The 280,849-nt window shown below is 45.9% G+C and overlaps 5 protein-coding genes, 1 non-coding gene and 2 pseudogenes across 6 annotated transcripts; 3 read left to right on the plus strand and 5 right to left on the minus strand.

Moving 5' to 3' along the window:
• The first annotated feature begins 147 nt into the window (after positions 1–147).
• On the plus strand, positions 148–12,983 carry GPN2 (GPN-loop GTPase 2). Its single transcript, XM_049774959.1, has 5 exons — positions 148–589; positions 2,301–2,457; positions 5,637–5,797; positions 9,268–9,398; positions 12,524–12,983. Exons 1-5 carry the CDS (start codon positions 179–181, stop codon positions 12,594–12,596), a joined length of 933 nt encoding a protein of 310 aa, XP_049630916.1. The 5' UTR covers positions 148–178; the 3' UTR covers positions 12,597–12,983.
• Positions 12,984–31,969: 18,986 nt separating this feature from the next.
• Positions 31,970–32,832, minus strand: SFN (stratifin). The gene has a single exon (XM_049775018.1). The coding sequence runs from the start codon at positions 32,830–32,832 to the stop codon at positions 32,086–32,088; it is 747 nt and encodes a 248-aa protein (XP_049630975.1). The 3' UTR covers positions 31,970–32,085.
• Positions 32,833–44,462: 11,630 nt separating this feature from the next.
• ZDHHC18 (zinc finger DHHC-type palmitoyltransferase 18) lies at positions 44,463–77,538 on the minus strand. The gene is made up of 8 exons (XM_049775195.1): positions 77,267–77,538; positions 71,734–71,894; positions 51,903–52,052; positions 50,266–50,403; positions 50,109–50,157; positions 49,325–49,427; positions 47,523–47,635; positions 44,463–46,427 (listed from the first exon to the last, which is right to left on the minus strand). Exons 1-8 carry the CDS (start codon positions 77,536–77,538, stop codon positions 46,310–46,312), a joined length of 1,104 nt encoding a protein of 367 aa, XP_049631152.1. The 3' UTR covers positions 44,463–46,309.
• Positions 54,596–54,713, plus strand: LOC126012875 (uncharacterized; annotated as a pseudogene).
• On the minus strand, positions 58,298–58,393 carry LOC126012400 (uncharacterized; annotated as a pseudogene).
• A 38,082-nt stretch (positions 77,539–115,620) lies between the features above and the next one.
• Positions 115,621–125,128, minus strand: PIGV (phosphatidylinositol glycan anchor biosynthesis class V). Its single transcript, XM_049774808.1, has 3 exons — positions 124,985–125,128; positions 120,115–121,236; positions 115,621–115,902 (listed from the first exon to the last, which is right to left on the minus strand). Exons 1-3 carry the CDS (start codon positions 125,063–125,065, stop codon positions 115,621–115,623), a joined length of 1,485 nt encoding a protein of 494 aa, XP_049630765.1. The 5' UTR covers positions 125,066–125,128.
• A 13,144-nt stretch (positions 125,129–138,272) lies between these two features.
• ARID1A (AT-rich interaction domain 1A) lies at positions 138,273–242,414 on the minus strand. The gene is made up of 20 exons (XM_049775150.1): positions 241,233–242,414; positions 200,377–200,589; positions 198,038–198,493; positions 196,199–196,315; positions 162,336–162,576; positions 161,975–162,064; positions 161,193–161,360; positions 159,280–159,592; positions 155,298–155,443; positions 155,094–155,203; positions 153,624–153,833; positions 149,539–149,746; positions 147,501–147,633; positions 146,977–147,149; positions 146,041–146,191; positions 145,809–145,952; positions 145,629–145,731; positions 143,968–144,859; positions 143,445–143,575; positions 138,273–141,331 (listed from the first exon to the last, which is right to left on the minus strand). Exons 1-20 carry the CDS (start codon positions 242,412–242,414, stop codon positions 139,601–139,603), a joined length of 6,912 nt encoding a protein of 2,303 aa, XP_049631107.1. The 3' UTR covers positions 138,273–139,600.
• A 21,902-nt stretch (positions 242,415–264,316) lies between these two features.
• LOC126012728 (U1 spliceosomal RNA) lies at positions 264,317–264,479 on the plus strand. Its single transcript, XR_007497139.1, has one exon. It is a non-coding gene; the product is annotated as a U1 spliceosomal RNA (small nuclear RNA).
• The last annotated feature ends 16,370 nt before the right edge of the window (positions 264,480–280,849 follow it).

A 280,849-nucleotide genomic window follows, 5' to 3' on the forward strand; every position in this document is an offset into this window, starting at 1 on the left:
GGGACTTCCTCTCGCTGCTCTTCCGCTTCCGGCGTGTTCCGGAAGTTGGTATCTCTCCCATGAGTTCCTAGTGACTTGAGCCCCTCTTACGGTTTCAGCCCCTGCTGTTGCCTCTCTGGGGCTACCCGGCACAGCTGCATTATCGGCCGCGGTGTGGCCGCCTGGCTCGCTCGCTCTCATGGCAGGGGCCGCCCCGACCACGGCCTTCGGGCAGGCAGTGATCGGCCCGCCCGGCTCGGGGAAGACCACGTACTGCCTGGGCATGAGCGAGTTCCTGCGCGCGCTGGGCCGGCGCGTGGCCGTGGTGAACCTGGACCCCGCCAACGAGGGGCTGCCGTACGAGTGCGCGGTGGACGTGAGCGAGCTGGTGGGGCTGGGCGACGTGATGGACGCCCTCCGGCTGGGGCCCAACGGCGGCCTGCTCTACTGCATGGAGTACCTGGAGACTAACCTGGACTGGCTGCGGGCCAAGCTCGCCCCCCTCCGAGGCCACTACTTTCTCTTCGACTGCCCGGGACAGGTGGAGCTCTGCACGCACCACGGCTCGCTGCGCAATATTTTCTCCCAGATGGCACAGTGGGACCTAAGGGTGCGTCTCGCTCGGGTCGGGCAGGCCCATTTTGCAGGTGGAAAAACTTGAGACAGGGAGGAGGAGGAGGAGGAGGAGGAGGAGGATGTTGGCCACGCCCCCATGTCACACAGCAAGTAAGAGGGTTCCTAGTGGCCTTGGAGTAGAACAGGTGTAAGTTCGGATTCTGACTCTCCCGCTGACTCGCTGTGGGGCTCTGGGTAAGTCAGATGGATCTGCACCACAGTTTTCTCGTCTGTAAAATGGGTATTAGCGGGGCCGGAGAGATAGCATGAAGGTAAGGTGTTTGCCTTGCATGCAGAATGTCGGTGTTGTTCAAATCCCGGCATCCCATATGTTCCCCCGAGCCTACCAGGAGAGATTTCTTTTTTTTTTTTTTTTTTGGTTTTTGGTTTTTGGGCCACACCGGCGGTGCTCAGGGGTTACTCCTGGCTGTCTGCTCAGAAATAGCTCCTGGCAGGCACGGGGGACCATATGGGACACCGGGATTCGAACCAACCACCTTTGGTGCTGGATCGGCTGCTTGCAAGGCAAGCACCGCTGTGCTATCTCTCCGGGCCCCAGGAGAGATTTCTTGAGCATAAAGCCAGGAGTAACACCTGAGCGCTGCCAGGTGTGGTCCAAAAACCAAAAAAGAGAGAGAAAATGGGTATTAGCATCCATTTGGGGGATGATTGGCAATATGGACATGAGAAGGGTTTCTTGGAGGGAAGTGGCGTGATGATTGTTGTGAATTGGTGGGCAGCAATAAGTGATAGAATGATGCAGAGGTGATAGCTTGAGGGACTGGATGGGATACACAGTTTGCCTGCAGGAACCAGGGTTTTAGTTTCCTACTGCTTGACAGCCTGAACTCTGGGTACTGAGCCAGGAGAATCACCCACCCCAATACTGCTGAGTGGGGCCTCAATATAGAAAGAATTCAGGGCAATGGGAATTGTGCCGTTCTTATCTGGACACAGTTGTGGAAGCATTTTGTAAGAAAAAGGGCTGTTTGGGCTGGAGATATAGTATAGGGGTTAAGGTACCTTGCTTGAGGCTGACCGGTGTTTGATCCTGAGCATAACCAGGAATGATTCCTAAAGACAGAGCCAAGAATAACTCCTGAGTACAGCGGGGTATGGTCCAAAAACCAAACGAAAAAGGCTTGATAGCCCTTGAGATAAGGAAATGAGTGGAGCCTTTAGAATGAACCAGAAGCAGGAGTCTGAACGATAGCACAGCAGCAGGGCGTTTGTCTTGCACACAGCCCACCCGGGCCGGACCCAGGTTCAACCCCTGGCATCCCACTCCTGAGCCCGCCAGGAGTGATTTCTGAGTGCAGAACCAGGAGTAACCCCTGAGTGTGGCCAGGTGTGATCCCAAAAACAAAGCAAAACAAACAAAAGAATGAACCAGAGGGGCCGGAGAGATAGCATGGAGGTAAGGCGTTTGCCTTTCATGCAGGAGGTCATCGGTTCGAATCCCGGCGCCCCATATGGTCCCCTGTGCCTGCCAGGAGCAATTTCTGAGCCTGGAGCCAGGAATAACCCCTGAGCACTGCCAGGTGTGACCCAAAAACCAAAAAAAAAAAAAAAGAATGAACCAGAAGCAGCAGGAGACCATCAGGGAAGTTTGCACTTTGTCTTCAGGAGTGTGACAGGGAAGGTGACAAGCCATGAGGGACCCTGCCTCTCCAGCCACTCTCATCCTGTCTCTTGCTCCATCCCAGCTGACTGCTGTTCATCTGGTGGATTCTCACTACTGCACTGACCCGGCCAAGTTCATTTCAGTGTTGTGTACCTCCTTGGCCACTATGCTACATGTGGAGCTGCCCCATGTCAACCTCCTCTCCAAGATGGACCTCATTGAGCACTATGGAAAGCTGGGTAAGAACTGATTTGGGGGCCCGGAGAGATAGCACAGCGGTGTTTGTCTTGCAAGCAGCCGATCCAGGACCTAAGGTGGTTGGTTCGAATCCCGGTGTCTCATATGTTCCCCCGTGCCTGCCAGGAGCTATTTCTGAGCAGACAGCCAGGAGTAACCCCTGAGCACCGCCGGTGTGGCCCAAAAACCAAAAAAAAAACAAAAAAAAAAAACTGATTTGGGCAGCAAGGAGGAGGGCAGCTGTGAGTCCAGAGGGAAATAGAGAGATCACCTGAGGCTCTAAGTATGGCCTGGTGATTTTTTCATTTTGTTTTGAGGGGGCAACTGGGTAGTGGCACTCAAGGGTTGGCCATGTGCAAGGCAAACACCTTACCTACTGTGCTATTGCTCTGGCCCTGCTTTTTATGTTTTTATTCTGATAGATACTGGGTTTGGGGAGACTTAGAAAGCTCCATATAGGGCCCGGAGAGATAGCACAGCGGCATTTGCCTTGCAAGCAGCCAATCCAGGACCAAAGGTGGTTGGTTCGAATCCCGGTGTCCCATATGGTCCCCTGTGCCTGCCAGGAGCTATTTCTGAGCAGACAGCCAGGAGTAACCCCAGAGCACCGCCGGGTGTGGCCCAAAAACCAAAAAAAAAAAAAAGAAAGAAAGAAAGAAAGCTCCATATATTTAAAAATAATTTTGAAATGAAGGGACAGTGAAATGAATGTTGGGAGTCGGGAGTGAGCATTGCCATTTTAGCTAAGAGTCAAATGGAGTGTAGGAACCAGCCAAAGAAGAACCAATCTGGAGGGGCGGGAGCTGTAGCACAGCTGTAGAGTGTTTGCCTTGCATGCAGCTGATCTGGGACGGACCGGGTTCGATTCCTGGTATTCCATATGGTCCCCTGAGCCTGCCAGGAGCGATTTCTGAGCACAGAGCCAGGAGTAACTCTTGAGTGCTGCCAGGTATGACCCAAAAACAAAAAAGACAGTTTGGGGCTGGAGTGATAATATAGCTGAGTAGGGTGCTTGCCTTGCATGTAGCCAACCTGGGTCCAATACCTGACATTCCATATGGTCCCTCTTTTTTTTTTTTTTCTTTTTTTTTTTTGTTTTGTTTTGTTTTTGGGCCACACCCTGTGACGCTCAGGGGTTACTCCTGGCTATGCGCTCAGAAGTTGCTCCTGGCTTCTTGGGGGACCATATGGGACGCCAGGGGATCGAACCGTGGTCCATCCTAGGCTAGCGCAGGCAAGGCAGGCACCTTACCTCCAGCGCCACCGCCCGGCCCCCATATGGTCTTTCTTGCACTGCCAGGAGTGGTACTTGATGTAGAGCCAAGAGTAACCCTGAGCACTGCTGGGTATGGCCCAAAAAGAAGAAACAAAAAAAAATAAACCCCCAAAAAAGAACCAGTAGGCAATGGTATCAGCTGTGTAAAGACCTCCAGGGAAAGTGCTTTCTGTGCTAAAAGAAAAGAGTAAAGAGAGCCCAAAGAATCTGAGATACAGTGGTGGGGGAAGAGTGGCAGGAAATGAAGTCAGAAAGGTGGTTAGATGCAGAATTTGTACTGAGGAAACTTAGAGGAAAGTCATTGATGAATACAAATCAAGAAGAATAATATGGGGGCCGGAGAGATAGCATGGAGGTGAGGCATTTGCCTTGCATGCAGAAGGACGGTGGTTCGAATCCCAGCAATAAGCCTGCCAGGAGCAATTTCTGAGTGTAGAGCCAGGAGTAACCCCTGAGCGCTACTGAGTGTGACCTAAAAACCAAAAAAAAAAAAAAAAAAGAAGAGTAATATGAACTGAAAGGTCATTCTGGCTGCTTTGTAGGGAATTAATCGAAAGGGTCAAGAATAAAGACAGTGGGGCCGGAGAGATAGGACAGTGGCATTTGCCTTGCAAGCAGCTGTCCCAGGACCAAAGGTGGTTGGTTCAAATCCCAGCGTCCCATATGGTCCCCCCGTGCCTGCTGGAAGCTATTCCTGAGCAGATAGCCAGGAGTAACCCCTGAGCACTGCTAGGTGTGGCCCCCCCAAAAAAATAAATAAAAAAATAAAGACAGTGGGTCAGAGAGATAACACAGAGGTTAAGGCACTCACCTTACATGTGATTAACCTTATTTCATTCTGTCACCACATGGTCCCCTGAGCCAGGAATAAGTTAAGCACAGACCCCATGAGCACTGTTAGGTATGCCTCCCCACCTCCAGAAGTAATGCCTGGAGTGCAGAACCAGGAGTAGCCCCTAAGCATTGCTGGGTGTGGCAAAAGGGAGGGAGGAAGGGAAGAGAAGAGAAAAAAGGTAGAGAAGGGGAGAGAAGGGACAGAAGGAGGGAGGGAGGGAGGGAAGGAGAAAAAGGTAGGGACGGGGAGGGAAGGGACAGCACCAAATAGCACACTTTCCTGTTTTTGTGGCAAGTTTTCATTTTTAGAACAGAATCAGGGTTTGAGTCAATCAGTCTGGACTTTGCTTGTTGTCTTACATCAGAACCAGCTGAGTCAAAAAGAGAATGATTTTCCTGGTAGTCACACTGCTCGAATGGAGCCATCATTCCACTTGCTCAGTGTGGACACAGTCTCCATGATTTGTCTGCGGGCACGAGGGCTCTGCCTGACACTGAGGTGGGGACAGACTGTTCTTGGCAGTATTATTTACTGTGATCAGGCCCTTCTTTGTTTAGAGCATTTGATCCTCACACAGCCCAATCAGGTGAGTTTCAGCTCAGATCACAGGTAAGAGGCAGAGGTGAAACCAAGTATATTTTTTCTTAGTACCTTCATCTCAGCAAATACTTAGTGAATGAAGGAGTAAATAATGCAAGGAAGAAAGAAACATGGTCCCTTTTTTTGGTTTGGTTAGTTTGTGGAGGGCATTTGTGGTGCAAGGATTAAACCTGGGTCAGCTGCATGCAGGGCAAACCCTTCCCCACTGTCCTGTCTCCCTAGCTCTATTCATGCATCTTTTTGTGTTTTGTTTTGGGTCATACCCGGCAGTCCTCAGGGGCCACTCCTGGCTCTATAGTCAGAAATTGCTCCTGGCAGGCTCCAGAGACCATATGGGATGCCGGGATTTGAACCACTGACCTACTGCATGCAAGGCAAATGTTTGCCTTACCTCCATGCTATCTCTCCGGCCCCTATTCATGCATCTTTAATGTAAGCCAGCTCTTTCTAAAAGTAAATTCTCTCCATAGCCTTCAACCTGGACTACTACACAGAGGTCCTTGACCTGTCCTACCTGCTAGACCACCTGGCCTCCGACCCTTTCTTCCGGCATTACCGGCAGCTGAATGAAAAACTAGTACAGCTTGTTGAAGACTATAGCCTGGTCTCCTTTATCCCGCTCAACATCCAGGTACTGAATATTCAGATGCCTCAGTTCTTTTTTTTTTTTTTTGGTTTTTGGGCCACACCCGGCGGTGCTCAGGGATTACTCCTGGCTGTCTGCTCAGAAATAGCTCCTGGCAGGCACGGGGGACCATATGGGACACTAGGATTCGAACCAACCACCATAGGTTCTGGATCGGCTGTTTGCAAGGCAAACACCGCTGTGCTATCTCTCTGGGTCCATGCCTCAGTTCTTAACTGTAGACTCTGGTGTTCCTTGTAACCTTCCTGAGCCAATGATTATAGGAGACTTCCAATTTTTGTTTGTGGGTGGGGAATAGGATTGCAGAAGGTTGAACCCAAGATTCCACATGTGTAATTCACATTGCTGGCTCCATACAGGGAGGTTTTTTGTTTGGTTTGGTTTGGTTTGGTTTTTTGGGTCACACCCGGCAGCACTCTCAGAGGTTACTCCTGGCTCTATGCTCAGAAATCGCCCCTGGCAGGCACAGGGAACCATATGGGATGTCGGGATTCGAACCACTAACCTTCTGCATGAAAGGCAAATGCTTTACCTCCATGCTATCTCTGGCGCCCATACAGGGAGTTTTGAGGCTCCAAACAAATAGCCTTTATTCTGGGTCCACTGATATTATATGGTCCCTTAGTGGTGGGACTAATGGTGGTGCTAGGCAGGATTTCATTACAAGAATGGATCCAATGTCCATTCTATGCTGCAGAAACCCATTCAGCACAAACTCCGTCAGCAGTGTGCAGATGAAGGAGTTTAGAAAAGCAAGGACCTGAGGCCAGAAAAGACTCACTCACTGTGGGCCTGATGCTAACTCTATAGAACAGTGGCCCCATCCTCATCACCCACATAAACACACGCACGCGTGCATGTGCCCCACATCCATCATGTAGGTCACCTGGAGACACAGACATGTATTAGAGAAAGATTCTGCATTAAGTGGACTCAGGTATGCTATCTCTTCCCTTTTGGGGTGTGGGGTGGGCGGGTGGTTTGGGTCCTACCCAGTGGCACTCAGGGGTTACTCCTGATTCTGCACTCAAAAATGGGATGCTGGAGATCAAACCCAGGTCGGTCTCGGGTTGGCCACATGCAAGGCAAACACCCTACCACTGTGCTATCACTCTGGCCCGTCTCTTTTTAAGTAGCAGACATTTATTTAAGGAGAAGGGGAGGTGACTCAGCCTGGGCTCTGCATGCAGGACTCGGATTCAATCCCATCACCACTAGTAGTGACATCTGACCACATGCTGGTAGTCCCCAGCACCACTGGGGTAGGCCTCAATTCAAAATAATTAAGTGGAACAAGTTGAACTGTTTTTGGTGATAACCACCATTTAGTGTGCTTTCTGTTTCTTCATGTGTTTTCTTTATCTCTCTCATCCTGTGGTGAATGCACTGTTGTTAATCCTGTTGTTTGGAGCAGAGAATTGGTTACACTTATATTTTTTGGTGTCTACAGTTAGCTAGATACTGTGCCAGAGGAATTTATGACAAGCACACCCCTGACTTTGGATACATAGTTAAGTAGGGGAGGCAAGGTGTTCACAGTCAGATCTAGTGATAGGGGCTCTTCAGGGATAAACCAAGGGACAGTTTAATGTTCAGATTTGCTTGAGTTTATGGTCAGAAAAGATAGGATGTCTTTGAGGACATGCACTGTTCTCTAAGCAAGCAAGCCTTGTGAGGCAAGATTGGGGGGGTGGGGTGCTGGTCCAGCTTTTTTTGAAACAATATGGACATTCCTCAAAAATACCCCTAGAAATTGAACTCCCATATGACCTAGTAAGACTACTCCTGAGAATATAGTCCAGGAACCCAGAATCTGGAAAGACCCAAATGTCTGAAAACAAATGAGTAGATAAAGAAACGTAACATCTACACAATGGAATATCACACAACTCTTAGGGAAAATGAAGACATGGAATTTGCTTATATATGGATGGATATGGAGAGTATTATGCTGAGTGAAATAAATCAGAGGGAGAGGGATAGATGTAGAAGAGTCTCACTCATCTGTCGAATATAAAAAGAAACGTATGGTAATAATACTCAAAGACAATAGAAATATTGGAGGATGACTAGTCGGTCCATGGTAGGAAGCTTACCACAAAGAGTAGGGGAGTGAAGTTAGGGTAGAGAAGGAACCACTATAGTTGGAAATGATCATCCTGGACAAGAACTGGATGCTGAAAGGAGGTAAAGTGATATGTATGATACCCCTTCAGTAAGAATATTGTGAGCTACAGTGTCTAAAAGGAGAAAAGAAAAAGAAAGAAAAGAAAAATGTATACATAAAGGTTGGTAGTGGAAAAAGCAAGAAGCAAACTAGTGACTTTGGTGGTGGGAAATGTGCATTGGTGAAGGGATAGGTGTTGGACATTGTATAACTGAGACTCAATCATGAACAATTTTGCAGCTGTACCTCAAGGTGATTTAAAATAAATATTTAGGGGCCGGAGAGATAGCACAGCAATAGGGCATTTGCCTTGCACGCAGCTGATTCAGGACAGATCGTGGTTTGAATCTCAGCATCCCATAGTCCTTTGTGCCTGCCAGGATCGATCAATTTCTGAGTACAAAGCCAGGAGTAACCTCTGAGTGCTGCCATGTGTGACCCAAAAAAAACAAACAGAAGGGGGCCGGAGAGATAGCACAGTGGTAAGGCGTTAGCATTGCATGCAGTAGATCAAGACAGATAGTGGTTCAAATCCTGGCATCCCATATGGTCCCCCATGCCTGCCAGGAGTGATTTCTGAGCCAGGAGTAACTCCTGAGTGCTGCCAGGTGTGACCCCCCCCCCCAAAAAAAAAAACCCAAAATAAATAAAGCTAAAGATGTTTAAAAAAACATGGGGGTGGGGGGAGAGATAGCATGGCAGTAAGGCATTTGCCTTTCATGCAGAAGGTCATTGGTTCGAATCCCGGCATCCCATATGGTCTCCTGAGCATGGCCGGGTTTGACCCAAAAACAAAAGTAGGGGATGGGCAGAGAGATAGCACAGCAGTAGGGCATTTGCCTTGCATGCAGCTGATCCAGGACAGATCATGGTTCAAATCTCAGCATCCCATAGGTCCCTCGTGCCTGCCAGGAGTGATTTCTGAACACAGAGCCAGGAATAATCCCTGAGCACCACTGGGTGTGACCCAAAACTCAAAATAAATTTTTTTTTGTTTGTTTTGGGGCCACACCCAGTGATGCTCAGGGGTTACTCCTGGCTCTGCACTCAGAAATCGCTCCTGGCTTGGGGGACCATATGGGACAGCGGGGGATCGAACCGAGGTCAGTCCTAGACTAGCCTTACCCCTTGCTCTGGCCCCAAATAAATATTTTTTAAAAATCGTGGGGGGTGTTTGGAGCTCTCAAGCATGGAATAATATTTAATAATATTAATAATTTAATAATAATAGTATAATATTTAATTCTACCTCACTTTGTCACTCACAGCAATTTTTATCCTCATTCAGGATAAGGACAGTATTCAACGAGTCCTACAGGCTGTGGATAAAGCCAATGGCTACTGCTTTGGGGTTCAAGAGCAGCGAAGTCTAGAGACCATGATGTCTGCTGCCATGGGAGCTGACTTCCACTTTCCTTCGTATCCTTACTCTCAAAGAGAGTCCCACTTGGCCACAGGTGGTAGAAGGGGACTCAGGAATGGTCCTGTCATCTTGGTAGGTTTCATGTGGATCTGTTGGATCCCTGATAATAACCTTTTCTTGTGTAAAGCTGATTCTGGAGGAGGCTTCAGAATTGATGGTACTTGAGGACAAGGATCTTTAATTGGAAGGAACAATAAATACCTATCTTCAAAAAAAAGGAGAAGATAGCTCAAAGGTCTGGAGCACACGCAAGGCTAGGAATTTGAACCCCTACTCAAAATTACTCTTCACCACCTCTCCTGCATCACTAGTTCAGTTCTGCTGTGCTGGCTCCAAGCATTGAACCATCAGGGCTCACACGGCCTGTATTGGTATCACCAAGAGTGTGATACCCAAGTGCTGCTTGACAGTAGGGCATTTGCCTTGCTTGTGGATGACTCAGGAGGACCTCAGTTCGATCCCCTGGTATCCTATCTGGTCCCCCAAGCCAGGAGTGATTTCTGAGAGCATAGCCAGGAGTAACCCCTGAGCGTCACCAGGTGTGGCCCAAAAATTAAAAAAAAAAAAAGCAAACAAACAAAAAACACCAAATGCTGCTTGACAGATTCCTCTGCCAGCACAAAACCACTGATCAGTATCACTTGGGGAAAGATGCAGGAGTTCGGGCTGCCTTGCATAAGAGGTTGGCAGTGGTGATGGGAGGTTGGAGTAAGGAACATGGAATTCAGCTCATGATCAAGTCCTGGATGCCAGCGGAATAGAATAGCATGGGGTGTACTTATCTGAGAGACCCCTGCAAGGTGTAAATGTAGGCAGTAGAGTTTCTACAGACTACATGAGAAGAAATAAAACTACAGTTGTGAGAACAGAAAGAGGGTATAAATGCGGGGCCGGGCGGTGGCGCTGGAGGTAAGGTGCCTGCCTTACCTGCGCTAGCCTAGGAGACGGACCGCGGTTCGATCCCCCGGCGTCCCATATGGTCCCCCAAGCCAGGAGTGACTTCTGAGCGCATAGCCAGGAGTAACCCCTGAGCGTTACCGGGTGTGGCCCAAAAACCAAAAAAAAAAAAAAAAAAAAAAAAGAGGGTATAAATGGGATATAATATGGAACTACTTGAGTTGATAACTAAACAGTTGGAGACAGATGGAGATGGAACAGGAACTCTGTAGTATCGGGCTTAGTTGTACAAATGATTATGTATTGTCACAAATGCAAGAAAAGGATGAGGAAGACAGATTTGTGAGCTGGCAAATGTGACTTCTGAGGGACAGCTGTGGGCTGTCTGGGAGGCAGCTAGCACTAGAGCTAGTTTAGTGAGCTTTTGGGGTGGAGTGAAGGCTTATATCCCAGAGGCCAAATGGAGACAGTCTAGGGAAGTGCAGAGCCCAATGGCCAATAGCATCAGAGACTAGTTATCTAGAATGAGAGCCAAGGGGGCTCCAGGTTCCTGGTGTATGAGGGCAAAGGAGAAATGTCAGCCAGCACCGGTACCCTGTCGGAGAGAAAAAATTCGTGGGTTACAGTGGCAACCAGACAGCCTGGAACAGGGACTGGGAGCCATGTCACAGGTGCTTAAAGAGTGTGGGTTACTGGTTACTCTGTTTCACTGATCCTCAGTAACTACAGGGTACGTGCCCAGAACAAGGCATCTGCTTCTGAGACAGAATGAAGGGAGATGGGCTCCTGATATTGGAGTAAGGGTAAGAGAGGGTTGGATTGTGGATCCCTAAGGTCTAATCTGACCAGCCCAGGTAGGCCACCTGCTCCTCTCACAGGATGTCACGTAATCCTCATTCAATCTCCTCTTAGAAATGTTTGCTGGAGGGGCCGGAGAGATAGCATGAAGGTAAGGCCTTTGCCTTTCATGCAGGAGGTCATCGGTTCGAATCCTGGCGTCCCATATGGTCCCCCATGCCTGCCAGGAGCAATTTCTGAGCCTGGAGCCAGGAATAACCCCTGAGCACTGCCAGGTGTGACCCAAAAACCAAAAAAAAAAAAAAGAAAAGAAAAAGAAAGAAAGAAATGTTTGCTGGAGGACCCAGAGAGATAGCACAGCGGCATTTGCCTTGCAAGCAGCTGATCCAGGACCAAAGATAGTTGGTTCGAATCCCGGTGTCCTATATGGTCCCCTGTGCCTGCCAGAGCTATTTCTGAGCAGACAGCCACGAGTAACCCCTGAGCACCGCCAGGTGTGGCCCAAAAACCAAAAAAGAAAAAAAAAGAAATCGCTCCCGGCAGGCTTGGGGGACCATCTGGGATGTCAGGATTCGAACCATCGTCCTTCTGCATGCAAGGAAAATGCCCTACCTCCATGCTATCTCTCCAGCACCCCCCCCCTTTTGCCACACCCAGCGGTGCTCAGGGGTTACCCCTGGCTCAGCTCAGAAATCACTCCTGACAGGCTCAGGGTACCATAATGGGATGCTGGATATTGAACCTGGGTCCATCCTGGGCTGGCTTCATGCAAGGCAAACACTTTCCACTGTGCTATCGCTCCAGCCCCAACACAACTATTATTATTATTTTTTTTTTTTTTTTTTTTTTGGTTTTTCGGGCCACACCGGTTTGATGCTCAGGGGTTACTCCTGGCTAAGCACTCAGAAATCGCCCCTGGCTTGGGGGGGCCATATGGGACGCCGGGGAATCAAACCGTGGTCCTTCCTTGGCTAGCGCTTGCAAGGCAGACACCTTACCTCTAGCGCCACCTCGCCGGCCCCACAACTATTAATTTCCAAAGGACATTTGTGGTAGAAGAGTGTATACCACACCTGCTAGTTCCCAGGGACTACTCCCTGCAGTACTGAGGACCATGTGATGCCAGGAAATGAGTCTCCACCCCTCACATCTGTATCCCAGTGTGAGCCCCAAAGCATTGCCATTGCACAGCTGGAAAGTAGCATTCTCTGCTCCTGTCCTCAGCAGTTTAGGAAAGAGACAGATATGGGAGCACTTGGACTTGAGTGTATTGAATTGTTGCCCAAACCCTGTGACCCTGCCACTTGAAATTATAAGGGGGAGAAGGGTCTGCCTGGTGTGGTTGGCAACAGGCATGATGGTGTTCAGATCCTGCCAGAACTTGTTGCCTTTTCTTAGGTTGTTACCTTAACACAGTCTCCCACAGCACCCTGGGCCTCCAGGAGAAGTATCTGGCACCTTCAGATCAATCTGTGGAGCAAGAAGCTATGCAGCTATAGCAGTAAGCTGAACTATGGATGGAAGGCAGTGCTAAGCCCTGTGAGGGAGAGCTGGCTGCAGAGTCAAGAATGCGGCCTCCAGCCAGAGCTGAAAGGGGTACCAGGATGTCCAGCTTGGGAAAGGACTTCTACAAAAGCCTATGGGCCCAGCAGAGCACCCGTCAGATCTTCAATACCCTCAGTGCTTGTGAGCTCTGGGGGCTGCTGTCAGGACTGCCTCGATCCCGCTTCCAAACTCCTAGGGAGGCAGGGAGGCAGTGAACTAGTAGAATAAGGGAATACCACCATCATTGGAAAAGAGCCCTCTCTACACTCAAGCGCTCCCCCAGGTGCAAGACTTATTGGGGGACTGCTCACAGGCAACCCGTCCCCTCATAAGTTTAAGAATTTGGCATTTTTTAAGGGGCCGGAGAGATAGCATGGAGGTAAGGCGTTTGCCTTTCATGCAGGAGGTCATCGGTTCGAATCCCGGCGCCCCATATGGTCCCCTGTGCCTGCCAGGAGCAATTTCTGAGCCTGGAGCCAGGAATAACCCCTGAGCACTGCCGAGTGTGACCCAAAAACCAAAAAAAAAAAAAAAAAAAAAAAAAGAATTTGGCATTTTCATTGTATTGATTTCCTAGTTTTAATTGTTTGGGAAAGTGTTAAGCTAGTTTTTCATTTATAGCAATTAAAATTTTAATGTGAAAAAATGTCTTGTGTGCTTGTTTTGGGGCCTCAAAGATGCCAAAGCATCTTTAATCAATGCTCTGAGGGCTGGAGTGACAGCACAGTGGGGAGAGCGTTTTTTCTTCCATGTTGCTGACCTGGGACGGGCCTGGGTTTGATTTCCGGTATCCCATATGATCCCCTGAGCCTGCCAGGAATGATTTCTGAGCACAGAGCCAGGAGTAATCCTTGAGCACTGCTGGATGTGTCCCCAAAAAAAATTTTTTTTTAAATGCTCTGATTCTATCCCAGACACCACGTATGGTCCCCAATGCACAAGGAATGATTCCTAAGTACAGAGCCAGGAAAGACCCCTGAGCATCATTGAGTGTGGCTCCAAAACAAGCAAACAACAAATAGCACAATGTTTTGTTTCTTTTTGGAGCACCTATTTATATGCAGGAGTCCAGGTTTCATCCCTTTACCCATAGTCTCCCAAACATTGCTAGGATCAACTCTTAGGTACTGCACAGGAGTAGCCCTGCCAGATATGACTTTAAGAAACAAAAATTGAAAGATTGCTTGAAGGTATTAAGTACTGGACTAGAATTTCCTTGCTCTTACAACTGCAATTTGTATTTAAACCAGTAGGTGGCAGCCTAGGCTTATTTTCCCGCCACAAATACAATATGGCAGACAGGGTACAGATGGCTGTTGTGCTAGAAGTCTTATTTGTGGACACTCGTTGTTTTAGCACATGTGAAAGCGTTGCATTTACAGAGTTCTTCCACACACATGGTCTGCATATTCCCACAATTTAGAGAGGAAAAAAAAGTAAAGTGGACTATGAGAAAAGCAAAGTTCAAACTTACGTTTCTTCTCTGTAAACTTAGTAACATATTTGTTTGTTTTGGGGCCACATCCAACAATGTACAGGCATTACTTCTTTTTTGTTTTTGTTTTTTTTTCGGGCCACACCCGTTTGATGCTCAGAGGTTATTCCTGGCTAAGCGCTCAGAAATTGCCCCTGGCTTGGGGACCATATGGGATGCCCAGGGATCAAACCGCAGTCCTTCTTGGCTAGCGCTTGCAAGGCAGACACCTTACCTCTAGTGCCATCTCACCAGCCCCCCGACATTACTTCTTTTTTTTTTTTTTGGTTTTTGGGTCACACCTGGGGGTGCTCAGGGGTTACTCCTGGCTGTCTGCTCAGAAATAGCTCCTGGCAGGCTCGGGGGACCATATGGGACACCGGGATTTGAACCAACCACCTTTGGTCCTGGATCGGCTGTTTGCAAGGCAAACGCCGCTGTGCTATCTCTCCGGGCCCTGCCTTTTGCCTTTTTTTTTTTTTTTTTTTTTTTGCCCAGGCATTACTTCTAACTCTGTTCTCAGATATCACTCCAGTCTGGGGCCAGAGAGATAGCACTGTGATAGGGCGTTTGCCTTAGATGCGGAAGAACAGTGGTTCGAATCCTGGCATCCCATATAGTCCCCCGAGCCTGCCAGGAGTGATTTCTGAGCATAAAAGCCAGTCGTAACCATTGAGTGCTGCCAGGTGTGACCCAAAATCCAAAAAAAAAAAAAAAAAAATCACTCCTGGCAGGCTTGGGGGGACCATATGGGATGCCAGGGATAGAACCTGGGTTGGCTGCATCTAGGGCAAATGCCCTATCCACTGTACTATCCCTCTAGTCCCTTAGTACTTTTATTTATTTATTTTTTGGTCACAGCCGGCAGTGCACAGGAGTTACTCCTGGCTCTATGCTCAGAAATCGCCCCCCCCCCCCCGAAGGCTCAGGGGACCATATGGATGCTGGGGTTCGAAACACCATACTTCTGCATGCAAGACAAATGCCCTACTGCTGTACTATCTCTCCGGCCTCCCTTAGTACTTTTTTATTGAAAATAATGAACTGTTACATGGTCAGATAATAGAACAGGTAAAGTTCTTTCTTTGCATGCAGCCAATCCAAATTCAATCCCTGGTATCCCATCTGGTCCCTGAGCCCTCAGGAGTAGCCCCTGAAAACTGCAGGGTGTGACCAAAAGAAACAAAAAACAAGGGGGCCATAACAATATTACAGCAGGTAGGGTGTTTGCCTTGCACATGTCCGACTTGGGACAGACACGGTTTCTATCCCCAAGCCTGCTAGGAGTCACTTCTGAGTGCAGTCAGGGAGTGAAAACCACCCTGACTGCTGCTGGTGTGGCCTAAAAACCAAACCAAAATAAAACAAAAAATTATCACAGAATTTGTTGCCAATCAGACACCTGTAGAATATTCCAGAATAGGGGGCTGGAGAGATAGCATGGAGGTAAGGCGTTTGCCTTTCATGCAGGAGGTCATCAGTTCGAATCCCGGCGTCCCATATGGTCCCCTGTGCCTGCCAGGAGCAATTTCTGAGCCTGGAGCCAGGAATAACCCCTGAGCACTGCCTGGTGTGACCCAAAAACCACACACACACACACACAAAAAAAAGAATATTCCAGAATCATGAATTGAGAGTAATGTAGGCTACTGGTGGCTGGGGGAGTTGAAGGTTGACCAGAAATTTCTATTCAGAGAGATAGCACAGCGGTAGGGTGTTTGCCTTGCACATAGCCGACCAAGGACAAACGGTGGTTCAAATCCCAGCATCCCACATGGTCCCCTGAGTCTGCCAGGAGCCATTTCTGAGCTCAGAGCAGGAGCAACCCGTGTGAGTGCCACTGGGTGTGACCCAAAAACTAAAAAAAGAAAAGAAAATTCTATTCTGAGGTGGCATTGAGGATCGATGATATGGCTTAGAGGTAAAGGATTTGTCTTGCATGCACAAGACAAATTCCATCCCTAGTATCTCATAGGGTGTTTTTGTTTTGTTTTGTTTTTGTTGTTGTTGTTTTGAGTGATTTTGTTTGGGCTTTGTTTGGGGGCCACATCTGATGATTGTCAGGGATTACACTTGGCTCTGCGCTCAGAAGTCGCTCCTGACAGGATTTGGGACTATATGGGATATCAGGGATCAAACCCAGGTTGGCTACGTGCAAGGCCTTACCTGCTGCATTATCTCTCCAGCCCTCCTACCCAATTCTCATCCCCAAAAATGCCTTTTAAAAGTTTTAGGATTCAGGGAGAGATAGTTCAAGTTACTGAAGTACAAGCTTTGCATGCTAGAGCCCTGGTACCACATGCTCCCTGAGCACTGAGCTGGAAGTAGTCCAGGTGTACTCTGTACACCATATGGTATCACCACAAAAAAATTCTACTAGAGCCAGAGAGATAGCACAGCAGTAGGGCATTTGCCTTGCATGCAGCCAAACCAGGACAGATGGTAGTTTGAATCCCGGCACCTTATATGGTTCCCTGTGCCTGCCAGGAGTGACTTCTTTTTTTTGGGGGAGGAGGGTTGGGCCACACCTGGTGACGCTTGGGTGTTATTCCTAGCTCCTAGCAGGCACATGGTACCATATGGGATGCCAGGATTTGAACTACCATCTGACTTGGATCTACTGCGTGCAAGGTAAATGCCCTCTCACTGTGCTATCTCTCGGGCCCCCAGGAGTGACTTCTGAGCACAGAGACATGAGTAACCCCTGAGCACCTCTGAGTGTGACCCAAAATAATAATAATAGAAAATGTATGAGGGGGCTGGAGAGATAGCATGGAGGTAAGGCGTTTGCCTTTCATGCAAGAGGTCATCGGTTCGAATCCCAGCGTCCCATATGGTCCCCCGTGCCTGCCAGGAGCAATTTCTGAGCATGGAGCCAGGAGTAACCCCTGAGCACTGCCGGGAGTGACCCAAAAACCACAAAAAAAAAAAAAAAGAAAATGTATGAGGTGACATTGAGATTCAATTCACTGCTTTGCTTTCCAGTTTTGGCAGCCAGAAGACTGAGGGGCTTTGAAGAGCCTCCTGAGACTAAAACAGTATCTGAAAGCAGCCGACCTTCACTCCCACGCCTGGTCACAGAAGGGATAATGACTGGGTGCTCTTCCCTCAGCCTCTTTCATCTAAGAGTTCAAAGCATCTCACCCTATTAACAGTTTGCATAGTAGGTGGGAAGTAGTGATAGAACCAGCCAGGGAAACTGAGGCCAGGAGATGTACTGACAGTGAGTCAGCTGTGGGGCCTGGAGCCCAAGAATCCTGACGCCCCAGCTGCGGACAAATTCCTCATCACTCAGGGAATGAGGGTGGGTGCTGTGTCTTAAAAAATAGTACCCAGAGCTGCGGTCATGGGTTTTAATGTTTACCCCTCACTAACAACCCAGCAGTAACCAAAGCAAGCCAATTGCAAGGAAGGCGCCATTTAAAACTTTATGGCCTCATACCTGAGCATCCTTGGCCTTTATTCTCAACATTCCTCAAGTGGGAATGATGGAGATTATCCAGAACTTTATTTTGGGGCATTGATGTGTGGGTAAGGATTTCTTCCTAGAGTAAGTAGCTTCTTTATACCTCCTACTAAGGACAGAATCAGCACAATACAGAGATATCTGGATTCCAGGCGAAAGTGTGTCCAGCATTGGGTGGGAGGAGAGCATCACCCAAACGGAGTGGCATGTAGAAGTCATAAGCTTTTCTTCCTCTGGGAATGGAGAGTTAGCTCAAAGGGACTAAGTGCAGGGACTCTAGGTTTGATCTCCAGTGCCACATGGTCCCTGAGCACTTCTAAGGGCAATTCCAAACACCACTAGATAAAACTAATACAATTTCTGTTTAGGAGCCCAGAGCAATAGCACATTGTAGTGCATTTGCCTTGCATGTGCCCGACCTGAGACCGACCCTGGTTTGATCCCCAGCATCCCATATGGTCTTCTGCCTGCCAGGAGTGATTTCTGAGTGCAGAGCCAGGAGTAACATTAGACTAAGGTTTTTTTTTGTTTTTTTTTTCGTGTTTTTTTTTTGTATGTGTGTGTGGTTTTTGGGTCACACCCAGCAGTGCTCAGGGGTTATTCCTGGCTCCAGGCTCAGAAATTGCTCCTGGCAGGCATGGGGGACCATATGGGAACCCGGAATTCGAACCGATAACCTCCTGTATGAAAGGCAAACGCCTTACCTCCATGCTATCTCTCCGGCCCCCAGGAGTAACATTTGAAATAGCCCATTTTTCAGTTAATCGTAACTGGGTAGCCAAAGCCTGGCTGTTCGGCACCCCATATGGTCCTCTGAGCCCCACCAGGAGTTATCCCTGAGTGCAGAGCCAGGAGAAAGCCATGAGCACAGCTGATGTGACCAGAAAAAATACTAATGAGTTAAAAAATAACCCATTTTGGGGCTGGAGCAATAGTATAGTGGTAAAGTGTTTGCCTTGCATCAGGCTGACCCAGGTTTGATCCCTGGTATCCCATATGGTCCCTCAAGTCTGCCAGAAGTAATTTCTAAGCACAGAACCAGGAGTAACCAAACCCTGAGCACTGCCGGGTGTTGTCCAAAATACAAAAGCAAAACAAAACTTTTTTTTTGGAGCAGAGGTCAATCCAGAGATGCTTAGGACTATCTCTGGCTCTGTGCTCAAGGGTCACTCCTGGGGTTATTTGGGGGAACTATATGAGGTACTGTGAATAGAACCTGAGACAGCTTCATGCAAGTGCCTTAACCAATTCCTGTACCATTTGTTCAACCCCAAAGGCCTTTATTTTATTGTTTGTTTTGTTTTTTGACCACACCTAGTGGTGCTCAAGGTTTATTCCTGGATATCAATGAAAGATTAGGAATGATCTCTGAGATCACTCCTCGAAGGCTTGGGGACCATATGGGATGCTAGAATCAAACTCTGGTTGGCTTTGCACACTACTCACTGTATCACTCCAGCCTCTCAATGACCTTTTTTTTTTTAAGGTCATAATTAGTAGTGTGATGGTAACATCGTTTACTTAACCCAATGCCCTTTGTCTGCCCTTAACTTATTTTTTTTGGTAGACACTGCTTTATTTACTTTCGGTTTTGGAACCACACCCAGAAGTACTCAGGGGTTACTCCTGGCTCTGCTCTTAGGAATCACTCCTGATACTCCTGGCAGGCTTAGGGACCATTTGGGATGCCAGTGATTGAAGTTGTGTTTGCCATGTTCAAGGCAAGTGCCCTCCCCACTGTTCTATCAACTGCTTTAATTTAAACATATTAGTGCCCAAATCTTAGCCCAAGTCTCTTATTTATAGCATGTAAGAAAGTACTGGATTGGGGTGTTGGTGGCAGATGGATGAAAGGTCCCCAGGGAGATCCTCTAGTCATCTTCCAACCAAAGACTCTGAAATACTTTGGTTCTGTCTTAGAACTAAGCACCTCAACAGTTATTAGTGATGGAAGCTTCTTGGGGACCACAGATAATTGGAAAACTTTAAGCCCCAGGAGTCTTAGGAGTGAAGAGTAAAGATCCCTCAGTCTGCCCCTATTACTTCAGAATAAACAAATCCGATTCCCCATGTTGCTGAGGTGTTGGGTCCCATTAGAATCTGTGGGAAGGGAAGGGAAGCCTTCACACTAAATACCCCACCCCTCAATTTTGAAAGGTGTCCAATTGTCCCAGGATCCTCAAAGGAAATTTTCTAGCACATCTTCTATTTCTTCCTTTTCTCCTGTGGTTTCTGGTTGTTAGCCATGGCCTTGTTTGGTCACCTTTTTACTCATTACTTTAGGAGAAACCCCAGGATCACAAATGTGGCTCAGGGTGGTCTAACTGAAAGGCTGGGATGAATATATGGGATTTGGGGTCTAACTAAGATGGAAAAAGGGTCAGTAGTATGTAGCACATGACTCACATGTATGAGGTGTAGGGACCTAGCCCCAGCATAAGGGGAATTTGGATGGGAAAATAAACAGAAAGAAGAGTCCCAAGTCCTCACAGACCTGCTCTGACCAGTAGCCATTTGCCTGGCTTCCAACCATTATTGTTCCATTTCCAATGGGAGCCAATTGCAGAAAGCCCAAAAAGCCAGATGTCAAAAAAAAAAAAAAAAGTCCAGATGTCCTGATGGTCTGAGATCTAACTAAGGTTAAAATAGATAAATATAAAAAAAAAAAACTTTAAAAAAGAAAATGTTGGGCTGGAGAGATAGCATGGAGGTAGGGCATTTGCCTGCATGCAGAAGGACGGTGGTTCAAATCCCAGCATCCCATATGGTTCCCTGAGCCTGCCAGGAGCAATTTCTGAGCATAGAGCCAGATGTGACCCAAAAACCAAAAAAGAAAAAAAAAGAAAAAGAAAGAAAAAAGAAAGAAAGAAATAAAATGGGGGACCAGAGCTGTGGTGCAAGCGGTAGGGCATCTGCCTTGCATGCGCTAACCTAGGACAGACCGTGGTTCGATCCCCTGCATCCCATGTGGTCCCCAAGCCAGGGGCGATTTTTGAGCGCATAGCCAGGAATAACCCCTGAGCATCACCGATGTGGCCCAAACACACCCCCCACCAAATGTTGGTAAAATGCTCTCAACTGAAAAAGAGAGCGATGTTTTAACTTTTTTTCTTCATTCAACCCCCTGAAACAGCTATGGAGGCAGAAGATGAGAGGCCCCTTTAATTTTTATTTATTTTTATGGGGGGGGGGCACAACTGGCAGTGCCTAGGGTATTTCCTGGCTCTGCATTTAGGAATTGCTTCTGGCAGGCTCTGGGGACTATATGAGATGCCAGAGATTGAATATGAATCAGCCACGTACAAGGCAAACGCCTTAGCCTCTGTTTTATCATTCAGACTCTGAGACGTCCCTTTTAAGCCATCCCAAACAGGCATAAAATCTAAAGCAATAAGTAGGGCAAGGAATGTGGCTCAGTAGTAGAGCACTTGTCTTGCATGTGTGAAGGAAGCCTCTGACACCATAAAACGAAGCAGTGAGCTAGCCACGCAAATAGTTCCGCTTCACATTGGGTGTCACCTCTTCCTGTATTATTCTTGAAGCCTCTACATTGCTTTGCTGAATCAAAGAAACAGTAAAGGGGATATAGGTATGATTTCTCCTAAATCAAGTTATACCATGGGTAACAAGTTTTCTAAGATAACAGCAGCCTCCCCCCACCCTCATTGTCAAAGAGGTTCAGGTTAATTTGATTCTGGAAGAAAGGATGGAGTTTCTTTCCTCCTTCTGTTTGTTTCTGTTATTATTGAGGAAGGGGGTGCTTGGATCACACCCAGTAGTGCAAAGAGCTACTCTTCACTCTATGCTCAGAGGTCACTACCAGCAGTGCTTCAAATCCTTTGTTATACTGGGGATTAAACAGGAGTTGGTCACAAGCAAGACAAGAGATTTAACCCCTATATAATCCCTTCAGCTCCTTCCTTCTATTTTAGGAAGTCTTTACTGAATACCTATTCTAATGTATTTCATTAGCCCCATATTGAAAGTGCCATGCTTTTCAGAGCCTGAGATTTTTCTATCTCTAGACAAATAAGCAGTTAATTTCCCAGAGAGCAGAAGGAAGATTGGGTGGGGAGAGCTGAATCAGCCGCTCTCCCCCATGGTGACATACCTGTCTACCTGTCTACTGCCCCCACAGACATTCCTGGCTCCTGACTCAGTGGGAAGGTGGAGCTAAAGGGGTTCTAAGAGGTGAGGAACCTACCTTGTAGAAACCTGCCTCTTTGTCACCACACACATACAGCAGGTCTAGGGGGATGGGATAACCCTGTGAACAGGGTGAAAAACTGAAAAGGAACAAAGGATGTTAACCAGGTTAAGGAAACCTAAACTTGATAAGTGAGCCAACCACACAGTTTGTTTTCTGAAATGCAAAGCAATTCCTTTCTGCCAGGCCCTGAGTGGTGTTACTCTGAGGGCAGTGTAAGAATTAATTCCTTCCTTCAGTGCTGGAGATTGAACTCAGGGCCTTATACAAGCAAGGGAAGTTATCAGGAGCCTGAGATTATACAGCAGGTAACTCAGATTCAACCCCCAGCACCCCCATATAGTCCTCTAAGTACTATGTGGAATGACCCCTGAGCACAGAGCCAGGAATAAGCCCTGAGTACTGCCAGGTGTGGCCCCAAAGAGGAGGGAAAAAGGACAAGAAACAAGTTATCACTCATCTGCACATTCCCAGCCTTCTTACTTATTTAGTGCCAGGATTGAACCCACATACCTGAGGCATGTGATTTACCATGGAGCCATATCCCCAATCCAAGAATATTTTGATTCTTAGAAAGTCTTAGAAAGAGGAGCAGGACAAACTAGTATTAGATGTGGTTCTTTTCAAACATTTTTTTGGGGAGGGGGTCACACCCGACAGTGCTCAGGGATTATTCCTGGCTCAACGCTCAGAAATTGCCCCCGGCAGGCTCGGGGGACCATATGGGATGCCTGGATTTGAACCACCATCCTTCTGCATGTAAGGCAAACGCCTTACCGCTGTACTATCTCTCCGGCCCCTCAAACTTATTTTTAACTCATGAAACTCCAATACACAAAACAGACATATGTGTGGCTTTTTTAGCACAATTGTAGGAAATCCTTGCCTATTGGGTTTCTGCCCAGTAGCAGTTTCTGTGGAACTCCCAGAGCAGTTTGGAAACAGCTGTTACTATTTGAAAAATCCTGGGGCGTAGAGGGGGATGTGTGTACAGCAGGTAGGGCACTTGGCAGACATGTAGCAGACAGCAGACCCAAGTTCGAGTACCGGAAACCCATATGGTCTCCTGAGCATGTCTGGAGTGATCCCTATGCACAAAATTCTGAGCCCCAAAAAAGCCATAACCACCAGGTATGGGATCCCACAAAAAAACTAAAACAAAAACCTTTGAAGTTAAACCTATTCCCCTCCCCAGGCACAGCGCTAATTGTGAAACTGTGGTTATTAGGTTATTTAGCTGCTCTGGGCATTCATCTCTTCATATGCAAAGCCGATGATAAGAATATATTTCTGTAATGATTAAGGTTTGAAACTGTCTGCCACATAGTAGTTATCCCAATTGCTTTTGGTACCTTACCCTATTCTCTGGAAGAAGGAGTGGGAAGAAGAACATCTTGGTGCAATTATATAAAATTAGGTTTTTCTGAAAAAGAGCTGGGCAGGCTAATGTGTGTGTGATGAAGTATGTGTGTGAACATGCTTGCCTTGACTGTCTAAAAAATTGCACTGTGGCCTAACCCCTGTGCCCATCTCTGACTCCTACTCCTGTGGTCCTTCAGATTAAATTTGAATTTTGGGAGTCATAGTTTGGGGTCACACCCAGTGAGGCTAAGGGCTTACTCCTTACTGCACTCTGGGACCATTCCTGATAGTTTTTTGGGTTTTTTTGGGGGGTGGGGGCACACCCTGTGATGCTCAGTAGTTACTCCTGGTTATGCGCTCAGAAATCGCTCCTGGCTTGGGGAACCATAAGGGACGCTAGGCTAGCATGGGCAATGCAGATGCCTTACCACTTGCACTGCCGCTCCGGCCCCATTTCTGATAGTTTCTGAGGACCTCTATGGGATGACAAGGATTGAACCAGGGTCAGCCATGTAAGAGGCAAGCTCTGTATCTACTGCATTATTGATTTGGTCCCAGGATTTGTATTTTGCTCTCTGAAGGGAGAGAAGAGAAAATGCCTTCTCTAGAAAGTTTTCAGTTGCAAAATTTTCTCCAGACTGGGGCTGGAGAGATAGCATGGAGGTAGGGCATTTGCCATGCATGCAGAAGGACCGTGATTCGAATCCCGGCATCCCATATGATCCCCCGAGCCTGCCAGGAGTGATTTCCGAGCGTAGAGCCAGGAGTAACCCCTGAGTGCTGCCAAGTGTGACCCAAAAAAACAAAAACAAAAAAAATTTTTTTCCTCCAGAACACCCACATTCTAGGAAAGTGAAAACTTTGCAAGCTCCAGAGTATATCCTGAGGAATACTCTGGCAGTATAGAAAGCATGGGCTGGAGACATGTGAATCTTCTTGAGTCCAACTACTATCTAGACTGCCCTACCTACCCAAACCATCTAAATTTCCATTTCACACAGAAGGGCCTGACATGAAACATGGTTTCAGAACTTTTTTTTTTTTTTTTTTTGGATTTTTGGTTTTGGGTTACACCCAGCAGTGCTCAGGGATTACTCCTGGCTCTATGCTCAGAAATCGCTCCTGGAACGCTTGGGGGACCATATGGGATGCCGGGATTCAAACTACCGACCTGCATGCAAGGCAAATGCCTTACCTCCATGCTATCTCTCCAGCCCCTTCTCTCTCTCTCTTCTCTCTCTCTTGTCTCTCTCTCTCGCTCTTCGCGCTCTCTCTCTCTCGCTCTCTCTTTTTTGCTTTTTTTTTTTTTTTTTTTTTTGTTTTTGGGCCTCACTGGCAGTGCTCAGGAGTTACTCCTGGCTGTCTGCTCAGAAATAGCTCCTGGCAGGCACGGGGGACCATATGGGACACCGGGATTCGAACCAACCATCTTAGGTCCTGGATCGGCTGCTAGCAAGGCAAACACCGCTGTGCTCTCTCTCCAGGCCCTCTTTCTTTCTTTTTCTTTCTTTCTTTCTTTCTTTCTTTCTTTCTTTCTTTCTTTCTTTCTTTCTTTCTTTCTTTCTTTCTTTCTTTCTTTCTTTCTTTCTTTCTTTCTTTCTTTCTTTCTTTCTTTCTTTCTTTCTTTCTTTCTTCTTTCTTTCTCTCTTTCTCTCCTTTCTTTCTCCTTCCTTCCTTCCTTCCTTCCTTCCTTCCTTCCTTCCTTCCTTCCTTCCTTCCTTCCTTCCTTCCTTCCTTCCTTCCGTCCTTCCGGCCCCATGACGCTCAGGGTTTACTCTGGCTAGGTGCCGGGGGATCGAACCGCAGTCCATCCTAGGTTAGTACGTGCAAGGCAAGTGCCCTACCACTGTGCCACCACTCCACCCCCCACATTTTTTTTTTTTGATCACACCCGACAGCGCTCAGGAGTTACCTCTGGCTCTACGCTCAGAAATTGCTCCTGGCAGGCTTGGGGGACCATATGGGATGCCGGGATTTAAACCACCATCCTTCTGCATGCAAGGCAAATGCCCTACCTCAAGACTATCTCTCCATCCCAATTTGGTATTTTGACAAAGGGCATTCAGCAACTTGACACACATCAGCTCACCAATTGAATGCAAGCACCCAAAAATGGGCTTTGCACTTGTTGAAGGCTTTAGTAGCTTTTGAATTTCACATGCTCGGTGACGGTGCATGAGGCTGTCTTCAGCATCGCTTATAAAGCAAATCAGTACTCTTGACTCCTCCAGCAGCAGTGTGTCTTCCTCAGCTGAGGCAATGGGTAGAGCAAATTTCTTTTTCTCCAAATTTTTGGCCCACACATAATGTAATCATGCATGGGTCACATGCAGAACATGTGCTTTAGCCTATTGACTTATCAGCCCTTTAGAGCTAAATTTTGAAAATATCTGTGCCACCTCCCCAATGCAATTCAGTTGTGAACAAGAAAGATGAGGACTGAATTATTTTTTTGTTTGTTTGTTTTTGGGCCACACCCGGTAACACTCAGGAGTTATTCCTGGCTATGTGCTCAGAAATTGCTCCTGGCTTGGGGGAACCATATGGGATGCCAGGGGACCGAACGCAGTATGCAAAGCAAATGCCTACTGCATGCGCCATCACTCTGATCTCAGGACTGATTTTTCAATTTCAATTTTTTTTTTTGTATTTTGGGCCACACCTGGTAACGCTCTGGGTTACTCCTGGCTCAGAAATTGCTTCTGGCTTGGGGGACCATATGGGATGAAAGGGAATCGAACTTGGTTCGTCTTGGGTCAGCGGCATGAAAGGCAAATACCCTACTGCTGTGCCATCATTCCTGCCCCATTAAAAGTTTTTTTTTTGTCTTGTTTTTTTGTATTTTTCAGTCACACCCAGTAACACTCAGGGGTTACTCCTGGCTATGCACTCAGAAATCGCTTCTGGCTTGGGGCACCATATGGGACACTGGAGAACAAATCATGGTTTGCTAGGCTATCATGCACAAGGCCTTACCGACAACGCCATTGCTCCAGCCCCATAAAACTTTTTTTTTTTTTTTTGTTTTTGGGCCACACCCGGTAACGCTCAGGGGTTACTCCTGGCTATGTGCTCAGAAGTTGCTCCTGGCTTGGGGGACCTTATGGGACACCGGGGGATCGAACCGCGGTCCGTCCAAGGTTAGCGCAGGCAAGGCAGGCACTTTACCTTTAGCGCCACCGCCCGGCCCCCCATAAAACTTTTTTAATTTAAAAGTTTTTGAGTGCCAGAGAGATAACAAAGAAAATAGGGCATTTGCCTTGCACATAGCCTACCTGGGTTCAATCCCCGGCATTCCATGTGGTTCCCTGAAACTGCCAATAATAATATCTGAGTGCAGAGCCAGGAGTAACTCCTGAGTGCCACCGGGTGTGACACAAAATTCCAAAAAAAAAAAAAAAATAGTTCTTTGATTTTTGGGGCCATATCTAGTGGTGCTCAGGGGTTACTCCAGATGGTGCCTAAAGGTAAATGTTGTGGATTGTTCCATGCAAGGCAAGCACTTTATCCTGTTAACTACCTCTCCAGCCCCTCTCAAGACTTTTTGTTTGTTTTATCTTTTTTTTTTTTCTTTCAGGTTTTGGGCCATACCCAGTGGCACTCAGGAATTACTCCTGACTGTCCCCAGAAATTGCTCCTGGAAGGTTTGGGGGACCATATGGGATGCCGGAATCAAACCCGGGTCCATCCCGGGTTGGCCGCTTTAAGGCAAACACCCTATCACTGTACTATCTTTCTGGCCCTGTTTCATCATTTTTGAACCACACCGAGAAATGCTCAAAGGTTACTCCTTTTTTTTTTTCTTTTTTTTTTTCTTTTTGGTTTTTGGGTCACAGCCAGCAGTGCTCAGGGGTTACTCCTGGCTCTGCACTCAGAAATCGCTCCTGGCAGGCATGGGGGATCATATGGGATACTGGGATTCAGACCACCATTGGTCCTGGCTTGGCCGCTTGCAAGGCAGTGCTATCTCTCTGGCTCTCAAGGGTCTGACTCTGCACTCAGGGATTGCTTCTTGTGGGGCTTGAGGGACCATATCATGTGTCAGATTTCAAACCTGGGTCAATTTATATGCAAGGAAAAGGCCTACCCACTGTATATTGTGGCTCTGATCCTTATATTTTATTAGTATTATTTTTGTTTGTTTGTTTGTTTGTTTGTTTTGGGGCTACACCCTGTGACGCTCAGGGATTACTCCTGCTCTGGGCCAAGAAATTGCTCCTGGCTTGGGGGACCATATGTGATGCTGGGGGATCGAATCACAATCCATCCTAGGTTAGCATGTGCAAGGCAAATGCCCTACCACTTGCGCCATCGTTCCAACCCCATGTTTTATATTTTTTTGTTTTTTTTTTGTTTGTTTGTTTATGAGTGACACCTGGTGACACTCAAGCGGTTACTCCTGGCTATGCACTCAGAAATCGCTCCTGGCTTGGGGGACCAAATAAGATGCTGGGGTATCAAATCATTACCTGTTCTAGGTCAGCCATGTGCCAGGCAAATGCCCTACCACTGTGCCACCACTCCAACCCCTTATTTTATTTTATTTTTATTTATTTATTTTTGGTGTTTGGGCCACACCCGGTGATGCTCAGGGGTTACTCCTGGCTATGCACTCAGAAATCGCTCCTGGCTTGGGGACCAAATAAGATGCTGCGGTAGCGAATCATTGCCTGTTCTAGGTCAGCCACGTGCAAGGCAAATGCCCTACCACTGTGCCACCACTCCAGCCCCTTATTTTATTTTATTTTTATTTATTTATTTATTTTTGGTTTTTGGGCCACACCTGGTGACGCTCAGGGGTTACTTCTGGCTATGTGCTCAGAAGTCACTCCTGGCTTGGGGGACCATATGGGATGCCGGGGGATCGAACCGCGGTCCATCCTAGGCTAGCGCTGGCAAGGCAGACACTTTACCTCTAGTGCCACCATGCTGGCCCCCCCTTATTTTATTTTTTTAATTTTATTCATTTACTTTGGGTTTTGGGGCCACACCTGGCAGTGCTCAGGAGTTACTCCTGATTGTGCACTCAGGAATTACTCCTAGTGAGCTTGGGGTATCATATGAAAGGCTGGGGCTCAAACCTGGATTTGTTGCATACAAGCCAAATACTCTACCTGTTATATTATTTCCCTGGTCTCGGTTGAAAGCTTTTTGTTTTGCTTTTGTTCCACTCCTAATGATGTTCAGGGGTTACTCCTGGCTGTACTTAGGAATACTTCCAGCAGGTTCAGGGGGACCATATGGGATGCTATGGATTGAATTCTGGTGAGCTGTGTACCAGGCAAGCATCCTTCCTACTGTACTGTCTCTCCAGATTACACTCTTTGCATCACAGAAAGTTTTTAAATAGCAAAATATCCTAGAAAAAGTTGATTTTCTGATACATCACCTGGGTAAACAGTGAAAAAGCTTTAGAGAATTGTTTTCTTTATGTTTTGTTGTGTTTTGGGACCATACCTGGAGGTGCCCAGGGGTTACTCCTCTGTGCTCAGCAACCGCTCCTGGAAGGCTTGGGGGACCATATTCGATGCCAGGGATTGAACCTGTCCCTGGTTGGCCACATGCAAGGCCAACACCCTACCGCTGTGCCCCTAGAGAGTTGTTTCTTGTTATTGTTTGTAGTACTGGTGATTAAACAAAAAGTACTACACATGCTACACAAATGCTCTACCACTAAGCTAGACTTTTGTTTTTAATGCATATATGAATGGGGCTGGAGCAATAATATGGCTGCCTTGCATGCAGCCAACAGGGTTTGATTCCTGACATCCCCTGTGGTCTCCCAAACACCTCCAGGAGTTAATTCCTTAGTACAAAATCAGAAGCAAGCCCTGAACATTGCCAGATGTGGCTCCAAAGGGGAAAAAAAAGCATATTTGGAGCTAGGTTGTAGCTCAAAGGGTTGAGCATTTGGGAGGCTCAGGTTCAATGCCCTGTACCATACTGCAAGCCCTCCCAGAAGCAATCACCAAACACTAAGCACTGTTGAGTATGTCTCAAAGACTAAATATAAAGGCTGGATAGTTCAAAGAGTAAGGTATTTGCTTGCAAGCGGCCAAACTGGGTTTGATCCCAGGCACAAAATATGGTCTGAGCCCCCCAGGAGAGGTCTCTACATACAGAGTTATGAATAACCCCTGAGCACAGTGGGTGTGACCCCAAACAAAAAAAAAAACCACGAAAAACAAATGAAACATGTATGAACTATGAAGATATTTATAGGATGCAAGCAAGGGCCAGAGTTCAATCCCTTGCATTGCGAGCAAGAGGATTAACCATCTGGCCCACACAGCTACAGAATATACCCAGAGAAACAGGACCATTACGATGCACGTTACCTTAGGGAAGCTCGTTTCTTCCCCCAAATAGAGCTAATCATGAGTGGTGTAGGAGAGTCAGAGGATAAGAGAAAAAAAGAAATTCCTTTCCTGAACCTAACCCATAAAAAAAAGAGTCACCAGACCTGTCTGGTAAGAGAAACGGGGTCACCGCCCAGACTGAGGGGGGTGTCACTAATTCTAGTCCAGAGCTTCTACCTGACTTGGAACCTGGACATTCAACACACTGCCAGGGAAAAGTGGGGACAAATCCGTGCCAGCAAGCATTACAGTGGTCCTGCCACTGGAGACTGAAAAGCTCAGCTAAGATTTTATGTCCCCGGGGTATGACCTAACTAGGACTGAGGAAACCTGATGAGGCTGGACTGAGTTTCTCTTGTGTAGCCAGCCAGCCAGCCAGGTAGAGCGATCGCTTGATTTCAGGCTAGCACCGTCATGAGGTGTGGGGTGTAGCGACCGACCGTGAGGGTCAGCTCTGGTAGGAAAGCGGCATGGCTGTGTCTGGCGCTGGGTGTACCAATGTCGAACTCGAGGCCTTAGGCTGGAGAAGTGACAGTTCGCAGGTCCCGAACCAGTCAGTATTCAGGCCACTGGTCCGCATCCACTTCCTCAAAGTTGGCAGCGATTCGCAAGCACGCTTTTGAATCCCCACCAAGCAGGCCTGGGAATGGAAGCCAGAGTTGGCCTCCAGGGGCCCGAGAGATAGCACCGCTGTAGGGCATTTGCCTGGCACACTGCAGACCCAGGACGGATAGTGAGTGGTTGGAAACCCGGCATCCTATATGGTCCCTGTGTCTGCCAGGAGGAACCCCTGAGCGCCGTCGGGTGCGACCCAAAAACTAAAAAAAAAGAACAACCCAGAGTTGGCCTCCAGAACCAGTATTTTGCACTTTCCAGGAGCGCCTGAGTGCACTGCATCCTGGGGGCCTGAAATCCCTGAGGCTCCACAGCCAAGCGCCTGCCTACGACCCTACAAAGTGGGTGTGAGAGAAAAAAAGAAAACCCAGGCGGGAAAGCTGACGCCGGGGGAGCGAGCGAGCACAGCTTTTCGCGACGGCATCGCTGCTCCGAAACGAGATCGGAGTCTGGGCTGCCTAGATTCTGGGCGGCGGGGCGGTGGGGGCGTCCCGGCTGGGCCCGAGCCCCGCAGCCGGAGCGGATGACTCAAAGGGCGAGGACGCACGTCCCCACCCCAACCCGCTGCTCTGCGGAAGCTGAGCGCTCGCTCTCTCTCTCTCTCGGGGCGGGTGGGAACTTGTCTGACTGAAACCGGGCAAGCGCCGCCCGGGCAGGCATCGGTGGGTGCAGGGCCCCCTCGGTCCCAGGAGAGCCTCGCAGGGCCCGCGCCCGGGGCGGCTGAGGAAGCGGCCAAGCCGGGCCGCGCGCGCACGTGTATTTGCCTCTCGCCCTCCCATTGGCCAGGCACGCTCCGGGGGTGGGACCCTCAGAAGCGTCCTCCAATCATCGGAGAGCATTGAGCTTGGGCCCGCCTCTGGCCCCGGGCAGTAAAGGTTCGACCTGAAGCGGGCTACGGGCTGAGGCGTGTTGCTGCTGGAAGCGGAGGCGGCCGACTTGGCCCACTCGGGCCGGCCCTTCCCAGTCAGCTTGCTCCTCATCTCCTACTCATTTCATGCTGTCCCAGTCTCCTTCGCAGGATGGTAGTGGTGGTGGGGAGTTCCCCTTTCCACAGATATGGGCTGTTAATGGGGCGTCACACCGCACCCAGGTTGTTCTTCCACTCTTTCGCGTCTGAATTCCTGGTGGGAACTGTTCCCCACTTTCAGTTCTGAGGCGCTCAATGCTGCTTACAATCACCTACTTATACCTGAGGCCTTACTCGTTACCTGTCTCCTCAGATGTCCAGCTCCACCCCGTGGCCCCCACTCGCCTCTCCTGGAAGCTTTTGCCCTCTCCCTGGCCCTCCTGGGATCTGACCCGCTTTCTTGTGTGTCACCCTAACAGGGGAGCTGGGCACCCAGCCTTTCACCTGTAGTCGCCAGCCAAGAGTCTTGTTACAGATCTCAGAGCCAACCCCTGGGAGGTTAGGACCCTAAAAGGAACCAAAGTCAGGGTCTCCTTCAGTCTCCGAGTCCCAGTCCCAGTCCCAGCCCTCTGCCAATAACCGGAAAAGACAGGAGGAGTGTCACAGGGAACTTTATTGAGAGGAAACACGGCCACACCCAGCAGACATGCTTTTCCTCTTGTTCCAGAACTCTCTTTCTCACACATACAACTTTCTCTCAAACACACACACACAAACAAACACTCTCTCTCTCACACACTCACACACTCTTTCTAGCCCAGTTTTCAGCCACAAGGGTGGACACTCCTCAATTCCTAAGATCTGAAGGCAGAAGGGAGTCAAGAGCAGGGCAGTGGCCAGATCATGGGGTAGGGTCTCCAAGACTGGGGTGCAGAGAGCAGGGTTGGGTGGGATGAGAGCACGGCAGAAAGAGGCTCTCTGCCCCAGAGGGGTCTGCTCTGTGGGTCCAGCGCTCCAGGAGATGGTTCTGAGCGGTACAGGGGCCTCCCACCCCTTGAGTCCTCTCCGCAGGGGTGGGGTTTGGGGGGGCAGGGCAGGGAGATGCAGGCAGGCTCAGCTCTGGGGCTCCTCTGGAGCCTCACCCCCTTCTTCCCCCGTGTTGTCCGCCGTCCACAGCGTCAGGTTGTCTCGCAGCAGCTGCATGATGAGGGTGCTGTCCTTGTAGGAGTCCTCGCTGAGGGTGTGCAGGTCAGCCATGGCCTCGTCGAAGGTGGTCTTGGCCAGTGAGATGGCCTCCTCCGGGCTGTTGGCGATCTCATAGTGGAAGACGGAAAAGTTCAGGGCCAGGCCCAGGCGAATGGGGTTGGTGGGCGGCATCTCCTTCTTGCTGATGTCCATGGCCTCCTGGTAGGCAGAGCGAGCTGAGTCGATGATGCGCTTCTTGTCGTCCCCCGTGGCCACCTCAGCCAGGTAGCGGAAGTAGTCGCCCTTCATTTTCAGGTAGAAGACCCGGCTTTCCGCGTCCCCAGCCTCCTTGATGAGGTGGCTATCCAGCAGGCCCAGCACGGTGTCGCACACACCCCGCAGCTCCGTTTCCACCTTCTCCCGGTACTCTTTCACCTCGGGGCCCTTCTCTTCTGAGCCCTCTTCATGGCCTTTCTGCTCAATGCTGGACAAGACCCTCCAGGCAGCCCGCTGACCACCGACCACGTTCTTGTAGGCCACGGAGAGCAGGTTCCGCTCCTCGCAGGAGAGCTCCTCGCCCTTCTCCACAGCGCTCTTCATGTAGGCTGCCATGTCCTCATAACGCTCGGCCTGCTCTGCCAACTTGGCCTTCTGGATCAGACTGGCTCTCTCCATGGCTCTGGGGACAGACAGGCGGTGGGGCTGACTGGCTGTCTCGGACCGATGCTGGACTCTGTGCCTTTCCGGCTCTCAGCCTGCCTTTTGGCTGGGTGGCGGGGCCCAGAGAGGCTGGGGAGGGGCAAAGGGCGGGATTGGAGCCTGGGCCTGCCTCCTCTCTGTCTCCTTGGCTTCTCACACCCTTTCCGGCACTGCCTTACAGGTAGAAGGACTGGAGGGCGTGAGTCACTTGGATAGTCAGCGGGAGAAGTCTAGGCGTTGGCCTCACCTGCGTAGGCACCTTGCAGGCTCCAGGCTGCCCCTGTCGGTCTCTGCTTTCTACATACAGTTGCTTCCTCCCACCCAGTCAGGGAACTGCCCCAGTTTCTTGACTCATTCTCCTTCACAATTTCCTGTCAGGGGCCCAGGAACAGCAAGTCAGGTGAAGGAGGGTGGGTTCCTAATTCGATGGAGACTCTGTTCTTCTCAGCTCAGGGCTCAGAGGAGCACTTACTGACCCACAATCTAATCCCTGAGAGGGGAAGATCTGTGACACCTTCCACTATGGAGATGGGAGCACTGAGGCTTAGGGTTGAGGCTTGCCCACGGTTACAGCTAGCAAGTCCCATGTATCCAACTTTCTTTGGCTTCTCTCCCATTGGGATTTCTGAATTATGAGTTCCAGATTGTTTAAGAAATGAGATCCAGGGACTGGAGAGACAGTACAGTGGGTAAGGCACTTGCCTTGCATGTGGCCATCCTGGGTTCTATCCCCGGCATCCCATTTGGTCCCCTTAGCACCACCGGTAGTGATTCCTGAGCACAGAGCCAGAAATAAGCACTGAGCAATGCTAGGTGTGGCCCAAAAAACAACAAACAAGCAAACAAGTGAGATTCAGACATCTTTTAGTCTACTTGTAATGGTCGTGTCTCCTGGTCCTCACTCCCCTCAGGGTCCTGTCCTCTCTCAGCTCCCAGAATGCACAGGGATAGCTTTCAAGGTGCCACTTAATGAGGTGTTTAACAAGCAGCCTCTGACGCTCAGCCCAGCCTGTGTAATTAGTCACCCAGTAGGCTTCTTGGCCACCTTCCCCATCACAGCACAATTTTCCCTTTCAAGTTGGTGGCCTGTTGCCACTTGTTTGAGGACTTACCTTCTGGCTTTCCATGCCAGGTCACCTGCCCCCTTCAAGCCACCTGCTGTCCTCTATCCCTGGAACTCACAAAGGGTGGGGGTGCTAGCTGTCCCACTTTCCTGCCTGACTCAGCCTGTCCTCTGTCAGAGGCTGGGAAGCAGGCCACCTGATGTTCAACCTAGTTTGGTTCCCCAGGGGGGACGCTAGCAACCTGGAGAGAGAGGCAGGACGGGGATAAAGGAGGGGGTGGTGACACAGTATGTATTGTTTTATGGGGCAGAATCTCGAGTGCTGCCTCGTACCTCCTCCCAACCCACCTCTGGCCTGCCTCAGAAGTCTGCCCTTCCCTTTGCCATACCTCTACCTCTGACCCCTGAGAGAGGACCCCCCAAATGAGACAACCATCTGTCCCTTTTCTCTGGGACTCTGTCCTGTTAGCCCTGAGTTTCTTTTCTTTTTCTTTTTTCTTTTCTTTTTTTTGTTTTTGGGCCACACCCGGCATTGCTCAGGGGTTACTCCTGGCTGTCTGCTCAGAAATAGTTCCTGGCAGGCACGGGGGAACATATGGGACACAGGGATTCGAACCAACCACCTTTGGTCCTGGATCTGCTGCTTGCAAGGCAAACACCGCTGTGCTATCTCTCCGGGCCCAGCCCTGAGTTTCACCTAAGTGTTGGCTCTGTGTCTGTGAGGTCAGGTTTCTGTTTATCTGCCAAGACCCACTCGAAGTAGGGGTGGGGCTCCCCTGCACTGGGCCTTTCATAGGCCTATTGCCCCCAGTTCCTCTTGGTGTCTGGACACCCCTCGTCCCCTCCTGGAGGGGTGCTTGGTTCAGAACTCAGGCCCAAAGATGAGATCTGGCTTTTTGAAGGGAAATATATTTGGGAAATACGACTTGAGGTTTTGAAGGAAGACAATTTGGGAAATATATTTGGGCTGATGCTATAGGTTTGCCAAAGAAGCAGAAAGGAGTTAAGGGTTTGCTCAAATTGGATCACAGACACAGAAAAACGATGAAAAGGAGACACAGTGACACACCAGCTTTTGATCCAAGAGACCATCTGGGCTTCAGGGAGCTTGAGTATTGCTGCAGGATCTGGGGATACCTGGACTGGATGCCAGGACAAAGAAATGTCCATGAGGGTCCAAGGCCAGCATGTCCTTGTTGATTGATGGGTTGTATGTTCCACAATCCCCAGAGAGGGAGAGGAATTCCCATGCTCCCTGTCCAGGCAGGACAAGAGACACAGGTCCAGCATCAACTGACACAGAAAATAATCCACACACAGTTGGAAAGGTATAGTAAGACAGAAAACTAGGGGCCGGGCGGTGGCACTAAAGGTAAGGTGCCTGCCTTGCCTGCGCTAGCCTTGGACGGACCGCGGTTCGATCCCCCGGTGTCCCATATGGTCCCCCAAGCCAGGAGCAACTTCTGAGCACATAGCCAGGAGTAACCCCTGAGCGTTACTGGGTGTGGCCCAAAAACCAAAAAAAAAAAAAAAAACAAGACAGAAAACTAACCACAAGCTGTTCACCCATAAGCCAGTTGCTCCACTACTTGGAACCATAAACCAAGATGTCAGCTGCTCCTCCAGGCAACCTGAGTAGCCTTTATTGGGAAAAAACAAAGCCCACTCCCAAGGGGAGGGGAAAAAGCCAGATGAGGAGGTAATGAGAAACATTTTTTTTTTTTGGTTTTTGGGTCACACCCGGCGGTGCTCAGGGGTTACTCCTGGCTGTCTGCTCAGAAATAGCTCCTGGCAGGCACGGGGGGACCATATGGGACACCGGGATTTGAACCAACCACCTTTGGTCCTGGATCGGCTGCTTGCAAGGCAAACGCCGCTGTGCTATCTCTCCGGGCCCCCGAGAAACATCTTTTTAACAGGAAAATCAAAGGAACCAATTGAGAGACATCTAATTAGAAGGCAATATGAAGACCAAGCCAAAGGCCTCTACCAACAGCCTTGAACTATTTTTTTCTTTGCCACTGTCCTCAAAATATTAACAGTAATTGTGTATTTTTCTATGAAAGAATAGTTACTCTAACCTATCTCAGACTATCAAATTTTTGCTTCCCAGCAGTGCTCAGGGGTCTCCTGGACTACTCTTAGTGAGGGGGGGGGGAGTTTTATGATATCATCTCACCTGGCAGTGCTCAGGATACATGTTCCACCAGCGGTTAAACCCAGGGTTTCATGCATGCTAGGCCTGTGCTCCCGTCTTTAGAGAAAATCCCCTAGTCTCTAGTTTGATTATTTTTTTTAGGGGACTTGGGTAAAGTTACTTCTGACTGCTCTCAGGGACCATTCCGGGTGGGCTTAGGGGGCCATATGTGGTTCTTGGATAAAACCCAGCAAGTTTGTGTGTAAGGCAAATGCCTTACCCTGCTGTATGATCTCTCTGTTCCTTAATTATTTTTTTGTGGTCACATCTGATGATGCTCAAGGTTACTCCTAGCTTTGCACTCAGGAATTACTCCTGATTTGCTCAGACCATATGGGATGTCGGGGATTTAACCCAGTGTAGCTAGTGTAGCTAGTAGTTAGCTAGTATCACTACCTATTATTACTTACCTACTTCCTACTACCTACTGTACTACCTTTCAGCCATTGGCACTCAATTCTTTTTTCCTGGTGGTAGGGGGAGGGTTTGGGTTACACCTGGCAATGGTTAGGGATTACTACCGGCTCTGCACTCAGAAGTTACTCCTAGTAGTGTATGGGGGACAATGGGATGCCAGGAATCAAATCCCGGTTGGCTGAATGGAAAGCATATGCCCTATCTGCTGTACTATTGTACTGGTTCCAAGGGCCTCAATCCTTAAAAGATGTGTGGCCTTAAGCTGTGATTCTGTTTCTCAAAGTGTGATACTGGTGTTTTGTGCAGACTGAGAAGATGGAAGGCTCTTGGGGGAATGGACAGTAGAAAACCAACTTTACTGTTACAGACATCTATACTCAAAAGCCTCACCATTCTGAAGGATTCTGAAGGAGCCTACACCAGGCCTTAGCTGAAGTGCCTGCCCAACTACTTACTTTTTCCTTCTCTAGATAGATGTGCTCACTCAGCACTGCCTCTGCCTCTCCCTTTTGACATGCAAGTCTTAGACTTCTTGCATGACTCCTGCATGCAAGGCTTTCCTTTGTTTCCTTTTTTTTTTTTTTTTTTTTTTTTTGGCATCTGGGCCACACCCAGCAGTGCTCAGGGTTTACTTCTGGTTCTTCACTCAGGGTTACATCCAGGGGACCATATATGGTGCTGAGGATAGAACCAGGGTCAGAGGCTACTGCGATAGCACAGCTGCAGGGCATTTGCCTTGCACGAGGCCGACCCCAGATGGACCCAGGGTCAATCCCTGGCATCCCATATGATCCCCTGAGCTGCCAGAAGCAATTTCTGAGGGCAGAGCCAGGAGTAACCCCTGAGCACTGGCGGATGTGGTCCAAAAACAAACAAATAAATAAAAGAACCAGGGTCAGGTGCTCTACCTGCTATATTATCTCCATGGCCTGGGCCTTCCTTTATCCTGGCATTCACCCTAGGCTTCCCCAGATCCTGGAGGGAATTCTTAAGATCCTAGAATCTGGGGCCCAGAGAGATAGCACAGTGGCGTTTGCCTTGCAAGCAGCCGATCCAGGACCTATGGTGGTTGGTTTGAATCCCGGTGTCCCATATGGTCCCCCGTGCCTGCCAGGAGCTATTTCTGAGCAGACACCAGGAGTAACCCCTGAGCACCGCTGGGTGTAAACCAAAAAAAAAAGGGGGGGGATCTGAGATCCTAGAATCTGAGAGCCCTGGAAGGCAGGACTGCCCAGCAAGCCTGAGCATTTTGGAGCTACTTGACTCCAATGTTTATCCCTCAGCCAGACTTGCTGGTGGGTCAGTCACTGCTAGCTCCATGCTCTCAGCACTGCTCTAAGCAAGGGAAAGGCAGGCCTTTCATTGCTGCCCCTTCTGGCCCAAAGCACAGGGGTGAATATGGGAGCCAGGCTTCCTGACACCTCTTGCCCGCTCTGGCCTGTTGATCCTGACTCAGTTCCTGTTTCAGGGCCCACCCTGTGCCTCTAGGCATCCATTTCCTAAGTCTAGGAGGCCTGGCAGGCAGGAGGTATCAGGCCCTAAATGGAGTGCCACAGTCAGCTCCCTGAGTCAGCAGGACCTTGGAGTCAGGGTTGCAGCCCAGAGTTTCCTCCTCCTGCCTGTGGCTGTCCAACTATGACCCTCTCTCCCTATAGCCTTTCCAACCAGAGCTCCAAGCCTCTACCCCTAAAATTCTTTTTTTTTGGGGGGGGTCCACACCCGCCTGTGCTCAGATTACTCTTGGTTCTACGCTCAGAAATCGCCCCTGGCAGGTTCGGGGGACCATATAGGATGCCAGGATTCGAACCACCATCTGTCTTGAGTTGGCTGCATGCAAGGCAAATGCCCTACCACCATGCTATCTCTCCGGCCCCTAACCCTAAAATTCTGAGCTGGAAAAAACAGTTTTGAAGGTGGCAGTGATGGAGAGAAGGCTGACATCATTCCCACTGAGAACAGGGGACAGGGCTCTGATTGTACCCGGAGAAATTCTGGTTAGAGTCTAGAAAGTTGCTAGGAAAGTGTCTTGGAATGATGAAATGCAGGTAAGTGCGAAAGCTCGTGTCTTTTTTCCATCACAGCACATAGCTGAGTTCACCATCCCAGCACACCCTGAGTCCCTGTGGGAGGGATGTGAGGTCACTATAAATGACTCAGCTGAGTCTTTTTCTCCTCAGTGGGACCGTAGTGGGCCTCAGTTTCCCCATTTAAATAAGCAAGGAGGCTGTCACAGGTATCTCCCTGATGACTCTTAATGATATTATCCAATTTTTAAATCTTTTTTTTTTTTTTGGGCCACACCCAGCGGTGCTCAGGGGTTTCTCCTGGCTGTCTGCTCAGAAATAGCTCCTGGCAGGCAAGGGGGACCATATGGGACACCGGGATTCGAACCAACCACCTTTGGTCCTGGATCAGCTGCTTGCAAGGCAAACGCCGCTGTGCTATCTCTCCGGGCTCCAATTTTTTTTTTTTTTTTTTTTTTTTTTTTTTTGTGGTTTTTGGGTCACACCCGGCAGTGCTCAGAGATTATTCCTGGCTCCAGGCTCAGAAATTGTTCCTGGCAGGCACGGGGGACCATATGGGACGCCGGGATTCGAACCGATGACCTCCTGCATGAAAGGCAAACGCCTTACCTCCATGCTATCTCTCCGGCCCCTCCGGGCTCCAATTTTTAAATCTTTCTCCCCTTCCTTCTATCCTCTTTCTGGATCAGATATATCCTTCCCACTATATGTAGATATGTCAGAGCAGACATTAGTTTCAGATCCTGAATTTGTTGCTTTACTATCATTTTTCTTTGCTTTTGGGTCATAACTAGGAGGCTCTGGGAACATGGGTGTTGGAGACTGCACCCCAGTGGGGTGGAGTGGTTGGTGGTGCTCAAGGTTTACTCCTGGCTCTGCACTCAGCAATCACTCCTGGTGGGATCAAGGGACCATGGCACGCTGCAGATCAAACCTGAGTCAGTTACTTGCTAGGCAAGTGTCCTACCCACTGTACTATCCCTCTGGCTCCTCTGCTGCATTATTATTTTAACTAAAAATAAAAATTCTTGGGGCTGGAGTGGAGCAAGTGATAAGGCTTTTGCCTTGCATGTCCTAACCTAGGATGGACCATGCTTTGATCCCCTGGTGTCCCATGTGGTCCCCCAAGCCAGAAGCAATTTCTGAGCACAGAGCCAGGAGTAACCCCTGAGCATCACCGGGTGTGGCCCAGAAAACAAAAATAAATAAATAAATAAAATATAATAAAAAATTCTGCTTTGGGTCTGGAGTAATAGCAAAAGCACAGTGGCTAGGGCATTTGCCTTGCATGTGTCTGCGGGCATCCCATATGGTCTCCTGATCCTGCCAGGAGTAATTTCTGAGTGCAGAGCCAGGAATGAACCCTGAGCATTGCCAAGTGTGGCCGCCCCAAAATAAAAAACATTCCTTTTGCTTTGGGGTCACAGCAGTCAGTGTTCAGGGCTATTCCGACCTTTGTGTGCAGGAGTGATGTAAAGTTCTCATAGTGCTCAGGCAACCATATGTAAAGACAGGGTCGGTCATGTGCAAGGTAAGCCCCTTCTTTTATATTTTTTATGTTTTGGGCCATATCTGGCATTACATCAGGGTTTACTCCTGGCTCTGCACTCAGGGATCATGCCTGGTGAGCTCAGTGGACCATATGGGATGCTGAGGATTGAACCAGGGTCAGCCACATGCAAAGCAACCCCCTACTTGCTACACTCACTCTGGCCCAACTGCTTCCTTCTGAGCCCTCAGCCCCTCTTCTGTAGGTGACTACAAGTCACTTTCCTCAGATGCTCCTGCTAGGAAACAACCTGATGCTCAGTAGCCTCTATGGGTTTGAGGCTGTAACCTTGCACACTCAGCATCTCAGTAACTGGGTGTTTCATGTGGGCTCAGTTCAGGAGTTCCAGAATGGACTTATATCCTCCCTCTTAGCATGGGATGAAACCCTTGAGGGTTCAGAGGTAGATAAGTCAAGAGTTCTTTTTGTCCTTTTTGGGGGGGTTGTGTGGGCACACTTTATACTCCCAGCCCATTTATCAGGGCTTATTTCTTTGTTTGGATGGTTGGTTTTTGGATCACACCTGGCACTGCTCAGGCATTACTCCTGGTTTCTATGCTCAGAAATCGCTGTGGCCGGAGAGGTAGCACAGCGGTAGGGCGTTTGCCTTAGACGCTGAAGGACAGTGGTTCGAATCCCGGCATCCCATATGGTCCCCCAAGCCTGCCAGGAGTGATTTCTGAGTGTAGAGCCAGGAGTAACCCGAGTGCTGCCTGGTGTAACGCCCCCCCTCAAAAAAAAAGAGAGAAAGAAATTGCTCCTGGCAGGTGCAGGGGACCAATATGGGATGCTGGAATTCGAACCACTGTCCTTCTGCATGCAAGGCAAATGCCTTAACTCCATGCTATCTCTCCGGTCCTCAGGGCTCATTTCTTGAGGTTCTGGAGGACCATGCAGTGCCAGGAATTAAGCCCAGGACTCATATGCCAAGTTTGCACTCAGTCCACTATACCATCTTCCCAGATTAAGTTCTGAGGGTCCGAAGCAATACCTCAGCGGTAGTATGTTTGCCTTGCATGCAGCTGACCTGGGACAGACCTGGGTTCAATAGTCAACATCCCATATGGTCCTCTGAAGCCTGCCAGGAACGATTTCTTCTTTTTTTTTTTTTTTTACATAATATAGAAATACGATGTTTTAATAGCAATTAAAATATGTGTTACCGGGGCCGGGCGGTGGCGCTGGAGGTAAGGTGCCTGCCTTACCTGCGCTAGCCTTGGACGGACCACGGTTCGATCCCCCGGCGTCCCATATGGTCCCCCAAGCCAGGAGCGACTTCTGAGCGCATAGCCAGGAGTAACCTCTGAGCGTCACCGGGTGTGGCCCAAAAAAAACCAAAAAAAAAAAAAAAATATGTGTTACCTATGCAGTATGTCTTTTGAAATTCTAGTGGAATTGCACACAGATACAACATGCCATCTTAATGTCTGTACATTCAATAAACATTTGGCTGCAGATAACTATTTCAAATATATATTTATTTATTATATATTACATATATTATTATATATTTATTATATATATAAATATATATATTTTTGGTTTTTGGGTCACACCCTGCAGCGCTCAGGGGTTTCTCCTAGCTCTTCACTCAGAAGTCACTCCTGGCAGGCTCGGGGGACCATATGAGATGCCGGGATTCGAACCACTGTCCTTCTGTATGCAAGGCAAACGCCCTGCCTCCATACTATCTCTCAGGTGCCAGCATTCTATATTAACATTTCCAATATGGGGGCCGGAGAGATAGCATGGAGGTAAGGCGTTTGCCTTTCATGTGAAGGTCATCGGTTTGAATCCGGCGTCCCATATGGTCCTCCCGTGCCTGCCAGGAGCAATTTCTGAGCATGAAGCCAGAGTAACCCCCTGAGCACTGCTGGATGTGACCCAAAAAAACCACAAAAAAAAAAAAAAAATTTCCAATATGGTCTATAATTCAAAGCTAATTTAAGCAATTTTACTTTTTATTTTTGTTTTTTGGGTCATACCCGGCGGTGCTCAGGGGTTACTCCCGGCTCTGCGCTCAGAAATCGCTCCTGGCAAGCTAGGGGGACCATATGGGATGCCGGGATTCAAAACTGCTGTCCTGCATGTGCAAGGCAAATGCCTTATCCCCATGCTATCTCTCCGGTCCCTCAAGCCAGGAGCAACTTCTTATATACTATTTCTCCCTTTTACATAACACATAGTTGCATACATTGCTTTTAATGTTTGTATTAAATATTCTATGGGGGCCGGGCGGTGGCGCTGGAGGTAAGGCGTCTGCCTTGCGCACGCTAGCCTAGGACAGACCAAGGTTTGATCCCCCGGCGTCCCATATGGTCCCCCAAGCCAGGAGCGATCTCTGAGTGCATAGCCAGGAGTAACCCCTGAGCGTCACCGGGTGTGGCCCAAAAACCAAAAAAAAAAAAAAAAAAAAAAAAAAAGAACAAGTTCTGAGGGGCAGTGTGAAGTCTGTTGGCCACCCTTTTTGTGTCTCTTCCACTGCCTCCTGGGTAAATTTCAAGTGCAGCACCAGCAGCTGGACAGAAGCTGCAAGGATGAGTCTAAAGCTTTCCCGCACACTCCCTGCGAGCCTACCCACCCCAGACCCTAAAGTAAATGTGACACCACACAGCTAGGAATATGGCAAGAAGGAAACTTTTATTTTAGTTAAAAATAAAGTCACAGGACAACAGACAAGCAGCCCCCAGTGGGGGCTTGGTGAGTCTTCTGGGCTTGTCTGGTTTTCTTTTATTTCTCTGAAGAACAGGCTGTCAGTTGGAGCTAGTCAGTCAATCCCTCAGAGCCTGGAGCAAAGGGTGCCAGCACCCTCCCTGTGTCCTGCCTACTCTGGGTGGTGGGGGCGGAGGGGCCGTGGGAACCATGTCAGGTCAGCTGCACTCAGAGCAGTCACCAAACTTGTTCAGCAGCGTCATCGTCATGGCCATCAGCACCCCTGTCAGACAGCCCCTGAAGAAACCAGCTCAGCTTGACTAGGGCTCTGCCTGACTGGGGGGCCGGGGGAAGGGGGCTGTAAGGCAAGATTCCAAATCTCCACACCTTACAGTCTGCAGGGGGAGGCAGGTGAGTCAGCATCTGTGACCCACAATACTGATGGTGGCATATGGCTTTCTACACTCTGGTGGGCATGAAGCAGGCATGGAGGGCAGAGGTCGGGCCCTGCCCCTGCAGGAGTGGCCTGGAAAGCACACATGGGGCAGGCTTGGGAACAGAGCCTGTAGGCACAGACGGTGGCAGGTGAGCCACGGGTTAGGCAGGTGGGGGTGCCGGGTGCCTGGCTCCCCTCACACCCCTCCTGGAGAGGCAAAGAGCGGTGGTCCTCAGGAGGTTCTTAAGCCCCCGCACACACTGGAGATCCCACAGGCAAGCACAGGAGGAGAAGAGAGAGGGTTAGCAGGACTGGGGAGACGCAAGACCTGCAGGAGTACCAGTGGGGTCAGGTGCTACCTCAGCAACTGCCTCTTTCTTCCCCACTAAAGAGCCAGGGCTCAGGCAGCAGGCAACAAAGCAGGAGAGAAGACAGGCAGGTGAGAGGAAGCCAGGACATAGGCAGAGTGAACTGGGCTTGACCCACCACCACCCCGCAGGACATGCCCAGGCACCCGGGACCAGGTCTGCCACCCTCTCCTGGCCTCACCCTTCCCTTCTGCTGGGCATGAGAGCTGCTTTGGGCAAAGCTACTTTCTCAGTCCGGAAAAGTTGGGCTGTTATCCCCACACCCCATCCTGCTCAAGGAGAGCCCAGGGGGCCTGCCACCCCAGCACACACACTACACCACACCACACCACACCACACACCAGATAGATGAATGGCTCCAGGAGTGGGTAAGGCATGCAATGAGGACGAGATGATGTGTGGGGAAAGCAAATAGCACTGGCTGACAGGGAGAGACAGTCTTACCAGCTAACCCTTGCCAAGAGGCCTGTTAGCTGCCCTCAGGCTGTGCAGGAGATGGCAAAGTCCTGACAGGTGTCCTCCTGGGGAGATACCGGAGAGGCAGGCCAGGGTTAGGTGGTGTCTGGCTGGGCCCTGCTGCCCAGGTATGGGAGGCTGGGGAGGCCCCAGCTTTCAACCTGGATTGAGTGATCATGTGGGTTCAAAGGAGAAGGAAAGCAGGGGAAAATCTAGATGTCTAGGACCAAGAGGCAAAGAAGAGGGGACAGCCTGCAGGGCACAGCTGATTCTCTATTCTGCCTTCATCTGACAGACAGACCTGTCTGCAGAGGGAACCTGTATTAAGTTCTAGCAGGCCCCAGCTGCCTTGTCTGGAACCCTGGGATAGAGCAGCTGGCAGAGAGAACTGAGGGTTGCCAGTTGAAGCCTAGCAAAGAAAAAACCAAACCAAAGCAAATCAACTCTTATAAACAGAAGTTTTATTACAAGCAAGAACAAGAATACTGGTTTAAATAGTAGAAGGTACGTGGGAATCGCTTTCTCTAGTCAGCTTCTGCCTGACTCCCAGGGCCACTGTGGCCTCACTGGGAGAACCTTGATCAATTGGGGACCACTGTGGCTGCCACTTCTCAGCTTCGTGTGACCCAAGAGCCTCCAGAGCAAGGTAGGACAAGATGCAAGAAACAAGCTACAACACTATTATGCTGCTATCCCACCTGAAGGCCAAGTGACAGAGGGACAGTCTTCCATAATTCTGATAAGGAATGAGAACTCCTAGCAAAGAAGCATCCTATGTCTGGCCCCGAGTTGGTCACTCTTCTTGTTTTGGGGCCACACCTAGCAATGCTTAGGGGTTATTCCTGTTTCTGCACTCAGGAACCACTCTTGGCAGTGCTCAGGGGACCATATGGGATGACAGAATTCGAACCTGGGTCATTCACATGCAAGGAAAGCGTCCTACCATTTGTACTACTGCTCCTGCTCCAAGTCAGCCACTCTTCCCTTGCCTCTTACCCCACCTTTTCCTTCCTTCCTTGCTTCTGGATGGAGGGTGCCAGTGGCAGGAGTGCCCTGTCCCCTTGCCTCAGCACTGGGTGCCATGCTCAGAGCTGAGAAGGGGGTATGGCCTGTCAGAGGCAGCCGCTCCCCACAGCCATTACCCCATCTACCACACCCAGTCCCAGCTCGTCTGGACATGTACCAGGCGGAAGCCTAACCAGTGGGTTGGGTGGGGGTGCTGGGGGAGGGCAGGGTAGTGGTGGCGTCAGAGTTTTAGTCACTGATTCTCTGAAGTACATGGAGAGAAGAGGAAGATGGGTGCTCAGCAGGGGCATGGGGGTCTTATGACCAATGCACATGCTCCCATCACCATGGCTCAGGCTGTTCTTGCTGCTGCTGGCTCACACTCAAGGAAGATGGGGCAGCCCAAGGGAGGTGAGAATCGCCACACACAAGTGGGCAGGTGCACACACGCTCGCATGCACACATTCTTACACGCACCCCGAGCCAGGAGGCCTCGTACTAAACTTACTAAAACCAGCTGCCTTCTGAGAGCATGTCCCCTGGCATTACTCAGAGAGCAGTGGGGCTGCTTTATTTTCTTCCATTTAAAAAGTGCTACGTAGAAAAGAGGTCTATAAAATTGTGCAAAATACCCAGCATTAATAAACCCGTTTCAAGTACTGCCAGCAGGAATAAAACCTGCCTTTCCCCAGACCTTACTTGGGCAGGAGGTGGAGGTTCAGATGGGAGGTTCAAGCTGGGTCTCTTGCAGAGCCCTCCACAGCAGAGAGGGCAAGGCCCAGTCTTCCTAGTGTGCCACCAAGGCCAAGCAGGTTGCCGCCCTCCACCCAATGCTGCCTTTTCTACTTGCAATTCCAGCTCCATCTGACTGGCCAAGTACAGACCAAAAAATTCCCATAGATCCATGGAAGAACAAATAGAGACCATCTGAAAGATCCTACACTGCCCCCAGGGCCCAGCTCAGCATGGCCAGGACCCCTCTTGGAATCCCACTCAGTTGCACCCTCAGGTGCTCAGGGCCAGGCAGACCAGGCATAGTGCCCTTTGCCCTCTCTCCTGTCACTCATCAGCTGAGGGCACATGGGCCCCAGCCCATAGGAACCTGATTTTAGGAGCAGAGGGTACAGCCAAAGAGCAGGAAGGGTTCGGGAAGCCAGGCAGGGTGGGAAATAAATATGACAAGACTGGAGTCTGGCAGCTCTGCTCCCCTGGATGGTGCAGGGTGGGTCCTGGCAGCTGAGTGCAGAGGGGTGGACTGGCCAGAGGCTGGCAAAAACTGAGTCGATTCAGGGGTGGCCTCCTACCATGCTGGCGTCAGGCTTGGCTCCGAAGGCAGGATCGTCACTTCTGACAGGCGAGGGCAACATGGTGTCGGACTGCACAAATCCCCTCCGGTCAATTAGGCTTTTAAAACACAAATAAAGAGGTATACTGAAGGGCCCTGCAGACCCCAGAACTTGAGGCCAGGGCTGCATGTCAAGACTGTCTCGCTGTCCAGGGAAGACTACAGAGAGAGGAGCTACCTTCCACAGGAGGTGCCTTCTGGAAGGATTCTGGACATCTGCTTTTGGTCAAAGAATTTATTGTTAACTTAAAGCACATCTTTTCTGGTTGATGGTCAAGGAGCTAGACTACATGGGAGGGAGAAACAAGAAGATATGCACTGGATGGGCCCGGAGAGATAGCACAGCGGCGTTTGCCTTGCAAGCAGCCAATCCAGGACCAAAGGTGGTTGGTTCGAATCCCGGTGTTCCATATGGTCCCCCGTGCCTGCCAGGAGCTATTTCTGAGCAGACAGCCAGGAGTGACCCCTGAGCACCGCTGGGTGTGCCCCCCCCAAAAAAAAGAAAACAAAACAAAAAAAAGATATGCACTGGAGATAGTCGAAATCCTCCTTCCATCCCTCCCTCCCAGGGCAGAGGCTGGCATCCTGGGCAGCCAGTGTCCATGGTAATTTAATGCCTGTCCTGGAGCTCTGGCGCCCCCTGCTGCCCGGAAGGAGGGGGCACATCACAGTTGGGATGAGGTGAAGTGAGTTGGACTGAGCTGGGGAATGGCAACAGCACCAGAAGTATCAAAATCTAGACAAGCATTAATAAACTACAATTATCGCTGAGGAGTAAGATTACAGTGATACCTCATACCTCTGATTTTTTGAGGAGCCCACACCCATGGTCCTCAGGAATCACTTCTGGCAGGCTTAGGGAACAATAGGGACACTGGCATCGAACCTGGGTCGGCTGCATGCAAGGCAAAAAGCCCTATCCGCTGTGCTGTCACTCCTGCTCCCTCTCTTTGATATTTTTATTTGCTTCTACAATGAGCACAGAATTAAAGGACATATGCTTTCACAGAATAAATGCCTTGACTGCTCCCAGCAGGGGACACTAGCACTCAGATCTGAGGGCATGTTCAGCACTGGGAGAGGCCTACAAGCATTCAGAACTTGGAGAGGTAGCCAGGTTGGCGCTGTGACCTTTCTAAGCCCTCTCAGCTTACCTGGGAGGTAGGGGGCCGCAGAGAATGGAGCAGCAGTTGGTGATAACACTTTTATGGCTGTAGGGATTGACTGAAGACTCACCACCCCTCTTGCTGGACCATGAGCCTTTGATCTGCAAGCAGGAAGGTCTGGGTCAGGTAACTTTTTTGTTTTGGGGCCACACCTTATGTGGCTGAGGAGTAACACCTGGCTCTGTGGTCAGGGATCATTCCTGGTAGTGTTTGTGGGACCAAATTGGGTACTGGTGACTGAAGTCAGGTCGACGGTGTGTCAAGAGTTCTACTCACTGTACCTCTCCAGCCTCATGGGTCAGGTACCTATTTCCAGCATACTTTTCTAGGGTGAGGCCTTGAGATGAAAAACAAGGAAATTCTGGATCCAAATTTTTGTTTATTTTGGGTTTTGGGTCATGCCTGGAGGTGCTCAGGGGTTCCTCTTGGCTCTGCGCTCAGAAATAGCTCCTGGCAGGCTCAGAGGACCATGTGGGATGCTGGGATTCGAACCACCATCTGTCCTGGGTCAGCTGTGTGCAAGGTAAACACCCTACTGCTGTGCTATCTCTTCAGCCCCTGGATCCAGATTTTTAATTCAGGAACATGTAGTGAAGATATGGGGACTATGTGATGCATGGGTTACCCAGCAGAGATCAGGAGGCCCTAACCAGCATTCAAGAACAAAACAAGAGAGGATCTCTTGAAAACTTCACGGAGAAACTTGATAGGAAAACTTGAGGCTTGAGGCTCTCATCAGTCAAGGGGCCTGACTTACCAGGCATTTTCCAAACAATTCTGCTCATAAAGAACCTATGCTGCAGGACCCAGCCTGGACCCCATTGGAGATGCTGAGCCACTTCCTACTCTGTACCAGTCACCAGCACTGGACATTCTGGCATATGTGGCATATTTGTTTCTCCAACAAAAATGACAGGCTGGGTTGTGACTTCCATTTACTCTTATTAACAGGTCTCACAATGGGCTACAGGGGCAGAACAGATGCCATCACTTGCTTTGTTTCATTTTGGGGTGTTCAGGTGGTGTTCGGGGCTTACTCCAGATTCTGCTCTCATGGATCACTTCTGGCAGGGCTTGAGGGACCATCTGGGGTACTGGATGGAACCCAAATCAGCCACATGCAAGGTAAGTGTCCTACCTGCTGTATCACTTGCTCCAGGTTCTTTCTTACTTATCTGTGCTTTTCTTTTTCTCTCACTTGCTTTTTTTATGGCGTGGTCAGGGCTGGCCCAGTGCAAGGCACATAGTGGGTGCTCCAACTGCTCTGTGAGGGGGAGTGTCTATGAGGCAGCACCAGGGAGGGAAGTAGAGTCTCACTGTCTGGCCTGGACACCTCCTCACTGAGAAAAGAGGAGGGCAGGGAGGTGGCTCAAAGGGCAAGGGTGTATGCTATGTATGTGGGAGCCCCAGCACTGCCAGATGAGGTATGTCCCTCCAAAAATGAAGAATGTCTCAGGGGGTCTGAGGAACATCCTGAAAGAAGTAACATACTGCCCCAGTAGTGCAATATGGTGGCACAGAGCCCTCAGTCACAGCTTCTGGGCAACTATCTTGGCTCTTGCCTGCCAAGTCAAGCCTGTTCCTTGACCTCAGAGCTGGCTGAAGGGCCCAAAGAAAGTGAAAGAACTGGAAATGTAAACAAAAACAAGTGTGAGCACTGAAAGACAAGGATGATGCTTCGCCCCCCCTCCCCATCAGTCCTGACTCCCCAAAGGGTGTCAGCAGTGGCACCCTCGATTTGTCTCCGAGAGGATACCATCTAGAAGAGGGGCTGCAACAGGCATACTCACATCTTCGTTGGTTGTCAGGTTGGAGGCGACGAGGTAAGTGTGAAACCCTGAGAGGCCCAGGATGGACCAGATGGAAAAGAAGCAGATCACCAGCTCCAGAACAGTGGATGGGAAGTTAAGGAGCCATGGGAGACACGGGCAGGTCTGCACCTCAGCCCACTGGCCCAGCCTTCCTGCAGCCATTTCTCTGGGAAGGCAACCAGCAATGACCTGCCTGAGACCCTGTCACCACTTCACAACAGGATCTCCCCTCCTGGACTCTAAGCAGGGATCAGGCGTCCCTCAAGGGCAAGGATAAACCCAGGAAGATGGCTGGTAGAAAATGGCTTGTGGAGGCCAAGCACAGTGATCTGTGGCTGGGACGGGGGCCCAATGTTCTTTCAGAGCTTGGGTTCAGAATCAAAGCCTCACAACTGCGAGACAGTGCTCTACTACTGAGCTACAGCCCTGGATGGGATTCAAAGTCTAACTAACAAATAAATAAATAACTAGCCCACTAACAGCCCATTTCAGACAGGCTCTCCCAGGCCTTTTTGTTTTGTTTTGGGGCCACACCTGGCATTGCTCAGGAACTCCTCCTGGCTCTGTGTTCAGAAATCAATCCTGGCAGGCTTAGTGGACCATATAGAATGCCAGAGATCGAACCTGGGTTGGCCACGTGAAAGGCAAATACCCTACCCACTGTGCTATGGCTCTGGCCCTCTACAAGGCTTTCTAGTACAGGATGAGTGAGGGATACTATCCTAAAGGACACCCAGCAAGTATTACAGCCCACAAAGGATATCTTGCTGGTGTCTCCTTCAGAGTGGAGAGGAAGTTGCTTCCCTGAGAGCCTGTGGAAGAAGAAATGGGAGTGGGCAAAGCTCAGAGGGTTAGTCCACTATGACCTCCCAACTGCTGCCCCTGCCCAGACTCCCACCCCTGTCCTCATCCCCACTCACGCAGTGTCAGGTGGGTGACCACACAGGTGAAGATGAAGGCCGTCAGGAAGGAGAGGGAGAGAATAAACGCATAGAAGAAGCGGTAGTTCCGTTTCCCCACACAGTTGCCTACCCAGGGGCAGTGATGGTCGAACCGTTCTGGAAAGGGGCCAACGGAGCAGAGTCAGGGCAGATGTGGGCAAATGCCTCATGTCAGAGCTGGTACTGGTACCTCCTTCCCCTTCCCGACCCTCAGGTGCTCTGACATCCCTCACTTCTTTCTGGCAGCTCCCCTGCCTGTATGTTCTTCCCAGTTCCTGCACCAGTGCCAGCTACTTCCTTTGGAGAGTAGCACAGGAGAATTCTTGTGATCCAGGAATTCAGCTTTAGCAGCACTTGGCCTATGTGTTTTTGTGTTTATTTATGCTACTGGACTGGCCAATTATAAGCTCTTTCTGGGAGGAGGGTGCCTGTGCAGCCTCACACTGAGCTGAACTCCAGCAGTTCTTTTTCTTTTTTTTTTTTTTTTTCCATTTTTGAGCCACACCTGGTGGCGCTCAGTGGTTACTTCTGGCTCTGCGCTCAGAAATCACTCCTGGCAGACTCAGAGGACCATATGGAATGCCGGGAATCGAACTTGGGCTTGTCCTCGGTCAGCCATGTGCAAGGCAAACACCCTACCGCTGTGATATCTCTCCAGCCCCATTGGGGCAGTTCTTGATACAAAGATGAGTGACAAAGAAATCCTGGTTGCTGGTCTACTACCCTGGATGCAGTACATCAACCAGAAACCTCTCATCTGGCTCTGAAGCTCGAGACCCAGGGAGGGACTGGGCTTCAACACTGGCAGAGGAGAGGCCTTGAAGGCCTGAGTTCACAGCAGCCATGTCCCTGGGGTGGGATAAGTGAGGGAAGTCCCCTGTGGGCTGTGGTAGGCCTTCAGCCAAGGCTTATGCTGTCATCAGGTTAGGTGGGGGCAGTTCTCAGGGATGGACACCACCCACTGAGTCACCAGCAGAGGCTGTCAGGGTGTTTCCCCAGCCACTCGCTGCGGGGTGCTGAGTGGGCACGATGAGCTCATTGCTGGGCACTGTGCTCAGTCATTGTGGCTCAGCTTGCCCGGTCTCCCACAGTGCTGCCTTATGACACGCTCCTTGGGGCACACCCAGCTCCTCCTTGGAACTGTCTGGCCTCTGGAGAACAGGGAGAGGGGAGGAAACAAATTCAGTTCCCCAGTAACCAATGTGGCTGCGTGTCAGCAGTTTAGCACCCTATTCTGGCAACATCTTCTCTGCTTCATCAGCTCAACTTCGATTTCCAGGTTCAGGTCTCTCCCAAATTCTGGGAACAAGGTCCCTGGGTGGGAAATATCCTCTGAAGGACAAACATTTAGAGAATGTTTCTGTTCCAGCTTCTGCTTCTTGGGCTCTTGGGCCTACTAAAGATTAAACTGAAGCCTGGGAGAAGGCTCCCCCAGCTCAGAGCTGGGAGAAGGAATTAACAAATCTGGGCGGATATGAAGACATCATTGGTCAATCTCAAAGACTCATTCTGACCTACTTGAGACACTATTTGAGAAGGCAAATATGGGTGGCCCAGACTTCTGGCCCCCATGCCCTATGAATATCTGCCACACCTCCCTACTGTCTCCTACTCACCCACACAGTTGTCACAGACACTGCAGTGAGAGGTCCGGGGTGGCCGAAACATCTTGCAAGTGAAGCAGTACTTCAGCTTCACCATCTGCCCATTGATCATCACCTCCCGAGTCCGAGGCGGTGGCCTGTAAGTAGAGCTGCCTGTGTTGTCTAGGATGAGAAAAGAGAAGATAGAGGTGTCCAGGGTAGCCTAAGGTCAGGAGCCCCTGCTGGGGTCAATCATCACCATCCGTTGGTTGAGAAAAAGAGAAGCATTAAGGAAACTATTTTCAGGGACCAACAAGGAGATGAAAGACCACCTAAGGCAGGGAGAGCGGTAAGAGTGGCTACTGCTTTTTGCCACCTGTTGTGAAGCAGTGCAAAAAATCCAACCCTGCTCACATGCTGCAGCTTTCCTAAACTCTGATGGGCGAGCTGTGAAGATGCACCAGAAAGGCTGAGGAGGCCAGGTACATCTGAGTGGGCCCAGCTGTAAGATCCAGCTTCTTTTCTTTCTTTCTTTCTTTCCTTCTTTCCTTCTTTCCTTCTTTCCTTCTTTCCTTCTTTCCTTCCTTCCTTCCTTCCTTCCTTCCTTCCTTCCTTCCTCCCTCTCTCTCTTTCTTTCTTTCTTTCTTTCTTTTTCTTTCTCTCTTTCTCTCTCTCTCTTTCTTTCTTTCTTTCTCTCTTTCTCTCTCTCTTTCTTTCTTTCTCTCTCTTTCTTTCTCTCTTTCTCTCTCTTTCTTTTTTTCTCTTTCTCTCTCTTTCTCTTTCTTTCTTTCTCTCTTTCTCTCTCTCTCTTTCTTTCTTTCTCTTTCTCTTTCTCTCTCTTTCTTTCTCTTTCTCTCTCTCTTTCTTTCTTTCTCTTTCTCTCTCTTTCTTTCTCTCTTTCTCTCTCTTTCTTTCTTTCTCTCTCTTTCTTTCTCTCTCTCTTTCTTTCTTTCTTTCTCTCTCTCTTTCTATCTTTCTTTCTTTCTCTCTCTTTCTTTCTTTCTTTCTTTCTTTCTTTCTTTCTTTCTTTCTTTCTTTCTTTCTTTCTTTCTTTCTCTATCTCTCTCTCTCTCTCTCTCTCTCTCTTTCTTTCTTTCTTTCTTTCTTTCTTTCTTTCTTTCTTTCTTTCTTTCTTTCTTTCTTTCTGCCACACCCTATGACGCTCAGGGGTTACTCCTGGCTATGCGCTCAGAAGTTGCTCCTGGCTTCTTGGGGGACCATATGGGACGCCGGGGGATCGAACCGCGGTCCGTCCTAGGCTAGCGCAGGCAAGGCAGGCACCTTACCTCCAGCGCCACCGCCCGGCCCCTCCCTCCTTCCTTCCTTCCTTCCTTCCTTCCTTCCTTCCTTCCTTCCTTCCTTCCTTCCTTCCTTCCTTCCTTCCTTCCTTCTGTTTGTTTTAGTTTGTGGGCCACACCTGGAGGTACTCAAAGGTTATTCCTGGCTCTGCACTCAGGAATTATTCCTGGTAGTGCTCAGGGACCATTTGGGATGTCAGGGACCAAACTTGGGTTGGCTGTGTGCAAGGCAAATGCCCTACCCGCTGTACTATCAACCCTGCCAGTTCCTAAGTTCCAGTTTCTTTTGTTTCTTTTGTTTTTTGGGGCCACACCCAATGACGCTCAGGGGTTACTCCTGACTATGCGCTCAGAAATTGCTCCTGGCTTGGGGGACCATATGGGACGCCAGCGGATTGAACCACAGTCCGTCCTAGGCTAGCGCCAGCAATGCAGATGCCTTACCTCTCTGCGCCACCGCTCCAGCCCCTATTTTTGAGCCAGACCTTTCGGTGCTTAGGTGTTACTCCTGGCTCTGCGCTCAGGAATCACTCCTGGCAAGCTCAGGGGACCATGTGAGATGCTCGAGATAGAACCCATGTTGGCAGTGTGCAAGGCAAATGCCCTGTCTGCTGTGCTATCTCCATAGTACAGGTCTCTTAAGTTCCAGTTTCTAAGCAAATCATTTTATAGGCCAGAAATAAAGAGCTCAATGGGTTGTATCCTGGAGGATCAGGCTCAATTCTTAACACCACTTTGAACGACTGTCTGAGGACAGAACTGGGAGTACCAGTCTCTGAACACAACTGGGTATGATTCAAAAGTCAAATAAGATCCGGAGCAAAAGCACTATGGGTAGGGCATTTGCCTTGCATGCGGCCAACCTGTGTTTGATCCCTGGCATCCCATATAAGGTTTCTCTAGCCTGCCAGGAGTGATTCCACAAGTGCAGAGCCAGAGTAATCTGAGAGCCCTTGGGTGTGCCCCCCCAAAAAAGACAAAATAAATAAAATAAGTAAACAACTCTATGAGGAAACAATTGGGATTGGTATATAGAACATATACAAGATTCTCTACCTGGTCTTTATCAAAAGTAATCTAACTTAAGGGCCACAGAGATAGTCCAGGGGTTTAGGCCCTTCCATTAGCCAACATTAGCCAACTCTAATGTGATCCTCTGAATTCTGCCAGGAATGATCCCTAAGCACAGTCCCGTGTGGCCCCCCCCCCCCAAAACCAAACAAAAACAAAATCTTGAGGCCAGAGTAACAGTACAGCTGATAAGGTGCTTGCCTTGCATACACTGACCTAGGTTCAATACCTGGCATTCCATATGGTCACCTAAACCCCACAAGGTGTGTTCCCTGAGTGCAGAACCAAAAGTAAGTCCTGAGTACCACCAGGTGTGGCACAAAAACAAGCCAACAAAAGAAAAAGAAAAAGCAGAATATCTACAGCCACACACCCTGAACGCATCCGATCTCGTCTGATCTTGGAAGCTAAGCAGGGTCAGGCCTGGTTAGTACTTAGATGGGAGACTGCCTAGGAATACTGGGTGCTGTAGGCTTTGGGGCGAGAGCAGTGGCGCAAGCGGTAGGGCGTTTGCCTTGCTACGCGCTAACCTAAGACGGTCTGCAATTAGATCCCCCAGCATCTCATATGGTCCCCCAGGAGCGATTTCTGATCGCATAGCCAGGAGTAATCTCTGAGCGTCACCAGGTGTGGCCCAAAAAAAAAAACAAAAAAAAAAGAAAAGAAAAGAAAAAGCAGAACACTACAGTCACTGGTGTAAGACAGTTGTGTGCCAATGGAACAGGAGCCTGTACTTGCCAAGAGAAAAACCACCTTTTCACCCATGGGAGCTCTTGGCCTTCCAGAGTGCAGGATTTCCTAGACAGAGCTATAAGCATCACCCAGGACTGCCATGTGTCCCCAGCTCTGAATCCATCCTAGGATAGTAGCTCCAGTCTGGCTATTTGCCTTCAATGACTCAAGGCTGTTCTGGCTTTAGCTTGAGCACAGCACAGTCACCATGAAACTGATGGCCAGAGAGACAGTATACTTCCCCACCCCACTTCACTCCCACTAGTAATAGATCTCCAAAATCTTGGGAGGGGTCTCCAAATCTCCTGAACTTGGGAGAGACCTCCAAAACAGACTCCCAACCAATTCTTCCTTACAACCATTAGGGAAAGGGGTGGGCACAGAGTGATACACAGTGAGTCCAGCATTTGATTTACACCTGGGTTCAATCCCTAGCACCCCATAGGTCTCCCAAACCCAAAGAAAGCAATTCTAGAAATCAGAGCCTGGAATAAGCCCTGAGCACCACTAGGTGTGGCCTAAAAAACACAAAACTAAACTGACAAACAAAAAAAAGTCAGTGGGGAGCTGGTGAGATAGTACAGAAGTAAAGCATTTTCCTTGTATACAGCAGACCTGGGTTCAACCCACTGCACCTTTATATGGCCACCTAAGTACCACCGGGAGTGATCCCTGAGTACAGAGACAGGTGCCCTAAGCACTGCCAGGTGTGGTCCCAAAACCAAACCAAACCAACACAAAAAACCCAAACCCCTAGTCATTAGCAGGTAAAGAACAGGGTTGGGTGTTAGGCTTCAGCAAGTGGAAATCTGCTTTTTCCATTAAGTGTTGTGTAAATCTGAATTAAAATGAATGTCTCTGAACCTCACTTCTCATAAAGTGAGGACTCATAAACCCAGAACCCATCTTCTGATGATGCCTTTAGGAAGGAGGCTGGGAACCCATTTCACATCAGCAGGCCTCTGTCTGATCAGCCACTAAATGGAGAGCAAACCAGGAGGGGAAACATGTTCCTATTTGAGGGGAGGCACAAAGAGCATATGTATAGGAGCTTACAGAATGGGGGACAAGGAAGATACACCATCTTTTTGAGTGATGGTTGGGACTAGGGAGCATCACTATCTACAGGGACTAGCTAAGGAGACTTCACTCAAAGGATGGACCCAAGCTCAGCATCAAGCTCCGTATTGCATAAATGGGTGGTAATGGCATTAAGACTAGGAGACCAGGGCCTGGAGAGATAGCACAGCAGCGTTTGCCTTGCAAGCAGCCGATCCAGGACCAAAGGTGGTTGGTTTGAATCCCGGTGTCCCATATGGTCGGTCCCCCGTGCCTGCCGGGAGCTATTTCTGAGCAGACAGCCAGGAGTAACCCCTGAGCACCGCTGGGTGTGGTCCAAAAACCAAAAACCAAAAAAAAAAAAAAAAAAAAAAAAAAAAGACTAGGAGACCAAACAGTTGGGGAGGAGGGCCATAGAAAGACAAAAATGGCTGGAAGGAGGCCCTGATCAGAAGGCGACTGAGAAACACTGAGCTAGATAGTCAATGTGAACCCGCTTCCAAAGCCAGTGCTGGAGGTCTTAACTGTCCAATGTCCAATGAGTGACATTTGCCCCACCTGCTTCCTGATTTCTGTCAGTGGCACAATCCAAGAGAGGAAAGAACAGAGAGTGAGTCAGACAGCACCTGACATACATACTTGAAAAATGTGCCTCAGATGATGGTCTTAGTTCTTTTTTTCTGGGGTGTGTGTGTGTGTGTGTGTGTGTGTCCATACCAGGTGGAGCTCAGGGGTTACTCCTGGCTCTGCATCAGGGGGATATTATAATACCAGAAGGAATTACTTCTGGTAGTGCTTGGGGAACCACATGGGATGCTGGGGATCAATCCCGGATTGATCATATTTGAACCAAACACCTTCCTTACTGTACTATCTTTCCAGCTCTAGTCTTGGTTAATTTTTTTTTTTTTTTTTGGTCACACCCGGCAGTGCTCAGGGGTTACTCCTGACACTATGCTCAGAAATCACTCCTGGCAGGCTCTAGGGACCATATGGGATGCCGGGATTCGAACCACCGACCTTCTGTATGCAAGGCAAACGCCTTACCTCCATGCTATCTCTCCGACCCATAGTCTTGGTTATTTAAAAAAAATGGCCAAGTGCCAGAGAGATAGCATGGAGGTAAGGCTTTTGCCTTGCATAGAGAAGGTTGGTGATTCGAATCCCGGCATCCCATATAGTCCCCTGAGCCAGCCAGGAGCAATTTCTGAGCATAGACCCAAGAGTAACCCCTGAGCGCTGCCGGGTATGACCCCCCCAAAACAAACAAACAAACAAACAAAAAACACCAAAAAAACGGGGCCAGAGAGATAGCATGGAGGTAAGGTGTTTGCCTCACATGCAGAAGGTCGGTGGTTTGAATCCCGGCATCCCATATGGTCCCCCGAGCATGCCAGGAGCTATTTCTGAGTGTAGAGCTGGGAGTAACCCCTGAGTTCTGCCGCGTCTGACCCAAAAACCAAAAAAAAAAAAAAATGGCCAAAGAATCTGGTGTCACACACACACACACACACACACACACACACACACACACACACAACCAAAAAAAATGGCCAAAGAATCTGGTCACACACACACACACACACACACACACACAGTGCCTGGCAGACAAAGAGGACTCCATATTAAGGAAGTGTTGTCCTTCTCCCTCTTTTGCCTGGTCAGTCATCCATCTGGAGATACATTTCCTTCATAATCTTTCTTCCTCTAAGTCCAATACCCCGGCCCACGTCAGACTGCACCTCCAAACAGCTTCCCCTGACACCGCTTGCTCCCAGGACGTCTGCCTTTTAGTCCCACCCCCCACTACCCCATACCTCTAAAGAATTCTTTGGAGGAGCCAGAGAGTACAGGGATTAAGGCATTTGTTTGCATGCAGCTCAATCCAAGTTCAGTTCCAAATGCAATCCCCGCCATACAATATGGTACCCTGAATATGGCCAGGAGTGTTCCTGAATGCAGAGAGAGCAGTAAGCCCTGACCAGAGATAGGCGTGCACCCCCCCCCCCCAGTAAGTAGAGATCCTTTCTGAATCTATTCCAGCTCAAAAATTCATTGTCTCCCTAAAAACAAGGGCAAGCTTCTTGTTTTGCTATCACAACTGGTTCTAGCCTCTTTTATTTTTAGCACTGATTTTTAAAGTTGTTTAATTTTTGTTTGGAAATTTTGTTTACTTAAAACCTTATGGAGTAACAGACATTATTCCATTGAGATTTTATATTAGTAAACATTTCAGAGTTGATTCATAATAAATTCCTTAAATTATTCAAAAATAGGGAATGCTTCAGAATTTGCATGTCATTCTTATGCAGGGGTCATGCTAATCTCTGCACCATTTCAATATCAATATATACGCTGCTGCGCCCTATTCTTGCTCTCTCTCACAGCCTTTGCTCCTGCCAAGCCCTGAATCACCCAGACTCTGCTCCCCTGAATGCCCTCTTCCCTGTTGAGTTCCCAACAGCTTCTCTCACCACATCTACCTGCGGGGCTCTCATGACTCATCTGAACAGTCTCAGAACTCAACACTCGGCACAGGCTGAACAGTTTGCAGTCACTGTCTCTCCAGTGAGATTGCAATCCCTAACGTCTGGGAAGCAGCTGGCTTTCCTGTTCCTATAACTAAGTAGTAGGCAAATTGGAGAGAAAATAAAGTTTTGCATTTAGGAAGGCCTGGGCCTCATTTCTTTCTTTCTTTTTTTTTTTACTTGTTTAAAAAACAATTAAAAATGTTTTTATTTAAACACCTTGATTACAAACATGATTGTGTTTAGGTTTCAGTCATGTAAAGAACACTCCCCTTCACCACCAATGTCCCAAATCTCCCTCCACCCCACCTCACTTGTACTCTGGACAGGCTTTCCATTTCCCTCATTCATTCACATGTTTATTATAGTCCTCAGTGTAGTTATTTCTCTAACTGCACTCACCACTCTTTGTTGTAAGCTTCATCAAGTGAGCTGGACCTTCCAGCCCTCCTCTTTGTCTCTGAGGATTGTTGCAAAAATGTCTTTTTTTTTTTTTTTTTGGTTTTTGGGCCATACCTGGCGGTGCTCAGGGGTTACACCTGGCTGTCTGCTCAGAAATAGCTTCTGGCAGGCACGGGGAACCATGTGGGACACCAGGATTCGAACCAACCACCTTTGGTCCTGGATCGGCTGCTTGCAAGGCAAACGCCGCTGTACTATCTCTCTGGGCCCTTTTTCTTAAAACCCATAAATGAGTGAAACTATTCTGCGTCTATCTCTCTCCCTCTGACTTATTTCACTCAGCATAATAGATTCCATGTACATCTATGTATAGGAAAATTTCATGACTCATGTCTCCTGATGGCTGTATAATATTCCATTGTGTATATGTACCACAGTTTCTTTAGCCATTCATCTGTTGAAGGGCATCTTGTTTGTTTCCAGAGTCTGGCTACTATAAATAGTGCTGCAATGAATATAGGTGTGAGTGGACCTCATTTCTTGACCCTTCCATCTGGACTTTAGGGAGTCTGGCATTGCCCCTGCAAAGCAGATGACTAGAGTGCATGCCTGGGTCTGACCTCAGCACTGCCTGGTCCTCTAACTAATACCAGGAGCAATTCCTGATCACTAAGCCAGGTGAGGCCCCCAAACCCAGTGCTATCCTTGCCCTATAAAACAAAACAAGGGGGCTACCACCTTTTTCATAGAACCTTAGGACATGGATTACTTTGTTTTACCACATATTTCTGCATTTTTCTATAAAACTAAGAAGAAAGGAAAAAAGGAAGGCTGGGGGCCAGGGGTCAAGTTGTCTCAGATGCACTGGTATAGAAAAAATAAGAACAAAACCAAATATCTAAGCCAAAGACAACAATAGAATCAAGAGACCTGGGCCCGGAGGGATAGCACAGCGGCGTTTGCCTTGCAAGCAGCCGATCCAGGACCAAAGGTGGTTGGTTCGAATCCCGGTGTCCCATATGGTCCCCCGTGCCTGCCAGGAACTATTTCTGAGCAGACAGCCAGGAGTAACCCCTGAGCACCGCCGGGTGTGGCCCAAAAACCAAACCAAAAAAAAAAAGAATCAAGAGACCTAGACTTTTAACAATCTAAATTTAAATGGGCCAGTTGGCAATGGGTGGTGGTATATATGTACTCTGGGTTCATTGGTGGAGAGAATGGCCCTGACTCACTGTATATCTAAAATTTAACTATGAAGGACTTTTTAAATCACAATGGTTTCAATAAAGTATAATTAAAAAAATTAAGACTGATAAGTGGGACAATAAAAATTGGCATTCGGTTAAGTATTTACTAGTAGCTATTTTACTCATGTACTCATAGTAGCTATGTTTATTCATGAGGGCAGGAAGGAGCCGAGTGGTTCTGGAGTCTGAGAACACTGGGTTTGAATCCTGGTTTTGCTCTACTTTAACTGCCACTTAAACTTCTTCCATCTCTTGGAGCCTCAGTTTCCCATATGAAATTAATATGAACCTCTATGGCATGGTAAGGGCTGAAGCAGTTGCTCAGGGACAGTCCTGACTACTTTTCAAAATGGCATGCCAGCTGATCTCCAGCTGTTGGTTCTGTTCCAAACCCAACCCAGAATCCTGACTGAAAAACTGCAGGCTTCCAGCTCCCGCCGCTGCTCCGCTGTCTCCCAAAGCCTAGACACAGGGAGCCAGACCAAACATGAGTGGATTCTGACCTAACCACTTACCAGCTATGAGATGGGCCAAGTCACTTAGCTTCTGGATGCCCCTTTCCGATCAAAAATAAAATGTGATGTGATCCTCCTAATGCAGAACGCAGTCAGGAGGATTAGCGTGAACTGCTCATGTGGGCTTGGTAAGTTTTCTAGTACTAGGTAAGGGCATCATAGTAGCTTCTGTGGAGTTTCATTGTAACCTGGTGGGATCTATGAACAGCCCAGCCAACTGATTAGGAAAACGCCTTCAGAGCACAGCTTATGTCTCATTAAAAAAGAAAAAAGAGGGGCTGGGTGGTGGCGCTAAAGGTAAGGTGCCTGCCTTGCCTGCGCTAACCTTGGACGGACCGCGGTTCGATCCCCCGGTGTCCCATATGGTCCCCCAAGCCAGGAGCGACTTCTGAGCACATAGCCAGGAGTAACCCCTGAGCGTTACTGGGTGTGGCCCCAAAAAAAAACCAAAAAAAAAAAAAAAAAAAAAAAAAAAGAAAAAAGAGCACAGTTTACATGTGATTGATAAGTAGTCAAGAGATTCTTTAGGACTGAGAGAAGTTACTAGAAACCTCAGGACACAGGCTCTGCCCACAGACACAAGGGGCTTCAGTTCAATAGGTTTTGGCAGCCAGAAGAGGAGAACTTTCCTCTCCTCTAGCACTCTGGGAAAGGGGAAGTGAAACTTTGCACAATGCTTCTTCAGATGGCCCAGAGCAGTGAGCCACCCAGAGAGACTGGCTGGAGGAGAGCCACTCAGGCACAGAACCCTAAACAGGAGGCTCTGCAGGGATACCACTGCAGAGACAGAGACCCACATAGAGCTGTCAGACTATTTACTCAGGTCCAATGGAGTTGACCAGTCACTGTCCCATCTTGAAGCCTCCTCATTATACCTCCCCCAACTCTCCTGCCATAAAAGCAACCCGTTACACCCCACCCCACCCCCACACACAGCAATTTCACTGGCCACTCCTGACACAAGGCTCTTAAGTTTCTTTTTTGTTTGTCTGTTTGTTTGTTTTTGTTTTGGGGCCACACCCAGCAGTGCTCAGCGGTTTCTCCTGGCTGTCTGCTCAGAAATAGCTCCTGGCAGGCACGGGGGACCATATGGGACACTGGGATTCGAACCAATCACCTTTGGTCCTGACTGCTTGCAAGGCAAACGCGGCTGTGCTATCTCTCCGGGCCCGGCTCTTAAGTTTCTTAAGTTCTTCTGTCTGGTGTTTGTGTCAGGGGAAGGTCATAGTTGGTGATGATCAGTCCTTTGAGCTATTTCTTGGGTCCTCAAGTTCCTTACTTTTTTTTTTTAAAGTATTTACTTTTGCCGGGAGAGATAGCACAGCGGCATTTGCCTTGCAAGCAGCCGATCCAGGACCAAAGGTGGTTGGTTCGAATCCCGGTGTCCCATATGGTCCCCCGTGCCTGCCAGGAACTATTTCTGAGCAGACAGCCAGGAGTAACCCCTGAGCACCGCCGGGTGTGGCCCAAAAACCAAAAAAAAAAAAAGTATTTACTTTTTTCATTATTATTATTATTATTATTATTATTATTATTATTTTGGTTTTGGGGCCATACCTGGCAGTGCTCAGGGGTTACTCATGGCTGTCTGCTCAGAAACAGCTCCTGGCAGGCACGGGGGACCATATGGGCCACCGGGATTCGAACCAACCACCTTAGGTCCTGGATCGGCTGCTTGCAAGGCAAACGCCGTTGTGCTATCTCTCCGGTCCCTAGTTCCTTACTTTTTAATGGAAAACAAAACACTTTTTAAAAGCATATGGACATTACACCAGAGTGATGGACAGCAGGTAGACCACTTGTCTTGCATGTAGCTGACCTGGGTCCAATTCCCAGCACCCCATATTATGGGGTATCCCCAAATTGTGTCCTTCTGGAGTGAGTTCTGAGCACAAGACCAGGAGTAATCCTTGAAAACCATAGGGTGTGGCACCCCAAAACAAAACAAAGAGGAAAAGCACTTGCCTCTGCAATTATGAGAGAGAGAGAGAGAGAGAGAGAGAGAGAGAGAGAGAGAGAGAGAGAGAGAGAGAGAGAGAGAGAGAGAGAGGAGAATACTTGTCTTGCAAGCATTCATTTGTTCCTTACTTCAATTATAAGCACCGACCCTGCCAAAGACCAGGCAAGGTCTGTGGGTGGCAGCAGGTGGAGGAATAAGGGATTAAGGAACAAGCAGAAAGAGACATCCACATCTGTGTTCATCCTACTCAGATGATACCTACTGGGTATAAAGGAAGGTAAGTGAAAATAGCACCCCTGCTTAAAAGAACTGTTCTCTCCTACAGCTCTGACTGTTTTAGGCTCTTTCCCAGGAAACTGAAGAAAGACCTCTGTTAACCAGGTCCCCAGCTGCCTTCCAAATGGGCCAGAAGAATAAGGGAAAGGGTCTTCCTCATTGAAAAGCTGTAAAGAAGCCTCTAAGGTTTAAAGTTTAAATGGACTCTCTGGGGTTAGGAAAAACAAACTAGCCTGAGGCTTGCAGTTTGGAGGGTGTGCCGGCCTTTCCCAGGGTAAAGCTGCCCAGTTGCATTCTGTTGGCTCTGACTGGGCAGATCTTAAGATCTACAGAATCTTAAGAATGCTTTTACCCTGATAAGGAACCAAAGCCTCTGGCTAACCAGTGGAAACTACACAGTAGAATTCATGTCCAGGTACCTCAATGCATACAAGCTTGCCTTTCTCCCTTAATATGCACATGGGGCTGGAGAGATAGCATGGAGCTAAAGCGTTTGCCTTTCATGCAGAAAAACGGTGGCTCAAATCCCGGCATCCCATATGGTCCCCCGAGCCTGCAGGGGTAATTTCTGAGCGTAGAGCCAGGAATAACCCCTGAGCACTGGCGGGTGTGACCCAAAAGCCAAAAAAAAAAAAAAGAATATGCACAAGTGGGGCCGGTGCAGTAGCACAAGCAGCAAGGTAAGGCATCTTGCCTTGCCTGCACTAGCCTAAAAAGGACCACGGTTCGATCACTGGCATCCCATATGGTCCTCCAAGCCAAGAGTGATTTCTGAGTGCATAGCCAGGAGTAACCCGAGTGTCACCTGGTGTGGCCCAAAAACAAAACAAAACAAAAAAATATGCACAAGTTTCCTGAAAAAAAAAAAAAAAACTATCAGTGTATAAAATCCTATAAAACTAGAATGTCACTTGATCCTTGCGGGGCATTTAACTGGATCCCCTGCTCCCTCTCTTTGAAGTTATTCTTCAGCCAGTGCTTTCCCAGCTTCGGTTGTTTCATTGCCAAAAAAGGATCCTATCCTTTATTTATCTTTTGGCTTGGGGGACACGCCCTGTGGTTCTTTTTTTTTTTTTTTTTTTTTTTTTGGCCACAACTGGTAATGCGCAGGGGTTACTCCTGGCTATGCGCTCAGATATCACTCCTGGCTTGGGAGACCATATGGGATGCCAGGGGATCGAATCACAGTCTTTCCTAGGCTAGCACCGGCAAGGCAGATGCCTTACTGCTTCGCACCACCACTCCAGCCCCTCACCCTGTGATTATTTCTTCTGGCTCTGCACTCAGGAATCACTCTGCTGGACTCGGAGTACCACATTGGGCGCCAGGGATCAAACCCAGGGTTGTCTGTATGCAAGGCAAGTTCCCTACCTATTGTACTATCACTCCAGTGCTTTATGTTTTTGTTTTGTTTATACTCATTTCTTTTTTGGTTTTAGTTTTTTTGTTTGTTTTGTTTTCTTGGGTCACATCCTGCAACGCTCAGGGGTTCCTCCTGGCTCTATACGCTCAGAAATTGCTCCTGGCTGGCTCAGGGGGCCATATGGAATGCTGGGATTCAAACCACTGTCCTTCTGCATGCAAGGCAAATGCCTTACCTCCATGCTATCTTTCTGGTCTGTTTTAATTTTGGGGCCATACTTGGAGAGGCTCAGAAATTACTCTTGGTTCCTCGCTCAGAAATGACTCCTGGCAGGCTTGGGGGACCATATGGGATGCTGGGGATTGAATCTGAGTCTGTCTTGGATCAGCTGCAAGGCAAACACCCTAACACTGTGCTATTTCTTGGGCCCCTAAATTCCTCATTTTTTTTGTTTGTTTTGTGGGGGTTTTTTTTTGGGGGGGGTCACACCCAGCAGTGCTCAGAGGTTACTCCTGGCTCTACGCTCATAAATCTCTCCTGTCAGGCTTCGGGGTCCATATGGGATGCCGGGATTTGAACCACCGTCCTTCTGCATGCAAGGCAAATGCCTTACCTCCAAGCTTTCTCTCTGGCCCTCTAAATTCATTTCTTTTTTTGGTTTGTTTTTGGGTCACACCCGGCAGGGGCTCAGGGGTTACTCCTGGCTCTATGCTCAGAAATCACTTCTGGCAGGCTCGGGGGACCATATGAGATGCCAGGATTCAAACTGCCATCCTTCTGCATGCAAAGCAAACGCCTTACCTCCATGCTATCTCTCCGGGCCCTAAACTCCTCATTTCTAAGTGGTTCTTTCAGTGCTTACTGTTTTTTGTTTTGTTTTGGTTGGTTGGTTTTTGGGCCAAACTTGGTGCTCCGGGGTTACTACTGGCTCTGCACTAAGAAATCGCCCCTGGCAGGCACGGAAGACCATATGAGATGCCGGATTCAAAACACCATTGTCCTGCATCGGCCGCTTGCAAGGCAAATGCCCCACTGCTGTGCTATCTCTCTGGGTCCCTCAATACTTAGTTTTATGGTGACAGAAGCAATCAATTTTCCACACTGTCTTCTGACCCAGGGTATCTGTGGTATCTCTTCACCCCACTAGAGCCTGCAGGGAAGACCAGGAAGGCCCTCCACCATTATAGGCTGGACAGTGGGGCTGAAGCCCAGTGCTGGAAGACATGGGAGCCCGGGTCAACTATGAGCTGCCAAGAATGTTCTCTCCTGACTCTTGGGCTCTGACCTAAGCCCTTTTGTTGTCACCAGACATGTAGAAAACAGTGGCAAGACTGTAGTCTCAGCTTCCAGGCCAGCTCATGGTCAGAGTGTCCGGGCTCTGAGAGCTTGGCCATTGGCATCCTGCCCTCTCTACCCATTCCAGGACTACCGCACCCTCCCACAGCAGGCTTATGAGTATGTCTAGGATACCAGAAAAGCAGGCCAGAGGGCAGTAAGTGAGAGAGGTGAATTTTTTTTTTTTTTTTTTGGTTTTTGGGTCACACCCCGCAGCGCTCAGGGGTTACTCCTGGCTCTACAATCAGAAATCACTCCTGGCAGGCTCCGGGGACCATATGGGATGCCAGGATTCTAACCGCCATCCTTCTGTAGGCAAGACAAATGTCTTACCTCCATGCTACCTCTCCAGCGCCGGGAGAGGTGAATTTTTACAGCCTGAGGAAGAGGTCAGGTGAATCAAATGCAGCTTTTTTTTTAGGGGGGGGGCACTCTGTGGTAAAAGGGGCTATGCACTGCCAGGGTCCTCTGGGCCTCCTGCATGCAAAGTTTGCACTCCAGCACTCCAACTCACTGAGCTGTTTTCCTGGCTCTCTGGTTTACTGAATACAATGGTTACTCTTGGTGATGCTGAGGGTGGTTTGGAGGCAATAAGCAGGCCCACTCTCTCTTTTCTCTCTTATCTCCCCTCTCCCCTCTTCCTCCCTCTCTCTCTCCCCTCCCCTCTCTCTCTCTCTCTTGGTTTTTGAGTCACACCTGGCAGCGCTCAGGGGTTACTCCTGGCAAGTTCAGAGGACCATATGGGATGCCAGGAATCGAACCTGGGTCCGTCCTGTGTTAGCTGCATGCAAAGCAAATGCCCTACCACTGTGCTATTGTTTTTTTTGTTTGTTTTGGTCACACCCAGCAGCACTCAGGGGTTACTCCTGGCTCTATGCTCAGAAATTGCTCCTGGCAGGCTCGGGGGACCATATGGGAGGCCGGGATTCAAACCACCATCCTTCTGCATGAAAGGCAAATGCCTTACCTCCATGCTATCTCTCCGACCCCCCACTGTGCTATTGTTCTAGCCCCACAGGAGCGATTTCTGAGTGCAGAGCCAGGATATGGGCCCTCAAAATGATTATGATACAAATTAAAATGATATAACATGAAGGGCTAATAAAATGTTAGTCAATTAAGAGCATTTAGGGGGCCGGAGAGATAGCATGGAGGTAAGGCGTTTGCCTTTCATGCAGGAGGTCATCGGTTCGAATCCTGGTGCCCCATATGGTCCCCTGTGCCTGCCAGGAGCAATTTCTGAGCCTGGAGCCAGGAATAACCCCTGAGCACTGCCAGGTGTGACCCAAAAACCACAAAAAAAAAAAAAAAAAAAGAAAAAAAAGAGCATTTAATTTTTTTTTTTATTTTTGGGCAATATCTGGTGGTTCTCAGGGCTTATTCCTGGCTGCACTCAGGATAACTCCTGATGGTGCTAAGGAGTGATATGGGGTACCAAGGACTGAATTCATGTTAGATGCATGTAGGGCAAACCTGTTATCCACTGTATTATAGTGCCAGCCCCAATTAAAGACATTTCTTACTCAATACAATTGGGACAGAGGTGTCGTGTTATGGGGCAGGAAGCATCATTCAAGAAAGTAACAGGGCTGGAGCAATAGTGCAGTGGTAAGGAGTTTGCCTAGCATGTGGCCTACACAGGATGGACCCTAGTTTGAATCCTGGTATCCCATATGGTCCCCAAGGCCTGCCAAGTGCGACTTCTGAGCGCAGAGCCAGGAATAACCCTTGAGAGCTGCCAGGTATGACCCAAAAAGCAAAACAAAACAAGACAAAACAAAAAATGCAACTAAAGGGCTGTAGAGCTAGTTTAACAGGATGAGTACCTGCTTCACATGTAAGAGGCCTAAGTTTGACCCCGGGTACTGCATGGTCCTCTGAGTACAGAGTCAGATGTAACCCCAGTACTACCAGATGTGACCCAAACAAACAGCAAAAAGGAAATGCAGGAACAAAGTGAGATGTAGAAGAGGGCAATAATTGGGGCTGGAGAGGTGGGGCAGTTGCTTCGGTCAACCTGGATTTGATCCCCAGTACCCCATATGGTCCCCCGAGCAATACCAGGAGTGATTGATTCCTGAGTAGAGTCAGGAGTAACCTTTGAGTACCTTTGAACCAGATATTATCCTAAATCTAAAGAAGAGGAGGGCAATAATTATGGAAATATATGCCGTTAGCAGATTTTCAGAACTGGTGCTGAGTTAAGGAGGGCTGGGGCCAAACCTGGGAGAGAAAAATCTGGTTACAGGGAGAGGCAGATGTTGGGGCTTATTTAGCAGAACCTAAGACAACCCAGGTAGAAAAGAGACAGACAAGTTGCCATGAAGGAGATTTCAGAAGAGCCGGAGAGGAGACTTCCTGGACACTGGCAGGATGTGGTTGGTGAACTGGTGGGGGGTGACCTTTGGGTCCTTCCTGTGAGTTATTTATTAACTGTCTAGGTGAGTGACACTGGATTTGAGGCTTCTGGTGGGCTCCATCATATCTGAAGCTTCTTGGGAACAATGTTCCTGCCCTTACCTCTTCTCTCCGCTGCCCAAGACTATGGGCTTCTGTGTGGAATAGAGGAGATGCAGCTCACAAGTCAGTGTTCCAACTGCTCAATCTGCCTGCAATTTAGGAATTAATCAACCAACTGTAAACCTTGAGGTTTGCAGTTTGGAAACAGTGGAAGATGGGACTTGGTAGGCTGAATCTGGTTATCCCCACCTGAGTCCTCACAGGAGGGAAGTGCTGGGTCTGAGTGTTTATACCATCTGCCGGGGCTGGAGGCAGGCACTCTGCTCCCCTTCATGGGAGCACTGCCACCCAACTCAGACAGGCTCCCGCCCTTCTCAGAAAGCTTCAGTGACCCCAGTCCTTTATAAGAAAATGCATTTCACTCTGATCAGAAGCCTCCTGGCTAAACTCTCCAATCTGGCTCCCATTCATTTGAGAATTCAAAGGCCACAAAGATGCCACTGTGCAGGCTTGGCAACTGCTCTCTAAAGGAAGTCTTTGTTTGACCTTGACCTTTATAGGGTCCTATAAAGCTGACTATAGGCTGAGGCTAGAGTGATAGTACAGCGGGTAGGGCATTTTCATTGCACACACAGACCCAGGTTTGATCCCCAGCATCTCTAATGGTACTCAGAGGCTACCAGGAGTAATTCTTGAATGTAGAGCCGAGAGTAACCCCTGAGCACAGCTGGGTATGGTTCAAAAACAAACAGACTGACTACAAGGGTCAGATAGTACAGACTACCCTAACATACATGATCTTCTAAGTACTGCCAGAAGCTCAGAGCTGGGAGTAGCTCTAGACCTCAACCAGTTATGACCCCAAACCAAAAATTTAAATTCTGGGGGCCAGAAAGATAGTATAGCAGGTAGTGTGTTTGCCTTGCAAGGGCCAATGCAGGTTCAATCCCTGGCACCACATATGGTCCCCTGAGCCCTCTCAGGAGTGACTTCTGAGTACAGCTAGGTGTGACTGCCCTCAAAAAGAATTAAATTCGGGGCCGGCGAGGTGGTGCTAGAGGTAAGGTGTCTGCATTGCAAGCGCTAGCCAAGGAAAGGACCATGGTTCAATCCCCCGGCGTCCCATATGGTCCCCCCAAGCCAGGGGCAATTTCTGAGCTTGTAGCCAGGAGTAACCCCTGAGCATCTAATGGGTGTGGCCCGAAAAACCAAAAAAAAAAAAAAAAAAAAAAAAGAATTAAATTCTGAGGGCTCGTATGTGACTGGAACACATATTTCACAGGTTGGAACCCAGATTCGGGCTCCTAACACCACCAGGGGTCGCTCCTAAGCAGAAATTCAGTACCAGACTCTGAGCAAGCACAACAGGGTGTGACCCTCGAGGCCATCATTCACCTACATAGAATCAGACAGTATCCTGTTTGTCATCTCAGAAGAGAAATCATGGGGTGTGGAAATAAGGGGGCACACTGATTGCTGCATGCCTGCCTCAGTTTTTTTTTGTTTTTTTTTTTGGTTTTTTGGGCCACACCCGGTGATGCTCAGGGGTTACTCCTGGCTATGCGCTCAGAAGTCGCTCCTGGCTTGGGGGACCATATGGGATGCCGGGGGATCGAACCCTGGTCCGTCCTAGGCTAGCGTAGGTAAGGCAGGCACCTTACCTTTAGCGCCACCGCCCGGCCCCCATCCTGCCTCAGTTTTTATACTTGAAGTTGAGCTAGTTTGAGGATTTGTGGAGTAAAGGATGGGAAACACTTAGCATACTAAACCTGAGGGACCACCCACACAGCTCATAGGAGGATATCACTACTAGGCAGCGAGATAACACTCCTGCTTCATCAACAGTGCCAACCTTGAGGCTGCAATGAACCGCCCTGTCCCCTGCTGCTCTCAGGAAGGGCCAGGTAGGACTGATGAACACAGAGGGGGATGGTTCAGGAGACCAAAGGGCAAGTGGGGCAAATACATAAAGAGAAGAAAGTGGGAGGCAGGCAGGTGGACAACAGTATCCGAAGGTGTGGCTGAGACAGGAAGGGACAGAGCAATCCAGGAAACTGGTCCACCCCTCCTGTTAGCTGTTCACTGTCTGCTCAGAGAATCCCAGAGCTGACCCACAGCAGGGAGGCCGCAATGCTGACCTTTACAGGCACAGAGCTCTTAGGAGACTTTCATGCTTAAATGCCTGGCTCAAAGCCAGAGGAAGGAAACAACCATAACATACCGGAACCCCGAGGTGTGCAAACAGCCACGTTACTTCTTGGCAAAAAGAGCTTGGTTTCAGCAAGCTGAGATTAAGGCTCAGGCCCCAGGGCTCCACCTAAGGTAGCCTACAGAGCTCTGGAAGGAAGCAGGAACCACCCGGGGTGCTTGAGAATACAAGTTCTCTCTGGCCACACTCATCTTCCTGCTATTACTGTTTCTAGACCATAAATTACTGGTTCCATCATACACCTGAGAGGTCAAACTCAAGAGCCTTCTTGAGGCCTCCCTTGACACCTAAACTAGCCATTCCTTGCATGCCCACATGCCACAGTGCCCAACTTCTCGGTAGGTTCATCTTTGCTCTCATGTCACCTCCTTACAAAGCCTACCATGACTACCCTTCCTATAGCTATAAATATGCAGCCTATATCCATCTTCCCTACATCTAACTTCCTCTTCTCTCTGATGTCTTAGATCAGGGGTCTCAAACTCTAGCTGGGGGCCACAGGAGGCAAAGTCAGGGTCATCCTTGAGTGCAAAGTCAGTAGTAAGCCTTGAACATTGGGGGGTGTGACCCAAACAACTAAAAAAAAAAAAAAAAAAGATTCCTCTAGGGCAGGGCCACAAAATGTTATATGGAGGGCCGTTTGCGGCCCGCAGGCCGCAACTCTTTCACTATTTATCTTTTTCTCCTGCTCCAAGAAAGAAGTGATTATAATCAGGCTCATTCACTACCAATATCTGTAGTTTTGCTTTGTTTTGGAACCAGACCTGATGGTACTCAGGGCTTATGCCTGGTCTGTACTCAAGGATCATACTCGTAGTCTCGGGGGACCATATGGGGTGTTGGGGATAAAACCCAGGTTGGCTACATGCAAGGCAAATGCCCTACATGCTGTACTATCACCCCTGCCCTATTTACTGCCAACATCTAGACAAATGCCTGGAACATAGTGGGGGCTCAACAAAGATTTGGCAAGTGAGTAAAAAAGAGTGTACTATATTTAGATGCCCATGTGAGGCTGCCTGGGGTCTTATCTAAGCCCTTCCACTATGAGATCTTGGTCCACCTACTTCACCTGAGATGCAATATAATTCTTTAGTAATGGGGAAACAGCATATTCTTTAGGATTACTGGGAAAAGAAACAAGATCAGCATTAAGAAGAGCTTACTGGCCTGGTCTAAGGAAGCACTCAGTGCTGTTAGTAGCCATCACTGTCTAGCATTTTCTGATAGTTTTTTATCTGCCTACTTGTCTGTCATCTGTCTCTTCTACTCTTGAGGCCAGCGCTAGGCTAACCTACTTCCTACCCCATTCCTGGCAGAGGATGAGAAGAGAGAAGCAGAGTTCTCCTCTCTTCAAATCAAGGGTGCAGAATTGGGAGACACAAGTCTGGCTAGAGCAGGAGCCTCACCTATCTGCTTCTCTAAGGCAGCAGCCTCGTAGACGGTGGCCCGAGGCAGGATTCCAGGGTCGGTGAAACTCGTCTGTAGCAGGCAGCTCATGACAAAGAAGAAAAGGATGGCAGCGATGACAGGGATTGCAGGGGTCAGCTTATGGGCCAGAAAGGGACAGCTAGAAGGAGAAAAGGAGAAAAGAGAGATGAGCAGATACTCCAAAGGTTCCTTGGGACACTAGACAGGTGGTATTCCAAAAGTCACCCATACAATCTTGAATATAACCTCTGGAGAAGTAATCCTCTCCGCAGCATTTAGAGTAGACATTCCAATTGATCCTGTGCTTTCCCACAGCAGATGTGATCAATAGATTGAAGCACCCTTAATCCTTTCACTTAGCTGCAGCCTCTGCATTTGAGATTCTGTCAGTTATTACCAATTAACAGCATTGTCACTTGAAGCATTCACAACAATGTTTAATCATTCAGTTATGGATCCACAAATATTTACTGTTTCCTTCCTGCAAGACAACATCTTCCACAAGCAACAAGAATAATGGCAGTGAACTGTTCTACAGTGAAACTCCTGATCTAGCCAGGGAAAGTTATAAACAGAGAAGGGCCACGCAGGTTTTGCTGTCCTCAGGGTGGAGGGAAAGTGGAGTCAGGAAAGGCTCCACTGAAGGCAGTAATGCCCAATCTAAAACCTATAGAATGACCAGGTTACCAAATGAGCAGCACTGCAGGAAAAGGCATGGTTCAGTCACTGCCAATCAGAAGCTGGTATCCCAGAATAACATGTGCACAGGTCTGAGCTGGAGACCTGCCAAGGCTAAGAGGCGCTGCCCCAAGCTGCTTGCCAACCTAGAGCTGCTGTGGCACCTGGTAGGGAGAGAGGGCCCAAATCAGCCAAAGTTCTAGGAGTCAGCACCAGTGGCAATCAGGAAATCCTGGGCACCTCCAGCTTCCTTCCAGAACTGCTGCTGGCAGAGAGCTGCCTCTATACAGTTCCTTCCCTCAAAGAGCAAACAAGGCTCAATATTCCCAGTGGGCCACATTCTACTGCAACATCTCCAAGGTCCTATGCTCATCATCTCAAGCCCTTCCTAAGTGACATGGCAACACAACCAGTTCAGGCTCAGCCACACTTTTTGTGCATTAATAACTTGAATCTTGAGACTTGCAGAGTCCCCAGAAGAACTGATTTTACTGACAGGGACCCCAACACCCACAGCAGATTAAAGGTCACTCAGTCAGTATCCTGATTAGATTGCAGTCCCCTGGTTTTCAGCAAATGCTTTGTCTATTCACTCAACAAATACTGCATTAAGTATCTACAACACCCATGCCCTGTTATAGTCACTAAAGACACACATCAAGAGTCCTGCTCTCCACAGAAAGACAAGGATGAGGAATAGTACACTTGCCTTGCAAATGGCTAACCCAGATTCGAGCTCTATCATACCATATAGTCCCCTAAATCCCTCCAAGAAAAATCCCTGAGCACAGAGAGAGGAGTAAGCCCTGAAAATGTTTGGTGTGACCCCAAAACAAAGAAGCAAAACAAGAAAGAAACTAACAAAAGTACAGATAGTACTGTTTGTTTGGGTTTTTTTTTGGTTTTTTTTTTTTTTTTTTTTTTTTTTTGGTTTTTGGGCCACACCTGGCGGTGCTCAGGGGTTACTCCTGGCTGTCTGCTCAGAAATAGCTCCTGGCAGGCACGGGGGACCATATGGGACACCGGGATTCGAACCAACCACCTTTGGTCCTGGATCGGCTGCTTGCAAGGCAAACACCGCTGTGCTATCTCTCCGGCCCCAGATAGTACTGTTTGTAAAATGGCCAAAACTCCAAAGAACAGTGTCAGAGGAATTAGAGAGAGAGAGTAGATTACTATATCACAGGGATGGCCAGGGAAAGGAGAAAGAGAGGGAGTGGGCCATGAGACTCTCAAAAGGAAGGGAACTGCAAGGCCAAGCTCAGTGGAGTGCTTATATTACATGTAGGAAGCCCTTTGGGTTTGACCTATGGCACCCAAACTAAATTAACCTAAAAAAGTTAAGGGGGTCACTGAGGATAATTTGGTAGCAAAAGTGCCTACCTTGTTAAGTATAATCCCCAGTGCTGCTTGCATGCACAAAAGGAATCATAGCTCCTAATTTGTGCTGTCCAGAGCCAGATGTGACCATACAGCAACTCAAGGGTCGCTGTGAGTGCCAGTGAGCAGCCCCAGGAGAAGTACTATAATGAAAGTGTGTGACCCTTGGTGATACATGTGTAAATACCACAATGAAAAGGAGTATAATCTTGGTGAGTACCACCACCAAATGTGTGTGCAGGGGCCAGAGAGAGCACAGCAGTAGGGCGTTTGCTTTCATGCAGCCAATCTAGGACAGAAGGTGATTCGAACCCGATATTCCATATGGTTCCCTGTGCCTGCCAGGAGCGGTTTCTGAGCACAGAGTCAGGAGTAATCCCTGAACACTGTTGGGTGTGACCCAAAAAAAAAAAAACCCCAAAAACCAAAAAAAAAAAAAAAATGTGTGTGCAACTGTCAGTCAAAAGAGAGCAGCAAGCAAAGCAGGAAGAAAAGGGGAAGTTTAAAAGCAGGAAGGGTGGGGCTGGAGAGAGAGCACAGCAGTAAGGTGTTTGCCTTGCAGGAGAAGCCAACCCTGGTTTGATTCCCGGCATCCCATAAGGTCCCCGGAGCTTGCCAGGAGCAATTTCTGGAGGCAGAGCCAGGAGTAAACCCTGAGCACTGCTGGGTGTGACCCCCCAAAAAAAAATAAAATAAGGGCCCGGAGAGATAGCACAGTGGTGTTTGCCTTGCAAGCAGTCGATCCAGGACCAAAGGTGGTTGGTTCAAATCCCGATGTCCCATATGGTCCCCCGTGCCTGCCAGGAGCTATTTCTGAGCAGACAGCCAGGAGTAACCCATGAGCACCGCTGGGTGTGGACCCCCCCCAAAAAAAAAACCCAAAAGAAAAATAAATAAAATAAAATAAAATAAAATAAAAGCAGGAAGGGGCTCGAGAGAGTACTGTGAGTGGGTGCTTGCCTTGTAAGTGCCTGACCTGAATTTGATCTACATCATCCCATATGGTCCTCGAGCACTGCCAGGAGTAATTCATGAGTGCAGAGTCCGAAGTGATCCATGAGCATTGCCGGATAAGACACAAAAACTGGGGTCAGAGAGATAGCATGGAGGTAAGGCATTTGCCTTTCATGCAGAAGGTCATCGGTTCAAATCCCGGCATCCCATATGGTCCCCGAGCCTGCCAGGAGTGATTTCTATGCGTAAAGCCAGGAGTAACCCCTGAGCACCACAGGGTGTGACCCCCCCAAAAAAAAGACACAAAACTGGGAGTGGGGGGAGTCTTTTCTTATAAACAAAGATGGGGAACTCCTAATCATGCAATATAAGAGCTAACAAGGCCAATGAAAGGGGTGCACAGGGGAAACCAGTTTTTAGAACTTTGGTTCTTAATCCCAGAGCCAGGGAGGATTCTTTTTGGTTTTGTTTTTTTTTTGTGTGTGTGTGTGTTATTTTTTAGGGGGGCCATACCCGGTGATGCTCAGGAGTTACTCCTGGCTTTGCACTCAGAAATCATTTCTGGGGCCAGAGAGATAACATGGAGGCAAGGCATTTGCCTTGCATGCAGAAGGTCAGTGGTTTGAATCCCAGCATCCCATATGGTCCCCTGAGCCTGCCAGGAGCGATTTCTGAGCATAGAGGCAGGAGTAACCCCTGAGCGTGGCCGGGTGTGACCCAAAAACAAAAACAAAACAAATCATTTCTGGCTGGGGGGGGGGGGCATATGGGACACCAGGAAGGGGGCCAGGAAGGATTTTGCTCTGACCTGGAGTTAAGGGGTTTTCTGGCTGCAATGCAGGAGGAGGGAAGGAGGGCAGTCCTACATGATAATGTCTCTAACTAATGAAGCAAAACCCTTCACTCTTCAGAGCAGCAAAGGCAAGAAAGAGCCAGCACATTTCCCTTTTTCCAGAGAAAGGGGGGGGGTGCACTGCTCCTCAATATTATCACCGACAACATACCCATAATACCAGTCCAGGTAGGAAATGTAAACATTCCTGCCAACTCCACCATACCAAGTAAGCAGAGGTAAAGATGATTCACAAACTCTCCCCAATCCCGCAGGTTCCTACTTTCTCCTCCTGGGAGAAATCTGGCACCAGAGAAACATCCACTCAGTCCAGGGAAGGTCCTGTTTCTGAACTGACGAGTCCACACCCACACCCACACGCAGGGTCACAAGGCCACTGCAGGCACCGCTTCCTCCTGCCCTGACTGCAGTGCTGTGGGAAGGACCACATGGAAGGACTGGGAAAGCACTTTCAAACCATCCTTGGTCATGAGAAAGGCAGATTGGCAACTGCCCCAACAGCTAGGCAGGGAGGCAGCGGCTCCTACAATGACTAGCCTGACTGAAAAAGGCCTGAGAAAGAGAGAAGTTCATTTGTAGGAAAGTCTTCATCTTGTTGCAAGGGTAACCCAAGGTTGCTCAGACTGTTAAGGGTTGCCAGGGTCTGGTAGTCTATGGCCACCTTATGGTTGCAGGCACTGTTGGGGAAGACAAGAGCTACTGCCCAGTCAGTCCGTATTAAGTGCCTCTTACTGGCTTGATGCTGATAGAGGTGACTTTAGCCACCCTCAGGACAATCTTAGAAAGTGAAAATATGAGGAAATGGGAAAGCTGAGAAGAGACAAGGCTGCCCTGAAGGTTAAAAGTCAGCTTCGTGAACTAGGCTGGGAACCAACCAGGTCTGCTGTTTGCTGAGATGAAGTTCTTAAACACAGAAAACACACACACACACACACACAGAGTCTGACACTTCTCTGCCATAGACACTCTGGTGTAAATACTCTGGGATATCAAGAAAGGAAAAGAGCCCAGGTCGACTAGCAATGAGGAGCAAGCAGGGGGACCTGAGGCCTCTTGGGGGACCAGGAGAGGCGGAGAAAGGAAGGTGCTGGGGAGCACTTCGTTGAGGGCAATAAAGGGGAAGGGAGGCATGCAGGGGAGTAGGGTCTGAGGGTAATAAAGAAATATGACTCAAGGAAACCTAGAGGGACCCCAGAGGAAGTCGGAAGATGCGGGAAATTCCGTGGCGAAGTACACAGCCCCAGGGATGTGGAAAAAATCCAGTTGCCCTGAAAGGATAGAAAGAGAAAATGGCCTAGGGGCCCTAGGGGGCGCGGGGGGGACCCCTCAAGACTGCAGGAGAAGAGAGGCACGAGCTAGTTCAGGGGATGTGTAAGGATGAGAGACAGGCCCAAGGGGCTGGGGGTGCAGTGCCGATTGCTGACAGCTTCAGAGCGAGCTGCAGGAGGTCATGCCAGGCCGCGGGCGGGCAGAGGCCGGCACGGGCGCGATGTGGGCTCGGAAGGATGTCCCCAGGTGAGGGAGGCCCGAGGCGCAGACAGCTGGAGGCTGCGAGGGGCCGAGGGCGGCTGGACGGGGTGCCCGGAGAGCGCGGGGAGCTGCGGGGCAGGTGCGGAGGGCAGGGCGAGGACGCTGCTGGGACTCACTCGAAGACGAAGAAGAGGACGGTGGTGGCGAGGATGAGCAGCAGCGTGAGCGCGAAGACGCCGCCGTGGCCGGCCAGCATGAGGCGGCCGCCGCAGTAGAAGCGGTTGCGGCCCGGGAACACCTCCCACTTGCGCTGCGGGCGGCGGCCCAGGCTCCCGCTGCCGCTCCAGCGCGGCTCCCCGGCGGCCGGAGGGGGCCCGGGGCCCGGGCCGGGGGGCGCGGCGGGCGCAGCGGCCCCGGGGCTGATCTGCTGGTACTCGCAGTCCTTCATGCGGCCGGCCGCGGGCCTCGGCTCCGCGCACCCCGGGGGCGGGCCGGGCCGGGCCGCGCCGCGCCGGGACCGGGACCGGGGCCGGGGCCGGGGCCGTGCAGCGGAGGCGGCGGCGGGAACGCGCGCGCGTGCACGACACAACGAGGCGCGCGCTCGCCGCCGCCCCGCCCGCCCCGGCCTCCCGCCGCAGCGCCCCCCTCTGCCCGAGCCCGGGACGGCACCCACTCGCGACCCACCGGGCGCCCGAGCCCACCTCGCGCCGCCTCGCTCCTGCCCTCGGACAGCTCCGGGACTCCTCCCGTGCCCCGCATCCCGGCTCCCGGGAACCCTGCCAAGCTCCCAGACCTGCGTCCTACTTCAGAAGCTACTTCTCAGCATCCGAGTTCTGGGGTCGCGCACCACCGATCGTCGAGCTCCTACTGAACTAGGCGCTGGCAAGGAGGGCCCGCAGGGATCGCGGTGATGACGGAAGCGGTCATCCAGATGGGGGATGCCAACCCGATGCAACAATCAACCGGTCATCGGTTGACAAAGCCAGCCAGGTCCTGGGAGTTCGGAATGGCAGTGGGCATGGCTTGGTGGGCATCCGGGACTCCCGTCGTCTCTGGCTTTGTGATCTGTATGTAACCTTTCCTGGAGAGCTGAGGCCTCAGGGTCGCAGTGCTTTTTTCGGAATTATTTTCCTGGGTACCGAATGACAATTTTCGCTGCTTAAAATGGCAGGCTCAGAGGACCATATGGGATACCAGAGATCCAAGCTGGGTCGGCTGTATGCAAGGCAAATGTTCTACCCACTGTGCTATCGCTTCAGCCCCTTCCAGTAATTCTGGGCCAACTGGGTTGCTGGTTCAATGCGAGGTTCTAAGAATCTGGTGTTCCCTGGCCCTTCTGGCATTTGGATCACCCTGGCACCTACTAGTGCTCACAAGCCTCCCTCCTTTTAACTTATCATTTCTCCCTGTTGAAGGTATGGCGTGGTCAAGGCAGCTATGGACTACTTGGCAGAACACAACACTGTTCTCAGAGAACTGACAACTTGCAAGCATGGGTCTCATTGTCTGCAGTCTTACAATGTCACCCATAGTCTGCATACTCTCTGAGTCTCCTTGTTTTTAGTTTTGCTGTTTTTCTGTTCCTATATATAGCCCCTTCCCCTTGGCATATACCCACTTTTGTCCTTCCTTAGTAAGTGTTGTTTTGGTCAAGCAGCAAAGGAGTGCTGCCCCCCAGCCACCCGAATTGCTAAAATTAAGGTGTACTGTGTCTAATTGATCCATGGCATCTCCCTATTTACATCTTTCCTTTTTCCTCATATTTTTTTTCCTTTTTACTCATCTTAAGAGATATGGGCCTTTGCTATTTCCAACCCTCTATTCATATCTTTTTTTTTGGGGGGGTGGGTCAAGGAGCTCAGAGGGTTACTCTGGTTCTGCACTCAGACATATACTCTTGGTAGTGCTCAGGGGACCTTTATGGGATACCAAGGATAAAACCCAGGTTGGCCCAGTGCAAGGCAAATGTCTTACACACTGTACTATTGCTCTGCCCCCTCCATTCATCTTATTTCTCTACAGATGACACTACTAGCACACGCTCAACTTTTCTCTACATGCCAATCAAAAAGAAAAGCTTAAAAACAATAGAAGATCAGAAAGATAGCTCAAATTGGATGAGCACACACCTGGCACACACCCTGATAGTTCCACCCAGCATGGCATAAATCCCCCAGGCTGAGCATCTGTGAAAATGGCCCTAATCTCACTCCCATTAAGAAAAACAAGTAGCAGGGCCCAGAGAGATAGCACAGCGGTGTTTGCCTTGCAAGCAGCTGATCCAGGACCAAAGGTGGTTGGTTCGAATCCCAGTGTCCCATATGGTCCCCCGTGCCTGCCAGGAGCTATTTCTGAGCAAACAGCCAGGAGTAACCCCTGAGCACTGCCGGGTCTGGTCCAAAAACCAAAAAAAAAAAAAAAAGAAGAAGAAGAAGAAGAAGAAGAAGAAGAAGAAGAAGAAGAAGAAGAAGAAGAAGAAGAAGAAAGTAGTAGTAGTAGCGGGGCCAGGGAGATAACAAGTAGCGGGGCCAGGGAGATAGCATGAAGGTGAGGCGTTTGCCTTTCATTGGTTCGAATCCTGGCATCCCATATGGTAAAAAAAAGAAAAAAAAAGAAAAGAAAAACAAGTAGCTCTCTTTGGATACTTCTCATTTGAGGCCTACCCTTTTCTCTCTCAGTATAGCCATATTAAAGAGTAGTTACAAATTCCCTGACTTACACTTAGTTTTTGTTTTGTGGACATACCTGACAGTGCTTGGGGTTTACTCCTGGCTCTGAACTCGGGGATCATTTCTGTGCTCAGGGATCATGCCTGGTGGGGTATGAAGAACATATGGTGTCTATTAGGGATAGAATCCAAATGAGCAGCAAGCAAGGCAAGTGTATAACCCACTGTACTATTTTGCTTCAGCCCCAACAGACAGCCCTTTGAACTCCTTCTCTCGACCTTATTCTTTTATTTATTTATTTTTACTTTTTGGTTGTTGGGCCACACCCAGTAATGCTCAGAGGGGCCAGAAGAGATAATATGGAGGTAAGGCATTTGCCTTTCATGCAGAAGGTCGTTGGTTCGAATCCTGGCATGCCATATGGTCCCCCGAGCCTGCCAGGAATGACTTCTGAGCCCTAGAGCCAGGAGTAACCCCTGAGCACTGCCAGGTGTGACCCAAAAACAAACAAACGAAGAAACAGTAACGCTCAGGGATTACTCCTGGCTATGTGCTCAGAAATCACTTCTGACTTGGGGGACCATATGGGACACAGGGGGATCGAACCGTGGTCCATCCTAGGCTAGTGCACACAAGGCAGATGCCTTACCACTTGTGCCACCGCTCTGGCCCCCCACCTTTATTTTTTGGTTTTTGGGTCACACCTGGCAGTGCTCAGGGGTTACCTCTGGCTCTGCACTCAGAAATAGCTCCTGGCAGGCCCCGGGGACCACTGAAATGCCAGGATTCGAACCATCATCCATCCTGGGTCAGCTGCATGCAAGGCAAACGCCCTACTGCTGTACTCTCTTTCTGCCCCCATTCTTTTTTTTTTCCTGCCCCCATTCTTATCTTTTCAAAACTTTTTGGGGCTGGAGTGATAGCACAGCTATAGGGCGTTTGCTTTGCATGTGGATGACCCAGGACAGGCCTGGGTTCGATCCCCAGGTCCCATTTGATCCCCCAAGCCAGGAGCAATTTCTGAGTACAGAGCCAGGAGTAATCCCTGAGTATCACCAGGTATGCCCCCCCCCCTGCAAAAAAACACACAACTTTTTTGGGGGCCACACTCAGCGGTCCTTAGGGTTTACTCCTGGCTCTGCACTCAAAAATTGCTCCTGGCAGGCTTGGGGGACATAAGGGAAGCTGGAAACCAAACCCAGAGGTCTGTCTCAGACAGCTACATGCAAGTCAAACGCCCTATCACTGTGCTATTGCTACAACCCCCTCAAAAAAAAATTTTTTTGAGGGCCCAGAGAGATAGCACAGTAGCATTTGCCTTGCAAGCAGCCGATCCAGGACCAAAGGTGGTTGGTTCGAATCCCGGTGTCCCATATGGTCCCCCGTGCCTGCCAGGAGCTATTTCTGAGCAGACAGCCAGGAGTAACCCCTGAGCACCGCTGGGTGTGGCCCAAAAAACCAAAAAAAAAAAAATTTTTTTTTTGGTTTTTGGTTTTTGGGTCACACTCAGCAGCGCTCAAGGGTTATTCCTGGCTCTATGCTCAAAAATCACTCCTGGTAGGCTCAGGGGACCATATGGGATGCCAGGATTTGAACCACCGTCCTTCTGCATGCAAGGCAAACGCCCTACCTCCATGCTATCTCTCCGGCCCCTTCAAAATATTTTTTAAAATATTTTCCCCTTCTCTTTCTCTTTTTTTTTTTGGGGGGGGGAATCACACCTGGTGGTGTTCAGGGGTTACTCCTGGCTCTGCGCTCAGAAGTCACTTCTGGCAGGCACGGGGAACCATATGGGATGTTGGGATTCGAACCACCATCTGTCCTGGGTCTGTAGCATGCAAGGCAAACACCCTACTGCTGTGCTATCTCTCCGGCCTCCCTTTTTGCTGTTATTGTATTACCAGCTGACTTACACACTCATGGTGCTTTGTCCTTGGTTGCAGTGCTTATTGGGATTAACACTTGGTACACTGACAGCATACTCATTTGTGGTGCTCAGCATGTTGAGTGGTCTGGGAGCAAACTAATGGCCTCACACCTGCATGACAATCACATTGTCAACTGCACTATTTTCAGAAGCCTTCATCATTAACTTACAATCTGGCCTTTGTCTACATCACTCCCTTAAGATGGTTTCTTCAGTGTTACTAGTAACCCATGTAGTGTGGCACAAACCATTGATTCTCAACTATGCTCTATCCCAGATAGGATACAGATAAGTGTAACTAGGGCCAGAGAGATAGCATGGAGGAAGGGTGTTTGCCTTGCATGCAGAAGGACAGTGATTTGAATCCCGGCATCCCATATGGTCCCCCGAGCCTGCCAGGAGCGATTTCTGAGTGTAGAGCCAGGAGTAACCCCTAAGCGCTGCTGGGTGTGACCCAAAAACAACAACAACAACAACAAAAAAACCCACAGATAAGTGTAACTATGAGATAAAAATATTTGGGGGCTGGAACAATAGCACAACAAGTAGGGTGTTTGCCTTGCATTTGGCCAACCCTGGTTCAATCCCTGGCATTTCATATGATCAACCCTGGGTTTAATCCCTGGAATTCTATATAGTCCACCAAGCCTGCTAGGAGTAATTTCTGAGCACAGAACCAGGAGTAAACTCTGAGCACTGTCAGATGAGCCTGCCACAAAAAAGAATAGATACATTAAGATACTGTTTTTTGGTGGAGGTGGGAGTTTTAGACCAACTCCAGTGGAGCACTAGTAATCGAACTGGGGTCATCTGCTTGTAAGGCAAGCCTTAATCACTCTACATCTCTCTGATCTTAGCATGAATTTTGTTGTTTTTATTTTTGTTTCTGGGTCACACCTGGCAGCGCTCAGGGGTTACTCCTGGCTCTATGCTCAGAAATCGCCCCCGGCAGGCACAGGGGACCATATGAGACGCTGGGATTCGAACCACCGTCCTTCTGCATGAAAGGTAAACGCCGTCTCTCCATGCTATCTCTCTGGCCCCACAACATGAATTTTTTTAGGCATCGTGATTTGCAATATTATATAGTTTAATACATGCACTGTTCTAATATCATACCTTCCACCAGAGAGTTCTCTTCCTTCCACCATTAGCAACACACATTTTAATTTCTTCTCTTGTTCAGGACCCTCTCTGGAATTATAAGGATCCCCTCAGTATATTCTATTATGGGGGAGTATATCCAAGATGCCTTGGGTACTCTCAATCAGGGAGTCCTTTACTGCTGTGACTTACAAAGGGACTGCTCTGATCACCTTAGCACATGTATTGGCACTAGAGTTTGAACTCAGGAAGATCCATGAGTCATCATCCAGGCCCCAATATGCACACTTTTTGGTTCTAGTGAATTTTTATTTGATATCTACAAGAAATGAGAGGTTTTTATTGTTATCCTAGAAGTTCTAAACTCCCTGATCATATGTGAGTTTATAATTTAAAATTTGTAGTTTGTTCTTGTGAGAACTCACATATATTCAGAATTCTCCTCATCATCATCATGGCCTTACACTCAAGTGCAACAGCCACTTCACCCCCAAAGCCTGTGTTTAAGTTGGTATTTCACCACTAATCACCATAGGTGGTTATTTCATTTATCATGATCCCCCAACATATCATGGATTTATATAGTCTTTTTTGAGGTAAAGGACACCATGTGGCACTGCTCTAGGGTTACTCCTGGCTCCATTCAGGAATTACTCCTAGTAGTGCTCAGGGGACTATATGGGATGCCAGGGATTGAACTGGGTCAGTTGCAAGCAAGGCAAACACTACCCAATTAATAGCATCACATTTCTCATGGACAAGGTACATAGATTAAACAATCATAATGACATAACCAAACTAGTTTCCAAGTTTATATAAAACTAATTTTTCTATATATTATACTATCTCCACATCCCTAATCTCATTTTTTTTGTTGTTGTTGTTTTTCGGCTCACACTCGGCAGCGCTCAGGAGTTACTCCTGGCTCTATGCTCAGAAATCGCCCCTGGCAGGCACAGGGGACCATATGGGATGCCGGGATTCGAACCACCATCCTTCTGCATGCAAGACAAATGCCTTACCTCCATGCTATCTCTCCTGCCCCTCTAATCTCATTTTTTTTGTTTGTTTTAGTTTTTGGGCCACACCCGGCGTTGCACAGGGGTTACTCCTGGCTGTCTGCTCAGAAATAGCTCCTGGCAGGCACGGGGGACCATATGGGACACCGGGATTCGAACCAACCACCTTTGGTCCTGGATCGGCTGCTTGCAAGACAAACGCCACTGTACTATCTCTCCAGGCCCTAATCTCATATTTTAATGTTTCCTAATACCATTCCTGGAACCCACTTCTGTATTAGGCAGGATCCAGGCAATATTGATAGAAGATCAACCAGTCATCATACATAAAGAATATTCAATATTTAGGGGCCAGAGGGGTGGCGTGGAGCGGTAAGGCATCTGCCTTGCTGGCACTAGCCTAGAACAAACCATGGTTCAATCTGGCATCCTATATGGTCCCCCAAACCAGGAGTGATTTCTGAGTAACCCCTGAGCATCACTAGGTATGGCCCAAAAAACAATAAAAAAGAATATTCAATATTGGGCTGGAGCAATAGCACAGTGGTAGGGCATTTGCCTTGCACACAGCCAACCCGGGACTGACCTGGGTTCAATCCCTGACATCCCATATGGTCCCCTGAGCCTGCCAGGAGTGATTTCTGAGAACAGAGCCAGTAGTAACCCCTAAATGCCACCACATTTGGCCCCAAAACAAAACAAAAAAATAATATTTAATGTAAAGAATGGTGGGGAGTGGAGAGATTGTAGATAGTAAGGTGTTTGCCTTGCATATGGCTAACACTACTTGGATCCTGAGCAATACCTACATTACCACCACTCACACCACCAGAATTGACCCCAGAGCACCAAGCAAGCCTGGGTGTGCCCACTACCACCAACAACAAAAAAGAATGACAAGGAGGTTGAAGAGATAGTACAAGGGTTAAGATATTTACCTTGTACTGGTAGAATTCAGCAAGGAAAAAACATCTAACCCCATCCAAAAATGAGGAGAAGAAATGAACAGATTCTTCCTCAAAGAAGAAATATAGATGGACAAAAGGTTCATGAAAAAAAATTATTCATATCACTAATCATCATGGTAATGCAAATTAAAATAAAAATGGATATCATTTTATATCACACATCACAAGGAAACAAGAACAACAAATGTAGGCACAAATGTGGGGAGAAAGGGACTATCATTCACTGCTAGTGGGAATGCCTATTAGTCCAGCCTTTTGGTAAAACAATAGGGATATTCTTCAAAAGCTAGAAATTGAGTTCTCAGATGATCCATATACCCTAGGAACACAAAAATACAATCCAGAAAAGCCCTCTGCATTCCTATGTTCATTACAACACTAGTTACAGTAGGCAGAATCTAGAAGCAACCCAAGTGTCCAAGAACAGATGAGTGGAAACAGAAACTGTGGATATCTACACAATGAAATACTCTGAAGCTGTTAGGAAAAATGAAGTAATGAAATTTGCTTATACATGAATGGACATGAAGAGTATTAGGGAGTTAGAGGGAGAGGGATAATTCATTTGTGGAATAAAAATTAAAAAAAAGATAGTATGGGCCCGGAGAGATAGCACAGCGGTGTTTGCCTTGCAAGCAGCCAATCCAGGACCTAAGGTGGTTGGTTCAAATCCGGGTGTCCCATATGGTCCCCCGTGCCTGCCAGGAGCTATTTCTGAGCAGACAGCCAGGAGTAACCCCTGAGCACCGCCAGGTGTGGCCCAAAAACCAAAAAAAAAAAAAAAATAGTATGGGGGATAAAAAATAAAATATAAAAATAAAGTATGGTAATAATATCCAGATACAATAGAGATGACTGTCACTGTTAGGCCCCCCAGTAGTAGGAGAGGGAGCAAAAGGCAGCAGGAGCCAGGAGTCCAGTAAATAGTTTCTCCAGCAATTCAGCATCAATCATCCAGCAGGAGCAATCCAGCAGGGGTGGCAGCAGCAGAGACTCCTTGCCTCCTCAGGTGCTTATATACCCCTTGGCCAACTGTCACCCAGCTGCAGTTTTAAGGGGTAGGCTTCTGGTAACTGATGGTTTCATGTGTGTGTGTGTCCTTATGGATGAGGGCCAGGAGAACCAGTCCATGGTAGGATGCTTGCCACAAACAGTGGAACAGTGCAATTAGGGTAGAAAAAGGACTACTATGACTATGATAGATGGAACTGATCACTCAGGACAATAACTGAGCGCCGAATGGAGATGAAGTGATATGCACAGTTCTTCCCCTTCATTAATAATAATATAAACCGGGCCCGGAGAGATAGCACAGCGGTGTTTGCCTTGCAAGCAGCCGATCCAGGACCAAAGGTGCTTGGTTCGAATCCCGGTGTCCCATATGGTCCCCGTGCCTGCCAGGAGCTATTTCTGAGCAGACAGCCAGGAGTAACCCCTGAGCAACGCCGGGTGTGGCCCAAAAACCAAAAAATAAAAAATAAAAAAAATAATAATATAAACCACAGTGTCTAAAAGGAGAAATAAAGGAAGAGAGAGAAATAAAGAGAGAAGGGCCAGAGTGATAGTACAGTGGATAGGGCATTTGTCTTGCACGCAGCTGACCCGGGTTTGATCCCACCAATCCATATAGTCCACTGAGCCTGCCAGAAGTGATTTCTGAATGCAGAGTCAGGAGTAACCCCTGATCACCAAAGAGGAAGGGAGGGAGGAAGGGAGGGAGGGAGAGGGAGGGAGGGAGAGAGGAAAAGGGGGGAGGAGAGGGAGGGAGGGAGGGAGAGAGAGACAGAGAGACAGAGAGAGAGAGAGAGAGAGAGAGAGAGAGAGAGAGAGAGAGAGAGAGTCTACCCCAGAGGCAGGCAGGGGAGAGAGAGGGAGGGAGGAAAATTGGGGACATGGAGACACTGATGCTTTGGTAGTGGGAAATGTTCATAGGTTAAGGGTGTTGTACATTTTAAGACTGAAAATAGGGGCCGGGCGGTGGCGCTCGAGGTAAGGTGCCTGCCTTACCTGCGCTAGCCTAGGAGACGGACCGCGGTTCGATCCCCGGCGTCCCATATGGTCCCCCAAGCCAGGAGCAACTTCTGAGCGCATAGCCAGGAGTAACCCCTGAGCGTCACCGGGTGTGGCCCAAAAACCAAAAAAAAAAAAAAAAAAAAGACTGAAAATAATATACAACTTTATAATCGCATTGTCTAAATAAAAGGGAAAAAAGGGGCTAGAGCATTGGCGCTAGAGGTAAGGTGTCTGCCTTGCAACACTAGCCTAGGATGAATCGAGGTTCGAACCCCTGGAGTCCCATATGGTCCCCCCAAGCCAGGAGCAATTTCTGAGTGCATAGCCATGAGTAACCCCTGAGTGTTAAAGGGTGTGGCCCCCCAGAAAAGGGAACAAATGAAGGGACAGAGAAAGTAACAGCAAAAATAAAAAAGAGTGGCCGGGCGGTGGTGCTAGAGGTAAGGTGTCTGCCTTGCCTGCGCTAGCCTTGGACGGACCGCGGTTCGATCCCCCGGCGTCCCATATGGTCCCCCAAGCCAGGAGCGACTTCTGAGCACATAGCCAGGAGTAACCCCTGAGCGTCACCAGGTGTGGCCCAAAAACCAAAAATAAATAAATAAATAAATAAATAAATAAATAAATAAATAAATAAATAAATAAATAAAATAAAAATAATAAAAAAAAAGATGGGGCTGGAGAGATAGCATGGAGGTAAGGCGTTTGCCTTTCATGCAGATGGTCATCGGTTCGAATCCCGGCGTCCCATATGGTCCCCCATGCCAGCCAGGAGCAATTTCTGAACATGAAGCCAGGAGTAACCCCTGAGCACTGCCGGGTGTGACCCAAAAACCACAAAAAATAAAAAAATAAAAATAAATAAAAAAAGGATGTTGCTTTGTGAGGCTGAAGTGATAGTACAGAGGGTAGGGCATTTGCCTTGCACAAGGCCAATCTAGGTTCAATCCCTGGCACTCCATATGTTCTCCTAAGCCTGCTAGGTGTTTTTTCTTGAGCACTGTTAAGTGTGCCTCCCTCCAAAAAAAAAAAGGTTTGTTTTGTATCCCACTAACCAAGGTTCAAATCTCCAACACCACATATGTTCTCCAGCACAAAGTCACTCCTGAGCTCAGAGTCAAGAATATCCCTAGGGGCCGGGCGGTGGCGCTGGAGGTAAGGTGCCTGCCTTGCCTGCGCTAGCCTAGGACGGACCGCGGTTCGATCCCCCGGCGTCCCATATGGTCCCCCAAGAAGCCAGGAGCAACTTCTGAGCGCATAGCCAGGAGTAACCCCTGAGCGTCACAGGGTGTGGCCCAAAAACCAAAAAAAAAAAAAAAAAAAAAAAAAGAATATCCCTAAACAGCATTGGGTGTGCCCGCCATTCATCGCTATTTCCACACACACACAAAATTGCTGAACTGGTTTAACCAGGTTTAAAACTGTTAACTAAATAACTGAAAGGACAAAAAGAAAACTAAGGGTCAGAGAAATAGTACAGCAAGTAGGGTGCTTGCCTTGTATATGGTCAGCCTGAATTCTATCCCATATGGTCCCTCTGGGCACTATCAGGAGTAAATTTTTTTGTCTTGTTTTGTTTTGTTTTTTGGGTCACACCCAGCAGCGCTCAGGGGTTCCTCCTGGATCTACGCTCAGAAATCGCTGTTAGCAGGCTCGGTGGACCATATGGGATGCCGGAACCACCTTCCTTCTGCATGTGAGGCAAATGCCCTACCTCCATGCTATCTCTCCGGCCCAGGAGTAAATTTTGAGTGCAGAGCCAGTATTTCTTTTTTTTTCTCTCTGTTTTTCTGCCAGGTTTTTCATATTTTATTAAAATTAACGGGCCCGGAGAGATAGCACAGCGGTGTTTGCCTTGCAAGCAGCCGATCCAGGACCAAAGGTGGTTGGTTCGAATCCCGGTGTCCCATATGGTCCCCCATGCCTGCCAGGAGCTATTTCTGAGCAGATAGCCAGGAGTAACCCCTGAGCAATGCCAGGTTAGGCCCAAAAACAAAAAACAAAACAAAAAAAAAATTAAGTGTAATAAAAGTCCAAATAGTAAAATTCGATCACAGATGGCTTTCAACTGTTAAACATTGCCAAATAACTGTATTCGAACTCATGACTAAAAGGAAAACTGGGTAGGTAATTTATACAATTTGATTAGTGTTCCTTACCTTTGGCTTTAGTCATCTTAGGATATCTACAACCACAATCTGACCAGAAAATATGGCACTTCATAATAACTGTTTTTACTTTTGGGGACCAGTGGTGCTCAGGGTTTACTCAAGGCTGTATGCTTAGGGGTCTTTCTTGGAAGTACTTGGGGAACCAGATGGGATGCCAGGGAATAGAGACCAGGTCAGAGCCAGTATTTCTGAACATGGATGAGGGACCAGCACTTCTGAGAAAGAGATGCTACCAGGTGGTGTAGGTGTTTCTGACTCAGATCAGACACCATGAACTGATGCTGCAATTGTAAGTTGCAGATGCAGAAAATAAAGTGAATCTAGGAAGAAACATCTGCCAGGGTAAAGGAGTTGGTGACCATAGCTGGTGTCCTTACAGGAACAGGAAGCAGAGAGGAGTTGGTTCTTCCTCAGTATGCCTCACTAGCTCTCTCTGGTGGCTCTTATTGGTAGAGCCAAACACAACCATCTGACAAACAGAAATATGACTTGTAGAGTCTAGTATCTCACAGTTTAGGATGCCGGAGTGATAGCACAGCGGGTAAGGCATATGCCTTGGTCCCCAGCATCCCATTGGTCCCCCAAGCCTACCAGGAGATATTTCTGAGCACAGTCATGCGTATCCCGTGTGCCGCTGAATGTGGCTACCCCCCAAAAACTCTGAGCACTGCCAGGTGTGTACCCTCACTCAAAAAAAAAAAAATACCTGGGGCCGGAGAGATAGCATGGAGGTAAGGCGTTTGCCTTTCATGCAGGAGGTCATCGGTTGGAATCCCGGCATCCCATATGGTCCCCCGTGCCTGCCAGGAGCAATTTCTGAGTCTGGAGCCAGGAATAACCCCTGAGCACTGCCGAGTGTGACCCAAAAACCACACACACACACACACACACACACACACACACACACACACACACACACAAAATAAAAAAACCTATGTTGGGATTGAGATTTGAACCCCAGCACCCCAAATGGCCCTCTGAGACTGCCAGGAGTGATTAAATAATACAAAGACAGGAATAAGCCTGAGCAACCATCTGTTTGGCCCCAAATCAAAACAAAACAAAAAATACCTGTTGCAGAAGCAAGCACTGAGCTTTCCTGAGATTTGGCCCAAAAATAAAGTGTGAGTATTACAGTTAAGAGCATGTGGGGGGGGGGGGCTGGAGAAATAGCATGGAGATGGGGCATTCGCCTTGCATGCAGAAGGTTGGTAGTTCGAATCCTGGCATCCCATATGGTCCCCAGAGCCTGCCAGGAGCAATTTCTAAGCGTAGTGCCAGGAGTAGCCCCTGAGCGCTGCTGGGTGTGACCCAAAAACCAAAAAATAAAAAAATAAATAAAAAAAAAAGAGTGGTTCGAATCCTGGCATCCCATATAGTCCCCCTCCGAGCCTGCCAGGGGTGATTTCTAAGCAGGTTTCTGATGAAACCTGGGTCAGTCACTTTTTTGGGGGGGTGGTTGGGCCACACCCAGGAGTGCCCAGGGGTTACTTTTTTTTTTTTTTTTTTTTTTTTGTTTTTGGGCCACACCTGGCAGTGCTCAGGGGTTACTCCTGACTGTCTGCTCAGAAATCGCTCCTGGCAGGCACGGGGGACCATATGGGACACCGGGATTTGAACCAACCACCTTTGGTCCTGGATCGGCTGCTTGCAAGGCAAACACCGCTCGGGCCCTACTTCTTTGTTTTGTTTTGTTTTGTTTTTAGGTCACACCAGGCAGCACTGATGGGTTACTCCTGGCTCTGAGCTCAGAAATTGCCCCTGGCAGGCACGGGGGACCATATGGGATGCTGGGATTCGAACCACTGTCCTTCTGGATGTAAGGCAAACGCCCTACCTCCAAGCTATCTCTCTGGCCCCAGGGGTTACTCCTAATTTAATTCTGCCCTCAGAAATCACACTTGGCAGGCTCAGATTATAATATACATTGTCAGGGATTGAACCTAGGACAGCAGCATGCAAGGCAAATACCCTACCCACTGTGCTATCACTCAGGTCTCCCAATAGTATTTATTTCTGATCCTTTCATAATGATAATATCATTTCCCATTTTATTTATTTCCTCCTTATGGGTATTACAGACAATTTGAATTATCAGGATCAACTCAATATACACAGTGGCACCAGGGTTTGAATGAGCACCAGTTCATGTTAGCCAGGCAGGAACTTTAAGTTACTGAACCAACTTCTGAACCCATATCATCTCTATTTTATTTTTATTTATTTATTTTATTTATTTATCTATTTTTGGTTTTTTTGGGGGGGGGCATACCTGTTTGATGCTCAGGGGTTACTCCTGGCTAAGCGCTCAGAAATTGCCCCTGGCTTGGGGGGACCATATGGGACGCCGGGGGAGCGAACCACGGTCTTTCCTTGGCTAACACTTGCAAGGCAGACACCTTACCTCTAGCGCCACCTCACCGGCTTCAATCATCTCTATTTTATGAGTGGAAGAACTTTTTTATTTTTTCTGTCACACCCGGCGTTGCTCAGGGGTTACTCCTGGCTGGCTGCTCAGAAATAGCTCCTGGCAGGCACGGGGAATGATATGGGACACCGGGATTCGAACCAACCACCTTTGGTCCTGGATCGGCTGCTTGCAAGGCAAATGCCGCTGTGCTATCTCTCCGGCCCAATCATATCTATTTTAAAGATTAAAAAAGAGGGGTTACTCCTGGCTATGCGCTCAGAAATAGCTCCTCGCTCAGGGACCATATGGGACACCAGGGGATCGAACTGTGGTCCATCCTATGTCAGCTGCGTGCAAGGCAAATGCCCTAACTCTGTGCCACCGCTCTGGCCCCCTCAAGCATCATTCTTGATGGGGCTTAGGGGAACATATGAGGTGCTGGGATCAGACCTATGTTGGCCACATGCAAGACAAACACCGTACTACCACTCAAATCTTATATTTAGAGCAGTGACTCACTTGTCCAAAATAGACTTTTGACAATCTTTGTAGCTACAATGATGATATCTATGTGGATACCTCCGTTTCTAGATCCACATTTCCGAGTTACAAATATGCTGATGAGGGGCCGGAGCAGTGGTACAGCAGTAAGGCAAACGCCCTACCTCCATGCTATCTCTCCAGACCTGACATTTTGTAATACAACTACTAAAAGAATATCACTTTGGGGGCCGGAGAGACAGCATGGAGGTAAGGTGTTTGCCTTTCATGCAGAAGGTCATCAGTTCAAATCCCGGCATCCCATATGGTCCCCCGAGCCTGCCAGGAGCGATTTCTGAGCGTGGAGCCAGGAGTAACCCCTGAGCACTGCCGGTGTGACCCAAAAACTGAAAAAAAAAAAAAAAAAAAAAAAAGAATATCACTTTACCTACTTTCATCCAGTTCTTGTCCAGAGTGATCATTCCCGACTACCACTGTCATAGTGGTCCCTTCTTTGTCTTAATTTCACTCCCCCTGCTCCCTTCTAGCAAGCTTCCTCCCATGGACCTGTTCTCTTGGCCCTCAATTCTATTGTATGCCAACACCAGTCTCTTCACCAATATTCACTCCTCTCCACCAACTCTTTTTTTTTTTTTTTATTTAAACACCTTGATTACATACATGATTGTGTTTGGGTTTCAGTCATAAAAGGAACACCACCCATCACCAGTGCAACATTCCCATCACCCAAGTCCCAAATCTCCCTCCTCCCCACCCAACCCCCACCTGTACCCTAAACAGGCTCTACATTTCCCTCATACATTCTCAATATTAGGACAGTTCAAAATGTAGTTATTTCTCTAACTAAACTCATCACTCTTTGTGGTGAGCTTCCTGAGGTGAGCTGGAACTTCCAGCTCTTTTCTCTTTTGTGTCTGAAATTTATTATTGCAAGAATGTCTTTCATTTTTCTTAAAACCCATAGATGAGTGAGACCATTCTGCGTTTTTCTCTCTCTCTCTGACTTATTTCACTCAGCATAATAGATTCTGTGTACATCCATGTATAGGAAAATTTCATGACTTCATCCCTCCTGCATAATATTCCATTGTGTATATGTACCACAGTTTCTTTTTTTTTTTTTTTTTTTTTGGTTTTTGGGTCACACCTGGCAGTGCTCAGGGGTTATTCCTGGCTCCAGGCTCAGAAATTGCTCCTGGCAGGCACAGGGGACCATATGGGGCGCCGGGATTCGAACCGATGACCTCCTGCATGAAAGGCAAACGCCTTACCTCCATGCTATCTCTCCGGCCCCTATACCACAGTTTCTTTAGCCATTCGTCTGTTGAAGGGCATCTCGGTTGTTTCCAGAGTCTTGCTATGGTAAATAGTGCTGCAATGAATATAGGTGTAAGGAAGGGATTTTTGTATTGTATTTTTGTGTTCTTAGGGTATATTCCTAGGAGTGGTATAGCTGGATCGTATGGGAGCTCGATTTCCAGTTTTTGGAGGAATCTCCATATTGCTTTCCATAAAGGTTGAACTAGACGGCATTCCCACCAGCAGTGGATAAGGGTTCCTTTCTCTCCACATCCCCGCCAGCACTGTTTGTTCTCATTCTTTGTGATGTGTGCCATTTTCTGTGGTGTGAGGTGGTATCTCATTGTTGTTTTGATTTGCATCTCTCTGATGATTAGTGATGTGGAGCATTTCTTCATGTGTCTTTTGGCCATTTGTATTTCTTCTTTGTCAAAGTGTCTGTTCATTTCTTCTCCCCATTTTTTGATGGGATTAGATGTTTTTTTCTTGTAAATTTCTGTCAGTGCCTTGTATATTTTGGAGATTAGCCCTTTGTCTGATGGGTATTGGGTGAATAGATTCTCCCACTCAGTGGGTGGCTCTTGTATCCTGGGCACTATTTCCTTTGAGGTGCAGAAGCTTCTCAACTTAATATATTCCCATCTGTTAATCTCTGTTTTCACTTGCTTGGAGAGTGCAGTTTCCTCCTTGAAGATGCCTGAAGTCTCAATGTCCTGGAGAGTTTTGCCTATGTGTTGTTCTATATATCTTATGGTTTGGGGTCGGATATCGAGGTCTTTAATCCATTTGGATTTTACCTTCGTACATGATGTTAGCTGGGGGTCTAAGTTCAATTTTTTGCAAGTGGCTAGCCAGTTGTGCCAACACCACTTGTTGAAGAGGCTTTCCTTGCTCCATTTAGGATTTCCTGCTCCTTTATCAAAAATTAGGTGATTGTATGTCTGGGGAACATTTTCTGAGTATTCAAGCCTATTCCACTGATCTGAGGGTCTGTCCTTATTCCAATACCATGCTGTTTTGATAACTATTGCTTTGTAGTAAAGTTTAAAGTTGGGGAAAGTAATTCCTCCCATATTCTTTTTCCCAATGATTGCTTTAGCTATTCTAGGGTGTTTATTGTTCCAAACAAATTTCAAAAGTGCCTGATCTACCTCTTTGAAGAATGTCATAGGTATCTTTAGAGGGATAGCGTTGAATCTGTATAATGCCTTGGGGAGTATTGCCATTTTGATGATGTTAATCCTGCCAATCCATGAGCAGGGTATGTGTTTCCATTTCCGCGTGTCCTCTCTTATTTCTTGGAGCAGAGTTTTATAGTTTCTCCACCAACTCTTAACACTTCATGTCATAATAACTGTATGATATTATTCATACCTATGGAAATATTTGGATGCACAGAGCAGTAAATAGAAATTTAAAGATTCGGTATCTACTTCCAAGGTAGTCTGGTTAGAGCTTACGTCTCTGTAGCTTTATCAGAAAGAAGTCAAATTCTCCTTTCCGCATACAAGAGCCCAATGCCAGCCTGACCACCTCAATAAAAAGGGCCCAACTCCACAACTCCACAATTTAGCGTTATCAAATTTCCAAGTCACATAATTTGTATTACATTGATAAATTCTGTTTCGTTTTGTTTTGTTTTTTGTTTTGGGCCACACCCAGTAACCTCAGGGGTTACTCCTGGCTACGCGCTCAGAAGTTGCTCCTGGCTTGGGGGACCATATGGGTTGCCGGGGAATCAAACCGCAGTCCGTCCAAGGCTAGCGCAGGCAAGGCAGGCACCTTACCTCTAGCGCCACCGCCCGGCCCCTACATTGATAAATTCTGAACCACATGCGACACTTGAATATTTTGTAGTGTCAGGCCAGTAGTATTCTAGGAATTCTGATGGGAAAGTTCCATAGTAATCTACCAACCTTAGTGAGCCTAACCATCAGTATAGCGGGCATCAGCAAATCTACAGCCCAGTAAATCCTTAGATACTGATGAATAGAACCATGGAAAGATAACAAACATTTAAAATTGACCTGTGTTAGTGCTGAGAGATAGCACAGTGGTAGGGTGTTTGCCTTGCATGAGGCCAACACAGGACGGACCCAGTTTAATTCCTGGTATCCCATATGGTCCCCGAGCTTGCCACAGGTGATTTGTGAGTGCAGAGTCAGGAATAACCCCTGAGAGCTGCCGGGTGTGACCCAAAAACAAACCATAAAAAAAAGAATTAACTTATGTTGATCTAAGATTTGATAATTCCAGCACTCATTCATGACAAAAACTTAACAAGATGGGAAAGAAGGAACTTTACTCAACATAGTCAAAGCAATTTATTACAAGCCCACAACAAACATTATACTCAATGGGGAAAAAACCAAAAGCCTTTCCCATAAGATCTGGCACAAGACAAGATTGCCCACCCTTGCCAATTCTATTCAATATAGTACTGGAAATACTTGTCATTGTAACTAGGCAAGAAAACTATATCAAGAGCATCCATATAGGGCCCGGAGAGATAGCACAGCGGCGTTTGCCTTGCAAGCAGCCGATCCAGGACCTAAGGTGGTTGGTTTGAATCCCGGTGTCCCATATGGTCCCCCGTGCCTGCCAGGAGCTATTTCTGAGCAGACAGCCAGGAGTAACCCCTGAGCACCGCCGGGTGTGGCCCAAAAACCAAAAAAAAAAAAAAAAAAAAAAAGAGCATCCATATAGGAAGGGGACAATTCAAGCTCTCCCTTTATGGATGATATACTATACTTAGAAAACACTAATGTCTCAATGAAATAAATCTCTACAGTCAAGTAGCAAACTACAAAATTAACATGCAAAAGTTCATTGCTTTTCTACATACAAATGAGAGAGAAGAAAGAAATGTTTTTAAAAATATCATTTATAGGGGCCGGGTAGGTGGCGCTGGAGGTAAGGTGTCTGCCTTGCAAGCGCTAGCCAAGGAAGGACCGCGGTTCGATCCCCCGGCGTCCCATATGGTCCCCCCCAAGCCAGGGGCGATTTCTGAGCACATAGCCAGGAGTAACCCCTGAGCGTCAAACGGGTGTGGCCCAAAAACCAAAAAAAAAAAAAAAAAAAAAAAAAATATCATTTATAGGACCGAAGAGATAGCATGGAGATAGGGTGTTTGCCTTGCATGCAGAAGGACGGTGGTTCTAATCTCGGAGTCCCAAATGGTCCCCTGAACCTGCCAGGAGCGATTTCTGACCGTAGAGCCAGGAGTAACTCCTGAGCACAGCCGGGTGTAACCCCCCCAAAAAAAATAAACCCCAAAGAAACAAAAAAAAAAAAAAAAAGAAAGAAAATCAAAGTACCTTGGAATCAACTTAACTACAGAAGTGAAAGACCGAGGCCAAAGCTATAGCACAGTGGTAGGTCGTTTGCCTTGCAAGCAGCTGACCCAGAATAGACGGTAGTTTAAATGGTTCCCCGAGCCTGCCAGGAGTGATTTCTGAGCATAGAACCAGTAGTAACCCCTGAGCGCTGCCGGGTGTGACCCCCACCAAGAATAGATTAAATACTTCTGAAATTCATGTGGTACAATAAGCTTCCACAAATACTTAAAGCAATTCTTGGGAAAAAGATGATGGGGGAATCACTGTTCCTAACAAACTGAACTAAAAAAAACTGTAGTAGGGCCCGGAGAGATAGCACAGCGCCGTTTGCCTTGCAAGCAGCCGATCCAGGACCAAAGGTGGTTGGTTCAAATCCCGGTGTCCCATATGGTCCCCCGTGCCTGCCAGGAGCTATTTCTGAGCAGACAGCCAGGAGTAACCCCTGAGCTATGCCGGGTGTGGCCCAAAACCCTCCCCAAACCCTCCCCCCCCCCAAAAAAAAAACTGTAGTAATTAAAATGGCATGCATGGTATTGGAATAAAAACAGACTCTCAGGTCAGTGGAATAGATTGAATATCCTGAGACAGATCCCCAGATATATGATATGCTAATTTTGATAAGGAGCAAAAATGTGAAGTGGATCAAGGAAAGCCACTCCAACAAGTGGTGCTAGGGCCAAGACGACAGTGGATAAGGTGCTTGTCTTGCATGCTGCTGACTAGGGTTTGATCTCTAGCATCCTATATGCCCCCCCCATCACCAGGAGTACTTGAGAGTGCTTTAAAATGCATTAAAATTATTGATAGAGCTGGAGAGATAGCATGGAGGTAGGGCGTTTGCTTTGCATGCAGAAGGACGGTGGTTTGAATCCTGGCATCCCATAAGATCCCCCAAACCTGCCAGGAGCGATTTCTGAGTGTAGAGCCAGGAGTAACCCAAGCACTGCCAGGTGTAACCCAAAAACCAAAAAAAACATTTTTGATAGTAGATCTTAAATCATAAAGTACATAGAGAAAAATATAAGTAACATTGAAACTAAGAGTTTTGTTCTGTGTTTTGGTTTGGTTTGGATTTTGGGCCACACCCAGAGGCACCCAGGAGTTGCTCCTGGAAGGCTTGGGGGACTATCTGGGATGCCAGGGATGGAAACTGGAGTGGTCCTAGGCCGGCCACATGCAAGGTAAATGCCCTACTATCTCTCTACTATTGTGCTATCACTCCAACCCCCAGAAGCTAAGTATTTTGTTTTGTTTTGTTTTCCTGCTCAGGGGTTACTCCTGGCTAAGCACTCAGAAATTGCCCCTGGCTTGGGGAGGACCATATGGGACGCTGGGGGATCTAACCTCGGTCCTTCCTTGGCTAGCGCTTGCAAGGCAGACACCTTACATCTAGCACCACCTCACCGGCCCCAAGAAGCTAAGTATTTTTAAGAATGAAACACCAATGACCAAACAAGTTGAAGCAAAGGCAAATGGGAAAGCATTTAGTTAAGAAATTCTGTACCTTCAGGCTAAAACAATAGCACAGCAGTAGGACCCAGATGGACTGGGTTTGATCCCTGGCATCCCATTTGGTCCCCCTGCCAGGAGCGATTTCTGAGTGCAGAGCCAGGAGTAGCCCTGAGCACCACCAGGTGTCGCCAAAAAAAAGAAAGAAAAAGAAAAAAATTTCTGCACCTCAAAGGTAAGGAGGACCAGGATACATAGACTACTTATGGATGAGAGAAACTATTCATCCAATACCCATATGATAAAGAGTTAATATCTATGATATATAAGGCACTAGAAGAACTTAACAAGAAAACATCTAACCCCATCAAAAATAAGAAGGGCCGGAGCGATAGAACAGAGGTAGGGCGTTTGCTTTGCATGCGGCTGCCCAGGATGGACCTGAGTTCAATCCTCGGCATCCCATATGGTCCTGAGCCTGCCAGGAGTGATTTTTGAGCACATAGCCAGGAGTAACCCCTGAGCAACGCCAGATATGGCCCAAAAACCGAAAAAAAAAATGAGATTGAAACTTCCTCAAATAATACAAATGGCACATAAAAAAACGCTCCACATCATCAATTGTAGAATTATATATTAATTATTGAGTCCTGGATGGTGGTGGATGAGGATGAGGCCTTTCTCAGCTGGGCCAGGCCCTTAACTCCTTCCAGCTGGCGGGTCTGAAGGTTCAGGGTAGCAGTGAGGAAATGATCCACAAGCAGTCAGATATCAGGAGACATCAGCTTTATTAGAGGCCCCAGCCACCATGTGTGGCTTCTCAACTAACCTTGTAAGCAGGCTCCATAAGTCGCCCTGCACTTAAACCTATCCCTGATATCTCTCCCCAGCCTCCAGCCGATGCTTCCCTTACTGAATTCTGTCTGAATCCCTTTACACCTCTGAGGCAACCCCTTTATTCACAACCCTCCCATCCAGGTAAACTCTGCTGAAGTTGGGGGAGGGGTCACAATCAATCATCATGGAGAATCAAGTCAAAACAACAATGTGATACCATCTCACAACATAAGACTGGCACACATGAAAAGGAATAAGAATAACTAGTGCTGGCACGGATGCAGGGAGAAAGGGATTATCATTCACTGTTGGTGAAAAAGTAGGCTGGTTCAGCCTTTTGGGAAAACAATATGGACATTCCTCAAAAAATGGTCATATGGCTCTTCCATATGACCAAGTAATACTGCTGCTGGGAATATACCTTCGGGACCCAAAAATACAATGCAGAAAAGTCATTTGCACTCTTATGTTCATTGTAACACTATTCACAATTGCCAGAATCTGGAAACAACCCAAGTGTCTGAGAACAGATGAGTAGATAAAAAAAATGTGTAATACTAACGTAATACTACACAGCTGTTAGGAAAAATTAAGTCATAAAATTTGCTTATTCATGGAGAGATATGGAAAGCATTATGATGAGTGAAATGAGTCAGAGGGATAGGAATATCCATAGATGACCACTCACTGTGGGATATAAAAGTAATAGTGTAGTAATAATACCAAAAGACAATAGAAATGAAGGTCAAGAGGACTGGTCCATGGTAGGAAGATTGACACAAATAGCAGGAAGTGCTATTAGGACGGAGAAAGGACCACTATGACTATGATAGTCATGATAGGAAATTATCATTCTGCCATACTATCTTTTTTTTTTTGGGCCACACCCGGAGTTGCTCAGAGGTTACTCCTGGCTGTCTGCTCAGAAATAGCTCCTGGCAAGCACGGCGGGGGGGTGGGGGGGGGACACCATATGAGACACCGGGATTCGAACCAACCACCTTTGGTCCTGGATTGAATGCTTGCAAGGCAAACGCCACTGTGCTAGGACAGCGGGCCCTAGGAAATTATCACTCTGGACAAAAACTGGGTACTGAAAGGTGGTCAAGGGGCCAGAGAGATAGCATGGAGGTAAGGCATTTGCCTTGCATGCAGGAGGACAGTGGTTCGAATCCCGGCATACCATTTGGTCCCCTGAGACTGCCAGGAGTGATTTCTGAGCATAGAGCCAGGAGTAACCCCTGAATGCTGCTGGGTGTGACCCAAAAACCAAAAAGAAAAAAGAAAAAGAAAAAGAAAAAAAAAAAGGCGGTCAAGTGATATGAGAGACAAACAGATGAGAGATATGTTTGGGGCCAGAGTGAGAGCACAGAGGGTAGGACATTTGCATTGCGGCCAGGTTTGATCCCTGGTATTCCATATGGTCCTCCAGGCTGCCAGGAGTAATTTAGGAGCGCAGAGCCAGAAGTAAGCCCTGAGTGCCACTAGGTGTGGCCCAAAAGCAAACAAACAACAAAGAAAAGTATCTGACATAGATGCAGGCAGGAAGGAGCACAGGAAGTGGGGAGGAAAGAAGCAAACTGGGGACATTGGTGGCAGGAAATGTGCTCTGGTGAAGGGATGGTTGTTGGACATTGTATAATTGAAACTAAATTATGAACAACTTTGTAACGGTATCTCATGGTGATTCAATTAAAAATATTAAAAAGGGACGGGAGCAGTGGTGCAGTGGTAGGGCATTTGCCTTACAAGCAGCTAACCTAGGATAAACCACGGTTCAATCCCCCCACGTCCCATATGGTCCCCCAAGCTAGGAGCGATTTCTGAGCTCATAGCCTGGATATGGGATGTGCTCCCCCAAATTAAAAAAAATAGAATAATATTATTTCTTGAAATCTACTCCCCAAAGACAAAACTATTAATTTGAAAAGATACATGCACACCTGTGTTCATTGTAGCACTTAGTACAGTAGTTAAGAGTATGAAAACAGTAGATGAGTGGATAAAGAAGTTGTGGTAGGGCCAGAGCGATGGCACAAGCGGTAGGGCTTTTTTTTTGTTTGTTTTGGGGCCACACCCGGCAGTGCTCAGGGGTCACTCCTGGCTGTCTGCTCAGAAATAGCTCCTGGCAGGCACGGGGGACCATATGGGACACCGGGATTCGAACCAACCACCTTTGGTCCTGGATCGGCTGCTTGCAAGGCAAACGCCGCTATCTCTCTGGGCCCGGTAGGGCATTTTTTTGTGTACTTGTTTTTGTTTTTTTGGGGGGCCACACCTGGCAGCGCTCAGGGGTTACTCCTGGCTTTATGCTCAGAAATTGCTCCTGGCAGGCTTGGGAGACCATTATGGGATGCCGGGATTTGAACTACCGACCTTCTGCATCTAAGGCAAACACCTTACTGCTGTGTTATCTCTCCGTCCTGTAGAAGGGCATTTGCCTTGTGGACTAGCCTAAGACGGACTGTGATTCAATCCCGCAGTGTCCCATATGGTCCCCCAAGCCACAAGCAATTTCTGAGCATTTACCCAGGAGTTATCCCTGAGCTTCACCGGGTGTAGCCCAAAAATGAAAAAAAAAAAAAAAAGTTGTGCTATGCATACACTATACACAATTTACACTATAAAAACTATAGTATGTTGCAGTTTTCTACAATTTCTCTAGCTTGCCTCCATGGAATTTGGTAATTCACATGTAAACGGCGAGCATTTGTGTGTAGGGCTGAATGTTCCTCTACAGGTGATTTAAATATAGGCATTGCTAGCAAGTCAGCAGTTTTATTTCCTTGAGCCATCCGTCCTGGAAGACCTGAGTGGGCTCTAATATGCGTGATGTAGATGGGCTCAGTTCATTTTTGAAGAAGCTGCTGTAATCGTTTAAGTAAATTCTGTATGATCGGATTATTAGCATTAAGGGAAGCAGTGGCTATCACATGACATAAATTTACCACATACAAAGAATCAGAAACTAGGGCCCGGAGAGATAGCACAGCGATGTTTGCCTTGCAAGCAGCCGATCCAGGACCAAAGGTGGTTGGTTCGAATCCCGGTGTCCCATATGGTCCCCCGTGCCTGCCAGGAGCTATTTCTGAGCAGATAGCCAGGAGTGACCCCTGAGCACCGCGGGTGTGACCCAAAAAAACAAAAACAAACAAACAAAAAAAAAAAACAAAAGAATCAGAAACTATATTCATGGCTTCAGATACATTTTCTAATAGGTAAATTAACGTTGCTAATTCAACTTTCTGTGCAGATTTATATTTGGTATCTATGGTCATATTAATGTTGTCTCGGGTTATTCCTCCTTTTCCATTTTGGGATCCATCGATGTAAAAAAACCTTGGCATTGGGAATAGGGGAATCCCGAACAATTGAAGAAATAACTGAGTTTTCTTTAAAAAATCCCAAGTTTTTCCTGCTGGATAATGGGAGGATATTTCTCCTGTGAAATCTGAGAGGGCCCTTTGTAGAGATTCATTGAGACAATACTGACTCAATTTCCTTTTTTGGTATTGGCAAAACTATTATATCTGGGTCAAAACCTAGTAAAGATATAGATCTGAGTCTTGCCTTGATAATAATCTCTAAAATCAGTTGCAAGTAGGGGACAACTGAGCAAGGCTGTTTGTTATGTAAATACACCCATTCCAAAGGTCCTGACTGTTGCATCAAGGCCCCTGTGGGAAGATTAACAGAAATACCTTTTCTCCTGGGATGAATCTTTTTTTTTTTTTTTTTCACACCCGGCGTTGCTCAGGGGTTACTCCTGGCTGTCTGCTCAGAAATAGCTCCTGGCAGGCACAGGGGACCATATGGGACACCCAGATTCGAACCAACCACCTTTGGTCCTGGATCGGCTGCTTGCAAGGCAAACGCCACTGTGCTATCTCTCTGGGCCCCCTGGGATGAATCTTAAGAGATACGATTTTTGTAATCTACTCAAGAAGATGTCCAATTCATTTTTGGCAGCTGTTGTTAAGTTTCTCTTTTTTTTGGGGGGGGGCCCACACCCGGCAGTGTTCAGGGGTTACTCCTGGCTGTCTGCTCAGAAATAGCTCCTGGCAGGCACGGGGGACCATATGGGACACCGGGATTCAAACCAACCATCTTTGGTCCTGGATCGGCTGCTTGCAAGGCAAACACCACTGTGCTATCTCTCCAGGCCCATGTTGTTAAGTTTCTCAAGCTATCTAAAGCAGGGTCACCCTCCATCGTTTTAAACAGATTAGATAACTCTGCATTCGGGATTCCTAGTGCAGAGCGGAGCCAATTTATGTCACCTAAAAGTCTCTGAAAATCATTAAGCGTTCTGAGGTTTTCTTTTTTGATAGAAATTCTTTGTGGACGTATTGACATCCGGTCCAAAATAAAACCCAAATATTGATACAGTGGCATTATCTGTATTTTTTCTAAAGCTATTTTCAGTCCTGATGTTTGTAAACAGTCAATAACGTAAGAGTATAAGTCCTGTAAATCTGTTTCATTGTTCACTGTGAGCAAGATATCATCTGTATAATGAAATATCATGGTTTTTGCGTGGGCACATCATAGGCAAAATACTAGGTTTATAGGAGGTTCCATCCATTTTGGATGGGCCCTCAAGTTGTTTATTTACACAGGGAGGGTCTCTGCCTTAAACATTTTGTTTTGGTTTGTGACTTAAACTCCCATCTATAAATTATCAACCTTATTGGTACATCAATTTCAGACATCATATGGACTTCAGTCTGGATTAAGAACTTGAATTAAGTTCAGAAGCCTATTTATCATCATTGCAGTGGTCACCACTGTGCAGTGGGCATATGCTTCTTCCTCCAAAATAAGGGCCTAATTCAATGACCTCAAAGATGGGCTTTCAGGTCTACCTGGACTTGAATGAAAATGGGTTTGGAGAGATAGCATAAAGATAAGGCATTTGCCTCACATGCAGGTCATTGGTTCCGAAACCCAGTATCTGCCAGGAACGATTTCTGAGCGTGGAGCCAGGAGTAACACCTGAGCACTGCCAGGTGTGACCCAAAAACCAAATACCAAAAACCACCACCACCAACAACAACACACAACCTTTCTGGCGTCTCTTCGAAGGATCTATGTACGTCTTAGATTTATCTTCTCAGGAGCTTGTAGTTGATTCCTTGATACATGTTTCTGGTTTTAGACACCCTGTGTTTAGGTTAGAAGTTTTTCTTGGGCCTGGAGAGATAGCACATCGATGTTTGCCTTGCAAGCAGCCGATCCAGGACCAAAGGTGGTTGGTTCGAATCCCGGTGTCCCATATGGTCCCCCGTGCCTGCCAGGAGCTATTTCTGAGCAGACAGCTAGGAGTAACCCCTGAGCACTGCTGGGTGTGGCCCAAAAACCAAAAAAAAAAAAAAAAAAAAAGAAGTTTTTCTTTACATTTTCCTGTGATGCGCTTATGCAAACAGCCGCTCTTTTATTATTGACTAGTTTTTCCTTTAATAATTGTAGACAATATTGTTTGTTTACTAAAAACAAACAGGGAATTGTTGTGTGTGTAAACATTTTATGAGATTATTATGCTTCTGACCCTACCCTGATCGGTGATTGTGCCCTACCTTAGGGTGTGACCTGGCATTCTGCCCCCACCCTAGGGTGGTACCTGATTCTGCTTCCACCATTGGGTGGTATCTGATCCCACCATTGGGTGGTATCTGATCCCACCATTGGGTGGTACCTGATTCTGGGGGATAAAAACAAGGGTCTGTGGAAGGTGAAGGGCTTTTGGGCTGGAACTGAGGCTGAGACTTTGGACTTCAGTCTTGTCCACCAAATAAAGCTAATATTTCCACAAGCCTGACTGTCTGCGAGCTGTTTACCCGCCATTTCATCTCAGAACCGTCGGCTGGACAGGGTGGCAGACACTGCTCCGAGCTGGAGGGGAAAGACCTCATCCTCCATCCCTCCATCAGTCAACCTCTTCAGGGACTGACTTGCAACAGTATGTACACACACACAGTATAGCTTATAAGCTATAAAATCAAATCACGCAGTTTTTTGCAACTTGGATGGAACTAGAGGGTGTCAGTAAATGAGGCTTGCTTGTTATGGGAAGGAGATATATCAGATGTCCACTGCTTATCTGTGATATAGAGTAATAAGGGAATGGAAGGTGGTATCAAAAGTGGGCAAACTCATGGTCCTAAATAACAGAAATGAGAATAATAAAAAGCAAGGGGAATGGAGGGGGGAAGAAAAGAGGGAAGACTGGTGGTAACAAGGGACCTTGACTAGGGGCCTTGGACATTTTGGTGATATAGAGATGAGATCAATTTAAACATCAAAGTCATAAGAGCCAGGTAAATATGTAACCCAAAATAATCAAACCAAGAGCTTCACACAAGGTCTACCTAGGTTTGATCCTAGTATCTTTTTTTTTTTTTTTTTTGGTTTTTGGGCCACACCCGTTTGACGCTCAGGGGTTACTCCTGGCTATGCGCTCAGAAATTGCCCCTGGCTTGGGGGGACCATATGGGACGCCGGGGGATCGAACCGCGGTCCTTCCTTGGCTAGCGCTTGCAAGGCAGACACCTTACCTCTAGCGCCACCTTCACAGCCCCAATCCTAGTATCTTTTTTATAGTTTGTTTTTTTTTGGTCACAACCTGCAGCGCTCCATGCTCAGAAATCACTCCTGGCAGGCTCGAGGGACCATGTGGGATGCTGGGATTCGAACCACTGTCCTTCTGCATGCAAGGCAGATGCTCTACCTTTATGCTATCTCTCTGGCCCTTATTATTATTATTATTTTTGGTTTTTGGGCCACACCCAGCAGTGCTCGGGGGTTACTCCTGGCTATCTGCTCAGAAATAGCTCCTGGCAGGCACGGGGGACCATATGGGACACTGGGATTCGAACCAACCACCTTAGGTCCTGGATCGGCTGCTTGCAAGGCAAACAACGCTGTGCTATCTCTCCGGGTCCCCTTATTATTATTATTATTATTATTATTATTGTCATTATTATTAGTTTTTGAGCCACACCTGGTGACGCCGTATCTCCATGCTATTTCTTTGGCCCTGATCCCAGTATCTTTTTTTGTTTTTGTTTTTGGGTCACACCCAGCAATGCTCAGGGGTTACTCCTGGCTCTGCACTCAGAAATCGCCCCTGGCAGGCTAGTGGGACCATATGGGATGCTGGGATTCGAACCACCATCCTTCTGCGTGCAAAGCAAATGCCCTACCGCTGTGCTCTCTCTCTGGCCCTGGATCCCAGTATCTTTTTTTTTATTGGGGGGGGGCACACCTGGTGGCTTTCATGGATTATTCCTGACTCTGTGCTCAAAAATCGCTCTTGGAAGGCTCAGGTGACCATAGGGGATGCCAGGTATCAAACCTGAGTTCGTTCTGGGTAGGCTGCGTGCAAGGCAAGCACCCTATCGCTGAGCTATCACTGTGATCCTGATCTCCAGTATCTTATATAGTCCCCTGAGCCTCTTAGAAGTGAGCCAGGAGTAACCCATGAGCAAAATCAGGTGTAGCTCAAAACCAAAACAAAACAATCAACCCCCTAAAAATTAGCTTATTAAGGAGGTAGTATGGAAAGTGGGAGGAAACTATGGGTCATAGGTAGAGGTATGCTGATGCTGGTGGTGAGTTTAGGGTTGAAATACTGATATGCTTTAAATTATCTTATTTTAAATAGTTATTTTATTTTAGGGGCTGGAGAGATAGCATGGAGGTAGTACGTTTACTTTTCATGCAGAAGAATGGTGGTTCGAATCCCAGCGGTTCGAATCCCAGCATCCCATATGATCCCCTGAGCCTGCCAGGACCGATTTCTGAGTGCAGAGCCAGGAGTAACCCCTGAGCACCACTGGGTGTGACCCAAAAACCAAAAAAAAAAAAATTTTTTTTTTCCATTTTATTTTTTAGTATTGGGTCACACTTGTGTCTGTGCTTAGGGGCCATGCTTAAGGGAACCATATGTGGTACTGGGATGTGAGCCAGTGTCAGAGCCACAGTTGCACGGTAGGCAAGTGCTTTGACTATTTTTACTATCTTTCAGGCCCCTGAAACTTTATTATTATTTACAGATTCCACAGTTCATAAATAATAAGTAAAAAAAAATTAGGCATATATGCTTCTTGGGGCCAATGTACATGGTGCCTGCATGCATATGTTGCTCGCATCTCCTCTCTAGGACATGGACTTTTCTCCTTTCATACTGGGTCGTATATGGAGAAGCCCACATTCAGAACTCTTTTTCCTCCATGCTATCTCTCCGCCTCCCCCCCTTCTTTTTACATTCAGAACTCTTAAGAACAAGAGAAAAATTTTTGCGAAGTTTTGCAAATGTTGATGCAAATTGTCTCCCATTTCTTTCTTTCTTTCTTTTTTTTTTTTTTTTTTTTTTTTTTGGTTTTGGGGCCACACCAAGCGGTGCTCAGGGGTTACTCCTGACTCTGCACTCAGAAATCGTCCCTGTCAGGCTGGGGGACCACATGGGATGCTGGGAATTGAACCAGGTCCATCCTGGGTTGGCCATATGCAAAGCAAATGACCTACTTCTGTGCTATCTTTCCGGCCCCAGTCTTAAGTCTTCTCTCCCCCACCTACTTAGTACCTCCAGATAAAACCCATTTTTACTTAAAAAAAAAAAAATGAAGTAGAGGGGCCGAAGAGATAGCATGGAGATAAGGCGTTTGCCTAGTATGCAGAAGGTCAGTGGTTCGAATCCTGGCATCCCATATGGTCCCCTGAGCCCGCCAGGAGCAATTTCTGAGCTTAGAGCCAGGAGTAACCCCTGAGTGCTGCCAGGTTTGTGACCCAAAAACCAAAAAAAAAAAAAAAAAAAAAAGAAGTAGAGGAAAGAGATAGTATAGGGTAAGGGGTAAGGGTCCTCAAACTATAGCCCATAGGCTGAATGTGGCCCACCAAGGACATTTATACAGCCCACTGAGTATTTTTGCCATTGCTGCCTGTCTTGCTTAGCAGACGACTTGTCCCAGGCCCATAGTGCACATGACAAAAGATAAAATATTAAAACTGAAAAATACATCAACAACTCAGAAAAATACTTTTGTGAAGCAGAAACAGTTAAATATTTCATCACTGCAAACAAGTTTTCAAGTTGTCAAGCTAATAACATGCATTGGCAGACCATTCGTGGAGGGAGAATTTGTTAAAGAATACCTTCATTTTATTGCCAAAAAATGTGTCCAGAGAAGGCCGATTTATTTAGTACAGTGAGTCTTTCAGAATCTACAATTGCAGGAAGAATTGAAGAAATGTGAGACAGGGGTCGGAGAGATAGCATGGAGGTAAGGCGTTTGCCTCTCATGCAGAAGGTTGGTGGTTCAAATCCTGGCATCCCATATGGTCCCCTGAGCCTGCCAGGAGCGATTTCTGAGCATAGAACCAGGAGTAACCCCTGAGCACTGCCGGGTGACCCAAAAACCAAAAAAAGAAAGAAAGAAAGAAATGGGAGACAATTTGCATCAACAATTGCAAAACTTCACAAAATTTTTTTTCTTATTTTTCCTTGGTTCTAGAAAAAATTATGTTCATGATTCTGCACAACTTATAATTTTTGTTTTTATTATTATTATTATTATTATTAGTTTTTGGATCACACTCGGCAGCATTCAGGGGTTACTCCTGGCTCCATGCTCAGAAATCACTCCTGGCAGGCTCTGGGGACCATACGGGATGCCGAGATTCGAACCACCGTCATTCTGCATGCAAGGCAAATGCCCTACCTTTATGCTATCTCTATGGCCCTTATTATTATTATTATTATTATTATTATTATTATATTATCATCATCATTATTATTGGTTTGAGCCACACCTGGTGACACTCAGAGGTTACTCCTGGTTTGGGGGACCATATGGGAGGCCTGGGAATTTAACTGTGTTGTGTCCTAGGTCAGCAACGTGCAAGGCAAACACCCTACCGCTGCGCCACTGCTCCTGCCCCAATTTCTAATATTTATTTGTAGAGGGATGACTATTTTGAAATCACAAAAGCTTGCTGCACTACAAAGCATCAAAAGAACTATAGGAGAGAATATCTATGAAAAGGTTTGCCAAACTGAATGGTTTGGAGGCTGGACTGTTCTAAACTAACCAGTGTGACAACTAATGGTGCTCCTAGTATGGTGAGCTCTAAGAAAGGAGTAACTGCTCATATTAACTAAGATGGACAAACATAACCATTCTCATCCAATAACCATATACGCCTCATCCACCAACAAGAGCCGTGTAGTAAATCACTAAAATGGGACTCATGAAAAACTGCGGTATCTTGTGTTAACTTCATTAAAGCTAATGCATGAAACCACAATTTCAGGAATTTCTGTCTAAGCTAAACGTTGCCTATGAAAATGTTCTGTACCACAAAGAAGTCCATTAGCTGAGTTGAGGGAGTTTTGAAACATTCCTATGACTAACTTTCTTTATTTTTTTTTTGTTTTTTGTTTTTGGGCCACACCCGGTGACGCTCAGGGGTGACTCCTGGCTATGTGCTCAGAAATCACCCCTGGCTTGGGGGGGGACCATATGGGACACCAGGGAATCAAACTGTGGTCCGTCCTACGCTAGCACTTGCAAGGCAGACACCTTACCTCTAGCGCCACCTTCCCGGCCCATCTATGACTTACTTTCACAGATTACAGCTTTTCTGCTTTCAAAAAACAAAGAAGTATCAGAGCTCAATGATGCAGAATGAAAATGGCACCTCGCCTTTCTGACAGATACTGCTACTCAACAGTTTCAATGTGCAACTTCAAGGAAAGGAAAGCTCATCTGTTATATGCAATCACATGAAAAAGTATTTGAAGTAAAATTAGGCCTCTTCATCAAACAAGTGAAGGAGGAAAATTTCTGCCGTCTCGCCCACAACTCAAAATCTGTTAGTGGAGAAACCAATAATTGCATTCCCAAACAAAACGTGTGGATTCATTGGAAAAGTTGCAAAAGGAGTTCTGATTTAAAGAGTTTCGTCTCCATGAACAGGACATACAGCTTTTCTGCAATCCATTTTCTATTGACATTGAAAATATGGATACAATTTACCAAAAGGAATTGGCTTTACTGCAGAAGTATGATTCTCTGAAGGATGCAACTTTCCTAATTTCTATGCATCTCTCCCCCTCTGAGATATATTCTAATCTCAGGAACCATGCACTAAAAACAGCAACCATTTTTGGCAGCATTTATGTCTGTGAACTGACTTTTTCCAGAATGAAACATCTGAAATCTCCAAGCAGATCTAGACCAACTGATGCACACTTGCATTATTTGTTACGACTAGCAGTGACAAATCTGGAACCAGACATTGACCATCTCGTTAGACAAAAGCAGGCCCATAGTTTCCATTGAAATATTGGTAAAGTGGGGCCGGAGAGATAGCATGGAGGTAAGGCGTTTGCCTTTCATGCAGGAGGTCATCGGTGGGAATCCTGGCGCCCCATATGGTCCCCCGTGCTTGCCAGGAGCAATTTCTGAGCCTGGAGCCAGGAATAACCCCTGAGCACTGCCGGGTGTGACCCAAAAAAAAAAAAAAAAAAGTTGTAAAAAAAAAAAAAAAAAGAAATATTGGTAAATTTGGGCCCAGAGAGATAGCACAGTGGCGTTTGCCTTGCAAGCAGCTGATCCAGGACCAAAGGTGGTTGGTTCGAATCCCGGTGTCCCATATGGTCCCCCGTGCCTGCCAGGAGCTATTTCTGAGCAGACAGCCAGGAGTAACCCCTGAGCACCGCCGGGTGTGACCCAAAAACTAAAAAAAAAAAAAAAAAAAAAAAAAAAAAAAAAGAAATATTGGTAAATTTATTGATTTAACTTATTCATTTTAAATATTGTTCGTTCTTGTTTTGTTTTTTTCTTTCAAAGTAAGATATGTGGAGTGTGCATAGGAATTTGTTCATAGTTTTTTTTTTTTTTGGTTTTTGGGCCACACCCGGTGACGCTCAGGGGTTACTCCTGGCTATGCGCTCAGAAGTCGCTCCTGGCTTGGGGGACCATATGGGACGCTGGGGGGGATCGAACCGCGGTCCGTCTCCTAGGCTAGCGCAGGTAAGGCAGGCACCTTACCTCGAGCGCCACCGCCCGGCCCCTTGTTCATAGTTTTTAAAACTATTTTTAGTCTAGCCCTCCAACGGTCTGAGGGACAGTGAACTGGCCCCTCTTTAAAAAGTTTGAGGACGGGGCCGGGCGGTGGCGCTAAAGGTAAGGTGCCTGCCTTGCCTGTGCTAGCCTTGGACCGACCACGGTTCGATCCCCCGGTGTCCCATATGGTCCCCAAGCCAGGAGCAACTTCTGAGCACATAGCCAGGAGTAACCCCTGAGCGTTACCAGGTGTGGCCCAAAAACCAAAAAAAAAAAAAAGTTTGAGGACGCCTAGTATAGGGGTTAAGGTGTTTGCCTTGCTTACAGCTAGCTAACCAAGATCTTAGATTTGATCCTGGAGCCCACATGGTCCTCTGAGCACTGTCAGGACAGAGACCTAAGCACAAAGGCTCTGAATGTGGCCCAACTCTCCTTCCACAAAATTAAGATACTGAAATTGAAAGAGCAAGAAATTTAAGTATATTGCTTCACTCTCCAAAATTTATCATGCACTTTCTCAATATTTCTATTTCTGCTAGCAATTCTATTAGTTATTTGAGGACAGGAGGCATACAGTGGAGTCATCTTTATTCCCCTAAATAAGCATTAGAATATAGAGATCAAGTGGTAGACTGCAGGTACTGCGTGTCTATCACTGCATAAGAACCCCAGTATCACATGTAGACAATAACAATTGTCAAGGCCAGAAAGATAGTACAATGGGTAAGGTGCTTGACTCCCATGCAGCTGACGGGTTTGATCTCTGGCACCACGTATGGTCTCCTAAGCATAGCCAGGTATGGTAAAAAAAAATTAAAAAATACAATAAAAAAAATTATTGAATCTATTTAAAACTCTTTTAGCCCATACACATAAAATTTTTAAATGAAGGTGAGAAGGTCTGTACAAGTCTCTCCCCACCCCTGGGGAGGGAGGGTGACTGGTAAAGACTTGTCAAACACTTCCTCTCCTCCCACAATCATTAAAGAACAAAAAAAAGCATCTACCTCTAGGTATATGAAGCGTCTGGTTTCTGTTTTAGCTGGGTTTCAGAAGGAAATGACTTTTCTCTGAAATTGTAGACGCCCAACCCAGCTGCAGTATTGTTAGACCTCAGGGTAAACAGGAAGCTTCCTGCCTTCAGCCCTTCACGTCCCTCTCCCAGACCATTAATGACTGTTAGTAGGCTGGTAAAAGGACAGCTGCTGGCCATAAAAACCAGCCTGTTCCTCAGATCCTTAAAGAACAGCAACTAGTACTCCCCAAGGTCAGAAAAAAAAAATGTCTTACCAGGTCACAACAGGTACACTCACCTAGCTGGACCCTCAGTTTTGGGATTGACACTAACCATAATGCCTTAACAGAATATGAGTACTTAAGTGTTAGTTGAGAAAATAGGGTTATCATCTAGGGAATTTCTAGTCCTTAAAACTCTCATTTCTGGGGTGAAAAGATGTTATAAGGATTAAGCAAAGTATTGCCATGGTACTATCACTTCCTCCCCTAGAGAATTAAGTAATCTCTTCCAGCAGAGAAACAAGTAGTTCAAATTATCCCCCCAGAAAATGCTAAGAATCTACAAAAGCCAAAAATCCAGTGTTCCTAACTCAGCAGTAAAAATAAAACAGGATTTACTCTCTTCCTGCAGTCCCAGGATTTGCAGCTGTTTGTGAGGAGGGAGGGAATAGTCGCTGCCAACTGGAGGGACACTAGGGCAAGGGTGATCATCTTTTGCCAATCAGGGCACTTGGGTGTCTTGGCAGAAGGCAGAGGGCTGCCCCAATCTGTGTGTACATTTTCAGAAGCATTTGACTCTGAACCAAATTCTCTCAGCTGTGTTAAAGCTGGGATGATGGCTGGGAAATGCTTATTGGCCAGGCTGGCTAGAAGCTCTGACAGAGGGTGCTGGGACTCAGCCAGGAGCTTCCCCTCAGCTGGCAGATCTAGCTTTCTGTCATGGTCAGAGGGAGTGTGTCAAAATTACAATCCGAGGGCTTTACAGAAGTTGCTTATGACTACTCATCTACTTTGAAGTTTCTGCTTATTAGTGAGTTTTTGGCTCAAATGGTGAACTGTAGTAATGATGCAGTCTTTTATCTAGCTCAAAGAATGAACAAAAACAGCTCAGTATGGGTAAAAAAAAATCTTAAAATTTTAGTGATGGGTATAACCAAATGGGAGCCAGAAAAGTACTTTTATTCAACCTTGTACTTATCTACAAGTTATCAATTTTTTGGCCACACCCAGTGATGCTCAGGGGTTACTCTTGGTTCTGTACTCAGGAATTACACCTGGCAGTGTCAGGGAACCACATGGAAGCCAAAGATCAAACCCAGGTTGGCTGCATGCAAAGCAATTACCCTACTCTTTGTGCTATTGCTTCAGCCCCTACAATTTATCAACTTTTTTACCATCATGATCTCCCAACCCATCTACAAGCAAGCAAGCATAGACACTGAAAGAATGGCAAGAAAACTAGTCACAGATTTGACCATTTAGTTACCTGAAATATGTTTACTTACGCAGGACAAGCACACTTACTCAGCCAAATGTACTGCTTTCTTTTAGTCAAAAGAACGGTTACTTTCTTGGGTGGTGGTGGTGGTATTTAGAGCTTACTCCCGGGTGCTCTCCAGATGACTCCTGCTGAACTTGGGGACCAAATGGAATGCCAGAGTTGTCCTTGTGCAAGGTAAAAGCTTTATCCACTGTACTCTCCCTGGCCCCAGGAAAGATAACTTTTTACTCCTTAAAGCTATAGCAGCGAGGGCAGTTTCTTCTAAGTGCTCAAAGTAGGAAACTAGATATTTCCTCTTAAAATTACATATTAAACTCACTGAGTTTCAGCTGAAATAATTCCACTGATAAAATAGATAAAAAAAGATCTTAAAATCTTTTTTTTTTTTTTTTTTTGGTTTTTGGGCCACACCCGGTTACGCTCAGGGGTTACTCCTGGCTATGTGCTCAGAAGTTGCTCCTGGCTTGGGGGACCATATGGGACACCTGGGGATCGAACCGCGGTCCGTCCAAGGCTAGCGCAGGCAAGGCAGGCACCTTACCTTTAGTGCCACCGCCCGGCCCCAGATCTTAAAATCTTATGGCTTAAAAAAATCTTATGGCTTGGGGCTGGAGAGGTGGCGCAAGCGGTAGGGTGTCTGCCTTGCACACGCTAACCTAAGATGGACCGTATATGGTCCCATATGGCGTCCATATGGTCTTCCAAGTCAGGTGCGATTTCTGAGCGCATAGCGAGGAGTAACTCTGAGCATCACTGGGTGTGGCCCAAAAACAAAAACAAAAAAAGATGTATGACTTAAGGTTTCAAAAAAGTTCAGTGGGTAAAGCATTTACTCTTCATGTGGCTGATCCCAGTTAAATCTCCAGGTCTGCATAGCCCTTGGGCAAGGCCAGGTGTCCGGGGAAAGGGAGCTCCAAGAAAAAAAATTTTTATAGCTCAAAGGGAACTGTAATCGATTATCTGGTTTATCACAAGTACTTTCATCCATTGAGCTTAAGGAAAGGGACCTAAGGTAAACATTGACTTCTATACTTCTTTTTTTTTTTTTTTTTTTTTTAGTTTTTGGGCCACACCCGGTGACGCTCAGGGGTTACTCCTGGCTTTGCGCTCAGTAGTCGCTCCTGGCTTGGGGGACCATATGGGACGCCGGGGGATCGAACCGCAGCCCGTCCAAGGCTAGCGCAGGCAAGGCAGACACCTTACCTCTAGCGCCACCACCCGGCCCCGACTTCTATACTTCTCTGGTCCCTAATTTTGGGTTTTGAGGCCATACCCAGAGGTGCTCACAGACTATTCCTGACTTTGTGCTCCAGACTGACTCCAGTTTATGTGGACATTGAATGCACTGCAAAATAAATGCCTTAACCCCTGTACTATCTCTCTGGCTCAGGATTACATTAAGAAAATTGCAAATGAAAAAAATAATTGCATATGAAAATATTTAATTTGTATGCATCTGTAAGCTTTTTCATATAAAACAAAAACAAATCATAGAAAAATAGAAAACATGGTCGTTGGGGGCTGGAATGATGGCACAATGGGTAGGACATTTGCTTTGCATGTGGTTTGATCTCTGGCATCCCAAGCTTGACAGAAGTAATTTCTTTTTTTTTTTTTGGGGGGGGGCCACATCCATTTGATGCTTCAGGGGTTACTTTTGGCTATGCGCTCAGAAATCGCCCCTGGCTTGGGGGGACCATATGGGACGCTGGGGGATCGAACCGAGGTCTGTTCCTTGGCTAGCGCTTGCAAGGCAGACACCTTATCACTAGCGCCACCTTGCCGGCCCCAACAGAAGTAATTTCCGAGCAAAAAGCTAAGTAACCCGTGTGCTGGTGGCGGTTGGGGTGCAGGTAGGGTGGCTCAGAAACATAAAAATAAAAAGTCCCATTTATTTCCTATGGCTACTACAGTACATTGCTTGGAATTCCACCACCTACAGCTAGTCTATTAGCCCTGAGCTCTTTTTTCTTTTTCTTTTGGTTTTTGGGTCACACCCGGCAGTACTCAGGGGTTACTCCTGGCTCTACACTCAGAAATCACTCCTGGCAGGCTCGGGGGACCATATAGGATGCCAGGACTCAAACCACCGTCCTTCTGCATGCAAGGCAAACGCCCTACCTCTATGCTATCTCTCTGGCCCCCTAGCGCTTTTTTTTGGAGGAGGGGGTTGGGACCACACCCTGTGGCGCTCAGGTATTACCCTTGGCTCTATTTCAAGCCTGTCTTCTGAAACTTTAGGTCATGTCCAAGGTAGGAAGTTGCAATGCAGTAGTAGTCCCAGGAGCCAGTAAGTCAGGAAGTAGCCTAGAATGCATCTTGTGACTAGAGAACTGGCTTTCCAGTTGTACAAAAGTCCCATAATAGAATTTCTGAGGACCTTTTGTCCCTGTGGGGAATCCCTAGCAAGAGGCTTCCAAGACATGGTCTCTAGGGATCTCAAAAGAGGTTCTTGATCCTGAAGCAAGTAAGCTGGAAACCAGTATACAATAGGAGTGGAGGAGCCCAAAAATCTGGTGAGAACCTGGAAATAACAGGGGTTGAAGTGTTAGGGAAGAATACACACATTATTGCAATGCTACAAAACTAATGCAATGTCACAGTATCAAACTGGGCCAGCTGGTTTGCTGGTTTCCTGCTGCTGAGAGAGCTATATCCCAAAACTAGAAATGAAAAGAAATTCAACAGAGAACATGCAGATAAACCTCACTATCACAAATAAGTAACTGACAGGGGCCGGAGAGATAGCACATCAGTGTTTGCCTTGCAAGCAGCCGATCCAGGACCTAAGGTGGATGGTTCGACTGCCAGGAGCTATTTCTGAGCAGGTAGCCAGGAGTAACCCCTGAGCACCACCAGGTGTGGCCCAAAAACCAAAAACCAAAAAAAAAAACAACCAAAAAACAACCGCAAAAAAACCCAAGTAACTGACTACCTCAAACTAGACAATTTATATTAAAACCCAATGGGAGGGGCCGGAGAGATAGCATGGAGGTAAGGCATTTGCCTTTCATGCAGGTCATCGGTTCGAATCCCAGCGTCCCATATGGTCCCCCGTGCCTGCCAGGAGCAATTTCTGAGCATGGAGCCAGGAGTAACCCCTGAGCACTGCCGGGTGTGACCCAAAAACCACACACACACACACACACACACACACCACACACACACACACACACACACACACACACACACCTCAATGGGAGGGGCCGGAGCGATAACATGGAGATAAGGCATTTGCCTTGCATGCAGAAGGATGGTGGTTTGAATTCCGGCATCCCATTTGTTCCCCCGTGCCTGCCAGGGGTGATTTCTGAGCATAGAGCCAGGAGTAATTCCTGAGTGCTGCCAGGTATGACCCCAAAACCAAATAAAATAAAATAAAATTAAAAAAAAAAACTCAATGGGAAGGGCAGAGCAATAACACAGTGGTAGGGTGTTTGCCTTGCATGCAGTCAACCCAGGATGGACTCCAGTTCGATTCCTGGCATCCCATATGGTCCCTAGAGCCTGTCAAGAGTGATTTCTGAGCGCAGAGCTAGGAGTAATCCGAGTGCTGCCAGGTATGACCCCCCTCCAAAAAAAAAAAAAAAAAGGCAAAAAAACAACAAATTTAGCTCAGGGCTGGTATCTAAATCAAGGCTGTGAAGGCCAGCTTTGGGAACATTTAAGTAATTCCCTCATCTCATTGGAATGGCAAAGTAGAGGAAAAGGGCCAAGGGATTATATGATTCAACATTTTTGCTCCTCAGATAATCAAAGCCAAGTCCTTAAACGCTCTCCCTGACCTAACCTGCAAATTCCAAGCTTTGTTGGCACTCTCTAGAGGCTATAAACACAAAGTGTTACTTTCTATTTTCTCCTGTGCCTTTTATTCATACAGTTTAGAAAACTTTACAAACAGCCATTGAAACAGCCATTGTGCGACTCTAAAAGGCAGAAATTGCTAAATGGCTAGTATGGGACAAAAAAACTTTTTTGAGGTTATGATGAAACGGCCAGGAACAAAAAAACAAACAAACAAGGATGTGATCAAATCCTTCCTATCCCTCTCTATTCCCACCACCACCCAAACACTGTATAAGACATCTCTGAAACTGAAAACCTATTCAGTTCAGATTATCTCAAAAAGCTAAAAATGGGCTGGAGACATAGTACTCAGGTTAAGTGCTTGCTTTCATAGTAGCCAAGCCAGGTTTAATCGCCTGCATCCTAAAAGGTGCCCCAAGCTACACCAGGTGTATTTCTGAGAAAAGAGCTAAGAATAAGCCCTGAACACTGCCTACATATTATGGCTCCCAAGAAAACAAAAGCCAACATTCAAGTAGAAATTGGGTATAATTGCTTATTAGGGAAGGTCCCAGAGGTATCTCTGTAGTCATTCCTATATCTTTTTGTTTTAGGGGCCATACCCTGTGGTGCAAGGGAGTGGCACTGTGATACTAACGTAGACAGAACCTGGGGCTCCTGTAGGTAGTGTACAAGCACTCTCTCTGATACCTATTCCCCCCTTTTTTTTTTTGCCACACCCAGAAATGTTCAGGGATCACTCCTGGCTGTACTCAGGTGTCATATGTAATGCTCGTATGAAACCTGGGTCAGTTACATGCAAAGAAATTGTCTTACCTGGGGCTTGAGAGATTGAATAGTGGTAGGGCGTTTGCCTTGTACGTGGCGAACATGGGATGGACCCAAGTTCAATTCCTGGCATCCTATATGGTCCCCAGAGCCTGTAAGGAGTGATTTCTGAGCATAGAGCCGGAATAACCCCTGAGCACCGCCGGGTGTGGCCCCAAAACCAAACCAAAACCAAAAAAAGAAATTGCCTTAGCAATTGTATTATCACTTTGATTCAGTCTCTCTTTTTTTATTTTTATTTATTTATTTTTGGCCACATCTGATGGTGCTCAGGGGTTACTCCTGCGTTCAGAAATCGCTCCTGGCTGCGGAGACCAGATGGGATGCCAGGGATGGAATCCGCATCCGCCCTGATGCTCTGGGGTTACTCCTGGCTCTGTGCTCAGAATTTGCTCCTGGCTTAAGGGACCATATGGGACACTGGGGGATCAAACCATGGTCTGTCCTGGGTCAGCCACATGCAAGGCAAACGCCCTACTGCTGCACCACCACTCTGGCCCCTGGTCCAGTATCTTAAGTCAAACCTGCTCACTACACAATTCTTAGGTCTCTGTGAACATCTTTTAAATAAAACCTTATTTTCTTCAGGGTCATTTTGTTTTGCCTTTTTGGTCCGCTCCTGACAGTGCTCAGGGGTTATTCCTGGCTCTGCACTCAGATTATTTCTTTTTTTGGGGGGGGTCACACCCGGTGGTGTTCAGGAGTTACTCCTAACTCTGCGCTAAGAAATCGCTCCTGGCAGGCTTGGGGGACCATATGGGATCCTGGGATTTGAACCATCCTCTGTCCTAGATTGGCTATATGCAAGGCAAACGCCCTACCACTGTGGTGCTATCTATCTCTCTGGCCACCTAAGATTATTTCTGGTTGTGCTCAGGGACCATAAGGGATGCGAGGGATCAAATTCAGGTCAGCCCTACCCAGTTTACTATCACTTTGATCCCTCTTCAGGATCCAGTTTAAGAGGCTTTCCTTTCCTTAATTTTATCAGGATTTTTTTTTTCAAATTTCTAGAATACTTTATCTCAGCAATACCTGAGCACTGTTGGGTATGTCCTTCCCCCCCAAAAAATAAAAACAAATTAAATCCAGAGATTTAAGATCTATACTCTACTGTATCACCATCCCCCATTATACTGTAATCTTATGTTAAAATGTTTGTCTCCCCACTTCTACTGTAAGAGCCACAGGGAAGCATATTTTTGTTGTTGTTTTGGGGCCACACTTGGTGGCACTAAGGGCATATTCCTGGCTCTGTGTTCAGAAATCATTCCTGGCAGGCTCGGGGAAGCATATGGGATGCCATGTTCAAATCCAAGTTGGCTGATGCAAGGCAAACCACCTTACCTGCTGTGCCATATTTCTGGCCTACAATCTTACCTTTTTATTTATTTATTTTGGTTTTGGGGCCACACCCGGCGGTGCTCAGGGGTTACTCCTGGCTGTCTGCTCAGAAATAGTTCCTGGCAGGCACGGGGAACTATATGGGACACTGGGATTCGAACCAACCACCTTCGGTCTTGGATCGGATGCTTGCAAGGCAAACACCGTGTGCTATCTCTCCGGGCCCCAATCTTACCTTTTTTGTTGTTTTGGGGACACACCTAATTGTACTCAAGGGTTTACTCCTCTGTGTTCAGGGATCACTCTTGGTGGGGCTCAGGGTACCATATGCGCTGCCAATATAGATGTGTGCAAGGCCAACACCTTACCCACTATACTCTCTTTGGTCCCATGATGTTTTCTTTTCTTTTTTTTAGGGGGGGGTCACACCCGGCAGCGCTCAGGAGTTACTCCTGGTTCTACACCCCTTGCAGGCACAGGGGGACCATATGGGATGTCAGGATTCTAACCACCTAGAAGGCAGGTGCCTTATTTCCAGGCTATCTCTCCGCCGCCGCCCCCCCCCCATGATGTTTTCTTATTCTGCTCCACCTTTGATAATCAGACCCAGGGCCAGGCATAAAACAAGCCCCCAAATAATTATTGAATAGATGAGTTAGGTTCAGATCACTCAAGTGAAAGAAGTAGCTGTCATTCCTAGCCCTGGCCAACTATTTCCTATATTTACACCCTAATACCAGATAGGGATCTACCTCACCTGAACATGCATGCACAAACTGCCAAATAGTAGCAGAACTGCTGCATGGACCACGTACACAAACACTCCAGGACTGAGGAATCCAGGATTGGACTTCAAGAGGATCTTCGTGATCTTGCTTCTTCTCATCCCAAGTGTAAGGCAGAGCCAAGGATGGGTGGTCACAAAGGTCCAAGTTGCCCAGGCAACCAGCATAGCTACTGGTGTAGCCAGTAAAAAGTTGGGTATCTGCTTGAGCTCATAGTATCTTAGAAAACCAACATTCCAGTAGATATCCTGAATGTAGCTATATATTAGAGGAAGTTTCCAGGAGCACCAAGGTGGCTCTTTTTCTTTGATGACTCTGTAGCCCTTGTCTAGAGCAAACTGTAGTAAGGGCTGAGGAATAGGGTGGTCTGAGCCTGGCAAACAGAACTGGGTAAAAGCATAATACTGAAAGAGGGCAAAAGGAAGACCAAGTGTAAGCAATGAAAGGAACACAGAGCCCATCAGCTTTAAGAACTCTCTCATAGGATTTAGCACCATGAGAGAAGAGAAAAAGTTTAGGCACTGAGAATGTATGAGGAAACCAATATTAACCAGTCCATTGGAGCGAACACTAGTTGCAAGAGCAAAGAGAAATCCACTGGTCCAGTTTTGGCCCCTCTCCAGCTGTCCCATGGCACTGAATGTCAGGAAGGCAAACAAAGCTTCTGAGTAACCAGCGGTCAGGAAGACATTGGCAGGACTGAGACAGAAGAGCAGTGCTCCATAAAAAGCCTGCTGGGGACAGCGCAAAACTAAACAGCCCAGGTCATGAAGTGCTACTGCAGCCAGCACAAAGAACAAGGAGTTAAGCAATGCTATTGAAATTAACAGGCAACTCCGTAGGCTCAATAATCCCCACAGGGGTCGCAACAGTTCAGTCCCTGCCAAGAGGGCCAGAGGGAAACCAGGGAAGAAGGCAAAGTTGTGCTCATACAGGTAGCCATGCTCAGCAATGAACAGAAAGTGTTCAGCATCCCAGTGAGACAGGCCACCCAGGAGAAATTCCACAATATGGTCAAGAGAGCCTGAGGAGGTGAGGCGAGGAGGAGAGAAAGCTTCTGCACGATGATCTGGGATAACAGCATTGAAGAGAGCCTGTGGGATAAAGAAAAGTAGGATTTTGATCAATTGGAAGAAAATAATTTTCATTTAATAAAAATACAGAAAAACAGGCAGAAAGGCAGGCAAAGAGGACTTCATTTTTGGACTAGTTAGGGTTTGAGTTGGATATTCCAATGCAAATTTCAACCAGAGGTGAGATATGAGTCTGTGGGAGAGGAGAGACATCAGGGCTAAAGATCTAAATTAAGAATAAAAAGTTGGATGGGGGGGCCGGGTGGTGGCGCTGGAGGTAAGGTTCCTGCCTTGCCTGCGCTAGCCTAGGACGGACCACGGTTCGATCCCCTGGCGTCCCATATGGTCCCCCAAGAAGCCAGGAGCAACTTCTGAGCGCATAGCCAGGAGTAACCCCTGAGCATCACAGGGTGTGGCCCAAAAACCAAAAAAAAAAAAAAAAAAGTTGGATGGGGCCGGCGAGGTGGCTCTAGAGGTAAGGTGTCTGCCTTGCAAGCGCTAGCCAAGGATCAGGACCACGGTTCGATTCCCAGTGTCCCATATGGTCCCCCCAAGCCAGGGGCAATTTCTGAGCGCTTACCTAGGAGTAGTAACCCCTGAGCATCAAACGGGTGTGGCCCGAAAAAACAAAAAAACAAACAAAAGAAAAAAGAAAAAAATAAATAAAAAGTTGGGCCCGGAGAGATAGCACAGCTGCGTTTTCCTTGCAAGCAGCCGATCCAGGACCAAAGGTGGTTGGTTCGAATCCCGGTGTCCCATATGGTCCCCTGTGCCTGCCAGGAGCTATTTCTGAGCAGACAGCCAGGAGTAACCCCTGAGCACCGTCGGGTGTGACCCAAAAACCAAAAACCAAAAAAAAAAAAAAAAAGTTAGGGCTGGAGAGATAGCATGGAGGTAGGGTGTTTGCCTTGCATGCAGAAGGTCATTGGTTCGAATCTCAGCATCCCATATGGTCCCCCAAGCCTGCTAAGAGCGATTTCTGAGTGTAGAGCCAGGAGGACAGGAGGAACCCCTGAGCGCTGTTGGTGTGACCACCTCCTCAAAAAAAAAAAGTAATAAGTGGATGGCAGTGAATTTAAAGGTGTGAGACTAAATAAAATTATTTATGAAGGAAGTGTAGCTAGAGAAGAATTCTAAGGACTTGGGGCTGGAGTGGTAGCATAGCGGGTAGAGCATTTGCCTTGTATGCAGTTGATCTGGGTTTGATCCCCAGCATCCTACATGGTCCTCTGAGCCTGCCAAGAGTAACTTCTGAGTGCAGAATCCTTGAGTGCTGCTGGGTGTGACCCCCCGCCCCCCCCAAAAAAAAGGAATCTAAGGACTGGGCTCTGGACACATTAACCTTTAGCAGTATGAAAGAGGGAAAGTGTTCAGCAATAAAAGATAAAGAAGCAATCCTTAGCAAGACAGGGAAACCAGGAAATGGTATCTAAGAATTAGTAAAAGAGTCACTGAGAGACAGTACTGTAAGCACTTGCCCTGCATGTGGCCAACTCTAATTCAATCACTATCACTACATATGATTCCCTGAACACCTCTTAGGTATTTTTTATCTTGCTTTTTAGGCCAAACCCAGCTGGGTTCAGAGTTTACTCATGGCTTTGTGCTCAGAAATCACTCAGATAGACTGGAGAGATAGCACAGCAAGTAGGGTGTTTGCATTGCACAAGGACAACCTGGGTTCAATCCTGGGCATCCTATACAGTCCCCTGAGCCTGCCAGGAGTAACCCTGAACGCCACTGGATATGGCCCAAAAACCAAAACAAACAAAACAAAAAACAAAAAACAACACAGTTCTGGCAGGCTCAAGAACGATATGGGATGCCAGGAATCAAACTCTGGTTGGCTTTGTGCAAGGCAGATAAACGCCCTATCCCCTGTGCCCTACTCCTGTCCTACAGTCCAGCACCAGCTGGGCATAAAAGTGGTCTGCCTGGGCCCAGAGAGATAGGCGTTTGCCTTGCAAGCCGATCCAGGACCTAAGGTGTTTGGTTCGGTGTCCCATCTGGTCCCCTGTGCCTGCCAGGAGCTATTTCTGAGCAGACAGCCAGGAGTAACCCCTGAGCAACGCTGGGTGTGGCCCAAAATCCAAAAAAAAAAAAAAAAAAAAAAGTGGTCTGCCCTTGGGGCTGGGAAGGTGGCGCTAGAGGTAAAGTATCTGCCTTGCAAGTGCTAGCGTAGGACGGACTGCGGTTCGATCCCCCGGTGTCCCATATGGTCCCCCCAAGCCAGGGGCGATTTCTGAGCGCATAGCCAGGAGTAACCCCTGAGAGTCAAATGGGTGTGGCCCAAAAACCAAAACAACAACAACAAAAAAGTGGTCTGCCCTTTAAATAAGACACCCCACTTTAAATAAGACCCTAATTGTGATTGGCTGCTGAGTCTATAAAACCCTCCCCGTGTTGACAGTTAGGAGCAGGAAGAGAGTTGGTAGTTGGAAGAGAGAAGAGCAAGAGGAGAGTTTGTTGGCAGTTGGAAGAGACTTTTGGATAGTTCCAAACCCAGATCTCTCTCCCTTTACCTCTCTCCTGGCCTACGGGTTTGTCATAGGCCTCGGGTTTCCTCTAATAAATAAAACTGTGATATTTGTCAGATTCTTGCCTGCAAGGACTCCAGTAGTGTGAGCCCATCTCCAGTAGTTCGGATCTGACATTTTTTCTGGCCATAGGTTATTAATAATTTTTTTAGGGGGAGGGGTCACACCCAGCCGTGCTCAGGGGTTCTCCTGGCTCTACACTCAGAAATCGCCCCTGGCAGGCACAGGGGACCATATGGGATGCCTGAATTTGAACCACTGTCCTTCTGCATGGAAGGCAAACGCTTTACCTCCATGCTATCTCGCCGGCCCCAGGTTATTAATAATTTTAACAAGATCTGTGAAAGCATGAGTTTGTCTAGACTAAGCTCAGTAGAGAAGGGGAAGAGAAGAGAGACAATATAAAGACAACTATTTAGAGGAATATTTCCATAAATAGAAAATGAGGAAGTGGGTAAGAGGTGACCAACACGTGGTCAATAAAAATCTTTCCTTTTCAGTGATGGGAACTTACAAATATAAGTCAAGTATTCTTCACTGAGCTATATATATATATTCCTGGTCCCAAATCTTGCTTTTTTTTGTGGGGGAGGGGGACACCACACCTGGTGATGTTACTCCTGGCTCTACACTAAGGAATTACTCCTGGCAATACTCCTGACCATATAGGATCCTGAGGATCAAATCCAGGTTAGCTACATCTCTACCCACTATACTATTTCTCTAGCCACAAATCTTACCTTTTTGTTTGTTTTGTTTTGTTTTGTTTTTGGGCCACACCAGGTGACGCTAAGGGGTTATTCCTGGCTAAGTGTCCAGAATTCGCCCCTGGCTTGAGGGACCATATGGGACACCGTCCTAACATGCAAGTTGTGCCACTGCTCTGGCCCCAAATCTTGCCTTTTTTAATGGTGGGAGATAAATATTTGCTAATGAAAATAATCATAGAAAGGAAATCCCCAAATAAGCAAGAAAAAGAAGAAATTATTTTTTTTCTTTGTTTTTTTAATTACCCACATGGCAATCAATGATCAGGAGTTACGTTTGACTTTGCACTCAGGAATTACTCTTGATGGTGCTCAGAGGACCAAAGAGGATGCTGAGGATCAAATTCAGGTCAGCCATGTGCAGGAAAGTCTAGGTCTTTATGAAAGAATTAGGGTACTCCTACCACCTAGTCCTTCTGTGTGGCAATTGACACACATGTTCAGGACAAAGGATTAGAGACTGACCTGCAGCACCAGAGTCAGGACACGGCAGTTGATTGCAAATCTCAGCACTTCTTTCTGGGATGGGTTCAGGGGCCATATCATCTTATCACCAGGATTTCTGAGATACTGCTTTCAAGGCAGTTCTCCCTCCGGCTTCTATGTTCTAAAACCCTAGGAGGAAATGTCATATGAGTGAAAAAGAAATTCTTGGAAGTCTTCAAAGAAACTATATGACGTTTCTTCCATATTATTATGGCAAACCCACCTACCAGTTCAAATGAAGAAAAACTTTTTTTTTTTTTTTTGTTTTCTTGTTAGGTCACACCTATCAGCTCATGGCTCAGTGCTCAAGAGTAGCTCCTAGTAGTAGTCAGAAGAGCATGTAGTGCCAAGGTTTAAGCTCTGGTGGACTTCTGCAAGCAAAGCAGGTACCCAAGTCTATGAAAATATTGCCCAGGTCTGGAAAAAGCATCTTGGTGGCAAGTAAGACCACTTGATATCACTTTAAAGCACTGAACGCTCACAGAAAAGTTCCACACAGAGAAGTATAAAATTGGGAAGCTAAGTTCACAGAAAATCTTTAAAAGCCTATAATGGGAGGTCAAAGTAATAGTATATCAGGCAAAGTAATTTGTCTTGCATGCAGCCTACCAAGGTTCGATTCCTGGCACCACATATGGTTCCCTGAACTTTACCAGGAGTAACCCGAGCTAAGAGCCAGGAGTAAGTCTTGAGCATGACTGGGTGTGGTCCCAAAAACAAAAATAAAAAGCCTGTAATGGAAGCTGGGGAGAGACTAGAGGGAGTACAGTGTACTTTGCATGGGGTTACTCCTATTACAAAGTCAGAATAGACCCTGAGAACTGCTGGGTGTGGCTCAATACTTCTCCCAAAATTAAAAAACAAAAGCCAGAGGCCCAAAGATGTGGCTCTCTAATAGCCTTACATATGTGAGGCTCTGGATTCAATCCTCAGCACCATACAAAGCCAAAAACACATCCCCGCACAAAAACAAAAACAAAAAACAAAAACCAAACAACTTGCTGGCAATATGCTCCTTCCTTATGCAGAACAAAAGACTGGGGTTAGGGGCTATAGCCCTAGTATAATAGGTATGGGTACCTATCTTACAGGTAGCTGACTTAGTTTTGATCCAGTACCATGTATGGTCCCCTGAGCCCCACTCTGATCTCTGAGTACAGAGCCAGGAGTAAGCCCTGAGCAAAGCCAAAACCACAAACACACACACACAAAGACTAGGGTTCACCCTAGCTGTCATTTGAGTTCTCATTTAGTCTTTCTGGCCTATTTTTTGTTAGTGGCCACATATAGTGGTACTCAGGGTTTACTCCCAGTTTAGTATACATGGGGTAGCTATCAGCGGGGAAAACCATGAGATATCAGTGATATAATCTGGGGCTTCTATATGTTAAACATGCATTCCATTTCTGAGCTATCCTCAGTCCTTAAACCTCAATCCTAAGTATTGAGTCATACCTGGTGGCAACCAGGGAGTTATTCGGTAAAGGGGACCATATGGTTGGTGACCAAAGGGCAAACCTAGAACTGTCCCACATGTAAATTAAATGGTCTAGTCCCTTAAACTAGCTTTTTGGCTCCTAAGCCTTAGTTGTTAAGGCATAAAATCAGACTTTTATTTATTTATTTATTTTTGGTTTTTGGGCCACACCCAGCGGTGCTCAGGGGCTACTCCTGGCTGTCTGCTCAGAAATAGCTTCTGGCAGGCTCGGGGGACCATATGGGACACCAGGATTCGAACCAACCTCCTTTGGTCCTAGATCAGCTGCTTACAAGGCAAATGCCGCTGTGCTATCTCTCCAGGCCCTGGTATCAGACTTTTTTTTAATTGGGGGGGGGAGTTTAAAATGTATATGACTCCCAACTCATGTTCAGGAGGCTTAGATGTCCCTCCTAAATGCTGGCAGTTTGGGGTTAGCATGATAGCACAGCAGGGAGAGTGTTTGCCTTGCACGCAACTGACCCAGGTTCAATTCCCAGCATCCCATATGATCCCCAGAGCCTGTCAAGAATAATTTCTGAGTGCAGAGCCAGAAGTAATGCCTAAATACTGCTGGATGTGGGCCCCCCCCCAAAATAAAAGCTGACTTTCAATTCAATAGCCTGAGAATAATATGCTGCTAGGGTCTTTCTGTACCTAGGGATTACCCAGTAATGCTTAGGGGACGATCTGATGCCAGGGATTGAAGTAGGGCTGGCTATAATCAAGGCAAGCACTTTTTTTTTTTTGGTTTTTGGGCCACACCCGGCGGTGCTCAGGGGTTACTCCTGGCTGTCTGCTCAGAAATAGCTCCTGGCAGGCACAGGGGACCATGTGGGACACCGGAATTCGAACCAACCACCTTAGGTCCTGGATCGGCTGCTTGCAAGGCAAACACCGCTGTGCTATCTCTCCGGGCCCAAGGCAAGCACTTTAACCCCCAGTTTTTCAGGCCCAGAATCAGACTGTTTTGTTCATCTCACAAAACTGTCATGGAGATAAGGACTTAGGTGTAAAGAAGTACTACTATAGGCCCGGAGAGATAGCACAGCGCGTTTGCCTTGCAAGCAGCCGATCCAGGACCAAAGGTGGTTGGTTTGAATCCCGGTGTCCCACATGGTCCCCCGTGCCTGCCAGGAGCTATTTCTGAGCAGACAGCCAGGAGTAACCCCTGAGCAATGCTGGGTGTGACCCCAAAAAACAAAACAAAACAAACAAACAAAAAAAGTACTACTAAATATATACTGAGGTTACTATTATTTGTAGAGTGCCCTTTCTCTCTTTTTTTTTTTTTTTTTTTTTTTTGGTTTTTGGGCCACACCCTGTGACGCTCAGGGGTTACTCCTGGCTATGCGCTCAGAAGTTGCTCCTGGCTTCTTAGGGGACCATATGGAACACCGGGGGATCGAACCGCGGTCCGTCCTAGGTTAGCGCAGGCAAGGCAGGCACCTTACCTCCAGCGCCACCGCCCGGCCCCTCCCTTTCTCTCTTGTCAGAATAATTAACTAGGTCCCAAACCGGTGTCCAAAAGTGGGCACAGAACTGGACGACTATAATGTCTACATATGTTAGTTCAGTTCTCTGATGTGTATTTAGATGGTTTCTTAAATTAAGTGAAGGAAAAGAAAACCACCACTCAGCAGGACATCAGCTAGCTCATATTGCTAAAATAAACTTAAGGGAAAGACAAGAGTCAACCATCTCCTTGAAATGGCAGCAATATATAAGCAAGTTCAAGACCATTCTGAGGCAAGGAATGCAGATTTAGGCTTAAAATAACAACAAAACAATTTTTTTTTTTTTTTGGTTTTTGGGTCACACTCGGCAGTGCTCAGGGGTTATTCCTGGCTCCAGGCTCAGAAATTGCTCCTGGCAGGCACGGGGGACCATATGGGACGCCGGAATTCGAACCGATGACCTCCTGCATGAAAGGCAAACGCTTTACCTCCATGCTATCTCTCCGGCCCCTCAAAACAATTTCTTAGTCTAAGACAGTCAGCCATGGTTCCTTCATCTAGTCAAAATATCAGCCAGAGAAGTACCAGAGGAAGCTCACAGATTTGGAGAAGATATTCTTCAAATATGAAGAACTATTCTAAAGGAAAAAAATTTAAACAGAATTAACAAGAAGGGCTAGAATGTTCTCTCTCCTTTCTTAGCTGTCTACTATGGCCCAAGCTTCAAGTATTTTGAGAATCTTCTTTGCTTATTAGGCTGTGTGATATTTACTCATTGCAATGTGCATACTATCTTTATAACATTGTTTAAATTTGATGACAGGAGCTTTGTCCATCTTGTTCCAAGTACATTCCTAGGGCCTAGCACACAAATACGCATTTAAAGTCTGTGTTCTCATTTGTGTGAAAGTGGTAAAAGCAGGTTATTGGTATCAACTGTTAACTGGCCCTGGATATAAAATCCCTGCTCCATGTATTCCTCCCACCATATCTCCACGCAAGGAGCCAAAAAACAAAATCAACAAAACCACAGAAAAATAAAATTTCTCAGGAAAAAGAGCGTGTTTAACAGAAACAGTACCCCTTCTTCAACACGAGGGGGCGACTGCTGCTTACCCATCACCCAGAAGCCTGGAGGAAGGGAGGGGCCACCCACGCCACACTGATTTGCTCATCAAAATTCAGTTCAAAGACAAGCTTCTGAAAACCCCAGAGAGAGCGCTGTGGTAGTTTGTGAATCCACCCAACATTTCCAATATCTGACTAGCTAAACTGAGAGAAATCCTAGAAACAGGCAGTTAGTGTAACAGGGCGGCTCCTTGGCTGCCCTGGGGGTGAATTCACTCTTCCATCCCTTCCCAGCCACATGCAGAAGATGGGGGACAGAAAAAGCTCATAACCCACCTCGACCTCTTCACCAAGTTTCCATTCTTCCTTTCCTGTCTCCAGACTCAAAACTCTAGCCTCAGCGACCACAGGGAACTTGCAGTCTACTCTTACCTGACTGGAAAGCCAAGTAAAAACAAAAACAAAAACAAAATAAAGCCAGTGAGTTCTCCCTCGGCTATTTGCCAACCTCACTTCCCAGCTATCCCTTTGCAAAATCGCAGGCTCTCTGAACGGGCAGTGCTCACAGTGCAGTGAGTTTTACTCTTAAATATGCCCCCAGTGAAATGAGGATAATAAAAATCTCCCCGGTTTGAACTTCAAGAGATCTCATTAGGCCCTGGGCGGCTACTGTAATTACCATCGCCATTTTATGAATGTGGAAACTGAGTCTCACCAGGGTCAAGGGGCATACTGTCCAGTTTGCGCTTCTGAAACCTCAGTGTGTCCAGTAGTCGGGCACGGGGTTCAAGACCCCCCAACTCGTCCCACCCTGGCCTAATGAGAGCGCTCTGCTGGGCCTGCTTGGGGGCACGGAGCATTCGTTCTACTTCTAGCCCATAGCTTAGGACTCCTAGGAGGTGGAGGAGGGATCTAGCAGAGAATTCGATGCCCTTTGGGGGTCTTTTAGGAATCCTGGCCACGCTGGGTAAAGAAAAACATGGACCTCCGTGGTGGGGTTAGGGAAGGCGCTCTGGCCAGGGTTACAGGGCCGGGGGCTGCGTTCTGCCACCCGGGCCAAGTGTGAAGCCTTTGAGAACAGAGTCCCAGTCAGTTCCCCAAAAGGGGCTAAGGCCCAACGACGACACAAGAGAGGCCGAGCAGAGGAAGGAGGCGGCCGGAAGGCAGCAGAGGGCGGAAGGCGGTAAAGGAAGAGGCGGCACCAGCAGGCCGCCATGGCGGAGGGGCGTGGTGCCTCCCCGTTTCTCAGCAGCCTCCGCCTAATTTATCCCCCCGTTTCCTTGGGCAGCCTCCCTCCCTTCTCTTCTTCCCCTCCCCTCCCCGCCCCCACCCCCAAGCTTCGGAGCTCCCAGGCTGGCGCCGACTCCACAGCCTCCAGCCTGTGTCCGTGTCCCACACGGGGTCCGAACCTTAATTCCTTCATCCGGGGCCCAGGGCGTTCCGCGCCGGCGCAGTGGCCGTGTGGCAGGAGGCCCCGCCCCGCTCCTGCCCAGCCTGGGGCGGCCCCGCCCTCCCGCGACGGCCATCTTGACTATGGGCGAGCGGGGCGAGCGGGGCGAGCGAGCACTCCACCCACCCTCCACTCGCGCCCTTCCGCCCTGGGTGCCACCTGAAGAGTTCCACTCGCACTTCAGGCTCCTGCTGTCCCTTTTCCCTCCCTACTTGAAGTTCTCCCTCCTGGGCTGCTGTTCTCTGCACAGCCGGTGCTCTTGGCCCAGTTCCCTCACACAAACATCCAGAGTTCCTGAGGAGGGTCCACCCAGGCCCTCAGGATTTGGGGGCAACCCCTTAGGCCTCTTCACAGGAACGAGAGGCGCACTTTGCTGGCTCTCGAAGACAGCTCAGCTCGGGGTTCTGGCCTACGAGAAATGTTCTCTCTAGAGGAAAAAGCAACCAAACAAAACTTGGGGTTACTGTGGCCAGCGCTCTAGGTCCTGGGTGTGAAAAAATGGGGATTCCCCCAGACTTTCCCCTTCAGTGCCTGGGGAGCTTCTGTCCTCTCCTCAGACCTGGGCCCCACCACAGGTGGCTGACTAGCTCTGAGGGTGGGAGAGAAGCACCCGACTCCTCTTGCCTCATTCGGGCAATTTCTTCCCTCGGGGTGGCCCCAAAGGGAAGAGGGAGGCCAGGCCGCCAATTCCCCGAAACCGTCTGTCTGTTGGGGAGGAACAGCCGGTGGGTCCCCGTAACGGAAACTGTTAGAACAACTCGGCGCCTCCACAGAGGAAGCAGATAGAAGAGAGCCGCCCCGCTGGTGGGGTTCTCGTTTCTCAGGATCCGAGGAGCCTGCGGTTTCGGTTATCGGCCGCCCCACGCAGCGCAGCGCAGCGGGAGGGTCCTGGAGTTCGCCCCGGCCACAGCCCGGCGCCGAGGGAGGGGCTTATCTTGCGCCCCAGCTCCTCCAGGGTGGGAACAAAGAGCGATCGCTGGCTATCGCCGGCCCAGCCCGCCCGCCCTGTGTCGGTTGGGGAGGGGGCACCCTATCTTCCGATTCTTTCCAACTCCCCTAGGCCTAGGGGCCTCAGTCGCCCTCACGCTGGTAGTGCTAGGCGTGTGCTGGAGAAGCACGGGAGATGGAGTTTGAGACTAACCCCACGTTGTTGGTTTTTTGTTTTTTTTTGTTTTTGTTTTTTTTTTTTTTTTTTTCAGTAACACGCACGTGTTCGTTTGAGAGCCTTGTGAGTGAGCCCGGGATGTGCTTTCCGGGATCACTCTATTTAGGGATGAGGGGGTATGGGGATCATATGGAGTGCTGCGACTTGAACCCAGGTCATTCCTGGCCAAGTGGCCTGCTTGCTGTACTATTTCTCTGGCCCCCAGGCGTACTTCTGTTAGGGGTCTAAGGTTGTGGCTTTCATCTCTCGAAGTCTGTGAGACTCCAAGCAGCTTTTTGTTTGCAGACCAAATGGGAGACATGAACTGGCCTTGCTTTGTGAATTCACAAGGAAAGAGACATTCATTTCTGACCACCCCCCTTCTGTCCACAAATTCCCTCAATAATCTGTTTGTAAAAAGGACAGGGGTCTCTTGTGACAAGTCAGTATGATTTCTAAAAGCTGAACTGTCTCCCTTTAAGACAGAACTTTGTCCAGACCTTGCCTGCAATTTCTCCTCTCCTTTTCTGCTAACCCACCCCGCCCCCCTCCGGCTCAGTTTCCTGTTTCATTTTCTGCCTCCAGCTTGCTACCTCAGGAAAACAAGGAGATTGAACCTTAGGCTCTCAAATTCCTTCCTTTTCCACTGGAAGACTACCATGTACATTAGGAGGGGGATCTAGGCTGTGAGAAGATTGTGGAGGAGACTAGCTCACTCGCTCGCTCGTTCCTGGCTGCTTTTAAGTCAGCAGTAAAATGGAGCCTGCTTCTGTGCAGGGAGACAGCAAAGCAACCGGTACTGTGGGACTCAGGGAGACAGATATTACCCAGGTCACAAGACTATCCAACTTTACAGCCATCTCCATTAAGAAACATAACACCATCTACCACCAAAAACAATTTATAATACAAATCCCCAAACTAAGTAATATAAACTATCACTTAATAGAATTCTAGATTTTACAACTTTCCTCTTCCTTGAACCTGACTACCTTTTTTTTTTGCCACATCCTACAGTGTTCAGGGCTCTGTGCTCAGGAATGACTCCGGGCAGGGTTTATTTATTTATTTATTTTTATTTTTTTTATTTTTTTATTTTTTTTTTTTTTTTTGGTTTTTGGTTTTTGGGCCACACCCGGCGGTGCTCAGGGGTTACTCCTGGCTGTCTGCTCAGAAATAGCTCCTGGCAGGCACGGGGTACCATATGGGACACCGGGATTCGAACCAACCACCTTTGGTCCTGGATCAGCTCCTTGCAAGGCAAAGGTCGCTGTGCTATCTCTCCGGGCCCTATTTTTATTTTTTGTTTCTGGGTCACACCCGGCAGAACTCAGGAATTACTCCAGGCTCTGCATTCAGAAATCGTCTATGGCAGGCTGGGGGACCATATGGGTGCCTCGAATCAGGTTTCTCCCAGGTTAGCTGCATGCAAGGCAAATGCCTATGGCAGTGCTATCTCTCCCTCCCTCCGATTATATCTTTTTTATTTTTGGGTCACACACAGCAGCGCTCAGGGGTTACTCCTGGTTCTGCGCTAAGAAATCGCCCTTGGCAGACAGGGGGGACCATATGCGATGCCGGGATTCGAACCACCGTCCTTCTGCATGCAAGGCAAACGCCCTTCCTCCTTGCTATCTCTCCGGCCTCTAGATTATATCTAAAGGATTTTATTGGGGCGGGAATGACTGTATAGTGGGTAGGGTTCTTGCCTTGCATGTGGCCAAAATGAGTTATTAGATACTGGCACCCCAGATAGTATCCTGATCACTGCCAGGAATTGATGCCTTAGTACACGGTTTGAAGTCCTAAGTGGGCCCGGAGAGATAGCACAGTGGCGTTTGCCTTGCAAGCGCCGATCCAGGACCAAAGGTGGTTGGTTCGAATCCCGGTGTCCCATATGGTCCCCCGTGCCTGCCAGGAGCTATTTCTGAGCAGACAGCCAGGAGTAACCCCTGAGCATCGCCGGGTGTGGCCCCCAAAAAAAATTAAAAATAAAAAAGAAGTCCTGAGCACTGCCAGTATGTTGCTCCTCTACCAAAACAAACAAGCAAAAACAAAAAAAAATTTTTTTGGGGGGGGCCACACCTGGCGGTGCTCAGGTGTTACTCCTAGCTGTCTGCTCAGAAATAGCTCCTGGCAGGCACAGGGGACCATATGGGACACTGAGATTTGAACCAACCACCTTTGGTCCTGGATCGGCTGCTTGCAAGGCAAACACCGCTGTGAGATCTCTCCCGGCCCGCAAAAACAAATTTTATAGTGCTTAATATAATACGTTTGAAAAAAGGGTAATAAGTATGCTCACACTTGAGGTAGAGAAGGTAATTTGGTAATTCTCATGGAGTATTAACCTGGAGCAAACTGACAACTCATTCTTTAGTTATCTTGCCTTATTCTTGCTTCTTGCCATTGGAGATGGTCTTGGTCACAGCTGGGCAGAACTGCCCTCTCTTTTCTCAGTTCAGTTTTCACACATTGAACTTTTTATGGCTCCTCTACTCTTATGGAAATGATGAGCCAGGAGTAACCCCTGAGCTGGCCTGGGCATGGCTTTGAAGCTATACTATTATGGAATGAAAATGACCACATTGGGGGCCATAGAAATAACATGGAGGTAGGGCATTAGCCTTGCATGCAGGACAGTGGTTCGAATCCCGGGATCTCATATAGTCCCCAAGCCTGCCAGGAGCAATTTCTGAGCATAGAGCCAGGGGTAACCCCTGACCACTGCCTGGTGTGCCCCCCCCAAACAAAAACAAAAAAAGAAAATGACCACATTGGCCTCTGATACTCTTCCTGCCAATAGTTTGTAGGCAGGGTTCATGCCAGAGATGACAGGTACCGGTGCCCTATCACAACCTTTTCTTTTGCTTCTTGGGCCACACCCAGTGATGCTCAGGGGTTACTCCTGGCTATGCGCTCAGAAATCACTCCAGGCTTGGGGGACCATATGGGATGCTAGGATTCGAACCACCACTGCACATCTGTCCTGGATTTGCTGCGTGCAAGGCAAATGCCTTACCTCTGTGCTATCGGTCTGGCCTCACCCTACCACAACTTTATGCTACTTTTTACTTTGGATAAGTGGGCATTCAATGTCAGTTTCCAAGGATGTTGGAATGGCATTTCAATCTTGGACATTTTTGACTTCTTGTTTCATTTGGAGAGACCCTTGTACCCTAGGAAATGCTGTCCTGCCTCCCACTTAAAGGAATTAAAGCCCAAAGCCCATGGACACTTCTTTTAGTTTAGTAAGTTAGTTACAAAACCTTTTTGGGGGGTGAGGGTGGCACACCCGGCAGTGCTCGAAAGTTACTCCTGGCTCTGCGCTGAGAAATCGCTCTTGGCAGGCTCAGGGGACCATATGGGATGCCGGATCGAAACTGAGTCAGTACTGAGTCAGCAGCGTGCAAGGAAAATGCCCTACCACTGTGCTATATCACTCCAGCCCAGTAGTTTGAAAACCTTGACTCCACTGAGCGGTCTAGTGGAATGAGCCTTATCCAGAGCCTTAGACACTTGGGGATGGCAGTGGCCATAAGGCAAGAGAACCAATGAGGTTGAAAGTATTGTTTAGGGGCTGGGAGAGATAACATGGAGGTAAAGCGTTTGCCTTGCATGCGGAAGGACGGTGGTTCAAATCCCAGCATCCCATATGGTCCCCCCAATCTGCCAGGAGTGATTTCTGAGTGTAGAGCCAGGAGTAACCCCTGAGCGCTGCCGGGTGTGACTATATATAGTTTAGGTCTCACTTGGCAGCTCTCCAGCTATGAAAGAAGGTTAAGGTTATTTGGGAGAACTGGAGGGGGAGGAGCCTGAGAAAAGAAATGCTCCCCATACCACCACACCCGTGGGTTCTCTAGTGGGAGGTTCTCTACTTCTCAAAAGCAAATTACTCATGCTCAGTGACTAGCAGGTCTCTCAACATGAAGACTCCAGTTAGAAACTGGAGAAAGTTCGGTTTCTCTTGCATTGCAGAACAGATGAAAGGTACCTAGGAAAGCAAACTCCTCAGTGATGCTCCAAATACAGCCCAGAAATAGGATTTCTAGACTAGAAAATGTTGGGTTCTTTTTGGCGGCACTCGGGTTACTCCCAGCTCTGTGTTCAGAAATCACTCCTGACAGGCTCAGGGAACCATGGGATGCTGAGGATCGAACCTGGATTGGCCATGTGCAAACGCCCTATCGCCATGCTATTACTCTGGTCCCTAGACTAGAAAATGAAATTTAAGGGGATCCAAGGAAAAAATAAACGAAAGCAATTTTCATCAAAATATAGATCTGGAAAGCTTTTTTTCTAGGAGTCCTAGGAAAGTATCACAGTGAAAAAATTTATTCCCCCCTCTATTCATTACTGTCTCTAACTCAAATATTTATAACCATACTATTGACATCTTATCAAAACTATTATAAGTGAGGCCAGAGCAATTAGCACAGCCGTAGGGCATTCGTTTGCCTTGCACGTGGCCAACACAGAACGAACCCCGATTTGATTCCCAGCATCCCATATGGTCCCCTGAGCCTGCCAGGAGCAATTTCTAGCTCAGAGCCAGGAATAACCCTTGAGTGCTGCCAGGTGTGACCCCAAACCAAAAAACTATTCCAAGTATTTTTTGGGGGGAAGCTACACCTGACAGTTTTCAGAGCACAGTTCTGGTGGGACTTGGGGAACCTTATAGGGGTGCTGGGAATCAGACCTGGGTTGGCAAGTATCTTATCTACTGTTCTGTTTTCTGAACTCATTAGGCTGTTACTCCTGGTATCAGGGCATCTTGTTTCCACATCTGTAAAACGGAAGCCAGAATACTGACCTCACAGGTTTGGGTTTGTAGGATTATTTGGCTGGCACATAAGTAGGTATTCAAGAGATATATGTGTCTAGCTGAAACAGCCATTTAGAAACATTTCTTTCAGGGCCAGATCGGTAGCACAATGGGTAGAACATTTGCCTTGCACATGGCCAACCCGGGTCAGATCCCCGGCATCCCACATGGTCCCTTGAACCTGCCAAGGGTCTTTTTTTTTTTGAGCCACACCCAGCGGCACTTAGGGGTTACTCCTGGCTCTAGACTCAGAAATTGCTCCTGGCAGGCTCCGGAGACCATATAGAATGTCAGGGATCAAACCCAGATCCATCCCGGGTCTGCCGCATGCAAGGCAAATGCCCTATGGCGGTTATTGCTTCAGGCCCCTCCCAAGGGTAATTTCTGAGTATAGAGTCAGGAGTAATTCTATTTTTTTTGGGGGGGGCACACCCAGTGCCGCTCAGGGGTTACTCCTGGCTCAGAAATCGCTCCTGGCTTGGGGGACATATGGGATGGCGGGGGAGCAAACCGCGGTCAGTCCTAGGCTAGCTCTTGCAAGGCAGACACTTTACCTCTAGTGCCACCACTCCGAACCCTTGTTTTTTTTTAAATTTGTTTTTTGGGTAACACCCGACAGCGCTCAGGGGTTACTCCTAGCAGGCATGGAGGACCATATGGGATGCTGGAGATCGAACCTATGTCCTGGGTCAGCCGACTAAAAGGAAAATGCTCTACCACTGTGCTACCACTCCGGCCCCCCACATTTTTTTTTTGTTTGTTTGTTTTTGGGCCACTCCTGGCTCTGTTTGCTCTCAGAAATCGCTTCTGGTGGGTTCAAGGGACCATATGGAATGCCAGGGATTGAACCTGGGTCCATTCTGGGTCAGTAGCGTGCAAGGCAAACGCTCCACCACTGTGCTATCACTCCAGCCCCAAGACAGGGCATTTTAGCCTGGGCTGTTTAAACTTCCAAAGATATCAAGAAGACAGCTGAGGGGCCAGAGCAATGGCACAGTGGTAGGGCATTTGCCTTGCAAGCAGCAGACCCCGCGGTTCGATCCCCAGGCGTCCTATATGGTTTTCCAAGCCAGGAGCAATTTCTGAGCGTATAGCCAGGAGTAACCGCTGAGTGTCACCAAGTGTGGCTCCCCACACCAAAAGACAGCTGAATGCATTAATTTAGAATAGTGAGAACTAATCTGGAGAAATAAATGGTCTCCAAACCAAGCACTGCCAGAATGACCTGAGTACAGAGCTACAGGTAAGCTCTGACCACTACAAGGTGTTGCCCCAAACAAAAAAATTTTGGGGGGCCGGCGAGGTGGCACTAGAGGTAAGGTGTCTGCCTTGCAAGCGCTAGCCAAGGAAGGACCGTGGTTCGATCCCCTGGTGTCCCATATGGTCCCCCCAAGCCAGGGACAATTTCTGAGCGCTTAGCCAGGAGTAACCCCTGAGCATCAAATGGGTGTGGCCCAAAAAAACAAACAAAAAAAATTTTTTTTTGGTGTTTGGGCCACACTCAGCAGTGCTCAGGGCTTACTACTGGTGGTCTCAGGATCATATGGGATGCTAGAAACTGAACCTGGGTTCACAATTTTTTTCAAGTTTCACCCATTTCTTTATCTAAAGCCCATTGATTTCAAGAGGATAACGTCCTTCTTATCCCTAGAATTCCTCTTGCCAGTGAAACCATCTCAGTACTTTCTTAGATTTGGAATGAAATGGGAACATGAAATGGGTACAGAAATGAAGAGATTCAGGGTATTAAAGCGAAGGCACCAAAGCACATTTGAGAGCCCTACTTTCCTCCCACAATGGGGAAAATTTTCAGAGTTTAAAAATAGTAAAAAGCCTCACAAACGTCTTACCAAGATTTAATGTACATTTATTCTTAACACGTGGAACATATAGTATAAAGATTTCATACTGAATAAATGATATTCATTAAGCCAAAAAAGGAAAAAAGGAGGAATTTACATCAAGTTTTAGCTACATTGTTTGAAATACAAATATGCAGATTTTATCACTGAAAAAATCTCAATTGTGTTTCTTCATCAGGAACTTCAACTGAACCTAGAACTTTTTCACACCTCGATTAGAAAGAAAACAGAACAAAACAAAAACCCAGAAAAAATAAAACTATAAGTTGATTGGCTGCTGAGACAGCAAGGACTTTTTACAGAGACCTGTACAGCATCGCACCAAGAGGGTCGATGTCTGGCAAGAGATTAAATAGCTGTGTCTCGCTTTGTGCAGGTCACCAACTTATTAACTCGTCATACTATAAAGGGGTAGCTGGGAGGGGGACCAAACTGTGGGGCTCCAAGGGTATGTGCAATGTACAACATCATATATATACACACGTGGCAGCGCAGCCGCTGCAGCTAAAGGTTAAAACCAGTTCTAAGAGGTGATCTCAGGGTTATTCATACAATCAAGGAGGAGAGAAAGAGGTCAGGGTGTTGTAGGTTCACACATGATACTTTGGGGGAAAAGCCTTTTTTTTTTCTCCTCAACGTTTAACTAAAAACATTTTTAAAAACTACAGCTTGCTGCTGACCCAGCGTTTTCTCTTGTTTCCATGTGAGACATTATTATTACAGTATGTTTACAGTATCAGGTGTACAGTACAGTACATGAAAGGGTCTACACTCTACTGCACAGGCCTCTCCAGTGAACAGGGTCTGTTCACAACTGCGAACTTCTCAGCTCCTGCAAGATTGTGAATGTACAATAAACCACGCACAGTTCAGCAGTCATCTTTTTTGTCCTTCAGAGGTTTTTTTTTTTTGTGTTTTTCCTTTTTTTTAACCATTAAAAAGTTATGAAATGAGGCATCCCGTTGATGCAAGAGCCGGGAAAGCCATTTTATTTTACTTTTTTTTCCCCAAACTCACTGTAAACGACAGTAACTTTGGTTAAAATAAAAAAGTCTTCTATGTAGGCAGAGCTTTGTCTTTTCAAATAGGTTTGGGTCCTGAGGGGAGTAAGGTGAGGACAAGGAACAGAAAGGTGTGGGAAGGGAGGGCAGAGGAACAAGAAACAGGAGAGACTTTTTTCCCCAAGGGAGAAGCTGGACAGCACAGGGTAAACTGGATTCTGAGGTGGTTTTGCATAAATAAAGGGCAACAGTCAGTTTCTAAGTTCTCCACACGCGCACACACACACAGGGAGGGAGGTGTCCCACGGCTGTCATGACTGGCCAATCAAAAACAGTACATCACAAATGACTTGTGAAACCAATGAGTTCATCAATGGTGATACCGAGATGTCCAACAGCCGTGATTCGTACAGCGTGAACTCTGAGTGGTTCTCGTCCACCTTGGCCAGGGCCAGCAGCGCACGGGCAGCTCGCCGCATCATGTCCACACTAGTTGGCTCAAAGGGTGGGTTCTGCATATGGAGCAGGCTAGCCTGGCTCTGCTGGAATTGTGTAGCAGCGAGGCTGTCCTCCAAGAAGCCCAAGAGGTTACCAATGCTGCCCTTCTGTACTGCAATGGCACGGGCTGCCAGGCTGTCACCCTGTGCCAGGTTGGCCAACAGTACCACAGCCATCTCCCGGCATACCGGGTTCTTTCGGTCACTGAGGAAGCGCACCATGGTGCTATACAACTTCTCCAGACGACTGAAGGGGGGTGTGGCCAGGATCAGGTCCACATTGTTGTCCTGGATACTGAGTTTACTGAGGGTTTCCAAGACCAGTCTCTGGGGGGAGAGGACAGCATTGGGGCCCAGGGTCGAGAAAGGGTCCTGGGCTTCAGCTGAAGGGCAGACTGCCCAGTGAAGGAGTCCATCCAGGACAGGCAGACAAATGCTCTCTGGATATGGGGAGAGGTCCAACTGCCCCGAGATGTTGGCGAGCGTGACCAAGGTGTTTTCCCGGAGCATCTCCAAGCAGTCCCACCACCACTCTACCTTGTTGCAGCTCACCCCTTGGTCCTGCTCCTCCTCCTTCTCATAAGTTAGTGGTGCCTGCTTCCGTTCTGGATGTTTGTGATGTAGTAGAATCAGCTTGCCCAGAATCAGCAGCAGCCCTGGGTGTTTGGACATCTCAAAGTCGTTACCTGGCACAAACGACAGGCTTCGGATGGTATTGGAGACACAGACACAGCGCTTGGCAAGGGAATCCTGCCAGTCCAGAAGGGTACACAGTGGGGTTTCATCTTTACTGTGAGGTTCATCCTCTAGGATCTTGATGTTCCGATGGCTCTGTGCTGGACTGATGCTGAATGGAAACTTGCTGCTCTCCTTGGTTGCTTCTGCATTCTTAGCTCCCTCTTCGGTCAATGTGCTAGACCGGCTGGACAACATGTCATCCATAGTGGCTGTGATCCGTTTTTCTGGAAGGCCATCTAGTGGGGGCCCCTCCTGCTCTGTTGTCCCTGGCATATTCTCCATGGCTATGACATGTTTCCGGGGGACTGGTGGGCAGGACCCCTGAGGCCGGGTAGGCAGCAGCTCTGTCTTGCTCTCAAAGTGGGTCTGGATATGCTCAGTGGTGTCTCCTCCACCAATCCGCCAGTGCAGCAGGCCACTGTCAAATTCCTGTACTCGCCCAAGCTTATCAGAGCAGTCAACCACAAACGGGTCGTTCTTCTGCACAATTTTAACTGGAAGCTTATCAAACTTACTAATTAGTTTTTCCTCACTATTCTCTGAGGCTTCCTTATCCTTGCCAGAAAAGGCCATCTCTTCATCATTTTCAGCTACTTCTTCCTCTTCTTCCTCTTCTAGGTTAGGACCTAGAAGATCTTCCTCCTCTTCCCCCTCTACAGGGGCTGGACTAGATGCTTTGCTAAATCTCCCAGGGTCCAGTAGTGTTCTCTGCCCTGGGTCACCCACCTCATACTCCTTTAAAATGCCAAAGATCTCAATCAGGCAACGTCGGAAATATTCCACAAGAAGCTCTAGCAACCCTGGGAGCTAAAAGATAAAGAGGAGAAAATAAATTGAGAAAAAGAAAACAAAAAAAACCCTTAGATGTGAGAGCCCTCCCAAAAGATTCATTTCTTCCTCAAAGCTTAGTCATTGATATCATTGGGAGAAGCTGAATTGTTCCTTCTCATCCATACTAAGTACCAACCTACTATCACTTAAGTATCCTCACAATAGGATGAAAACTATGAACAGCTCTGCATCTTACCTACCAGGTTATCAATCTCTCAGTCTCCCTTTTCCCAACCCAGTTACTTTTCTACACCAAGCCCAATTTCCTATATATGGTTCCTGCTACTTTCCCTTTAAAGACACTGTCTTTCTACATGATAATGCTGTAAGTGAGCCTGAGTTTATGCAAGACAAGAGCTTCCAAAAGGAATCTGGACTATGCTGTATGGTTAGGTGTGTTCATATGCTCTCTTCTCTAAGCTCCCAATATTTCATGAATCATGCTCAATAGTCTTTTCTGGAATTAGCCATATGATTTAAATTGTAGCTTTTCCACCTTTCCACTGGAAACCCTGAAAACTCCTAAACTTTAGAAGATTGTTCTGAAGCCTTAAAAGGAGTTATGTCAAATGCCTGGTAAATAAAACTTGCTCAATCAATATTTGATTGATTCCTTCTATTTCTCGTGGGAGAAAATAATATGTAAGGACATAAAAGTCAAGTTTTAGAATAAAAAGACTATTTTTTTTTTTTTGGTTTTTGGGCCACACCCTGTGACGCTCAGGGGTTACTCCTGGCTATGCGCTCAGAAGTTGCTCCTGGCTTCTTGGGGGACCATATGGGACGCCGGGGAATCGAACCACAGTCCGTCCTAGGCTAGCGCAGGCAAGGCAGGCACCTTACCTCCAGCGCCACCGCCCGGCCCCATAAAAAGACTATTAAGAGCTATGACAATCTGGGAAAGAATCATTTATAAATACATTTACCTTAGAAGGTTATTATGAAACAAATAGTAAGGATTTTTGGGACAAAGTGGGGAATGATTAACTATAATACACTCTTCACCCCCCACAATAGATAAACATAGTGATAAGGATTATCAAATAAAAGAGTAGAATAGTTTAGCAGAAACATCCCAGCCTTTGAAAAAACTCAAGGCACACCTTTTTTTGTTTTATTTATTTTTTGTTTTTGGGTTACACCTGGTGATGCTCAGGGGCTACTCCTGGCTAGGTGCTCAGAAATCGCTCCTGCTTTGGGGGACCATATAGGACGCTGGGGATCGAAACAAGGTCTGCCCTGGGTCAGCTGCGTGCAAGGCAAATGCCCTACCGCTGCACTATCGCTCTGGTCCCATCAAGGTACATCTTTGAGTTTTCCAGAGACCATACCTGGTAGTGCTCAAGGGACCAAATGAGGATGCTGGGGATTAAACTCACATTCGTCATGTGCAAGGCAAACACATTATCTGCTGTATTGTTTCTGACCCTTTAAGGTACTTGTCATGTACATATCCAGAGAGATAGTACAGGGGTTAAAGTGCTTAATGAGTATAGGGCCAACCTCAATTCAACCCCCTGTACCACATTATGATCCCCTGAACACCAACAGGAATAATGCCTGAAGTAATAATGCCAGGAGTAACCTTAAATATCACTGGATCTGGTCTCAGTCCCCCAGCCCTACCAAAATTTAAGTTTGCTCACTGTAAAAACTATAGGTTCTTCTTGGTAGAAAATATGATGTCCTCACTAACATCAACTGACTCTTCTGCACTTTTTACCTTTAAGTGATTACAGTGGGTAGGACATTTTTTCTGCCTTGCACGCATTCAACCTGAGTTCAATCCCTAGCATCCCATATGGTCTCCACAAGCCCACCAGGAGTGGTCCCAAAACAAAAATCCAAAAGTTTCTCCCTAATTTCCTTCGAAGTCAACCCTACATTGTTTTCTGTATTGTGGGCCCATGGCAAAGGCCAATTACTGGCAGAGAATCAAAGCATTGGCATGAAAAATACCAGCAAGTGATAGCATATGTCAGAGAAGAGATGTGGCCATGTTGGCTGAGACTACCTTAATTCCTTCACTTAGCATTATTAATTTCAAGACTCCAGATTCTCCCAAACTTCCCCTGGTATTTGTTCTCACCTGACTGAGGTTGAAGGTCATGATGCTATTGTCATCATATAGCAGGATGTTGATGGTGTCTAATGCCCACGTGCTCTCTGCCAGCAATCCAGACTTGAGGGACATCATTACCCGCCATGCCTCTGGGGTTCCTGAAATAAATCACCATATGGACCATCCCTACTCCCAGTATTAGCCCATTCTAAAGATCACATATGGTAGGAAAGAGGTTCTTATTTGGTAGATGGTACCAATTTATCATTTTAAGACTTCTAGGTTTTCTGAGGACCATCACCACATGATGATTACTTCCAGTAAAGTCTGAGATCAGTTGATTCCTTCTTACCCAAAGATTTTGGCTTTAGACATTTTTTTGAGATTCTGTGGTTTAAAATGCTATTAATGTCCCTAACCCAGGTCCCCAACTTGCACAGATCAGTTGATTTTGGCTCTTTTTAGCCAACAATTGACTAGCTTTAACTTTACAATGAATATAAGGATGGAGAGAACAATGGGAAGTAAGCCAATCAGAGGGTCTTCTTACCGATGTCTTTCATCGTGAGTCGCCGCCTCTGCTTCAACACAGGTTGTGTGGCTTCAACAGAGCCAGGTGGGAAGGTGATGTCCCGCCGTATCATGGGAGGTTGCACAGGGGCAGGTGCTATGTGTGAGGCAGGTACTGGAGGACCTGCCTTCTGCATCTTCATCCCAGAGTGCAGGAATGGAGACTTGCTTGGAGAGGTACGATTCTCCATTGGACGGGGCAGGGGAGCGGGGCTAGATACCTGAGGAATGTGATTCTGCATGCTTGGTGGGGGCTGGTAGTTGGATGGAGGGGGCCTTGTCATGGGGGGCACAGGAGCAGATGGGCCATATGGGGGTTGGCGTGTGCCATGGGAAGGCCATGGACCTTCATGGTTGGCCCTCTGATCTGTGTGCAGCATTTCATCTGTTCGGTTCACACCATGATAGGCAGGGCCCTGGGGGGCAGAACCTGTGTTCTGCCTATTGGCGTAATTGTAGGTCATGTCATTACGACCCTGCCACATAGTGCCTTGCTGAGCAACCTCAGCCGATCCCTGTATGGGACCACCCATCATTTGTGGTGGTATGTTCTGCTGGGCAGTAGAGCCAGGGGGTGCAGAGACACGGTCTCGGCCAAATTGGAATGGAAACTGGTTCTGAGGGCCGCCTGCTGGTCGGCGCTCAGCAGCAGCTGTGGCAGTGGCAGGATAGGCATTGCCATACTGGTTGTACACATCTTGCTGAGAGGAAGGCTGGGCAGCTTGTTGCTGGCTGGAGGGCTGGGGCTGGGCAGGGGGCAACTGCTGCTGCTGGGCCTGCCCCTGCCCCGTGCTGTATGGCACGCTGTACATCTCTCCTTCATGTCGCTTGGTAGGAGGACCATAAGTGCCATCCATTGGCCGCTTGTAATTCTAAGATGGGGCAAGTTGAAGGAAAATTAATATGACACTCAGGGACCCAAGACCCACAGTTTAAACCAGTAATTGGGTGGCTATACCTTAGAATTTGGGGAAACAAAGAAATCACTGTTAGAAAGTATCTTTTGGGGGCCGGAGAGATAACACGGAGGTAAGGCATTTGCCTTTTATGCAGAAGGATGGTGGTTCGAATCCCATATGTTCCCCTGTGCCTGTCAGGGGTGACTTCTGAGCATAGTGCAAAGAGTAACCCCTGAGCGCTGCCGGGTGTGACCCAAAAATCGGAAAAATAAAAAAAAAAGTTATCTTTTGAACATGTTTTCTGAATTTGCTCTCTAGCTCATCTGTACTCTAAATAGAAAAAGGTAGACAAGCTCAAAAAAATAAAATCAAAATAAGGGCTATTTCAAAGCCTTTTGGAGAACTTGTAAGATTAGGCTGTAAGGAAGCAAGTGTGCTTTCTGGTTTTTTTGGATGAGAAATAAACATTAAAATATCAAGTAAGTGGGGCCAGAGAGATAGCATGGAGGTAAGGCGTTTGCCTTTCATGCAGAAGGTCATCAGTTCGAATCTGGCGTCCCATATGGTCCCCTGCGCCTGCCAGGAGCAATTTCTGAGCATGGAGCCAGGAGTTTCCCCTGAGCACTGCCGGGTGTGACCCAAAAACCACACAAAAAAAATCAAGAAAGCATCTTGTTCTCTGTTTTGGAAATAGCTTTCAATGGGAGTCTGTGTCAGTTCCCTTCATAGTCGAATTCCTTACCTGCTGCTGCTGTTGCTGCTGATACATTGTGGTCTGCTGGCTTGGGAAGGGGCTGCTGGAAGGGGTGCCTTGAGTGGAAAACTGATTGCCATAGGAATCATGTCTGCAGCAAAGAGAGAAAAGATGAGGGTGGGAAATAGCAGAATGAGCCTCCTTAACACTGAGACTAGATTTACTTACCGTTGTTGTTGCTGCTGCTGCTGCTGCTGCTGTGGAGGGTAGCGACTGGGAGAATACATCCCCGAATCTGGGTTGGAAGGCATGAGATTCGGTTGTGGAGCTCCAGTCCCCATGTTACCCTCAGGTCCTATTCCAGGCTCCGTTCTAAACATAATGGAAAAACAGGTTGAGTCTACTATAGCTGTAGGGTACTAGGGCAGGACAGGAATGGAACAGATGGGGTCATGCTTACCTCACTCTGTCATAAGGAGCTCCATAGGGGTAGTGCTGTCGAGGTCCCATTGCCACATTTCCCAGCCCAGGGCCAGCAGCTCGGCTGTAAGGATCCCCCATCCCACCATTGGGGCCCTGTCCTGACGACATGAAGGGATCACTCCCTGGAGCTAAATGCAGAAAGAAAGGCAATGAGCAAACTAGAGTTCAGCAAGCCTAGCAACCCACATTCCATCAGGCCCAAAGACCCAGGCCCTCTTCAGAGTTTGACTCCGTTCCTATTATTTTCCTAACGAATTCAAGAGAGGTCAAACTAACACATGTTTGTATTTTTTGTTTGTTTGATTTGGGTCCTACCCAGTGGTGTTCAGGGCTTGTTCCTGGCAGGTTTGGGGGGATTGAACATGGGTTGGTGTGTGCAAGACAGATGCCTTACACACTGTACTATCGCTCCAGCCTCAGAACACATATGTTACAGGGTGACAAGGTAATGCCAGAAAGAGGAAAATAAGAAAGGAGTTAGGGATAAAGAGAGATAGTGGTTAGGTCCAGAAATGGCTTATATTATTCATCTATTTACTTCTTCTGGGACCTCTACCCTGCTTTGACTGTTGGCCCAATGAGCCAAAGCTGGTAGTGGTTATTAAAAAATAAAATAAACCAGGGGCCGGAGAGATAGCACAGCAGTAGGGCATTTGCCTTGCGCAGTCGATCGATCCAGGACTGACGGTGGTTCAAATCCCGGCATCCCAAATGGTCCCCTGTGCTTGCCAGGAGCGATTTCTGAGTGCAAAGCCAGAAATTAATCCCTGAGCGATGCGGGTGTGACCCAACAAAACAAAACAAACACAAACAAAAACCCAACACCATAAATCTCTCTCAAGATAGCCTCCTACCTTCCCTGTTTTCATGATGTCATCTTTAAGGGCAAAGGCAACATTGTAATATTGATTACCTTTCCTCATGCTGCTGTAAGGATCCTTATTTGGCTCATAGGACATGCGCCCCATCATGTCAGAGGTATTCATACTGGGTTGGTACCCAGGGTTTGGAGTCATGGAATTCCGCTTCTGGAATGTGGGGTCACTTCCATCAGGAAAGGCATCTTGGATCCCAACCGAATTGCTCCTGCTCCAGAATAAGAAAAGCCAATTAACATAAAAATGAAAGCCAATTAATGCAATTCTATTTGGACACATGGGAGTCACTGTTGGGAAGGTAGAACAGGGACCACTTCGGCCATGCAAGAGAATTTTCACTTCTGCCCAAGGTCACCTCTTAAGTCAGTAATTCTCAACCGAGTCTTCAGAATTATCTCATAGAAACTGAGGTGAAAATTGTGCAAATGAGGAGCCACAGCAGGAGACTAAGAGCACAACAGTAGAATGGGGAGCTCTCCCTCCCCCAGAAAGAAACAAGGCTATGATTGGACAAAAATTGAGAATGCTCTAAACCACTCTCTCCTGGTTCTAGTTTTACCTCATGCCTGGTAAAGGTGGTATCTGACTGTGAGGTGTGGATGCTGGGGTTGGTGGCTTTAGATCTCCTCCTTCTGCCATGGAACTGCTTGTTGACTGAGGTGTCTGTGGCCCCTGCATAGACCCTGATCCCGCTGTGGACAGAAGATATGGAGTAAACAGCAAATTAAACTCTGAAAAACACAAATGTGCTATCTGAAAAAGATTTGGAAAAGTCAAGAGTTCTTTTTTTATTTTTTTCCTTTTTTGGTTTTTGGGCCATATCTGGTGATGCTCAGGGTTTACTCCTGGCTATGTGCTCAGAAATCGTTCCTGGCTTGGGGGACCATATGGGACGCCAGATGATTGAACTGCGGTCCATCCTAGACTAGTGAAAGCAAATGCCTTACCGCTTGCACCATCGCTCTGGCCCAGAGTTCTTCCCTTTTGTTTTGAGATCATAACTAGTGGTGTGCAGGGTACCATGTGTGGCCACAATCAAATGCAAAGCATGTGCTCTCCTTGGCTGAGCTATTTTCTCCAGCTCTAAAGTCACAGTTCTTCAAAGCTTAACTATCAGTAAAAAAGCTCATCAAAAAAAAAGCTAATCAGTAGGTAGGGGCCAGAGAGGTGATGCAAGCGGTAGAGCGTTTGCCTTGCATGCTCTAACCTAGGACAGACTACAGTTTGATCCTCCAGCATCCCATAAGGTCCGCTAAGCCAAGAGCAATTTCTGAACTTATAGCCAGGAATAATCCCTGGGCATCACTGGGTATGCCCCCCCCCCCCCAAAGACTCATCAGTAAAGGACCTGCAAAGCCAAATAATAAAAAGCATTTCAAACTCCTCCTTATTACTTACTTCACATTAGGAGACCAGAAAGTAGTTAAGTAAGCCATTACTCCGGGGCTGATTCCTGGAGTCTCTCCTAGCTTCCAGACTATCTTACTTCCCCAGGACACCATCTTTTGTTTTGGGGTGTGTGTGTGTGGGTTCATATGTGGTGGTAGTGATTCAAACCAGCTGTATGTTTTACCTTCTGTGTACTCTCTCTAGCCCTCCCCAATCTAAACCTTAAAGACTGGCACACAAGGGACTGGAGTACTAGTACAGCAGGTAAGGCACTTACTTGGCTTTGCATGCTACCGACCCTGGTTCGATCCCTGGCATCCCATATGGTCCCAAGCCTGCCTGCCAGGAGTGATTCCTGAGCACAGAACCAGAAATAACCCGAGCACTGCTGGGTAAGGCCCCCTAACCCCACTCTCCCCAAAATGACCAGCACACAAGTTCCTAAAGTCTCTAGAATCCTAGGCTAAGAAGGTTCCCTAATCTGGCTGCACTCTGGGAATCTAGAACATCTAACAATGTCATACCACTCAGGTTTGAATTTCTAAGTTAACAGGCAGAACTACCAGTAGTTAATGTTTCCATTAGTTACCATTCGCAGCAGCAAATATCCCACTGCCTAGGCCTCCATAGCTGATGAGTCATCTCAGGCACTCATTACACCCTCAGAGGTCAACACCAGGGCACATGTGTTTACACCCACCTTCTAGGAGCCCTGGCCTTCTTCCCTTTCCTTGCTTGCCCAGGCCCCAGCCTCCTATCAGAAAGGAGGGTGGGTAGAGGCACTCCCATTAGAGAGTTCCATTCATATCCTCCTCAACCCCCCTCTTCTTCCCATTCATTACCATCTCAGCTCCCTGGGGAATCCAGGCTCAAATCTGAATTGCATTCTAAGGCGCTGACATCAGTAGGCCAAAGCTCCCAGATGGCCCTGCTTTACTGCTATTTGTCAGACTTACCCACTCCTTTGGTGTCCCTCCCACTCTAGTTTACAAACATTTGGCAAGTTGCCAGGTGCACAAAGAAAATTAAAACTTGAGGGCTGCTGCAGACTACCTCCCAAGGGAATTGTCACTGCCCATTCTGTAGACTGCTTGGCTGTTAAATCCCATGATAGGGAAGGGCACAGTACATATCCCTGGTGGCATGCACTATTGAAAAAGGAGACACTTAAGAGTGAGCCTTGGTGGGAATACTCATTAGATTCTTACCAGGAGAGGGAGGCTGAATCTTGGGCTGGGACTTCTTGGAATCAGCAGCAGCAAAGATATCTGGGGGTGGGTCTTCTCCCCGTTCAATCTTGCATTCAAAGGCATAGAGACACTGGATATACTGTTTTTTCAAGGAGCTGGCGGCACTACTTGAGGTACCAACATTGAGGTTAGTTGCAAGTTCCCGCCACTTTTTGTTCTTGTTGACCTATACAACAACAACCAGAAGAATTAGGCTCCTGCTGCTCATAAGTCCCAAACTTACTCAGGTTATGAGTTATTTTCTTTTTTTTTTCTTTCTTTCTTCCTTTTTTTATTTTTTTGATTTTTGGGTCAAACTTGGCAGCACTCAGGGGTTATTCCTGGCTTTACACTCAGAAATCGCTCCTGGCAGGCTCGGGGGACCATATGGGATGCTGGGATTCGAACCACCATCCTTCTGCATGAAAGGCAAATGCCTTACCTCCATGCTCTCTCTCTGGCCCCGAGGCATTTTTCCTTATAGAATCACTTCTTAGTTAACTGCAAAAGTCAATCACATCTAGCAGACAGATAAGTATCAAATCCAAAATAAATATCAAATTTGTGATTGGTTTCCCTCTAATCCTTAGGTTGTTTCATTTATAGACCATTTTATTAAGCAGCATTTATTCAAAATAAAAATATTGGGACCAGAGAGATAGCGCAGCAAGAGGCAGACCCAGGTGGCTCGAATTCCGGCATCTCATATGGTCCCCCATGCCTGCCAGAAGTGATTTCTGAGCAGAGAGCCAGGAGTAACCCCTATGTACCGCCGGGTGTGATCCAAAAACCAAAAAACAAACAAACAAACACTGAATAGCAATATTAGAGTCTAAAATTTAGGCTAGAATTTGGACCCATAAGGGTATTAACAAAATGCTGGTACATAAAATAGTTATCTTATCTAATTTGGGGGTGGGGGCAGGCTAAATCCAGAAGTGCTCAAGACTTACTCCTGGTGGGCTCAGGGAACTGTATGAGGATTCTGGGTTAGCCATGTGCATGGCAAGTACCTTACCTACTTACTATCTTTCCAGTGTCCCAATTTGACTTTTTTTTTTTTTTCGTTTTTTGGTTTTTGGGCCACACCCGGCGGTGCTCAGGGGTTACTCCTGGCTATCTGCTCAGAAATAGCTCCTGGCAGGCACAGGGGACCATATGGGATACCGGGATTTGAACCAACCAACTTAAGTCCTGGATCGGCTGCTTGCAAGGCAAACGCCACTGTGCTATCCCTCCGGCCCCTCAATTTGACATTCTTATGCCACTGCTCCCTTGAGTAGGTCCATGACAAAACACTGCAAGTCCTTCCCCTCAGAAGGGACTGTTCTGATTGTTCAAGAGGTTCCACACCCATAACTATTTCTTTTTTGTTTTTGAGCTATAAATGATGTATTTCAGGGGACCATATGTGGTGTTAGGAACTGAACCAGGGTAGACCTCAGGTAAGAAAAGCATTATAACTCTGTACTATCTTTCCAGCCCCATATAATTTTTTTATGCCTTCCCAACAATCAAGCCTTCGTTCTCCTTTCCTCAGATTAGGATACAGTGATCAAAGACCACTTCCCAATCTCCACAATATTTTTTATCAGCTACATACACACCAGGCCCAATTCTAAAATTAGTCTTTTGCTTTAAGTAGGAAGGTCTCCCCTCCTTCTTCCTCTTGTGAAGCTCATTCATCTAAGTCCTTAAAAAACATTGCTCTTTTCATTGCAATCTAAAAAGGAAGTTCAATATCTTGCAACTTACGATCTGGTACCAGAGAGAGGATTAATGAAGCAGGGGCTGTAGATATAGTATGTGGGTGGGGTGAAGGGTGGTGGCTTGCCTCCAATGCAGTCAAACCAATTTCCACCTCAGCATCACATATGGTACCAAGTCCCTGAACCAGCCAGGAGATTCTTGAGGGCAGAGCCAGGAGTAACCCCTGAACACTTCCGGATGTGAACCCAAAACTAAGCCAAAACAACACAAGAGCAAAAAGGGGGGCCGGGGGAGAGGAGAAACAACTTGGAAGGAAAGTAACTAGGAATATTTCCAAAAGCAGTAACACCTGTGCTGCTTATTGAAGGTTGGAAATAGCCTTGGTCAGGAATTTTGTTGACTCTTCTATCTCCATGCCAACTGACCTTTCAACTGAAATAGTTCTTTCTACCTAGATCCTACCTAAGTCCTTTAAACAAACAAAAAAACAGATAGTATAGAGTATAACGGGGAGGATGTTGCACGTGGCCAACCCGGATTATGTCGTGGACATCTAATATGGTCTCTCCAGCACCACCAGAAGTGATTTCTGAGTGCAGAACCAGAAGTAACCCCTGAACAGCACTGGGTATGGCCCCCCCAAAAAATCAAACAACAAATACAGAAGAAAAGCTAGAACTTATGTTTTGCTTTTGGGGAGGTTCCATATACATTTATTTTTGGTCCTCTATGTGTAAAAGCATTCCCAGCTTGCAAACTAACACTTTTAAAAGCAACCTTTTATCTCTGAACCCTTTTTTGTTGGGAGGGGGGGAGAACGACACACACTGGTGGGACTCAGGAGACCATATGGGATACCTGGGATCAATTCCAGGTCAGCCGCATGCAAAGAAAGCCCCTTATCCACTGTACTTTTCTTCTGGCATAGAAGAAACCCTTTCTTTAAGGTTCAACTCTAACATTTAAAAAGTATTGATAGGGGCAGGAGTGATAGTACAATGGTAAGGGTTTTTGCCTTGCAAGCAGCCAACCGGGACAGACCTGGGTTCTAAGTCCAGCATCCCATATGGTCCCCAGAGCCTGCCAGGAGTGATTTCTGAGCACAATGCCAGGAGTAACCTCTGAGCACTGCCGGGTGTGGCCCCCCCAAAAAAATAAGTATTGATCTTCTTTTGCCAGTAGGATTGCCTATGTATTTCAGTGACTCTAGATATCCACCTAACCAAAAGCAAGTCAAAATCAGTCCAATGGCCATGCTCCTCTCTTTCCCTCTAGGCAGGACAAATCTGCAGAGAACTCAATAGTAGGAAGAATGGTAGGAATAAGCCCAGGGTCAACCTCAAAAGCCCTCTTTGCTTCCCATGCCAGTTGTATGGTGATATGCATGTGTCCTTTTTGTTTTGTTTTCCTTTGTGGGAGAAGGGAATAGAGCCAGAGGGGAGAAGGAATGCATAATCAACTGTTAGTTGGTTCCATTCCAGTCACTTTCTTTTCTGCAAGTGACAACTGTTTTCCTCTTCTGATTTAGGAGGTTTGGCCTGCTGCGCCTCAACCTGAAGTCAGCTACACTTAAAACCAGCAGCAGATTCCTGTTTTGATGACTATAGAACACATATAGAAGGAAAGTTTCTAAGGCATTATGTGCTGCCACCAGCACTGCCTCACATGTCTGCCATTTGGGTTGCTTTATAAGGCAGGGGCAAAGCTCAGGTTTTCAGCAAATTAATCTACTCACTAAATCTCCCATACTAAGTAGCTAAATTTCCCACCTACTTCTTTTCTCGACCTTTCTATTAGAGTTCTTAAAATCCTATTTCCACTGGGAAGCTTCCTGGAATGAAAGTGTCAACAACTACTCTGGATGCCTTATACCATCTCCTAGCAGACCAATTATGTGGCAAAAATCTTGCTGGAAGCTTTATTATTTCTAGTTTTGGAAAGACTAACATGTTACAGCTGTTTCTACAAATAAGAAAAGTAGAGGTCAAAGCAGTTATACAATAGTCTGATTAAAGCACATATGTTGTAAGTGGATAAGAACAAAGCCAGGCCAGTTTCATCAAACCTTGTTCTTATCAACTAAAACTCAAGTCCCATGGAATCAGAATGCCCATGCATTCTCACTTTTTACAACTCAGTGGAACCATAGACATAAGGTAAATTTAATGCTAATAATTCATACAATACCAAGGAAAGTCTTAGCTTTCTACCTTCTGAAAGCCCTTGCTCCCTGGCTTACTGGTATGTGACTCAGAGAGCAGAAAGTGTGGGATATATAATACAGCACTAGATGATTCACAGTACCTAAAAGAGAGGCTTGCTGAAACCACAGAAGCCAAGTACCAAGTACTCACCTGAGTCAATCCACCAATCTCCTTCACAGACACATACAAGCGATAGAGGTCTAGGGGTTTCCTGCCCACAGCAGGCAGATTTGTCATGCCCATTGCCTTCTCCTCCGTGAATGCCAGGTAACGGTCCACCCACATCTTCCTCTCAGGTTCACCACCTAGCTCATACAACTTCGTGATCTTCTCATTGGTTGTCGTAGAGGAACTGGATTTCTAGAAAGGGGTGTCAAGATTTATAAAAATCAACTGGATTAAATCATATGTTATGGGTCTTACAAGTTCCTTGATTAAGTGGTAGAAAGTTTCTTATGTCTGGGTTAATTACTACACCTACCCTGTCCTTGCAAAACTGTAAGTGAATTAGAGGTTCCTATAAAGGAAAAAAGCCAGCACTTGATGGTGCTGTGCAGATACTTTTTACATTATATATATACACACACACATATATATAACATTTCCTTTCTTTTTCAGAAAATGCAGAGAGCTGGGCCCATATGCAGTTGTGCTGAAAACATGTCTGGCTCTGTGCTCAGGGATCAAACCCAGCTCTAGTCCAAATTACCTTGCCTTTTTTTTTTTTTTTTGGTTTTTGGGTCACACCCAGCAGTGCTCAGGGGGTTACTCCTGGCTCTATGCTCTAAAATCGCTCCTGACAGGCTCAGGGGACCATATGGGATGCCGGGATTCGAACCACCGGCCTTCTGCATGCAAGGCAAATGCCTTATCTCCAGGCTATCTCTCCGGCCCCTACCTTGCTTTTAAAAGACCAGAAAGCAGGCCAATATCATAGCTTCTAAGTAGCAGGGCAGACTGTCAAATCCTTGTCCACCAGTATCACTCCTATTCTCACAATACTACCCCCAGTGAACACTGGTTCAGAGTTTGAGAAACTCAGAAACATGATACATGGAGACAAGATGGACTAAAAGAATAAAAACTCTTCCTTCTCTTAAGGTTTCTGATCTTGCTGAAAGACCTATCCTTTCCTTTATTAACCCTGGCTACCAACCATCCCTGTTCTGAAAAGAAGCCAACTAACTGCACATGGCAAACTATCAATGCATGAAGATAGGGGCATAGTTTCACAGAGGGCAATACAGAGAATTCTAGACTGCAGGTCTAGTATTTCCTCCACAAGAAGGCTGTAAGATCATTATGTTATTTAGTTTAGGACCAATAAAGACAATTCAAACCAAGCAAGTTTTTATTTTGGGGGGAGTGGGCAGGGGACTAATCCTTTTTTTTTTTTTTTTTTTTTTTGGTTTTTGGGCCACACCCGGTGACGCTCAGGGGTTACTCCTGGCTATGCGCTCAGAAATCGCTCCTGGCTTGGGGGGACCATATGGGACACCGGGGGATCGAACCGCGGTCTGTCCTACGCTAGCGCTTGCAAGGCAGACACCTTACCACTAGCGCCACCTTCCCAGCCCCGGACTAATCCTTCATGATAAAAACAGCACTATAAGCCATTACCTTGGATTTGGATTCTGTCTTGGGTGTCCCATCTGCTTTGTTATTCATCTTTGTGGCTGGAGTTAATTTGACATCTCCAAGACCCATCATCTCTGGGCTGGCTGCCATTCCTTTAAGAAAGGAAAAAATTTCTGTCCAATGTATTTGTGATATGAAGACCTCTCTGGAAGAAATCCCATGAGTAAAAAAATCATCAGGAGTTACCTGCTGAATTGTTGGCCATCGTTCCACCCATGGGATATGGGGGTCCCTGAGGGTTGATCATGCCAGCCATACTATTAATCCCTTGTCCATAGGGAGGTCCAGTTCCCATCATTCCCCCTTGATTCATATTGGGATAGCCTGGTGGTCTGAGAAAGAAAGTGAGACATAGACAAATATTAGGGACATTTAACTTTCAGATTTTTTAAATTAAAACAATTTTTTTTTTTTTGCTGGACCGATAGGTGGTAGGGCATTTGCCTTGTATACAGCTTACCCAGGATGGACAAGCTTCGATCCTTGGCATCTCATACGGTCCCCTAAGCCTGCCAAGAGTAACTTGTGAGTGCTGCCACCGGGCGTGGCCCAAAAACAAAACAAAAAATTTTTGTTTTTGGTTCACACCTAGCTATATTTACTCCTGGCGGTGCATGGGTGCATGGGACTATATACGGTACCAGGGATTGAACCTAGGTCAGCCAAGTGCAAGGCAAGTGACCTATCCACTGTATTATCACTGTGGGCCCAAGTTTTCAGATTTGTATTGAGCAAATGGGTTGTGTGTACCATGATCAGCCAGGTAGGCTTAGATTTAAGAAGGACAAAGTAGGGGACTCTACCCCAAAACCATAATACTTATCACATGCTGCCTGATCTATATAGTAGTATTTTCCCCCCTTTCCATCCCTTTTGTGGTTGTTGCTCTGATGAAGGGCAGAAGAATCTGTATATAATTTGTCATGATGCGCCAGAGATCACACTTTGTTGTGCTGGGAATCACATATGACAGTCCATTAAGACTGGCCATCAGAACATGGATGCACTATCAGGGATTGATCTTGTATCTGCAAGCCTGTAAGGTAAGTGGTTCTACTACAAAGCACCCCCACCCGACTGTTTTGTCTTTATAGTGAGGGGAAGGTACCATTTACAGCAGTGCTTGTGGGGAGGCACAGAGCACTAGAGATTGAACCTACTCTCTCAAACATGCAAGACATACTACCACTTGAGTCATATCTCCATCCCTGTCCCATTTTTATCTTCTCTCTCCATAAAAAATTCCAGGAGTGTCCAAGCTCCAAATAGGAGCACAATTTCAATACATTCCTTAAAAATAAAGAGTTTTACTAGGGTCCAGAATGATAGTACAGTGGGTAGGATATTTGCCTTGCAGGTGGCTGACTTGGACTCAATCCCTAGCACTTCATATGGTTCCCTTAGCAGTCAGGAGTGGTTCCTGAAAAGAGTAACCCTTCACATTGCTGTGTGTGGGCTCAAAAAAAAAAAAAAAAAAAAAAAAAAAAAGGCCTATTAAGACTTCATTGCTGTTCTTGACCACAATTAAGAGGTGTGGCTCAACTCAGATCATGTGGTGGTAGAGATCGAACTTCATAGCTTCTACATGCAAAGTGCTGTAGCCCTTTGAACCATCTCCTCAGCCTATGATTCATGGTCTCTGAACCACACTCATTAGTACTCAAGGGCTATACTAAGCCTAAGTTTATATGCAGTGCTAAGGATTGAATCTGTACCTCCTACATGTAAAACATATGCTCCAGCCCCTTGAATTTTCTCTTAGGGCCTCTTTTTTATTGATCACACTGATCAGTGTGCTTAGGAGAATCAGTATCTGAGATTCTCACATATAAAGCATATTCTTTAGTCTTATGAGCTATTTCCCAGTACTATTATGATTCTTAAATACCCTTGAACCCATTTGACTCTAACATACTGCCGCCCACGAACCCATTTCCCAAAGTGAAACTGTAGCCAAAGACCAAGGCTGAATTGCTCTAGCCCCATCAATTTTACCTTTTTTTAAAACTACAAATGAAGATTTTTTTTTTTTTTTTTTTGGGCTCACACCCGGCTATGCTCGGGGGTTACTCCTGGTTTTGTGCTCAGAAATCGCTCCTGGCAGGCTCAGGGGACCATATGGGATGCCGGGATTCGAACCACCGTCCTTCTGCATGCAAGGCAAACACACTACTTCCATGCTATCTCTCCGGCCCCTAAACAAGATTATTATTATTATTATTTTTTTTTTTTGGTTTTTGGGCCACACCCGGTAATGCTCAGGGGTTACTCCTGGCTATGCGCTCAGAAGTCGCTCCTGGCTTGGGGGACCATATGGGATGCCGGGGGATCGAACCTCGGTCCGTCTCCTAGGCTAGCGCAGGTAAGGCGGGCACCTTACCTCCAGCGCCACCGCCCGGCCCCAACAAGATTATTTTTATTGAACAAAACTTACTAAGATCTGAGAAAAGAAAGGAAAAAAAATTTTCGAGAGGATATGTGTTTCTCCAGATGGAAATAAGCAAGCAAGAAACAGACAAGCAACCAAAGGTGTGTGTTCAATGAAGAATATACTCTTGAAAAGCAAGTGTGCCTTTTCTTTGAAACAAAAAACATTGAGGACAGGAGTAATATATAGTGGGTAGGATGTTTGCCTTGATCGCGCCGACTCAGGTTTAATCCCAAGTATCCAAATGGTCCTCTGAGCACCAGGAGTAATCCATAAAAATTACAAGTGTGGCCCCAGAAAACAACAAAAACAACAATATTGGGGGGGCACTCTAGGTTCTCAGGGATTACCCTTGCTGTGCTCAGAGTAGTACTTGTGGTGCTGGAATCAAACCTGAGTGGGCTACATGTAAGGTAAGTGCCTTACCCGTTATACTCTCTCCAGCCTTAATTTTACTAGTCTTTGTCATGCAAGCCCAAATACACTGGGCCCCTACTAGCATAGCACCTACAGAAGTTTTCCACTTTTTTTAAATGAATTTGCTGCACACTTCCACTTCTTTTATTCTGAAGCACACCTCTTTATAATCAGAAGCCTATATTTTCTTTGGTTCATTAACCTCTCCCTAAACAATGACAAGAGTCACTTAACAATGGGCACAAAAACAGACCCTTGAAAACCAGTGAGATAATATTCAGTGAAGCTAGTAGCTAAGATTCTACAAGTCATTATATAAAATCACATGAAAATCTTGTATTTCAGAAACAGTCAAATAAATAGAACCACATAAAAATATAAAAGAGGGGGCCGGAGAGATAGCACAGCGGTGTTTGCCTTGCAAGCAGTCCATCCAGGACCTAAGGTGGCTGGTTCTAATCCCGGCGTCCCATATGGTCCCCTGTGCCTGCCAGGAGTTATTTCTGAGCAGATAGCCAGGAGTAACCCCTGAGCACAGCTGGGTGTTGCCCAAAAACCAAATAAAATAAAAGAGAAAAATTGGAGATAGTACAGAGTTGTCCTGCAAGTGGCTAACCTACGTTCAATTGACAGCACCACAGAGCACTGTCAGGAGTGATCTCAATACAGAACAAAGAACGATCCATGATAGAGACAGATGTAGGCCCAAAATTAAATCACATATAGAAGAAATTTCTCACACCACAGTTTGAGTCATGTATATAATTAAAAATTCTTGTAGAGGGCCAGGAATATGGTTCATTGACAAAATACATGCCTTGCATATGGAGAATATAGATTTGATCCTGGGACTGGAAATGGAGAAAATCCTTTTGGAAGCCAAGAAACTAGATGGACAAAATAACTAGAGAAATTTGGTTATAGCTGGGTGCTCTGAGTGCATAAACTACATATGAATCAGCACTTTTATTTTATTTTTTTGTTTCCCACAGTAAGACTAGCTAGATTGGGGGGGGGGTAGGTCACACCTGGCAGCGCTAAGGGGTTACTCCTAGCTCTGTGCACAGAAATTGTCCCTGGCAGGCTCAGGGGACCATACAGGATGCTGGGAATTGAACCACTGTCAGTCCTGGGTTGGCTGCGTGCAAGGCAAATGCCCTCCGCTGTGCTACAGCTCCTGCCCAGGATAGCTCGGTTTCTAAATGAACAAAAACCCACCTCTAATGCATAGTTGCTAAGATAATATGGTTTAGATCCAGAAGAATCTCAATGATCTGAATGACTACTTTCTTTGCACTGGCATCTTTATTTCCTAGGACTTACCTGTTTTGAATAGAGTTGGCAGCAACATGCATGGCGACAGCAGTTTCTTGAGTTTTTCGGTTCATGCTCCCGGGTGGGGGGCACATCCCTGACCCAACCTGAGGTGGCATATTGGCCATGTTAGGACCATAAGGCCGATTGCCCATTGAGGCATGACTCATTCTCCCTGGAGGGAGTGTGCCATAAGGTGGGATGCCAGGTTGCCCATGCATTTGTCCTCCAGCACCCATAGGGTTCATGCTTCCAGCCATGCCTGCACTAGGATAGTTAGCATTGGGCAAGGCATTATAATTTGGCTGCCTGGGGTAGCCTCCTGGGAGAAAAAGGAGAAAAGATGTAGAGATTTGGTTAGTGACCAAGTAACAACTCACAAACATTGCTTAATTTTCTAAACCCCAAAGATAAAATCAGGAATCATTCAATATTTGATCTGGAAAAAAGGCCAGCTTCAAGGCAGACTTTATCCCATGGGAAAAAAAAAAAAAAGCAAAGGAGGAGGCACAGAAACATACTTAAAGTAACCTCAGTGGTCCTCCCACCATAGGATAAGCACAGTAGAGAAGCAAGGATGGCTGGCTTTTGCTGCTATCCATATACCCTTGAAACTCCCAGAAGGAATTCCTTTCTACATATGCTTCCAGCCTTCCCTCCCAAACCTATGCATAACATTCAAAATTATATTTTAGGGCAAATTCTGAGGCAAAGTTTTATTATAACTTCTGCACTGAAAAACTGAAATAGCCAATACAGATATACTCCTCACTTAACGACCAAGTTCCGTTTCAAAGACTTGGTCATAGGGGCCTGAGAGATAGCATGGAGACAAGGAGTTTGCCTTTCATGCAGAAGGTCGAGGGGACCCTGCCAGGAGCGATTTCTGAGCACAGAGCCAGGAGTAACCCCAGAGCGCTGCTGGGTGTGACCCAAAATCCAAAAAAAAAAAAAAAAAAGAGACTTGGTTGTTAAGTGAGAAACTGCATTACAGTAGTACAGTATATGCAGAGTACTTGACAATACAGTATTCTGAATAAAATAATGAGAAAGATCAAACTGAAAACTTCCGCTTGTTTTAATTTGCATAGGTTGTGTGATTTACACATAGTACTGCAATGTATTACAGAACATAAAGTTAGTAAAGCACCAAAAACCACAGTATTGTAGAGTGTACAAGATGGAAAAAGGATATTTAAAATAAAATAAAATGGTGAAGAGATGGTTCTAAGTGCGAGAGAGGTCACTAAACAGGTAGGTTGTTAAGCGAGGAATATCCATATTATCATCGTTTAGTCTGTGTTCAGTCTCACTTTTTTTGGAGGGGTAGAGTGGGAAAAAAAAAAATCATACCCAGTAGTGTTCAGGGCTTATTTCTGGCTTTGTGCCAGGCATAACTCCTGGTATGCTTTGAGGGACTATATGAGGTCCTGGAATCTAATGCAGCTATGCTTCATGCAAGACAAGCTATACAACCTGCTATACTATCTCTGAGGCTTCCTGTGTTCAGTTTTAGATTTAATACTCCAGTTCTATTTTACTGATGAACTAGAGGCTCAGGTATACTTGAAATCTTTGACAGTCTTCCCCTAGTTTAGGCTCTGGTCTAAGCAGGTGTTAAAGCAAGAAAAGTTCTACTCTCACAACCCAAATAGCCATATATTAAAGATGTAACCTGCCTTCCTCCCTCCCTTTCATTTTTGGGCCAGCCACACCTGGTGACGCTCAGGGGTTACTCCTGGCCATGCACTCAGAAATCACTTCTGGCTTTGGGGGACCATATGGGACACTGGGGATTGAACCCAGGTCTGTTCTGGGTCAGCTGTGTGCAAGGTAAATGCCCTACTGCTGTATTATTGCTCCGGCCCCTTTAAGTTTTCTTTTCACACATCTATATACTCCTAATTGAGTAATATACTCACCCTGTGGGCCATACTGAGCCCCTTGGGGCCCATAACTTCCCATGGAGTTCTGCTGGTAGGAACCCATGCCTGTGTGCATCTGTCCTCCGGAAGGCTGACGCGGAGATAAGGCTGAGCCAGGTTGGGGGGAACTGTATTGGGGCATTTGAGGATTCCGCTGGATGTAACCTATGTGTGGGCAGAAATAACAGTTGTGATTCTAAACAATGGAACAAATACTCTTCCTCTTATCCTAGAATTTCTTTAGTCACCTTTATTTTAGCAACTACTTGAAAAGGCTATCTTATTTGTTATAGAATTATGTGTATTTTTTAATGTGTTCATACCTAGTGATGCTCAGCAGATCATATGGGTTGCCAAGGATGGAACCTAGGTCATCATACAAGCAAGTGTCCTACTATTGTACTATTGCTTTGGCCCCTATGTGTCCTTTTAGACACCACATCTCTAAAATGACATTGATAGGCAAAGAACATGCGGTTTCCACTCAAAGGAGGTTTGACAAGACACATAGCAATAATAAAAAGGAATTTGGTGTGTGATTTAAAGAGAAAAAGATTAAATTTAATTTAATGACTAAATTAAATGCATTTGTAATGATGTATTTTAAAAAACTATGAAAAAAGTCTGCAAATAGAATTCTGAGAGCTATCAACATGGCTAACTTTACAGTGTGTTGAATGGGTTGTTCTAAGCTATGATCATATAGTTGTGCAAAAGTTAATGCACAAAAATAATCAAGTGCTGCCTATATCTCTTCCTTGAAAAATCAAGGCTCTCACCTCGATCTTGGGCAATGCTTGATTGATTCATGGAAGGATGCATGATGCTGTCCGACTGGCCACTGGGTGGCCGAGGTGGCATCTGGTTGCCTGCTCCAGACAGAGAAAGAAGTCAATCATAGCCATGTCTAGAAATTCTAACTAGGCGGTCAGCTTGGAGCTGGACATGCTGGGAAAGCCAAACACCTCCAGTAGCACATATATAGAAATAATCAGTCCAGGGCTTCCAATTCCCTTTTTCTAGAAACTTCCAGACATGAATCAGAGATGTGCTATTTTTGCCAGAGAAAGGCTAGAGGTTCTCCACTCTATCACTGGGCGAGAAGCTCCCCCTTTCCCCAAAGCCCAGGATTTAAGGTACCTGGCACTGCAGCAGGCGAGAGTGGTCCTGAGCGAGACTGAGCAACACTGGCAGGAGAGCCAACAGGGGATGGGGAAGGGCCTCGAATGCCAGGCAGATGAGGGGATGTATGAGGAGAGAAAGGAGACTGAGCTGGATTACTCTGCTCTCCTTGGCTGCTGGATATCCCTGATGTGCTCACTCCAGGACTCAGAGCTCCTTCTGTCCCCATAGGGAGATCATCTATTGAACCAGACAGATCCTGAAACAAATACAAAAGATCACGGATTATCAATATTAAGCAGAAAAACTCTTCTTTCAACAGCCCTACTACATGATTAACATTTTCTTTAAACCAAAAGCAAATACTCCACATTTATGATGTAGTTATTACATCAGAGTTTACATATGGCAAACTTTATCTAATGTGTCAGACAGTATTTTTTCTCCTTCCTTTTCCTTTGTAGTATCAGTTGATATAACTCAAAACAGTTGGTATTGGCACACACTTAGTATACTGCATCAGAAATCATACCAGGGGCCGAAGAGATAGCATGGAGGTAAGGCATTTGCCTTTCATGCAGAAGGTCATCGGCTCGAATCCCAGCACCCATATGGTCCCCCGAGCCTGCCAGGAGTGATTTCTGAGCATAGAGCCAGGAGTAACCCCTGAGCACTGTCGAGTGTGACCCAAAAACCAAAAACCAAAAAAAAAAAAAAAAAAAAAAAAAAAAATCACACCATTTTTTGTCAAGGAACCAGGGATTGCACTCAGCATGTGGAACAACTCAGGTATTGAACACATAGTCTCATACTTACAAACCAAAAAGTTCTACATCTGAACTATACTTGTGCTCCAGGAATTTTTTAAATTTAATTTAATGTAATCTAATTTTGCTTTTTGGGCCACACCAGATGACGCTCAGGGGTTACTCTTGGCTACTCCATCAGAAATTGCTCCTGGCTAGGGGGACCATATGGGACGCCGGTGGGAGATCGAACCGTGGTCTTTCCTAAGTTAGTGTGTGCAAGGCAAACACCTTACCACTTGTGCCACCGCTCCGGCCCTAGGAAATATTTTCTTTTTCTTTCTTTTTCTTTTTTTTTTCTTTTTTGGTTTTTGGGTCACACCCGGAAGCGTTCAGGAGTTACTCCTGGCTCTATGCTCAGAAATTGCTCCTGGCAGGCTGGGGGAACCATATAGGATGCCAGGATCCAAACCATTTGACGCTCAGGGGTTACTCCTGGCTAAGCACTCAGAAATCGCCTCTGGCTTGGGGGGACCATATAGGACGCACTGTGGTCCTTCCTTGGCTAGCGCTTGCAAGGTAGACACCTTTATCTCTAGCACCACCTCTCCGGCCCCAGGAAATATTTTCAATTCAGTGAGCCATAAAGTATCTGCTATACAACGGGTTTGACTCTTGCCATCATAGTAGCTTGAGCCATTACATACGTAAAGGATTGTGGTTGTGTTCCTTAATAAAATTTAATCGTAAAAAAAAATGGCAGAGCTGGGAGCCTGGAAAACTATTACTGGAATTAAGGGGTTTACCTTGCATGGGCCAACCATAGTTCAATCCCTGGTACCACATATGGTCCTCAGAGCATTGCCATGAATGACTAATGAGCATAGAGCTTAAGTAGCCCCTAAGTACTAACAGTTATAGCTCAATCAATCCACTCCCCAAAGAAACAAAAGGCAGGGCCAGTGATGTGGCTCAGTAATAAAGCTCACGCTTTGCATGCCTGAGACCCCAGGTTCAGTCCCTAACAAATACAAGAATAATTATCCGATAATTTATAGTTTACTGTGACTATAGTCTAAGTTTCAGTTCCAATTTCTAACCATAAAAGAGTAAATCTTTCATGAAGCTTCAGTTTTTTTCCAATGAAAAATCTTTACAAATACATTGCCAGACTAATACTAGAACTATAACAAGTTCAGGTTAATATTCAGATTCCCTGTTACATTATTGCAATGTATGTTTAATGAGGACTTATTAGAAGTTACTATGTAACATAGGAGTATTTACACTTTGCAATACAGGGGTAAGGAGGTAGGAAGTATATACTGAACAGGAAAAGCTCCACGGAAGTCTAGAGCTAAGTCCTAAGACCTTGGACACACAGGGATTAAACATAAATACCTGTTAAATTAATAAACTCAGTTTTCCCCACATTAAGACTTTTAATGAGGAGCCAGAGACTTAGCACAATGGTAAGGCGTTTGCCTTGCACGTAGCTGATTTGAACAGACGGTGGTTTGAATCCCGGCATCCTATATGGTCCCCCCAGCTTGCCAAGAGTGATTTCTGAGCACAAAACCAGGAGTAACCCGAGTGCCACTGTGTGTATGTGTAGTAACATGTGTGTGGTGTGTGTGGAGTAACGTGTGTGTGTGTGTGTGTGTGTGTGTGTGTGTGTGTGTTTGAGAGAGACAGACAGACTTTTAATGAGAATTTGGTGTTTATTTAGTGGCTTTGCTTGTCTTGTCACTAAAGGAGTCATCAAATCCTAAGATGAACAATTAGATTTTCAATATTAAAAAAAAATTCACCAGTTACGTATGCTCAACTTCAGCACCTGCTATCATCATTTCATCAATACCACTAGCACAGACTCACATATTTATTTTACACTGGGAACTAACCTATGCACTAAGAATAAACAGGATACAGAGTGACAGTACAGCAAGTAAGATGCTTCTGGTCTTGCATCCAGATGATCCAGGTTCAATCCCCAGCATTCTATATGGTTCAAGCCTGCCAATATGATCCTAAAACATCTCCCCATCCCTGCCAAATAAAGAATACTCTGGGTGTAGTACAGCTCTAGTCTTAAAAAAATTACAATATTCAAATGGTTAAGAGTTCTTACAGCTGGGCTCAGAACACTCCACATGCCAGGATTTCTTGGTGTGTTTGCCTGGTATGTTGGGGGCTCTGGGCAGGACAGCTAGCCATAGGCCCCCTGGGCTGAACCACTTAGTCCAGGGGAACAAGATTCCCCCCACACCAGGCGGGTCTTCAGGGCCACGCCTGGTTAATCGGGCCCTGGGGGGAGGGGGTGAGAAATTCCTTCCTAGGCATCCAAAAACTACAGAGGCTCGGCTGGGCTCAGAACACTCCACATGCCAGGATTTCGTGGGCCTTTGACTGGTATGATGGGGGCTCTGGGCAGGACAGCTAGCCATAGGACCCCTGGGCTGACCACTTAGTCCAGGTGAACAAGATTTCCCCCCACACCAGGCCGGTCTTCAGGGCCATGCCTGGTTAATCGGGCCCTGACAGCTATAATTCTTACTAAATGTTGTCTTATACAGTGATGATTCTAACCACTTTTTATCCTCTCTTTTTGAGCTGTTTAACAAGGAATTTTGGTGGAAGAGTCCCCCAGTTTAATGCTTATGATTGAACCATGTCATGGGAATCATTGGAATTGTTCTTATGGCCCCCATATGCGCCAATAACACCACGTGGCATTGCTTCTTATTTGCATAGGCACATTAAAATGGGAAAAATACTATACATACAAATAAAATCCTATCTAATAGAGATTGGAACACACAAATCTTGTAGTGCAAAGGGACCTTACACCCTGAACATTGACATAACGACCTGGCACAGACCTCAGAAGAAAGGGCATAATCCATTCTCCCCTGAACCAGGGAAGCCATCCACGAAACATCCAGGCTGGTCTATAACATCACCTGGAAACAATCCTCTACCACGGAAGACCTACACTGCTCAGACTTCGACCTGCTCAAAAGAGACTTCCCTTAACACTGAGAAGACTTAACAACAACAACGACCTGCTTACAGGACAGGGCTCCCTGCATTGCCCTTTGATTGTGAGGTGAAAGGAGAGGATGCTCCACATCCTGACTTCAATGTAAGATATGCAGATTCCAGGATCTTTAATACAGAAACATGATACCAACAACAGAGACTGTGTGAAAAATAAAAGTGCGTTGGCACTACAGACAATGTATTGGATTGGACGATCTAGCTTGCCTGGAGCCTAGACTTGGTCTTGTGCCAGGAAACTTCAGGGGTCTGGTCTCTTTGTACTTAGGCCAAGGTTATTTCTTTCCATGTCCCTCATATTTTGGTGGGCCTATGCAAACAACAATTGCCACTCTAACACCATTTTTACTGTGCTCCTTTGACTCTAATCCTTAAAAAGAACTCACTTAAAATTTGAGGTTAACTTAAGCTAATATGCATGTATATGGAAATGTAAGAAAATACTATGCCTGTAATGTTTAAGGAGTTACGTAAGTTTTATGGCTTTAGATTGCCTTGTGTACTGTTAAGAAATACTATAATGTGTTACAATCTGGGGACTTGAGGGACAAAGTAATTGTACATGGATTCTGTCTTATTTATCTTAATGTTCTTTGGCTGAAATTTCAAAGTTAAGATATCAGCAAGGGGACTTCTTCTGAGAATTATGTTATGGGTGATTGTCCTTCCACTGTAACTTTACCTTGTCCTCTTTCTTTGTACCCTTGTTCTCATAATTAAAAATAAAAATTAAAAAAAAAAAAGAGTTCTTACAGGGGCTGGAGCAATATAGTACAGTGGAAGGGAGCTTGCCTTGCATGCAGCTGACCTGGGTTCAACCCCCAGCATCCTATATGGTTTACTGAGCCTACCAGGAGTGATTTCTGAGTGCAGAGCTAAAATAATAACCTGAGCACAACTGGGTTTGTCCCCAAAACAAAACAAAGCAAAGGGGTTCTTACAAAGTGATGCTTCTGACAAAGGATTCAAAATGGCCCTATATAAATTTATTCCCAGTCTTATGTTTACTTTGGAAAGATCACTTTGAGGTAATCTTGACCCTGAAGTCTGACAGTGACACTTAGACTTCGTAGTTTGTTCTTTCTTTTTCCGTTGTTGGGTCTCACCTGGCAGAGTTCAGGGGTTACTCCTGGCTCCATGCTCAGAAATTGCTCCTGGCAAGCACAAGGGACCATATGGGATGCCGGGATTAGAACCGATGTCCTTCTGCATGAAAGGCAAACGCCTTACCTCCATGCTATCTCTCCGGCCCCCGTAGTTTGTTCTTAATGCGAGTCAGGGAAGTGTGCCTTTGTCAGTTCAATTCTCAGTTGGGAGGTGAAAAAATGTTAGCTTTTCAATAAAAAGCAGTCTAAATACACTTTAAAAAAATAATTCGATTAAAGTGGCGAGATAGTACCACAGGTAGAATACTTGTGACCTAAGTTTGACCCCTGATATCCCAATATGGTCCTCTAAGCAGCACCAGCAGTGATTCCTGAGTGCAGGGCTAGTAGTAATCCCTGAGCACTGCAGAGTGTGACCCAAGACAAAACAAAGAAAAGCAATTAGAATGTCTGAGCCTGCAAGTAAAATCATGAAGGCCTCCCATTACAATACCTAAGTTATGAAACCAAGCTATGTATCTATCAACAAAAGGACAAAATAAAAATGATGTGAAACGTGTACACACACACACACACACACACACACACACACACACACACACACACACACACAATGAAGTTAAGTTTTATTTTGTGTCTGTGTTGTTTTTTTTGTTTTTGGTCACACCCCACAGCACTCTGAGTTACTCCTGGCTCAATGCTCAGAAATCGCTCCTGGCAGGGTTGGGGGACCATATGGAATGCCGGGATTGGAACCAATGACCTTCGGCATGAAAGGCAAATGCCTTAGCTCCATGCTATCTCTCCGGCCCTTATTTATTTATTTATTTATTTATTTATTTATTTATTTATTTATTTATTTATTTATTGGTTTTTGGGCCACACGTGGCAGCGTTCAGGGGTTACGCCTAAATCGCTCCTGGCAGGCTCAAGGGACCATATGGGATGCCGGGATTCGAACCACCGAGCTTCTGCATCTTTCTCTCCAGCCACTGGAGTAAGTTTTAGCTATTGAAAATGAAATTGGGGGGCCCGGAGAGATAGCACAGCAGCGTTTGCCTTGCAAGCAGCCGATCCAGGACCAAAGGTGGTTGGTTCGAATCCCGGTGTCCCATATGGTCCCCCGTGTCTGCCAGGAGCTATTTCTGAGCAGACAGCCAGGAATCACCCCTGAGCATCGCCGGGTATGGCCCAAAAACCAAAAAAAAAAAAAAAAGAAAAAAAAAAAAAGAAAAAAAGAAAATGAAATTGGGGCCGGAGAGATAGCATGGAGGTAAGGCGTTTGCCTTTCATGCAGAAGGTCATCAGTTTGAATCAGGCTTCCCATATGGTCCCCCGTGCCTGCCAGGAGCAATTTCTGAGCATGGAGCCACGAGTTTCCCCTGAGCACTGCCGGGTGTTACCTAAAAACCCCACACACAAAAAAAAGTCAAAATGAAAATGAAATTGTGAGGACAGAGAGATAGAGCATGTAGGATGCTTTTCTCACAAGCATCTGACCTGGGATCAATGACATCCCATATGAACTCTTGAGAAACAACAAAATTTCTGATTACAGAGCCAGAACTAATCCCTAAGCATTGTGTGGCCCCAAAACCCAAAAATAAGTAAACAAAATTTTGGTTTTGAGAGAAGAGTAAAACATTTACCGTGCATGCTACCAGTTAGACGTTATCTTGAATGCAACCCATCCCACCCAGGTTTAATCTCTGACACCACATATGGTTGGTTGGTCTACTAAGACCCTCCAGGAGTGATCTCTGAGCATATAGTCACGAATTAAGTTCTAACACATATCACAAAGAACAAAAACAATCAGTGCTGGCGTGAATGTGGGGAAATAAGGAACAATTATTCACTGCTGGTAGGAATGTTGACTAGTCCAGTATTTTTGGGAAACAATATGGACATTCCTCAAGAAACTCAGAACTCAGAATTGGGCTCCTATATAAACTAGGAACTCTATTTTCTGACATCTACCCTGACTAGGGGGTTTGGGAGGGGGCATTCAAAAGACATTTGCATTCCTATGTTCATCATAGCATTCATAATAAAATAAGAAACACATGGCTGGATTAAAAAAAACATGATACACAGAAACAATCGACTACTACTCAGCCATAAATAAAGATGAATTCATGAAATTTGCTGCTATTGTGGATGATCTGGAGGGTCTTATGCTGAGTGAAATTAGGAGACAAATACAATGATTTCTTTCATATGTGAGATATAAAGAATCGTAATAGGGGTATAATAAATACCCAAAGTCAATAGAATGTGAGAACTACTAACTAGTCTTTGGTAGGAAGCTACTACTATAGGGAAGAAAAAGTTGGAATTAAGGTGTGTTTGTGGGGAGTAAGCAAAACTGAGATAATAGTGGAGGAAAGTAGGAACTCTTGGAAGAGGATGTAGTGAGGGATTGTGATTATAAACAAACCCTATCATTAACAATACTGTAAGGCCTGAGAGATAGCATAGCAGTATAGGTGTTTGCTTTGCATTAGGCCAATCTGAGTATGATCAGTCATCTCAAATGGTCCCCCAAGTCTATCAGGAGTGATTCCTGAGAAGCACCAGGAATAACCTGAGCACCGCTGCATGTGGCCCAAGTCCCATTCCCAAAAACAGTATTGTAAATCATGGTGCATAAAATAGCCCATACCTGGCAATGTTCAGGGTTTATCCTGACTCTGCACTCAGGGGTCACTCCTGAAGGGCTTGAGAAATCATGAATGCTGGGGATCAAAATTGGTTAACTGCATGTAAGGCAAATGCCCTACCTGCTCTGGTCGCCAAGATCTCCTTTAAATAAAACTTGTTGGGTCGGAGCAATAGTATAATGGGGAAGGAGCTTGCATTACATGTGGTCAACCCTGTATTTGAACCTGAGCACCCCAGAAGTCCCAAGACCCTTCAGGAATAATCTGAATATAAAGCCCGTAGTAAGTCTACACATACTGAGAACTACTAGTATGTATCCCCCCAAACAAATCTCAAACAAGACAAAGACTCCCAAACTTGTACTATGGAATCTGCATATAAAAATAAAAGAATTGGGGCCGGAGAGGTGGCGCTAGAGGTAAGAAGTCTGCCTTGCAAGCACTAGCCTAGGACTGACCGCGGTTCGATCCCCCCCAATCCCCCCATCCCCATGTCCCATATGGTCCTCCCAAGCCAGGAGCAATTTCTGAGCGCATAGCCAGAAGTAACACCTGAGCATCAAAAAAGTGTGCCCCCCCCAAAAAAACCCACCAAACTATTGGGGGGGGGGGCAGAGAGATAGCACAGCAATAGGGTATTTGCCTTGCACACAGACAGATGGTGGTTCAAATCCCGACATCCCATATGGTCCCCCGAGCCTGCCAGGAGCAATTTCTGAGCGCAGAGCCTCAGGAGTAATCCCTGAGCGCTGCTGGGTGTGACCCAAAAACAAACAAAAACCCACCAAAACAACAAACAACAACAACAACAAAAACACCAAAACACCACCACACACCACTATTTGGGGCCTGACAATACATAGTGGGTAGGACATAAATGGTTCCCAGAGCAATGCCAGGAGCAATTTCTTAGAAAGAGCCAGGAATGGGGGCTGGTGAGGTGGCGCTAGAGGTAGGGTATCTGCCTTGCGAGCGCTAGCCAAGGAAGGACTGTGGTTCAATCCCCTGGCGTCCCATATGGTCTCCCCAAGCCAGGGGCAATTTCTGAGTGCTTAGCCAGGAGTAACGCCTGAGCATCAAAGGGGTGTGGCCCAGAAAACCAAAAAAAAAAAAAAAAAAAAAAAAAAAAGAGCCAGGAATAACTGGAACGCTACCAGGTATGGCCCCAAAACAAACAAAAAAATTTTTTTTTTCTTTTTGGGCCACACCCAGTGACGTTTAGGTTACTCCTGGCTCAGAAATCACTCCTAGCTCGGGGGACCATATGGGACACTGGGGGATCGAACCGCAGTCCGTACTGGGCTAGCAAAAGAGAGAGAAGAGATAAAGAACAGCAACAGACCACCAATAAGAGCCTTATATGTCCCTTGGTCTTTCAATGAATATTTATTGAGTGTCTAATATGCATCAAGCAATCAAGCAGTGTGTCAGAGGACATATACATTTGGTATTTGAGGGCCTGGAGAGATAGCACGGTGGTAGGGTGTTTGCCTTGCAAGAAGTCGATCCAGGATGGATGGTGGTTCGAATCCCTGCATCCCATATGGTCTCCCGTGCCTGCCAGAAGCAATTTCTGAGTGCAGAGCCAGGAGTAACCCTGAGCGCCACCAGGTATGACCCAAAAATCAAAAACAAAAAACAAAAAAAAGGAGATAAATATCGGACATTTCATTTGTATCTACAATGTAAAGAAAAAAAGGCAGATAAACAGAGAAAACTTAAGCCAACAGATTACCTGAGTATGCCCAAAAGAAAAAAACAAAAAGGAACTTCTGCTGTTATGCAAAGGGAAGTCAGAAGAATAAAGATAAATATCAGACACTTCACTTATATCTACAATGTAAAGAAAAAGGGCAGATAGACAGAGAGAACTAAGTATGCCAACAGAACTTAGGTTATCAGATTGGAGTAACAGTATCAGGTAAGAAACTTGCCTTGTATACAGTCAACCTGAGTTTGATTCCCAACATCCTATCGGTGGTCCTCAAACTATGGCCCGCGGGCCACATATTGTACTTGTATCTGTTTTGTTTCTTCATTGCAAAATAAGATATATGCAGTGTGCATAAGAATTCGTTCATAAGTTTTGTTTTTACTAGAGTCAGACCCTCCAATGGTCTGAGGGACAGTGAACTGGCCCCCTGTTTAAAAAGTTTGAGGACCCCTGTATGGTCCCCCCAAGTACTGCTAAAAGTAGTTCCTGAGTGCAGACCTCAGAATAGGCCCTGAGCATTTTTGGTGTGGTCCTCCCCGCACCCCCCCCAAAAAAAAACCCAGTAGAGTTGAAATTATTAGGAGATGGAGAGTAGTGGGTGGAATAAAGAGTTGAGGTGTCCAATGGAGGATGGTGATGTTTTCTGTCTGAAAAAGAAGGCCCCCTAGGTAATTAGGAGGGCACTAGCATTTTACTTCTCTAAGGACTAAAGTACCCGAGCTATAAAAAGCGGTGGGTTAAATTAAAAAAGAGAATTCCAACTCTATGTGAAAGTTAAGCTATATGGGCACCTGACCTCTGAGCCTAGGAGAACTAAAATTCAAAGAGGCAGCAAGAGGAAGAGAGGAGTCAACTGTGTAGGCAAGTTTAAGTAACCTGTTAAGCTCTGTCCTGTAATAAGCACCACAGCCTCTGTGCTCTTTTTTAGGGACCAATAGGTTCCTTCAGCATTCCATTCTATAGTCTCCCTTATCAATGGCCAATTTATTTTACTTTATCTTTTGGTTTTTAGGTCACACCTGGCAGTGCTCAGGAATCACACCTGGCTCTACGCTCACAAATGGCTTCTGGCAGACTTGGGGGACCATATAGGATGCCGGGATTCGAACCACCGTCCTTCTGCATGCAAGGTAAACGTCCAACCTCCATGCTGTCTCTCTGGTCCCTCAACTGCCAATTTTTGATAAGAGTTATTTGCTTCAAGGGAGGAAAAAAAATCGGAGAATTTCAGAACAAAAACAAAACAAAAAACCCTCAAATGTCAAGCTATAAAACAATAGTTTGGTCTAGAAGATAAATTTTTTGTTTGCTTGGGGGCCATACCTGCCAGTGTTCAAGGTTCACTCCTGTTAGTACTTGGGGAGAGGGGGAAAATATATGCTGCCAAAAATCAAATCCAGATCAGCTGTGTCCAAGGCAAAATACTTACCACTACTAACTTCTCTAGCCCTAGAAATGGCTTTTAAAATAAGTATTCTGGGGCCTGGAGAGATAGCCCAGCGGCGTTTGCCTCGAATCCCAGAGTCCCATATGGTCCCCCGTGCCTGCCGGGAGTTATTTCTGAACAGACAGCCAGGAGTAACCCCTGAGCACTGCCGGGTGTGGCCCAAAAGCCAAAAAAAAAGAAAAAAGTATTCTGGGGCTGGAGAGATAGTAAAGCACTTGCTTTGCTTGCATGTGGCTGACCTAAGTTTGATCCCTAGCACCCCAGATGGTCCTCAATCCCCATCAGGAGTGATTCCCTAAATGCAGAGTTTAAAGTAAACCCTGGGCACAGTTGGATATGGTCCAGCCTCCCTGCTTTCCTATGAATATTTGAAAGCTTCTTGAACATTATCTTTAATTATACTAGAAAAACTTATTTTTCTTTCTAATTTTTGGGGCACACCTGGCGGTGCTCAGGGGTTTTTACTCCTGGCTCTGCATTCAGAAATCTCTCCTGGCAGGCTTGGGGTATAGTACTGGTGAGGTGCTTGCTTTGCATATTGACAAATCAGGTTGATTCCTAAGTGCAGAGACAGGAATGTGGCCCCCCCCCCCAAAAAAAAAAAAAGCCAGATTTTTGTTTTGTTTTGTTTTTGGGTCACACCTGGCGGTGCTCAGGGGTTACTCCTGGCCCTGCACTCAGAAGTTATTCCTGGCAGGCTTGGGGGACCATATAGGATGCCGGGATTTGAACAGGGGTTCATCCTGTATTGGCCATGTGCAAGGCAAACACACCTTACCTCTGTGTTATGGCTCCGGCCACCAAAACAGATTTTTGGGGGGGAGGAGGAAAAGAGGAGGAAAAGAAGAAAAAGAGGAAGGAGGAGAGACAGACAGATATGGGCAGGGAACTTGCCTTGATGTGAACAACCTAGGATCAATCCTTGGCACCATATTTGGTCCCCAAAACATCAACAGGAGTGATCCCTGGCACAGAGCCAGTAGTTAAAGCACTGAATGCTACTGAGTGTGGCCCCAATCCCACCAACCCCGCCCCCCGAAATAAAGGGGAAAGGAACTAGATGTCAAGCCCATGTCTGCTAAACCATAATCATCAAATCTATGTTCCTGTTCTCTCCCATTATGCTGTTATACTATGTGAACTTAGAAAGTCCCAAACTCCTTCAATTAGATACCAAGGCCCAATCTTATATATAGGAGGTTTCATATTAGATGAAACTTGTTAGTTGAATTTACATTTTCTCCTTTACAAAATAAGAGGATTGGACAAACAAACCTGAATCTATTACACCTCTGGGACATATGCATAGGACTCCACTGGCTCCATAACAGAGTATGCAATACCAGCAGCAAGACCTTAGAATAAGAGGTATGACAACATACAAGCAGTAATAAGATGTAAGACACAACAAATGGTTCCAACAGCTTATTCACAGTAAAAATACAGTCAACTATTCTTTTATTGTGTGTGCGTGCACATACATACACGCACACTAAGGATTAATTCTAGGGTCCCACACTTGCAAGCCAAAAGCTATAACCAATATTTTTTAGTTGTTTTGGGGAACTGAATGCAGGTTTCCAACATGCAAAGCATGCACTCTAACTCTCTCCTGGCCCATATTGTTTTAGTTAGGAAATGAGAGGGAGTGGTAGGGTCAGAAGACTTCAAGAAATAAATGCTTCTCACACCCCCAAAACATGAACAACTGCTCTGAACTCAACGTCCTTTATTGCACAGGACACACCTCTGCTTTCTGCCCTACAAAAAGCCAGTTTTTCTGGTCTTTTGTTCCACAAAAGAGCTGGATGCTTGGTTGTTGAGTCAGACCTCAATAGGACTACAAGTTCAACTTTTTCACAATACGTTTATCACACAAAGTTCAAAGACCCTATTCTCCCTAGCTGAGGCTGCTTTTAGCCTTTCATAACTCAGTTCTCCTCAAAAGTATCCATCTAACAGGTACCTTCTAGGAAGAACATTGGAAGAATTGTAGCAATGCCCGTGAGTAGCAAGATATGTTTCTCAAGTTTGCTCTTCTCCAAGTCTAATTCTGCTGAGATGGGAGGTATCAGCCCACTCAATGCCCTGCCAGTTCCAAGGAAGCAGAAGGGCCAGGGAGAATTTCCTCACGTGTTTCATGCATTTTATTGCTCATCTACCATGCAGATCAAAGGCACTGGAGCAGATCCAACTATTTCACACAGAATCTCACACTCCAGGCTGGCTACAGCCCCGAAAGCCTTCGTTTCTTCACTTGAAATACTGCCCAAATGTTATTTTGGGATCTGACCTGATAAAGGAAGTCCACAGGGACTCCATGACGATAACTGTTCCAGCTGTGATCGGTTGCCCAGCCCCAGAGGGTGCCAGCATGGGCTGACAAGCTATGCTGACAAACAGAACTCAGTAACTAACACCTTCTCTTCACACCACAACAAAACCATGCCCAAAATCACACAGTCCATACCTCATTGGGGTGGGGATGGGATGGGGGTTGCTAGAGCTGCTTTCACAGGAAGGGTTTCAAGTTTTGACATGATTTGGCTGCCTGATGAAGTACATTTTCAAGTCGGATGATCAGGGTTAGAGAAGGGGGTTTAAACAATCTCCCGCAAGTCTCTCTCAAGGATGACATCAGTTCATTTTGCTGAGCAGATTAAAATACACCAACAGGCAAGTCTGAAGAACAGGCTCATGGCATTGCTCATTTGAATCCTTAAAGAATGGAGATTTTGTTAATCCCTAGGTGCAGAGCTCACATTCTTTCAGTTGTGAAGTGTTTTTGCCAAGCTGAACTGATGGGAAACTACTGACCAGAGAATCAGGTAAATCTTAATATCCCCCACCCCCAAACCTTGAAACTCAGCTATATTCATTTAAAAATCTTTGAATTAAAAAACTCAAAGGCACAGTCTGAAATGACCAAATCTGCACTATTAACCAAATGTTTTCCCTGCCATAATAAGTCTAATTTAAGTCATAGTAAGAGGTTCTTCCCATTCTGGAGATTGAGAGAAACTCCTGAAGAATACAGAAGAGGTTAAGAAACCTAACTCATGAAGAAAGGCCAATGGTAATAAAGGAGGTAAAAGCTTTAACAAACTCAAAGAAAAAGGATTAGGACGAATGTTATACAGAACAACCTAACTTAAGGTTAGTGAGGTTTTTTTGAGACTGGTTTTTCATAAAACCTTCCTTAGACAACGTATTTGTCAAAGGCAGAGAAGAAAAGACTAGCACAAATACTTCTCTTCATTTTTTGGGCCAATTCTGATGAGCTAGGGCAGTGGTGGGGAATCTTTTTTTTCAACTGAGCCAAATCTCGCCAAAACCACGATTGAAATTTATTTTGAGAGCCACATTTTTAAAACCGAAAATACATACACTGTTGGGAGGAAAGTCACACAGAAAGTCACGCCCCCCCCCCACCCCCATTCCACATAACCTGACTGGAGCTGTGTGGAGCTAGCTGGCTGCCGGGGCTGCACACAGGGTGCCCACTGACAGAAGCTAGGAGCAGAGTCCTGACTCCTGGAGTGGCCGCCCAGCACACAGAAGAGCCGCATTAACATTAAAGTGTAAAGAGCCGCATGTGGCTCTTGAGACATGGCTTGCCTCCCACTGAGCTAGGGGAACCATAGCTGGTGCTGGGGATTGAATCCTGGTCAGCCTTGTGCAAGGCAAACTCCCTACCGAAGGTCCAAATGTTTACAAAGTTTCAGCTATTGGATCTCTTTCTCCTCTATCTTTGCCAAATGTAAGCAAGGGGATCATTTGGGCTATCCCAGAGTTGGTAGTTGGTAGGGACTCCAGATTCCAAAATAGTGAATGTTGTTACAATTAAGTGATGTTTATAACAAATTAAGCACCAGCTTTGCCTAGAGTAGAGAAGCTGACAGAAAAAGCCAAGGAAAAAGCAACATACTGAACAACACTATTATAACTGGTGGTAGTGCCAAGTAAGGATTTAAGCATAAAAGAAAAAAAGATCCTATGTCAGCATGACCCGTTTTTTTTTTTTTTTTTTTGGGGGGGGGGGGGAACCACACCCGGTGATGCTCAGAGGTTATTCCTGGCTCTGGGGACCATACAGGACGCTGGGAGATAGAACTGCGGTCCATCCTAGGTCATCAAGTGCAAGGCAAACGCCATACTGCTGTGCCACCGCTCCAGCCCCTCAGCACGATTTAACTTGGGAACAATCATTATCACTTGTAAGGACTATTCTTAATATTTGGAACAGTAGAAACTGCTCCAACAAAGGTTCAAAGAACCCCCCACTCCCAATTTTCAAACTTCCTTTTCTTTTACTATAATAGACTGTTGTCCTCAGAATGGATTGTTCCTTCTGGGAAACATACAGTAAAGCCTTTTTATTTTTGTGGGGGTGCGGGTGGCACTCAGGGGTCACTCCTGGCAGTGCTTAGGAAATCTTATGGGATGCCAGGAATTAAGCCAAGGTCAGCCAAATGTAAGGCAAAAGTTCTGCCCGCTGCACTATAGCTCCAGCCCCAAAGCCAGACACATTCTATTGTCTTCTGTGTACTTTTCAGTTTTTTCTCGAAGAAACATCAACTTACATGTGAGAATTCATAAGCTTAAAGTTCTGAAGACCTCTAAATCTTCCAATTCTAAGGATATTGGAAAGAGAAGTACAGAGAATAGAGAAATATACACCCTTTGTGTATATTTGAAGGGAATATATGTGAAACTGTCAAATATGTAACTATCAAGTGTTCAATCCCAAGTTAAGTAGTTGAGATATTCAATACTCAAGACTTGTCTTCTAATGTAGGCCTTAATTCCATTTGGATGGGAAAGGGAGTCTCCTAAATAGTGCTCAGGGGATCTAGAAGCTGTTCCTGATAATAGTCAAATGTGCCAGCCTGGTGCCAATGCTCAGGCCTGGTGATACAGATCTGGTGTTCAGATCCAATGAAGCAAGAAGCTAATAGAGCCATATCCAGAGATGATGTGATATGAAGGATAGAAAGTGAGAGGGGGGAAAGTTGAGGAGGATGGGGAGAGAGAATGAGATCATGTAATGCTATTTAAAAAACTACAGCCTTTTGATTTTTCCCCCTAATACTCATTCCTCTTATCCCCATTTCATTAATTTATATGTTTTTTGGACCTATACTGCAGTGCTCTGGAATTACTCCTGGAGGATGCTTTGGAGATCATATGTAGTGCCAGAGATCAAATCATAGGTTGGCTGTATGTAAGGCAAGCACCTATGTCCCTATACTCTCTCTGGCCCATATCCCTATATATGTATGTATGCATGTATTTTTTGTTTTCTTGGGGGGGGCCACACCTAGTGACACTCAGGGGTTACTCCTGGCTATATGCTCAGAAATTGCTCCTGGCTTGGGGGACCATACGGGATGCTGGGAATTGAACCGTGGTCTGTCCTTAGTTAGTGCATGCAAAGCAAATGCCCTACCGCTTGCGCCACCGCATATCCCTATATTTAAGAAAAGCTCTGAAGTTAAATGACTTGTACCAAAAACCAAAGAGCTATAAATCAAAGATCTGGAAGTTCAAACCCATATCTCTTACTTCAAAAACTTTTTCTTTTAACTATAGAATCTTGTTACTATCAAAGGACAGACTAACTTCATGTCCTAAATATCATCAACAAATCTCTGGATGTACTGTTGAATTATTATAATTTGGGAAGGAAACCCAAGGAACCATATGTAGAGCTGGATATTGAACCTACACCAGACCTGTGAAAGGTAAGCACCCCTTCCCACTGTACTATTGTTCCAGCTCTACTAGATTACTAGATTGACTTTTAACAGACTAACCTTACCAAGCCTTGCTTGGTGCTTCTGTAGAGATTTGAACGACAGTTTTCAGGGCCAGAGCAACAGTATGGCAAGTAAGGCCAGTGCTTTACCTGCCAACCCAGGTTTGACCACTGTACCTTAAGTGCTTGGTGCTTCTGTAGAGATTTGAACGACAGTTTTCAGGGCCAGAGCAACAGTATGGCAAGTAAGGCCAGTGCTTTACCTGCCAACCCAGGTTTGACCACTGTACCTTAAGTACCACCAAGAGTGATTCGTGAATACAGAGAAAGGAGTAAAGGCCTAAGCACCGATGGGTATAGCTTTAACAACAACAACAAAAAAAAAAATAAAACAAGTTTTTTATTTAATGCTACAGAATTCAAATGCTAAGTTTCACTTTCCCTAGAGACTCATACCTTCCAGCTTATTTCAAATCTTTTTTGTTGTTGTTGTTATTGTCTTGTTTTGTTTAATCAAAAACCCTCTTAATTTAAACCTATGTTTTCTGGGCCAGAGAGATAGTATTTCAAGTAAGGTGCTTGCCTTGCAATGGTTTAAAGTCCAAACCCTGGTGCTGCTTCTAAGCACAGAAGCAGTCCTCATTCTATTAGGGATCACCGCTAAGAAACCAGGAAGACTCAGTGGCTTAGAAGAAATCCAGGGTAAGGGCCGGAGAGAGCATGGAGGTAAGGCATTTGCCTTGCATGCAGAAGGACGGCAGTTCGAATCCCAGTATCCCATAAGGTCCCCCGAGCCTGCCAGGAGTGATTTCTGAGCGATGCCAGGTGTGAGCCAAAAACCAAATACAAAAAAAAAAAAAAAAAAAAAATCCAGAGCAAGCTTGAATTCTTGAGCTCCCAGAACCCAGGTAAGTGATCAAGAAAAATGGAGGCAGGAAGCTCTCACATCATTAGATGGTTTTGAATACAAGGGAGAAAGTGAAGGTTGAGAATGACTTAAAACCTAGGAAGGTTGGTATCTGATCTCTGGCTGGTATTCATATGGAATGCCTTTTAATTCTACTAACAAACACACAAGGGTGTGGTCCAGAGAGAAGTCAAACATCTCTAACCTCTAGATGGCCTAGTTTCAAGTGATCTCAAATACAACCATTCCTATTCATTCCTCAATGGCCCTGCAGTCACCCTTCCATACATACTTCAGGACAACTGGGATTGTGTTTTCTAATAAACTGTAAGATGGAAAAGCACTTTTTGGGACAAAAGCTAAGCAAGTTTCAACCCCTAGCCACAAAAATGCTCCAACAGTGGGAAAACAGAACTCTAACAATGCAGCAAGATAGCCAATTTCTGAAGCACAAAAAGAAAAAAGAAAACTGGGTGGAAAGATGAATTACTTGATGACACAGTGACCAACGACTAAAATAATCTTTTGGCCAGGGATGTGGCTCAGCAGCAGCAATTGGATACATTTCCTAGATTACAAAACTAATAAAATTATATTTTGTCTTGGGAATCTCAAAAATGAAAGTAGCTTAAAACAAAGGGGGCAAAAAATAAAATGAAAGTAGCTATAAGGGAGCAAAACCTCCATAGTAATAAATTCCCTCACAGTCATGTTCCAGAGTTCTTCCAAACTCTATACTCTTGGACCACACCTGATGGCGCTCAGGGGCTACTCCTGGCTATGCATTCAGAAATCGCTTCTGGCTTTGGGGACCATAAGGAATACTGGGGGACTGAACCGCGATCCGTCCTAGGTCAGCTGTATGCAAGGCAAACGCCCTACTATTGTGCCACCACTCCAGCCCCAAACTCTATACTTAATTTTAAATGGTTCATGGCACTGTGCTGGAATATGAACTTGCCTTTTCCCTAACTTAGAGGACCAGAATTTAGTCTATGCTATTTGTCATTAGAAAAATGCTAGATATACAAAAGATAAAATACTGCTAAGTGGGGCTGAAAGAATAGAACAGTGAGTAGGGCATTTGGCTTGCATGCAGCCGACCTGGATTTGATCCCCATCATCCTATATGATCCCCAGTCTGTCAGAAATGATCTGAGTAGAGCCAGGTATAACACCTGAGTACAGCTGGGTGTACCCCTCAAAAAAAAAAAAAAAAAAACAACTCTAAATGTTGCTCAGTGGATAACTCAAAAGCACCATTGACGATCAAATCTTGAGTACCCTCTCATCTTTAGTCCTCTACTCCAAGCCTGTATATGAACTCTGGCTCTCCATTTATTGTTTTCAAATGACAACTGGATGTGTATGCTCAGGGATCATTCTTGGTGGTCAATAGAACTCAGGAGTTATGTGCTGCCATGGATTGAACTGGGATCTGCAGAGAGCAAGGCAAATACTTAGTCTCTATACTATCTTATCTCTGGACCTAGAGCTCCATATTGAGGGTGGAATATGATTACTAAAATCTAGAGAATTTGCTTTTTTTTTTTGCTCTAAAACTAGAAAGTTGGAACCAGAGACACTCATATTTTACCTTCCATGTGATAAGGCACTTGCCTTCTAAGTGGCTGACCCAGGACCAATGGTGGTTCGAATCCTGGCATCCCATATGGTCCCCGATTTCTGAGTGTAGAGCCAGGAGTAATCCCTGAGTGCTGACGAGTGTGACCCAGAAACAAACAAACAAACAAAAAAAAAAAAGATTTTGCCATTCCAACCCCCCTCAGCAAACTCTCAACAAACTCTTTGTACTAAAAATACTGCTGAGGTGAAAAGTGGGAAAGGGGCTGGAGCAAGAGCACAGCGGGTAGAACATTTGCCTTGTTTGCTGTACTGGGTTCGATACCCCGTATCCCATATGGTATCCCCAGAGCTCTCCAGGAGTGATTCCTGAGTGCAAAGCCAGGAAGTAACCCCTGAGCAATGCCTGGTGTGGCCCCAAAACAAAATAAAACAACAACAAAGATGAAGAAAAGAAGGAAAGAAAGACTGTTGGGCTTCTTACATTCCTGTGTTATGAGCCCCGGCAAACAGCAGCTCAGTCACTGCAGCAGTCATTGATTTTCCAGGGGTCGATATTCTGCTCCCACAGATCTGCTAGAGGTTTAATCACATTGAGTGCTTCTGCTCAACATACCCTCTACACATCCCCCTCCACAACCCAATAAAACAAACACCAAATACAATGAGAGTTGGCAATGGCTAGATGACACTTCCCATAGCTGGCTCCCACTCAGTGAAATTTTAAGGCCTAGCTGCAAGAAAACATACCAGGGAGAAGGAGCCAAAGCTATATGGGCTGTCCATAGACACTGCATGCACAGATCCAGAGCCCCCAAAGAACCTTTTTTTCTTTTTGGTTTTTGGGTCACACCCAGCAGCGCTCCTGGCTCTTTGCTCAGAAATCACACCTGGCAGGCACGGGGTACCATATGGGATGCCGGAATTCGATCCACCAACCTTCTGCATGCAGGGCAAACACCTAACCTCCATGCTATCTCTCTGCCCTCCAAAAAAACCTTTTGATCTATTGCCAAACACTCCCCATAAAGACCCCCTTTTAATAATTAAAGTTTTTATTTTCCTTTTCTTTGAGTACTGGTAACTGAATACAGGGCAACACAAATACAAAGCTGCTGCTATGCAATATTACACTCTTAATTAGAAGACTTTATTATGGAGCCAACGAGGTGGCGCTAGAGGTAAGGTGCATCCTGCCTTGCAAGCGCTAGCCAAGGATGGACTGCGGTTCAATCCCCTGGCATCCCATATGGTCTGCCCAAGCCAGGGGCAATTTCTGAGCACTTAGCCAGGAGTAACCCCTGAGCATCAAATGGGTGTGGACCCCCCCAAAAAAAAAACAAAACAAAAACAGAAGACTTTATTATTAAAAAAAAAATCCAGGTTTCTACCAAATCTACAGAATACTGACTGAAGGAAATCTGGATTTTCAGTGCCTATTAGTTCTGTTTAATACTGTGTTACCTACTTGAACAACTGTTCCCCACCGCCAAAGCCCTCCACAGAAAGGCTTTCTTGTAGGCCTTATCTAGTAAGAAACTACTTTTTTAGCCATAAATGTACAGTGTGTTTTAAGGGTCACTAGCTAACAGACACAAATCTGAAAATAACAAAACTGGGTCAGAGCTAGGCTTGAGTTAGAGCAGTGAGAGCAGTGCATATTTATGGAACAGAGCTATTCTAAACCTAGGAGGAAACAAGCACCAGAGAACCAGAGAAAGCAAGAAGGTACGAATCACCTTTCTCAGCTGAAGTATTTTGTTAGACAAGTCAACCAGCCACATAGACCTTACCATGATGATCATCAGTTGTAAGCATAGAACTTGAGCAAGGTTGGGGCTGGAGCAGTGGTGCAGCGGTACAGTGTTTGCCTTGCAAACAGCTAACCTTGGAAGGACCTCGGCTGACCTTGGAAGGACTGTAGTTCGATCCCCCGGTGTCCCATGTGGTTCCCCAAGCCAGGAACGATTTCTGAGCATATAACCAGGAGTAACCTGAGCGTCACTGGGTATGGCCCAAAAACCAAAACCAAAACAAACAAACAAAAACCTTGAGCAAGGAAAGCAGGAGAATAAAAAGGGAATGAGCAGAGAAAAAACAAGCAGAATTCTACATCTGCAAAATGTTAAGGGGAAAAAGATAGCAATAGGCTTCCAACTCCTCTGCTGCCTAATAATTATTGAAAATTAGAAAAAAATAAGAGGGTAATATTATTCTCTGCACAACAGAGAAGGTAAGTAAAGCTGTCATTATACTGAATAGAACTATTACCAATATCTGGTGTGCAGGATGTCCTTCTTGGTTTGACATTTAAAGCCTTAAATTCAGACTTATCTCACTCTATTTAAACATGCCAGTCTTCTCTGGATGGAGCAGTCTCCATCCTGTTGTGAGGCCCAGCACCCCACCCACTTCTAGCGTAGTCCAGCTTCACAAATGATCTCAAAGAGAAACCAAGCTACAAAACCGTCCCAGTTCCACAGCTCCTAAAGCATGCAGCCACATGTGGTCATGCGACACCTCCAAATTCACAACACTGACCTTCCAGTAGGAACATAGCACATTAGAAGTGAAAGCTGGTAGAAGCCCACTAAGCTCAATGAGCAAAATCAATACACAGAAGGGTCAACTAGCAACAAGCAGCTCAATAAATTGTCAATGACTTTAGTAACATCAATGTGAGATATAATAACCAATTTTTTTTTGTTTTGTTTTTGTTTTTGGGCTACACCCGGCGGTGCTCAGGGGTTACTCCTGGCTGTCTGCTCAAAAATAGCTCCTGGCAGGCACGGGGGACCATAATAACCAATTTTTAACAAATTTTCTTTTACAAACAAAAAAAATTTCATTTTGTTGTAACAAGTAATATAAATTATTTTGTTCCTACTAAGGGAACAGGCTTATGGGGTAGGTAGGAAACTGGGAATATCAATGATGGGAAGGTCACACTGGTAGTGAACTGACACTGAAACACTGAATGAAACAAATGTATTATTAACAACTTTGTAAATAAAGGTGCTTAATAAAAATTAAAAAAGCTTTAAATTCATTGTCACCAGTGGTCTTCACTATCATGGCCTACTAGTCCAGATAAAAATTTAAAAATTGGCTAACGGGAAGGGGTGGGACGGGATGAAAAAATTTCATAATTGGCCAAAGAGATAGCTCAAAGGATGTCAATACATGCTTTCATGCAAGAGACGCCGGTTTGACAGTTCTCAAAGTACAGAGAGTTGCGCCTCAAAATAATGTGGATATGACGTTGAACATAGAAAATAAGTGAGAAAAGGACTTGTTCTATACATGAGAAGTTATCACTAACAACACTGTAAAATCACAAAATATCAACTAATGTGACTTAGTGGTTAAGATGAATGCCTTCCATGAGAAGACTTGTTTTGATCATAAAGAAAAAAGTATATGTGGGGTGCCATCCAGGATTAACAGATCTGGCAGTAAGGAATAGATAAGAATATTCAGTCAGAAAAAGATAATTATCAGGGAGTCAGAGATAACATAGTGGGAAGGTGCTTATCTTGTGCATGAGTTTGATAAGGGTTCATCAGGACACAGCCATGAGTAAGCCCTGAACACCACGAACACCTGAACCAGGGCAGTTAAGGGGGAAAAGGTTGGGAAAGAGAATATGAAGGAGAAAGGGAAGAGGGAGGGGAAGGGGGAAAGAAATAAAGGGGTAAGGGTATAGGGAAGTAAAAAAAAAAAAGGGGGGAGGGAGAAGGGAGGTGAGAGGAGAGGGAAAGGAAATAGGAAAGCAAAAAGGAAAGGAAAAAAGAAGAAATCTGGAAGGAGAAGGAAAAGAAAACTATTAAGAGACTGGAGAGAAAGTAAGGGGGGTAGGTCACATGTCCTCTATGCACCCAACCAAGGTTCAATCCCAGATACCACAAAGTCTCCTGTGTATTATGTGGGAGTGACTCTGGAGGTACTGAGCATTGCCAGGTTTGACCCTGGTGCTCCATGGAACTGCAGGTCTAAGAAACACTATATATTTGGTCCCTAGAACTGAACTGCGAGCCTGGTAGACCAAGAATCATTGGGAGTAAACTGAGCTCCAAGTACTACTTGGGAGGCCTGCTTCCTCCAAAATGATAGCTCAGCCCTTTTGTTTTCTCTCCAGCCTGAGCACTTTTGATGTAAGATTTCTACCTTTTAAAAAAATGTCACAAAATTACCTCTATTCAATTCAATATACAATATTAAATAATTCCTTCCACTTCAAAGTTGACCTTATGGGGCAGATTTGCTGATTCTCCACTTAAATCTTTAATTCCTAGGTCCCACCTTCAACAAGACAAACCATGGTCTCTCAGCTTCTTTGGAAGAGGTCAAAAGGATTCAGAAGTTAGCAGCCTGGAAGTGAGCCTTGCAAAGTGATATTCAGATTATGTCATAATACCAGTCAATTCCATGTTGACACCAGGTGGATTCAGGCCAAAGAAGTTGGAGCCAAGAGATCAAGCTCCAGTCCCCACCTGGGCAGAGCTAGATCATATGCCAATTTCACAATAGCTTTCAGACAGAATACCAACTGTCTCAGATAAAAAGAAAAGGAAAGATTTGACTTATCAGTATGTAGGTACAGTTCCATAAAGGGGTTTTCCCCTCAGGATGATCAAGTACTCAAAACAGATTCTTACTTTCCTATAGGGGAGTCCTAGCAGTTTCATGCCTAAGAATACCAATCTCACATTTCTCCAGACCTCTTCTCTTTTACCATAAAAAAAAGAGAGAATATGGTGGACAAAGTCTTTTGTCTATGTTTGGCATTCTTATTCCTCTTTAATGAGTATTTTTTTGATTCTTTACTGAAGTGAGGTGGGGGGGTCATACACGGTGGCGGTCAGGGGTTACTCTTAGCTCTGTGCTGGCAGATCCAGTCGATGCTGGCAGGCTCAGGGGACCATCTGAGATGCCGGAAATTGAACCAGGATCCATCTTGTGTTGGCCATGTGCTATTGCTCCAGCTCTGCTGAGGGAGTCCTAATTAGTAAAACTAGGGGCCTGAGGGATGGCGAAAGCGGTAGGGCATTTGCCTTACATGTGCTGACCTAGGATGGACTGAAGTTCAATATCCTGGCATCTCACATGGTCCCTTTACCCCAAGTCAGGAATGATTTCTGAGCGCATAGCCATGAGTAACCCGAGTGTCACCAGGTTTGGCCCAACCCCTGCCAAAGTAAAACTACTAAAAGTCAGAAAGCCTAAAATTCTAGTTTCTGTATTATAGTACATAATTCAAAGGAACTAAGTATAGATACGTAGTCATACATAAGAAAAATGCCACCATTCAAGTCCTTTATCTATCCTTTCTGGGTCTTAGATTCTTTATACATCAAGTGTGGGAATAGGAAGGATGTTTGTGCCAATGTGAACATTCAACGAACTGTCTTTTGCTGTCTTTATTCTACCCTTCCCTGTAACTGTACTGGTATTTTCCCTTGTGGAGGGGCATTAGATACAATTTGGGTTCTGCTGAACAGACTCAAGATTGAATCAAAGTAAGACAAAAAGAACATTTCTGTATCCTTCACTTGTTTCTGTAGGAACACGTTTCTTTCCAGTTTTTAGATCACACCCGGCGGGTTCAGGGGTTACTCCTGGCTCTGCACTGAAGAATCACTCCTGGCAGGCATGGGGAACCATATGGGATGCAGGAATTCGAACTACTGTCCATACTGGATCGTCTGCATGAAAGGCAAACGCTCAACCTCTGTTGGCCCATTTAGGAATACTTTTGGCTTTATCTTATGGTTAACAGGGTGCTGGTTCTAGTAGCAGCAGCTGCTCATTCTTGCAGCTATCCCTGGATAGCAGAAACAAAACAATTAACCTCTTAGTGGTTAGATCACATGTAGGTCCTATCTTTTTTCTTTCTTTCTTTCTTTCTTTCTTTCTTTTTTTTTTTTAAGTTTTTTAGTTTTTGGGTCACACCTGACAGTGCTCAGAGATTACTCCTATTCTTTACTCAGAAATCGCTCCTGACAGGCTTGAGAAACCATATGGGATGGCAGGATTCAAACCGCTGTCCATCCTGAATGCTGCATGCAAACCAATGCTCTAGGCCAGTGGTCGGCAAGCCGCAGATTTCTGTGGATATTTGCTTGCAGAATATTCTCAATAAAAACTTATTGAAACTCAAAACAGTGTACCATTCTATGTATTTTCGGTTTTTAAAAATGTGGCTCTCAGGCCCGGAGAGATAGTACAGCGGCGTTTGCCTTGCAAGCAGCCGATCCAGGACCAAAGGTGGTTGGTTTGAATCCCGGTGTCCCATATGGTCCCCCGTGCCTGCCAGGAGCTATTTCTGAGCAGACAGCCAGGAGTAACCCCTGAGCACCGACGGGTGTGACCCAAAAACCAAAAAAAAAAAGTGGCTCCCAAAATAAATTTTAATCATGGTTTTGGCGAGATCTGGCTCAATTGAAAAAGGTTGCCCACCACTGCCTAGGCAAATGCCCTACCCTGTTCTATCTCTCCAGCCCTTAGGTCCTATTCTTGGCAGATAAACTTACAAAATATACCCTGCAAATCCAGAACCTTTTTGGGGAAAAAAAGACGGAAAAAGCTGAGAAGATAATATAGATCAAGGGAGTTTGCCTTGCAAATGGTTGACCAGGGTTAGATCCTCGATACTTTAAGCAATGCCAGAAATGAACCCTAAGTGCAAGCCAGGAGTACTCTGGGTATGAGGAGGGAAAACCCCAACAGTACAAAACAAGTAAATTCATATATACAGCAGCCATTAAAAAAATTTTTTTACATCTTCCCTGTGCTTCCATCATCCTACTCAAAGCTTTGGAGGTTGAACGGCTCATACAAGATGGATAGCTGAGTCAGCACATACTTTTCTTTTTATCCCTCTATTCTCCATAGTATTGTACTTTGCTTAGGATAGCAATACCAGCCCAACTTAAAACACTGTTCTTTGTACTTCAGAGAGGCTTGGGCTAGCACGGATTCTAAATATCCATCTTAGAAGAGGAAATAAAAGTTCCAGGTACAAAAGAAACAGTGTACAGCAGTCTGACAGTCCTAAGTAGCTAACAGTGAAGGTAAGCTTGGCATGCAAAGATCCTAGCTTATCTTCTTATACCAATTTCTGGGGTAAGCAACCAACCACCAGCTTCCTGTTGTAGGGCTGGAGACAAAATAAAAAACAAGGTAAAATTCAAGTAGTGTGCTATTAGTGTTCTATATTGGGAAGGGCTACTTCCTACCAGTCTTCTAAATGGGGCTGAATGACCCCAGGGACATCATCACACTAAAGGCAAGGCTCTATAGGTTTTTCAAACTGAGGTTCTGAAGAAAACAAAAGATTCTAGCAAGAGGAATCTGTGTAAGATAGAGGCAGGAAGCTGAGCTCGGCGACCAACAACTAGAATAGAAACAGGAAGTGGGCCCAGGAATAAGTATACAGTGATGTAGCAAGAGGCAGACTCTCCTGCAGAAGGCACCGTTCAGTATCAGGGCCAGCGCAGCATGATGATGCAGAAGCTGATTGGCTAAACCTGCAGAAAAGCAGCCTTCTAGAGAACGGGTGGATACTTGCACAGGATACATTCACTCACAAGTCTGGACAGAAATGAGAGAGGGGAGTGATTACTTCCCACTGTGACTTTGTGACCACCTAAGCTATAATTAAAAGGAATAAGTATAGATATGTAGTCATACATAAGAAAAGCAGGTCACCAACCTAGAATGAATGGTCCAGCTTCTCTGGGTACCAAAATTGTTTTCAAAGGGATAACAGAAATGCAACTAGCATAAAAAACTCAAGCAAAATCTATTGGTCTTGGGTAAGATGTTTGTCTTGCACACAGCCAACCTGGGTTTGATCCTCTGACATCCCCTCTGTGTCCTGCCAGGACTGATTTCTAAACTCAGAGCCAGGAGTAAGCCTTGAGAACACTATTGAGTATAGCCCCCAACTGAAACCAATAACCTATTGGTCCTATCTTCTTTTACTGAAGTGTGATAAACGTGAACACAAACTATAAAATAGAAGTCCTGAAAAATTTTTTAACTTTTAGAGAACTCCTGCCACTCTCAATAAAGCTAGATAACAAAACAAAACAAAACAAAACAAAACAAAAAAAGCTGGCATCCAACTTCAAGTAGGCAGCAATTAATACAGGGGCTAATCAACAAAGTTTTACCAAATATCTTTCTGGTACAGAAACTATAAACATAAACAGAAAAAGTATCGACATGAACATTCAAGTATCTGCATAATACTACCTCATTATGAAGAAACTGCTGAACAAAAAGAATACCAGAGAATATATTTCAGTCAGGTTTTAAGGTCAGAAAGAGAATAGAACAGAAAGTGATCGCCCCTGTAAGTGGCTCACCAGCACCACATATGGTCCAGTGAGTCCCACCAGGAGTGATACCTGAGTGCAAAGCCAGGAGGAAAGGAGGAAATCCTGACCACTGCCAGATATGGCCCCCAAACCAAAAAACAAAAACAAAAAAAAACTTAAAAAGTGGAAGTTTGGGGAGCTAGGACACACACTAGGATATAGTGAGGTGAAGTTGACAATGTTAGATGGTATGGTATTGTAATGTTTTTCTGCAGGAAACCATGCTATTATTTTTGTTGTTCATTATTTTTGTTTTGGGGCTACACTGGTAGTGCTCAGGGGTTACTCCTGGCTCGGCACTCAAGGTTCATTTCTGGAGGTGCTTGAGGACCATATGAAATGCCAGAGATGGAGCCTGGGTCAACCATGCTCACCTCCTCACTTCCAAGTGAAAAGGAAATTCATTTATATTCCTTTCTTTTATGATAAACCCTTAAACATCTGTGTGTGTGTGTGTGTGTGTGTGTGTGTGTGTGTGTGTGTGTGTGTGTGTGTGTCATGAGCGCTTACACTCTGTTAACTGAGGTTCAACAACTTTGGTACACTCTAGTACATTTAGAGCCTTTGAATTCCTGAAATTCTAGAAAAATGGGTGTTGGCTAGAGAACCTTTTCTAGCCTCATGCTTGCACCCCTGAATTCTATAGGAACAATATAGCTGCTAGAGAACCTTTTCTAGTCTCATGCTTGCACTCCTGAATTCTATAGGAACAATATAGCTCCCTTCCATTTTCTTTTCTTTTTTTTTAGTTCACTATAATCTGCATTTTTGCCCTTTACTTCATACATCCAGGTTTTGAGATCAAGCAGAGGAATTGGGATTGATTCAGCTCCCTCTCCATCATTAATGTCTTTCTAGAATGCTCTATATTTTTATACCTTCCTTGGTTTCCTTACCTCAAGTCCTCAGAGTACATACTTTGCATGCAAGAGGCCAGAATTTGATCCCCAGAACCACCTACAGTCCCCTGATTACCAATAAGAGCTGCTATTGAGCATTACTACATGTGGGGGGCCCCAAACTCTCCTAGTTACAATAGCAACATCTTCCAGATCACAAAGAAACTGTTTTTTTGGGGGGTGGGGTGGGGGCCACACCTGCTGACTCTCAGGGGTTACTCCAGGCTATGCACTCAGAAATCGCTCCTGGCTTGAGGGACCATATGTGACACCAGGGGATTGAACCAAGGTCCGTCCTAGGCTAGCGCCCGGCAAGGCAGACACCGTATCACTTGCACCACCGCTCCGGCCCCAAAGAAACTGTTTTAAAGCAGCAATGTAACTTGTCAGGTTTGATTTTTTGTTTGTTTGTTTGTTTGTTTTGGGCCACAAACGTTTGATGCTCAGGGGTTACTCCTGGCTAAGCAGTCAGAAATTGGCCCTGGCTTGGGGGGACCATATGGGACGCCAGGGGATCGAATCACGGTCTTTCCTTGGCTTGCGCTTGCAAGGCAGACACCTTACCTCTAGCGCCACCTCTCCGTCCCCAGGTTTGATATTTTTTAAAAGATGACCACTTTCGGGGCCGGAGAAATAGCATGGAGGTAAGGCATTTGCCTTGCATGCAGAAGGTCAGTGGTTCGAATCCCGGCATCCCATATGGTCCCCCCGAGACTGCCAGGAGCGATTTCTGAGCATAGAGCCAGGAGTTACCCCTGAACACTGCCGGGTATGACCGCCCGTCCCCCCCCCCCCCCCGCCAAAAAAAAAGATGACCATGTTCAGTAATTTTGAGTACAAAAGTTGAAAGAAAAAGAAACAGCTATGCATAAATGGCAAATCACTAGTTATGAGGGGAAAAAAAAAAAACAGGAATCTGGGGGGTGGGAGGAAGGACAGTGAAGAAGGGAAAAGGAAACCATCATATCTACTTTAGCAGTGGATTAGCATTTGGTGACTAATTTAGGAAAATAATCCAGTAACACAAAGAGGAGAGCTTCCAGGATAATGCTGGCAGTGCAAGAGTTACTGTAATCCAGGAATAAACTACCAAGGCCACAGCAGTGATGTAAACCTGGCTCTCTAAAGACTTTTTCTTAGGAGTAAAACAGGGGCAAGGAAGGTATTCAATCTAGCCACACCTGGAGATGCCCTGGGGCTAATCTGCTATCTATATTCAGGGATTATTCCAGACTGGGAGTCAAATTGGAGCTGGCTGTATTCAAGGCAAGCGCTTAACCCCTGTACTATTATTACTCTAGCTCTCTCAAGTCTCTTTTCTATTTTCAATTAATACTCTCACCAGAAGTCAAAATGTAATATAAATTACTACTAGTTATGCTGTGGGTTACTACATCATCGAAAATGATGTTTCTCTGTAGTAAATCCTAAAACTTTCTAAATCCTTTCTAAAGACTAATCTAAAGCTTTTACTCTAATCAAGCATGCTCTTTGGAACTTCAACACCACCAGAGTTTGTCGGAAATGCAAATTTTGGCATTCAAAATACTACAGAATCAGAAGCCAGTAATCTGTGTCTCAAATAATCTCTAGATTTTTTTTGTATGGTGAAACTAAATAACCAAAAACAGTTTTCAATATCCAAAGCTTTAACAAACACTGAGTAACTATCGCACATCCCTCTCCAGGTCCTATGATTCTTGAAGTTTGAGAACCACGAATATAGATAACTTATCCAGATCAAGGTTTTCAATCCTTTAGCTACTTTTCATTACTGCTCGAGTACAGTACATTTTCAAGACTACTGACAAATGTGTCTCTGTAAGAAAAATTGGGAAAGTATGCATTATTCATAGAAAACCACATATATCTGGATGAATCATTAAACAGAAACTTTAAAAGTAGCGATTCTAGGGGCCGGAGAGATAGCATGGAGGAAGGGCATTTGCCTTGCATGCTGAAGGACGGTGGTTCGAATCCCGGCATCCCATATGGTCCCCTGAGCCTGCCAGGACTGATTTCTGAGCATAGAGGCAGGAGTAACCCCTGAGCACTGCCAGGTGTGACTCAAAAAACAAACAAACAAAAAGAACATGCAGGTCAGGGGATGGAACATGGAGCTTTTTAGTCATCTTTTCAACACTGTTAACTCATCTCTCTGAGAAAATTTTTTGGGGGTGAGGGGATGCACTCAGGGGTCACTACTGCTGGGACTTGGGGAATCATAAGGGGTGCCAGGGATTGAACACAGGTTGGCCGCATGCAAGGCAAATGCCCTGCTCATTGCACTATCTCTCTAGCCATATTTTTTACATATGGTGAAGTAAAGTGATAGCTATTTTACAAGACAGATGTAAACCCTAACCTTTTTTCTTCCTAAGGCCACTATTAAGAAGTACAAATACACCTTTTTTTTTTGTTTGTTTTTTGGGTCACACCCGGCAGCGCTCAGGGGTTACTCCTGGCTCTATGCTCAGACATCACTCCTGGCAGGCTTGGGGGACCATATGGGATGCCGGGATTTGAACCACCAACCTTTTGCATGAAAGGCAAACGCCTTACCTCCATGCTATCTCTCTGGCCCCACAAATACACCTTCTAGTAAAACACACACTTTTTACACACTTTTTTTCTTTGGGGGGGGGGTCACATCCGGCAGCGCTCAGGGGTTACTCCTGGCTCTACGTTCAGAAATCGCTCCTGGCAGGCTTGGGAGACCATATGGGATGCCATGCTATCTCTCGGCCTCAACTTTTTACACACTTCTTACACACAGAGCAGTGTGGTAACTGCTCAGCCCTAGCAGTGAAAATAACAATCTAGTAGCAATGGTTAAGTTGTCCCCCTTCAGACATACACTTTCTAGCTGAGTATGATAAACTTCATAAGGTTTTCTTTGGGGGGGGGAGGGGGGCTTGGGGAGGTCACACCCAGCAGCACTCAGGCTCAGGGGTTACTCCTGGCTCTGCGCTCAGAAATTGCTCCTGGCAGGCTCAGGGAACCATATGAGATGCCAGGATTTGTCCTGTTTTGGCCCACGTGCAAGGCAAATACCCTTACCGCTGTGCCCCTTACTCAGGTCCCTTACTGCAGAGTTTTTGTTTGTTTGTTTTTGGGCCACACCAGGTGATGCTCAGGATTGTTACTCCAGGCTATGTGCTCAGAAAACGCTACTGGCTTGGGGGACCATATGGGATGGCAGGGGATCAAACCAGGGTCTGTCCTAGGTCAGCCATGAGCAAGGCAAACACCCTACCACTATGCCACTGCTCCGGTCCCCTTATTGCAGGTTTTTAAAAGTAAAATAAAAACTAACTTAGTTAGTGAAGGCATCATAGGAGTTAACTTAAGCAGAGTTTTGAAAGTTGGTCGAGTTTTCTGAGAATGATCTTAAATATGCTACCTGGATCTATGAAGGAATCGAAGGAAAAGAAGTACTGAGGGCCGGGCGGTGGCGCTAAAGGTAAGGTGCCTGCCTTGCCTGCGCTAACCTTGGACGGACCGCGGTTCGATCCCCCGGTGTCCCATATGGTCCCCCAAGCCAGGAGCAACTTCTGAGCACATAGCCAGGAGTAACCCCTGAGCGTTACTGGGTGTGGCCCAAAAACAAAAAAAAAAAAAAAAAAGAAAAGAAAAGAAGTACTGAGTAAAGGAAAATAGGCATTGGATGCCTCAGAGATAGTCTAGTGAATAAGGTGCTTATTTTATATGTGGCCAAGACCAAGTTCTATACCCCACGCTGTATATGGTCCCCTAGCATCTCTAGGAGTGATCCTTGAGCACAGAGACAGGATTAAACACTGCTGGGCGGGACTCCCAATACAAACCAAGCCAACCAAAAAACCTGCATTAATACTTGAAGGCACTACAGATAGAACATTTGGGGAGCACTATAGAAACTGTGTACAGCAAAGCAGAGGCTGTTCTCCTGTGCCAAGCAACTTAATTAATTTCAGAACATAAAGAATGTACCCATAGGTAGGGGCAGAGCTAAGACTAGGTATAAGTATTTCCAGAAATAGCTTACTACTCATTAGTTGGCTGTTTTTCAGTTTGTTTTTGCGAGGGTAGGGCCTCCCAAGTAAGTAGTCTTTGGGACTCCAGAGCGACCAGTTCAACCCAGCAGTGTGGGCTTGAAGTGATCAACCTGACAGTATTTCCTAGGTTGACTTTTTCTAGTGAAAATATAGTAAATATGGGGCCAGAGAGATAGCACAGCAGTAGGGTGTTTGCCTTGCACGCAGAAGGACAGTGATTCAAACGTCGGCATCCCATATGGTTCCCCAAGCCTGCCGGGGGCGATTTCTGAGCGTAGAGCCAGGAGTAGCCCCCCTGAGCACTGCAGGGTGTGGCCCAAAAGAAACAAACAAATAAAAGTAAATATGTATGGGATGACATATACATGGCCTAACTCTATACTAATCCAATGTTTATAGATAGCTATACTACCTTAAGGTTTGTTTTATAGCATAAAAAGTCATGGAAAGGTGAAATCAATTGCCCAAGTAACAGTGGCAAAGTCAAAATGCAGAACCAAGAACTTTGCTCTAGTGTTAAAGCTCTTGTTCAGCAGACTACATCGTCTTTGTTCAAGATATGATCCATTGGTTCCAAAAACATGAACTAAACTTATTTGGGCATTAAGAACTCACTAAATAGCACTTAATAACACCAAATAATAACCATGAAACTGCTTTTTCTTTGCCATGCTCAACTACCAAGATCCTACTTTCCAATTAAATACTAAAACCAAAAGAATAAATTCCTCAAATAGTTTAAAAAATAAACAAAATGGGCTGGAGTGATAGCACAGCGGTAGGGCATTTGCCTTGCACGGGCCAATCCAGGACAGACCTTGGTTCGATTCCTGGCCTCCCATATGGTCCCTCAAGCCAGGAGCGATTTCTGAGCACATAGCCAGGAGTAGCCCCTGAGCGTCACCAGGTGTGCCCCTCCCCCTGCCCCACCCCCCCCCAAAAAAATCCCAAAACAACACAGAACAAAACCACACAAAAAACTGGGCCGGAGAAATAGTACAGTGTATAAGGGTGTTTGTCATCTTGGAATTAATCCCCAGCACTATTTATGGTCCCTGATAATCTCACTCCTGACTAAAGTCAGGAAAGAGAAAGCCCTGAAAAATGTTAGGCATGGTCCAAGACTAAAACCAAAATAAAACCTTTTGGAGTAAGCCTGTGTTTCTCTGTCCCTATCTCAAATCCATGGCTCAAGAACCCAATATTAAAAACAAAACTTTAAACCAATTCCCTTTGCAGACAGTCAAAACACATTCCATAAAGATCAGTCCATAAATTCCTATTCAGAATTGTTTTGTTTTGTTTTTTTGGGCCACATCTGGCGATGCTCAGAAGTTACTTCTGGCAGGCTTGGGGGACATACAAGATGCCAGGGATTGAACATGAGTTGGCTATGTGCAAGGCAAATGCTCTCCCTTCTGTGCTACCGATCCAGCCCCTATTCAGAATTTTGAACTTGAATTCCAAGAGTAGTTATTACAGTTAGTTTAATATCACAGAGATCCAATCAGGGCCTGGTTTTCTTTGCTTTTCTCTCTGCCTTGATTAGCGTTTAGAGGATGGCAGGAATACTCACAGGCAAGCTTGAGGGTCTTGACTGAAGACTCAGGTTCAAATCTTCTTGTCCTCCCTTACTGGAGGTCATTGAGGGGGCTGAGGATGCCTGAGACCCAAATGAATCTTGAGATAACTCCTAAAAAAGAATTATGAAGGTCTGATAAACCAAGGAGGTTTACTTCATGTTAAGAGGCCAAAGGACTTTCTACAGGAGTAAAATTGCGTGCAACTGCCTGTAATTGTGCACACTATTACTTAAAGGCAAAAACTTAAAAGTTGCGGCTCAATAATTTCAATAATAAATAAAGCTCCTTCCTTCCTTCCTTCCTTCCTTCCTTCCTTCCTTCCTTCCTTCCTTCCTTCCTTCCTTCCCTCCCTCTCTCCCTCCCTCCCTTTCTTTTTGTTTTTGGGCCACATCTGGCAGTGCTCAGGGGTTACTCCTGGCTGTCTGCTCAGAAATAGCTCCTGGCAGGCACGGGGGACCATATGGGACACCGGGATTCAAACCAATCACCTTTGGTCCTGGATCGGCTGCTTGCAAGGCAAACGCCGCTGTGCTATCTCTCCGGGCCCGAATAAAGCTCTTTCTGATGACATTTCTATCACCTATAGTCATCCCTACCTATTGTGGTATTGTTCTGACCTCAAATCTTAGCTAATTTTTTAAAACAATCCTCAAAAAATAAAAGGACCCAGGCTTGGGAGGGATAGAAGTGTGTAGGGCATTTGCCTTGCATACAGTCGACCCACGTTTGATCCCTAGCATCCCATATGGTCCCCCAAGTCTGCCAGCAGTAATTTCTGAGTGAAGAGACAGGAGTAATCCCTGAGTACTATTGAGTGTGGCGAAAACAATAAATAAATAAATAAATAAATAAATAAATAAATAAATGAATGAATGAATGAATGAATGAATGGACCTGTCACCACTGAGAATATTCTAAAGACTATGCTATCAACTCTGATGGCAAGGCCAAATGAAGGGTCCATTTCACATAAGGTTCCCTGAGCCCATCAAGAGTGATTCTTGCATGCAGATCTAGGAGTAACCCTGAGCACCCAAATTAAAAATAAAACAAAACAAACTATGACATTAACTTTCTTTTCTTTATTTTTATTTTTTTTTGGTTTTTGGGTCACACCATTTGACGCTCAGGGGTTACTCCTGGCTATGCGCTCAGAAATTGCCCCTGGCTTGGGGGGACCATATGGGACGCCGGGGGATCGAACTGCGGTCCATCCTACGCTAGCGCTTGCAAGGCAGACACCTTACCTCTAGCGCCACCTTCCCGGTCCCGACATTAACTTTCATTTCTTATTTTTTATACCCTCAGGAGAGCTACAGATTTTTATGCCATAGATCCAGAGAGACAGTATGGTAGCAAGGGAGCTTGTCTTGAACATGGCTGACCCACGTTTGAACCTTAGCATTCCATGTTTCCTTTAAGACCACTAGGAGTTATTCCTGAGTGTAAAGCCAGGGGCCAGAGTGGTGACGCTAGAGGTAAGGCATCTGCCTTGCAAGCGCTAGCCTAGGAAGGGCCCTGGTTCGATTCCCTGGTGTCCCATATGGTCCCCCCAAGCCAGGCGTGATTTCTGAGCGCATAGCCAGAAGTAACCCCTGAGGGTCAACAGGTGTGGCCTCCAAGCCCCAAAACAAAAACCAACCCCCACCACCTCAAAAAAAAGTTATGCCTTTATTATTTCAATCAATTTAGTTAGCATGCTGACCTAGGATTTAATTGGTTTTTAAGTGTATATTAGACAACCAGCTTATATGGCCAAGTTCTCCAAATACCACCCTCCAAAACTATCTGCAATAACACCCAGAGAAGGGCAAGAGACAAATGCATCTTACCTGTGGTGGAGGGAAGCGCTGCTGAGAATAGGCAGTTTGCTGTGACTGCTGAGACTGGGATTGAGGGTATGCAGCCTGCTGGGAAAGCGTCGAGGATGCTGGCTGCTGAGGTTGCTGCTGCTGGTAGGGAGACTGTGCCTGTGGCTGTGAGTACGGGGGTTGGCTCTGGGGGTGCTGCTGGGTCGTGGACTGCTGAGAAGGATATGGAGTGGGAGACTGCTGATGTGGAGGCTGGGATGACTGCTGGGAATATGGAGCCTGGGAGGACTGGAGCTGTGGTGGCTGAGACTGTGGTGGCTGCTGATACGATGATTGAGCATGAGGGGTCTGGGATGGTGGTTGCTGGGAGTAGGGTGCTTGCTGCTGCTGCTGAGGGTGAGGACTTTGCTGGTTGTAATATGGAGTCTGGCCCTGTTGACCATACCCACTGGGGCCTTGTTGTCCATAGGGAGGAATCTGTAGAAAAGGAAAGAATACTTTTAGCACTGATCTCCTAGATAAAGAAAGGTAAGGTCTTTTTGACAAAAGCTATGCCCTGAGGATGAATATAGAATGCCTTGCTATGTCTCATTAGGAAGGCCTAGAATTTTTCTACCACTCATCTAAACTGAGCCAGAAGGAAAATCACATTGAGTTGCCTGTTGACTTAATTAAGTGGACTGCATTTATCCACAGAAAATTTATGATCCAATATTTGCAAAATATACAAGAGCCCAAGAGCAGCTATTATTATGGACTAGCCAGGAGTCCTGGGATCCAAAATCTACAGCCCCGTGGGCCACATGTAGCCCTCTGAGGACATTTAATCAGTCCACCAAGTGTTTTTGCCCTTACTGCCTGTCCTGCTTAGCGGCTGACTCACCCCAGGCCCAAAGTGTGCAGGTGTGAGATGTGAGTTGTACTCTTCAATACCCCTCCTCTCTGTTACACGAAGATTCCTCTCAGTCTCAGGCAGGGGTCTGCAAAACTAACACCTGTGGGCCACTATTGTTCATAGTCTGTTTTTTTTATTTTTTTGTCTGTTTATTTTTTTAAACTATAGTATGGCCTTCTAATGGTCTAAAGGGCAGTGAACTAGGCCCCATTTAAAAAATGTGAGGACTCCTGAACTATACTTTCATTAACATTAGCTATCTCTGTCCTAATCACAAACAACAGTCAGTGACATTACCCCATTCTTGTATTTTAGGACATACTTTATTTAAAAAAGTCATTTTAAGTTTGGTTCTGTATCTTGGTTAGGTTTTGTAAATTGGGTGTGACCCAATAACCCAAACCCCACTTCCCAAATAGGGGCCTGAGCGGTAGCACTGTGGTAGGCTGTTTGCCTTGCACGTGGATGACTTAGGATGGACAGGTTTGATTCCCCTGGCATCCCATATGGTCCCCCAAGCCAGGAGCGACTTCTGAGCGCATAGCCAAGAGTAACCCCGAGCGTCACCAGGTGTGGCCCAAAAACCAAAGGGTGGGGAAGGGGGCAGTGGTGGTGTAGTTGTTAGGGCATTTGCCTTGTGCACTCGAACATAGAGTGGACCACCATTCTATCCTCAGTGTCCCATATGGTCCCCCAAGCCAGGGGCAATTTCTGACCACATAGCCAGGAGTGACCTCTGAGCATCTACGGGTGTGACCAAAATAAAAAAAGTAATTGTTTTTGTTTTTCAAAAATAGTAGTGTAGGTTAAGAGATGAGGAAAATCTCAACATCTATAACATGTCATAGACATAAAGGCATCTTTATTAGTCTCACTTTTGCTTCTATTTTCTTTCTTTCTTTTTTTTTTTGGGCCACACCCGTTTGACGCTCAGGGGTTACTCCTGGCTATGCGCTCAGAAATCGCCCCTGGCTTGGGGGGACCATATGGGACGCTGGGGGATCGAACCGCGGTCCTTCCTTGGCTAGCGCTTGCAAGGCAGACACCTTACCTCCAGCGCCACCTACCCGGCCCCTATTTTCAATCCTCCTAAACACTTATCTTTAACTGCATGTTGAAGCTATATGTTGAAGGAATACATGGTATTAGTAGTTTGCTTGGGAGAAGTGGATTGGCTATGTCCACTTCCTTCTACCACCTTTTGATATCACCAATGATTGCAAGCAGATCAGGTCAAAGACAGACAGTACAGTCTGGGGTCAGGTAGCAATCTTCCTAGGAGCAATGTTACCCACACTGCCTAGGAAACAGCACACTATAACTAATGGTTGAAATATGTAGACTAGCCAGTGACCTATGTTCCTTTCAGAAGTTTTTCTTGCCAAAGACTTATTCTAATTCCATAGTTCACAAATCAAATTGTGGTTAGCAACAAGGGTTAAGGTTAATCAGAATCATCATCTACCTGTTGTGCATAAGAGAGACCGCCCATGGTACTCTGTGCCCGGCCCTGCATGGTCATCGGGTACCGTTGCGGGGTCTGGGACCCATATGGCTGCCCTGGGTACCCATGTCCTTGCTGTGGTCCTGACGGAGGTCCCTGTTGTTGCGAGTATGGGTTAGTCCCGCCATATGGCTGAGGTCTCATCTTGCCCATCTGATCCATTGGACTGGATGGCTAAAAAATAAAAAGTATTTCATTAACCTGAGGCTTTTATGTCTCTGGATAATCTGAACAAAACCCAGTTGTTGTTGTTTTTTTAATCTTTATGGCATATAGAAAACCAGTTACTATAATAGAAAGTTATAGCTCTTGCCCATTGGGCAAGTGATTAAACATTCCCTTAGAACCTTTAATTTTCTATATGTAAATTGATGATACTTCTAATTTCTGAAAACGAACTTGTAGATAAATTTCTTTGTTTGTTTGTTTGTTTGTTTTTGGGCCACACCCAGCGGTGCTCAGAGGTTACTCCTGGCTGTCTGCTCAGAAATAGCTCCTGGCAGGCACGGGGGACCATATGGGACACCGGGATTCGAACCAACCACCTTTGATCTTGGATTGGCTGCTTGCAAGGCAAACGCCGCTGTGCTATCTCTCCGGGCCCTGTAGATAAATTTCTAAGTGTGATTCTACTTGAGATCCAAGGGACAGGTCAGCTCTGAAGCAAAACATCTATATACATCAAACACATCAAAACATAAAACAACAAAATAAAATCAAACTGGGAGAGAGGGGAAGATGCTACTATAACATGATCTTGTTCAACAATAATGAAAATTATGCTACAATATTGTGTTTGGAAATTCAAACAATAAAATACACTAGGGGCTGAATAGAGACTTATACAAGACGCTTGCCTTGCAAATGGCTGACCTGGGTGAGTTCAATCCCTTTGATCAAACCTATATAGTCTTCAAGCTCTGCCAGGAATGAAACCTTAGTACAGAGCCAGGAGTAAACCCTAGGCATCACCAGATATAACCCAAAAAACAAAAGAAACATCTAAATGTCTATATTAGATTATTTTTTCCTCTTTCCACATTTGTAGTTCATTGAATGTTCTATAATACATGCTAACTTAAAAATTATGTTTTTTTGATTGGAGAGATAGTACAGGCAGTAAAATGCTTGCCTTACATAGGGCTAAAGACAGTTTCATCCCCTGTACTGCATTATGGTTTTCCAAGTATTGCTAGGAGTAACTCTAAGCACAGAACCAAGAATAAGCCAAGCACAGCAAAGTATGGTCCCCAAACAAACAACACAACAACAACAAACACATGTTTTCTTCTACATAGGTAGCAAGGAAAAAAATTGTTGCTAATGGACTGGTTCTGAATTTTTGAGCAGTGTAGACTGCTCAAAACTCAATGATCTTTATTATTCAAAACTTCAAGGAACAAGGAGAATAGGAACTTTATCTCTAAAGGGGGGCGGCAGAGAGATAGCATGGAGATAGAGTGTTTGCCTTACATGCAGAAGAACGGTGGTTCAGGTCCCGGCATCCCATATGGTCCCCAGAGCCTGCCAGGAATGATTTCTGAGCTGAGAGCCAGGAGTAACCCCTGAGCACTGCCAGGTGTGACCCAAAAACCAAATTAAAAAAGAAAAAAAAAAGGTGGGTAGTTATTGCCTCACACAAGGCTGGCAATCCATGACATTCTATATGGTCCCCAGAACCTGTAGGGAGCGGTTTCTGAGCACAAAGCCAGGAGTAATTGCTGAGTGCTGCTGGGTGTGGTCCAAAAGCCAAAAATAATTTAAACAAAAACAAAAAACACTAGATACAGGGGCCAGGTATAGTAGGTAAGTTGTTAGCCTTGTACACATACATAGACAACCTAGGTTCAATTCCCAGTACCCTATATGGCCCCTCAAGCACTGCCAGGAATGATCCCTGAGTGCAGAGTGCTGGGTGTGACTCAAAAGCAAAATCAACAAAAACACCCTCCTCAATACTACTGCAAAAGATATGTAAGCCATTATGATCAAAATAAAAATATAAAAAAAAACCTCCTCCCCCCCCAAGAGATAGAGGTATAGCATAGCACCAATAATGAAAGCCAAAATTCAATTCACAGGTATTTTGGCTATTCATTGACTTTCTTTTCAGTTCTTTGAGCAATACATGTAATTAGCTGGCTCATTTTTTGATGTAACTTTATCTATAAAAGTTCTAAAACAGTCACTGAATACTTTCCCTTGCCAAGATAGCTGCTGTTATCTACTGATGGTGTGGAGGGGAATGAGGAACTTCTCAAAATCCCTTACATACATAAATCCAAGTAGAAGAGTATGGTTCGTACTGATATAAAGCTTAAAAATTAAATTTTATTACTTAAAACACGGGTACAAAGGACTAGAGAGATAATACCTTGTGTTGCATGCACCTGACCTGGGTTCAATTCCCAGCAACCTATATGATACCTTAAGTACCACCAGGTATGACCACTTCCACCCTCCCCCTCAAACATAAGCCAATGTGGTTAGAGAAAGGGAGAATAACAACTTTGGAATTTGAATATCACTAACTCACAAAGTTGTTCAGTGATACTCTAATATCACGCATCCAAATCACATGGAAAGACCACCAGACTTACCCTCAGAATCTATAATTCAATAGATATAAGGAGCCTAGAATATACATTTATAATGTTCTCAGGAGATGTTTGTACCATTGGCCCAGGTTCTTGTATTCTATAATTATTCTTCAATTTAACTAAAATCTCCAGCAACCAAAAAGCTTAAAAAACTGAGGAAGGGATACGATTGGTTCTCTGTACATGTACTTTTTGGGGGAAGGTGGCAGAATGCTATTAGATAAAAGAGAAAACAGAGCTGTCCGAAAGAAAATGGGTAAAATAACCACAAAACCCCCTCCCCCAAATACCAAGAAAAAAAAAAAAGTACTAGTAAAGCTCTGACTGCAGCTGAGTTCTCAGCTAAAGGTAACAGTGATCATAAGAGTACCCTCTAGGGGTCGGAGCAATAGGACAAGTAGGGTGCTTACCTTACATGCAGCTGACCCAAGTTAAACCTCAGATATCCCAAGCCCTGCCTGGAGTGACCCCTGAGCATCACTGGGTGTTGCTTAAAACAAAACAAAACAAAGAGTGCCTCCAAAGTTTCTAGACTACAGTAAAATCACTACATGTCAATATCACTACAAGTCTCTTTCCAACAACCTGAGTTATTTTTTTGCCCAAATCCGATGTCTGAATCAGGAATTCCAATTATATTTCCAATAATAATTTTGAACATGAAAATTCATTTGAGACTATATAAGAGTAATAAATAACAAGTGTGTTCCCTAGATAAACCTGACAATGAGGCCAAAACATCACCCTTCTGGGGGCTAGGGAGATAGTACAATGGGTAAGTGGATAGGGCACTTGCCTTGCATGTAACCAAACTCGGTTCAATCACTGACACTCCATATAGTCCATATACTCCATATAGTCCCCAAAGGCCCAACAGGATTGATCCCTGAGTGTAGAGTCAGGAGTAAGCCCTGAATATTGCTAGGTGTGGCAGAAACAAACAAAACCCTAAAAAAAAAAAAGTCACCATCCTTTTCTGCAAAGTGCTCAGAAGCTCTCAGGGTTCACATCATGATACATGCACATCAAGAGATCCTCATCCGGGGCCGAAGAGATACATGGAGGTAAGGCGTTTGCCTTTCATGCAAAAGGACGATGGTTCGAATTCCGGCATTCCATATGGTCCCCTGTGCCTGCCAGGAGCAATTTCTGAGCATAGAGCCAGAAGTAATTCCTGAGCGCTGCCGGGTGTGACTCAAAACCAAAAAAAGAAAAAAGGAGATCCTCATCCAGGACTATAGCTAATGTCCATGTGGCCTTCAGGTTATGAGACTAAATTTGCTGAATAGGGAAAACAGCTTACTTTGTATCTCTGTCAATCATTGCCATGGTTACTATAGGGACTTCTAGTGCAAAAGCTATTAATCAGGCTACAGATTGGAATTTTCAGTGAAGCTTCAGGAATACTTAGGCCTCTAACTAGAGACTCTAATTTTGTGAGTCCAGAATGGTTTGGGTTTGGGCCTCTTCCCTCTCCTTTATATTCTTTAATAATTCTAACATTACTACTAGCTGAGAAGTAGTGATTTAGGGGGGAAAATTCAATAAAATTTTCTGTGGCATGTGGCTCTTGAAATATAGCTAGAAACATTTAAGTACAAGTATTTGAAATATGGCTAGTGTGAATGAGGAACTTCATTTCAGATTTTATTTTCTTTTAATGTATTCATATAACCACATGTAGCCAGTGGCTATCATAATATACCACATAGTTCTAGAGCAATGTTCACAAATCATTTTCACCTCTTTTTTTTGTTTTGTTTTGTTTTGGGGCCACACCCAGTAATGCTCAGGGGCTACTCCTGGCTATGCGCTCAGAAGTCACTCCTGGCTTGGGGGACCATATGGGACACCAGGGGATCGAACTGTGGTCCGTCCTAGGCTAGCGCTGGCAAGGCAGACACCTTACCTCTAGCACCACCGTGCCGGCCCCTCACCTCTTAGTAATAACTTCCTACCTACTATGTTTTGCATAGCATTACACAGAAAGAAAAGAACATTAAATATATCCCTCTATATACTAGGGTTCAAATCTAAATTCTTTCACTGACCTTGAAAGCATAAATTCTTCATCTAAAATGCATATTAACATGGGCTGGAGAGAATACACTGAGCAGAGTTGACCTGAGTTCAATTCTTGGCACCCCAAAACAGCCCCTCAAACCCAACAGGAGTGATCCCTGAGCACTGACAATTGTGGCCACCAAATAACAAAACAAAAAACACACTAACAGGACGACACAGATAGTTTAAGGGGTTGAAATGTAGGGGCTGGAGATAGCATGGAGGTAAGGTGTTTGCTTTGCATGCAGAGGACAGTGGTTCAAATCCCGGCATCCCATATGGTCCCCTGAGCCTGCCAGGAGCGATTTCTGAGTGTAGAGCCAGGAGTAACTCCTGAGCGCTGCTGGGTGTGACCCAAAAACAACAACCAAAAAAAAAAAAAAAAAAAAGGCTTGGAGTGCATTCTTTGTATATGGGAGCTCTGGGGTTAGTTCAATCTCTGATATTACATGATACTTCTGACCACCACTGATTATACCTACCCACACAAAAATAAAATACACAATACACTTACTTCCACACAGTGTCTGTTTTATTATTAATATTTTTGTTTATTTGTTTTTGGTTTTTTTTTTGGGTCACACCTGGCAGCGCTCAGGGATTACTCCCGGCTCTCCACTCAGAAATTGCTCCTAGCAGACTAAGGGATCTGGGATGCCGGAATTCGAACCACCGTCCTTCAGAATGCAAAGCAAATGTCCTATCTCCCTGCTATCTCTCCGCCCCAATTATTAATAAAAACAATATAGCTCTTCTGCCTAGTCACAGTCCTCCAAGATCATGCCAATAAATATTCTTCTCACTCTCAACACCTCCTTCCCACAACAGAATGCGACTCTGCCCTGTTCACAATGACTTCTAGCAGAAACCAAACCACCCTTCAACAATCACTACCCATTTAGTAAATTGATTTTTTTGTTTCTTTGTTTTGGTTTTGGTTTTTGGGTCATACCCGGCAGTGTTCAGGGGTTACTCCTGGCTCTACACTCAGAAATTGCTCCTGGCAGGCATAGGGGACCACCGTCCTTCTGCATGGAAGGCAAACCGCCTTACAACTCTCCATGCTATCTCTCCAGCCCAGTAAACTGATTTTTTTTTTCATTTCTACATGTTCTGGGGTTTTTTTTTTTGGGGGGGGGGCACACCTAGCAGTGCTCAGGGGTTACTCCTGGCTCTGCACTCAGAAATCACTCCTGGCAGGCTCAGGGGACCATATGAGATGCCAAGAATCGAACCCAGGGGCTGGGTAGGTGGCGCTGGAGGTAAGGTGTCTGCCTTGCAAGCGCTAGCCAAGGAAGGACCGAGGTTCGATCCCCCGGCGTCCCATATGGTCCCCCCAAGCCAGGGGGGATTTCTGAGCACATAGCCAGGAGTAACCCCTGAGCGTCAAACGGGTGTGGCCCAAAAACCAAAAAAAAAAAAAAAAAAAGAATCGAACCCAGACCCATCCTGGGTCAGCCATTTGCAAGACAAACGCCCTATCATTGTACTATCTCTCCGGCCCCTCAATTTCTAAATGTTTTATTGTAAATCGGTCTATATCATGTGTAACACTTTGCTGTCACAAATATCTCCTAAGTTCTGAGAAGCCAAGAGACTAAGTACTACAAAACCCCTTCCACCCACCCCAAATCCAAGTGCTGAGTTAGGGCTCAATAACATCGATGTGCCAGGCTGCTATTGCAAGAAGTGGATATATGGGGCCGGAGAGATAGCATGGAGGTAAGGCGTTTGCCTCGCATGCAGAAGGACGGTGGTTCAAATGCCGGCATCCCATATGATCCCCGAGCCTGCCAGGAGCGATTTGAGTGGAGAGTCAGGAATAACCCCTAAGCACTGCCAGGTGTGACCCCCCAAAAAAAGAAGTGGGTATGAGAATCAGAAGGGAGGATAGAACAGCCAAAGGACACCAACCCATTTTTGAGAATGCTATCATCCTATTCCAGTAAGGTCCTCAAATTGGAAAAACAAAACCAAAACAAAACAAAACAAAACAAACAAAAAAAAAACCTCCTAAATACACTAGAATAGCTAATAGCAAGTTCTTTTCCTCTTTTGTACCTGGAAGTCTGGACTCCTAACAGCTACTTACTTATATGGCACCTAGTTAAAAAACCAATTCAAGGATTCTCTCATCAACTTTAGAAAGAGCTCTGTACAGCGGTAAGGCGTTTGCCTTAGACGCAGAAGGATGGTGGTTTGAGTCCCAGCATCCCATATGGTCCCTGAGCCTGTCAAGAGTGATTTCTGAGTGTAGAGCCAGGAGTAACACCACCACCCCCCACCCCAAAAAAAAAAAAGAAAAAGAAAGAGCTCTGCAGACCAAAAAATAAAGGCAAAAATAGTACAGGGATAAAAATACTGTCCTGGGGTCGAAGTGGTAGCAGAGGGCATAATAAGGTGTCTCTGCCTTGGGCACACTAGCCTAGGATGACCAGCAGTTCAATCCCCCAGGCGTCTGATATGGTCCCCCAAGCCAGGAGGGATTTCTGACCTGAGGGTCACTGGGTGTGGCCAGAAACAAAAACAAACAAACAAACCAACAAACCCCTGTCCTGAATGAGGCCAATCCAGACTCAACTGTCCAGTATGATCCTTGAATAAAACCAGAAGTGAGGCTAGAGAGATAGCATGGAGGTAAGGCATTTGCCTTTCATGCAGAAGGTTCAAATCCCGGCATCCATAAGGTCCCCCGAGCCTGCCAGGAGCGATTTCTGAATGAGGAGCCAGGAGTAACACCTGAGTGACCCCCCCAAAAAAATAAAACAAAACAAAAACCAGAAGTGGACCCTAAGCAATACCAGGTATGGTCCCCAAACAAAAATCTATCTGCTTATAATCCAACTCCAAAAAACAAACACTAATTTGGAAATATATATGCACACCCATATTCACTGCAGCATTTAATAAATAGCCAGGATATGGAAATAACCCAATTATCTAATTTCAAACAAATGGATCAAGTTGTGATATACAATAACACACATAACATGTAAAAGAGATCAAACTGCAATTTACTGCAATGTGATGCCGGGATTCGAACCAATGACCTCCTCCTGCATGAAAAGCAAACGCCTTACCTCCATGCTATCTCTCTGGCCCCGAAAGGAATCTTATTAAGCAAAATAAGTCAAAGGACAAATACCAGATGATCTCAGTCATTTGTGGAACATTCAAAATTAGAGAATACAGTACTGTATAATGACACACAGCACTAAAAATAAATGGACAGTGAGTAGATCACTTGCCTTGCAGACCTGGGTTCGATCCCAGACATGCTCCCCCCAAAAAAAGGAAAATAAAATGTGTAAGATTTTAGGGGGTCGGAGAGATAACACAGCTGTAAGGCGTTTGCCTTAGGTGCAGAAGGACAGTGGTTCAAATCCTGGCATCCCATATGGTCCCCCGAGCCTGCCAAGAGTAATTTCTGAGCATGGAGCCAGGAAGTAACCCCTGAGCACTGCCGGGTGTGACCCAAAACCCAAACCCCACCCCCCCAAAAAAAAGTAAGATTTTAGTTGATATTGTTTTTGTTTTGAGTCACACCCAGTGACACTCAGGGGTTACTCCTGGCTCTGCGCTCAGAAATCGCTCCTGGCAGGCTCAGAGGACTATATGAGATGCAGGGATTAGAACCATCATCTGTTCTGGGTTGGCTGCATGCAAGGCGCTGTGCTATCTCTAGCCCCTAGAGTAAAATTTTTAAAAATATTGGGGCTGTGAGATAGTATGGAGGTAAGGAGTTTGCCTTCCATACAGAAAGGTGGTGGTTCGAATCCCAGCATCCCTTATGGTCCCCAGTGCCTGCCAGGGGCGATTTCTGAGCAAAGAGCGAGGAGTAACCCCCGAGCACTGTCAGTGTGACCCAAAAACTATATATATATATATATATATATATATATATATATATATATTCTGTTGATGTTTTGGGGCTATAACTAAGCAATACTCAATGGGCTTTGTACTCATGAGTTACTCCTGGTAGTGTTCAGGATAGCCATATGGGGTACCTGGAATTAAATATGGGTTGGCTACATGTAAGGCTAAGTGCCCTCTCCACTGTATCATTGCTCTGGTCCTAAAAAATTTTTATCTTAAGTCTAAAATTAAGACATTGATTCTGTGGTTATGATATCTCTCCCTATATAAAAATTATTACTTATGATCAGGAGAATAAACAACTTATCAAACTAAAATCTATTTAGTTAAAACAATCTAAATTCTAAATCTAAAATTCTAATTTTATGTGATATTAAATACCTGCTCATATTAGAAGAAGGGATGGTCTGGGATGGAATTCACCTTTCTGATCAATTTTTGGGGTTAGGAGCAACAATAGCTAGTAGTACTCAGGGGATTTAATGCACTACCAGGGATCAAAATGGGGTAGGTAGGCTGCATGCAAGGTAAGTGCCTTAACCCAGATATTATCTCTCTAGCCCCATATACTTTCCAAAACCATTGGAAGGGCTGGAGAAAGAGCTAGGGTCAAAATTCTTGTCTTGCAAGTGACTAGCCTGGGTTTGGCTGGATTAGAATAATCCCAACCCCATCTCTAGTACTTGTACATCTCTAGTACAATCTCAAGTGGGTGTTATCAAATTAAAAATAAATATACTGGGCCCGGAGAGATAGCACAGCGGCGTTTGCCTTGCAATCAGCTGATCCAGGACCTAAGGTGGTTGGTTCGAATCCCGGTGTCCCATATGGTCCCCCGTGCCTGCCAGGAGCTATTTCTGAGCAGACAGGCAGGAGTAAGCCCTGAGCACCACCGGGTGTGGCCCAAAAACCAAAATAAAATAAAATAAAATAAAATAAAATAAAATAAAATAAAATAAAATAAAATAAAATAAATATACTACCGTAAGTGCTGGAAATATTACTCAGTGTTAAGAGTACGTCTTCCATACTGCATAGTGAGGTACACACACACACACACACACACACACACACACACACACACACACACACACACACACACACAAAAATCCAACAATAGGGGCCGGAGATAGCATGGAGGTAAGGCGTTTGCCTTTCATGCAGGAGGTCATCAGTTCGAATCCCGGAGTCCCATATGGTCCCCAGTGCCTGCCAGGAGCAATTTCTGAGCCTGGAGCCAGGAGTAACCCCTGAGCACTGCCAGGTGTGACCCAAAAACCACAAAAAAAAAAAAAAAAATCCAACAATAAAAAATTTCACAAACTTGATCCTGTTGTGAAAGATGTGATTTACAGTCACACAATGATATGACATTTTCCAATCTCTTAGAACAGTGGAGTTTAATTTGCTTTAAAATAAAACTTGAGGGGCCGGAGAGATAGCATGGAGGTAAGGCATTTGCCTTTCATGCAGAAGGTCATCGGTTCAAATCCCGGTGTCCCATATGGTCCCCCGTGCCTGCCAGGAGCAATTTCTGAGCATGGAGCCAGGAGTAACCCCTGAGCACTGCCGGGTGTGACCCAAAAACCACAAAAAGCAAAAAAAAAAAAAAAAAAACTTGAAACAAGGGTCAAAAGAACCAGTCCATAAGAGAAAGATTGCCACAAAGAGTAAGGGATTACAGTCTGGGCATAAAAGATATCACTATGGGGGCCGGGCGGTGGCGCTGGAGGTAAGGTGCCTGCCTTACCTGCGCTAGCCTAGGAGACGGACCGCGGTTCGATCCCCCGGCGTCCCATATGGTCCCCCAAGCCAGGAGCGACTTCTGAGCGCATAGCCAGGAGTAACCCCTGAGCGTTACCGGGTGTGGCCCAAAAAAAAAAAAAAAAAACCAAAAAAAAAAAAAAAAAAAAAAAAAAAGATATCACTATGACAATGATAGTTGGAAATGTTCACTGTACAAGAACTAGATGCTAAAAGGAGATAAAGTGATATACATGGTACCTTTTCAGTAACAATACTGCAAACTAAAGTGTCTAAAAGGAAAAAAAGAATGAGAGTAGAGAAGAAAAATATCTACCACAGATAGGCAGAGGAGAGGGCAGAGAAGGGTGAGCTGAAACTGGACATTAATGTTGGGAAATGTGCACTGGTGAATGGTGTTGTAGAGCAAATGACTGAAACTCACTCATGAACAATTCTGTAACTATGGAAAAAACTATTATGAAAACCCTTGTAAATCACAGTGTTTAAATAAAGTAATTTTTAAAATTAAAAAAAAAACTTGAAAAAAAAAACCTTCACTAATCACTGTTCTTTGTTAAGTAGCAATTTCTGGCCAGAAAAAAAACTTTCTTACAAGAAGATAGAAAAGCCAGTATCAGCAATGTTCAGACACCAAGGAACAAACAAGTCAAGGATGGGAAACACCAAACCCTGACTGTGAAGAGCCAGCATCCACTCTGAGAAAGGAAAAAAGAAACCCTTTCAATGGGAAACCACAGGAGTAGATTACTGTGATTACAATTCAAAAGCAAAAACTCTGTCACAGACACATTATTGAGAGGAAAATGCTGCTCCCTGGATCAGGGAAGCTGGACACCTGGGTATAGATTCTTGCATTCATAAATCTTTTTAAAGAGGAAAAGAGACCCCTCTCTCACCCACCACTTATATTTTTCTAGTTCACTTATAAATTGCCTGCCAAATGAACTGCATCAAAAGATGCAGTTTAGGGGCATCAAAGGCAAGGATGCCTAGCAGACTCATCCTGCTGAATATATTCAAACAGCTCTAAGACTAACCACCTACATGGAGAGTTCTAAGTAAATGAAATTACAAATTCCTCTAGGTCACTGGATTAATAGAATCCCTTACAACTTCTTGCTGCACCATGGAAAGCTAAAATGACTCTCAGAGGTTGTTTAAAGGTTAACAGCATGTACTTCAAACTTTCCAACTTCTGGCCATAACTGAGAGAGAAATCGGGACAATAGACAAAAAGTATACAAGTAGAAAAATTATGTTCATCAAAATACACCACACTAGGCTGTAGTGGCACCAAGAAAGAGAAACTTCTTAATCTACTTGAAATAAAAGTCCCAGTTAAAGGGGCAGGAGTGGTAGCACAGTGGCAGGATGTTTGCCTTGCAGGCAACTGACCCAGGATAGATGCAGGTTTAATCCTCAGCATCCCATATTCCCCCCACCCCAAGCCAGTAGCGATTTCTGAGTGCAGAGCCAGGAGTAACCCCTGAGCACTGGCGGGTGTGACCCAAAAAGCAAACAAAAGTCCCAATTAAGGAAAGCACTAGGGTTCTGCTCTAATGCAAACATACAGAGAGGCAAGTGACCAGATAGTCACCCATAAAGCCTGATTTGGTTCCAAAGGAATGACAAGAACATGAGAATAGAGGGATGAGCTGGAATTGTGGGAAAGAAGTCTCAAGCAATGCCTAAAGGACCACTTGTTCTGTCACTCTAAATATCTGATGGCTTCAACCAGGCATAAATCTAGGGCCATAACCTTAAGGTTTAGCTTTTAAATATTATTTCTTGACCGGGAACTTTTGATTTATTCCTGGTCAGATTTGTTGTTTGACTTTTAATAATAACAATAAAAAAAAGCATCCCTGGCTCTTTAACCGAAAGAACACCCTAATTGATTCCCACAGTAATTAACCTGCATTTTACCTCAGAGAGCGGTAGTTAAGGAAGTCGGCACTGCTATTTATAACTCATCTCAAATTGAGGGCAGACTGCCTAAAATCTAACACATCCCAGCTGTACTCCTGTTTGAACTGGGGCCAAGGGAATTTTTTAAAGCAATCTTGGCACCGAATGAATGACACCAACAGTATGAGAGCGAGTGGTTGTGTTGTGGTGACGTAACACTGGAGGTGGAATGGGAGGGGGCCAGTGTACTGTGATCCCTCTAGTGCACGCCTGCTGCTCACTGAATCCCAGTACAGTAAGCTGGGAACCGCCCACTGAGAGCCAAACACAGGAAAAGGCTTTTCCTGTGGAATGCCTTGAAGTGGGAAACACATGGCTAATCTGCATAAACGCGAAGCCACACCACCCCTGCCAAGAAGGTTAGTGCTCGTAATCTCTGGCCATGAAGCTGGCTGCCTGGGAGGACTTGGACTGGTGCCTGATAACCCAGAAAGAACCGAGAGAACAGATGGGTAAGGACCCCAGCAGAAAACAGCCCCAGGTCACATGACTTGCCACATGGCCCCGCCAGCACAAACTATTGTCTGGCTGTGTGGCTCCTGTACAAAGACACTCTGCCTCAGGAAGCTTCCTGCCATCACAGGGACAGGAGCAGCTGTTGATCCAGTTCCCAGTTCCGTATGGGACCCTCTCTGATCGATGAGCATTCCAAGGAGGGACAAATATAAAAGTTAAGGCCTCTACCAGTCTTTTCAGTTTTCAGCTTCCTGCAAAAGCTCCATGTGTCTCTACTCAACATCAGAATGGACAAAATAAATTTTCATAACAACTACCCAGGCTAAGAGATAGATCAGCAGTTAGTGTGTATGCCTAGCTTTTGCTCAAACTGGCACCACATGGTCTGAGCAACACCACATCCTCTGGCTCTTGCAATGGAGTGAACCATCAACCATCCCTGCTGGGCTGCCAACCTCCAGAGCACCACTTGGGAGCCCGCCCCCCCCAAAAAAAAACCTCCACCCTCTGTATCCTGGTACACAGTTGACCAGCCCACATATCATTATCATGGTACAATTACCCCCCCCCCCCTTGCCCAGTTATACAGGCATCCGTAACAACTAATCCCTCATCTTGTCTTTTCTTACTCCTCTGGTACTTCGTGGCTTTAAAAAGTGGGCAAAGGTCCCTACCCCAACTAAGAAGAAATTGCCCAGAAACACACTTACATTTCATTCTATAGCCCTATAGCCTACTCCCTAAAATAAGGATATTTCCTTTGTTTTGCTCTCACAATTAACTTTTTTGGGTGTGTGTTTTGTTGTTCTAGGGATTGAATCTTGAGCCTCATACATTCAAGGTAAGTGCTCTATCACTGAGCTACCTCACTGGCCCAAATTAAATGTGGTTACTCCATTTTCTTTCCAAGTTGTGGAAGATTGAACCTAGGTCTCAAGTATGCAAATTGTAAACTTTAGAGTTGTGGTCCATACCTGGGTCTTCCCACCCCCTTACCCTCCACTGCCATTGCTTTTTAGTAAGACTAGAACAAAAAGGTTCATAAATTCCTATTGGATTTCACCAGACATCATTAAAACTTCCTGAAGTTAAACTGATAGGAAAACAAAATTTTCTCATAAGATATACCAACACTTGGGCCCGGAGAGATAGCACAGCGGCGTTTGCCTTGCAAGCAGCCGATCCAGCACCAAAGGTGGATGGTTCGAATCCCGGTGTCCCCTATGGTCCCCCGTGCCTGCCAGGAGCTATTTCTGAGCAGACAGCCAGGAGTAACCCCTGAGCACCGCCGGATGTGGCCCAAAAACCAAAAGAAGAAAAAAAAAAAAGAAGATATACCAACACTTAACCTAGGAAATTAAACCAACTCAGTCTCACCTGGTTTTCTACATTTTAAGAAACAGAAAGCAAGTTCTTTCAAAAATTCATTCAAGCTCTACACTGGTTACCCACTCTTGGTAAGAGAAATAATATGCAACAAGCAGTCCAAAGACATGGCTTTACAAAACTTTCTTTTTTTTGTTTTGTTTTGGTTTGGTTTTTGGGCCACACCCGGCGGTGCTCAGGGGTTACTCCTGGCTGTCTGCTCAGAAATACCTCTGGCAGGCATGGGGGACCATATGGAACACCGGGATTCGAACCAACCACCTTTGGTCCTGGATCAGTTGCTTGCAAGGCAAACGCCGCTGTGCTATCTCTCGGGCCCTTCACAAAACTTTTTCAAAGTTTCAAACATGTCCAAGTTGAATGAAAAAAAAAATTCTAAGTCAATGACAATTCTATCTACCCCACTCTGTTTATAAAAACTGTTACAGAAGTTAAGGACACATTTTTCTAATACCCAATTTCAAAGATAAAAACTGAAGCACCAGCCTGATCAAATCCTTAGGCAGGTGCTAGCAGAAATCACTCTCAGGACGGGCACGGCAAAGTTTTATCCAGCTGTGCTCAGGTATCACTCTTGGTAGGCTGATTTCACGTTATGTGGGGGGCTCAAATCCTGGTCTGCTAACTGCAAGTCAAGTGCTTTGTCTGCTGTACTATCTCTCCAACCTCCTTAGTGCTTCTCCCCTCCTTAGTGTGTCTACTTATTGTCTCTAAATTGATAGAGAACCAGACAAGAGGCCTTGTTCTTTCTATGGCTCAGGGATATTTAGGCTACTGTGTTCCATCCTTCCAGACTAGAGATCAGAAAAAAGTCACTAAGTCAAAAAAAGACTAAAGGGTAATAAGAGTCAATGAATCATCTAGCAAAAGTCAAACAGATGATGAGAGCCAACTGTAATAACCACCTCACAGCTGTCCACCCAAAAGAGGGATGCCAGAAAAACCACAGCCAGGTGGCTGTTATTTCTACATTTTTTCATTGCTTCTAGAAAGAGCCCTTCATATATAGCAGCTAAAACACCAAACTAATGAATTCACCAAGTGATAAAGATCCTTCTCATGCAGAGCACTTTGATCAGCTACCCTTCACAGAGAAAATGCTCTTCCTAAAGCAATTAGGATCACTTTTTTCCCCCCACAAAAATCAAATTTACTTAACCAACTTCTCCCAATTTCTAACAAATTAAAGATCTGCTAAGAAAACCAAGCAACTTAGGAAATAATTCCTCTTTAGGCATTGCATAAAACTCTGGATTAAAAACAGAAAGTTTCAGAAAACAAACAGGAACTGAAATACCAATTGATAAAATTAAACATCTTTTCTTAACAACTTTTTAATCTCAAGAGTATGGCAGCAATAGCTCATGGGCGAAAGAGTAACCAAACTGAAAGAACACCTGGATTCCGATTCTACTTCTAAGTCCAACTGGGAGGGGGTGATGAAAAGGGCAAGGCAACTAATTGTACCTTAATCTCCTCATCTACACAATCAGTCCTGACCGCCAGTTCTGAATCAGCAGCTCTAGGATAAAGTATGTGCTCTATTCAGGTTTCAGGACCTCTTGTCAAAGCTCCTCCTATCTATAGCACAAAGTGGCTCTATAAACTCTAAGCACCTTCAGTATCCTTAGTGAGACAATGGTCTGAAGAGGGGAGTACCTGACTAACACAGAAACATAAGGCATGTAAAAGTAAATGAGATTTCCAAGTAAGTATCAGTCAAAGCCAAGCTCCTCCAACTTTTTTGCTTATTTGTTTTTTGCCACACCAGCAATGCTCAGGGCTTACTCCTGGCTCTACACTCCTAGCAGTGTGCAGGGGACCATATGGGATGCTGAGAATAGAACTCAGGTCATCTACATACAAGGCAAGAGCCCTACCCACTATATTATCCTATAGTATAGCTCTGGCCATAGAATTCAATCTTAACCCATAATTTACCACTTAAATTATCTTCCTTGCTCTCAATTTTCCTACTTCTTAAATATCCCAAGAGATATCCCAAGCGTGTGCATTCTGCTACCATGATTCAATCCCCCAGTGACCAAACAGTCCCTCAAGTGCAACCAGGAGTGAGTCTTGAGCATTGCATTTGGATAGCCCTTGGGGAAAGCACTCTAGAAAATGAAGTTCTAGAATCTTGTCATTCCAAGCCTCCTTCATACTCAGTGGAAATATCTTTAATTTATATGACAGTCTGAGTAACTTTCATAAAAATTCCATTTTGGGGGCCTGACAGATAGCATGGAGGTAAGGCGTTTGCCTTGCATTTAGAAGGATGGTGGTTCGGATCCCAGCATCCCATATGGTCCCCTGCCAGGAGCAATTTCTGAGCGAAGAGCTAGGAGTAACCCGAGCGCTGCCAGGTGTGGCCCAAAAACCAAAAACAAAACAAAACAAAAAATCTATTTTTCCTGACTTTCTGAGACTCTATTAATAGAATACAGATAATAGTGGTAGCACTACTATGAATGTTGAATGATACCACTTAATACATTAAAGCAAAACTATTGTTTCCCACACAGGTGGACCTTCTCTTCTCTCCACTTGGAATACACCTGCTTTTCCAGATATCACTACAGATCACCTTTTCATATCAAATATATAATATCAATTTGGCTTTCCCTGGTGAGCCCACCAAAAATTTCAATCCTGTAATACTATTACATACATTGATCCTGATTAACTTTTTCCCCTCTCCTGAGTATGTGGTAACTACATACTAACTGGTTTACTGGAGGCTGGAACGATAGTACAGTGGTAAAGCCTTTGCCTTGCACTCAGCCAACACAAGACAGACCCCGGTTCAAATCCCAGCATCCCATATGGTCCCCGCACCCCCCCCCAGCCTACCAGGAGCGACTTCTGAGTGCAGAGCCAGGAGTAACCTCTGAGCAATGCCAGGTGTAGCCCAAAAACAAACAAAAACAAAACAAAAACAAACAAAAAAAAAAAGAAATGGTTTACTTGTTTATCTGGTTTAGTATCTATGTCCCATAGACTAAAATAAACTCAGCAAGTATGTGTTGAGTGTATTTAATTAACTACTATATTCTTTAGCGCCTAAATGTATCTATTATCTTAGACAACCCCAAGTTTCTAGCATCCAAGTTTAGAAACTACAACTGCTAATGTCTGATCCCACATATTCAAAACCAGAGACCCAAAGCAATTGACTAAAAACTAATGATTGAAACCCCTTTAAACAAGTAAGTCATTTTATTAGCTGGCCCAAAATTATCAGCAATTTGGGGATGGATAAAATGCTGAGAAGCAGGAGGGATACTCAAAGTACTGGAGTTCATGAAGGATTCCTGTACTGATCAGGCACTGCATGATCAATTTTCAGCAATGCATTGGGAGTAGCCCTCAAACATCAGAGTGTGGTCCTTCCAAAAACAAAAAGTGTGTGGAGAGGAAGAACTGCATAACATAATTGTGACCTTCAAATGCTATAGAATATAGAACCTTCCCTACCCTCAATAAAAGAAAAAGAGAAATGCAGTTGAAAGCATTTTCAAAATGTTAAAACACAAAAAGGATTAACTAGTCTGATTTATCAGCACCACTTACTTTTCAGTCTGTTCACTAAAAGAAATTTGTTCAACAGAACCTTCTTAAAATCTTGAGAGTAAAGCCCAATAATTTTCAGCAGGGGAGAAACTAAAACCTGAAGAGTATTTGAAAATAACTACAAAAGCCACTTTTTTTCTGTTATCTGAGACTCTGTACACTACTTGTATTTAGAATCTGAGGACATTACCTGATGAGCAAAATGTAAAATGCCCTGCATTGCACTGCCCCACAAACAAAAGCCTCATAGATTAACTATGGAGACTGGTGCATTAATAAGTACAAATTGTAGCATGTCTGATAACACCTGATACTCAGGCCATGAGAGAAAGGATATTAGAAGTGACCAAGACCCATCCCCAAAACCCTACAGTACATAGTCTTCAACAAGCCATGGTGATCATTAGTAAGTAATAGGCCAAAACCTGGTTTGCATGCAGACACCCAGGTTTAATCGCTAACTTCACATGGTTCCCTCAGCACCACGAGGAATAACCTCTGAGCACCACCAGGTGTGGTCCGAAATAAAAAAAAAAAAAGAAAAAAGAAAATAATTTGCCTAAGGTGCTACTTTTGCAGTGCATATGCATTGTAATTGTAACATGCCAATGGTATAATTATTTGTAATTATTCACTTACATTTTTCCCCATTATAACAAGTATTCCATTCAGGTAGGAATTATAAATCTTATATTCACAACATAGTGCCTGATACATTGTAAAAAGCTCAGTAATATTTGTAAAAGGTTCAGTAAGTAATATATAGAAGGTACTCAAGTTTTTTTCAAAAATGGGTTTTCCTTAAAACTGCTGCTTTAAGTTGGACATTTCAGAAACAAAACTAGGCAATTAAATGAACTAACTTAAAAATAGGGTCTCTAGAGCCAGCTTTATAGTACAGCAGGTACAGTTTTTGCCTTGTATAGTCACTGATGCGGGTTCAATCCCAGGCATCCCATATGGTCTCCCAAGCAGAGCTGGGAGTAACCAGTAAGCATCATTGGGTGTGGCCCCAAAACAATAGCAAAAAGTATCTGCAAGGCTCAAGATAGTTCAAATGCTAACGTGCTTGTCTTGCATGCATCCAGCCCTGGTTCATATACACTGTATATGGTTTCTCATGCCCTACCAGAAGTAACCCCAGGGGTCGGAGAGGTAGCATGGAGGTAAGGAGGTCACTGGTTCAAATCCCGGCGCCCCATATGGTCCCCCGTGCCTGCCAGGAGCAATTTCTGAGCCTGGAGCCAGGAATAATCCCTGAGCACTGCTGGGTGTGACCCAAAAACCAAAAAAAAAAAAAAAAAAAAAAGAAGTAACCCCAGAACACAGAGTTAGGAGTAACCTTATTGGGCATGGCCCAACTCCCACCACCAGTTTTGGGGTTGAAGTGCATATTTTACATAAATGAGCCCATAAATAAATTCATAAATGAGTTAAATCCTGTACAGCATGGTCTCCAAACAATACCATGCATGGCTCTAGAGAACTGACCCAGAACCATCAGGCATATAGCCACAAAATAAAAGTTTTTTTTTAGAAGTTCTTATCTTGAAAATTTAAGAAATGGAAAGTCATGGGCCGGAGAGATAGCATGGAGGTAAGGTGTTTGCCTTTTATGCAGAAGGCCGGTGGTTCAAATCCTAGCATCCTATATGGTCCCCTGTGCCTGCCAGTGGCGATTTCTGAGGATAAAGCCAGGAGTAACCCCTGAGCGCTGCCAGGTGTGACCCAAAAACCAAAACCCAAAAAAAAAAAAAAAAAAAAAAAAAAAGAAAAAGAAAAAGAAATGGAAAGTCTCATTAAAGTCTAGGAAGATCGGTTGCTGTATTTTCATACATGTTTAATAAATTAAAACTTATTTTTAATACACAGACCTTTCTATCCACATATGGTTGTATGAGTTGACTAATAACAGGAAAAAGCTTTCCTCTTACATAGCACTCTTTGGAGCTTCTGCTAAGGAAAAGACCTTAAACAGTAGATAGACCAGGGCTGGAGAGGTGGCGCTAGAGGTAAGGTGTCTGCCTTACAAGCGCTAACGATGGACCGTGGTTCGATCCCCCGGCGTCCTATATGGTCCCCCCAAGCCAGGAGCGATTTCTGAGAGCGTAGCCAGGATTAACCCCTGAGCATCAAAAGGGTGTGGCTCAAAAACAAAAACAAAAAAAAAACAAAAAACAAAAAAAAAGAGTACATAGACCACAAGGCCTATTGAGCACCACAATTTTCTGAGGGAAGGGGTTTGAAACATACTAGGTGGTGCTCAAGACTTACCCCTGTGGGTGCCAGGGACCAAACCCGGGTCACCTCCATGGACTCCTGTCCCAGCACCTGAGTAGCGTAATTTTGTTTTTGTTTTTATCTGTTTTTTTTTGTTTTTGTTTTTGGGTCACACTCGGCAGCACTCAGGGGTCACTCCTGGCTCCAGGCTCAGAAATCACTCCTGGCAGGCACAGGGGGACCATATGGGATGCTGGGATTCGAACCAATGACCTTCTGCATGAAAGGCAAACACCTTACCTCCATGCAATCTCTCTGGCCCCAGCACAATTTTTTTTAAAGACAGTTGTTCTACTTGTGATTTATCAGCAAACCTTAGGGAGATATTCAAGGGCAGGGATCATGTAACCTTACAAAGAAAGCTTCACCTAAGAGAATAATTGCCAACTTTTAAACTTAAATCTTACCTAGTTCTCTTCTAGTTTCTAAAACATATCTCCTTTCATATCAAATGGAGTTGCAGATGATTTGCTTAAAACCAAAAACTGCTGCCACATACAAAACTTATATTCCTGACTCCTATTTATTTGCTTTACTCTTTAAAAAAAATAAACAACAGGGGGCCAGAGAGATAGCATGGAGGTAAGGCATTTGCTTCGCATGCAGAATTCTTGTCAGTGGTTCATATCCCAGCGTCCCATATGGTCCTCTGAGCCTGCCAGGAGAGATTTCTGAGCGTAGAGCCAGGAGTAACCCCTGAGCACTGCCAGGTGTGACCCAAAAACAAAACAAAAACAAACAATTCAGGACTGTGGATAGAACAGGAGGTAAGGTGCTTGCTTTGGGTTGGCCTATCCTAACGAATTCACAGCACCAGCACCATCAGGGAGAGTGAGTATATGAGCACAAAATCAGAAATAGCTCTTAAGCACTGCTGATGTGTCTTCCCCAAAACAAGTAAATTTTAAAAATCACAGGGCTGGAAAGATAGCACAAAGGATTCATTCGCTTTGCATGTAGGTTAAAACCTAAGCACATGTTCTTCGAGCAATGCCAGCTGTGGGCCCCAAAAACCAAAAACTAAACCATCTCATTTCCCCCATTCCTTTATCTATAAATCTGTAAGTTGGTTTTACATGATTATATAAAATGATCCTAAATTGCACAGGAGTAAATAGTAGTTAGAGCGCTTGCCTTGCATGCAGCAGACGTGGGTTCGATTCCCAGCATCCCATATGGTCCCCTAAAAGCATGCTAGGAGTGATCCCTGAGTGCAGAGATAAGAATAAGCCCTGGGCATAGCTGGTTGTGGCCCCAAAATAAAACAAGAAAAGATCCTAAATTTCTCTGTGTCCTGTCTTAAGTTTTTCTTTTCAGTGACACATCACTGAATTCGTAGGAACTTGATCCACATGTGACAAGGATTCTATACATCTGCCATATTTTCATTAGAGTAAAAAAATTCTGTATTTTGGAAAGACAATGAGAAGCAACTGTGTGCTTATTTAATTCCTAAGGCTTCCTAGGACCACCTCCCCAAAAATCATTCTTCTACGAGGTCCTCCAAAAGTCTATTCTGAACAATAGGTTAAAACGTGGTTTAGAGGGGCCAGAGCAGTGGCGCAAGTGGTAGAGTGTTTGCTTTGCATGTGTTAACCTAGGAGTGGCCGCAGTTCAATCCCCTGGCATCCCATATGGTCCCCCAAGCCAGGAGAGATTTCTGAGCACACAGCCAAGAGTAATCCCTGAGTGTCACCCCTGAGTGTGCCCCCCCCAAAGTGATTTAGAGGGACAAAGAGATATAGTATAGCTGGGTGCAGGCTCTCCCCTCTTCAAAAAAAAAAAAAAAAAAAAAAAAAAAAAACACCAAAGCTTGAGAGTCAGAGGGAGAACAATAAGGAAGGCACTTGTCTTACATATGGCTGACTAAGGTTAGATTCCAGAGACCCCATAGGGTTCCCTGAGCACCGCCAGAACTAATTCTGAAACATAGAACCAGGAGTAACCCTTGAGCATTATTACCAAGGGAGGTCCAAAAACAAAACAAAAACAAACCCAAGCTCAAAGGACAGGGGATGTGGCTTGAATAGTAAAATAGGCATGCTCTGAGTTCTATCCCTGGCACCACATACTCTTCATTCTCATCCAGCACTGCCTGGTGTAGCCCTAGTGGCAGACTAGAATCCAAGGAGTGGCAAAGAGTACCTAACACTGCACTCGTCACCCTCACAACAATAAATTACATATAAAAATCACACATATATATATGTACATGTGCTGCTCAGGTACAGCCAACCATATTAAAATTATGGGTGCCTCCATATCCTACAACTATTGGAGAAGAAATCCTTTGATCATACCTGGAAGTTCTCATGGGCTGTTCACAGCTCTATTCTCATAGGTTGTTCCTAGTGGCACTCAGAAGACCATATGGAGTTAGGGATCAAACTAGGGTCAGCTGTGTGTAAGGCAAGTACTTTAACTCCTGTACTAACTCACTGAGTCTCTGGGTGTCTTTTTTTTGGGGGGGTGCCATACCCAGCAGCACTCAAGGGTGACTCAAGGCAGGTTTGGGGGACCATATGGGATGCCGGTGATGGAAGCCAGGTTGGCCATGTGCAAGGCAAACGCCCTACCCGCTATGCTATTGCTCTGGCCTCTGGGTGTCTTTTGTTTGGTTTGGGGGTCACACCTGGAGAAACTCAGGGGTTATTCCTGGCTATGAGCTCAGAAATTGCTCCTGGCTTGGGGGACCATATAGGATACAGGGGGATCAAACAGCGGTCTGTCCTAGGCTAGCATGCGTAAGGCAGATACCTTACTGCTTGAGCCACCTCTCCGGCCCTGTCTGGGTGTCTTTTTTTTTTGGTTTCTGGGTCACACCCAGCAGCACTCAGGGATTACTCCTGGCTCCATGCTCAGAACTTGCCCCTGGCAAGCTCAGGGGACCATATGGGATGCAGGGATTCGAACCAATGACCTTCTGCATGAAAGGCAAACTCCCTACCTCCATGCCATCTCTCCGGCCCTGGGTGTCCTTTTTAAAACCAGCAATTTCATGAATAAATGGGAAGCCTAGAGTCCTAGGAATGCTCTAGTTACTTTTCAAAGTTCCATAGGCACCACAGGAGTGATCCCTCAGAGGCAAAAATTAAGCTCTGAGCACCACTGAGTATGGTCACAAGACACAACAAAATAAAATTAAAGCTCCAAAAGCAAACTGGTACCAACTTCCTCTACACAACTGTCCATATACATATGTCTATAAAACCCTGGCTTAAATCATATCAGTATATACATGGAACCACAAAGTGGTTTGTTTTGTTCTAGAAAAAGGGCCTTTATTGGCATAAAAATCACATGTTAGGAAGAATAACCATGGCTGGAAAAGAGTTTCCAGTTTAACCTTTTTTAAAGTTTGTCTCTACACTTTTATCTATGCTATCTCTGTTTAATATAACCATGCTGGGATGAATACCTGCTATGCATTAATAAACCATGAAAACTAACTAAAATTTAGCTCTTACAAATCTGTTTTGAGGGTCGGAGCAATAGCACAACATTTGCCTTGCTTGCAGCCAACAAGGACTGACCCGTTTCGATTTCTGAGTGAAGTGCCAAGAGTAACCCCTGTGCGCCACTAGGTGTGACCCAAAAAAAACAAAAACAAAAAACAAATGTTTTTATTCACATGCTTTTTTTAGATTCTCTCATTCAAGGTATGCAGAGTTTTCTTTTGGTGAAATGTGTCTGGGTAGATGAAGCCAGCGGTCTCATTTATTTTAACCCAAAATACCATAATGAGAACCAGAATGGTCACTTGAGGTTTTTAAAGTTTTTTTTTTTAAAGCCAATTCAAAGCTGCATTGGAAAAGCAGAGGATTCCAACCATTGCCTAGGAAAAAAAAAATAGAAATTCTGAAAAATCTGTCCTGGGCCAACACAACTCCAACAACAGAATAAGGAAGGCTAAGAAACAGTATCTAGAACAAAAGCAATAAAATAAGAAAAGAGAAGAGGTGGTGATCATTTAGGAAACTTTGTTTAATAGTTGATTAGAAAGGCATTTCCTGTCTTTACTTTGCCAGTCCATTCCAAAAGATGTAAGTAGATACCAGAAATCAATCACTTTGAAATGATATTAATCAGAAAATAGATTAAATTCTATCTTGTTATTTTAATTTTGAGGTTTTTGTTTGTTTATTTGTTTTGATGGGGATACTCAGGGATTGTTCCTGGCTGTGCTCATGGGACCATATTGTTGAACCCAGATTGGCCATGTTTAAGGAAAGTGCTCTACCCATTGTACAGCACTATCATTCTACCTCTACTTTTTTTAGTTCTTTTAAAGACTTTTTGCCATCTCTGATGTGGCGAAATTATAAAAATCACTGTGTGCTTTGATTCTAATACAGATTTTGATAACAAAGGAGAAAATAAAAAAGGGAAATACCAAGAGCAGAAAGAACAAAGCTAAAATGCAAAAGAAAGGATTAGAGAAATGGTTCAGTGGGTAAGGTGCTTGTCTAGCATGTGATGTGGCAGAACCAGTTTTAGTCACGAGTACCACATCCTCAAGCACCACCAGGGGTGATCCCTGGAGTAAGACCCGAGCATTAATTGGAGGGAGGGGGAGAGAGGGGGGAAGGGAAGGAGGAGGGAGAGAGATGGGGGAGGGGAGGAGAGAGGGGGAGGGAGGGGGGGGAGAGGGGGGAGAGGGAGAGATGGGGAGGGAGCGAGAAGGTGGAGGGAGAGGGGGGGAGAGGGAGAGAGATGGGGGGAAGAGGGAGGGGGAGAGAGGGGGAGAGGGAAAGAAAGGGGGAGGGAGAGAGAGAGGGAGAGGGAGGGGGGAGGGAGCGAGAGCGAGCAAGAGAGAGAGAGAGAGAGAGAGAGAGAGTTCTAATCTCCAAACTGTGCCATTTGATTAATGTTCCAAGGCTGGCCTCTACCCTTTCAAGAACCAATTTCTTAACAGTTTTGTTTGTTTGGGGGACAAATCCGGCAGTACTTAGGACTTACTCCTGATTTTGTGCTCAGCACATTACTGTGGTGTTCAAGAGACTGTATGGGAGCACTATGACTGGTCCCACCAATATTTCAAGTAGAACAGAAACAGTAAAAAATTTTAAGCACTGACCAAATTTAACTATACTTAACAACTACAGAATACTTTTACTTTTTTGTTTATTTAAATGTTACGCTCAGTAGCGCTCAGGGGCTACTACTAGTTGAACTCAAGGGATCACTATGCTGAAGATCAAATCAGGGATTCTCTCATGCAAAGCATATTCAACCCTTTGAGCAACCTCCCCAGCTTCTACAGCTAGGATTTTTTGTTTGTTTTTGTTTTTGGGTCACACCCGGAGGCACTCAGGGGTTACTCCTGGTTCTCTGCTCAGAAATCGCTCCAGGCAGGCTTGGGGGACCATATGGGATGCCGGGATTCAAACCACAGTTGGTCCAGAGTCGGCCCTTGCGCCCTATCACTGTGCTATCTCTCCAGCCCTACAGCTAGTTTTTAATTGAGTGAAGTTCAACACTTTTTAAAGGGGCCGGTGAGGTGGCACTAGAGGTAAGGTGTCTGCCTTGCAAGCGTTAGCCAAGGAAGGACCACGGTTCGATCCCCTGGTGTCCCATATGGTTCCCCCAAGCCAGGGACGATTTCTGAGTGCATAGCCAGGAGTAACCCCGGTGCATCAAACAGGTGTGGCCCAAAAAACAAAACAAACAAAACACTTTTTAAAAATTAATTTTTGGGGGTCCCAAGAGATAGCACAACGGTAAGGTGTTTGCCTTGCACACAGATGACCCAGGGCAGGCGATGGTTCAAATCCCGGCATTCCATATGGTCCCCTGTGCCTGCCAGGAGCGATTTCTGAGAGCCAAGCAAGGAGATACCCCTGAACGCCACCAGGAGTGACCTCCCCCCAAAAAAATTTTTGTTTTGGGAACACATCCTGACATGCTCGAGGTTTACTCTCAGCGAACTTAGAGGACCATACAATTTGCTGGAGATTGAACCCAGGTAAACCCCATAAAAGGTGAGCTCCTTACCTGCTGTAATATTTCCTTATCAAGTAGTAAGACTGTGGCCCTCCGTACAACATTTTGTGGCCCTGCCCTAGAGGGATCTTTTTTTGTTTTGTTTTGTTTTGTTTTGTTTTAGTTGTTTGGGTCACACCCCTCAATGTTCAAGGCTTACTACTGACTTTGCACTCAAGGATCACCCCAACTTTGCCTCCTGCGGCCCCCAGGTAAATTGAGTTTGAGACCCCTGAGTAAGAGCTAGTTATGGGGGTGGAGGGAACACAATGATAGTATAGTAGGTAAGGCATTTGCAGACCTGGTTTCCTTTCCCAGAATCCCATATGGTTCCCCAAACAGGGCCAGAAATTATTCCTGAATGTAGAGCCAGTAGTAAGTACCAAGTACTGGTGGTGTGGCCCAAAGACAAATAAAAAAACTTAGTCGTGAATATAGATTCAAAGATTTCACATAGCCTAAAGGAATTTTGAATACTTGATTTTAGAGCTGACTGTGCCGTGAAACTTAGTGCTCGACGTCTAGTATGTATGTATTCATTATTTCCTTCAATGATTATCTCCAATAACCAGATTCTTTAGAATCTGGATGCTTTAAAATTCTAGAAAGTAAAATAATTCTTTGTTTGTTTGTTTTGGGGCCATACCAGCAGTGGTCGAAGCTAGCCCTGATAGTGTTCAGGGAACCATGTGCTGCCATAGACACAAGCCAGATTGGGCCATGTGCAAGACAAGTGCTTTACCCCTCTATACTATCATCTTCTGGGTCCCTCTGCAAATATTTTTATTATACAACCTCCTCTTAAGTCAAAGTGAAGATTCCTTTGAGTCTGAATCCCATCCACGCCAGATTGAACTCTCAGTGATCCTTCCCACAGGAACCAAAAACTGCCAATTCTCACAGGTCTATTCATCAGAAACATAAATAGAATCCTAAGACTGGAGAGATAGCTCAATGGGCTCAGGCATGCTTTGTATTTGTGGGAAGGCTGGATCAATCCCCAGCAGAGCTCATCTCTGAGCACCATTCCAGCATAGGGCTCAGAAAAGCCCCTTAAGCACCAATGAAATGTGCCCCCCCCCAAATAAAAGGGTGAGAAAAATCCTAAATGAAAGGTGTAAAGGGAGAGAAATCTAAGCAGAATGTCAAATTATAAAGGTAAACTTTCATCCCATTTAGACTAGAATCCATGGATAACTCACTGGTAGAGCACAAGTCTTACATGCTTGAGACCAAGAACTCCATCCCCATTAACACCCTACCTGCTAGATAGATCATGATCTAGGGAGCAGTGCTTTTTGGGATCCCTGGCTGCTCAACAAGGGACCTCTATGTATGGGAGCACCACAGGCAAGTGAGCTATGAGGAGGAAGAAGGAAGAGGAAGAGGAGGAAAGGGAAGAGGAAGGAGGAAGAAGAATAAAAGTAGTAGCAGTATTATTTTTAAAGTACAGGGCTGCTGAAAAAAATCACAATAAATCTTATTAAGGCTTGAATAATTAAAAGAAGTAAATTTCATGTTTTATAGTGATTGTTCTGTAAAATTTGACAAATCTTAATCTATAAAATGGGAGAATAGAACGAAATCTAGAGTTTTGAAGATTAAAAGGATAATTTTATGAAAATGTCCAAACATCCAAGTGACACTCACACACATATATACCCTGGTGCCAGTCAGGATCTCAGTGAGGTCCTAAACTTATCTCTAATCCGGATATAGCTATATATACCGTATTTGCCGGTGTATAAGACGACTAGGCGTATAAGACGACCCCCTAATTTTGCAGTTAAAACATAGGTTTAGGCCTATATTCGCTATATCAGACAGAACGTTCCTGTGCTGCAATTGTATGTACCACAGTGAGCCAATCACAACAAGCAAAGGTTCAAAGGTTATACTGTAATAGACTTCCTCTCTGACTCTGGCCAATCTGAGCAGACTTTGCTTTTTTTTTTTTTGGTTTTTGGTTTTTGGGCCACACCCGGCGATGCTCAGGGGTTACTCCTGGCTGTCTGCTCAGAAATAGCTCCTGGCAGGCACGGGGGACCATATGGGATGCCGGGATTCGAACCAACCACCTTTGGTCCTGGATCGGCTGCTTGCAAGGCAAATGCCGCTGTGCTATCTCTCCGGGCCCTCTGAGCAGGCTTTTGACAGAGTAGATTCGGGTCCAGAACACTGTCTAATTTGCATGCATTAAAAGCCTGCTTGGTGGGGCCGGGCAGTGGCGCTCGAGGTAAGGTGCCTGCCTTACCTGCGCTAGCCTAGGAGACGGACCGCGGTTCGATCCCCCGGCGTCCCATATGGTCCCCCAAGCCAGGAGCGACTTCTGAGCGCATAGCCAGGAGTAACCCCTGAGCGTCACCAGGTGTGGCCCAAAAACCAAAAAAAAAAAAAAAAAAAAGCCTGCTTGGAATGGCTGAGTTAGAGAGGCGGTCCAAGCAGCCTTGCAGTGATTGGTGCAAGATCAGTTGGAAAATTCGTTTTGTGGCAATATTCAGACAATTTTTTTAGCAGCATATTGAAAACATTTTTCGGGACATACTCAGCATGTAAGACGACCCTTGATTTTCAGTTGACTTTTTTTCTGTTTCAAAAGTCGTCTTATACACCGGAAAATATGGTATATAACGTACAAAACTGTTCCAAGCCCAGACCAGCAGGAGATAGCTCCAAAGAACTAAAGTTCTCAAATGCTTGCATTTTACTGCATGGTTCCCAAAGCAATGCCAGAACTACTGCACTGTTAATATTCAGTACAAGGGAATATGGTGATTCCTCCCTGCAAATTCAGGTTATCCAAATCTGAAGCAACTAGCTTCACACTCCCAAACGAATGCTTAACTAAACAGGAACTCTACCACCTTAGGAGCAGAACAGACTGTTCTCCAAAGAGCAAAGGAAAAGGCATCTCTATTTGCTAGAGTAGATGTAGTTAACAAAAGCAACCAATTCCCAATGTTTCTGCACAGGTGAGTAGTTCTCTAAGGACAATAGAGAACCATAATAAGGACTACCCAAAAAAAAAAAAGGGAACATCATTGGGCAAGAGTCCAAAGACATATTGGTTTCCTCTAAAAGGAAGTGCCCTTGGGGCTAGAAAGATAGTACAGAGGGTAGGGCACTTGCTTTGCACAAGTTCGATCCATAACACCCCAAATGGTTCCTGAGTTTGCCAGGAGTGATACTTGATCGCAGATATGGCACCAAAACAAAAGAGCACCCAGCACTATGCAGCCTTTAATCATCTACCACATGGCTGAACTCATGCTCCTTTTTTTTGGGGGGGGGGGGCCAACACCTCGTGGCACTCAGAGGTTACTCCTGGCTCTGCACTCAGAAATTGCTCTAGCAGGCTCAGATGATCATATGGAATGCCCAGGATAGAACCCAGGTCCAACCCAGGTCAGCCACATGTAAGGCAAATGCCCTACCATTGTGCTTATCACTCTGGCCCCGGAACTCATACTCCTTTTTTTGTTTTTGGTTTTTGTTTTTGGGTCACACCCGGCAGTGATCAGGGGCCACTCCTGGCTCTACGCTCAGAAATTGCTCCTGAAAGGCTCGGGGGACCATATGGGATGCTGAGATTCAAACCACCGTCCTTCTGTATGCAAGGCAAATGCTTTACCTCCATGCTATCTCTCTGGCCCCACTCATATTCTTTTTAAAATCAGAGTACACCAGGTGTAAACTGATTGAGAGTAAACATCTAGAAGCAGATACACTAACATTCAGCAAGTTCCAAGCAAGGAAAACACTAAGCACACACAAAATTATTTTTGGGGTTTATATTCTAACCACTTCTTTTTTTTTTTTTTTGGTTTTTGGGCCACACCCAGCGATGCTCAGGGGTTACTCCTGGCTGTCTACTCAGAAATAGCTCCTGGCAGGCACGGGGGACCATATGGGACACCGGGATTCGAACCAACCACCTTTGGTCCTGGATCGGCTGCTTGCAGGGCAAACGCACCTGTGCTATCTTTCTGGGCTCTATATTCTACCCACTTCTAAACTACTCTGCTGGTACTAGATTTGGGGTATGTGTGGGGTTTCCCTTTAACAGATGTTTAGAAGCTGGAAGTTAAATTTAAAAGGAAAAGTGTACAAAAATCTTGGCTGTTCATGATGAGGCACAGAAAATCATGAATGTGCCAGTGTCAAGGGAGGAAGAGGAGGAAGTCTAATGACTAACTTTGCAGACAGGGACTTAAACAAAACCATAATGAAACAAGCAGCATTGACAACAACAACAAAAAAAAATCATGAGCCAAAGAGATAGCACGGAGGTAAGGCATTTGCCTTTCATGCAGAAGGTCATGGGTTCAAATCCCAGCATCCCATATGGTCCCCTGAGCCTGCCAGGAGCGATTTCTAAGCATGAAGCCAGGAGTAACCCCTGAGCACTGCCGGGTGTGACCCAAAAACCAAAAAAAAATTAAAAAATCACATGGCGCATTTCCTCTTTATGAGGTAGTTCAAGAAACACCCTGGGCTTGCAAAAGCGCACATGCTATGGTGCCACATACTCCTTAGTATTTCACATCAATATGAAATTCTTGGAGGGCGGCAAAAATCTGTCCTGGATTACTGAGTGATTTCTAATATGTACCATAACGGGACACTAAGCCAACATTTTAGGGATCAAATTTCCCACTCTGTAACATGTTGGAATGCATTCTTGGCATTAGGCTTCTTCCCACTGAGTCCATCCTTTAACAAAATAAAATGCAAATGCCACTGGGAATACTCAATCCAATTCTATCACCTTCTCATATGCACGTGACTAACAAAAACAAAAGTTCAAATGTCCTTTAATATTCAACAAAAACTAATTTCACCCATTTAAGAGCAGAGGTGAAATATGATGAAAGGACGTATTTGCAAGGCAGTTAAGTCAACATTCACTATAACTTGAATTCTAAAACATGAGATGACTAAGAAATTCATTTCAGATAACTATTGCACCCCATTCTTAGATAATCAAAACTTGTTTTTGCACAATGCCAGAATTTTTTTTTTTTTTTTTTTTTTTTTTTGGTTTTTGGGCCACACCCGAGGTGCTCAGGAGTTACCCCTGGCTGTCTGCTCAGAAATAGCTCCTGGCAGGCACGGGGGACCATATGGGACACCGGGATTCGAACCAACCACCTTTGGTCCTGGATCGGCTGCTTGCAAGGCAAACGCCGCTGTGCTATCTCTCCGAGCCCTCAATGCCAGAATTTTTAAGTTTCTAAATTGTAATCTGTATTCAAGACTTCATACTTCTATACTGGAGTGTGACACCCTGCCTTATTCCAGGCTGGCTATATCTACTTCAACAAGTAGATATGCATTTCTTGAAAAGTACCAGAAACCATGAGTGGTCCTATCTCACATGGAATAGGTACAGAGAAATTAAAATCACTATTTATCAGACACTTCCATAATGAATAAGCATGTGCTTGCAACATTTACGAGCTTCTTGGCCACAGCCAACCTAATGAAAAAGAAAACAGTATTAAAGGTCATTTCTTTTTTTTTTTTTTTTTTTTTTTGGTTTTTGGGCCACACCCTGTGACGCTCAGGGGTTACTCCTGGCTTCTTGGGGGACCATATGGGACGCCGGGGGATCGAACCGCGGTCCGTCCTAGGCCAGCGCAGGCAAGGCAGGCACCTTACCTCCAGCGCCACTGCCCGGCCCCAGTATTAAAGGTCATTTCTATGAACACAACGGCAAACTGCATGTGTGGACTTATAACTCAACCTTCACTGTTAAAATCTCAGTTAACAACTGAGTTCTAACATAGTTCATAAATCTTTAGAAAAAGTTAACAGCAGTAGCCTGAGTTCCAACAAATATCTAAATGACACTTAAGAAAAATAAACTTGGGAGCTGGAGTGATAGGTAGCACAGTAGGTAGGACATTTGCCTGGCATGAAGCTGACCTGGGTTCGATTCCTGACATTCCATATGGTCCCTTGAGCCTGCCAGGAGTAATTTCTTAGAGCAAGGACAGGAGTAACTCCTGAGCATTGCTGGGTGTAGCCCAAAAGCAAAACAACACAAAACAAAGAAAAGTCAATTAAATGTCAAAAAACCTTACAGTTCCAATCAAAATCGAGTCAGCAACTAGTTCATGGAACACAACTCTGAAACTGACAGATTTCAAACTCCAAATTACTACAAAAGAGCCCCTGAACTGGCAAAGAACTTGGTAGATTATACCAAAGGCCTCACTTAACCACAGGAACCACTAAGACCTTGGAACTAATCTCTTTCATAGAATTGTATATAGAGTTCGAGTTCAAAGTCTCATAGTCACAGAATGAGACAACTACAGATCTGGGAATAGATGTATAATGTAGAATCTAATAAGTCTATGGAATTCTGAGTATTATCAAAATTTATAAAAATTAGTATTTTGGGGCCGGAGAGATAGCATGGAGGTAAGGCGTTTGCCTTTCATGCAGAAGGTCATCGGTTCGAATCCCGGCGTCCCATATGGTCCCCCCGTGCCTGCCAGGAGCAATTTCTGAGCATGGAGCCAGGAATAACCCCTGAGCACTGCCAGGTGTGACCCAAAAATCACAAAAAAATAAATAAATTAGTATTTTAATTTTCTCCTGTAACAGTCAACTTTATAAGTCACTTTCTCTAAAAAGCTTTTCAAGGTTAAACTCGCACAACTTAACAAGAAAAATAAACTTTTTTTTTCAATTTGGGAGCACACCTGGCAATACTCAGGGCTTACTCCTGGTTTGGTACTCAGGTATTACTCCTGTTGTTGATCTGAAGACCTTATTGTATGCCGGGGATTGAACCTCATCAACTGCCTGCAAAGAAAGTATACTATTCTCTGGCCCTGTTTGTTGTTGTTGTTGTTGTTGTTGTTGCTGTTTTGAGGCCACACCCAGCAATGCTCAGAGCAGTGCAGAAATACTTCCAGCAGTGCTCAGAAGACTTTATTGCCAGGAATCAAATTCAGGTTGGCCACATGCAAGACAAGCACCCTACCAACCGTACTATCACTCTGGCCCCTAAAATTAAAAGCAAAGTCTGTAGCAATCCCCCCCCACCCAATCCATTCCATTCCATTTTGTCATTGCAATGATCTAGCAACCATTAGTTGCGATACTCACATACTTTGTTGTAGTGTGTGATATACCACAAATGCTGTGGCTCAAGGATCTGTGGCAGTAGCTCCCTCCTGAATCAAATCTGTGGCCTCATGCCTTCACCAATAGTGTTCTACCATTAAGTGATCACTTGATTGGACCCCAGAGCCCTGCCAGGAATAAACCCGAAGCACAGAACCAGAACTAAGCCATGAGTAGAGCAAGGTATGGTCCAAAAACAAACAAAAATAGATGCTTGCCTTGAATGTGGCTTAGGTTCCCTGAATACCTGCAGGAGAGGTCAAAAAACTCATAATAAATTAAAAAAAAAAAGAAAAATTTTTAAAAAAGAAAATTTGATTTTAGACTAGAGAGGCAATTCAATTGGCTAAATCCATATAACCTGAGTACCACCAGAACTGACCTTCAAAGCACAAAGCTAGGAGCAACCTTGAAGCACTACCAGGTATGGCTCTTCCATGCCCCACCTCTCAAAACTATAAAGAAAATTAGAATTCACTAAAAAAAGAGGTAAGAGGGGCCAAAGAGATAGCACAGTGGTAGCGGGTTGGCCATTTGCCTTGTACACAACTGGCCCGGGTTCAATCCCCAGCATCCCATATGGCCCCGAGCCTACCAGTGTGATTCCTGAGCAGAGTCAGAAGTAACCCTAAGCACAGCCAGGTGTGGCCCAAAAACAAAAACAAAAAATAGTTAATAGACTTGGAGAAGGATTCAGCCCAAGTAGCAGCTCACATGCCTTGCATGTATGAGGTCATGAGATCAAATCTAGAATCAAAAGTCCCCATTCCAAGCATTTTTTTAATTTTTTTTAAAAGGGGGGTGTGTGTGGAGGAATAGTATAGTGGGTAGGGAGTTTGCCTTGTATGTGGCCAACCAGGGATCCCCATCATCCCATATAGTTCCCAAAGTACCACCAGAAGTTAATTCTTGAGTGCAGAGGCAGGAGTAACCTCTGAGCATTGCTGGGAGAGGCCCAAAAACTAAAAATCAAATAAATAAGAACTTAAAAGAGGGCCAAAGAGAGTTCAGGAGCCGAAGAGATAGCGTGTCGGTAGGGCATTTGCCTTGCATACAGCCAACCCAAGAAGATGGTGATTCGAATCCCAGCATCCCATCTGGTCCCCCGTGCCTGCCAGGGAGCAATTTCTGAGCACAGAGCCTGAGCAGTGCCAAAACCAAGAGATCCCAAAACCAAGAGATCCCAAAACCGAGAGAGAGAGAGAGAGAGAGAGAGAGAGAGAGAGAGAGAGAGAGAGAGAGAGAGAGAGAGAGAGGAGAGAGAGAGAGAGAGAGAGAGAGAGAGAGAGAGAGAGAGAGAGAGAGAGAGCTGAATGAACTGAGCATGTGCTTTGAATGCAAGATACCCTAGTTTTAGCCCGACACTACACAGTCCCAAGCATATAACCTGATGTAGCTAGCCCCCAGCACCACAAGGTATGGTCCAAAAACCAAAGAAAGAGACCTGGAGAAAGTAAATCCTATCACTTCATAAGATTACAAAGCAAAGGACCACTGGCAAGCATATAATATTTCTAAAATATTTCTTCCTCCATAAAAACAATGTTCTGCTGAAGAAATCAAAACACCAATATCAAGACAGAGACCAAATAAACCCTCAGGCACAATTTAGTGGGTCTCTAAAAATTTGAACTTTGCACTGACCCAGGTATATGAAGTGTCTGATACAAAAAAGGAACCCAGTATTATAAATTTATCCCAGCCTCTGAGGGAGTTTATTATGAGGGCCACAGCAAATCAGATCAGAGTCTGAGGTCCACACTGAGGTGGACCTTTGATATTTTTCCCCTTTATGATATTTCAAATTGCAAATCCTATTCTAAAAACCTCTCACTGAACTACAAAACATTTCTAAAAGACAAGGCTTTAAAACTCCAAATCTTATAAACCAAGCTTATGAAGCATGCTTACCTTACTAGAGATAGGGCCCTGTATCTGAACTTGTTTATTTTCATTCTGAAACTACATTAGATTTTTGAGCAGGGTTCCATGTTCCCTTAACTCAGTATAAAGCCAAGGCCACAAAGGCCTCTCTCTCAGGTCACACTATCTTTACATCTCTCATTCTCTCAGGGCATACGCACGCGCACACACACACACACACACATACACAAAAGCACACACTCCAATCTTCCCATCCCCAAAGTCTTTTTCCACCAATGTTATTTTACTGTACCACGAGAAGAGACTAGCATTAGCTTTGCTTGAAAACTGTTTATTAATTTGTCTGTCAAACATTCTATAAAGCAGTTTACATCTTACTCCAGAAACCTCCTGGGTACATATTGACAGCTCAGCAAGTATTTACACAAAGCTCTAAAACATTTGGTTCCTTCAGAGAGGAAGAAGCTGCTATGTCAAGCAGAGAAATAACACCTTTCCCTCCTTTTATAAAGGAAGGTTTCTTCTAGCATACCTCTAAGTATGCCTAAATTAAACTTGTAAACTACTAAACCAAGCTTAGCAAGGAAATTCAGGTGTGTTGAAGAAAGCACAGCATTTCCAGGACCACGTGCAAATCACACCGTGCAGTCTGAAAAACCAAAGACAGGAAAAAAGGCAAATAAATCTAGGAAGCGGGGCCGGCGAGGTGGCGCTAGAGGTAAGGTGTCTGCCTTGCAAGCGCTAGCCAAGGAAAGATCGCGTCCCATATGGTCCCCCCAAACCAGGGGCAATTTCTGAGTGCTTAGCCAAGAGTAACCCCTGAGCAACGGGTGTGGCCCGAAAAAAAAAGTAACACAGAAAAAAAAAAAAAAAAAAAACCTAGGAAGCAAAAAGACTTTAAACTACTTGATTTTTCTTCATCTACTCTCAGAATTTTTTGCTCCTCTCCCAGTTAAATTTACTGGGCAAGTTCAGGCACTCAGATTACAATCAACTGCCCAAATCAGACATAAAAACCTGTCCAAACACCAGAAGTCTGGTGAGCTTACAGCTACCTCTCTTTCCACCAACACTGTATTCCCCCAAAAGAATGGTTCAAGCTGAATTTGTCAATCCACACTACTCCCATTCTTTCTCCAAAAATTCCTACTTGGAGATACTGAAATAACATTTTAAAAGTCTTGCTATAATGAAATCTGTTTAATTTTTAAATTACTGTTTAGTGTTTTAAAACCACCTGCTAGACAGAGTGACTAATGGCAAACAGATTAATAGGGCAAAACAATCTGGTAGGACTTTTCTGAAAAGGGCCACACACCATCATGGCACCCAAATTCAAAGTTTGTTTGTGGAAATCCTCTGAAGTAAATAACTTTGAGTTCTTGAACGCAAGGGAAATAAACATGGGATCGACACCTTTATTGAAAAAACATGTACAAAGAATCTATCTTCTGCACATATTCTTCAGAAAGTGTTGGAGTAGTACAGGAGATATGGCACTTCCCTTGTATGTGCTGTGATTACAAAAACTCTGGTTCAAATCCCTCATAATATATATATGGCTCCCCTTCAGTACACTCCTGGACACAGCACTGAACAAGCTTAGCTGTGATTTGCCTGCCCTTGCTCCCTTCATTTGCCTTCACAACAAACGATTTATGGAAGCAAACAAATGTGTAGCATCAAATGGTTATGGGGGTTATGTAGCCACCAACTTAATTTTACTGATCACGAGCCTGTGAAAAACTGAAAGGAAATGACTGGCCTAAAGTTACAGAACTTAATTCAGAACCACAAGTGGAACTAAAGTCTGAATTCTATACTCTTTACCCCTGACTACTCTGCCACAAACTCGATGTACATCAGTAATAATAATAATAAGCAACCTAAACATCAAAAAAAAAGATAAAAAAACTGAGGGAATCAAGTCTCATTTCACAGCTCTGGCAGGAGAGAACTATTCCATGCCAATTTATTTTTGGATACCATATTTTAGCTATATTTGCATGCTTCGATTGCTTCTTGAATTTGGGAATTTGAAATCAATTCAAAACAAACTTTTTAGAGTAAAAAATAAGAAAAGGTTTTGCTAGCCTAATTTTCAGTTTTAGAAGTTCACGAATTTTTTTGCAAAAAGGCATACTGTAGACATCACACTCCACAGAAGTCAATCCAATATATGTATGTTTTAATGCAATCCAAGACATCTCATTACAGTAGCTAGTGCCACTTGTCATGGTTACTCTGTTACACAAATAAAGAGCCTAAGAAAAGTCTTAGCAGGGGCTGGAGCAATGGCGCAGCAGTAGGACATTAGCCTTGCATGCAGCTGACCAAGGACGGAGCTGGGTTGGTTCCCCAACGTACCATCTGGTCCCCCCAGCCAGGAGCGATTTTGAGCATATAGCCAGAAGTAACCCCTAAGTGTGAAAAAAACAAAAACAAAGTCTTAGTAGAACCCAACTCAAAAGAAGTGAACCTTTATCCTAATTATTTTTCCTTCTCTCATTACCATCTAACTCCCATCATTCCTAATTCTCTCAGATAGCAGTGTGGTTTTTCTATTCTCCTTGAGGAAATTTCTAGAGTTCTATATTCCACAGCCAATTGAGAGTTTCTACCAGAATATATTCCCATGATAAATCCAGAATACCTATGTATTTGTTCCCCAGGAATCAGAAATACATTTATTATTTCCATAGCAGGAACCAACAGCCAAACCTCGCAATCAAATCCATCTTGATTCTGAGCTACTCATTCTATTTTTTTTCTTTTACTTTGTAAAGATAGACTTAAGGTACTAAAGCTAAAAGCAATCTAAGTAAGCTTTGTTTACATCAGTTTTAAGAATATAGTTAACCTTCCATCAGTAGGAGGATTCAACATAATGAGACACCAACTTTCATACTCCTTATGAAAAAGGATAAAGAGAATATGCCTGTTGGGATCTCCCTTCCCATGAGAAAGCCTCAGCCACAATACTTACCTAATATTTATCTCCTATACAGAGCCAAATGATAACATTAACACTTTAGCTGTATCACTTCCTTGTGAAATATTTTAATTAAAGAATAAGTTAAGAAAAAAAAATGAGTTAGAGAAATAAAGGGACAGAGCAAGACCATACTATTATTTAAGTTAGTTGGGATCATGGAGTAACCAAACTTATCCCCAAGTAGTGAAAAGGAATTCAGAATAAACTACTCATCTACTTATCTAAAAAGCTAGTTCACAATACTGAATATTATACTGTTTGTTTTAAGCTCACCCATCATTCTCTGGGTCACAAAGATCATAGACTTAATGTCTTGAGGAGTCCAGGGCCTGGGAATGGTTGTCTTGCCTTGTAAGAGACCTACCCAGGATCCCTTCAGGCACTGTACATGATCCCCATGGGCACTGCCAGAGTGATTCCTGAGCACAAAGCCAGGTATAAGCCCTGAACACGTCCAAGAAAAAGAGGAGGGGGTGTCCAAAAACTAATACAAATGAAGCACAGGCAATTTTCTAAATAGTAGTATCTTCATTATCATTTTACCCAGGACATAGCCTAGTGCCTCATTTACAGAAAGTGCTTAAATATTTGCTTAGTGGCTAAAAATAGCTATCACTATATTGAAAAGAGGGTTTACTCCCCTCCCCCAAAGTGTCTGCCTGAATACCCCTCCCTTAATCAGAATTAGAATTTTGGCTTTTTAATGAGCCTTGGTTTACCCCTAAATTCTGTTTCCAAAACAGTAAAATTTAAAACAGTGAGATTTAAAATAGTAAAAATTTCAGTTAACCTCAAAAGAAAGTGGATAATAAGGAGACAGAAGCTGGAAGTAATTCTAAAGACACATAATTTTTAAAAAATACCTTATTTAAGAAAATTATAGAAGACTTAAGAGTCAAGGCATAGAGCTCCAAACCATCTAATAGAGATTTTTTTCCCCAAAAAAATTTCCAACTCTAAATAGAGTTGTAGAAAAGCAGTTCTGGGATGGGGAGGAAATACAGCTAATTAAGCTGCCTAGGTGAACACAATCTTATAGCACAAAGGTTCAACTAGGATGAGAAAAGGTAATTTTGGAAGGTAATTTTTCTCCCTCTATAAAATGATGTATGACTCTACAGAATAGCCTGTTTTCCTGACAAATTTTCTCTCTAGCTTGAGGAAGATAGAAAATAATACAAAAAAAGAGATCCAAACGTTAATGTCTAAGCGAATCTGAAATATTGTGATTATACCTTTATCATCCAGATAATGGGACATTCCTTTTAATGCCAGGGTTAATATCCATTCCAAATCTCTGAAATGATTGATAAGTAGAAAGCTCTTTTTTTTTTAATATTCCAGAACACTTGATAAATCTCAATAAACCTTAAGGAAAATTCTCCTCTCAATCCTAAAAAAAGTTAGCTTCCTTTTAAATTGAGCTATTTCACTTAAAGTTGAATTAACAAAAGAAAGTGTTAAGATTCAGCACGTAAACAAAGAATGAGGCCAGTCTTCCTTAAAACAGACTATTTGAACCTATTATGAAAGCTTCCAGTTTTCAAGGAGAAAGTTTCCTCCTCCACCTTCACACCCTCCCATAAAGACCCCACATTTGCCACGCAATTAAAAAAAAAAAATCATTTCAGTTTTGCAAACAGGGTCCAAATTACCCGACAAATGCATCTTGAGACCATCAAAGAAGTCATTTATACCATTAGGAAAGTCACAAAATCAAAACAAACAGCAAACCCATTGTAGAGAAAAACTCAGCTACTGTTCTGACAACACAGAATCTATTTCAAGCTGCATAAAACATAATAAGCAAAATAAATCCAAAGGTACAAGCAAAAGGCCACTGCCTCCTCTTTTGTTTCGGGCACAATGTAACAAGGGCAGCCTGTCTGGGGCTCTGCTCCTGTTGATACAGTATTGCTGCTTAAACCTCCCTCCTCAAGGTCACAGCCAATTTCAGCCCTGGAATAAAAGGCATAGATAGTGGTAGAGATGGTTTGGGTTATCACTGGCAGAAAAGCAGAGTGTAAAAGTTTATGAGCTCATCAGGATTGTTGTACCATTACATCAGAGGCAATTATAAATGGCCAAGAGCAGGAGATGGGGAGCCAATCAGATCACAGATAGGATGTCAACCTAAGACCAACTGTCTCCTGGCTTTGACAGAAGGATTTTACCTCCATAATTCAAATCCCAAACCAAAGCAATCTGCACTTACTACTCCAATCACTCAGCTGTTTACCAGCACTTCAGGGAGAAGCCCAGGCCACTGGGCCGACGGAGACCAAGGCACGAGGTGGTCCGGGCCGCCCTGGGCGGACCGTGCCGGGTCTCTAGCTGCCCCCAAGCAGCTCCCTGCCCTCCCTCGAGGTCCCCCGAACCCGAGGGGCCCCTCGCTCCAAGTACCGACGGGGACCGGCCCAGAGGAGGGCGGACGGAGCAGAGGGGTGCGTCGGGTGAGAAGAGCAGCGTCCCCTCGACTCCAGAGCTCCCAGCGATGCCTACGCCCCTAACCCGAGCCCCCAGCACCCCGTCACCCCGCGCGCGGGCCCTGCCCCGAACACACACCCTGGCCCGCACCCCCTGGGAGACCCCCGGAGTCCGAGGGGGACGGGGAGAGAGGAACGGGGCAGCAGACAGCTAGGGGAAAACCCCACACAAAGGCTGAAACGAAGGAGGGAAGGAGAGGAAGGCAGGCAGGCAGCCATTTTAAGAGAAGAAACCAGACAATGGCAGCTCCCCAGCAGTGGGGGCCCCGAACCGGGGGCGCCCTCCTCCCCAGGTCGCCCCGCACCCCCGCGCCCCCACCCCCTCCCCCCGGCCCCCTCCCCGCTCGAGCTGTGTACCTGCGGGGTCCGGGCGAGCGGCTGCCCCCCGCCGCCGCCGCTGCTCCCGGGGCTCATGGGCGCGTGGTGGCTCCTTTGTTGGGCCCCTCCCGAGGCGGCCGCCGCCGCCGCCGCCGCCGCCGCGGCCCCCCAGCACTGCGAGGCCATGTCCGCCGGGCCCTTGCCGGCGCCCCCGTCCTGGGGCCCGGCGCCGTAGTCGCCCCCGGGGTAGCCCTGGTAGCCGCGGGCCGAGCTGGGCGACGTGAGCAGCTGGTTGAGGGTGGGAGTGGCGGTGGGCTGGGGGGTGCCGCCGCCGGGCGCGCTCGGGCCGCCGCCCCCCATGGCCCCGAAGCGCTGCGGGACGAAGGCCGACGCGGACGCCGCCGCCGAGGCGGAGGCGCTGGACGAGGGAGGCGGCTTGGAGCCCGCGGCCGCCGCCGCCGCCGCGCCGGAGCCCGGAGTGCCGCCGCCGCCGCCGCCTCGCGGGGAGCCCAGCGCGTAGGCCTGGGGGGGCGGCGGGTAGGCGCCGCGGCCGGGGTAGTAGGAGTTGTACTGGTGGTTGGGGAAGCCGTGGTCGTGCGAGTTCTGCGGGGGCCCCGCGTAGGGCTCCAGCCCGCCGCCGCCGCCGCCGCCGCTCTGCAGCGCGGCCAGGCCGGGGCTTTGTTGTCCGCCATGTTGTTGGTGGAAGACGGCGGCCGCGGCGGCGGCCACGGCGGACGGGCTCCGGCCGTAGGGCTGCCCGAAGCCGTAGGCGGGGGGCGGCAGGGCGGCCGCGTGCGGAGGCGCCCCCACCCCGTCGCCGCCGACGCCGCCGCCGCCGCCGCCGGGCGGCTCCGCGAGGTTATTGTTCAGGGCGGGCCTCGGGCCCGCGTTGCCGTTCGAGTTCTTCGGGTCCGGCTCTGCGCCGGGGCCGGGGCCGCCGCCGCCTCCCCCGTTGCTCTCGGCGCCGTCCGGCAGCTCCTTGCCCGGCGGCGGCGGCTGCGGTGGCTGCGGCGGCGGCGGCGGCGGGCCCGCGGCGGGGCCCTCGCTCTCGGGCCCGGCGGCCGCCTTCATCTCCCCGCGCTCGGCCGCGGCGGCCGCCGCCTCGGCCCCCGCCTCCTCGGGCCGCGGCGGCGGCGGCGGCTGCTCGGCTTTCTTGAGCTCCGAGGGCGGCGGCGGGTTGCCCAGGCTGCTGGCGGCGGCGGGGGCGACCTGCGCGGCCATGATCCTCCCCGCGGCGGCGGCGGCGGCGGCGGCGTCCGCGTCCGCCGGCAGACCGGCCCTGCTGCTTCCTCCGGGGGTCCTGCGCCCGACCGACTCGACTCCACTCGACTCTGCCCACCCCGCCCCGCCCCGCCCCGGGCCCGACTCGAGTCTGTCCACCAGCCGCCCGGGCGGGCCTCGCGGGGCTCCCGCTCTCTGCTCGCTCTCGCTCTCCTGCTCTCCGGCTCCGCTCCCCCCCGCCCCGCCGGTCAGGCTCCGGCTCCGGGCTGGCGGCGGCGGAGGAGGCGGCGGCTCGGCGGCTCCCGGCTCTGCAGGCGCGGGCCCCGGCGCTCCCGGCTCATTCCCCCCAAGCCCTTGCCTGGGAATGAGGGGGGCGGTGGAGGCGCCGCTCCCCAGGGCCTGGCCCCGCTGTGACTCTCCGCTTTCTGCTGCCGGAGAAAGGAGGAGGGAGGGGGAGGGAGCGAGCGAGCGAGCGGGGAGGGGAGGGAGGGAGGGAGGAGGGAGGGCGGCGGGGGAGGGGCGGGCGGGCGGGCGGGAGGGAGGGAGCTGGGGGAGGGGGACCCCGGCGGGCGGGCGGGCTGAGGGCGCGCGGCTGAGGCTGAGGCTGAGGGAACAGCGGCAGCGGCAGCAGCCCAGGCGCCGGGAGCTTCCGCGCGGGCCGACCTAGCCCAGCCTCTCTCTCCCTCTCTCTCTCTTGCTCTTTCTCTTTCTTTCTCCCTCTCTCTTCCCCCCACCCGGGCCCGGCCGCGGCTCCTCGGAGCGGCTGCGCGGCGGCGGAAGAGCGGGCGGGCGGACGCGCGGCCGGACGGAGCGGCTAGGCGAGGCGAGGCGAGAGCGCCCCACTCGCCTCCGAGTCCCCCTCACTCCGACACGAGGCTCAGCACTGCCATTTTACCCAGCGCCGTCGCGGCCGCCTGCAAAACCCGGCGCGGAGCGGAGCGGGCGGCGGAACGAACTCGCTCCCTTCCCCTCCACAAAGGGAGGAGGGGAGAGCAGTCGCCTCGGCGGCGGCGGCTGGCCCTCTCTCCCTCTCTCCCTCGCTCGCTCGCCCGCCCGCTCGCTCGCTCTCTCCGCCGCTTTCGCTCAGCAGCGCCGCCGCCGCCGCCGCTAAGGCTCGGGGAAAACCCGGCGCGGAGCGAGCGCGCGCCCCTCAGGAGCCTGCGCCGCCTCCCGCCCGCCCGTGCGGCGCCCGCGAGCTCGGCCGATCCCTCAGGGCCGCGCGGACGGGCCGCCCGGACCCGCTCGGAGCGGGCGGCGTGAACTTTACTCGCGGCTGCAGATTTGGCCCGCTCCGGGCCTGGCCCCCTGGCAGCGAGCCTGGCCTCTCTTGGCTGCTACTTAGCACCTCCACAGCACTTTCCTTCTTCAAATCCTTGGACAAACCTGCTCTAAAGACTCAGCCCAGAGGAGAGTGCAGGCAGGGGACATTTTACAAGCCACAAGAAATAACTGGTCCTTGTTGGGCATTCCATTTCCCAATTGCCCGGCCCTGCCCTCTGAGCTCCTCACGCGGCCCTGAGGGCATGAGGTCTAATTGTCCCCACTTTACGGACTGGAGGGTTGTTGGCCTTCTAAGGACACAGGTTTTTAAAAGCAGGAGGGAGGGGGGTGCAGAGGAGTGGAAGGCGGTCCCCCAGCCAAATCCCCAAGACCACATGGCCCCCCTCCCCCACCGCAGGCCTGGTAGGGTCCTGGGGGTACATGCTGCCAGAGCCAGAGCAGGCCCCCAGGTCAGAGCACTGCTGTGGGACTCGATAAACAGAAAGGAGCTGAATCCCCAAACTTCTCCCTGTCTAATTAACCTTTAAAGCGATCAAGTTGGGCTATTTTCAACAATAGATGAAAACATCACAAGGTGTCTGAGGCCAAGGCAGATCATCCTACCACTGACAAAATTACCCCTTTAAAAAAAAAGGCTACTTTACGCAGAGGGAACCCAAGTTTCATCCATCTTTGCTTCCTAAGAGAACGGTCCACAAAGACCTACAGTACCAGTCTTCATTGAGTAGGACTGTAATGAGACCAGGTACAAGGTTCCAGAAATGGGAGACGAGACATGTGAGTATTTAAACAAACCACAGCAGAATAATACACAAAAGGAGGAAAACCATCACCCCCCAAATGAAAAAGGGATAGTCCAACAACTCATAAATGGATGCAACTGAATGTTTTCTAGCCTCCAGTGTAAAGACTTCAAGGTTCACCATTACATTCTAGGAGACTGACCTAGAGACACAAAAAGCTCTCAAACTACAGACCCCACCAAAAATTCTAGCAAGGCCTTCTCATCAGACCAATAGTTTGCCAAGCTGACCTGCCTCAGAGAATTTCAACCCCATTAGGCCAGCAGGGCCATTGAACACCAATGCCTCCTTCCCTCCTCAGACTTTACAAATGGAGATGTCTTTAGCATAGACTCATCCTCTTAGAACTTCTAGAATCCCTAGGTTCCTGGAGTTCTGGGTAAGTCACTGGTCATTGTGAAGGATTCAAAACAGCTCTCATTGAAAAGCGTAAGAGCGTCTTATAAAAAGGCAAGATCTTCCAGCTGAGGAGGACAGTCCTGCGTCTCCTCCCCCTCCCCTACCCCACAAAGCCTAAAGCCAAACCGGACTCCCAAGATCTCTCTAACTGGAACCGGCAGTGCCCTGGTTTCACTCACTGTCCTCCGGAGCAACAACTAACTCCCAGTGCATTAGTTCCCAGAAACCAAATTATAGGCTGCCTCATAAATGGAGCTTGGCTATTTAATCAACTGCCTCTGAGCTGGCAAACAGTCCTGAGTCCTGCACACAAATGAGGAAATTTTTACATGCAATTACCCTGCCATTTTCCTCAGAGCTGGAGTGTAATGGGAAACCTGGAGCCCAGTGAAAATCTGGAAGTCAGAAGGATCTGTCTCTAAGGAAGCGCTCCTCCACTTTCTTCAAGGGCTACAAAATTTGCAAAGAGCGAGAATTCTTTTTCTACACGTGGGCACGCTGTTTTTAAAACAGCCATTTTAACCGAACAAGAAGATAAAGTATATTTTTAAAAAATCTATTCTCCAGGGTCGGAGGAGGTAATATGGGATTTCTCCTTTTCCGTATTAAAAAGATTTTTTTTTCCGTTCGGGTCCTCTTCAGTGCTTCTTCGAGCCCCACACCACTCTCCATCCCAGGGACTGCCGGTTAAAGGGAACTTTCTCAGAAACTGGCCCATTCGCTCCCCCCAGGGCCAGGGCAGCGGGAAAGGGGGGAGGGGACGAGCAGGGCACGTGGCTGGCCCGAGCGGCGAGCCCCGGGTTTGGGGGAGCGGGGTCCTCCCCTCGGTGGAGTTTTGGCCCCCACGGCCCCAGCCTTTTAACCCCACACCCCGGCAGGCAGCTCAGGAATCCCGGCGCAGATTGGAGAAGGAGGACTAGGACAGCGCTCCCCTCGCAACAGCGCCCCAGCCACCAACAGCCTGATGGCAAATATGGACTGAATCGTTGACATGGAAACCGGACTAAAGTCTCGCTCTCTCCCTCACAAGAGAGTTCTTATCACCAGCCCCGACCACGGGCCCCTCGGCAAACGCGGCCTGGATTTCCGGCTCGGCGGAGCGGATCGGGCGGAGTTTCAGCTCGCTCGGCGCCTCGACTCCCTCTCAGCTCGAGCTACGGCGGCCTCGCTAGGTGGGGGGCAGGGCTGCCGGGCCCAACCGCCTGCAAATGGCAGAGGAAGTGCTCAGCATTCATCCGGCTGCACAGACTGTGCGCTTGGATTGGGCCCGAGAAGAAGGGAACAACCTATGAAAATCCACAGTCGACTGCAAAATATGGAAGCGAGGCTTGGAGGGTTTGCTCCGAGAGACTCTTCACAGGGAAGAGGATAACCCTTCTTCCTCTCTCGTTATTTGTTTCCCTCCTAAAGTCTCCGACATGCAAAACTCAGCAAACAAAAGAGCGGGCTGGTCTCAGAGCTTCTTCCTTCCTTCCTCTCTCTCTCTCTCTCTCTCTCTCTCTCTCTCTCTCTCTCTCTCTCTCTCTCTCTCTCTCTCTCTCTCTCTATATATATATATATATATATATATATATATATATATACTCCTTTTGGGGAAAGATGCTTTCAACCCAGGGGCCCCCAGTGAAGGATTGTTTGATTCGGAATTCGGTAAAAAAAAAGAAAAAAGAAAAAAAAAGCGGGGACACGGTGGAGTCCAGAATCATGCCCCCCACACACAAGCGTTCCCGCAGTGGCCAAGTAGAAGACACCCAGCAGAGCTTTCTCGAGTGCGAACTGGAGCTGCGAGTTTGAGCAAAAGGGCAACTCTGTCAGTTGACGGAAGCCAGAAGCAGAGTTCAAAGCCTGGCGTGGATTTCCGCCTGGAACTGTCTGTTTCTTAAAGTTTGTAACTCTGAGTTCAGAAACTGCCCCAGCGGAGGCTTGGAGAGCAGTGTGAAAGTCTAGCACAACCATCTGACAGCGAGCTGCAAAACTTTGGGCTGCATATTAAGCGAGGAAAGTGGATTGAAGCGAGAGTCAAGGCAATTCATTACATTACCGGCTCCCAGGCGGGAGCTCAAAAGTCCGAACTGGATTCCTAAGGAGGGAAGTGGAATGGAGCCTGAATGGTTCTCAGCAGCTCCCTCCAGTAAAACTATCTGACCAACAACTAAAATCCCAAAGAAGCCACCCCAGAGGCAACACGTTTGGTGGGTTTCAACAACTACTTTTTCACTCCTCTGAAAGTCTTAAAAAACAATTCAAGGGTAATTTGCATTCAGAATGATAAGAAACACATTTTTTAGAATGTTAATTTCTGAATGAGACTTTTTTCTTTCTCCACCATAAGAGTAGTTATGTAAAAATACCCTTAGGCATAAGTCAAGTTGCTTTTTTGGTACCGGTATAAAATAAGAATTATCTTTACTGGCCTAGTATCAAGGGGTAGGGAACATACTAGACATGTGCCAGACCCTGGGTTCAATTCTACTACTACATACACTGCTTCCATTCTCCCTACCTTCCCTCCCCCCCTCGCAGCACTAGGTGTGGCCCTTGTTAAAAAAAATTATTTTTTTAATTATCCTCACTGTCACATCCACAAAAAATGAAAGTCAAAGTCAAAAACAAAACAAAGAGGGGCACAGAGCTTAGGTCATTTGCCTTGCATGCTGCCAGCCTGGCTTAGATGCTAGGCATCCCATATGCTCCCCTGAGCCTGCCAGGAGTAATTTTTTTGTTTTTGGGTTACACCTGGCTGTGCTCAGGGGTTACTCCTGCCTCTATGCTCAGAAATCACTCCTGGCAGGCTCGGGGGACCATATGGGATGCTGGGATTTGAACCACCGTCCTTCTGCATGTAAGGCAAACTCCCTACCTCCATGCTATCTCTCCAGCCACATGCCAGGAGTGATTTTCGAGATCGCAGAGCCAGGAATAACCCCTGAGCACCACTGGATGTGCCCCTCCCCCCAAAAGATACAAGATGGTCTTGTTTGTGGTGGGTTTCAAAAAAATTATAACACCCAGAGTCACTTTATCAAGAGAAAAGGTACTAAACCCTTAGACCCAGATACATGCATTCTCCTTATCTGCAAGCCTAACTGCCTAGCTTGCTGGGTCTTTTTGAAAGAAGACAGAGTAAAACTACTAATGTTTTAAAGACAAACAAACAAACTTGGGTACTGGAATGTTAATAAAAAACGACAGAGTATATTAGGAATTTGGAAATTGCGGGGCGTCACTGAATGTTTGTATTCACAACTAATAAAAAAAAAAAAGTAGTTACCCAAAATCTTGTAAAATAGCTTGTAAGCCATTTACAATCTATCAGAAAAAAAAAACTAAACAACTTAGTATTCTGTACTTATAATACTAAGCCATTTTTATGTTTAGAGAGCTAAGTACCAACAGTAAACCAAGGAAAGATAAGATCACTAGTCTTATACTGAAGGTTATTGCTCAGGAACAGGAAAGGTCTGTTATCTTTGATTTCCCATATTAAACCAATGTAAGCTATTTTTATTTTCTTTATTCTTTAATGCCAATGTGAGAAATTTTTACTTATATAAGATGATTGTAATGAAAAATTTTCAAAGTGAGGGTGAAGAAGAAACTAGGAAGGAAAATCAAATCTTCTAGGTGGGTTTTCCCTTCAGCCCTTGATTTCATAAAGCTTTCTTACACTGCCATTTTACTGAGATAGGAAAGAGTGGAGAAGTTTCTCATAGCAACTCTGGAATGGATCTGGAATGGAGTCTTGCTCTTACACAAGTTCTGTGGAACAGAGTTGGAAAGGGGAGGAAAAAACACAGTGTGAGCACTGACAAAATGGAGGGAGGCAGATTTGCAGTCCAGGGAAACAGGAGAGGAGGCTGACTGCAAATGTGCTGCCAGTCAGTTCTCTGCATCATAACCACAGAAGAACTCTCCAGCACCACCACCCCAGACTCTTTGTGTAAGAATTAAAAAAAAAAAAAAAAAAAAAAAGTAAAGGAACCTATAAGGCAAAAATATATATAGTCCCCAAAGAAAAGTATTCTGACTAGTTTTAATAGAATTGAAACCTGACTATCCCTACAAAAAAAATGGCTTCTTCCAAAGATAAGAGTGGACAGAACAAAAAGGTCAGCTGAGGAACTACTGTGGTAGTTACTGTGGCTCTCCAGTAAGATGCAGAATTTACCAGTGACACTGAGAGATAGCTGCCAGGAACAATTAAAATGAGTTTTGGCACTTTTCCAAATTATCACTTTCTGCCCTGAAATTTAACAATATGAAACTGGATTCAGAACCCACTAAAGGAAATAGGGTGTGGATGGGGGTGAAGAGAATAGCAGGTTGATTCTTTTTTTTTTTTTTTTTTTTTGGTTTTTGGGTCACACCCAGCCAGCAGTGCTCAGGGGTTACTCCTGGCTCTATGCTCAGAAATCGCCCCTGGCAGGCATGGGGGACCATATGGGATGCTGGGATTCGAACCACTGTCCTGAATGAAAGGCAACCGCCTTACCTCCATGCTATCTCTCCAGCTCTGCAGGTTGATTCTTAATGGCCTATTTTTCCAAAAAGACGTCTTGAGGCCTGTGCTAGAGTGTGTTGTTCTTCCAATCTTGCTGTGGAAGAGAAAGGAGATAAGAGAAATAATCAAATACTTTTCATTGAGTCTAACCAGCAGGGTTTTTAAAAACAGCAACTGAAACACACACACACACACACACACACACACACACACACACACACACACACACATACACCTCTGTTCTCCACAGTGTGTTTTTGTTTTAACAGAACCTATCTACAAACTACAATCAAACAATAGTGTTGGAAAGATGGTACAGATTAAGGCACTTGGGGCCAGAGTGGTGGTGCAAACTGTAAAGCATCTGCCTTGCCCCCACTAGCCTGGGACGAACCAGAGTTCGATCCCTTGGCATCTCATATGGTCCCCCAAGCCAGGAGAGATTTCTGAGCGATAGCCAGGAGGAACTCCTGAGAGTCATCGGGTGTGGCCCCAAAACAAAAACAAAGCAAACAAAATAAATAACAGATTAAGGCACTTGTATTGCTTGCTACAAGCCTTACTAACATCCTTGGCACCTCTGAACACAAAAACTGGAATATCTTTTGAGCATTGCCCAATCTGCTCCCCAAATAAATTAAATTAAAAAATAAAGAAGTGTAGTCAGGCAACATTAGATACCACTTTTGTCCCAAGCACTTAGACCAGAAAAGAATTTACACATTTAAATTTTTTATTTATTTTAAAGGGCACATCCAGTAGTGCTCAGGGCATATTCCTGGTTTTGCATTCAAGAATCACTTCTGGCAGGGGTTGGTGGACTATATGAGGAGCCAGAGATTGAACTCAAGTTGGACGAATAAAAGACAAACACCCTACTACCCTACCTGCTGTGCTATCTTTCTGGCCCCCAATCACACATTTTAAAATGCAAGGTCCCTATTTTTGTTGTTGTTTGTTTTTGGGTCATACCCGGCAGCGCTCAGGGGTTACTCCTGGCTCTATGTTCAGAAGTCGCTCCTGGCAGGCTGGGGGACCATATGGGATGCCGGGATTCGAACCACCAACCTTCTGCATGCAAGGCAAATGCTTTACCTCCATGCTATCTCTCTGGCCCCAGCAAGGTCCCTTTTGACCTTAGAACAAAGTCCAAGAGCCTGTTTAAGTATTTTTCCCTAATCAATAATAGCTACCTAAAAATATGAACATTCTATCCAGCAAAAACTGAAGATCATTGCTGGTGTTATGTTTTATCCATCTAAAATTAGAAGTCCAAAGTGTTCTAGAAAGAAGGATACTAGTTAGGCCCAAATGTGTGTGTTTTCTGGGTTATTTTTTAGATATAATAATAGAGTTTTCAAGAGAAACTCATAAAATACGTAGTTGAAGTATTATGTGGCCTTATAAAGAAGATAATATCAGAGCTGGAGTGATAGTACAGCAGTAGGGCATTTGCCTTGCATGTGACCGACCCAGGTTTGATCTCTGGCATCCGATGTGGTTCCCCGAGTGATTTCTGAGTGCAGAGCCAGGAGTAATCCCTGAGCACCATCGGGTGTGGCCCAAAAGCAAAGCAAAACAAACATTAAAAAGATAATCTCAAAAAAGAAGTTTAAGAGGTTGGAGAGATGGCACAGCAGTAAGGCGTTTGCCTTGCAAGAAGCTAATCCAGGAAGGATAGTGGTTCGAATCCTGGCATCCCATATGGTCTCCATGCTGGTTACGTGTGATTTCTGAACACACAGCCAGGAGTAATTCCTGAGTGCCATTGGGTGTGACCCAGAAATTAAAAAAAGAAGTTGTTTAAAATCATGCAGATCCAGGGCCCGGAGAGATAGCACAGCGGCGTTTGCCTTGCAAGCAGCCGATCCAGGACCAAAGGTGGTTGGTTCGAATCCCGGTGTCCCATATGGTCCCCTGTGCCTGCCAGGAGCTATTTCTGAGCAGACAGCCAGGAGTAACCCCTGAGCACTGCTGGGTGTGGCCCAAAAACCAAAAAAAAAAAAAAAAAGATAAAATCATGCAGATCCAACCTGACAGATTTTTAGTAATTCATCAGCAGCATAATTTATAACTGATTGTGAAGTAGTTAGGCAGGAATTACTTAAAAACTTAATCAAATATGGTAGAGGGCACAATCTCCTTTGGAACCACACCTTTCATGATTTATTTTTTTGTTGTTTTGATGTCACACATTCTGGTACTCTGGCCTTATTCCTGACTCTGCACTCAGGGATCACTCCTGGCAGAGGTGTTGAGAATCTAATCTGTGATAGCTGTGTACAAGGCAAGCACCCTACCCACTATATTATCTCTCCAGCCCCTATTTGTTTGGTTTTGGGTCTCACATACTGTGCTCAAGGGTTTACTCCTGCCTCTGTGTTCAGGGATCACTCCTGACACTTCTCAGAGGACCATATGTGATTCTGGGTATCAAATGAGGGCTGGCCACAAAATGATTCAAGGTGAGCACCTTAACTCCATCACTTTCTCTCTAGACTTCACATCTCATGCATCTTCAGTAGTCCTGCAGTTATATGTCTGCTCCTATCCACTGTTGCACCACAGTTGGTCTTCTCCTGGAGCTCATCCTGAACGCATGTTATTCTTTCTTTTTCTTTCTTTTTTTCTTTTTCTTTTTTTTCTGGATCACACCCGATGACGCTCAAGGGTTAGCTCTGGCTATGCGCAGGAAATATCTCCTGGCTTGGGGGACCATATGGGACATTGGGGGATCAAACCTCGGTCCTTCCTAGGTCAGCCGTGTGCAAGGCAAACACCCTACTGCTGTGCCACCACTCTGGCCACATGAAAGCATGTTATTTCTTTTCTTTTCTTTTCTTTTTTTTTTTTTTTTTTTTGGTTTTTGGTTTTTGGGCCACACCCTGTGAGGCTCAGGGGTTACTCCTGGCTGTGCGCTCAGAAGTTGCTCTTGGCTTCTTGGGGGACCATATGGGACACCGGGGGATCGAACCGCGGTCCGTCCTAGGTTAGCGCAGGCAAGGCAGGCACCTTACCTCCAGCGCCACCGCCCGGCCCCTTCTTTTCTTTTCTTTTCTTTTCTTTTCCCTTCTTCCTTCCTTCCTTCCTTCCTTCCTTCCTTCCTTCCTTCCTTCCTTCCTTCCTTCCTTCCTCTTTCTTTCTTTCTTTCTTTCTTTCTTTCTTTCTTTTTTTGTTTTTTTGTTTTGTTTTTGGGTCACACCTGGCAGCATTCAGGTCAGGGGTTACTCCAGGCTCAATGCTCAGAAATCACTCGTGGCAGGCTCAGGGTGTAGCAGGACAGCCCCTGAAGAGGTTGACTGATGGAGGGATGGAGAATGAGGCCCTTTTCTTCCAGCTCGGAGCACGTGTCTGCCACCCTGTCTAGCCCACGGTTCTGAGGTGAAACGGCGGGTAAACAGCTCGCAGACAATCAGGCTCGTGGAAATATTTGCTTTATTCGGATGGACAAAACTGAAGTCCAAAGACTCCGATTCAGTTCCAGCCAGCAAAAAGCCTCTCGCCTTCCACAGACCCTTGCTCTTATAGTCCAGAGTCAGGTCCCACCCAATGGTGGGATCAGATACCAACCAATGGTGGAAGCAGAATCAGGTCCTACCCTAGGGTGGGGGCAGAATGCCAGGTCACACCCTAGGGTAGGGCACAATCACCTAATCAGATTAGGGTGAGCAACATAGTAATCCCCCAAAATATTTACATACACAACACAGGGGACCATATGGGATGCCAGGATTCGAACCACCGACCTTCTGCATGCAAGGCAAACATCTTACCTCCATGCTATCTCTCTGGCCCTGCATGTTATTCTTTCAACTAAAAACTAATAATATGCTTCATCATTCCAAAACCATACTTACACATTTAATTAAGCACTTTGTCCCTTGTTTTAACTATCACCTAGAATACTTATTAATACTATCCTTGGCATAGACATTCTATAGTCCCACAATAAAATACACAGCAGAGTCCTGCAATAACAATAGTGCTAGGACAAAATGCAATAGTAAACAGAAGCAGTCATGCTGAGCCAGAACCGTTCACTGACATCACCTTTTGACTGCCAGTGAGTGATTCATATCCTCAGTGATCTGCTAATTGAAGATTAATTAATTTAGAGAGTAAGTTCTTCACCATTGAACACACTAAGGTAGCTGACCTAGACTCTCCCTCACCTCTATCACACACTTCATAAGCAGACACACACACCTCTGACATCATATTTCAGTATATTATGCCAAATATGTGAAATATTTAACAGGAAAAACATTTTCTACACAATTAGATAATATTTGTTTTTCATTTAATTTAGGCTTTTTAATTTTATCATTTCAAATCCAGAACATAGATACAGACATTAAAAAATATAAATTTTAGAGGCCAGAGTAATAGCACAGTGGTAAGGCGGGGGTGGGGGGGGCGGAGAGATAGCATGGAGGTAAGGCATTTACCTTGCATGCAGAAGGTCATTGGTTCAAATTCTGGCATCCATATGGTCCCCCGAGCCTGCCAGGAGCAATTTCTGAGTGTAGTCCCAGAAGTAACCCCTGAGTGCTGCCGGGTGTGACCCAAAAACAAACAAACAAAAAGTAAAGAAAAGAAATTACCCCTGGATGTACTAGGGAGGACCAAGTGAAATGTCAGAGATTAAATCCAAGTTGGTTGAGTGCAAGGCAAATACCCTACCCACTATTGCATCACTTCTACTCCTGCAGACCTATTATTTTTTTTTTTTTTGTGGTTTTTGGGTCACACCCGGCAGTGCTCAGGGGTTATTTCTGGCTCCACGCTCAGAAATTGCTCCTGGCAGGCACAGAGGACCATATGGGGCGCCGGGATTCGAACTGATGACCTCCTGCATGAAAGGCAAACGCCTTACCTCCATGCTATCTCTCCGGCCCCAGACCTATTATTTTGTTTGTTTTTAGATGACACCCAGCAGTGCTCCGGAGTTTATACTGGTTCTGTGATCAGAAATTACTACTGACAGGATCAGAGGGACCATATGGAATGCTGGGGATCGAACTCAGGTTGGCCGTGTGCAAGGAAAATGCCCTAGTCCCCATAAAGTTTTTAAAGAATCACAGATGTTGGCCAGGATTAGGACTATATCAAATATATTCTACACTGTCATCTTCCAAAAAAAAAAATGAAACTGGACAAAAAAAAATGGTAAAGGGATTTTCAGGAATGGAGCACTGCAAAGACAGAAGAAAACTCTACTAAGTGCGTTTTCCTAGAGGGTAGTAAGAGTGGGGGTATTGGAGAAGAACAAAGCTAAAGGATGATAATCTACCCAGTATTCAAAGCAAAGAGCCTGCAGTTTGGACACCATCTTACTATTTGATAGAAATGACCAGACTTATTCTAAGTCATGTTTTCAAGTGTCTATATCAATTTATAAACTGTAATGACTAATAAACACAAAATCTAATCATATGAATGATACTTGTTTAGACATATCAGAGAAGTGGTTTCCAGGAAGTCAAATGATCATCTCTTCACTTTAATATGTTTAAAGCAGCCTGGAATTTTCCACTTTTTGATTTTTGGATGTTAGTCTCATTCAGTTTACTCTAAATAGAAAATCCTCTTACTACAATATTGTATACACAGTGGCTTCAAACCTCCCAAAACTACTTTGCAGTTTAATCTCTACTTTAAAGGAAAACCATTACTTCCAATCTTTTTCTTCCTTCCTTTCTTTTTCTTCTTCCCTTCTTCCTTCCTTCCTTCTTTCCTTCTTCCTTCCTCCCTCCCTCCCTCCCTCCCTTCCTTCCTTCCTTCCTTCCTTCCTTCCTTCCTTCCTTCCTTCCTTCCTTCCTTCCTTCCTTCCTTCCTTCCTTCCTTCTTTCCTTCCTTCCTTCCTTCCTTCCTTCTTCCCTCCCTCCCTCCCTCCCTCCCTCCCTCCCTTTTCCATCTTTCTTGTTTTAGGGGCAGATCCAGCAATGGCTTAGATGGTGTTATTCTTGGCTCTGTGCCAGAAGTGACGCCTGGTGGTGCTTAGAGGACCATATGTGGTGCCAATATTCTAACTTGGGTCAGGTGGATGCAAGCTCCCTTAGCTCCCATACTGTCTCTCTGGCCCCAAGATGCCTAATTTTTCAAGTAAGTAAGTAGACTAAAAGAAGTGAAAAACAAGAAAAGACTTAAGATATGGTAATTCCCATTCTATGATACTTTTGTGGGGGGGTGGGGGGGTCACACCTAGTGGTGCTCAGGGGTTACTCCTAGCTCTGCGCTCAGAAATTGCTCCTGGCAGGCTCGGGGGAATACGAGATGCTGGGATTCAAACCAACATCCTTCTGCATATAAGGCAAACGCCCTACCTCCATGCTATCTCTCCAGCCCCCATTCTATGATACTTTACAAAGAAAATAATGAATGTTAAAAGTACTCTGAGGGGCCGGAGAGATAGCATGGAGGTAAGGCATTTGCCTTGTGTGCAGAAGGTCGGTGGTTCGAATCCCGGCATCCCATATGGTCCCTGAGTCTGCCAGGAGCGATTTCTGAGCATAGAGCCAGGAGTGACCCCTGAGCGCTGCTGGGTGTGACCCAAAACCCAAGAGAGAGAGAGAGAGAGAGAGAGAGAGAGAGAGAGAGAGAGAGAGAGAGAATGGCCACAGGGCTATGCTATATGGCTGTTCTCCAAATTCAGGCTTCAGTAAATAATGGGGCGATCGCTCCGGCCCTATATGGACTGGACTCTGTGCAGCTAAAGTAGTTAAAAGAAGTTGAGAGATAGTTGTTCTGTTTGGCTGATTCTTGGATCTTTTTTATTTTGTTTTGGTTTTGTTTGGGGAGAACACAGCTATGCTCATGACTCCTAGTTCTGCTCTTAGGGTCATTCCTGGAAGTGCTTGGGGACCAGATGGGGATCAAACCTGGGTTAGTGAACACAGCCAATTGCCTTAACCTTTATGCTATCGCTTTGACTTTGTTATTTTGTTTTGTTTGGAGCCACTCCTGGCTGTGCTCAAGAATCACTCTGCCACAGTGCCCAGGGGACTATATGCTGTCCTAGGGATTCAATCAGAGGTTGGCTTCCTATCTGTTTTCTGGTCTTTGTAACAAGAGAAATGGTCTACAAAATAAATGGCTGAGATGTACCAAATCAAATAACCTAAACTGAATAGACAGAAAAGAAAGAACAAACCCAACTGAGCATCCTTTTCATTGAACTCAGGTAGATTCCTGATACTAGATGAGAAAACAGAATAGAGACTTTTGTGTGTGTGTGTGTGTGTGTGTGTGTGTGTGTGTGTGTGGTTTTTGGGTCAGACCCGGCAGTGCTCAGGGAATCGAGACTTCTAATCCTACCATCTTTGTTGTTGACTAAAAAAAATTTGGTCTTTACTTTAAATAAAATGTACTTTTTTTTTTTTTTTTTTTTTGGTTTTTGGATCACACCCAGCAGTGATCAGGGGTTACTCCTGACTTTGCACTCAGAAATAGCTCCTGGCAGGCTCGGGGGACCATATGGGATGCCGGGATTCAAACCACCATCTGTCCTGATCGACTGCGTGCAAGGCAAATGCCCTACCGCTGTGCTATCTCTCTTGCTCCCCCCAAAAAGTACTTTTTTGTTTTTGGTGATGATGTACCAGGATCACTGGGGCTCTACGTAGTACTGCTGGGGAGCATGTGGTTCAAATTCAGGATCAAACTAAGGGCCTTGCACATATTAGGGTTGTGCTCTACTGCTGCAATGGATCTTTAGATCAGTGTTTGGGAGATTTCAAAATGAGTGACCTGGGAAATCCCAGCCAGCAGTTAGCACTTCCTCACTCCATTCAACCTTTGTGAGTACCTCAGCCAGCACTATACAAAGCAGAACAGAGAGCTGAAGCAATGGCACAAGCAGTAGGGCATTTGCCTTGCAAGTGCTAACCTAGGACGACCAAGATTCAATCCCCTGGTGTTCCATATGGTCCACCAAGCCAGGAGCAATTTCTGAGCGCATAGCCAGGAGTAACCCCTGAGCGACACTGAGTGTGGCCCAAAAAGCAAAAATAAAATAAAATAATTTAAAAAAACAGAACAGAAAAATTTCTAAATATTCAAACAAATTGAACCTTTGGTTTTCTTTCATTTTTTTTTTTTTTTTTTTTTTTTGGTTTTTGAGTCACACCGGCAGCGCTCAGGGGTTACTCCTGGCTCTATGCTCAAAAATCGCTCTTGGGGGCCCGGAGAGATAGCACAGCGGCGTTTGCCTTGCAAGCAGCCGACCAAGGACCAAAGGTGATTGGTTCGAATCCCGGTGTCCCATATGGTCCCCCGTGCCTGCCAGGAGCTATTTCTGAGCAAACAGCCAGGAGTAACCCCTGAGCACTGCCGGGTGTGACCCAAAAAAAAAAAAAAATCGCTCTTGGCAGGCTCGGGGGACCATATGGGATGCTGGGATTTGAACTACCAACCTTCTGCATTCAAGGCGAATGCCTTATCTCCATGCTATCTCTCCGGCCCCAGAACCTCTGGTTTTCTTTCTCAAATTTGAAAATACATTTTTTTTTTTGGTTTTTGGGTCACACCTGGCAGTGCTCAGGGGTTACTCCTGGCTCTACGCTCAGAAATCGCTCCTAGCAGTCTCAGGGGACCATATGGGATGCTGGGATTCAAACCACCAACCTTCTGCATGCAAGGCAAATACCTTACCTCCATGCTATCTCTCTGGCCCCGAAAAAAAAATACATTCTCAAGGGCCAGAGCAAGTAGGACAGTAAATAGAGCACTTACCTTGCATATGACTGGCAGATCCAGATTCACTCAATCCTTGACACCCTATATGGTCCCCTAATCAAGAATGATCCCTGAGCACAGAGCCAGAAATAATGTCTGAGCATTGCCAATGTGGCCAAAAAAAAAAAAATATATATATATATATGCATGCTCACCAGTTCTTTAAAACAGATTTTAGTTTGTGTTTGTATAAATGACATCTTAGGGTCTAGGGAGATAACTCAAAAGGTGAGAGAATGGGTGTGGCATGTGTGAGGCCTCATGTTTGATCCCTGGCATCACCAGGTGCTACCAAGCTGTGGCCCCGAGTGCTGCTTGAGTAGCCCCTCCAGAAAATAAAAAATAAAAGAGGTTGGGGCTGACGAGGTGGCACTAGAGATAAGGTGTCTGCCTTGCAAGTGCTAGCCAAGGAAAGACCGTGGTTCAATCCCCCAGCATCCCATATGGTCCCCCCAAGACAGGGGCAATTTCTGAGCGCTTAGCCAGCAGTAACTTCTGAGCATCAAATGGGTGTGGCCCGAAAAACCAAAAAATGAATAAATAAATAAATAAATAAATAAATAAATAAATAAAAGAGGCATCCCTTAAAGTTTTCTATTACAGTATTTATGAAATTTTTTTTTGTTTTTATGAAATTTTACTTTAAACTCCAAACACTTACCAACTGGCAACCTTAGTCTTCTATAATTAAAAAAAATAGTTAAGAAAACACTTTTTGGGCCCAGAGCCATGGCACAGGCGGTAAAGCATCTGCCTTGCCCACACTAGCCTAGGACGGACCGAGGTTCCATCCCCCAGCATCCCATATGGTTCCCCCAAGCCAGGAGCAATTTCTGAGCAATAGGCAGCCAGGAGTAACCTCTGAGCATCACAGGGTAAGGCCCAAAATCCAAAAAAAAAAAAAAAAGCCACTTTTTGCTTTTGAGCCACCTCCATTGGTGCTCAGGGCACTCAAGAAACACTCTTTTTTGGGGGATGGAGATGAGTTTGGGCCACACCCAGCAGTGCTCAGGGGTTACTCCTGGCTCTGCACTTAGAAATCGCTTCTGGCAGGCTCAGCAAACCATATGGGATGCCTGGGATAGAACCCAGGTCTGTCCCTGGTCAGCCACGTACAAGGCAAACACCCTACCACTTTGCTATCACTTCAGCCCACTCTTTTTTTTTTTTTTAATAATAGGGTGTGTTTTTTTTTTTTCACAGATAAACTTGTTCATGATTGAATTACTTTCATACAATGTATAACAACCTTCACCAGTGCACATTTCTGGCCACCAATGTCAACAGTTTCCCTCTCACCCTCCCTAATCCCCTCTTCCCTCTTACCCACATTCTCCAGCCTGCCTCTGGGGTAGGCATTTAACCTCACTTTCTTTTTCTCTTTCTCTCCCTCTCTCCCCCTCCCCCCTTTTCACTCTTGAGGGGCCTGGGTGATAGCACAGTAAGTTGGGCATTTGCCTTGTACATGGCTGATCTGGGTTTGATCCCTAATATCTCATATGATCCCTGAACACTGCCAGAAATTACCCCTGAGAGCAGTCAGGAGCAACCCCTGAGCACAGCTGGATGTGGCCTCCCCCCAAAAAAAACAATAAACAATAAAACAAAAAGAATCATTCTTAACGGTGCTCAAGGAATGATATACAGTGCTAGAGATGGAACCTGCTTTGGCCACAGACAAAGCAAGTACTTTCCCTTCTGTACTATCTCTGGCCCCAGAGAACACTATAAGTCACTATGGTTTAGGTCTTCAGATAGATAATGTTGAATACATAGTGATAGAAAGGTGTTGGCAAGAGATTAAGTTTATAAAAAAAAATGGGGGAGGGGAGAGAATGATTTTACCAAAATGTCACCAACACTGCAAGCCAGAAACTTGCCAGTGACATTTAGTATTTGCCACAGTTTCTTCTAGAGACCAGGAAAACAGAGGAGACAGAGTTGTGAAGAACGAACATAAAAACAAATGGAAACTTAACACACACAATCATGTGCATCTCTGCAACGGACCAAAAGAACCAGAGTAGAACCCAGGAAACTGGCACCACCCTGGGATCCTTGGGCAGAGCCCAAAGCTCCCAGGTCAAAGTGCCAATTAAAAGAAGTATACCCTTGAGGGCTTGTCCTGTGCAGTAGTAAAAGGAATCCCTCCTGCACCAGAACAGTTGGGGAGCAGTTCTTCCAAAACGGCATTTCCCAGGACCAGAGCAACAGGACAGTTGGTATGGCATTTGCCTTTTGATCCATGGTACCTGTATGGTACCTTCAAGCATATCAGAGAACCCTGAGTGCAGAGCCATAAGTAATCCCTAAGCACTGCCCACCTTTTTGATTCTCTTCAAAGGCTTCAAGCCCTACACTATTAGTAGTGCCCTGTCATGCTGTAGGAGAACTTGCTTATTGTACCGACCTACGAAGGAAAAAGGAAAACTATAGGAATCCTAAAGTGAAATAAGTAACCAAAAAAAACCAAATCTACCTTTAATTTTTATTTTGGAGCCACTCTCAGTGGTGCTCTGTGGCTACATCCAGCTCTGTGTTTGAGGGGTCAGTCCCTCAGGTACTTGGGGGACCATGTAGTGCTGAGAATAAACCAGGACCTCCTGCATGCTTTGCTGTGTGCTATCATGCCAAACCCAACCAAAAATTTAATTTTTGTTAAACTATTTCAGTTTTACACTTAAAAATCAAGGAAACAGGCACCAGTGAGATAGCACAGTGGAAGGGCGTTTGCCTTGCAAGCAGCCAATCCAGGACAGACGGTGGTTCGAATCCTGGCATCCTATATGTCCCCTGTGTCTGCCAGGAGCGATTTCTTAGCACAGAGCCAGGAGTAACCCCTGTACACTACCAGGTGTGACCTAAAAACAAACAAAAAAATCAAGAAAACAAAAATTCCTCATCCAAATCTTTTTTTTTTTCTCCTGGTGGCACAGTGACTCCAGCAATGTTCAGGACTTACTCCTGGCTCTGCACTCAAGAATCATGAGCTTGGGGGAGTAAATGGGATGATGAAGATGAAACCCAGCTTAGTCACAGGCAAGGCAAGCTACCTGCTGTACTATTGGTTCAGCCTCTCCTGAACTTTTGTTTGTTTTTTTTTGTTGTTTTTTTTTTGGGGGGGGGGGGCACCCCAGTGACGCTCAGGTCAGGGGTTACTCCTGGCTATGCACTCAGAAATTGTTCCTGGCTTGGGGGACCATATGGGACACGGGGGGATCAAACTGCTGTCTGTCCTAGTCTAGCGCGTGCAAGGCAGACCCCTTATTGCTTGCACCACCGCTCTAGCCCCTATCCTGAGCTTTTTATTTGAAGAAACACACCAGCAGTGTCTGGGCCTATGGCTTCTTTAGACAGAGCTGAATGGTCTGCAGTGTTCAAGTCAGTGGTATTTGGGGATTACTAAGGACCATTCCTGTTATCTGATCCAGCAGTGCTCAGGAGTAGAAGTCATTAAGATCACAACCAAAGGGACCGGAGAGATAGCATGGAGGTAGGGCATTTGCCTTGCTTGCAGAAGGACAGTGGTTCGAATCCCGGCATCCATATCGTCCCCTGAGCCTGCCAGGAGTGATTTCTTTTTTTTTTTTTTTTTTTTTGATTTTTGGGCCACACCCGGTAATGCTCAGGGGTTACTCCTGGCTATGTGCTCAGAAGTTGCTCCTGGCTTGGGGGACCATATGGGACACCGGGGGATTGAACCGCGGTCCATCCAAGGCTAGCGCAGGCAAGGCAGGCACCTTACCTTTAGCGCCACCGCCCGGCCCCAGGAGTGATTTCTGAGCGTAGAGCCAGGAGTAACCCCTGAGCACTGCTGGGTGTGACCCATAAAACAATAACAAACAAAATAAAAAAATCACACCCAGAGATACTTGAAGGGAGCATGTAGGACTGAACTAAGGACCTCACACATCCTAGGTATGTGTTTATTTGAAATATCTTCCTGCTCCTTATTCTAAACTTTTATTTTAGATGCCTTACTATTAGCACCAATACAAATAAAATGAAAGCATTAATCTGTGTATTAAAAATAATAGTTCAGGGCTCGGAGAGATAGCACATCGGCGTTTGCCTTGCAAGCAACCGATCCAGGACCAAAGGTGGTTGGTTCGAATCCCAGTGTCCCATATGGTCCCCCGTGCCTGCCAGGAGCTATTTCTGAGCAGACAGCCAGGAGTAACCCCTGAGAACTGCCGGGTGTGGCCCAAAAACAAAAACAAAAACAAAAACAAAAAAAAGAAAACGTCAATCCAGAGATCATTCTGTAGATTAGAGCCCATGGAAGGAGGCCTAGGTTCAAATTAGAGCACCACATGGCCCCACTGCCACTCCAGGAGTGACTTGCAAGTACGGAACCAGAAATATCTCTGAGGATTACCATTGATATTACCAAAATAAAAGAAACGTAGTCTCAGATTCTACTTTATACTTTCTAAAATAGAATCTGCAGGCTAGTGTGATAGAACAGCTAGTAAGGTGCTTGTCTTGCATGCAGTAGAACTGGGTTCAATCTCCAACATCCTATATGGTCCCTGAATCCTAAAAGAATAATCCCTGAGCACAGAACTTGGAGTAAACCTTGAGCACCACCAAGTGTGGCTCCAAAACAAAACAAAATTAAAATGTAACTTAAAATACTCAATTGACTATTTACCTGCATTTGTGGGGACATCACACTCAGCAGTGCTTACTTACTCTTGGCTCTGTGCTCAGGAATTACTCCTGGCAGGGATGCCAGGAATCAAACCTAGGTCAGACTTGTACAAGGCAAGCACCTTACCAGGCTGAACTATCATCCTGGTAGAACTATCTATCTCCATTCTTCTTTTGTTTGTGTTTTGTTTTGGAACCAGACTCAGCTATGCTCAGGGGCTATTCCTGGATCTGCACTCAGGAGTCACTTCTGAAGGACTTGGAGAACAATATGGGATGCCAGAAATGAAACTCAGGATAGTCATGTAGGCAAGTACCCTACCCACTGGACTATCTCCCCATTCCTCCACCTCCATTCTTTCTGTCCCAAGGTAAGGAACTACTTTACTTTTTGTCTCTCTAGTGTTGATTACTTTGTACACTTAATATAAATGGAATTAACATGATCTTTTGTAATTGGTTTCTTTCTCTTATATTTTTGAAGTTTATTTACATTGTTCATCAATTTGTCTGAACTCTTCCTTCCAGGTGACAATATTCTGTTGATAGAGATGTGACCCTCTCACCCACTCCTCCTATTGGGAGTCCCCCAACTGCCTCTCTCTCTTCCTATTACTGACTACCCTAATAAGGAGGTCTTTAACTGAGCTCTCTATTTCCATCTTTTCCCTGGAACTTAGCGGCTCAAGTACAGCTGGCCCTTTGCCAAGTTTCTCTCCATAACACCTGCAGACACTGCCAGTGCTGCCACCTTATGCCCATTTCTTGAAGTAGTGGACACTCAGTCAGACACTGTCTTCCTCCCCAGAACCTGATCTTTGCTGTTGTCAAATATTCAGGTTCTGACTCATGACCAAGTGTGACTGGAAGAGGTCGAGGCTGTTCTGTGTGGGAACTTATGCCTGGTAACTTCAAACAACCAAGAGGCAGAGAAAGAAGCACTTGCTTCTAAAACAGATTTTAGGCTAAACTTAGGGGAGTGGTTTTATAGGCTCTGCCTGGTCCTCTTGACTCTTTCTTTGGCTCCCATTTCTCTTCCTCTCCTTGGTTCACTTTTGTTCCCCTATTGTTCTTCATAGAACAACGATCCTAAACATCTTTCCCTGTTTACTTCTACCTGGATTGGTTTCTTTAACCATCTATAGCAGCCCTACAATTGTGTACTTAGACATTTGAGTATTATATATATGTTATATATAATATATATAATATATATTATATATGTTATATATAATACATATAGAAATGTATTATATATAAAAATATAAACACATTGAACTGAACAATTTTTTCTTGGTTTTTGAGCCATACCAGACTCTGCACTCAAGAATTACTCCAAGGGCCAGAGAGAAAGCATGGAGGTAAGGTGCTTGCCTTGCATGCAGAAGGTCAATGGTTTGAATCCCGGCATCCCATATGGTCCCCTGAGCCTGCCAGGAGCGATTTCTGAATGTAGAGCCAGGAGTAACCCCTGAGTGCTGCCGGGGTGTGGTCAAAAAAAGAAAAAAAAAGAAAAGAAATAAAAAATATTTCTTACCTGGCAGGGAAGATACCATGATCACGAAGGTAGTTTCCCCAGGGTGAAGCTTATCCATCGCACTCCAGATGTGCTGCCCCTGCGATTTCCCGAAATATGGGAAACTTGAGTGCATAATTTGTGGTAGTAGAGGACTGCATTTGTGCTCTCCCCTGAAAAAAACAATAACCAACACAAATTTATTAAAAACACACTTTTGGGTGGGCCAGAGAGATAGCATAGAGGTAGAGTGTTTGCCTTGCATGCAGGACGGTGGTTCAAGTCCCGGCATCTCATATGGTCCCCCAAACCTGCCAGGTGTGATTTCTTTTTTTTTTTTTTTTTTTTTTTTGGTTTTTTGGGCCACACCTGTTTGATACTCAGGGGTTACTCCTGGCTAAGCGCTCAGAAATCGCCCCTGGCTTGGGGAGACCTACCAAATGGGACACCGGGGGATCAAACCGTAGTCATTCCTTGGCTAGCGCTTACAAGGCAGACACCTTAACTCTAGCGCCACCTCACTGGCCCCCAGGTGCAATTTCTGAGCATAGAGCCAGGAGTGGCTCCTGAGTGATGCCAGGTGTGACCCCAAAACCAAAAACAAACAAACAAACCACTTTTAGGGGGCCGGAGTGGTAGTTCAGCTATAGGGTGTTTGCCTTGCACGCAGCTGACCCAGGACAGACCACAATTCTATCCCCCAGCATCCCATATGGTCCCCCAAACCAGGAGCGATTTCTGAGCGCATAGCCAGGAGTAATCCCTGAGCATCACTGGATGTGGCCAAAAACCAACCAACCAAACAAACAAACGAAAAACCACTTTTGGGGGCCAGAGAGATAGCACAGCAGTAGGGTGTTTGCCTTGCAAGCAGCCGACCCAGGACTGAACAGTGGTTTGAATCCCAGCATCCCATATGGTCCCCCGTGCCAGCCAGGAGTAACCCCTGAGTGCTGCGGGATGTGGCCTAAACCCCCCCCCCCAAATAATTAAATAAAACCAGAAACAACAACAAAAAAACCCCACTTTTGATTGATAGGTATTCCTAAATTTTGGACCTTTGTTTTTTGTTTTGGTTTGGTTTTTTGGGCCACACCGGGTGATGCTCAGGGGTTACTCCTGGCTATGCGCTCAGAAGTCGCTCCTGGCTTGGGGGACCATATGGGACGCCAGGGGATCGAACCGCAGTCCGTCCTAGGCTAGCGCTGGCAAGGTAGACACCTTACCTCTAGCGCCACCGAACCGGCCCCAATTTTGGACCTTTGTATTTTCTTTTTTTTTTTTTTTTTTTTGGTTTTTGGGCCACACCCTGTGACGCTCAGGGGTTACTCCTGGCTATGCGCTCAGAAGTTGCTCCTGGCTTCTTGGGGGACCATATGGGACGCCGGGGGATCGAACCGCGGTCCGTCCTAGGCTAGCGCAGGCAAGGCAGGCACCTTACCTCCAGCGCCACCGCCCGGCCCCTGGACCTTTGTATTTTCTTATAACCACAAATCATTTCCAATTCTTAGAAAAGGCTTTCAATTAAGGATCCAGGATTAGTGGCCGGAGTGGTGATGCTAGCGGTAAGGCGTCTGCCTTGCAAGTGCTAACCTTGGACGAACTGAGGTTCGATCCCCTGGCATCCTATATAGTCCCCCAAGCCAGGAACGATTTCTGAGCGCATAGCCAGGAGTAACCCCTAAATGTTACCGGGTGTGGCCCCCCCAAAAAAACAAAAAGGATCCAGGATTAATTAAGGATTCTTACTTTCATTTTTCCATATTAATTGAAGAAATGTTTATATACTATAAATGCCAGATCTAAAAACCATAAAACAGTCAAGTTCTAACTCTCATGGTTGTGTCCTACTCCACATACCTTTCGCTCATGGTGGGCTCATGTGGGAGAATGTAGTTCTAATAGACCTATCATGTGCTTGTCTGATTACCACAATGATATTGATGGATCCAACTCTTTCTGAGTAAAGCAGGCAACAAAAAACTGGTTATATTGGACAGCCAGAAAAAAAAAGCAGATGGTCTCACATGCTTCTTGCTAGCTGTTAGGCTTTCAGAACCTTTTGCCTTCAACTTATTTTGTCCCTCGAATGACCCCCTAAGAGCCAGAGAGAAATTGCAAAGATTGAAAATCAAGGTATTAATGGATTTATTGAATTCCTAATAGTAGCTTATATGTATTTGGCATTGCTTAGAATTTGTTCATATAATCTTTGTTAACTAATTCTGCCTCATTATTTAGCACATAAATAATCTGCATTGTAATTTTGTTTGTGTGATCAGCCTATAATCTCTGGGAACTCAGAACAAGGTGTTACATACCTTTCCTATTTCCTACTCTTTTTGTCTTCCATGGGGCTGAGCATACCAATGGGAGCTTGTTAAACTTTTACTGTTAGTCAGCTTGTAGAGGAATGCATTATTTATTCTCTCTTGCTTGGGGGGGTCAAAGCAACCAACCAGATCAGAAGACACTTTTAGGAGACCTGTCAATATAAACAGGTGTATATTTACTCTGACTTTGCTATTACATTTAGTAAAGCTTCATTTATCTAACACCTTTGGAAAATGTGAAAAATCTGAATTCATTTTCTAAATAGTTGAAACTAATTCCTTTAAATACAAAAGGTTTTGGGGACCAGAGCAATAGCACAGCAGGTAGGGCATTTGTCTTGCATGTAGCCAACCTTGGACAGACCCTGGTTCGATCCTTGGAATCCCATGTGGTCCCTTGAGCCTGCCAGAAGTGCCAAGCCAGGAATAACAGGAGTAACCCCTGAGCGCCACCAGATGTGGCCAACCCACCTAAAAATACAAAATGTTTTAAAAAATTAATTAAACTTTTAATTAAATATTATTTTTAAAAAAAGATTCCTTGAAATGTATAGAAGTTTAACTTACTTTTTATTTAACTTACTTTTTTTTTTTTGAGAAATTCTTAGCATTCAGAACTAGATGGCAAATAACATTTTTGGTAATATCATAAATTAGGTTCTTTGTTTTAGTCATAGGGATCTGACTTTGTCTTTTAGTCTTTGTAGATACTGATAATTTTCTTGGATTGTTTCCCTTCCTTTGTTAAGCTATTAGATGGTACCGATTGCTACTTCCTAGGTGTCTAACTTTAGTGATCCTCTTCCTAATTTGTGTCCTAGGAAACCAGATAACCAAGTTTATTAGCATTGTCTGTAAAATAAGAGCAAATAGGCTTAAATTTGAGTCTTTCCCAGAAGTGAATGGTTTTGGCTTTTCAAAAGGCAGTTCAATGTTCCTTTTCACTTGCTCCAGTATGTTCAATTCCCTGCTGATGCCCCCAGATTTTTGGATAAATTACCTCCTGTAGAAAAAGGAGATATTACCATAGTGCCTTTCTGCTAACACAATTCATCTAGATACAATTTTTTCCATCAAAAGTTCTCCTTTCTTTCAAAATTATTCTTTTAAGTTCCTCCTGATTTCTGATTTCAAACTATTATTCCTTCCAATATAGGCAAAAAAAGAAAACCTAAATAACTCAGCACCTGGTAAGATTTAAAGACCTTTTCTTCCTCCCCCCTTCCTATTCCTTTCCACGTTGTTGCCATGCCTAGGTTCACACACACTGCTGGTTGTGAATCTTGCACATAAAAGACTTTGGTGCTCATTCCCTCAGTCCCAGTGCTGGTTGTAGTTGTGTTGTATAGTTGCAGTTGTATTATTTTCACAGGTGCTTAAGGGGAGGGGGCAAGGACCATCATCCTTTATTGTGTTGCTTGATGGTGTCTCACACTTTTGGTTTCACATATACTTACTATAGAGACTTCACACTGAGTTCCCACATCGCATATGTGGGCAGTTCTGGGGATCAAACTTGAAGCCTCACACCTTTGCAAGGCAGGTATTTTTTGTCATCCAGCTTCTAAAAAATTTATAAATTATAAGAAGTTTTCTAAATACAGTGTTGTGGCTTGTTGTTTTTTCCTGATAGGAAAAAGACCTGGATTGTTTGGGATTTTATCCAATGGTGCTCAAGGATTACTCCTGACTTGGTGCTCAGGAGACCATGTGATGCTAGGGATAGAACCCAGGGCTCCAGCTGCCAAACCTACTCTCTAACCTTTTGAGGTAATTCTCCAGTACCCTAAGTTGGATTGGGGGGGGGGGTTGAGCCACACCTAGTGACACTCAGGGGTTACTCCTGGCTATGCACTCAGAAATTGATCCTGGCTCAATGGAGCATATGGGATGCCAGGGATTGAACCATTCTTCCTGGATCCGCCACGTGAAAGGCAAACACCCTACCACTGCGATATCGTTCCGGTCCCCCCTAAGTTGGATTTTTAGTTAAGACTTAGAGTTGTCGGGGCCAGAGAGACAGCACAGCGGCGTTTGCCTTGCAAGCAGCCGATCCAGGACCTAAGGTGGTTGGGTTCGAATCCCGGCATCCCATATGGTCCCCCGTGCCTGCCAGGAGCTATTTCTGAGCAGACAGCCAGGAGTAACCCCTGAGCACCGCATGTGTCCCCCCCCCAAAAAAAAAAAGACTTAAGAGTTGTAGAGATAGCCAGGAGTAACCCCCAATCACCAAGCCAAGAGTCCTTCTGGCAACCTCTGGATGTGACCTTCCAAAGAGACACAAACCAAACCCAAAGTACTCATCTTATTTTACTATTATTTTTATTTATTTATAATTGTAGGGACACCAGAAAAATGCTTAGGGCTTACTATTGGTTCTGTAAGATCACTCTGGCAGAAGTGTAAGAGATCACTTCTGGCAGTTCTTGGGGATTGACCATATTCAGTGCCAAAAATTAAATTGGGATTAGTTGCAAATACCTTGACCCCTGCAATATCTATCACTCTAGCCCTGGTTTTGTTTGTTTGGATTTTTTCATTTGTTTGTTTGCTTTGGATTGGTTTTGGTTTTTGGGTCACCCCTGACAGTGCTCAGGGGATACTCCTGGCTCTGCACTCAGAAATCTCCACTGGCTGGCTCAAAGGGACCAAATGGGATGCCGGGATTCGAACCATTGTCAGTCCTGGGTCAGCTGCTGGGTCCTGGGTCAAGACAAATGCCCTACCGCTGTGCTATCTCTTCGGCCCCTATTCGTATATTTTAATTGGTTCATAGCCAGTAGAGTATGGTCTACGCCACTCTTGGTATTGCTTAGGCCACAGTGTAGGCCTGAGGTTCTGTCTCAGCCCTAGTGATGCAATGCTAGTCTGTTGGGATCACCAGGGCTCTCCTAGCAGTGCTCAGGTACCTGGAGAGTATGGGATAGAATTCAGAACACTGCACATGTTAGGCATGTGCTCTATGACTTAAGTTCTTTTCCCAACTCTAGCTCTGGGAAATACTTTCCTGCTCTGTGCTCTGGGTTTGCTCCTGTTAGTGCTGGGGGATCATGCAATAGAGATCAAACTTAAGCCTCCTATACAAAGCATGTACTTATCCCATTGTGCTATCTTTTGGCTCATTCCATTTTATTTAATTTTATCTATTTATTATTGTTTTGGTTTGGGGGTCATATCTGGTTATACTCAAAGCTTACTCTTGGTTCTATGCTCAGAGATTAATCTTAGCAGAGTTCCAGGGACCATATGGGAAACTGGAGATCAAACCTGGGACAGCTTCTTACAAGGCAAATGCCTTGCCTGTTGTACCAGCACTCAGTTTTAAATATTAGCTGTTACAGGACAGTACCACATGGTTTCCCATTGGCTCTATCCCTAGCAACCCATACTTAGTGGGAGTGAACCTCAGGATTAAAGCAGATGTATCTTCCAAGCACTGTTGAATATGCTTAAGAAAAGTAACTTGTTTTGTTTTGTTTTGCTTTGGGGCCACACTCGGCAGTGTGGAAAAAGAGAAATGAGGTCTGGTGACCCTGGATGAATAAAGAGGGTCAAGGACTAGGCGTACCAATCACCTCCTATCTGTCCACCTCTCTTCCTTCAGTACTTAGACTAGAAAGCTGCTCCCCAAGTGTGCCTCCTTTCTCTTTGGTGGAGTTGACTTTCTTATATTTTGGGGCCATACTCTGCAGTGCTCAGGCATTACTCTGAGTGATGTTCAGAAAACTCCTTCCTAATTCTCTTAACCATGAAACTATTAGTAAGGAATGTAGCCAACCCATTGTGTCTGTCTATAATAAGCAAATTTTTTTTTGGGGCCACACCCTGTGACGCTCAGGGGTTTTACTCCTGGCTATGCGCTCAGAAGTTGCTCCTGGCTTCTTGGGGGACCATATGGGACGCCGGGGGATCGAACCGCGGTCCGTCCTAGGCTAGCACAGGCAAGGCAGGCACCTTACCTCCAGCGCCACCGCCCGGCCCCAATAAGCAAATTTTTTTTTTGGTTTTTTTTTTTTTTAGGTTTTTGGGCCACACCCGGCGGTGCTTAGGGGTTACTCCTGGCTGTCTGCTCAGAAATAGCTCCTGGCAGGCACGGGGGACCATATGGGACACCGGGATTCGAACCAACCACCTTTGGTCCTGGATCGGCTGCTTGCAAGGCAAACGCCACTGTGCTATATCTCCGGGCCCAAGCAAATTTATTAGAGGTAAGGTGGAATGGTTTTTTTCAGCAGCTAGATTCTCCCCCAGAGGGAAGGAGAGTAATATAGACTAACCCCACTGGGTTAAAGGCCAATTGGTTTAAAGGCCAAGAATGGGTTCCTTCAAAGTAGATCTAATTGGGATGTACCTCAGTGCTGGGTACACACTTTGAGGTCATGAGTGCACCTCTTCCGCTAAACACACATACTTTCTCATTCAGACCCATGCACACACTCACACACAATTGTTCACCAATTGTTAGACCAAATCTAAATTCACTTGATGAAAGCCAAATGGTCAAATATTGCCCCAGCAAGAATGTGAATATCCCATACAAAACACAAAGGTAAATACCAGGTTGACTGATTATAGTGTTGATGCTGGTAAGAACAAGTATAGTAATGAGTTCTTAGGTTGGGGCCAGAGTGATAGCACAGAGGGTAGGGTATTTGCCTTACATGTGGCCTACCTGGTTCAAGCCCCAGCATCCCATGTGGTTCCCGAGCACCTCCAGGAATGACTCCTGAGCGCAGTGCCAGGGGTAACCCTTGAGCACTAGTGGGTATGGCCCAAAAATCAAAAGACAAACAAAACAAAAAAAGTTCTTAGGCTTGGTTTTGATGTGACTCAAGTGATAGAAGTACTACTACAAGTAGAGGAGTCAAATTGGCTTAAAGGGAAAAGGGTCGTCTGTGAAAATGTATGAGATGACTTAGATCAGAGGAAGCCTTTCACAACTTCTGCCATTTGGTTCTTATTTAACACACAGTTATTCAGAGCCTCATCAGGTCACACACACATACATGTACCTTCACTCAAGTGTTGAAATGTTCACACACACTACCAAGATCACTCATGTGCCTATACGAAACCCTTGCAACCACGATGAAGGAAGCATAAAGATGTCTAATTGGGGATGGCAACCAGGATGGTTAGGCACCAAACCTGGTACTTGGCACATGCAGGGCATAGCTAGTTTTACTTATGGCATCTTTTCTTTTCTTTTTTTTTTTTTTTTTTTTTTGGTTTTTGGTTTTTGGACCACACCCGATGGTGCTCAGGGGTTACTCCTGGCTGTCTGCTCAGAAATAGCTCCTGGCAGGCACAGGGGACCATATGGGACACTGGGATTCGAACCAACCACCTGTGGTCCTGGATCAGCTGCTTGCAAGGCAAACGCCACTGTGCTATCTCTCTGGGCCCTTATGGCATCTTTTCAAGTCTCAATGTAGGTCAAGTCTTTGAGCATTTAACCAACCTTCCTTCCTTCCTTCCTTCCTTCCTTCCTTCCTTCCTTCCTTCCTTCCTTCCTTCCTTCCTTCCTTCCTTCCGTTCTTTTCTTTCTGTTTTGGCAGGGGGCATAACCAACCTTCCTTCCTTCCTTCCTTCCTTCCTTCCTTCCTTCCTTCCTTCCTTCCTTCCTTCCTTCCTTCCTTCCTTCCTTCCTCCCTCCCTCCCTCCCTTCCTTCCTTCCTTCTTCCTTTCTTTCGTTCTTTTCTTTCTGTTTTGGCAGGGGGCATAACCAACCTTCCTTCCTTCCTTCCTTCCTTCCTTTCCTTCCTTCCTTCTTCCTTCCTTCCTTCCTTCCTTCCTTCCTTCCTTCCTTCCTTCCTTCCTTCCTTCCTTCCTTCCTCCCTCCCTTCCTTCTTTCCTTCCTTCCTTCTTCCTTTCTTTCGTTCTTTTCTTTCTGTTTTGGCAGGGGGCATATGCAGGGATGCTCAGGGCATTTTCGCTGTGTGCTCAGGAATTATTCCGGGGGCCAGAGAGATAGCACAGTGGTAGGGTGTTTGCCTTGCATGCAGCCAACCCAGGAGGGACCCAGTCCAATTCCAGGCATCCCATATAATCCCCCAGCCTTCCAGGGGCAATTTCTGAGTGCAGAGCCAGGAGTAACCCCTGAGTACTGCTAGGGGTGGTCCCAAAACCAATCAATCAATCAATAAATAAATAAATAAAGTTTTTTAAAAAAAAAGGAATTATTGGGCCCGGAGAGATAGCACAGCAGTGTTTGCCTTGCAAGCAGCCGATCCAGGACCAAAGGTGGTTGGTTCGAATCCCAGTGTCCCATATGGTCCCCCGTGCCTGCCAGGAGCTATTTCTGAGCAGACAGCCAGGAGTAACCCCTGAGCACCGCTGGGTGTGGCCCAAAAACGGAAAAAAAAAAAAAAAAGGGAATTATTCCTAGTGAAGAAGCTGATGGGACCATTGAGAATGCTAGGGATAGAAACTGGGTTGGCCATGTGCAAGGCAAGTGCTTTATTTGCTGTACTCTCTCTCTCCAGCCCCTCTTCCTTTTTTGTTTTCTTTTAACTGTGACAAATACCAATTCTAGTTCATTTCACTTAATTTCTATTCCTGCTTCCATTTTCTGTGTCTGCTTTAGATTCATTTTATGCTATAAATTAGTTAGATATATAGATTAGATATACAGACTTAGAGTTTCTACTCAATTTGCTTCTATCCAGTTAGTTGTACTATTTCATGAGTCTCTCCAATTTCGTGCTTGGGTGAGTTTTTTGTTTTGTGTTTTGTTTTTAGGCTTTTGGGTTTTGCACTGCTGAGGATAAAACCAGGGGCTCTTATGTGGAGGCACGTGCCCTACCATTTGAGCCACCTCCCTGGCCCTCTCAGTGGGTTTTTTTTTTTCTAAAGGACTATTTTCTTCCTTAAGATATTCAGATTTTTCAGTTTTGTCTGTTTCTTGATGTTTTGAGAAACTCTCAACTTTTTACCTAGAAACTGTGAAAGGCCCCATCTTTCTTGTGGTGAGTAGGGTTGAGATCCTAGGGGTCATCTTTCTTCAGACCCTCTTCCCCATCAATGTTTAACTAAAAGCTAACAAAGGACAATTGAATCACAATTTAAACCTTTGCTTTGGATCTTTTTGTAAAGGGAAGCAAAAGTAGGGCTGTGGACCATGAGCTATGGCACCACAGTAATATATCTTGTATTTTTCAGTTAGCGTCCAATTCCTTAAGTTCCCTTCAAAATAAACTGTGGTGACTGAGGGTGGATTAATCTAGTATAGTCTTGTACCAATAAAGTGTTAGAGATCCTTTAATAGCTTTTCTCAGTCTATAAGTCTACACTAGAAACATCCCCAAATATCATATATCTCACCTCTTTGGGAAGCAATCTCTGTTCCTCTAACTTAAGGTTGGCAAATTATTTCTTTTTGTTGTTTTGGGGCGACACCCACAGAAACTCTGGAGTTTCTGCACGAAGGAATCACTCCTGACAGTGCTCAGGGGACTATACTAGATACCAGGTACTAAACCCTGGGTCAGTTATGTGTAAGTCAAGCACCCTACCCATTGTACTATCTCTCCAGACACCAGATAAATTCTGTAAAGGGACAGATAACAAACATGTTAGGTTTTATGGCAGTAAGACAACTCAAACCAAATGATTCAGCTCTACTATTGTGCAAAATGAACTATAAACAGTTGGGAAGATGGCTCAAAGGGTTGGGATACATGCCCAGCACACTCAGTACTTATTATTATTATTATTATTATTATTATTATTATTATTATTATTATTATTCAGTACTCAGCACTGCTTCCTGCAATGTCTTCCTGCCATTACCAGGTATGGCCCCAGCACCACTGGGGAATACCAAAAATCAATACCAAAAGAGAAAAAGAATCGTATCTGGAGAGGTAGTTCAGGGGTTAAGTTGCTTGCCTTGCTTGCAGCAAACCTAGATTTAATCACCACCACATTTGATTCCCTGAGCATGGCCCAGAATGACCTCTGAGCCTAGAGCCTTTCTTAAAACAGTCCCTGAGCACTGCTGGGTGTGGCTCAAGCCCCTTTCCCAAACAAAGCAAAAGTAAACAACAAATGAAACAAAAAACAACTATGGGGCCAGAGAGATAGCATGGAGGTAAGGCATTTGCCTTGCATGCAGAAAGACGGTGGTTCAAATCCTGGCATCCCATATGGTCCCCCGAGCCTGCCAGGAACGATTTCTGAGTATAGAGCCAGGAGTAACCCTGAGCGCTGCCCCGTGCATCCCAACCCCCCAAAAACAACAACAACAACAACAACAACTAAAGACATAAAACAAAAGGGAGGAATTAGATTAAAAGAACATTTACAGGCAACACTCTCAAAACCTTTCTTCATATAGCTAGAGATAGCTCAGAGAGCTAGAGTACATGCTTTAAAATCCCCAAATAGACAGGAGTTAGTTCTCAGCACTACCAAAGAACTGCCAAAGACCTCCACCAGAGGTAAACTTTAAAAATTCTTCAGGACAACATTTTGTCTTTATATCACTCTAAATTGAGCAAAACTAAACTCCTAGTGATTATCACTACTTTAAGAATTTCTGGAAGAAAAGTGAATGAGGTGGGACCCTAATTAAGCAAGAGATAGGACCAAGTGAACACTCTCTGGATAGACATTTGAATATGGCCTTGTTTTAGGATCAGAAACAGATGCAGCTTGTAAAACAACTACTTTAGGCTCCTTGAAAAAGTAATTTCAGGGGCCGGGCGGTGGCGCTGGAGGTAAGGTGCCTGCGCTAGCCTAGGACGGACCACGGTTCGATCCCCCGGCGTCCCATATGGTCCCCCAAGAAGCCAGGAGCAACTTCTGAGCGCATAGCCAGGAGTAACCCCTGAGCGTCACAGGGTGTGGCCCAAAAACCAAAAAAAAAAAAAAGAAAAAGTGATTTCATTGGGGCCGGAGAGATAGCATGGAGGTAAGGCATTTGCCATGCATGCAGAAATTTGGTAGTTCTAATCCCGGCATCTCATATGGTCCCCTGAGCCTGCCAGGAGTGATTTCTGAGCATAGAGCCAAGAGTAACCCCTGAGTGCGGCTGGGTGTGACCCAAAAAAAAAGAAGTGATTTCACAAGCTTGCTTTACTCACATATGTGAGGACTCATATACGTAGCAGTCAGCTTTCAAGTTGGCCTTCATCAATCCTGATGTTTGTGGCCTCTCTCACACTGATTAGGAGTGATTATAGGGGCCGAAGTGATAGTGTAGTGGTAGGGCATTTGCCTTGCATGCAGCTGCTGATCCAGGACGAACCTTGGTTCAATCCCCAGCATCCCTTATGGTCCCTCAAGCCAGGAGCGATTTCTGAGCACATAGCCAGAAGTAACCCCTAAGCATAACTGCATCACCAGGTATGGCCCAAAAACAAGAAGAAGAAGAAGGAGGAGGAGAAGATGGAGGAGGAGGAGGAGGAGGAGGAGGAGGAGGAGGAGAGATTATATATCCAGTAGTTGTAGCAATAAAGGTATAAGGCTCAGGCAAGTCTGAAAGAGATGTGGGTGGCTTCTGCCTTGCCTTTTTGACTATTGATGATGAATCCCTTTATCTGGAAGAAAGTAACTACTTTGTCTTTTTGGTTTTATTTTATTTTTTGGCCATACCCATGGTACTAAACATCAAGGGTGTATTCCTGGCTCTTTGCTTGAGAGCTATAGTGTGAGGTTCAAACTTGATCTTCACACATGCAAAGCATGAGCTCAGTCCACTGATCTAGTTCTCTAGCCCAACCAACTGTGTCCTCAGGGAAGTGACCCTATAGATCAAACATCCTACCTCCATACTATCTTTATGGCCCTTTTGATGTTTATTTTAAAGATAATGTGTGTGTGTGTATGTGTGAGAGAGAGAGAGAGAGAGAGAGAGAGAGACAGAGACAGAGAGAGAGAGACAGAGAGAGACAGAGAGACAGAGAGAGAGAAAGAGAGAGAGACAGAGAGAGAAAGAGAAGCAAGATATGATGAATGAAATTGACTTAGAAAGATGTGAGGGAAGAAAAAGAGAGGAAATATGTGTTTAAGAGAGAACATTGTCGGGCCCGGAGAGATAGCACAGCGGTGTTTGCCTTGCAAGCAGCCGATCCAGGACCTAAGGTGGTTGGTTCGAATCCCGGTGTCCCATATGGTCCCCCGTGCCTGCCAGGAGCTATTTCTGAGCAGACAGCCAGGAGCAACCCCTGAGCACCGCCGGGTGTGACCCAAAAACCAAAAAAAAAAAAAAAAAAAAAAAAAAAGAGAGAACATTGTCAGAATTGAAGTGATATAGCACAACAGGTAGGATGTTTGCCTTGCATGCAACTGACCTGGATTCCTCGGTTTGATCCCCAGCATCCCATATGGTACCCTGAGCCTACCAGGAGTAATTTCTAAGTGAGAGCCATAGTAACCCTTGAGCAGTGCCAGTTGTGGCCCAACCCGCCCACATAAAGAATTAATACTCACAAATAATTTGTTTTCAACATTTAGTATCCCCAAAAAATATCATAATGGTGTATTTCCTCAAATCATCCTTCACATAAGATTAAGACATTTATGTGCCCTCTTTGTAAGAATATAACACAAAGAAATAATTGCCAGTCTGTGAACTCTCTGAGGTTAAGGATCTTGCTTATTATTTCTACTTTCCAGAAATTGTAACTGATGCTTATTGAATAATAAGTGAAGAATAGTGATCATTTTGTGGAATAACTAAAAATGAACTTCCCATAATATTATTTAAGACTTGAAGCTACACCTTCTCCTTCAACTTTGCAGCTTTGGGGATTCTTTGCTTTGTTATCTATCATTACTTGTATCAAATTAAAAATAGAAACCTCTAATAGCATCTCATAACCAACATTTAAATAAGTGATTCTACTCAGAAAGATATTGAGGCGTCTAGAGTAGCATCTTTTAGTCTAAATGCTGTTCCAGTTGAGCATGATGAGAACTTGGGAAATATGCTGTCTGTAATCAATCCCTAAATTCAAAGACAGTGTGTACAAATCCTGCAGGTAGAAGAGCTCCCTTGGGAAAGAATGTCATTCAAAATACATAGAAAGCTCAAGTGACAATGGAGGATTTGGATGATTCATCATATATGGAATAGAAAAGCTCAGAGTAAATATATTGTTTGTTAAGTTATTTGCAGTAAGAATCAAAAATAGTCATGAGTTGGGGGCTGGAGAGATAGCATGGAGGTAGGCCATTTGCCTTGCATGCAGAAGGTTTCTGAGCGTAGTAACCCCTGAAAGCTGCTGGGTGTGACCCCCCCAAAAAAAAGTCATGGGTAAAAATGCCAGTTAGTATTGTGTCAACAAATTAGCAGGTATGTTAAACTTTTTTTTGAGGGGGGATCACACCCGAAAACATTCAAGACTTACTCCTGGCTCTGTGCTCAGAAATCATTCCTGGCAGGCTCGGGAGATCATATGGAATGCTGGGAATCGAACTGGAGTCCATCTGGGGTTGGACACATGCAAAGCAAACAGCCTACTACTGTGCTATTGCTTTGGCCCCATACTTTAAACTTTTTTTCCTATTACTGTGACAATTTGTAAAAAACAAAAAACAAAATTAAAAAACCCACCAACTGTTAAAGGGGGAAAGGCCTGAAGCAGCATGTTATATTCAAATGTATCAAACATGATTTGTCTTTATGACTTCAAAAGCTACTTATACAAATTACATAAATTATTAAAAGTAGCAAGAGAGGAGTAAGGGGGCCTGGAGCAATAGCACAGCAGCTGAACATTTGCCTTGCATGTGGCCAATCCAGGACTAATCTGGGTTCGGTTCCCAGCATCCCATATGGTCCCCTGAGCCTGCCAGGAGTAATTTCTAAACACAGAGCCAGGAGTAACCCCTGAGCGCTGCCAGGTGTGGCCCAAAACACAAGAGAGAGAGGAGAGAGGGGAGAGAGGAGAGAAGGAAAGAGAGGAGATAGGAAGAGGACAGAGGAGAAAGATAGAGAGAGGAGAGAGAGGACAGAGGGAGAGAGAGGAGAGAGGAGCAGAGGGAGAGGGGATAGAGAGGAGAGAGAGGGAGAGAGAAAAGAGAGGGGAAAGAGGACAGAGAGAGGAGAGAGGAGACAGGGAGAGAGAGAGGAGAGACGACAGAGAGAGAGGAGAGGAGACAGGGAGAGAGAAAGAGGAGAGAGGGAGAGAGAGAGGAGAAAGGAGTAGGTAGGGTGCTTGCCTTGCACGTGGCTAACCCAGGTTTGACCTGTGAGCTTGCCAGAAGTTATTTCTGAGCACAAAGCCATGTGTAAACCCTGAGCATAGTTGTGTATGGCTCTAAAACAAAACAAATAAAAAACAACTAGTGGGGCCTGAGGTATCAGGTATCTCATGGAGGTAGGGCATTTGCCTTGCATGCAGAAGGTCAGTGGTTCAAATTCCGGCATCCCATATGGTCCCCTGAGCCTGCCAGGAGCGATATCTGAGTGTAGAGCCAGGAGTAACCCCTGAGCGCTGCTAGGTGTGACCCGAGAACCAAAAATACAAAACAAAACAAAAAAACAACTAGCAAGAGTATTTGTTTTTAGGAATGGCTGAGTTAAATTAGTAAATTTTCTCCTATGACTCAGTCTTCAATGTAGTGGTACGAATATACTTGATTCACATTAATGTATCCATATTAGTTTTTAGTCAAAATAATGAAGTTGTAGAGATCACAGAGATAATAGTATAGCAGGCCTTGTCTTGCACAAAGTTCACACACACATGCTCACACATACAACAGTAATAATAATGTATTCTTCACTTGTGATCATTCTATTGATGAATGATCTTTCATGCCATGATCAAGGAACTGAGATGACAAAGGTGGTTGAGTATGGAAGCCCGTAGGTGTGATCCAAGGTATTTCATTGTCCCCTGAGCACCACTGATGTGCTCCCCCCATTCTTCAAAATAATAGTCATAAAGAGAGGAAGCTCTCGGGGCCGGAAAGATAGTATGGAGGTAAGGCGTTTGCCTTCCGTGCAGAAGGATGGTGGTTTGAATCCCGGCATCCCATATGGTCCCCCGTACCTGCCAGGGGCAATTTCTGAGTGCAGAGCCAGGAGTAACCCCTGAGTGCTGCCGAGTGTGACTCAAAAATCAAACAAAAACAAAAACAAAACAAAAAAAATAAGAAAGAAGGAGGTCTGTTAATAAAGACAAGAATGCTCTTCATTGATACTTTATGAGAAGTAAACATGAAATTCTGAATTTCTTAGTAGTTTATTTCACTCTATCCCTATTTAATCATCCCATTTCATTATATATTCTTACACTAGAGAGCCAATCATTCACTCAGATTAGTACTATATTTTGGTTTGGGGCCATACCCTGGAATGTGCAAGACTTACTCCTGGCTCTGTGCTCAGGGATCACTCCTAGCATGCTTAGGGGACCATATGTGGTACCAGATATCGAGTCTAAGTTGACCATGTGCAAGGCATGCACTCAGGCCCAGATTACTACTATTACGGCTGTTGTTGCTATTTTAGTCACACATAGTAGGGTTAGGATTTGCTCATGGCTGTGTGCTTAGGAATCACTCTTGGCATGGCTTGGAAGACCAAACATGGTGCCTGGTATCAAACCTGGGTTGGCCCTGTGTAAGGCAAACACCTGATTTGTTTTTGTTTTTTCTTTTTGGGTTACACCCAGCAGCATTCAGGGGTTACTCCTGCTATGCGTTCAGAAATCGCTCCTGGCTTAAGGGACCATATGGGATGCCAAGGGATCAAACTGCGGTCCATCCTAGGTTAGTGCATGCAAGGCAAATGCCCTACCACTTGCACTAGCCCCATAAGGCAAACACCTTAACTCCTTTACTATATGTCCAGTCCCTCAACAAATTTTTTCCTTTCTGGTTTTTGGACCACACCCATTGATGCTCAGGGTTTACTCCTGGCTCTTCACCAAGGAATCACCCCTGGCACTCAGGGGATCATATGAAATACCAGATGAAACCAGGTTGGCTACTTGTAAGATAAGCCTTACCTGCTGTACTATCACTCTCCCTACCCTAGATTTTTTGTTGTTGTTGTTGCAATTTTTGTTCACAGTTACAAAGTTGTTCGTGATTAAGTTTCATTTATACAATGTTTCAACACCCTTCCTTTCACCAGTGCACATTTCCCTCCATCAAAGTTCCCAATTTCCCTCCAGTACCCCATGCCCATGGCACACATGATTCTCCTCCTCCTCCTCCTCCACCTCCTCTTCTTCCTCCTCCTCCTCCTCCATCTC

This window comes from Suncus etruscus, chromosome 6 (assembly GCF_024139225.1).
Source record: "Suncus etruscus isolate mSunEtr1 chromosome 6, mSunEtr1.pri.cur, whole genome shotgun sequence".
In the NCBI taxonomy this organism is placed as follows: Eukaryota; Metazoa; Chordata; class Mammalia; order Eulipotyphla; family Soricidae; genus Suncus; species Suncus etruscus.

What these genes read in the sequence shown, in the direction of transcription:
- GPN2 (XM_049774959.1), top strand. Translation starts at nt 179, where the DNA reads ATGGCAGGGGCCGCCCCGACCACGGCCTTCGGGCAGGCAGTGATCGGC. An exon ending in TGGCACAGTGGGACCTAAGG is followed by an intron (nt 590 to 2,300) that starts GTGCGTCTCGCT and finishes GCTCCATCCCAG; the next exon opens with CTGACTGCTGTTCATCTGGT. An exon ending in TGAGCACTATGGAAAGCTGG is followed by an intron (nt 2,458 to 5,636) that starts GTAAGAACTGAT and finishes TTCTCTCCATAG; the next exon opens with CCTTCAACCTGGACTACTAC.
- SFN (XM_049775018.1), bottom strand. Translation starts at nt 32,832, where the DNA reads ATGGAGAGAGCCAGTCTGATCCAGAAGGCCAAGTTGGCAGAGCAGGCC.
- ZDHHC18 (XM_049775195.1), bottom strand. Translation starts at nt 77,538, where the DNA reads ATGAAGGACTGCGAGTACCAGCAGATCAGCCCCGGGGCCGCTGCGCCC. An exon ending in GTCCTCTTCTTCGTCTTCGA is followed by an intron (nt 71,895 to 77,266) that starts GTGAGTCCCAGC and finishes TTCTCCTTCTAG; the next exon opens with CTGTCCCTTTCTGGCCCATA. An exon ending in ACCTGACAACCAACGAAGAT is followed by an intron (nt 47,636 to 49,324) that starts GTGAGTATGCCT and finishes TCCTGCTTGCAG; the next exon opens with ATCAAAGGCTCATGGTCCAG.
- PIGV (XM_049774808.1), bottom strand. Translation starts at nt 125,065, where the DNA reads ATGATATGGCCCCTGAACCCATCCCAGAAAGAAGTGCTGAGATTTGCA. An exon ending in TCCTGACTCTGGTGCTGCAG is followed by an intron (nt 121,237 to 124,984) that starts GTCAGTCTCTAA and finishes TTTATCCCACAG; the next exon opens with GCTCTCTTCAATGCTGTTAT. An exon ending in GTTTGTGCATGCATGTTCAG is followed by an intron (nt 115,903 to 120,114) that starts GTGAGGTAGATC and finishes TGTTATTTCCAG; the next exon opens with GTTCTCACCAGATTTTTGGG.
- ARID1A (XM_049775150.1), bottom strand. Translation starts at nt 242,414, where the DNA reads ATGGCCGCGCAGGTCGCCCCCGCCGCCGCCAGCAGCCTGGGCAACCCG. An exon ending in AAGCATTGCCCAAGATCGAG is followed by an intron (nt 161,361 to 161,974) that starts GTGAGAGCCTTG and finishes GCCCACACATAG; the next exon opens with GTTACATCCAGCGGAATCCT. An exon ending in GGCTCAGTATGGCCCACAGG is followed by an intron (nt 159,593 to 161,192) that starts GTGAGTATATTA and finishes TTTTTCTCCCAG; the next exon opens with GAGGCTACCCCAGGCAGCCA.